Genomic DNA, 241,194 nt, shown 5'->3' with positions numbered 1-241,194 from the left:
GAGCAGCCAGTGTTCTTAACTGCTGAGCCCTCCCTCTCAACAGCCCCCATTTATTTTTATTTTTGATTAATTCTCTATTGGCTGTGATAAGACACCATGACCAAGGCAATTAATAGAAGGATTTATTGGGCTTATACTTTCAGAGGATTAAAATCCATGACTGTTATGGCACCAAACAGGCATGGTTATCAGGCAGGAATGGTGCTACAGCAGTAACTGAGAGCTTACATCTTGATCTGCAAGCATCATACAGAGGAAGCTAACTGGAAATGGCTTGTGCTTTTGAAAACTCAAAGCCCACCCTCAGTGGTATTCCAATATATGAACCTATGGGCTTTATTATTCAAACCATCACAGTCTCACTGAACCTGGAGCTCATTGTTCAGCTAGACTGGCTGGCCAAAAAGCCTCAGGGGGATTTATCTTCATACAAATACCCTCCCACTCCAGTGCTGGGGTTACAGATGTGTACTGCTGGGCTGTACTGGGCTTGACGGGGCTTTTATGTGGGAGTTTGTGGTGGTTTGAGTAAAGTATGGCCCCCATAGATTCATGTATTTGAGTATTTGGTCATAGGAAGTGGCACTATTAGGAGGTATGGCTTGTTGGAGGAAGTGTGTCAATATGGGGATGAGCTTTGAGGTCTTAGATGCTCAAGCTACACGCAGTGTGGGACAGTCTTCCTGCTGCCTGCAGATTCAGATGTAGAACCCTCAGCTTCTTCTGTACCATGTCTGCCTGCATGCTATCATGCTTCCCATCATAACAATAATGGACCAAACCTCTGAAACTATAAGCCAGCCCCAATTAAATGTTTTCCTTTATAAGATGTAGCACACCTTTAATCCCAGACTGCACTGCCCCTCAGACTGCTACCCAGACTGCACTGCCCCTCAGACTGCCTGCTTTGCACTGCCATGAGTTCCTATCTCTTCCCGCCATATCCCTTCCTATCTCTGCCTCCTTAGTGCTGGGGTTAGCAGTATATCCCTCCAAGTACTGTGACCACCTTTGTGAGCTCTGTTTCTCTTTTAGACCAGATCTATTTTTGTGTAGTCCAGGGTGGCTTTGAACTAACATAGATCTGTCTGCCTCTGTCTCCCAAGTACTGGGAATAAAGGTGTGTGTTACCACTGTCTGGCCCCGATGGCTAACTAGGGTGGCTAGCTTTGTACTCTGATCTTTAGGCAAGCTTTATTTGTTCAATCATAAACAAAATATCACCACAATGAGAGTTGCCCTGGTCATGGTGCCTTTTCACAGCAGTAGAAACCCTAAGATAAGTTGGAGATCTGAACTCGGGGCTTCATGTTTGTGCAACAAACGCTTTACCAAACACCAAGCCATCTCCCCAGCCCCAAAGACCTTTTCAGAAATCGTATAGCTGGTGCTAGGTTAGAACTAAGCCATATGTCCACACTGGCTGATGAGCCTGTGCAGAGCGGCTTCCATGTGAGCAAACAGCTCTCACATTGCTAAGGTGAACTGGTTTTAAAGAATGAGAGGCATTGAGAACCAGTAGTGTAGGCAAAACCATACAAAGTGTTCTGCCATGAAAGAAATAGCAAAATAGGAGGAGAGAGAAGAGAAATAGGCTTGCCCGTGTGGTTCCAAGAAAGGGGAAAATGGATGGGAAGGTGGGAGGGGTGGTGAGTAGGTGAGAAGACAGGTCAAGAACACTGCCATGTGCTTTGGGTAGGCCATGTGAAAGTGAGGCAAGGTGTATGAACACAGGTGTGGGTGCGTGGGGATGTGAGATGGATTTCAGAGTTCTTTCAATTGCTCCACTGACATGAAAGGAATATCAACAGTACATGTCACAGTAGATGGTCCTGGGTATGAATCTAGTCCTTCAACAGTACATGTCACAGTAGATGGTCCTGGGTATGAGTCTAGTCCTTCAACAGTACATATCACAGTAGATGGTCCTGGGTATGAGTCTAGTCCTTCAACAGTACATGTCACAGTAGATGGTCCTGGGTATGAGTCTAGTCCTTCAAAGCTCTTAGAATAGATGCTCTGCCATGTAGTAAACACTCAAATGACAGCAATTTAAAGCTGCTGCTAAATTCCAAGATATGGAATGGCATTTGTTCATGAGTTATATATACTGGGGTTGGGATGCGGACACATGGTCCCTGGTAAAGTTATAGTGGCTGCACTTCAGGATTCAGGAGTGATATACATTGAGTAGAATTAATTCAACCTGGAACTTTGAATCTGAATTTCCTGGGGTGAGTGTGATGTAATCCAGCTGCTCTAGATACCGGGCAGCAACAATAGTGACCTCAGCCCCACTGACCTTGTGACCCTGCAGTGCTTTGGCATTGGGGACTGTGCTCCGTAGGCCAGGTGTTCTCAATATGCTTTAACCTACAGTCCTTTGAGTTTACTATGGGTTTCTCTGGGTGTAACCTCAAAATAAATTGATCATCTGCCTCCATGCATTTTAGATATGTTACTGATCTTTTCATCTGCAGTTAATGCCCTTCCATTTATAGTATTTTGGTTTTGGGTACTGCTGGGGATGGAACTCAAGTGTTCACATATGAGCAGGTCCCCATGCTAGCCTTCCTACCTTTAAAATGGGCTTTAAATAGGTGCTGTGTTGCCGAGCGTGGTGGCACTCACCTTTAATCCCAGCACTTGGGAGCCAAAGACAGGAGGAGCCAGCCTGGTCTATCTACATAGTTCAGGGAGACCCTGTCTCAAAAAAAAAGAAAAGAAAAGAAAAGAAAAGAAAAGAAAATAAATTATAGGGCTCATCTTTTTAATGACCCTTTTTGAAGGATAGCAATACACATTTTTATATATATAAAAGTTCAGAAACATGTGACACAGTGAATCATAATGGTCAGATATAATTATGGAACTCATTTATCCCAAATAAGTTTCCATTTGTGGGCTAGCTTTTGCTTTCTTGTTTTCTCCCTTAAATGTCTATAGTTCACAAAATGGAAAGCTAGCCACCCAGTGTGGGGACCCAGCATATTTTTTCAGCATTCTTGACCTCTGAAAGTCCCAAATCTGGAAATGTGTTTTACGCGGCAGAGTCTAAGAAACATTACTAGGTCATCCTGTTGCTGAAGAAATGAATCCTCAGATGTCCTGTCAGTTCCCAGAGTCATGAGAAAATATCTGTGTTCTGACATGAAGCTGGTTCCTGAAGCATTCTTCAAATCATTTCCCAAATGAGTGACTTTGTTATGAGAACTCGGCTTCCCCCCAACCCCAAGGCAGCCAGCTACCATGTAAGCCCAAAAACCAGTGTTCTTAAAATGTCTCAGATTCTTGAAGATTAAATGCCTCCTATGAGTTGGCTGAGATTGGTCATTTATTCTTTTGTATTGCCTTTGTACCCAAGAATGTTTGTCTAGCTTCCTGCCTTGTGTTTCTCCAAGCCAGCTCCCCAGGGTATTGCCAGCCAGATACACGGATAGCCACTTTATTTATATCTAAGGCCTGGATTGTCTCTCTTCCAGGATGTAATACACAGGGCTGATTGGAGACATCTAAACTGTAACACTTTTTTGGAAGGGAATTTCTTGTATTTTATGGGGTTTCTTTGTTGTTATTGTTTGTTTTGTTTTGCCCACTTGTTGTTTTTTACATGCACCCTCTAATCTACGTGTGCACACAATACTCAGACCCTGTAATTGTGGTAATTGTTTATCAGCTGAAAATTAGTGTTTAGGAGAGATGCCTGTTTTTAATTGTGGGCTCTTCATAGGCAGCCATAGTCCCTCTGTGAAATTCACTAGTTCATGATCTCACTCATATTGGTATTCCTGAGCAAGCAGTCTATGATGGTTAGTTTTGAGTATCAACTTGCCACAACTTAGAATGGCCTGAGTAGGGAACCGTAGTTGAAGAATTACTTTGGCTGTGTGAATTAACCTGGGAAGGCCCACCCCAAATGCCGTGGCACCTTCCGGTAGCTGGCCAGATGAAAAGCACTGAGGAGGAGGAAGAGGATCACCCTTTGCTTGCCTGACCTTCCCTTTGCCTCTGAGTTCACGTTCCCCTTTGCTGCTGCTGATTCCTGAGAATTGGCTTTTCCCAGTTTCCAGTGTGCACTGATGAACTCCAGCCTTGTAGACTAACGAACTACCAGGAAGTTAGCCTCTTCATGTAGCCACTGGTGTAGCGTAGCGCTGGCTGCCAAAGTGTCCAGCCTCAGGGACCAAGAACCAACCAAGCTCTCAGTCTCTCAGGTGTAAGGTAGCTGTCACTGGACTATTTTGACCATACCACGTAAGCTAACTTAGTAACTTTTAAAACTTTAGTTGTTTCAATTTTATGTGTATGAGTGTCTGCATGCATATATATGCCCCACATAAGTGCCTGGTGTCTGAGAAGGTGCTGGGTCCCCTGGAACTGGAGTTAACAGAGTGTCTCAAGTTGTCATGTGGGTGCTATTCTCCAAAAATAGCGAGTGCTGTGGTTGACCACTGAGCCTCTCTCCAGTCCCAAATAAGTTATCTTAAAGTATGTATAATTCCATGGTTTGTTCTGCTCCTAGAGAATCTCAATACGCTGCCTATGTGAATTTGCTTTTCATTGGCGGGTGCAGCATCCTATGGCCTGGGTTACCACTCTGTGGGACCAGTGGGGCGTTGCATGCCCTTGCTCCAGTAGTGCTTGCTTTAATCTTCCTTGGCTCGTGCTTGAAAACAGATATGTAGTGAGCTATCCCAGCATTCAGTCATCCCCCGACCCCTACCCCAAGGCACACCTAGGATTCCTTCTTTCCCCTCTCTTACATATGGTGATATATTGTGTATGATTTATTGAAGCTTGTCTGTGGGTTCAGAAAGCTAGTCACAGGCCATAGAGGTCAGGCAATGGTGATACATATCTTTAATCCCAGCAGCCATTCAAGCAAGTCATAGAGCCAGGCAGTGGTGGCACACACCTTCAATCCCAGGACTCAGGAGACAGGCAGGATGGATCTCTCTGAGGTCAAGGCCACTCTGACCTACACAAGAGTGAAGAGTAACAGAGCTCATGCCTTTGAACCCAGCACCTGGAATCACACACCTTTAATGCCAGCCAGCACTAGGGAGGTGGAGACAGGAGTGATATGGCCAAGGAAGAGAAAGGAATATAAGGAGGTGGAGACAGGAATTCAGAGCTTTTGCCTCTGAGGATTCATGGAGACAGGACAGCCCTATCAGTCTGAGGTAGAGATAAGAGCTAGTGCCTGGCTGCTTTGCTTCTCTTCTGCTTTGTTGTTATTATCAGTCTCTGGGTTTTAATTACTCGTTACATTTACAAGGAAGGTAAGGAAATACTTGGTTTTGAAAGTGAATTTTATTAAATGAAGATAATATACGAAATACATTCATCATGACTTGAAAGGTGGGACCAGATCATGTCTTAGTTCTGTCTGTGGCATATCATCTTGATACGTAATAAAAGTAACTTTAAAATTCCAGTTTCTTTAAATAGTTATGCACAAAACATACAGACACACACACACACACACAAACATACATGTACAGTTCCTACCACTGTCGGTCAAAAGATGCCCTCTTCCTCCATTGAGCTGATGTATAGGCGGGGATCGAGGCACTGAACAAAGATCTATTTGCAACCGTTTTCAGGAGTTGAACATATCTGTCCCCTGAGTGTCTCTCTCAGGCTAACTTAGACTTGCCTGGGGTTTCAGCTCCCTGGTTCCACATTGGTGATCTCAAACACTAGGAATAATGTTTGTTTTTCCTTAGGGCTAACCACGTTTTCCTTGAATGGCAAACAGTCTTAATGTCTCTGTCCTCACATCCAGTACTGTTTTGATAACAGGCACAATGCAGCTAGGTATGTGTGTCTTTGCAAGTTTCATTTTTCTTCCTGCCTTAACAACTCAGACGGAACTGTCTGCTTTCTTCCCCTTCGCTGATGGACTTTTGTGGACTCCAAAGCTAGGTCCTTAAACAAAGCCAGAGAATCCCAATAGATTTTCTTTTGTGGGAAAGGGACCTTACTAAAGTCTCTCAATGATTAAGAATTAGATGATTAAAATCAAAATAGTACAAGGCTGGCTAAGGTTTTCTTTTTTTCACTAATGGCTGAATATTTAAGTGATCTGAAGAATTGTAGAATGTTGACATCACTCAATTCTCTGGTGGCCTCTGTCTAATGCCCCCACTTTGACACTTGCTAGCTGACATGAGCTTTTATAGATGCACAAAGATGAAGAACAAAGGTTTTTTCCCCCAGCCCTGCCCTGACTTCTGTTTATCCAGTTCCTGGTTAGAAACCCTTTCCTGCTTCTCTATCCTGGCTAGCGAGTCCCCCAAGAGCCACCATGACTGCAGATTGTCTCACTGGGGGTTGTGCCCAGCCCCCATTCTCAAGAATGTGCTGCACAGGGAAGCGGGCATACATGCTACTGTTCAGGCCATCGAATTAAGTGGCAAGCATAAAGGAAGCATGGTCTGCTCTCACAAAGCAGCTGCCCCTTGTCTGGCTGGCTGTGACTGGCTCTAGCAGCTGCATACACCCTAGACACACAGACCATAATCTGCACATACAACATCTAACAGCCATTTTAGAGACCCAAAGAGTGGGTGTCCATTTCTACCCTGTTCCCATCATCCTTAGACCCCAGGTAAGGTCCAAAACAGATGAAAATGGGATTTTCTTTTTTCCTTTTGATGGCTCATTGACTAATATCCTGAATCCCAGCTGTAGAAATAGCTTGTGTAAATTACACATCACCTTCTCTCCCAAGGAGTGTAAAGTGCTTAGTAAACATTGGCCAGTGCCCTTTTGCTCCTCTCAGATTGGCTTGAGATAGGGAAACTCAGGATAAAGTAAAAAGAAGACAGTGAGGGCCAACTCTGTGGGTGAATTGGCTTGGCTATTACACATGGAGCGTCCTCTCTGCCTTCTTGGATGTTAGTCCATTAACCCTGGTTTGGATACAGAGAAAACGGTCTTCTAGACTCTCTTAACTCTCCCGGCTTCCTTGAATAGCTAAGTGTATAAAACAGGATAATGCAAGAGTGTTGTTATCTGTATATGAATACTTGAAATAGAACCTGACTGATTAAAATGTGGCTTTTGAGTCTAGCAGTAGCAACCTTGCTAGGCCAAACTGGACTCCCTGTGAGCAGTATGCTAAGCCGGGGCTTCCAAGCTTGGGTCTGATCTCAGTGTCTCTCACTATAGGAACTGATAGTAAATGTGGCTTCAGAACCAAGTGCCACCCTCACTGACATGTGTTAAACATGCTGTGGATAGGGATGGACAACAAAGACAGACTCCCAGGGAAAGATTTAAGGTTTCCTGTGGTTCCCGAAAACATCCTTGTCTCTCAGAAATCTAGAAAATGTTCCATACATTCTGTCCTGTCACCTCTTGGTAGGGTGCCCAAAAGAGCAGAGGCCAGGAATGAGAAACCACTGGCCTGGCATTGAGGAGCCCTCTCCTGCACCGTCTCCACATGCTATATCCCATGCTTTCCTGTGCCTCTTTTTTCTCTGTTCTCCCTTTCTCTCCCCCGTAAGTGTCTTAATGCCTGCTAGGGGGCTGCAGAGATGCAGGGCAGGCAGGCCCATGCATGCTGCTGTGAGCTAAGAGGCTTACTGCCCCTGCCCCTACAGTGCATGGGCCACAAGGACACACATGGGTGCCATGGCCAGATCGCCTGTTCAGGGTGCCCTGAGGCCCAAAGGGGCTGGAGCAGGTGAGTCATTGGGCTCAGGATTTCTCTGACATGGAGTCACATGAGGACTTGAGCAGTAGTGTTCCTCACTTGTCACTATCTGGTTACATTCTGGTTAGTCAAAACAGTAACAACAAAAACAACAAAAAAGCACTATTAAGTCACAAAAAGCAGCCGGCCCCTGTGGAGAGGAATAGGTGTAAACTCATATAAGCATAATACTGTCAGGCTGTCAGGTTGTCTGCGGCTTGTGAGAAACGTTAGGCGGGTGGCGAGGAGTACAACACCACAGAGTTGTAGTCTGGGGGTGGAGAGCAGCATGAATCCTTCCCCAGCTCAGAGTCGTCGTGCACAGGCCTGATGTGGCCACAGCTGGAAAAGCAGAAGCTGGGCCTGGGGACATCGGAAAGCCCTGACTCCTTGCTTTTACTCGTTACTCTCAAGCTAAAGAGAAAGAGAAATGGACAAACAGGATCGATCAGATATCTCAGATGTTTTCTGGGAAAGGACTGATACCTACCTTTTTTTTTTTTCCAGTGGGTCACCTTTCTGCACCTGTTCTAGACTCCTGTCTGTCTGTGTCAAACATTCTTTGTTCTAAATGTACGTGCCCCCTTCCTCTTGCCGGTTTGGTGTCATTGGGTGGAGGGAGCAGGGCAGTGATGGGGGGGGGGGTGTTGGATGGGATGGTGCAAACCCTGGGATTCTAATTGGAAAACAAGACTTAGCAGTAGCCTTCTTCTGTTCTTGGGTCAGATACCTCCTGTGATCAGCTTTAAAAAAAAAAAAAAGTCTCTGCCCACCCTTCCCCTTTATCATCTCCAATCCTGGGAATCTGTGACTCACCCCACAGCTAAACTGAGGTCTAAAGGGGAGGAGCTTGTTCTGAATTAGCCAGGTGGGTCTCAGTGCAGTGTGAACGCACAGGCTAGTCTTAACCAACCAGAGAGGCCATGTGAGGGTGGAGCTGGGCGAGATAGTCACGAGTTGAGGAAAGCATGAAGCCACAGACGCTATGAGGGGCCTCTGAGGCGCATGCGTCCTTGCCAGTGCCTTGGAGTTTGGACTTCTGGCCTCTAGAAGTAAATCTCTCTGTATAGTCACCACATACATGGTCAATGGTCTCAAGAAATGCAGGGCTGCATACACAGTCATATAGGTGGCTCCTGAGCATGTGGCCTGGGGGACGATTGTCCTCGGGTACCATATGCTACATGAGCCTAAGATGGACACGGGAGAGAGGGTAGCATCTCCTACCCTTTACTATTGGATTAAAATCACTGCTGAGCGGTGGAGAGAGCCATCTGAGAGAGCCACGTGATGTAGACTGGCCTGGCTATGACCTACCTCTTTAATTGCAGGGTAGGGACTATAAATTAGGGTTTGTCTTTTCTTCATCAAAGATCAAGTAAAAAAATAACCACCCTTTCCTCCTGTTCCCCAGGAAGAAACAAAGTAGCAGCTAGCCTACTCTTTTCTTTTGTCCAAATAGGTGTCCCTTAATCTGACACCTCAACAGTAGACCCACTTTTGAGCCCATGTTACAAGGAAAAGGAAGATGTCTGCCTGGGCATGTCCTTGTCCTTTCAATGACCTGGTGGACTGTGTGTCCATCCAGTCACTCGGAGGGGTTTGCAGCAGCTCTTTGTTTTGTTTTCTGAGACAGAAACTGTCTGTCTGTGTAGCCCTTGCTGTCCTGGAACTCACTGTGTAGACCGGCCTGGCCTTGAATTCACAGAGATCCACCTGCCACTGCCTCCCGAGTGCTGGAACTAAAATCGTGCCATCACAGCCTGGCTGCAGCAGGTTTTAGGTTCAGTTTCATTTCAATAAACTACAGCCTGTAGGTGGCAGTCTGGTTGTTGTTTGTTTTTATGTGCATGGGTATTTTGTCTGCCTGTATGTATATGTACCACATGTTTGCCTGGCACCTTCAGAGGAGCTAACAGATGACTGCTAGGGTATGGGAGTGCTGGGAATTGAACTCTGTCCTCTGCAAAGACAGTCAGTGTTCTTAATTGCTGAGCCAAATGAGTCCACCCCTGAGGGTCAGGCATTTAAACCAGGAAAGGTGGGTAGGTAGGAAGGGGGGTGGGTGAGTAGGAAGGTAGATGGGTGGGTAGGTAGGTGGGTGGGTGGGTAGGTAGGTGGATGAGTAGGTGGGTAGATGGGTGGATGGGTGGGTAGGTGGGTGGATGGGTAGGTGGGTGGGTAGGAAGGTGGATGGGTGGGTAGGTAGGTGGATGAGTAGGTGGGTGGATGGGTGGGTAGGTGGGTGGGTAGGAAGGTGGATGGGTGAGTGGGTGGGTAGGTAGGTGGATGAGTAGGTGGGTGGGTGGGTAGGAAGGTGGATGAGTAGGTGGGTGGATGGGTGGGTAGGTAAGTGGCCAGGACTTTCTCAGCACAGCACTATTCCAAGGTAGCCTCCAGCCTAGAGAAGCACTGAAGTCAGCTCTGCTAGGGCACAGAACAGAAGGAGATGCTGATTGACAGATCAGGCCAGGGGTTTGGGAAGAAATTTGCAAATGACACCTGGGTCCAGCAGGATACAGAAAATCCTTACTGTGGAAGTTTGGATTCCCAGGGTGGCAAACGGGACTTTGTCTCCTTGTGTAGACTCTGCTAGCCTAGGGACCGGAAACAGGAGTGTTGTCTCATGAGCCTTTGAACACATCCTGAACCTCCCTTCACAACTGGACACATCTGGCTCCTTTCCACCTGTGTCTCTCAGGCTCAGCCTGCCTGCTATAAGAATTCCCTACATATTTTCCCTCCTGAAGCCCCAGTCTTCCTTGTCACAGACCCTGGGGTTCATATGTCCAATATCGTATCCCCTTTCTGCCCCTTTTGGGGGTGGCTATTTTTCTGCTGTGCCTGAACACTGGGAGGTCAGGTAGCCTTAAACAGCCCGACAACAAGGCATCCTCCTCCAGCCCTCCCCACTCCCCTTCCTTACTCTATCTTCATCGCCTTGGTCTCAGTCCAGGTGAACCTCTTCAGCAGTGGGGAAGCCAGCAGAGTGCTAGTGTCCAGCTGATAATCCTGCAAAAGCAAACAGGAAGATGACCCTCACTCGCCTGGCTCAGAAGGTACCACAGGGACTCTGGGAAGACACTGGGAGGCACCTCCGAGGTGCTGCCTGCTGCTGCCCTCATCATCCACATCTCTTACCCATTGGCACTGAGCATTTTCTTTATCCTGGCAACTGCAAGACCCTTCTTCCTGAAGGTGAATAGGAAACTACTGGGTCTAAGGAGGTGGCTCAGTGGGTAAAGTGCTTGCTGGGCACAATAGAGGACCTCAAAGTCAGGCTTGGTGGCCCATATCTGTCACCATAGCCCTGGTGGTGGCATGTGGTGACAGAGACAGGTAGATCCTGGGGCTTTCTGGCCAGTTAGTTTAGCTCAAACTGTGGGTTCTGGGCTCCTTGAAAGACCCTGTCTTTAAAAAAAAAACCAAAACCCCAGTAAGGTGAGCAGTTGAGGGAGATGCCTGACCTTGGCCAAGGGACTCCATACACACATTCCATGGGCAAGCACATATGTGTATGTGTACACTCTCGAATGTGGACACACACACATGCAGAGAATGGAAAATTGCATGTAACTGCCTAGCATTTTCCACGTGAAACTTTCATGCAAATGATCATACATGTTAAAACTAATCTTGGTGGTGATCTATGGGTATGTTGTCATACATGAAATCTCTAGGCAATTAGAGGTGGTTGGTTATTTTCCTTGGAGAGTCTATGGCACTGGCAAGCCCCTACTGGCCATAGTGTCCAGGAACTGTTGAAGTTCGGTCATCTTCATCATGGGCTTTTCTATGCACTCTTCATTACTCTGTCACTACAGTGACGATGTTACCATGATTTGCCACATTTTAGGGGTAGCCTAAGCTTGAGAGATCCCAAGGTTTGCTCTGTGTTGTTCCTTCCTTGCATTTGAAACACCCTACTGAGCCACAACACAACATTCCTATCTACTTTATCATGGCATTCTACAGCTTAAAGTGGAAACGTCTTTATATCTTGAAGTTGTCATGCCCCTTTATCTTGTGAGTCTATGTTTGCTTATTTAAAAATGTATATTTATTTTATATGTATGGGTATTTTTTTCCTGCATGTAGGTGTACTACATGCATACCTGGGACCCAAGAAAATGGCTTCAGGTCTCCTGTAACTAGAGTTACAGATGGTTGTGAGCCACCATGTGGGTCCTGGGAACCAAACTTGGATCCTCTGAAAGAACCGGTGCTCTTAACTGCTGTGCTGACTCTCCAACCCCCAGCATCAAGGCTTCTACTCTTGTTTGTTTACTTGTTTTTAAAGACAGGGTTTCTCTTCATAGCTTTTGGAGCCTATCCTGGAACTTGCTTTGCAGACCAGGCTAGCCTCAAACTCACAGAGATCTGCCTGCCTCTGCCTCCCAAGTGCTGGGATCAAAGGTGAGCGACACCACCACCTGGATTGGTTTATAGCATTGTGTTTGACACAGAAGTCCACTTGGAGTACAACAGTCAGCCATACCAGAAGAGCACTCCTGCATAGCCTTCCCCCCGCTTCTTAGTCTCCCAATCCCATGCAAGTTTTTTCCAGATACTTGCTGACCAAAGCCAGGCTACTCTGGTATGATTTGACCAGTGTGTCTGGGTAGAAACTTGGCTGGCTACTCATCTGCAGAGTCTTAGGATGAAGGAGCCTATGTGGACTTCCTTCAGATGTAACTAGAGCACAAAGCCTCTGTTGCATTACAAGGGCCAGCCACTCACACACAGAACCCTCTCAAAGGATGCTGCACCACTAATATCCTGCAAGAGATTCTAGGGAACATATACTTTCCCCTCCCAGGAGCTGGCACAATAGAATGGCCCTCGGAGTGAGCTCCAGGAGATTTTTAAGCCATGGAATTTTCCCTGAAGTCTGACTGTCTGTTCTTCCCCCTCTTGGCCTCTACAGAGCCATCACTGGCCCTTGCTGCCCAAGCTTAGACAAGAAGAGATTTCTGGCAAAGAGTACCAAGTGTTACTGTCACGACTTACTTCAAACATGGAGGTGGCATTTGGGGAGAGCTCCTCAAAGGTCTTGATTCTCTCCAGGCTCATGAATTTGAAAGCATTTACATATCTGATGAAGAAGCAGAAAGAGTCATCAAGGCAGGAAAGTGCACACACCTGGGATGGATGAGGACAGTGTGCAATATGGGTGGGTCCCACCTAACAACCAAAATTCTGGCTGGCTCAGTTTCCTTAGAACCCTCTAGGAATCCTCACAGTGACATCACCTCCTCTGTGTAATCAATTCACACTTTAATTGTAGTCTTCAGAAAAACCTTAAAAGGGCCCACTCCAGTTCCCCATGGAATAAAAAAATGCCAGTCATAGAGGAGACACGAGACCTCATCTGGCCCAAGTGTCTTAGTGACACAAGAGACCAATGCCCCAGGAGGCAGTATGACTCCATCTTATCACTTACTGCTTATCACTTCCTGAAAGGACGTGGGGTGACAAATAAAATGTCCCACTGAGACTTCTCAGCTGATTTAAGTATACAACCAAGGCAAAGAGCCCACATTGCATATTCTGGGCCTCCATCACAATTGTGACAAATGAGTGATATTTGGGAGATTTCTCAGTGACCACCTGCCAATTTTCGTTGATCTATTGGAAAGACCTGATGGGATATTACATTAGATTGCTGCTCATAGGCAAACCCACTCCTCAAGTAGGCCATCGTCTGAGAGTTTTAGTAGCTGCAAGGCCCAAGCTCTTAGGCTACATTCCTTTTGGGTCTCTGGCTAAGCAACATACTAGAAGGGCTGAACCTAGCTTCACACCCTCAACCCATTTCTATGCCATCCACGCTTTGTCGTTTAAAAGGAGATGACTGGCTGGGTGTCAGGTATGAGCAGTGACATCAACCTGTCACCCCTCTGAGCTCTGGGCTGCCTGCTGATTGCTTCAAAACTTGTCATAGATAGCTGTCAGTGTTTTCCAACTGCTACATCTCTCTCCTGTGCTTCTCTGGTAGTGGAACCGAGGTCACGCCTGAAAGCTATGCCCACACAGCTAAAGACCCCAGAAGGCTCTAAAAGGACCCTGGTGACATTAGGAGCCTGGGCAGGGTAAGTCTTCCTGGGTTACAAACTCAGTTCTGTATTTAGGAGTCATACAGTTTGCTAAGTTCTCATCTCTCCAGTTGATAGGTCCATATTTATCAAACAGAGAGATAATATGTACTTGGTAAGATGGTTTTGTACATGAAAGCTGTTTATATGTGCAAAATGCCAGCACAATGCCATACCAGAGCATGTTTCCATGACCACAGGGGCCAACACACATTCCATATGGTGTAACTATCCACATCAGCTAGCACACCTTCTCAGTATTTATTTATTTATGGTTTTTCGAGACAGGGTTTCTCTGTATTGTTTTGGAGCCTGTCCTGGAACTAGCTCTGTAGATGAGGCTGGCCTTGAACTCACAGAGATCCCGCTGCCTCTGCCTCCCGAGTGCTTGGATTAAAGGCATGCACCACCAATTATTTATTCTTTTAGCTTCTGCTCAGTTTCCTTCATAGTAATGCAAGATGTAAAGGTTTGTTAGATGAAAATATAAAACAAAAAGAGAAGGCTGGTTTGTTTCATTGGTTTTTTTGTTTGTTTGTTTTTCGATATAGGGTTTCTCCTTCTAGAACTCACTCAGCAGACCAGGCTGGTCTTGAATTCACAGAGATTTGCCTGCCTCTGCCTCCCAAGTACTGGTATTAAAGGTGTGCAGCACCACCACCCAGTAGTTTTATGTAACTTTTCTTCTTAGTTGTTATTGTTTATGAGACATCATTTTGGTATGTAACCGGGGCTGCTTTAAACTTGTATCTTCCTGAACTCTGGGATTACAGTCCTGTGCCATTACTCTTGTTTATTTAATTTATGTAAAGTTTAACCAAAGTTAATGTTATGAAAATCAGGCTACAGTTCTAGAATAAGATAAGGTAGCTTGAGAAAACACAATGTCTTGTTCATTCCTTTAGAAGTTTAGGAAAAAAGGGAGTGCATAGGCCTCCAACATAGATCAGACATGGCAGAATGTTAACAATGGTTGGATTCAGGAAGCAGAACAAATGCCCAATTCTTTCTTTTCTCTACTTTCCTTCCTCCACGCTCCACCCTCCCCCTTCCTCCTCCATCCCCTCTTCTTTCCATAGTAAAACTGGGGAGCAGAATCTCACCTCACATCCTCAGAGCTTCCGGAATGAAACGGTGGAGCTGTGAAACCATCCTTGAAACAGTCCTCAGAGAAGGTGGGGACTGAATAAGTGAAGCCACTGTTTCTCGTCAGTATGGCATTGATTGGGATGTAGTCTTTACCATCCTAAACACCAGAGACAGACCCCTAATCATAAAAGTTTCTCCTTCAAGTTCACACACATACTCTCATTCACACACATACACACAAACACACACACACACACACACAGTCTAACACATACACACACACTATCAGTCTACACATACACACTCACACACACCACTTTTTACTGCTGTTCTTTCCAGTTCTATTAGGAACACATTTGACCTTCTGATCTAAACTTTACCTGTTGGACATTGGCTTGAAGCAGGTCACCTAGCTTCTCCACGAGTTCTGCGAATCGGGGCCTCTCTTTGGGGTCTCTGTGCCAGCAATCCAACATGATTTGGTAGCTGTCGATGAGAAGCACACAGAAAGAGCTGGACAACAGTGGGGTTGATACAGCCCGCCCTGCACATTCTGATGTGAGGGTTGTCGGTTCGTAGCTCAGACCATGCTTTTTATAATATGTGATGTGGCTTCAGTTTTAGGTTTGTAACATCAGTGCCTGGGGGCACACGCATGTCTACTGAGGCAGAATGACAGACCAACTCTCCTGAACACCTGACTTACCTTCCTTAGGTGCCAGGGCCGGGTCTTGCAGATCAAAGGAGGGGACTTAGGAAAGAGGTGCTCTGTGCAGTTGGGTGTGAGTAAAGCACTCCTCCTATCTCAAGATGATGTCCCCAAAGCTAAAAACAGTTACAGTCTGACCAGTTTGTAATGCCCACTTCATTTCCTTATTTATTTATTTATTTATTTATTTATTTATTTATTTATTTTTGGAGGCAGGGTTTATATAGCCTTGGCTGTCTTAGAACTAGCTCTGTAGAGCAGGCTGACCTTGGACTCACAGAGATCCACCTGTCTCTGCCTCCCAAGTGCTAGGATTAAAGATGTACACCCCTACCACCCAGCCTCCCACTTAATTCTTGGATTGTAATGAAGGCTGGTTCTACTTGGCTTCTCTGTGTGCACCTGACATCTTCACATCCTAACACCTCCTTGGGAAGGGCCTCATTTCCTTGCGAAAAATCCTTACACTTCCTTGGGAAGGTCTGTAGACTTCCTTGGGACGGCCCTTAGATTCTTGGAAGGACTTCCACACTTCCATTGGAAGGGTCTGCAGTGGAGACTGGTGGAAAAGGCCCTAGGGTCACGACACAGGTTGCTTCCAAAACAGGTGAAGAGACAGTAGACTTCAGTAGTTCCTTAGGGTGTGTGCAAGGTTCCCTGTGTGGTGGCTTACTTTTTGCCCAGATTTTCAAAGCCCCTGTTACAAAGTAGTTTCTCAACACTAAGGCAAAACTGGACGGGGCTTCTGGGTTGGAAACATTGTCCTCAGGTTCCTTAGTCAGCAAGTTCGTTTTGCGTTTTGTTTTCTTCTTATATTTTAGCTGTGTTGCTATTGGGCTGTTTGACATATAAACTGGTGTTGGAAGTCTGTATAGACTCCCTGTGCACGGCACATGCCAAGAGTCCCCGAAAACACTGAGCCAAGTGTTCCCTTGCGCTCTCCTGGGGATTTTTCTTTTCTTTGTCTCTTCTTTCTGAGGAGTCTTTGGACCACAGCAGACTCTTGATTACATCAGATCAAAATCTGAGTGGGCTGGGACTTCAGAATGAGGTCTGGATTCATCTCCCCTTCTCTGTACTCAGCACCCTCACACAGTAGCACCAACAAAAGCTCTGCTTGCCCTGTGAAGTCTTCCGTCATAGTGCAGGAATTACTTGTAGTGCTAGAAGCTGAGGGCAGCTCAGGGAAAAGCCCAAGGGACCCTGGGAATCGTTCTACCCTGCCAGTTATGTGACACAGGCTTCCCTGATGGTCCCCAGTGTCTCTTCAAAATATTTTTGTTTTGTCTTAAGGCATGCCATGCCTGACAAAAGCAGTTAAGAAGACAGGGGAGCCTAAGGGAGAGGAGAAAATTGGTAGCAGGAGGGAAATGGGAAAATCACGAGAACAAATGGCCAAAGTGTGGGCAAAATTCCCAGGTGGGGTTTACGCCAGTATCCTGAGGACTCGGTAAAAAGCTGGCTCTGACAGGGTGGTGGTGGCCCATGCCTTTAATTCCAGCACTCAGGAGGCAGAGGCAGGCAGATCTCTGTGAGTTCAAGGCCAGCCTGGTCTATAGAGGGAGTTCCAGGACATGCTCCAAAGCTACACAGAGAAACTGTTCCTCAAAACCAACACCAAACAAACACCTGGCTCTGGCTAGGTGGTGGTGGTGGTGCAAGCCTTAAATTCCAGCACTCAGGAGGTAGACATATGAATTAGAGGCCAGCCTGGTCTACAGAGTGAGAGCTCCAGGACAGCCAGGGCTCCACAGAGAAACCCTGGCTTAAACAAAAACAGCTGGCTCTGCCCTTGCAGACAGCAGAAGAAGGGAGGGGTGATGGATTCTGAGGTGCACACACATCAGAGCTTAGACACAGACCATTACTCACAAGAAATATGGCTGCTCCCTGAGCTGAACTCTTGGACATCCCTCCACATCAATACCAGCCAAGAGTAATGATGTCACTGGACTGTCAGGTACAAGGATTTTTAGCTTTTTGTTTGTTTTTCTAGACAGTTTTTTTTTTTTTTTTTTTTTTCCTGTGTACCAGCTCTAGCTGTCCTGGAACTCACTCTATAGACCAGGCTGACCTCAAACTCACAGAGATCCGCCTGCCTCTGTCTCCCAAACGCTGCGATTAAATGTGTGCGCCATCACCATCCAGTGAAGCTTTACTTCTTGTAGTCTGTTTTGGTATTTTTCCAGATCAGATCTTCAGATCTGCCCTACCTACTCCTCATGATCACGGGAAGTCTACGTGAGACTACATAGGGAAAGCACCAGTCAAGTGCAGCCTGGCCTTATTTCAGCCGCTTCTGCAGTGGTGAAGGGTCCCAGCAAGTCTAAACCCTCTTTGTGCCTAGCAGGCACCTTGGGTCAGTCCATCCCTTACACTTCCCTGAAGAGGATACCAACCAACATTAATAGCTTCCCCTGTGTCTTCCCTGACTATACCTCTGAGTCCTTGGCCTCTCTCATTCAGTTCCCGGGCTTGGCATTGACCTAGCTTGGTCCTTAGATAATGAAGGAAAAAGATGGTGACCTTGCCCTTTGGGCCAGCCCACACTTCCTTCTCAGCCCTTGACTCCTCCCCAGGGCTCCACGGGACCTCATTGTGTGGGTGGGGAGGGGAGGCTGCCTGCCAGTTCAGGAAAGGTGGCGCCACCTCAGGGAGGCCCAAGTCCTTGTCAGCAGCTCCCCCAAACTGCAAGTGTCATCACATTCCTGCTGAGGCCTTGGGATGCTAAAATGGCACAGTTACAGGAAATGGTACCTACAAAGAGTCAAGCTCACCCACTGACAATGGAGAAGCCTGCCCAGAGCCTCTCTCCTCTCTGACTCTCAAAGAACTTCCACAAGCCCATTGGCTAGTCCTAAGGGATTCTAAAGAGGCCTTGCTACCCCACATTTCCTTCCTTTCTTTCTTTATCAATTTATTTCTAAGCTTTTGGAAACAGGTTCTCAAGTAGCTCAGACCAGCCTTGATCTTTATACATAGCTGAAAATGACCTTACATTCTGGATGCTGCTGCTCCCACTCCCAGGGTCCTATGATGAAGACAGTACATGTATGCATTGTTGGGGATGGACCCAGGACCTCGTGCATGCTGGGTAAGCACTACTAAGGTGACTGAGCCACATTCCAAGCCCCACCCATATAGCCCTCTGGAGCCCTCTGGAGCACAGTACAAATCAAGTCCCCAGCCCCCATGGCTCTGTCGATGGAGGCCGGAGCTACAAAGGCCTTGACCTGAGGCGGTGAGTGAACCCTTGCATTCAGTTCCTAGGTGCTATTTGTTCTACCTGGCTTTCTGACTTCAGTTCCCAGCTAAAGTCCTTGAGAGATCAATCAGTGGGTGGGAGAGGAAATAGGGATAGATCCAGAGCACAACCAGTTCAGGAAGCCACTCCCAGCACAGCAAAGCCCACCAGGGACTGGGGCAACATCTCTGAGGAGCTGAAAACAAATCTGTATCCCTTACCTATCACCCCAGGGTGCCCGTGTCCCTTACCTATCACCCCAGGGTGCCCGTGTCCCTTACCTACCACCCAAGGGTTCTCGTGTCCCTTACCTACCACCCCAGGGTTCCTGCATCTCTTACCCACCATCTTGGGGTGCCTGTGCCCCTTACCTACCACCCCAGGGTCCCTGATGAGTGGAGGATGAAGCTTCAAACTCACATTTCAGGCGTTGCATACTCCGGTGCCCTCATTCTCATGCCTTCCTTCAGGCGGCTGCAGAAGTCTTCATCCATCTGCACCCCTGGGTACGGAGAACCCCCTGCAGGGGACAGTGTGGAAAAACACATGCATGTTAAGGTTTCTGGTACAAAAGACCATTGGGGGAGGTACATGGTGGTGCACACTTTTAATTCTTGCACTTGGGAAGCAGAGGCAAACGGATCTCTGAGTTTAAGGCCTGCTAGAACTCAAGCAAACAAATAAGCAAACAAGCCTACCCAAAAGACCATGAGGGGCAATTCAGAGTTGCCCTCATTTCTTCAAAGTGATGTTTTAGCCAGGAATGGAGGCTGAGGCAGGACTGTTAGTTTGAGGCCAGTATGGGCTATCTAGTGACACCCTACCTCAAAAGCCCCAAATAAATATACAGTGATGTTTCAGTGATAGATTTCCAGTGACTGAGGTAACACAGAGGTGTTTGGCAGGCCCTTCCTGAGGGCACATCCTTGGCTGGCTCATGGCCATCTCTGTTTGGTCAGGGAAGGGGCAATCTGAAGTGTCCCTGTCCTGGCCTCACAGACAACTTGAAAAACATCTAATTCTTAGGCACTCATGCCATGGGTTAATAACCTGTCTTTGGAAAACCAATGGACAGCTGGGCTGTGGTGGCACACACCTTTAATTCCAGCACCCAGGAGGCAGAGGCAGGGGGATCTCTGTGAGTTTGAGGACAGCCTGGTCTACAGATCAAGTTCCAGCACAGGCTCTGGCTCCAAAGCTACACAGAGAAACCCTGTCTCAAAAAAAAAAAAAAAAAAAAAAAAAAAAAAGACCAATGGATGTTGGTGAGGCTACTGGTGGACCACTCAAACTTCCCAGACGGCCTTCATTCCAAGGCTTTGGGAATGAAGGATTGAAGGATTATGACAAGTCTAAAGGACAGAGCCTTGGGTTCCAGTGCAGGGCTGACTAGGGTGGATGGAGGTTTTTAGGGGTACCAGGATACTACGCTGTCTTTGCTAGCACCAGTAGCCAATCCTCTGTGGGTAGCCTGGGCTAGATAAGGTGGACAAAGCATTGCAATATGCTTAACCTTGCAGCCAAGGCCACCCCAGCATGTGTTTGTCTGTACTTTCTAGTGATCACTGCTGGTAGGAAGCAGCTGGGAGACACGCAGAACTTGGCACGGTGTCACTACAAGGCCATTATAGCCACCGAGCTGCTTTCCAGGAGTGGAAACAACAGGTGCCTGTCCTCGAAAGCAGGGGGATGATCTGGACACATTACAGAAAACTCGGGCTGTTACTGTGGGAGACAAAGCCTGAAGATTTTTGGCTAATCCTCACACTTGGGAGGTCTCATAGCATCCCTGTCTGAGCAGGTGCAGATCCTGTGCCCATCTGTAGGGATGAGGCTCTGAAAGTTTCTAGAAACCCAGAGGAGGTAGGCATTGGCTGCTCTTGTAGAGGACCTGGACTCAATCTTCAGCCCCACTTCCATCCTGGTTCAGAAGATCTGATGCCCTCTCCTGGCCTCCTCAGGCACTGATTACACATAGTACATACACAGAACTTGTAGGAGCACACACACACACACACACACACACACACACATACACACACACACACACACACACAAGTCCATAGTGGATAGTTCTGAGCAAACCTAGCTAGAAACAAAACAAAAAACCTAATCAGAACTTTTTATTGCTCGTCTGCATAAGCTAGTGTGCAAAGCTATACCAGGCATTAGAATCAAAGGTATTAGATCAAGACCAGCTGCCTCTAACAATGCTTGCTAATGGTCCGGCTGTGTACATCAAGGCCTTTCCCCAGAAGAAATTCTGAGGGAATGGATGTGTGGAGGAAAGGGGTGAAGACATGAGGACTGGTATTGCAGAAACTGGAGAAAGGAGCAAAGGACAGACAGCTCTGTCTCTAGATTTTCTGCCACCGGACTTTGTCAACAATGGTTTGAACACTTTCTATAGTAGTGTATGTACATCCACATCACTGTCATCTCCCAGTGGCTCCACCCAGATTTGCAATGGGTTCAAGTGCAGACCTCAGACTTGGATGTGTCCATAGGATGCTCTGCAATAGGACACACAGACATTTGCTTCTGGGATGCTGTAACCCCTCCCTTCTCCATATTTACCTAAGGAGAAGATCTCCCATAGCAACACTCCATAGGACCACACGTCGCTCTTGGTGCTGTAGATCTTGTCAAAGATGGATTCAGGAGCCATCCATTTCAGGGGGAGTCGAGTCTGGAAGAGGAAAAGGGGCCTTGAGCATGAAAACAAAGCACTGTCTGCAGGGCCCAGGGCCCCTTCAACTTAACACTTATGCAGAACCAGAGCAGCTGTGGTTTCCTACACCACAGAAAACCATAGGGCATGTGACATGTTGCTAAGAGAGAGCATTAGATGCTACTCCATCTCTGAGGACCAGGCATGGCAGGTAGACTTTTCTGGTGCACCCAGCAGGTCCTTATTCCATGGATCTTAAAAGAAGCTGTGCTGTCATGATCCCCTCCACACCTACACAGGGACTTGGTAAAGTGGTCTGAATTAGGAAACACCCTGAAAATTGATAGCAATTCTTACGAATTTTTTTTTTTTTCTGAGAAGGGGGATTTTGAAAGACATCCCTATGTAAAAAGATGGGCTGTTAAGTCTTGAACTGAGGGCTAGATGTGGCTCAGGAGTGGAATGTGTATTTGAATCAGACGAGGCCCTGGCTTCAGTCTCCTTTCAATCTCCTGCATCCCTTGGAAGGAAGAAAGATGATATTGTATTAAAGTGTTTTCCAGGGGCTGGAGAGATGGCTCAGAGGTTAAGAGCACTGACTACTCTTCTAGAGGCCCTGAGTTCAATTCCCAGCAACCACATGGTACCTCACAACCATCAGTCATGAGATCTAGTGCCCTCTTCTGGCATGTAGGCAAATATGCAGGCAGAACACTGTATATGCAATAAAAACAAGTAAATAAATTTTTAAAAAGTGTTTTCCATTTAGGAGAGTATGTGGCTGGATTTCAAGCATGCAGACCAGTCCCTCTCTTTCATACAGCAGGGACAATAGTGAATTAGCTGGGAGCTGGGCTGGTGGGGGTTAGCAAGGTGTCTGGGACAGCGGGGAGACAAAGACTGTGGAGAAACAGAGACACTGAGTCAGGGACAGCAGAGGAACAACCTGAAACATGGACAGAGTCCAGCATTCCACTAGAAGCCGGACTCTCTCAGAAAAAAAGTGACTGAAGGGCTGGAGAGATGGCTCAGCGGTTAAGAGCACTAGCTGCTTTCCCAGAGGACCTGGGTTCAGTTCCTAGCACCCCACATAGTAACTCACAACCATGTGTACCTCCAGTCCCAGGGGATCTGGCACCCTCTTCTGGACTCCTCAGGCACTGCATGCATGTGGTGTACAGACATAAATTCAAGTAAACCAACCATACTTACAAAATAAAATTGAAGTTAAAAAAAAAAAAAAAAAAAACAAAAGGCAAAGAAAGAGTGACTAAGAAGGGGTTCTAAAAGTGTGGTCTGGGGGCATTCACATAACACGGTCCAGAAACTTGGTAAAAATGCAGATTCCCATCAATCACCCCCCTCCCCACATTCTGCATCAAGGGGTATGGGGTGAGGACAGACAGCTGTGGCTCAGAAGGCTGCTGTGTGGTATGACTATTTCCACAGTCTGACAGCCTCTGCTGCAGAACAATCCAGAGAGCCAGTCACAGGCTGAAGCCCTCCTGGCAGAGGCCAGACAAGAGAGGACACCAGAGGTCACCCAGTTAGTGACAAATAACATTATGTTCTAAACCAAATGGGGAAGAGAGGCCAGTGTGAGCCAGAAGGGAGATGGGTCCCATGAAAGGCATCCCTGGGGGTAAGCAGCTTCCTCCCTTCAAGATAGTTCGTCCCGTCCCCCCACTTTTCCCGGAGGTACAGCCACCTGCTGAATCAATCATTTGGGTTTATCTGAGGGGAAGAGGTCACACTGTTCTTTCCAGTGTGACATGGAACTCCGCTAGGGGTGGCAGGCAAGGACTGATGTGGTCTCTGAGGGCCTAGCACGCTGCTTAGACTAACAAGCCTCGTGTGGTCCTCTCAGGGTGCAGAGACAGACAGAAGATGCCACCATGAGGCTTCTCAGGGACACAGCTCCTCCGGACCATCACATGAGAATTTGGGTGGGGGGGAATGACTGCCTGGGAAGTGTACATCTTTACAAGGGCTTCAGTCTGTGGTGTAAGAATGACAGGGTAGAAATGAATCAAATATACACCCGCTGACTCACATCTCCTTTTCTCACATAGTCAGGGTTCTTATAAATATCCCGGGCCAGGCCAAAGTCGCAAATCTTCACAACATTGTTCTCAGATAAAAGGATGTTTCGTGCTGCCAGGTCTCGGTGAATGCACTATAATAAAACAGTTATGTAATGAACCCACTTCCTTAATCCAGCTGCTTAATTTCCTGTATCCACTCTGGGTCATAATTCTTTTTTTATTTTTTTAAATGTGTGTGTGTGTGTGTGTGTGTGTGTGTTGTGCACTTGTGTAAGCATGCACGTAGAGGACAACTTGTGGAAGTCATTTCTCTCCCGGGATTGAGTTTAGGTCATCAAATTTGTCAGCAAGATCCTTTACCAGCTGAGCCATCTCACAGGCCATAGTTTTCCCATCCTTAACTCTAAGCTCCATTTCATATGTGGGAAAGGAAGAAAGTCCCAGCACACACTCAGTTGCCATAAACACAGTGCACTTCTGCGCAAGTAGAGTCCAGGAGGCCCCAAAGACAAGTTCTAGATTAGCCAGGCTCCTGTTCTGCCGGAAGTGTACTGGTCAACCCCACTGACGGTCTGAATTACTCCAGAGAGTGAGATTTCTCCACAACCTTTTAGATCAGATCTTTGGGAGCTTTGGATCAGTGTGGTTTATTTTGTCTGCTGCTGCTGCTGTCTTTAAAACAGAATTCTGAGCTGGCTGTGCATTCAGGAGGCAGAGGCAGGGGGAATCTCTGTGAAGTCCAGGTCAGCCTGGTCTACAAAGCAAGTTCCAGGACAGCCAGAGCTGCACAGAGCCCTGCCGTGTAATGACATTGATCGTGAACTCGGCCAGGTTGGTGTGTAACCAGGGATCCTCCTGCCTCAGTCTCCCGAGTCCTGGGATAGCCACAGCTGGGCTTGAGCTGAGGTTCTTTTGGGAAGCCCCATGTGGGTGTACCAGAACAGCTTCTCTGTGAAGCCTGGACAGTTTGGAAATGTAATAGAGTGCTCTGTGGAAGACGGTGCTGGGTTCATGTAGTTCAAACACCCAGGAAGATCTTCTACCCTTAAGTTAAATTCACCCCTCCTCCGATACCACTTCACATCAGAGCAAATCAAGGTCATTGTGGTGATGCCTACTGTACAGTTCAGAATATAAGTATAAACAAATCCTAGAAATATGGCTTTACAGTAGAGGCCTCACTGAGACAAAATGTAGAAGAATGGATTTTCAAAGTTTTCACTGTAAAGTTATGAAACATTTAACCTGATTTAAACATTACCCAGCATATACATGTATTAAAACTTGACATCATTAATACACACTAATTAACATATATAATTTATATGTTTTTATGCATCAGTTAAGTCAAAATAAAAGTCGGGAATGGGGGAGAAAAACTAGAGGCAAATGTGCATTTCTCTTCCGGGCAGGTTGTAAGTTTGATAACATAGATGAAAATAAGATTTAAAATGTAAATCAAGAGCTTTTGAAAAACTCAAAACCTCTCTCTATGCACGGCAGCCGTCTTCCAGTAACTGGCCAAAATGAGAAACACGAAGGGAAGAGGAGGAGCACTCGCTACATGCTCTCTCGGCCTTTTAGGAAGCATGGAGTTGTTCCTTTGGCCACGTATATGCGAATCTCCAAGAAGGGTGATCCTGTAGACATCAAGGGGATGGGCACTGTTCAAAAAGGAATGCCCCACAAGTGTTACCATGGCAAGATAGGCAGAGTCAAAATGTCACCCAGCATGCCGTGAGCATCACTGTAAACAAACAAGGGCATGATTCTTGCCAAGGGGATTAACGTGCGGATTGAGCACATAAAAGCACTCTGAGAGCAGAGACAGCTTCCTGAAGCGGGTGAAGGAGAACGACCAGAAGAAAAAGGAAGCTAAGGAGAAGGGCACCTGGGTTCAGCTCAAGTGCCAGGTGAGATCCAAACCAGGCAGCGCTTACTACTATTAGTAGTAGCCTTGAGGAATCTTTAATTAAAGCTTTGTTGACTTTTCGGAATGTTTTCATAGTCCTTTTCTTTACCAGCCTGCTCCACCCAGAGAAGCACACTTTGTGAGAACAAATGGGAAGGAGCCTGAGCTGCTGGAGCCCTTCCCATATGAATTCATGGCCTGATGTACAAAAAAAGACCCGGAATGTAAAGGGTTTTTCTTAAAAGAAAGAAAGAAAGAGAAAGCAGGGAAAACTGTAAAGAGATGAGCTGACCTTTCTGGAGGACAGAAACTCCATGCCTCTGGCCACTTGGAAACTGTAGGAAATCAGGTCTTCCATGGTGAGGGGCTGCTTGGAGATCTCACTGTAGTAATCTAGCAAGAGTTAGAAACTTGTCAAGCCTTTTGGGACTGGGCCAAATCCCAGTTTATTAAGCAATATTCACAAAACATAAAACAAACCAACAAGGGCACCAGGGTTCATTTGCAAGAGAATTTGAGTCTCAACATGAATCTCAGGGATATTTCCAGACCTTGGGAGTGGGGGTGGGGGGTGGGTGGGAATGGGTGACCTGTTAAGACAGAAAGAAGAGAACAGTTCTTATCATAGCAACGCTATAAATAATCTTTATTCAAATCTTGTCTCTCCAGGACATTACCCTCATTCCCAGGATGTTTATTGGGGTGATAAACACTAAAAAAAAAAAAACCCAAATGTGTGAGATGCCCAGTACATTGTAAAAATACCCCAGATGGAGGCCAGGAAGGAATGAATACCTACCCTCGTCTTCTTCAGCGTCGCTCACGCTTCTGTCTTCCTGAAAGCCCGAGCTGGCGAAACTCTCACTGCTGTTGACACTGTCTAGTCTGGGTTTCTGGTCCTGTTCCAGGCCTGGCTCCAGGTTTTCTTTCTTGGGCTCTGAATGCAAGGCTGCTTCCTTAGAACAGACAAGAAACACAGGTGTGAGAGGGGTCCAACGAGGATTGGAGGAGCCACGGCATAGGGTGGTGGCACTGGCTCCTGAGGATATCCCAGGATGGAGCCCCTTTCACGCCCTTGCTTAGGCTCCTAGAGAACATCTTAAGTCAACTGACAGAGGTCCCTGGCAGCTGATAAATATTGAGCACTTAGTGTGACTAACATATACTTTCTCGATTTTCCCAAGAGTTTATGTTGTTATCTGCTCTCATGCTTGCACACCAGAAGAGGGCATCAGGTCTCATTCTAGATGGTTGTGAGCCACCATGTGGTTGCTGAGAATTGAACTCAGGTCCTCTGGGAGAACAGCAAGTGCTCTTAACCTCTGAGCCATCTCTTCAGCCCCAATTGTGAATGTGTGTGTTTGGGGGGGGGGTTTAAGAGATTTATTTTATTTTTATTTTTGTGCATGTGAACATTAATGTGTCCACAGAAGTTAGACAACATCATTGGGATCATAGTAGGTTATAAGCCACCCAATACGGGTGCTGGGAACTGAACTCTGGTTCTCTGCAAGAGCATGGCGTGCTCTTAACTGTTTAGTTTTTCCAGGAAGGGTTTTTCTGTATTGCTTTGAAGCCTGTCCTGGAACTAGCTCTGTAGACCAGGCTGGCCTCGAACTCACAGAGATCAGCCTGCTTCTGCCTCTGCCTCCTGAGTGCTGGGATTAAAGGCATGCATCACCAACACCCGGCTCTTTCCCACTCTTCAAACAATTTGGACACAAGCAGGTTCTGAATAGTTATGTCCTCAAAGCCATACCTACTAATTGGCAAAGCCTGACATGCAGCTTGGAAAACTCCCAAGTCTGTGTTCTCCACTGCTTTTCATGGCACATGACATTTTGCTTGAAAGGTGACATAGGCCTTCAAGACTTGTCACTCAATGACGTGAATAGGGCTCAGGTTACCAGTTCTTTTGGTTTCTTGGGGGAGAGGAGAGAAGATAAACTTTTCTCTGGATTTCCCTTTCATTCAAGATGAGGATGCTGCCTATACCAACCAGTCCATCCTAAGGAAGAGCAAAGACCACTCGCTCTGAGCATCATAAGTTTGGTGCTTTTTTTTTTCTGTGTTCTCTAACCATTCTCCTTGCTCTTCTATTAATTGTACAATCTTGGGCAAATCCCCTTATTTTTCTGAGTTTCATATTTGTAGCATGAATTCTAATTATTCTTTTTTAAAAACTTCTTTAAAATTTTTATTATGTATACAGTGTTCTGCCTGCACCACAGAAGAGGCACCGGATCTCATTATGGATGGTTGTGAGGCACCATGTGGTTGCTGGGAATTGAACTCAGGTCCTCTGGAAGAGCAGCCAGTGCTCTTAACCGCTGAGCCATCTCTCAGCCTCTTTAATTGTTTCTAATAATAAAAACTCAGAGTCAGATATGGGGAATAAAGCTGAAGATCAGAGAAGAAAAGTGGCCTTCCACTAGAGAGTTCTCACCTGTACCAATGCTCAGAGCAAAGGGATGTTCCTGTCCTCAGACTGCTTAGACTGCATTGCTCCTCAGACTGCACTGAGCTCCGGTCTCCTCCCACCTTAAAATCCTCTCTCCACCCAGCCATATCACTCCTGTGTCTACCTCCCTAGCGCTGTGATTAAAGGTGTGGGATCCCAAGTGCTGGAATCACCTTTGTGTGAGCCCTATTTTGTCTTTTAGACAGGATTCAATCTCATGTAGTCCAGGGTGGACTTGAACTAACAGAGATCCCTCTGCCTCTGTAACCTGAGTGCTGGGATTAAAGGTGTGTACCACCACTGCCTGACCTCTATGGCTGTGGCTAGCTTTGCACTCTGATCTACAGGCAAGTTTTATTTGTTAGCTCATAAACAAAATATCATCACACATTTTCCTCATCTAAAAGGCCTTATCTTACATTTTGTGACTCATAGGAAAGGATTTACATGTTCTAGTGTTTTGCCTTCAATAATTCATCTGCTACTTGACACTTGAAACACATCCTGTCCAGTGGCTTTTAGGATTGGACTGTGTACCATGTATGCAGCCTAGGTTCTGTTAGATGGCAATGTCTAGACAGTTGCTGGGAAGGAATGAGATTCAGGGGCATAGCAGCCTGTTGATCCTGCTTTGAGTTTTCTAGAAATGTCTGAGTAGTGGGAGTGGTCCTTCCACTAGAGGGCATAGTGGAGCAAGCAGAAGATCCAGCATACTTTAGGAGGGACAGCTCCAACCCTGAGATACAGGGTACAGTGGTTCCCACACCAAGAATAGAGACTATCCTGGGAACACACCCTACCCACACACTCCTTTCTGTCAGGTCCTTGGAGAGAGTTTTGCTGCCTGGAATTTCAGGCCTGGAAGGAATGTGAAAAGCCCAGACACCTTTTCCTCAGGGCAGGTAACAAACAAACAAACGAACAAAGCGAACATCGTTTTTCTCTCTTTGAGGCCATTAGCTTGCTCAGATGGAGACTAGAATTTTATGTTCTGGAAATTTACTGCCTCTTCCCTCATACCTCCCTGAAACTAAAACATGGAAGCTGTCCCCAAGTCACCTTACCCTTCCTCTGACCCCTAATCAATGGTATACTGGGTTAATTTAGTGGATTCTGGAAGAACAGTGGATTTATTACAAAGTATTGTTAAGAATCTTGACCAACTTGGGAAATAATAGAACCTACTTTCAATTTTGTCTTTTGGGCTGCTCCTTTGTCTGTCTCTCTCTATTCCTTTAGACTCCCAATGTGACAGATATTCATGAGTTTTCCACAAAACACAGCTCCACCAAGTACCACGGGGAGGCAATCATTAAATATAGCCCCAAAAGGAAGCAAGCTCTTCCAAACAAAGGATGCACAAACCCAAACGTTCCATCCTGCCAAGTCCCTGGGGTGTTCTGAGGGCTAAGCACTTCCTGAACCCAGTCTAGGACATCAGGACTGACAGGAATCTGTGCTGCTCTTGGCTCAGAGCACCCACCACTGCACCCCTTATTTATTGGGGTTCATAGGGAAAGTTCTAAAACAGGGACTGAATTGAGATAGGTCTTTCTCTTGTCTTCATCTTGTGGCCACTATATCCTTTAGTTAGTTTATTATATGATTATATATTTATTTGTGTTTGTGTGCATGTATGAATGTGGAGGCCAGGGAACAACTTTCTGGAGTTGGTTCCTTCCTATTGTGTGGGATTCAGAGATCAAACTCCGGTCATCAGGCTTGGCAGCAAGCACCTTTACCTAAGGCTGAGCTGTCCTGTTAACCATTACCGATTTCTTGACTTCTCTGGCTACATATATAGTCTCAGAGCTCATTGTTAAAGATGGGAAATACAGTTGAGTAGTGGTGACACTCACCTTTAATTCCAGCACCTCAGAGGCAGAGACAGGTAGATCTCTTTGAGTTCCAGGACAGCCTGTTCTACATAGGAGTTTCTGGACAGCCAGAGATACATAGTAAAACCCTGTCTCAAAAGGGGGGTGGTGGTATGTAGTATATTCTCAACTGGCTGGTAGAGCAACTATGTCTTTGATAAAATCAGTCTGGATGAAAGAACGGGCCAGCTGTCCAGTACTTTGTTTTTGTGAATTTGTTTTTTGTGAAGGGTCTCTTTCCATATATGTATATATTTATTTAAATTATGTGTACACATGTGCATAGGAGCACAGATACCCGGGGCTGTCTGATGTGGGTGCCGGGAACTGAACTCTGGAACTTTGGAAGAACAGCAAGACCTTTTAACTGCTGAACCATCTCTCTGGCCCTGGTCTCACATTTTCCAGGCTTGAACACATGGCTCACACATCTTAGACCCTGGAGTAGCTAGGATTGCAGGTATATACCACAACATCTGGCTGTATCCTGTGGTTCAATTTATATACAAAGACTCTCCCCTAAATGGTAGAGATGGACACATACCTCCACCATATAGCTGAACCCTCTATGTCTGTGTCTCCTTCTCTATCTCTGACTCTCTCAATCTCTGTCTTTCCAGTGCAGGAGAAGGGATGGATATAGGGCCTCACACACGATAGGCAAGCACTCCCCACTGAGCTATGCCCCATCCTTCAACATCCCAGTGGATCAAAGATGACGAAAGGTGACAACAAATCACTTAAGGGAAGAGTTTCGTTTTCCCAACAATCCCATCCTGGGTTCTATTATTAGCGCCACTTAATGCACAAGGAACTGAAACGGAGAGAGATTGAGTAACTTGTTCAAGGTCTGGTTTCAGGAGAGGAGACGCAGGACTTAAATCTGGAAAGTCTGGTTCTGGGGCCAGAGAGCTTGTCTCCAGTGTGCTCCTGACTGCCACTGCCAGTGACTGGCTAACATTTTCAATCACTGTCTCACAGACTTCTTCAGCCCAGACATGGGCACAGCCATGGTACCACAGAACACACCACAATGTTTGAATATATTGTTTCTTCTTCAGAGTCAATGATTCTTTAAAGACTTGTGTGTCCTCCATTCTTGGCCCAGGTCTTCTCGTTTGTCTTGTGTGTGTGTGTGTGTGTGTGTGTGTGTGTGTGTGTGTGTGTGTGTGTGTGTGTGTAGTTCTGGGGCTCAATCCTAGGGTCTGCTAGCAACCAGGCCAGTTTCCTGTCCAGTCCTTCCGATATTCCTCTTGTTACATGGCACAGCTTTACTTAGTGGATCAGGTTTATTGAGGGGCTGGAGGAAATGACTCAGTAAGAACAATTGCTGCCAAAGTATGAGGACCTAAGTTCCGATCCCCAGCACAAATGTAAAAAAATAGTCCATAAGCCTGTTATCCCAGCCTGTAATCCCAGCACTTGGGAGGCAGAGACAGGAGGATCTCTGAGTTCCAGGCCAGCCTGGTCTACAGAGTGAGTGCTAGGACAGCTAGAGCTATACACAGAAACCCTGTCTTGAAAACAAAAACAAGCAAGCAAAACTCACGGGCCATTGCTTTGCACACTTATAACTCTAGTGCTATGGGGAGTGGAGACAAAAGGACCACTGGGGCTTGCTGGCTGCCAGCCTTGCTCCAGGCAAGGACTGATAGAGCAAGACAGCCAGTACACGCATGTGGCCTGTGCATGCATACCTACACACACACAATTATATAATAACAACAATAATACAAGAGGAAGCGCAAAAGACAGTAAACAAAACTGTTTCTAGCTCTGGCCCGTCACTGCTCTATTGGCGACTACAAACCTTACTCAACTGTTTGTTTTCTTGGTTTATCTATTAAGTGGAGACAAGTATATTCATTATTATTACTTTAAGAAACAAATGTCTTGGGGCTAGCCTCCATGGATAAAGTGCTCATTGTGTAAAGACGATGACCTCGGTTCAGATCCCCAGCAGCTACGTAAAATCACTACAGAGTGAGTTCCAGGACAGCCAAGGCTTCACAGAGAAACCCTGCCTCAAAAAACAAACAAAACAAAAACAAACAAACAAACAAAAAACCCACCACCACCAAAAACCTAGAGTCTCCCAAGGAGACAGAGCTTTAATTGAGGAATTTTCTCGGTCACATTGGTCCGTGGGGGCATGCTTGTTGTTTTTGTTACAGGGCCATCCCTAGGCAGGTGGGCCTGGGCCAAGGAAGAAAGGGAGCTGACGAAGGCCGGGGAAGGGAGCCAGTGAGCAGTGTTCCTCTGTCATCCTTGCTGGGGTTTCTGCCAACTGCCATCAGTGATAGACTGGGTTCAGGACATAAGCCACAGCAACAGAAGGACAAATCCTTACCTTGTTAAGAAAGAAGAAGTCACGTTTGCTCTTGAGGTAGTTGGACAGGTTTCCATATTTGCAGTACTCCACGATCACCATCAGAGGCCCTGCAGTCCAAACGGCACAGGCTCAGCCACACCAGGCAGCCATTAGACAGCTTCCAGGCAGGCAGCCCTTGAGATCTCAAACTAACCTGTTTTTATATGCGTAGGGCCTCCCAGTGCAACTGGGAGGAGAGGCCATGAATCAACTACTCAATTCAGCCTCTGCAGCATAGAAATGGCCCTTGTGAATATAACCAAGAATACGACCTCGCTCCAATAAAGTTTTATGAACATGGGCATTTATATGTCATGCTACAAAAATATTATTTTCTCTCTTTAGCTCCCACCCTATTTAAAGGGGGTAAGCCATTCTGAGCACACAGGCTGCTTGCCCTCTACCCACTACATTGAAGGTCTTAGGCGGTACCATGGAGGCCTCCGTTGTACGGCTCTGTGCTTCCCCAACAGCACAGAACTACTTCCGGGCAGAAGTGGACAAGGCCCCTGAAGTCTAGTGGCTAGTAACCAACAAACTCCATAGACCTCTGTGAGGAGAGCACTAGGCAGGTACCTGGTGTGCCGTGAAGTCTCACTGAGGATAAGACTCTGGAAAAGTGACTTTTTCAGTTTTTATCAATACTTTACTGGCTTTTCAATTCTGATATCACCCCCTTGTCCCTCAGGGTCCCAGAAAGGAAGTTGCTTCAAGAGCTGGGGTCGCCCCACCACAGAGCAGGCCTGGCTGGGCCCAGCTGCTCAGTCTCAGAGGCTTTATTCTATCTTCCAGGTTCAATGTTGAGGCAGATGGAAAGTGGTCACTGGGGCAGCTGCTCGAAGAAGGCTAATCCAAGGTTAGAAGCTACGGGGCCTTGTCTGGCTCACTAGGACTTTGTGTTTCCAGCCTCCCTTAGCCCGTCTTTCTACTTGTGATCTCCTTTTCTTACCTCTGTTGCTCCATGTCTGCTTTCTGTGTTGGGAAACTGAAGACCTTTTGTGTACAATCCCTCAGCACCTTCATGACTGGAGCTTCTGTCTACATCTACACTCAAGGACTAACCTTACCATAGCGGAATTAAAATCAGCAAGGGCATGCTTGGGCCCAACAGTCTTCAGTGCAGCCCTGCTCCTGTTCCCTGGCCCTGTGGCAAACAAAGGCCTGTCCTGATGGCCACTTAGAAGCAAGGGGCCCTTCTGGTTAATTCCCATGGCACCTCCTCTTGGGATTTCACCAGTTGTGCTTGCTGTGAGGCTGAGGGAGCCATAGTCACACACACACACACACACACACACACACCCCAAGTCATCCTAAGAGAAAAAGGCCCGCCATTTGACCTAGAATCCGGGGAAAGATAATCTAAAATGGAGTGGCTTTCTTCCAAAGCACTGGGTGGCCATTTTCTCAGGGGTGAAGGAAGGGAATTATATGAGTCAAGTGCTCCCCTCTTGTGAGTCGAGCTCCCTTCTCAGCTTGGGCAAAGCAGACAGCACAGCCCCCTCCCTCCACTTTCTTCCTTTACCTCCTTGCTTGGTGCAGGCACCCAGGAGGTTAACCACGTTCAGATGATGGCCGATGTGAGTCAAAATCTTGAGTTCAGTCATCAGAGCCTTGTACTCACTAGCCGTGGCCCCCTCTGTGTGAGAAGCAAGAAGAGTCAGGGTATGTATGGGACAGTGGGACTGCTTCCGCCCCGAAACTGCGTTCCTGCCATCCGTGTTTGTCATTTCTCACCCTGGGTTGCTTCATTCACTTCCCCACATTCTGCAAAAGGCCAAGTCACCAGACTGTTTTTATTCCTCCTACCCTCCTGAGCCAACATCCTTTGAATCGAGGTGAGGCCCGCTGTGTTGGTGGGGTTAGTCACTGGACATTTCCTTTTGGTGGCCCTGGCTGTGCTCAACAATGTGCTGACTCAGAATTGGCCACCTTATGACCTCCAGAGGCTTCCCTTCAAGCAGAAACAGGTGAGGCAAGACCCCTTCAAGCAGGGGGCCCACCCACACCTTCCCTCTTCTCATTCCCCTCTCTAGGGAGTCACAAGAGAGGAAGGGGGATGAGGTGGGGTGGGGCAGGATGGTGGGCTCTGCAATGTCAGGACAGCTGCTTCTATACATGTTATTTTCTCCACAGATCCCTTCATGCCTGGAACTGAAGGGTTATCTCAGGCAGCAAGGATTCATATTAACTACCTTTTTTTTTTTTTTTTTTAATGTGTATGGGTGTTTGTGCCTGCACCATGTGTGTGCCTGGTGTCTGTAGAGGCCATAAAAGGGCACCAGCCAGATCCCCTGGAATGGAGTTACAGGTGATTGTAAGCACCATGTGGGTGCTGAGAATCGAACCCGGGTCCTCTGCATGGGTAGCAAGTGCTCTTAACCCTCCAACTTTTAACTTCATTCTTGGCAATGGTCTGTATCAGTTCAAGAGCCAATAGTGTAGAATCTAAACTGAGTTCCTCTTGTATTTGTTCCTATCATCCATTTTGAGGCATTTCTAATTAAAGCTATGTTAAAAATAGTAAAACGTGTTACTGCAAAAATATTCCAACAGTATGGGTTAGAGTATGGAGATCTGAGTAGGGGTGTGTGAGAGAGTGTGTATGTTCGTGAATGTGTATAGCATGTGTATATTCATACGTGCATGTTTGTGTGTATGTGTCTACATGTATGCATGTGTAGGTGGTTACAGCACAGTGGCAAAGCTTGTCTCTAGCATATGCAAAGCCTTGAGTTTAATATTCAGTATCAAAAGTCAAATAATAAAAAGAAACAATAATAAAAAGTGATGCAAGGAGTCTGAGGGTCTAGAGTGAAAAGTGCAAGTCACTTGAAGCAGCCACTGTGAACAGTTCTCGCTTCAGACCTTTCCCTATGCACTTATAAACACCCACCGAGGGCTGGCACAATGGCTCAGTCAGCTAAGCTTGATGACTTGAGTTCAATCCCTGGGACTCATGTGTGGAAGAAGAGGACCTTACAAGTTGTCCGCTGATTTTCATCACACACACACACACACACACTGATCCTCCTTTTAAGATCAAGAATCCTTCTCATTCCTATTTTTTAAAAAGCTTTATTTATTTTTATTTTATGTGAGTGTTGGGAATTAAACTCTAGTTCTCTGCAAGGACAAGAAGTGTTTGTCACCACTGAGTCATCTCTCCAGCCTTCTCTTTATTCCTTTTAATGGACTAATGTGTTTCTTCTGACATGTATAGTATTCAGTGTGTATGTGTGTGGGGGGAAGGTCAGAGGACAATCCCAGGTGTCATGTGTCATTCCTCAGAATCTGTCTACCATGTATTTTGAGACAGGGTCTCTCTGTGGTCTAAAACACCAGGGACTCAAACTCAGGTCCTCATGGTTGTATGGCAAGCACTTCACAGACCGAATTACTGCCCCAGCCACAGGGTTTTGTTTGGTTGGTTTTGTTTTTTTGAGACAGGGTTTCTCTGTAGCTATGGAGCCAGTCCTGGAACTAGCTCTGTAGACCAAGCTGGCTCAAACTCACGGAGATCAGCCTGCCTGCCTCTATCTCCCTCATGCTGGGATTAAAGGTGTGAGCCATCACCCTTTTATTTATTTATTTATTTATTTTACTATTACAAACAAAGCTATAATAGACAGCTTGAGTGTGAGTGTGCGCACGGAGTCCTGGAAATGGCTCAAAGGTGTGTGTACTTAACATTGTGGTAGATATTGATACAGTATTTTATAAGATGGAATCATTTTTTAATAATAACCAGATAAACTCGAAAGCCTGGCTGGGGTAGGGGTCAACAAGTATTTTTGTATAAATAAACAGCGCTATTAGTTTTCTCATTTTGGACATTTTTTTTTCATTTCCATGTGGGGGCCAAAAAGCTTAAGGTTTAGCTTGGGAACACACTGAAAGGACTTCTGACTATAGCCTTTGTCTGACATTGTGCTTTTTTTAGTTCCCCTGGAACAAAGAGTAAACTACTTTAAGCAAGAAAGCTTGAGGGATTGGCTTTTTTTTTTTTTTTTTAATTCTATGGCATGGATGTTGTAGAAATCTTTTTTCTATCAATGATGACAACATAAACAGGATTCCTTTATAAAGACTAATTTATTCTTATTTTATGTGTATGACTGCTTTGTCTGTACATATGTATGTGCATCGCATAAGTGCTGCCTAGTGCCTGTGGAGGCCAGAAGAGGGCACTGGATCCCCTAGACTTACAGACAGCTGTGAGCTGCCATGTGAATGCTGGGAATTGGACCTGGGTCCCCTGGAAGAGCAGCCAGTGCTCTTAATTGCAGAACTGCCTCTCCAGTCCTGAGTTTACAAATATATTCTGGATTATGTAGAGGAGACTGGTCTTGAGAACAATCTCAAATTAGAATCTTCTCCCTTATAACTTAACAGTTCCTCCTAAATTGGTATCCTTGTTTGGCAAGGAGAAAAAGCCGGGGTCTGTGGCTCAGACAGCTCAACCTTTCTGAGCCACTTTTCCACATCTGCAGTGGAGGGGGTAGAACTGGAGGGGCACATAACACTGTGCATTTCTCAAGACTGTTGACAGGAAAGGCTGGGCAGTGGTAGCACACACCTTTCATCACAGCACGAGAGAGGCAGAGGCAGGCAGATCTCTGTGAGTTCCAGGCCAGCCTGGTCTACAGAGTGAGTTGCAGGACAGCCAGGGCTACACAGAGAAACCCTGTCTTAAAAAACAAAACCAAGCAAACAGAAAAGATGGCACAGCTTAATTTTGCTAAAGTGCCCAGTCCGGGGCTATCTCCAGTAGAAGCCATGCTGATGCTAATCCCACAATCCAGGGCGAGAGGACAGTGCTGGTCCTGATGGGATTCTCACAGAAATATCCGCTATCATCTGGGCAGTCCACCCTAAGCAAACTCCTTATGGTGAGGTGAGCATAATAACTGTGGCTATCTATGGGGTATGCTATGATACAGGATACTTCTATAGTGTGTAGTGACCAAATCCAGTAACTAACATTTCCTTCTTCATAAATCTTTCCTTTTTTGTGGTGGAACTTCTTCAACTCCTCTTTTGTGGTTCCTTATAAAACATCTAAAAACTTATTGTGTGTGAGGGGCTGGAAGGTTGAGAGTGCTTGCTACCCTTTCAGGGGACCAGGGCCCAGTTCTCAACAACAACACTGGGCAGCTCACAACCACCTGTGCTCCAGTTCCAGGAGACCCGACGCCCTCTTCTGGCATCTGTGGGCACTGCATGAATGGAGCACACATCCAGACAAGTAGGCACACACATATATACATAAATAAATAAAAATTTAAAAAAGCAAATAAGATTATACAGTGTTCTATAGTCACCCTGTTGTGTTGTAGAGCACAGAGTCTAGGTTGTAGTATACTGTCCAGCCCCTCTCTCCTTTAGACTCTTATCTGCCTTCCAATGGTGAACACAGCCCCTTTGAGGTAGAAAATGTGTTTACACGGGGCTTCCAAAGAATGGTGTCAATGGGGAAGAAGAATGAGAGGTTGGAGGCCTCTTTTCTCCTGGAGTCAGACCTCAAAAATCCCTCTGCAAAACATGGTAGAGACACTGGGAGGTGGAGACAGCATGGTTGGGAGTGTGAGGCAAGCCTGGGCAACGTGAGAGCCTTCCTCAAAACAAAAAACCCAAACATACAAAATTTCCCCCACCAGGCCGGGCGTTGATGGCACATGGCTTTAGTCCCAGCACTTGGGAGGCAGAGGCAAGAGGATCTCTGTGAGTTTGAGACCAGCCTGATCTACAGAACCAGTTCCAGGATAGGCTCCAAAGCTACAGAGAAACCCAGTCTCGAAAAACAAACAAATTTCCACCATATTGGAGATTTTGGAAAGCCAGAATTGCATTGAAGGTTTTTGTTTGTTTGTTTGTTTTGTTTTGTTTGTTTGTTTTGTTGTTGTTTGGTCTGCCTCCTTCTTGGTTTTGAAATCTTGGTATGATGTGGAGTGTGATTATTTCATCACACATGAAGCCTTCCTTCAATGCAAAGGATGTATGGCCCTTCCAGAGTTTGGCTTCCACACTTCTCCTTGAGTCTTGTTTTTAGTCTGTCTGATGGTGGCAGTCATAACTTACAATGTGAATTGGTCCTTCCTCCCACCTCTCAGTGAGACATGGAATTCTTTTTTAAAAAAGTTGTTACTTATAAAGAAGAAATGCTTATAATTTTTACAGAGCTTAGCAGCATCACAGAAATCAAATCTGATCAGCTAATTTCCTTTAGCTTTTTCACATTATAGTGAGAGCAAACCCAGGCCGAGCCTTCGGGATTTGTGAAGTGTGCAGTTTCCTGACAACCACAGTAGATCATGACCACACTAGCCTCCTGAACCTATGATGGCAACCGATGTGAGAAAAGAAAGACCTTAGAATAACAGAGATCATTTTACTATGCACAGTTCTGGATTGTTCCATTGACAAGGGTTATACTGAGCTAGTGTAGCTGAATCTAAAAGTCCTGGAACAAAGAAGCCTTGGATGGAGCAGAAATGGCTTGTTTGTTTCTAAGCTACATTAATCCTGAACCAATATTTAGAGAGTGCACAAAGGTAAAAGGTCACTCAAAGCTAGACCATGGCATTTATGGGAATACACGCACGCACCTTTCAACATCTTCACAGCCACAGTCCGGCAGGTAGGTGATTTCTTAATGCCAAATGCAGATGCTTGAACCACTTTCCCAAAGGCCCCTCTCCCGAGTGATTTGCCTACAATAGAAGAAGGTCTTGGTTTGTTTGTGAAGCCAACAGCGAGGAAGAAAATGCCGTGTTGTACGTGTGATGCAAGGCGCACATCTTTGAAGGGATTCTGCAGTGGACTGACCCCAAAGGAGGCCAAGTGAGTGCATTTCTGGTGTCCCTTGCTCTGAACTCATTCTTCTGCCTCTGAGCCCCCCCACCCCACCCCTGCCACATCCTTCAAGACTAGTCTAAGCTTCTAGAGCATTCAAAGAAGGAAAGTGGCCATTTCCCCTTGCCACAGAGCCTTGAAGGAGGGAGAAAATACCAAACACAGGTAGTTTCTTTCACTGTTTCATGACTTATATGCTCCAAGCCCTCTTTCTCCCCGTCAACGTCATGCCCCGTTTTCTGCAAAAAGGATGAATGGTGGTGACTGCTATGGGTGTAACTATGCCTCATATCTTAAGATCATTAAGATCGGTCATTTCTCAGACTTCTGTGCTGGGCAGAGCATTCCCTGCTAGCTATTATACGATTATAAGTCATTAAAAGCCTTTGTGGTTTTCCCTACATGAGCCATCAAACATGGGTAGTAATCTGCTACAACCCCAGATGATTGCCCAAATCACTGAGAGCAGAGTGTCTTTCGTGATGTCCATTATGTTTTGCTTTAGTAACTGTTAACACACCTTTCTCTCTCTCTCCCTCTCTCTCTTTGTTTTGTTTTGTTTGGGGTTTTGGTTTTTTAAGACAGGGTTTCTCTGTGTAGCTTTGGAGCCTGTCCTGGAACTCACCCTGCCCTGTAGAACAGGCTGGCTGTGAACTCATAGAGATCTGCCTGCCTCTGCCTCCCTGGTGCTAGGATTAAAGGCATGCGCCATTTCTAGGCTCTTTCCTCACTCTTGGAGTGGGAAGGACACTGCCTTAATTATCAAGTACTTGGTGTAGGCAAGGTTATAAAGGAGACCCTGTCCAGTTACAGCAGAATGGAAAGCCCTGTTAGGACTTCGGCAGACAGTTACTAGAGAGGCTTGTCGAAGGGAGATCTGCTCTTCAGGCAGAATACCCCCCGGAAACCTCAGGTACCTTTTCTATTTAGGGTCCTCTTTTGCCCAGTAAGGAAGCTAAACCGAGCTGTAAGAAACTGGCTCTCCCTAGCTCGGTATGTTCAAAGAAGAGTAAACCAAGAAAGTCAACGTTTGGGGGCTCTTCTGGTGATGTGTCCTCAGGGGCAGGGCAGGGTGGGATAGAAATAACAGAACACCATTGGTCAAATGAAAATCCCACCTGTCAGAAGGTTAATTTAATCCTCCTTTTCATCGAAGTCTTCTTCCTCAGTCTGCCCTGGTAATGAGCCTTTAGCTAATTAGCCTTCCTTCCCCCCAACAGGATGGAGATATATATGTTCTTGTAAAGTTTATGATGATGAAGCATTTGTCATATCAGAGCCTTGTCTAGTGATATGCAACTGCTCAGAAGTCTGCTTCTTGCTGTAGCTTCAAGGCTATTGGCCTCCATGAAGCATCCACTTAGGACCTGGGCAGTTTCCATGACAAGTGTCATCACAAGAGCTGTCTCCTGGGACACTCTGCTCAGTGGGGGCCACCAAGGAGATGGTTCTCCAAAGCCAAGCATGTACTGTGGGCAACTGCTCAACTCAATTCCTCCTAGCGCATTCAACAGGACAGAGATACAGCCCCTCAGCCTGTCTCCAGGTAAAATGGTCCAAACTGCAATGGACTCTTAAGTTAAAACAGAGAGCAAACTGGCTCCCAAAGTGCCAAGTCTCCAGGTTAGGTGAGGAAGAGTTTCTCAGGGGCCTCATGGCTTAAATTAAAAAAAAAAAAAAAAAGGTTGGGTGATGGTGGCCCACTCCTTCGATCCCAGTGGGTTCAAGTTGGTGCTCACTGGGCAGGCCACAGCCCCATAAAATGACACAAAGCTATTGTGGGCTCTTTAATTATCTTGTGCCCTGAGGTCTGTCTTCAGACCGTGGTTCTAGTTGCAGCCAGACTAGTTCACACTGAACTTGACTTATCCTGGTATTTTCTTTCCCTGGAATTCTTAGCGTTGTCTGGGATGCCACACACTAGTTCAGAAATATGGTAGGTCACTGTCACGCAAGGCTGGAATGGCCTTGAAGAGTCCTAGCTATTCTAGGGAGGGGGCAAGGTAACATGAACTCGACCTCCATTATGTTTTCAACATGAAATGTCCTCCACAGATTCTGGTGTTGAGTGAGGGCTTGATCCAGATCTGCGGTGTTATTTGAGATGGTGGGTGTGAGGGGTTTCCTGAAGCTGTAAGAGGTAGACTGAGCTGGAGGGTATAGAAACAGACCACAATATCAGACAGTAGCCTGCACATTTATAGGAGCTGCATTCTCTCCCAGGCTTAGTAAGGAATCCTGAAGGAGCCAAGGAGTTTTCTTCTCAATTTCAGCAATTCCACTAACACCACCGAGTTCCAACTGAACAGTCAAGTAGCAGGACTTCTGACTTGCTTTCTACAAGGCTGAGCATTGTGTCCAACAGAGAGTGGGCACTGCTAAAATCACCACTTGGTCTGTGTATTTCTTACACTTTTTTTTTTAAATTCCAATATAACACTGTCTATCAAACAATTTTCCCCCTTCTCCACCAATTTAGATACAACCGTGGTAACTTTCAGTTGCCAGCCATGATTTCAAATCACTTTGGCATTTCCTTGGCTAAAAAGAACCAAGAAGTCTGGGGCGTCCCTGCTCCCACGTTCATCAGAAGGGCCATTCTGCCCCGTCTTGTGGCCACACTGTGCACTGAAAGGCTTGACACCAGTTCCCACCGGTCGGAAACACTCAGATAACAGCAGCCAAATCACAGCTGAGGCGTTTCACACAGCACAGCGCTCAGAAGAAAAACCTTCACCAAGGAAAATCTTATGAAAAGTGATTGTGTGACACCCCTGAGCCCAAAGGAACTCTGGAGACCAGGGAAACACCTAGGGGGGTGTGCTGTGAACTGAAGTGAGAGGGAATGAAGAGCTGGGGCGGGCTGGGGTAGGCCCAGGAGTTGGCAGGGAGCTCTCATGGATCCTGTCCTCCGAGAACTATGTTTAATCTCAGCTAACGAGTTTGGAAAGCAGCATGGCTCGAGAACAGGTCCTGATTGTGAGGGAAATGATGCTGTGTTGTTCCCTGCCAAGGTCACCGAGGGGCTCAGTGAGCCACTTTAGAACCGTCCCTGGCAGAAGGAATTCATCTAATGTGCTACCTAAGTTTAACTGCTCCATAGTTAGTAGACCCCCAAGCAGCTGTTTCTGGCTTTCTCCTGCTTTTAGCTGACTTCCAAATGTTTCCCCCCAAGCCAAACAGGACCTGCACTGATACTTTGCTCTCCCTGTGTGCAGAAGCATTTCAAGACCTAAGAGAAAAACCGTTATCACCCTCTGTCACCACCACCCCAGTGAGGCTTGCCTGTAAAGAGAGGGCTCACAGTGCCAGAACATCGAGCTCTCTTGCTCCAAGAGTGACAAGCCCAGAGAACATCGGGCTCACAATCTGTTTTCCTAGTTCCAACCGCTAATGACTCTGGCACACATGGAAGCGAGTGGAAAACTTTCAGAAGCCACGCTCCAAACGTTTTGGGCAGGAGCAATTGATTGTTTTGCAGCACCAGAGCTGGAGATGAATGCACATTGTGACGTCTGTGTCAGAGGAACTGGGGTAAGCACGGGGCTGCTGTTTACAACATCTTCCTTACCTGGAAAACCCGTTTCTGCTCTTCAAAAGTGAACTTCAGTGATCCCTTACGGTTGGACCACGGCCCACCAGGAAAGTCACGGGATGTCTTACAACGTGAATTTGGACAGAGAGCTTGATTTATCTGAACCTCACTCTGCTGGATTGTATTCTAGGCAACATGTCTTGTCCCCAGTAGCTTCATTATTTAAGAGTGCCTGGGCTTGTAAGCCACAGACTCTCTTCCCTCCTCCTTCATTTACCTGCAGGCTGGACACTACATTTGGAGAGAAGAGACACAAACATCTTGGCATTTCTAGGGCTTATGTTGGCACCTGTCATTCAGACCCAGTGCTCAGTAACTAACTACTGAATGATGGCAAGATGCTTCTTGTTGCCTTGTCCTACTGTTTCAGCAACAGCTTGCATTCTCTCTCGTCCGTGACTCCAGCTAGTAGGTGGGCAGCTGGAGGGTAGACTTCTAAGTCTAGCTCTCTGTTGCTTTTCTCAAAACAAATGTGCTACATGGATTAGCTTGCTCTCATAGACTTGCGAAGCTGCCAAACAGAATACATTACCTAGTTTAAGTCTTTCCCGCGCAAACTCCCACTTGCTGGCATCATAGGGCAGCCGTTCACACTGCTCATCCAGGGGGACTTCATCTGGGTCCATTATGATTGACAGGTAGTCCGTCTTTACTTCAGAAGAAGGCTGAGAAATAGAGAACCAACCCCAATGTCATCAAGAAGAAAACAAACACCTTTAAAGGCCCTTTTAAAGTTTACAACACTTTACAGTACTTTGTCACACCTGCCATGTTGCATCATCAGGCCAAGCCCAGCGGCCCTCCCACCTACACGAATCACACTGTGGTGGTGTGAAGGCAAATGGCCTCCAAAAGCTCAAGTTTGAGTATTTGGCTCTCAGTGGATGGACTGTTCAGGAAGGATTAAGAGGTGTGGTTTTGTGGGAGGAGGTGTGTCACTGGGCGTGGGCCCTGACCATGCTCTGCCTGTGACTGTGCATTGTGTGTGCTTTCAGCTGCTCTCCAGTGGTGGTGGGCCAGGACTCACCCTCTGAAATTGTTAAGCAGGCCCCCAGTTAGAAGCTCCCTTTTAAACGCTGCCTTGGTTCTGGTTTCCTCACAGGAACAGAACAGTGACTGAGACATACACACGGCAGCGAGCCATTTCCAGGAGACATCTCCTTACTTTCCTCTCACGACATTTCTGCAGGAACAGTAGCATCTTTTCCTGAATGAATGTGCCTCAGGCCTCCACTGGCCTCACGTGCACATCATGTTCTGATTTGAGAGTTTTTTTTTTTTTTTTGGTTTTTCGAGACAGGGTTTCTCTGTATTGCTTTGGAGCCGGAGCCTGTTCTGGAACTTGCTCTGTAGATCAGGCTGGCTTCGAACTCACAGAGATCTACCTGCCTCTGCCTCCCAGTGCTGGGATTGAAGGCATGAGCCACCATCGCCCGGCTTGAGATTCCACCACCACCCGGCTTGAGATTTTTTTCTTTAAAAAATGAAAAGCATTTAATACAATTCTAAGCAGTGACTGACATTAAAAAAAAAAAGGTTTATATATTTTTATTTTATGTGTATGGGTGTTTTGCCTGAATGTCGGAGCACCATGCTTGGCTGGTGCCTATGGAGACCAGAGAGGGCATCAGATCCCTGGCACTGGAGTTATAGATGGCTGTGAGCTGCCATGTGGGTGTTGAGAACAGAGCCCAGGTCCTCTGGAAGAGCAGCCAGTGCTCCTAACCACTGAGCCATCTCTCCAGCCCCACAAAGTCCTTTCTATTCTCAGAAGTAGAGGCTGACAATTTCAAAGGCTGAGAAGTAAATGTAGTCACATCTTGAGTTCCTTAGGGCATTGTTCAGATGTCACATTCTTAAGATAGGCATGTGCTATGAACCTGACTTCTTGGAAATACAAGTCAAACCCAGAGTAACCACTATGGCAGATTACAGATGTGTAGATTGACAGCTACAGTCCATCATCAGCAGGTTCAATTCCTGTTAATGGACACATATCCAGGGCTGATGACTGAGTTTCTGTGGGCAGACTCCCGTATTGGACAGAAAAGATGTTTCCCAGAGATCCCTTGCCTCAAAGTCACATAAACTACATCGCAATTGGCCTTCGCCTTTGAAGTTTGTTTCCCTAACCAAGAGGAAGCACGAAGTGTGTGTGTGGGGGGGTGGGGGCACCGCCTTTCCATATCCACCACTTCACACCCACCACATTCCTCAGCCCTTACAGGCAGTCACAGCTCACCTCATCCATCATTTCCTTCCACACATTATCATTAGAATGTGGGACAAATACCTCAGGGCAGAGAGTTTTCTTAGCCTCCAACAAAGGGTAAAAAGTCAAAAGATAAGGAATTGGTAACATGGGTGTTAGGCTATGGGTGCTCTGGGGAGAAGAACTGGTAAAATTTTGATGACTTAACATTTTTGTGTGTTGAATATCACCAATGCATCCACAAAAAAGCATATGACAGCCGGGACCTAGCAAGGGACACCCTGGGTTTCTGCAGAGTGGGGAGGTGTCAAGGATGTAGAGTGGCATAAGAGAACAGGCCAAGGAAGAGCTTGTCCTGTGAAATTCAATGCTTTTATCTCAACAAGGCAGGAAACTCCATACAGCCCTGTGAGGGAAGTATGGTGGCAGAGGACTAGTTGACAAATATTTATTCTTTCAATCGACACTAACACTGAACAGCTACTCGGCACTTGGCATGGAGAATAACCGCCTGGATTTGAGCCACCCATTTGACTTGTTGTACACAGCCAAATGAGCTCCCAGGCAAGTTGCTTAACTCCCCTAAACCTGGTTTGCTTATCTATGAAATGGTAATCGTAATTGTACTTATCTGAGAGGGTTGCTATGGATATCAAACGATTGGCCAACCTGTTAGAACAGGACTTGGCTTCTAGCAAGCATCAGCACATGCTGGCCATTGTTCGAATACTGGCTCTACCAGGTGGGGACAAGGAAATAAAATGCATTCTTTATCAATGAGGAATTAGCATGCGGTTAGAAAAACCAGGTGGACATACATCTCTTTTGGACTCCTTGTTCACCTTTGCCTCCTCCAGTCAAGCTGCAGATGACCTCTCGCGCCCACCAGTTCCTACGATGTGGAATCCTGGCAGTGTAAGAGCAGTGTAAATCTGTTCTATATCTTTCCATTCTTATCCCATAAGGTCTTACTGAGTAAGATGGCTGCTGCTCCAGTGAGGGCAGGAGAAGCAGGCAGAGTGGAGTGTGGTGTTTTGTTTTTATTTTTTTCTGGCCATTTCTTCCAGCTACACCCTTCCAGCTACACCCTTAAGCATTGTTTCCCTCTTAGCTTTTTCCTTCCATGCAAGTTTGCATTTTTGCAAACATTCCTCCCCCCACCTCCCAGAAGATGTGCTCTCTCCTTTCAAAACTATAATTTTCTTGTAAAGCAGTGGCCTTGTCAGGTCTCAGAACAAACACTCTGAGCCAAAAGCCTGGTGTCCTGTATGGACATGGAAGGTTGCTGCCAGCCACCTCTTCCATCCCAACTACCAAGTGTGCCTTAAGATTTTCGGTATCAGTAGGAAGTCCAACAGTCTCTGCTCAGAACTGAATTGCTGTAGTGACATTTGGACCCATGTCTTTACCTCAGGGAGCCTCAGTTTCCCTCTTTTAGATGGGAATAATAGTATGTCTTCCTCTTTGACATTTTGGTAAGATAAACGGACACCCTGCACAAGTTGTTTCCCACAAGACCTGGGACAAATGCAAAGGAGAATCTCCAGGAAACGCAGAAAACACCAGGCTGTGGTGGCACACACCTTTAATCCCAGCACTCAGTCAGCAGGTGGGATCTTTGTGAGTTCGAGGCCAGCCAGGTCTACAGGAGAGTGCCAGAGATAGACAGTGAAAGCTTGTCTTGAAAAACAAAACAAACAAACAAGAAGGAAGGGAAGGAGAAAGGAAGGAAGATGCAGTAACCTTGCCTTTCCCAAGTCCTGTTGATACTCCCTCCTGAAGACCTCTCAACTCTAACCTTCTAATAAGTCGCATGCTTCTTCCTTACACCATGACGCTTCCTCTGGTCTTCAAGGTGAGGCTCCCCTAACTGGAGCAGTAGCCTCTTCTTACCACACCTCACTTTTGCTTAACACTGCCCCTCTGCCTTTGCTAAAGCCTTTGGCTAGCAGATTTGCTTCTTTGCATTGTCCAAGGCCCTGAGCAGCTGGGCGTAGCCCTTCGCTGGCCTCGCCTTGGCAGGCTAACCTCACTACTGTTCCATGTGTTGTGTTCCTCTATGCCCCTGCTCCCACTAACACTGTTTCCTCTGGAGTCCACACCATCCCTTATATGTTTTGGTTAGCTCTGTTTCTTTTCTGAAACAGTGTCTCCTTACGTTGTCCAGGCTGGCCTCAAACTTGCAATCCTCCTACTGCGCCTCCTGAGTGCTGGGATTACAGGCATGAGCCATTAAGTTCAGGCTTGGTCTGCTGTCCCTTACACCTGATGCAGAATTGCAGTTGATATTTGGCTGTGTGATGGAGTCCAATCAGTCTCCTTCCAGACTGTAAACAGTAGTCATTGCTCTCCAAGGTCCCCAGAGGGCCTGACACGGGGCCTAGTGCTCCGCACCACACAGACTCATGGGAAATAGAGCAGAGCCAGCTCAAAGGCTGGTCTTCTTTTCACTTGCCCTTTGATTTCTTTTCTTTTTCTGGGAGGATGGACATTGAGACAGGGTTTCTTTGTGTAACCCCTGGCTGTCGTGGAACTCATTTTGTAGCCTCGAACTTACTGAGTAAATACGACCGGCTGAATCTGTTTAGTGTTGTATATATGACTTCAGGGCTGAGCACTTGGTAGTGGATAACCAGTTAGTGGGGTCATCCCGAGGAGAGGCTAATTCTCCCTCTTTCAGTATTCCTTAGCAGCCTTAGTTCTTTTGTTTAGGGACGAGGCCCCTGTGATCCCGTGATATTAGTTATAGCTATGATAGCTCAACAATATGGCTGCCTAAGTGAGACCGAACAATGACAATACGGATGGCCATACTTGCATGGAAGGGGGCAGAGCTTAGTGTTCCTTTCTCCTGTGTTCTTACCCGTTTCAGTTTCCGGATGAAGAGAGTTAAAAGGAGCCAAAAGAGGGTCGCAGCCACGCAGGTGCATGTGAGAGTGATCAGCTCCAAGTTCGACTTGTCTGAGGATCCTAGAGAGAGAGAAAGCACAGAAATGTCTGCTAGGAATAAAGCACGTGGGGAACTCGGTGGATTCCACGGCAGGTGAAGGACAAACACGCCAGGCAGACAGAGCTTGAGTTTTATTAGAAAGGGAAGGGAATGAAGAAAGGGAAGGGATAAAGGGGAGAGAAGAGACAAAGAGGGAGATGAGGGTGAAGGGGGGAGAGGGAGGCAGAAAAAGTCCTGTCTGCCCCTTCAAAGGAACAGCCGGAAAGAAAGCGGAAGTGGGGAGGGTTTTCTTTTAAAGGGTCCTTTGCACCTGCGTGCAGACTGAATAGTGATATAGTCTCCTTGGAACCCTAGGCTGACCAGGATACTGCCTGAGTGCATTCTGCCAGGTGACAGAGGGCAGGCTAGCATAATGCCCGAATCCTTACAATGTCAACACAGGAACCCTCAAGGGCGGTGACCCCACTTGCTCTAGCTGGGCCTCTGCTGGAGCACAAGTCCCATTTTCTAAGATATGCCATGAACTCGCACCTAGAAGACTTTCTAGAAATTCCACTGAGTTTGTAAATGATATTCTCCGAAATGGTTAATTAGAAATCAGAGGAGAAAGTAAAGATCGAGGGAAATTAAGGCAGGGGGAAATCTCATTAAAGTGTGAAATCTGGAACATGTTAAATCTCCCTAATTGGTTTTAGAGGAAATTCTAAAGAAAAGAAAAAGACATTAAAGGGCCCCTTTGGGACTCACAAAAAAATCTTCAAAGCTGACATTGAAAATAAAAATAAAAATTCAAGGCCGATCACAATAGTCTGCTTGCCACTCTGAACCACCCCCAGTCTAGTCCCCTGTGTCTGGATCTGTGATCCCAGTGCTGATTGGACTGGCTGAGAGGGAAGAGGAGACCATGGGCCTGCCCAGTCACATCTATTCCAGGGTTAAGAGCAAAAGAGCTGAGCTGTGTCCCTTCCAGGCCCAAAGAGAGACCAGGGCAGTCATGTGATGCCTAGTCAGTGAGGGAAGAGCCCCCTGGGCCCAGCAGGGTTCCCTCTCAAAGGTTCCAGGGGCAAGTCTCCAGGAGTTCTGAAGAAACACTTTTTCCTTTGATTTGACAAAGAAAGTTAGGCCGAGGCCAGGTGAGACTTGTTCTTAGGCAAGTATGGTGTGCTCACACCCACCCCGTGGATATGTGACAACAATATCATAGCTTCAAACATCAGTTCCCCACTATGGGGTTCTTTGTCTTAATTCAACTCAGTTCTGCTACGGCAGAGGTAGGCGCAGGAGGAGACAAGAAGATAAGTAGTGGAGAGTCAGAACATTCAAGAATCCTGGTGAGCCATACCAAGAGTCTTACAGCAGACACCAGGACATTGGCCTTTCTTTATTTTTCATCCTTTGAAACACAGTCGCCCGCCCATGCATGTATCCCAAGTGGGCCTCAAACTCACAATTATCACCAAGGATGACTTTGACCTTCCTGCCCTTACCTCTCAAAGTTGAGATTATAGGCATGTGACATTATAACCAGTTCATGTGGTGCTGGGGATCAAATCCAGGGCCTTGTACATGCTAGGTGAGTGCCCTACCAACTGGGCTACATTCCAAGTCCAGTAAAGCAAACTTTTTTTTTGGGGGGGGCAGGTGTCTGAGACATGGTTTCTCTGTGGAGCTTTGGAGCCTATCCTGACACTTGCTCTGTAGACTACTCTGGTCTCAAACTCACAGAGATCCACTTGCCTCTGCCTCTTGAGTGCTGGAATTGAAGGTATGTGACACCACTGCCTGGCCAGAGGGCAATCTTTTTAACTACTTCAGAGGGTTGAGGCTATGGCTCAGGTGGTAAAGGTGTTAGACGGTTGCTTGAGTTTCGTTCCCTGGAATCCATGTGCAAAGTTGGAAGTGTTGGCACACACCTGTAATTCCCAGCACTCCTGGGTGAGATGGGGGCGGGAGCAGGAGACTCCCCCAGAAACTTACAAACTGGCTAGTGTGACATACTCAGCATAGCGAGAGACTCAAGACAGACCCCCGATGGGAGATGCCATTCTGTAAATATGTTCCTCTTATTGGTTAACGAATAAAGCACTGTTGGCCAATAGGAAAGCAAGATAGGTGGGACTAGGAGACTAGGAGGAGAGAGGAAGTAGTAGGGAGAGATTCAAGATGGAGGACAGAGAGAGAAGAACGCCGGAGCCTCTCTTCGGTAAGATGAGACCACGCGGAAATACTTAGGTCAATAGAAATGGGTTAATGTTTAAGCAGAGTTAGCCGATAAGAAACTAGTAACTGGCCAACAGCATGATATCAAATACAGCATCTCTGTGTATTATTTGGGGCTGGCAAGGCAGTGGGACCAGGCCGGCAGTAAAAAACCTACTCATAACAGACCCCTGACTCCAAAACAAGATGTAAGGAGAGAGCCAATTTCCAAAAAGTTAGCCTCCAGTATCTACACATGTATTGTGGCATGTACCCCCTTCATAGTAAACAAATGAAATTTAAAATGCTTCAGAGCCTGAGGGATTCAATGCCCTCTGGAGGGTGTATTTTAAATGGGTTCTGAATGGGAGACATGAAAGCAGGGAAGAGCATCACGGGAGTGGGAACATCATGGGAGGTGACTGTAAATGGCGGTATGACAAGAGGCACAGAACAGGACTGGAGCATCATGGGCTCTGAGCACCTGGGTGACAAATGCACTAAGTACAATGTTGCAGGCAGTTGGAGTCAGTGAGATATCCTGCACGGAACTATGGTAAGTAGACAAGCACTCTGGGAACCTGTGAGTGACAGCTGACTGAGTGCCTTCTGTTCTGGGGACACCTCTAAGGATTGGCATATGTTTACTTACCAAGACTCCTGCCAACACTATGTGTTGGATTTCCCCATTTCTTGAATGAGGAAGTAGAGGGCGCTGAGAGATTAGGCCTCTTGCCTGTGAGTAGCAGGGCTGTTTTAACCGTGCTGAACTGAGTCCAGTGCTTAGACATCATGTGTCTAAGGGTACTGTCTCTTCCTCCTCTACTCAAATCATATGAGCCTTTATGAGAGCCTGTTAATCACTGTAGAGAGGCAACATTCTCTGTCCCACCTGCTCTACTTTCTTTGCTTGTGAGGGTATTACCTCCTCTCATTCCACTGTCACTGAACCCTTCAGTTCTCATCTACTTAGCTTTGCCTGTCTCTTTCCAGGCCATAAATGTAATCCTGTCATTCGGCTGCCTCCCTGCCAATGTGTGCTCTCTGTTATTGTCAGGAGAGAATTCAAACAGTGACCAGGCAGTATAGCTCAGTGGAGGTTAACTCTGCCATTTTTTTTTTTAAAGACTGGTTTACATTTATTTTATGACATGGGTATTTTTTGCCTGCATGTATGTATGTATGTAAGTATATGTTCCAGCATCAGTGGAGCCAGAAGAGGGCAATGAATCCCTTGGAACTAGAGTTCAGATGGTTGTGAACCACCATGTAGGTGCTGGGAACTGAACCAGCTCCTTTGTAAGCGGAGTCTGTGTTCTTAAATGCTGGACCAGCACTCCAGCCCTGCTCCCAATTTTAAAAATTAGTTAAAATTTTTAAATGCTTAGGTCTTATATCTTCTTTTGCCCTTCAATATCACTATACATTCTCAGATTGGGAAAACTGTAAGCCAAAGTTCATGTGAGTATGGGTTTTCTTCAACTGCACTCTCTCTCTCTCTCTCTCTCTCTCTCTCTCTCTCTCTCTCTCTCATGCACACACACCCACCACCACCGTATACACTACACATCACACACACACACACACACACACACACACACACACACACACACTTATGCTGCAAACAGATTCTGTGGTAAGACTGGAACCTTTTGAAGGCACCCTGCAGTGGCTTCCAACCACCACAGATGCTGATGGTACTGTCTTCACAGGGGCTTTGCATACACTCCCTGCATGGAATGTGAAGCCCGTGGTCCTCTCCAGACTGTGGGAATTTTCCCACCGCATTCCGTGCGACAGGAAGTTGGCCCCCAAAGTCTAATTCCATAGTCCTTACTCAAGCAAAATTCCTGTCAGTGGGGCTATTTGTGCATAAACACATATTTATGGAAGCAGCTCATTAGAATACCCTTATGAAGACTGTCCATGAGGCCCAATTTAACACTAGTACACTGCAATTTAGTAGAAATCTCAGCACTTTATCACATGGCCTCTATGGCCTCACTTGATAGTTCTCTCTCTCTCTCTCTCTCTCTCTCTCTCTCTCTCTCTCTCTCTCTCTCTCTCTCCTAAAGAGCTGTCAGGACAGACTTTGGCTGGACAGGCAAAGTCCTTAGGTGCTTTCTCTACACACTAGCCTGGCTATACCCAGCATCAACTGGCTGGTGACAGGTGATCAGGTTAGTACTCAAAGTAGCCTAGCTGCTCAGAGTCACAGGCAACATGGATGGGACTTGATAACTATTAGGAGTGAGTGCTGGTCTCAGGGACATCAGTCCCATAAATGTGTGTAAAAGGCCAGGGTTGGGGACTTTTTCTCAGGATGCTGATAGGAATGTGGCCGAAAGTACATGATAATGGTGCCTTTTGTTTCTGCTTCTCCCCCTCTGGCACAGACAAATGTTTGTCAGTTGCCTTCCCAGACTTTGTGTCATCCCTCCAGTGCCACTTAGCAGCTAGTCTGAATTCTGAGGGGTGGTGTATCTTGTCAGGAGTCTGCATTGCATGGTGTCTTGAGCCTTTTCAGTGATGATGGCAGCTCTTTGTGCACCATCTAGGCGCAACTTCACAGGACAGTTACCTGGGACAGGCTTTCTCTGGGTAGGTGAACCTAAGCAAGTGTTTAGCTGTTTTCACAGTAGCTAGGCACCCACATACTGGCCTGGCATGTGGCTCTGTGTGACAGCAAGTGCCAGCCCCTTGGGCAGCAGAGCCATTAGCTCAACTTACAGAGTGTAACAGGTGAGCTCCCAAAAAGGAAATCACAAGAAGTTTTGTCCCCAGAGCCTACCCTGCCCCAGGGATGGGGCGTGGGTGGTGGGGGACTAGAGCAGCTGCCATCAGGAATTGGGAAAACGTCCTTGCAGGAGCCTTCAAGCAGCTGTGTATGGCAGACCCAAGGCTCAGTTTCTTTTTAAAAAATGAAGATAACAGGGTGACTGTGCAAACTGTTAACTATGGTTTGAAACTTTCCTCCCTCTCCTTCCCCTTCTCTCAACCCCTTTGAACTTTTAAATACAGTTTTATGGGCTGGAGGGTTGGCTCAGCAGTTAAGAGCTTTTGCAGAGGACCCAGGTTCAATTCCCAGCACCACAGCTCATAATCGCTGTGATCCAACACCCTCTTTTGGCCTCCTTGGTCACCAGACACACACACACACACAGTACACAAATGTACGTTCAGGTAAAACATATGCACATACACATAATTAGTAAAGTAAAAATAAATAAGCAAAAATTTTATCATGGTCTGGACCTCAAGTGGAAGACTGTTGGTTTGGGTTTGGTTTTGCTTTATTTCACTTCTTTTCAGTCAGGCATACACCATGCATCATAGCTTGCCTTTTCTGCCTAAAACAAACCAGATTTTGACATAATTGCCTGGAATCTTTTTGAGTAACCTGCTTCTCATAAGGCTTTACCCGACCCTGAAGGATAGGTTAGGTGATCTAGAGTCTACTGTTATTTTAATTTGAAGTAACAAAGTAGAAGACATATATTCTTTCTGTGTTTCTACCTCAGGCCCAGAGAAAGTCAATAAAAATTTATACATATGAGGAAAGATTAGACCTCATTCTAATAACCTAAACACAAGTGCCATCATCTGCCTGAAGTTCAACATGGCTTCCCCATGACTACTGGAATAGTACAATTGGCCTGCAGATATTTGCAATGATTTTTGGTGCTTTTCTTTTTTTATTTTAAAAAAGTGTACTATATATTTGTGTGTGTATGTGCACTGGCATTTTGCCTATATGTATGTCTGCCTGAGGGTGTTGGATCCCCTGGAACTGGAGTTACAGTCTTGATCTGCCATGTGGGTGCTGGGAATTGAACCCAGGTCCTCTGGAAGAGCAGTCAGTGCTCTTAACCACTGAGCCATCTCTCCAGCACCTTCTTCGGTGCTTTTTAAGAATCTGTATAGACCAATTTAAATCTTCTCTTCAGGTCTCTGACATGTAGATCTATTATATTTGGATTAAATTTAAGGTACATTTTTTGAGAGTAATTAAAAATAATTACAATTGCTATTTGTAACATTTTTCTCTGTAATGCATTTTTATCACAACAAACAAATCTGTAAACTAAACAGGAATGCTGTGGTTTGGGACACCAGCTGGGTGACTCACAGAAAGCTCAGGGAAAGTATGCAATACTGAAAGTTTTGCTGGTGCAGAGGACCACATTAACCAACACTAATAAGAGTTAATATTTCAGATGCTATCATGACACAGTCCCTTCGTCCTGTAATAGCCAGGGAAAGGCTAGTCAACCACTATTCACACTCCCACTTCATACTGCAGATCTGAAACACTAGGAAGGGTGGAAATTTCCCCCAAGCGATTCAGATTCTGAAACAGAGACTCCCACCTGCCATGTGACAGGAGACACAGCAGAGGAGGGAGCTCAAGCATTTACGATTCTCAGCTCTGCCACTTCCTAGCTTACTGACCCTGTGATGTTATTTGACCTTTCTGTGGATCACTCCAAAATTTAAGCAGGGACTGGGTATGGGGATGGAAAGATGTCTCAGTGGTTAAGAACACTTGCTGCTCTTCTAGAGGACCTGGGTTAGATTCCCAGCACCTATGTTTGACTCACAACCAACTGCAACTCAAGTCCCAGGGTCTCTGATGCCCTCTGCTGGTCTCTGCAAGCATTGTATGCATATGGTGCACATACATACATGTAGACAAAACACCATATACATAATAACAAAATAATTAAATAGATTAGTGCATACTTGCTTAACATAGTATATCACATGTTTGATAAGACAAGGTATAATTGATAGGCCCAGACTTTCCCAGGATCCAATACCAGGTTAGCAAAACTACCATCTATGTCTGGGGTACTCTACATAGATTCAAGTCAGCCTGGTTTTCATGGGAAGAAAAGAGATGGGTATGTTTGAAGTCTAACTATTTTGCTTCAAGAACTATCTGCAAAGGTCTTAACTCACCCTAACTGAACTCTGGTACCATTTTAAAAATTCTCTGCTAAGGTGAGGTTTATCCTATAGTTTGGAGTTGAAAGTTTAAGGGGGGAAAAAGGAGTGTATATTTAGGGCTCCTAGCCTGCCATGCACAACTAGAAACAGGTAATTCATCTGTTTTGAGCATGGCTTGTCACTTGGGACATCTCTGAAGATTGCTAGCATCTATGTGAGAGAAACATGAAGGCCCAGGTTAGTTTAGAATTCAGGAAGTCAGTGGGTCAGACTGTATGTCAAAGAGGGCCTGGGAATGGAGCACTGATCCCGGGGTAGAACACAGAGACACCTGCTGAGTTTGTTTTGAGCTGTTTTTATGTTTAAACTTGGGATCTGATTAGGGGATGCGGTGCCTGCTTCTTACTGTGTAGGTTCTTTCTCAAGCAGATGTGAGTGTCCGCTGCTGTGGCCTGTGTGTGCAACTGACACTATGTCAGTACTGAGACTGTGACCTCTTTGGGTTTTCTCTCAAGCCATGAGCCATCTTTAGCAGATGCTTCTAATGGGAGTCATTCTCCGAGGTGTTGTGTCCTATGTAGTTACGTGAGCCATTAAAGCGCAGTGGTGCCTAAGTCTTTTGTAAGAAAAGTTTTTGTGTGGAACATAGTTATCAACCTCAATGCGAAGAGTTTAAGCTTAGGTTAAGTCTTAGGATACAAATAGGCCAAGTATGTTAATATTAGAAAAGATCTTGAGGGGACTAGAGAGATGCTCAGAGGTTAAGAGCAACGGATGCTCTTCCAGAGGTCATAAGTTCAATACCCAGCAATTACATGGTGGCTCACAACCATCTGTAATGGGATCGGATGTCCTCTTCTGGCCTGCAGGCACACATGCAGATACAGCACTCATATACATAAAATAAAGCTTTTAAAAAAAGAAATGATCTTGATTGCTGAAATTTTTACTGTGGTCTTGACTCTGGAACCCGGGGGTGGGGGGGGGTGGGAAGGTTGACCTCCACATGTGCTAAGGTCCAGTCCAAACCAAACAAAACCTGGAATTATTTAAAGAAGCCACTTTGAGTCCTGAGTCCACTTGTCCTTTTCAGATACAAAAATAACACATTGTTTTATCTCTGAATATAAGACTCCTTTTTCAAAGGAAATAAAATGAGCAGACGGTTTCCTTCCTGGCTGATTCCTGAACCTCTTTAAAATCTGTTAAACATAGCCACAGACACAACCCATGTGCCTAGACTCCTAACCTCAACTGGACAAGATAGGAGTAGACCAGGAAACTGAGTCTGAAGCTTGGGGATGCTTCAGGAACCCTCAATGACATGAGTCATGCGTTCAAGGGCGAGAACCCAATTTCAATTATAGTCAAAGGCAAGAATCCAATTCCAATTATCAGACAATCTGCAGATAACCGTGGACAACTGCTCTGAACAGTATCACATGGTCATGTTAATCCAGGGAACCCGGAGTACTTTGAGACACTGGACCTAACTCATATGTGCAGGCTTCTCTGAGTTCCATGGACTGTCAACTTGCAAACTGCTCTCTGTTTCAAATTCTATCATTATATGGAGCTGACACTGCACCCCCGAAACCTCATCAATGAGAGGCTTTGGAGAGCTGTTGCAGGTGAATGCCTGGGTCACAGATGTTGTAAAGCACAGGCCAAGTGACATGGTCCCTGAAGATTTACACGCGGCACGCACACTCCCCTTGCTGCACATCAGGGTTTCTCCCAAACCACCAGCTATGCAGCCACTGCAGACCGTATCACCCAGAAGAGAGCATGGGGACAGGTACTCAGAAGAAAGTAAATTTTCTTTATGGGCTCTGTCATTGCCCGTGAGTGTCCAGTTACCACTTCCTGCCTCTGGGGGCTCCCTAACTGCTCTGCACACTGGAGGCTGAGGGGTGTTCTGCTTTCCCCTGGCCTGAGGAAGCTGCTGCAGTGGCTGTACCTGATGTCCCTGCCAGAAACAGAGGAGCAGACATTTGAGAAAGAGCCTGTTCAAGAGGGATGCTTGCTCAGTCTCTTTTGATGTGTGGCACAACTGGAAGACTATTTTAAAAGGAAGAAGATTTGGGGGACATAAGAGCATTTCCTCAGGCTGTTTGGGGGAATGCTGCCCTCTTTCTGGAAGAACAGATTTGTGGGAGAATAGTTTCAGCCTTTCTTCCTTCCTGGCTCCTCCCCAGAAGCAGCCACATGCTTTCATATACACCACTGAGCACCACGGAATGGCTACTGAACACATTCTACTGCCAGATCTCAATATGCCATTTATGTTAGTATCGGAAAGGCACCCATGCCCAACACCATGAGGCTGTAAATTTTAGGGTTGGGATGGAAAACTGAAGCCTGGGTTGAAACTGTTTTCCAAATGGAAGTCACATGGCTGCAGTCAGAGTAGGACCTAGCTACTTTATGATTTGCTCTGCAACACTATCTGGGGCCCCGGAAGCACAAAGGGCAGTCTCTGAGGTGGGAGCTATTTTGTATGTGGTGCATCTGAGAGTATTTAGTGTCTTCTCATATTAAGAACCAGCTGAGGAGTGGGGCAGTAGTGGCACACAACTTTAATCCCAGCAATTGGGAGGCAGTGGTGGTGGTGGTGGTGGGGTGTCTTAGTGAGTTCAAGGACAGCCTGGTCTATAAATCAAGTTCCAGGACAGCCAGGACTGTTGCACAGAGAAATCCTGTCTCAAAAACAAAACAAAATACCCCAACACCGAAAAAACCAGCTGAGGAAAAAGTAGTGCCTAATTTCCAGGACTCAGAAAAGAGAGTTGGGGTGGAGATGAACAATTTCAGTGGGTTCCCCCCTCCCACTTCCTTTCTTCCGGACCTTATTTCTCACAGATGTGGACCCCTTGGGGCGCCATGAGTCACATTGCCCGCAGCAGTGTAAGTGGCATCCCAGGCTCCCTTCTTCCGGGTAGTACTTCCCTTGCTGAGAACACTGGATTGGGGCTCAGGAGGACAGCCAACCTCTGCCTCCACACAGAGCCACACAGTGTCAGCAGTGTCCAGAACAGGGAAAGGGGTAGGGAAGGACCCACTGGGCTTCCAGAGAACAGGAAGTGGGAAACAGGTGTCCGGGCTGCCCGCTGTTTACCTTGCACGGTGAGGTAGGCTGAGCTCTCCACGGCCCCCTTCTGGTTGGTGGCCCTGCACCTATAGACACCTTCATCCTCCTCTGTGACTCTTTCGATAAACAGTGTGCTGTTGCCCGGTCCTAAAATAATTCCTGGGGAGCAAGAGATGTTTAGATTAGCAGGTCTGGAGGACAAACACAAACAGCCCACAGGAAGCTCAGTGCCTTCCTATCCTAGGCTCCCAGGAGACTACTTAACCCCAGAGCAGGTCATTTGCTCACTCACGGCTGGGACTAACCAGCATCTGGCCCATGCTTGCCCTGTCGTGCTCCAAGCCTCGCGGCACCCAGCTCACAGCTTGAGGCTTCCCGGCACTCAGAAGGCGCTGTTCTGTCCCCCTCACACAGAGAAAATGGAGACTTCCCAAGAAGCAGCAGCTTAACCCACAGCACATTGTGGAATAGGGTCCTTTGTCATGTGGCCTGTCACATGATACAGTGTGGAGGTAAAGAGCTTGGGCTATGGCTGTGTTTGAATCCACACCTTAGCACTAGAGGCAAATTACTCTATGTTTCATTTTCCCAAGTCTTGATATAAGATGAAAGCAGTTCCCAGTTAATACACGTGTCGTGGTAGTGGGTGCTCAGTAGATGTAAGTACTTAATACTCAGTACTACATAGACTGGGGTGATGGAAGGACTCGCAAGAATTTCCGGATCCCCTGAAAGGCTTCGAGACACAGGTATCTACACCAAGTACTGTCACCAAGTATTTACTTGGTATTAATCTCCCATCAGTCCAAGTCTGGGGAATAGATAGCCAACAAGAATGCAAGTGGGTACCTCAGGAAGGCTGCTGGGGGAGGAGGTGGCCCTTGAGCCACAGCATGAAGGACTGTCAGGAGTGAGGTGTGAAAGGAGGGCATGGGACAAGAGGTAGAAGGGAACAGGCCTGAGGACTTGTCCTGACCACACAGGACAACATAATGATGAGATGATAGGTGATAAGAAGATAGATGTAGATAGAGACTGATCGATTAATGATAGATAATAGACAAATGATAGATACGTAGATGATAATATAGATAGATGATAGATATACATAGATAAATGATAGATACATAGATGATAAAACAGATGAAAGATGATTGCTATATATATGTACATATATAACATATACATATACACATACATATATACATATATACAGGTGATAGAACAGATAAACATCAACCCTCTTACTCCTACACACTGTTTTATTAGTCTTCTCTGTCTCCCCTCCCCATTAAACCCAGGGATTCATACAAACACTCGACTACTGAGCCTTTCCCTGCCCCTTTAATTTTTTCAAAAATATTTTTTTTAAAATAAGGATTTGTTCATTCATATGGAGGTCTCTTTTATGTACCAGACAACTTTTAGATACTGGGGAGACCATGACAGGCAGACAAGTCACATCCTTGCACACAGAGGTGTCACATTCTGGTTTACAGTGAAGTCTACGGAGAAAACAGACTCCTGAGAGGGTCAAGTTAAAGAAGGTGCAGAGTAGGCTATTGTAGGTAGGGAGCTCTTCTCCAAGCTGCTCAGGGGAAGCTCTTCTCCAAGGTGACTTCTGAGCAGGGACCTGCAGGAAGCAAGCAGCCCTATAAAGGGTTGGAAACCAGCATTCTAAGCAAGTGAGTTGCAGATGTATAAGTAGCTCATTCCTGGGCTGGAAGATGGCTCAGTGCTTAGGACACTTCAGTTCCAAGGGAGTCAATGCCTTCTTCTGACCTTTGTGGGCACCAGGTATGCAAGTGGTTCACATGCATCCACGCAGGCAAACACACATAAACATAAAACAGTAAGTCTGAAAAAGAAGAGGAGGAACAAGACCTCTGTGGCTTGTACAGTAAGCAAACAGGAGAGAGAAATGGCCAGGACCCAGGTCCTGCCTCAGTTGTCCCCAGGCATCAAAAGGACTTAGGGTTTGTTGTGTTTTTCCACTGCTCAAAAGCCACTGGAGAGGCCTGGAGAGGTGGTCCGGCAGTTAAGCGCACTTGTTGCCCTTCCAGACAGCCTGGGTTCAGTTCTCAACACCCACATCCGGCAGCTCACAACTGCCTGTAACTCCAGTTCCAGGAGTTCCCATGACCTCCTTTGAAAACACTCAAACATATAAAATGCATGTATATACATACAAAATAATGAATGACTAAATCTACTCCTGTAACCCTCACACGGGAGAGGTAGAGACAGGCGTTGAAGGTTGGCCCCAGCTATACGGTGAGCTTGAGGCAGTCCTGTGCTATATCCCGTTTCAGAAACACAAGCAAGCAGATCCAGAAAAGCACCTTAAGCCAAAACAACCCACAGTAGCCTGGGCTGGGGGTGTAGCATCAGTGCTAGGGCGCTTCCTTTGAATGAGTAAGGTCCTAGGTCCTCTCCCTGGCATCACAAGAGAAAATGAAGCAGACGACATTAGTCATTGGCTGGCATCAGCAGCAGAGTTGTCGTCAGGCATGGGCAGCAGGCAGACATGGAGAATGGGTGGCTGTTGTGGGGGCGTCTCCTACTGAAAGGCTTGAACCAGAGTGCTAATGCCACATGAGGGATTGATGTGGAGATTTTTATTTTTCTTCTAAAGAACAAACCAGCTTGCTTGTGGATTGGGGTATGGCATGTGTGAAAGGACAATGAAAAGATGGCTTTCTAATTCAATTGTGCAGACTACTGGGGTGTGCAGTGTCTGGAAATGGAAAAGATGTAGGAGAGTGGAACGGGGTTGTCGGTCAAGAATGCTGGCGTTTCCCATACACTTTAAGTTCAAGATGGCTACCGCACATCCCAAGGGATGATTCATCTGGACACCAGCAGGGGTTGGGACTTGAAACTGTGTGGGCTTGGTGCTGGGAAACCAGTTGAGTCCAAGGGCTACAGGCAAATGTCATGGGTGCAGACAGTCCACAGGGAGGAGTCAGGTCCACAGCCTGAGCCTTGGGGACTTCAGAACAGGTGAGGGAAGTGGCCAAGTGTGAGTGGGAGGTGACTAGAAAACCAGGAGGCTCCTGGAACCCACAAAGGCATTTTCTCACAGGCAGTACTGAGCTGTGCTCAGAGAGGCTCAGAGGAAGGAAGCCAACCGCCTGCTTTAATGAGGTGTAGGAGAAAGCCTGACCAAGGGCATAGAAAGAGACGGCAGGATGACCAAGTGGAGACAGCCAGGAGTTTCTGGCATGTGCACATGACTGCAGATGTCCAGGGAGGCCACAGGCATCAGATCCTTTGGAGCTGGAGTCACAGGTGTTTCTGAGCTGACTGGTGGGGGTCCTGGGACTCAAACTCGGGTCCTCTGGAAGAGCAGTTCATATTCTTAATTGCTGAGCCATCTGTCCAGCCCAGAAATTCTTTCTTTCTTTTTTTTTTTTTATTTTATATAACCAAGTCCATTTAAATGAAAACAAACATTTATAGACAATATTTGGGAATTTGGGCATCGTTCTTTTCAAACTACTTCCTGCTGCAGAAATTCTTTCTTAAGATGAAAAACTTTCAAGCATTTTTATGTTCTGACAGAGGCAATCTGAGAGAGTGGGGGGGGCAGGGAGGGTATGATGCACAGATTAGAATTTTCCAAGAAGTAAGAGGAATAGAGTTCTACTGCTCAGGTGGCCTGGGAAGGAGCATGACAGTCTGTTTGTTTCTTATATTCTTCCTTCCTTTTTTCTGGAGACAGGGGCTTGCTATGTTGCCAAGGCTGGCCTTGAACTCATGATCCCTCTACCTCCTCCTCCTGACTTCTGGAATTACAACCCCTCATATTTCCCCAATTCACTTCACTCCATCTCAACTTCAGATCATTTTTTTTTGTTGCTGTTGTTTTGCTTATTGTTACACATATACAAAATATATAATTACATATGTATGTGAATGGACATGCAAATACAACCTGCTGAATCTGTACACACACAAATGCACACACACACACACACACACACACACATTTTTAGGGCTGAACAATTGGCGTTGGATAACCAGTTAGGTTGCTCATTCCTAGGAAGACTAATTCTCTCTTTAGCTCTTCATCTAGGGGTGGGGCCCTGTGAGATCTTCCCCAGCCATGCTGGCATGCTAAATGGCAAAGCCATTGTCATATTCCTGATTTATGATTGACATGCCCTGTGTTGTATAAGAAAGCAGGCTGAGCAAGCCAGTAAGCAGCATTCCTCCATGGCCTCTGCTTCAGTTCCTGCTTCCAGATCTTGTCTTTTCTCAGTGATGGATTGTGACCTGTCAGCCAAATAAATCCTTTCCTGCCCAAGTTGGTTTGGTCAGTGTAAGATCACAGCAACAGAGAAGAAACTAGGCCAACTGGTTAGCATTGCTCTGGAAGGGAATGATAAATTGTTTTGCCTTTCTCCACCAATATTGAACATTGCCATGTAAAACCCAACAGAAACAAAAAACGAAAACCCATTCCATTGCTGTGGTGGGTGACATAACTGCTCCTTTGTTTGAATTCTCTGAACATTTCTCTGTGGGCATGTGAGTCATCTGTTTCCCAAGCCCCTGTTCTGAGTGAATGGCAGATCAGGGGGGACTCTGTAGTCAGAACTGGTTCTGATCCTGGCTTGGAGGAGGAGAGGCCTGCGGATATTTGGCTGTGGAAATGACATCATGGAAGTGGCATTTAGGGGGGTTTAGTCTAGCAGAAGGCAGGATGGGCTGGAATGAGGAAGGAGCAGCATGGGGCAGTCCGGTTCTCTACTTGAAATTTAGGCAAGGGATGGTGAGGCCGACATTTGCCCCTGACCCCCATCCCTGCCACAAACACAAGCTGGACAGGGAGGCTGGGAAAGGAAGGGGGAGGGAGAATTGGACATACACACTGGGAAGAAACAACCTGCAGGAATTCGTGCTTTATTGGCTAAAGCAGTGGAAGGAGATGAGCTCAAGTGGATGCCAGTATTTTAAGCCCAAATAAGAGGAAACACGTGTTCTTCCCAGAGTTCTCAAGGACATTGGCTAAGTCCTTGAGTCCCTTTGGCCACATTTTTCTCTCTGTAAAATGAGGGTAACACCGGCTTTGCATTGTAAGCATTCCAGAAGCAGGGACAATAAACGCAAATGAAGTTCTAGCAGAAGGTTTGAGGGGTACGAGTTTGGGGGTGCCTCTCAGTGGTGGAGCACTTAGCCGGCATGACCAAGGCTACTTTGAGTTGTGTCCCCAGCACCGTGGAAGCAGGAGAGGAAGGAGCAAGCAAGACCATTGGAGTGACAGCATTGTTGAAGCTTTGGGGGAAATGTGAGACATGGGGTGTAACTAGCAATCAGAAAAGAGGTTGTGGCTGTGGAGTTTGGAATGAGAGCCCATCTTGTTGCCCACGTCTCTCTACAGTGGTCTGAACCTCTGCTACTTCCCATCCTCAAGTGCCCCCCCTTGTATGCTTTCTTCATAAAAATCTATAAAAACATGTACTGGAAGCCAGGTGTATGCCTTTAATCCCAGCACTTGGGAGGCAGAGGCAGAACAGCCAGAACTACACAGTGAGACCCTTTCTCAAAAAAGCAAACAGAAACCCCCAAACAAACAAACAACAGAAAAGAAAAGGAAAACTATTTACTGGAGTTTCGCTTTTCCCTTATTTGGTTTTCTGTCTCTGGGTTTTCTTTTGGAGAGCGGTGTGCATAGGGTAGGAAGCGAGGTAAGGAGCCGACCTCTACCATACAGACAGGGGGCAGGAACAGGCTCTCATTATGTAGCTGTTGTTACCCTGGAACTCATTCTATGAACCAGGTTAGCCTCAAACTCAAAGAAATCAATATACCTCTGCCTTCTGGGTCTGAGTGCTGGGATTAAAGGTGTGTGGCACCACACTCAGCTCAGTGTCAATTATTCAATAAAATGTTTTTTGTTTTGCTTTTTTTTTTTTTTAAATATAATGTTCTTTTCTGGCTGAATTGTGGTGCCAGTTCTGAGAATGCAAGTTCCTACATATTTGTGCTTCTGTTTCGAGACTCTTTCCTCTTTCATTGGTCTATGCCTGTGTTACATCATTCCAAACACGATGTTTCATAATGTATCTTTAAAATGACCTGTGGTGGCTTCTTTTTACTTCATGTGTATGGGCTGCTGGCTGACATTTGTGTCTGTGTGCCATGTGCATGTAATGCCCCACAGAGGTAATCAGATCCTGTGGAACTGGGGTTACAGATGGTTGTGAGCCACCACGTGGGTTCTGGGACATGGAGTCCTCTGGAAGAGCACTCTGAACTGCTGAGTCATTTCTCAGCCATCTTGTTAATACACCTTGCAGGCTTAAAAGGCCTTATAGCCCCTCTTTTCCTCAAGAGCCTCTTGACTATTCTAGCCGCTTTCTACTTTACTCGCCTGTCAAGTTCTGCAAAAAGTACTGCTAGAACTGCAGTACTGCTAGTACTGCAGAAACATACATTCTGCTCCATAATAATTATTCCTATCCAGAAACCACAACTATTTTGAGTTTCTTTTCTTCTTTCGAATTTGAGTTTCTTTTCTTCCTCCCATTCTTGGGCTTCTTTTATGTCATTGAATGCATTTATTTTCTTTTCAAATAACTTGCTTTTAAAGTTATATTTATTATTTATACAGTAATTTTTATTTATTTATTTTATTTATTTATTTATCTGTGTCCTTTACCTGCATGCATGCTTCATACATTATATGCATGCAGCTAGAGGCTAGAAGAGGGCATCACATCCCCTGCAACTGGAGTTACAGATAATTTTAAGTTTCCATGCCAGTGCTGGGAATTGAGTCCAGGTTCTCTGCCAGTGCTTTTAAGTGCTGAGCCATCTCTCCAGCCCCATGTGCAGTATTTTTGTCTGTTTTGCACATTGGTATTAGTTTGTTTGAGGGAGTCATACTGGTTGAGTTTTCTTTCTCCTTTGAATATGAGTGTTAGAGCCAGCAGGCAACGTCACTTATAAATGGGTTCTGCCCTTTTTGTTGCTAAGATAATTATCTACCAGTGTATGTCTAGCAGGATGGCCCAATTCATTTCCACATGCTTTCTTATTTATTTCCATGGATTCAGACAACCAATAGACTGATTCTTCAATCACTGAACATAACACTAACCCCATTCCTATTCCATCCCTATGCATACTCAGTATTTCTCTTTTCTTTTTTAAAATAGTTTATATATTGCTTTTATTTCATGTGCATTCCTGTTTAGCCTGGATGTGTATCTGTGTGAAGGTGTCAGATCCCCTGAAACTGGAGTTATAGAAGGTTGTGAGCTACCATGTGGGTGCTCGTATTTGAACCCAGGTCTTCTGGAAGATCAGACATATCTCCAGCCCCTTGCTTCTCTTTTCTATTAAATATTTTTTTTTCACACTTATTCATCTGAGGCAGTGGTGTCTTACATGCTGAGGCTAGAGGACAAAATTGCTTCTCTCCTCTACAACATGGGCCCTGGGGATTGAACTCAAGTTGCCAGGCTTGGTGGCAAGTTGCTTTACCTGCTGAGCCATCTTGCCAGCCTAGAAAAAGAAATCCTGTATTGGACATATAGGGAGCAGGGAAGACTTAGTGATGGAGCTACTTACTGAGAAGCTGACTAAATCAGTTGGTATGGGAAATGGTAGGGAACTGTGCCTACGAAGCTCAGAAAGCCTGTCTTCGGTCTAAAAGAGGGAAATGTACTCAATTCACACCCACGGGCACTGGGAATTTAGTTCTAGTACTGTTCTTCTAGGTTTTTAAAGAAAAGACAGGAATCTGAATTTTTAAAGTTCAAACTCATTTTTTTTAACCTTCACCCCACTTTTATTTCGTTTTTGTTTTTTGTTTTGTTTTGTTTTTTTGTGTGTGTGTGTGTGTGTGTGTGTGTGTGTTTTTTTTTTTTTTTTTTTTTTTTTTTTTTTTGAGATAGGGTTTCTGTGTGTAGCCCTGTGTGTAGTCCTGGAACTCACTGTGTAGACCAAGCTGTCCTTGAACTCACAGAGATCCGCCTGCCTCTGACTCCCAAGTCCTGGGATGTAAAGGCATGTGCTACTGCCACCTGGCTCAACTTATCATTTTTTAATGTTGGCTAATACATCCATTCACCATGAGGGCCAATAAAAACAAGTATGCTGAGTAGATCAGACAGACCCTAAAAGGATGCTACTATCCATAAGTAAACTTCAGAGTTTTGTTAGCCAAGGACCTGTGTGAACTGGCCCTGTCTGTCTCCCAACTTTAGGCTCTGGTATATCCCTGCTTAAGGACGTCTGGCCTGGTGTCTTTCATTCTGCAGTTCATGATAAGCCGAGGCAGAGGCAGCTTCACACATGCTGGTCCTTTGACTCATGCTTACTTGTTTTTTGTTTGTTTGTTTTTTATTATTTGGTTCCTGGGCCAGCCACATTGCAAGAGATCTTCCATTGTTCTTGGACCCCTGCTCTGTTGCTGAAGTCACCCCGTGCCTGATCCACTTTGGTGTGTGTCATTTTGCGGTGAGATCACAGACTTTCTTATTTGTCCAGTTCAATATGGAGAACAGTAACCGCACCTTAGCCTTCCTGAGTCCCCAGTGTTTAGCACTGTGCCAAACAACCAGCTGGCCTCTGGAGACTGGAGAATGACAAAATGCGTGAAGACCCTGGGCAGTGGAGTGAAGGTCAGAAGAGGGATTGTTTTGTGGTCTTTGCAAGTCTTCACTTAGGGCTGCCATTAGTGCCAACTCTGTATGTAGTAGTTCAGTATGCATGCATACCCAACTCTCCTCAGAATCAAATTTATGCCTCTCAGCTATATCATCCTAAATTCAAACACATCCAGTTTCCTGGAACATAGACATAATTCAGGGAACTGGGTAGGTGTCGGTAGCCCCAAAGAGACAAAAGAAGCTTCTCTCTAGGTTGTGTTTGAGGGAATCTGTTATAAACCCTGAAGGGTGGGATGAGCCTCAGGGTAAGACCGCAGTGGCCTACCAAGCTGGTTGATGATAGAGGCGATAGACCAGTTTGTGATCAAGTGATCTTCAGGTATGTGTGTGTGTGTTGGGGGGGGGGAGTCCACTTGTGTCTAAACATGCCTAGCTATTTTAGTACTTCCAAGGGACTTTGTAAATGATTTATTTTTCCACTAACGCTTTAAGGTTATGGACAATGACAATGTTATGTGTATGAGAACTATATTTAGTCTCAGAAAGGGTACACAACTCACTAAACCTGTAGAGTTTTTGATTCACATATTTGGTTAAATAAATGCACACCGTGTTCCAGCGTGCTGCTCCTTCCACACAAAGGACTCTGCTTTTCTAACTGGCTTGTCAGTCTGAACAGTGGCTCCTCCCTTGTCACATTACCATCTATACATCTGACCCAGAGGTTATGCAGCCATCGGATTTAGCTAAACAATCTTCATCTTCTTTAAGATTTACTTTTTATTAATTCTCTCTCTCTCTCTCTCTGTTCACTTGAGTGTATGTGTCATGGAGGCTATGGGGGGGAGCAGATCCCTTGGAGCTGGAGTTACAGGCAGCTGTGAGCCACCCCACATGGGTATTGGGAGATGAACCCGTGTACATTATAAGTACATGTGGACACTCCTGGTCAATAAATGCTTATGGTATGTTCACATTTGCCATAGACTGACTGGAAGGATTGGATTCATTACTACCACAGACATAGCTGTCTTCATACAGTGGTTTTTCTAGGCAAATATATAGGCAAATACTATTATGTTGTATAGAGGCTAAAGTTAAGGACTGTTTTTTCAATCAACAGAGGACTAAAAGGTAATTTATGAGAGTACATATCATACTGCAACACATGGCTGCTAAAAAAAAGGAGACAGGACAGTGTGTATTGACATGGATAGACCTCCATGAATCACTTCAAATACCGTATTGCACCCTGAGATTTCACTTTATATACCAACCTTCCTTTATAATGCCATTACCAGGCACTTAGTATAATCCATTGTTTCATTTGGTTTTTCTTTTCTCCTTTTTATTGGTTATTTATTTTCTGGGACAAGGTCTCTCTGTGTATCCCTGGCTGTTCCAGAACTCACTCTATAGACCAGGTTGGCTTAAATTCAGAGATCTGCCTGCCTCTGCTTCCTGAGTGCTGGGATTTAAGGAGTGTGCCACTTATTCATAGCAGCTATCTATCCGTTTTTATACTATATGCTCTGCTTGTTAAATTGATTGTAATTTTTATTTTTATGAAAGTGTGGATTCGGTGTCTTATTGTTTGTGCCTATTGTAATGCACGGCTCTCAGTGAATACTGGTCGGATGAAGGACTGAGACTAAATTCCATTCAGTACGCTTTAAAAACCCCAAGTTCACATGCACATACAAAATGTGAAAAGTGGATCTGGGCATGGCGTAGCATGCCCAGCACACAGGGAGCAGAGGTAGGTGGATCTTTGTGAGTTTGAGGCCAGAGCTCCAGGCCAGCCAGAGTGACATAGGAAGACCTAGCCTCAAAAGAGAAACAAACAAACAAAAAAAAAAACCAAATTAAACAAGAAAGTTGAAAAAATAATATGACAGCAGTCTAGCCAGTACTGTGCGTTCGTTTTCTGTAAGGAGATTTTTCTTTTCAGTGCGGGCAGACACTGTGCCATCCAGCTTTGTATCATATTAATTAGGATGCTTGGTTTTCAAAATTGTTCTTTGAGTTCCTGGTCCATGTTTCTTAAGGGGGGAAAAACAGTGACTTTTGCCTTGGGATGAGGATAAAAGTTTCTGAAATGGCCTTAAGTATACTTCTGCCATTTTGCATTACAAAATTGTGCAAAGCAGTCTTCTCAACTTGGTGGTTGTAAAGTCAAAGTATCCATCAACTCTGAGAAACACTGAAGATGTTTGTGTCCTGTGGAAGCAAAAACTCAGCCAAGACTTCATTCTTCAAGTAAATCACAAATTCTTTTTCTATCACATTAGAATATGTTTGCTTTGTCTTTGATGAATGACAAGATGCTATGCATACCGACACACCTGTTTTAAAATGAATTTCTTTATGATTTATTTTCAGTAAATGCTTGGTCTGTCTGTCTGTCTCTTGCATATACTCACGTTATATGTGACTGTGTAAAATAAAATATAAGAAGCCCTGATATAGAGAGTATTTTCTGTGTTTTCTTTGCTTGTTGGTAATGCCAGCTGAATAGTAAGCTGACCCAGTTGAGTGAGACAAGTTCCTGATTTGATGGAATGGAGGGCACTGAACTTTTTTGATTCAGCTGCTGCATTAGTGACTGAGCCCTGAAAACAGTGTAAGAAATTCACCCAACAGGTTATGAGAGCATCTCTGTTTGCCTCTGGCTTTACCTGGGCGTAGCGGAGACTCCGTTGGCACGACTGGTGTGTATGTACCAAGTTAGGTCTTTGTTAACCTCTTTTAAGTTTGTATTTGGGAGGAGGGGGGATCTCCAGGAAAATTCTGGACATGTGGAATAGAAAACCTCCATGCAAAGACATTGGTACACCTAAAGCCACGATGGGGCTTCCTCTCTAAGCATCATCTTTAGTGTAAGGATCTGGTAGATTGGGGTTGGAGCCCCACCTGCTGAGTGCCCACTTGGTGTCTTTGGATAGGGTTCAGCACTTCTGGGAGAGAGTACCTCCTCACCCCCATGACCCTAGACCTCTTCTGTCCCCATCTCTTCCTTTGTCTTTGCTTGCATCTCTCTCTCTCTCCACAGAGCGTCTCTCAAGCCCGATTGTTCTCTGGATCAGGGCTGCCCACCTCAGCCATGCTCAGGGTGTGAGTCTGAGTGTGGGAGAGTCACAGAGGGAATCCAAAGATCATTTTGGTCCATCATTCACAAGGAAAGGCTTTGAGAGTCAGAGAAGCAGCTAAGTGGGATGAAGCCCCGGATGAAGACCCAGTGCCATACAGACACACATTCAGTCTCTCCCTCTCTCGTTTCCCCTTGTTATTTAGGAAGAAGATGGCAGCATGTCTGTACAATATTGTGACTGTATCTACTGCCCCTGAATTGCATCCTTTGAGATGGTAAAATTCACGGTGTGTATTTGGCCACCATTCCTCTTCTGGAGAAATTGGGCTGATTCTAAGAGCTCAGGCAAAGCAGATGGCTTTACCCTCCCTGCCCTCCCCTGCAGCACTCTCTCTCCATCTCTCCCCGCATCCCTTCACAATCAGAGATGATTTTGATCTGTCACTATGGTGCCCACTGGTGCTGATCTTTCCGGTTATGACGCAGTGTTGACAGGACAGGTTACTCAGTGACCAAGGTTCAAGGATTAATCCCTGCCTTTGGGAGCTTCTCTTCTGCTCCAGCTTTGGCCTGCTAGAGACACAGAGTGCTCTGGATAAAACACTACTGTTTTAACCATCAAGGACTCTAAGCACGCTGGACTGTCACAGACATTTCCTTTCAGTGTTGTTTGGTGGATGGCTGCTCCAGGTAGGCTTTGCTAAAAACTCTTGGTCATCATTACCTTCTGTTCCCTGAGATCTTTGCTACAGAGGAAGCAGCTCCTCCTCAGCATGCTGTTAGTGCTCGGAGACCTTTTGTGCTCTAGTCCTTTTGAGATTCTAAGCTACATAAGTCCACCTCTGCATCAGCTTTGTAAACGGCCTCACTCCTACAAAATGAGCTATTTTGCCTCCCACCCCTGCCCTTTGGTGGTACTTGCTTAGCCAAGTCACTGTCTGAAACACATTCTGACCCTGGTGGAAAGGCTGAGAGGAAAATGGATGGAGCTGAAGAAATGTACTACATGTGAGCTGCCAGTGCCTTGGGCAGGTGGCATTCAGAGCCAGCTTCTCCAAAGTGACTTTGCAACACTGTTTCAATCTGGGTGCAGACTATCATAATTTGTAAGTGCTCAACAGAAGTGAAACTTCCCGGCAGGAGCTGTGAGGTCTGTCTAACTCTAGGGACCAAAGCATGCTCCCAGCAGCCACTGTCATGAGTAATTCATCTTTAACTAATGCTCGATGTCCAGCTCTAGGGTCTGGTCCTTCTGTACCATGCTTTTGTCTTGTCTCAGGTCCTCTGTGTTATACCTGCTTTCACCTGCCTTTGCTTTCCCCGCATCCCTTCAGAGGAGATATATCTGCCCCTTCTCACCTCTTTCAAGGTTCCTCTCATTTCTTCTCTGTATTTACCCAACAGTTAACTGTTGGAGCCTATTGCACACAGAGCCCTAAAGCAGTGATGCTAATGAAGAAGACAGATTCTTATTGTCTAATGTAGTAAAGATTTTAAAAATTAAATTTACTTTTAACCCAGGTATAGAAACATAAAAGGTGCTAAAAAAAGGGGGGGGATATGTGATTTTTTAAATATATATATATATAGATGGGAATTGTGTGATTTTAAAATCAAGTTAAACATATCTGTCGACTCAAATGTTAGACATGTCTTCATGATGAACACTCTTAACCCATATCCTTCTGGCTTCTCAGTGTGTGTGGTCTCATTGCCACTTGCAGTCATCCAAATGTGCCTTGGCACCAGACTTCCTAGCTTTTCCTTTACCTGCATTAACCACCTATTGCCCAGCTCTGGTGTTACATGGATCTGAATCCTGGTATTAAGTTGTGGTGTTTTCTCCTAACTTCATTTTATTAATTCATCCTATCCCACCTTGAGGCCAGCTGATATGGACAGTGGCAAGCCAGACAAGGATGGATGCTAATGTGGACAGTGAGCAAGTGAGTAAGCCAGAGAAGGATGGTTGTTTCATGAAAAAGCCACATCCCATCAGGACACATACACGAGTTCATTACTTGTCTTTTGGTTATATAATGTTTTAAAATGTTAAATTTTGATAGTAGCTTCATTTGTTTAATTTTAATATCCAGAGTTCAGGCCTCAGTGGTGTACTCTTGTCTACCACGCATAAGGCCCTGAATTTGGTCCTCAGCTGGACGGGGCAAGTGGAAGACAAATGTATGGATTCATGGCATGTCTGCATACCTAGCACAGTGCCACATAGAAAGTAGCAGCTTATAAGCATTAATTAAGTAAACAAATGAAGTCTGAGCTGATGTGGCATTAATTCTGACCCCTTTAAATCTTTAAATCAGCTGGGCATGATGGGGCTTGCCTTTAATCCCTGAATAGAGAAGGCAAAGTCAGCCATCTGCCCCTGTTAGTTCAAGGCCAGCCTGGTCTATACAGCAAGTTCCAGGTCACCCAAGAGCTACATAGTGAGACCCTGTCTCAAAATAAAATAAAATAAAGACAAATGAACAATGAAACACCCTTACAGATGACTAGATTTGGCTTCAAGATAATTTCTGTCTTTATATGTGGCAGGCCCAGGTTTTAAAAATGCTTTAAATATGTTTTTAAACCATATTTTAAATACAAGCTGTAGAAACCTTTACATTTGAGAGGAATGCAGAGGTCTTCAATGCTGTTAAATGATTTTTGATGCCAACCTGGCTGTTTAGCACTGATGCTTGTCTGTCGTCTTATGACAGATGTGACACATCTAGTCATACTAGTTGCACATGTCAGAGACAGGCTTAGCTGCCCACGTGACATGACCTGAACCCCATCATTTCTCCCCTCTCCCTACTTCTTCATGCTTGAATCTATAAAATAGGCAGAATAACTTAGTGAACTTCTCCACACTGCCATGAAAGAGACAAATGAATGCTAGTGAAATGCCTAAGGCAGTAGTGTTTGTGAAGCAAAAGCCACCGTGAACCTTCTCACACCAGCGTCCACCTCAGGTAACGGTGAGGAACATTAAGTGAGCTTAACATGGTTCTTGCTGCCTGACTGAATGATCAGTAATTTGCACTTACTGTGGGAAGACCTCATACCTGTCTTTGAAGATTTGAAAAGCAAGTACACAGGAAGCCAGAGAATGGGTGATTGCATGAGGCATGAAAGGAAGCTTCGAAGAAAGGATGTCTCCTAGCCACGAGACATAAAAGAAACACCCTGGTGACAAAGATTCCAGGTGGACAGTAGGTTTGCCAGGCAGGGACGGAAGGAGGCCAGAGGGTAGAGGAGGCAGGCAGAGTGAGGAAGGCGAGCCCCTTGGCAGGTGATGTCCACGGATCAAGCGGAGAGCCCACGGCTGCAGGAGTCAGTGGCATGGCTTGCTGGGGCCTTTTCCTCTTGTTCCATGGCTGCAGCAGAGGTGACCCCCATGCCTGTGTGCATGCTCTCCCAGGCCTGCACACTCCAGATTTCCTTTTGTTCCTGCCGGCTGCCCTTTGGCCCAAGAAGTTACTACCCAGCTTTCTTGCCTTTGCTTTCCTTTGCAAGAATGGCTGTGTCTCACTGCAAGGGGTTTCCTGGGAGGAAATGAGCAGGGAGCAGAAGTTCCAGCTTCCCTAAACTCTTTCAACAAGCATTTGATGGTCACCGGGGCATGAGCTCGCATGCGTACCCAGCTTCCTCTCTCCTATTTTCTTTGGAATGTTGAAGAGTTATCAGTTCTCAAGTAACAATGATAGTGGACCGGATCCTGCTAAGGATCCAGCACCCCCACGACTCTCTGGGTATGCAAGCCCTTTATTGAGCGGCCAGACTTTCTATGAGATTCACATCCTGGGCTGTATGCTCAGGTTTACAAACTTAGTCTGGCCTCACTGGTTTAACATATCATGCAGGGGGTTTCTGCTCCATGGAGCCTTGGCAAGTCAGGGCTGGCTACTGTGGTGAGTGGTCCTTAGTCACAGGTTTGTAATGGAAACAGCCACAGTAGAGTCAGCATGTTTGATGTTACCTGTGTTACATGTTAAACATGAGCGTGAAGGAGACAAGGTGTGTTATCCTGACTTCTGCACCCCAGGTTGCATTTGAAATGTCGTGGGTGTGTGAACTGCCTTCCCAGAAAGTTACAGTAGGAGTAAGTCACTTGTGGGAATCAGTCTTCTCTGTCCACCACATGGGTTCTGGGGATTGAACTCAGGGCATCAGGCTTTGCACCAAGCACCTTTACCCACAGAGCCACATCAGTGGCCCAGCCATCATAGCTTTAAACAGTAAAGCGAGAAGATGGGCATAGACTGGCGAAAGTTAACATGCTAACAGTAGTGTTTTGTTAAGGATCTAGTGTAGCTTCATAGACGACTCACTTAAGGACTTCTTTGGGGGGTGGAGTTAGACTGATGTTTGGGGGGCTTTACTGAGTCTCAGTGCTGTCATTTGGGTTCCGACTCATCAGCCAGTTTCTGCACAAATGTGGAGAGTCAGATGGCTGTGGTGGCCACTGTGACCATGGTGGCTTGGCTAAGTCAAATGATCGAAGCCTCACTGTGTCCTGTGCAGTCTACATTATTCCAGTTCCAGAAGTAAACAGGACCTCAGAGCGCAGGAAGCCGAGGGTAATGCTGGGACTTCAAGCCCTGGTCTGCAAAGTGGACTTACCTAGCACTTATACTCTCTTTCTCCCGTGTGTGGCTTTGAACCCTGAATTCCCTCCCAATACTCCTGCATCTACCTCCCAAGTCTTGGGATCACAGGCATGATCCACCATATTTGAGTTTTAAACTCAAATTCAAGGTTTGACAACTGACACGTGGAATATGTGCTGTGTCCGATTAAGTGAGTTTGGAGAACAAAGGGTTCAAAGTACTTTACCAGGCTTCTGGCGCAAAGGACTCCTTTGGGTCTTTATTATGTTGATATGGATCCTAAATTTACAGAGGAAGAAGTTACACCAGTCTTTTTATGAGCTATGTGTTTGTTTATCCACACACTCACTCATCTTTTTATTCTGGCAGAATACCTCAAGGGATGAATTTTCCACAGACTAGCATTTTGGTAGTGCATCATCTTGAGTTAGTCATTTAATCTCTTTGGGCCAAGTTGTCTATTCTCCATATTGGCCTAAGATTTTGATATTCCAAAATCTCTTCAGTCTCTGATATAGCTCTATTATAGACCCCGCCCCAACCTAGGTATTTGGGTTACCAACTGAGCTACCAAAAGTAGTGTACACATCTCAAAAGCCAATCAGTCATCACCCTTGGAGCATTTGACTGATTGCCAAATATGATGATGAATAGGACACAAGTAAGACTATCCACTTGCTAAGGGAACTGCGTATCAGCTGATGATTAAAGGTAACACAGCAGCTAAGAGCATGTGATGGTCTTGCAGAGGATCTGAATGTGGTTCCCAGCACCCAAGCCAGGCAGATAGCAACCACCCTTAGTTCCAGCCCTGGAAGAATCCATGTCTCTGGCCTCCTCAGCCATCTGCACTCACATGCATACACTTACACATACACACATGCACACACACACTTAATAGAAGAAACAGGCTTTTATCACTCACACACATTTAAAAATGAATCTTTAAAAATAACAATACAGTATGAGAATAGAAGAAACAGTGTTATATCACACACACACACACACACACACACACACGTAATTACCTTTTTAAGTAACCTCAGTAAAAGGGAAGTAAAACTTTCGAAAGGGAAGAAGACTCCTTTTGGCGAGAGGTAGGCCTTTGGGAGCAGTGACAAGTTGGTCCCAGCTTGCTGCATTTGTATAACAGAAGTATTACTTCTAGATATGGTGTGACATGGCTGGCTTTGCTGGACACAATATAAAGTCTTTCTAAGACACTGTCAATATTGTGAAGCCATCATACCATGGCCTCATTCAGGCCAGACTCCCACGGAGGTTTTCTCTGAGTAGGGGACTCACATTTCAGAAGTATGCCACACTGTCACATGGGTGATTGAGGTTGTCAAATATTGTAAATAAATGACAATTTTATTTATAGTATGGGCATCTAACCAGGCCCTTGTACATGATAGACAATTGACAATTTTATTCTTTACTACAAATATAATTGTCAACCAAAAATATGAATACGTTTGGTTTAGTCTTATTTAGCCACAGCATGAAGCAGGCAGAACACACTGTTATAGTCATTGGTTTTAATCTAGCTGGTTTTATTTTTGAAAGAAAATAACTCACAGCAATTAGCTGAAGTTAGTAGTTGTTTCTTTCTTTCTTTTAGGGCTGGAGAGATAGCTCAGTGATTGAGAGACTTGCTACTCCACAAGAAGACCTGACTTGAGTTCCCAGCACCCAGGTCAGGCAGCTCACAATCACTGCTAACTTCAGCTTCAGGAGATCTAACGCCCTCTTCTGGCCTCCACTGGAACCTGCACTCAGACACACACACACACACACACACACACACACACCTAAAAGAAAGTTGTTTTGTTAAACTACTATAATGAAATAGTGCCTCCCAAAGAATTAAAATGAGTGCAGATGAATTTAAAAATTATAAATCTACCTGTCTGAGCTCCATTTGTATTAGGTGTTTAAAACTGTAATATGGGCTGGAGAAATAGCCCAGTGATTATGAATACTAGCTGGTCCTCCAGAGGACACAGGTTTGATGGTGGCTCACAGCCATATGTAACTCCAGTTCTAGTGGATCTGTCACCCTCTCTGGCCTCTACAGGCACCAGGAAATCAAGAGGTACATAGACATACATGCAGATGAAACATTGAAACACGTAAAAATTTAAAAATTAACAAAAACAAAACAAGCCCATGCAATCCCTCAAGCCAAGAAATTCATTCCTGGGTCTCCCAGCTGTCAAGGTGATTTGAGCCACTTCCTGGGTGGCCTTCCCCTTTCTTTCCCACTGAGCTGCTTCAATCACTCAGCATGAGCCAATGTAGTAAGAACACTTTCTAATGAGAGAGACTGGGGTGGCAAAGCCAGCTCCATGCCTCCTTCTTGGAAGCTGCAGTAAACATGGTCTGCAAGCATGCTAAGAAGAAGGTTCTAGATGTTGGAGAGGCAAGGGATAGGGAGGCTGGGAGGGAAGGGGGGAGAGACGAAGGGGATGAACAGGTGTGAGGGAGTATCTTACCAGGTTCTTGTTGTATTTTGTGGTTGTTTTTGAACCAAGTGATCTGAGGCTGGGGGAGGCCACTAGCTTGACAGTCTAAGGTCGTGGAGCCGCTGATGGACACCTTGTGGTCGCTGAGGTTTTGCAGTAGGTGCGGTGCCTCTTGATCTAAAGAGGAAAGAGAGGGCCGTGGTTACTTCTATTGCACAAACAGACTGGCATTTTAGTAGACAGAAACCACCCAAGGTGACCACCGTAAGGCATGCATTGTGTCCCCTTTCCTTTCACTCATTAAAGCTATTGCTTCCCTTAACAAGTGTGACAACAAATTGCAGTGCGCTAGAATGGGTAAATAAGGGACTAGGCTGGATTGTCAGGTTTTTAGATATTAATACACAGGCTTTGACTGACCAACTCACTTTCTTCTTTGACAAGAAAAAGCTTTTCTAAAACTCAAATATTTCATGCATTTCAGGACGTAAACATGAAACACATAGTTGTGTGTGTAGGGTTATAATTTTTTTTCTTTTTAACATTCCTGCTACATGTTGTGAGGGGCCAAGGGAACCATATGTTTGAATTGAACCTGATGGCACCTGAGCTTGTACTGATTGGCGCTTTATGGAGTGGGTTGTGTTATTCCACAACCTGCATTTTGAGGCAGCAGACCAAACAGGAGAATTCTTACATCTTCAAAGCTTTATTGGTTACTCCTCTCCCTCCATTCCCTCCCCAAATGCAAGCAACCAAGAAGTTAATTCAAGAGGCAGAGGCACAAATTATAGGTTTTGCGCTATATAATAGCACAAATATTGTATTTTATATTATTTTCTCTTAAAACATACAAATATGGTACAATACAATTTATTTTTTAATAAAATGCCAACCAATATAGTACAACAAAAATGAACTTAATACATTAAGATGCAATACATTATAATATTAAAATCCCACATAGGAACCACAGTACCCCCAGGGCCCCGAATGAGTACAGTGTCTCTGTGTAAATGAAGTAGACGGTCAGTCCTGCTGATGTGTATACATTCTAGAGAGGTGGGATTGGACCAGGGGCTCAAGCCCAATAGAGAAGGACAGAAATGTCTCCTAATGTGGCTCCCCACCCCCAGTCCCCACCTCAGTCCCCCTTCCCCATCTTGTTTGCAAATCCTAGGTCAGAAATCCCAAGGGTTTGGGTATGACTTACATATTCTGCACACTGGTCTGAGCTTTCTCTGACCAGGTTTGGTTCCTCGTCTTAGGGCATTAACACAGGGAGAGAGCAGCTTAGGAATGGTTACTACAAAGTGACGCTGTGGCCGGGGTTCCATGTCCCCTGCAGGAGTCTGCTGCATCCCCACACCTTTCTCTTTAAATTCCTGCAGGAAAACTCTCAGGGTCAGCATTTGTTAAGGCCATTTTGAAATCCCAGGTTAAGAAATATATCATCATATTAACACGGGGAAGTAGCAATAACGGGGTAGGATTACTATCCATGAGGAGATTTCTCAAGGGTTTTGGGTTCCATAGCTTATCATTAGTCTTCTTGTTTTACATAAAATGAAATCCGAAGGCAAGAGTTGTTGAAGGAGGTGCTAGCTGATTAACAACTTCCTTCCAGAGGTTCTACGCAAGAACGCTCTTATTCTCGCCTCAATCACAGTCTCTCCTGACTTAGCTCACCCTCCTAGGCAAACCCATCCCTGCATTTCTGTGTCTCCAATCTAAGTAATCTGTCAGCTTTTCTTGATTGAAAATGCAGCCCATACAAAACTTTCAATATATGATAACTTGTGCATGCTCGCTCATTACAGTGTTGACATTGTTACAAAACATCAGTGAGATATGACAAAGTAATAAAGTACACATGTCTAATTAGCATTTAACAGTGGCCATCTGACTTGGACAGATTTAAGCTCAAACTCAGACCCAGTGCATTGAGTTTCCTAGCTTCCCTCAGCATATTTTACTATTACCAATGTGTTAACTGTGACAAAACAGCTTATCACTGCTCATAGGCCTTAAGAGAAGTTTGAATACAGGGCCTATAAAACACCATTATTTTCATAGCTACAGTTTATAATTTGATCTGTACAAATAAGTTTTGAGTTTCCCTGACAGATGAACTTTGAAGAGAATGTTTTAACAAAAACATTGCAAAGAACATCCACAGGGCCTATTTGTCTGATACAAACTTCACACAAGCTGTGGAATAAACACAGAACTCTCCCTTTAAATACAAGGTTCACACATACCTTCTGAAGCACAGAAAACTGTTTTTTATGTGCTCTGTCTGTTTTTGCTACTGTCTATAGGACCATTCAACCTAAGGGTCATATTTTGTTAATTTTACCTCATGCTTTGTAACAATGTATTTTGACATTTTAAGTTAGAAAGATACGTGGAACCTATACATAGTTGGTAGAAATAGAAATCTGACCCCTGTACTAAAATAATATGAATTAACAGAATATTTTTGCTGGTTATCAGTAGCCAAAGACTTAACTGCCCACAAGGGTTTCTTTTCCTTTTATAGGTATGACCCTGGGTTGCTGGCAAGGTCCTAGGTCCTGAAAGATATGGTTTCTCTTCTCCACTTTTGGAAGGGACTGAGGAGCCAGCCTCATTACCCTACTCTTCATTTAGTCTCATCTATAGGCTCTCTCTCTCACCCTCCTCTCTCTTCATACCCCAAAGAAGGACAAAAAAAGAATCTATACAATAGTCTCTTTTCTTAAAAGAATCTTCTGGAAGGATTAATTATACAACAAACAATGAATAGAATTCTTAAAATTGTCTTTTGGAATACATCCCCGTGCTCCCAGGGAAGGAGTTGGAATGTTCAGTTCAGTTTTTCTGAGAAGGCTTCCTAAATCCTCCATTCCTTTTTTTATTTTTTTTAAGCTTCCCTAAAAGCTGAGCCCCCAAAGTCTTCTTAATGGTGCTGGTGCTGAGGTTTTGTTTCCTGAAGGAACACATTGCCTCAGACTGAACAAAGAGGCCAGGCCAAAGAGCCATAGGTAAAACTTCAAGACACAATTGATTATTCTTTCCTCTGGGCTGACAACTTCCAGGCTACTGATTGTTTTCACAGCGTTTGGGGCTCCATAAAACAGGCATTTGGGGGAAATGCTATTGTTTACTCTTTCACACTCTGACAAAAGCAATTCCCACGTGAAAGACAAGTTTAGCCATGGGACCCAGTCTGTTACCTAAAGGAGGAAACAGGCTGGTGAGTTCCCAAGCTTGAGGAGTTGTCATATTGTCACCTCCTATTGAACTGCACAGCCACTGTGTTTCTCAGCCATGCTATTTTCGTCATTATTGCTGGCTTCCCCCAACCCCTATAGTTCACATACAAAGATCAATCATACATGGAAATAGAACAATGCATATTAAAAGTACCTTTCCTTCGAATGCAAGTTGAAAATGTAATTGCTCTTGATATTTCAAAAAGGCACACATCTAAATAATTGCAATGCTGTTTTTGTACTTTTGCAATTTCTTAACCCCCATAAATATCCTACTAACATTTGCATATATAGAGAAGGTAGCCTTTTCTTTTTTTTAATGGGTAGATTTTCTAATAGATATTAAGAAGGTTGCATGAAATCTCAGATCTCAATATTTCCTGGATACATGAATTGTGGACACCTGTGAATGCCAGGGAAGCATGATGAAGGGCTTTAAAACAGTGCCCAGGGGCCATGAGTATTGAGGATGAAGGCTTGCTGTACTTTCACCGGCTGTCAGGGGTTGCTGGTCCAGTCCGAGGCAGTGAGGAGCAGTGCCTAATTGCTGGACTCCCTACTGGGGGCATAACTGTGTAATTCCTAGAATGGATAGAGGAGGGTGGAGCTGACTTGTGGACCTTCATAAATCATATTGAGACAAAGCTTTGCTCTTGGAATTACATCAACATTTTTCGCCCCTGGGAACCCATCTTAGAACCCCCAGTTTAACATACTTCATGTAAAAAAAAATACTTTCAAATAAATAAGCATTATAACTTGTTATCCAGGTACTATTTACAAGTCAAGAGCAAATGAAACAGTTAAAAATAAAACCAGGTAGACACCAAACAAAGACTCAAATGCAACTGTACTCATCCTGTGCTGAAAAATTAACTTATTCATGTCCATCTTTGGCAGAAACCAGCATTTGCTTAAATTATTCAGTTTGTGCAGCTTCACAACTTAAAAAATATATCAAAAGAGGTTGGCATCAGAGTGGAATAAAAGGTGAGTCCCAGGTTGCTGTCTATCAGGCAGGAGAAAACAGAAGAGCAAACACAAGAGAAGGCAGAGTACAGGGATCTTCATCCAAACACACACCAGGTTGCCCAGAGAGCGTCCTGGGCCAGCGGGCACTGGGGATCCTTATTACACTGTCATGTCCAAACTCATTTTGAGAGGAACATCTCCTCTGGGCCTGAAAGTTAGCAACAGTAACAATAAACCAAGATGATAGGAGACAACTGTTACTTTTCAATGAGTCCTTTAATGTTTGACATTACTTTGTGTGGTACAATCATTCCTCCTGCTTTTAAATTTGGAGATCCGAGAGAAAATAGCCTTTTTGATGCAGTGCTCACCTCTAATGAGAACTTCTGTTTTCCGAAGGATTTCTTCCCCTGTGTATATGTTCCTGGCTCTGCAGGCATAGGTGCCCGAATCTTCCAGGGACACGTTCTTGATGACAAGGTTCAGAGTGATGGAGTACTCTTGAGTGGTGGCCATTTTTTGCTTGCTGATGCTGTGGTGCATGGTCCGGTTGTTAACTGTCCGTAGCAGAATCCAGGTAATGTCTCTGTACAGGAACTTGTTGACTGTGCAGGAGAGTTTCAGGTCCTCTCCTTCTGTTGGCATCTTTTCCAAGGAAACGTGAAAGCCATTCGGTATGTCTATAAAAATAAGAACGAAGAACTTCAGACCACTGCCTCCCAAGGAGATACTCAGGCACGGCAAGAACAATTCATTCCCCCACGGATCCTCTACGCATGAGCACGAGCCAGGACAAGGGTTCTGTCTTTTTGTGTTAGCGGAAGTGATGATCAAACAAAGCAGGGGGAACCTGTGGAGTTGAGCCCATCCCAAGTGACACAGGAAATGCAAAACCAGGGCTGTTTGGGGAAGGTAACATTTTCTTATTTGTCTCCAGCTGCTCTTCATGGTGAAATGGTTTTTCCTAACCTCTTTCCCCATCTCTTTATCACACACAGTCCTGGTAAACTGACATTCGAAGAGAGTAAAATAATAAAATAATCTAAGAGCTAGTTCCAAACAGCAATTTTCAACGAACATGGGAAGGCTGGTCAGAGCTAGTCAGTGCCAGTCCTCCAGGGACAGCCCTCACTTCACAGTGACCTCCACCCTACTGCTTCTGAACACTCCTGGGCCTCTCTACAAGTCCAGGGGGCCAGAGGACAACCAGGGTACTGGCCCACTTAGGCTCCTCTAGTGGAATGATCGTACTCATACACGAAAGGTAACAAATTTTCTTTTGAAAATGTAAGCAAATCTGGACCAGTTTTAATAGTTTAAAAAGTCAAATTTAGGGCTGGGAGCATATCTCAGAGGCAGAGAGTTTGTCTAGTTAGTGTTCACAAGCTCCTGGGTTTAATACCCAGCACCATAAGGCCGGGAGGTCATATTCTAAAGAAAGAAAGGGGTGGAGCATGGAGGGGGACACGTGTCATTCCAGCACTTAGAAGGAAGAAGCAGGAGGACCAGGAGTTCAAGGCCATCCTCAGTTATATAGGAAGCTTGAAGAGGACTTGGGCGACTTGAGGCGGTCTCAGAAACAATAAAAAAACAGTTTTAAAGGTAATGGCGTCAACAAAAGCCATGCTGTTTAGGATCAGTTTCTATCCTTTCTCTACATCTCCTAAGCCCCTCCCCATTCTACGCCAGTGTGTGCATGCCACCTCTCAGTAGTCCTTCCAGAACTCAGATTTGAGTTTAGGGGTACAGCCCTCTTAGTGCCATTCTAGAACATTCATTGGAGGGCTTTAAAATCATGGCCACTGGCATCAAACTGACTTATTCTTAATACCCTCCCATTGCTTATTGCTGGTGATGTATCTATATTTGAGCTAAGAATTTGGGCCAACACTTTACAAAGAGCTTTGAAGATGAAAAGAGCTGTTGTCTGTTGTTATTATTATCCTCTGTACACAAAGCTATAAAGAGACCTTTAAACCTTAAGGGGACAATAGTCCAAAATTAGACATCGTATCAGCTCTTTCCTAAATCTCACTTTGCTTGTTTTTCTGATTTTTCTGGCTTTGGCTGTATTATAAAATGTCTCGTCTGAAGAAATGCCAAAGTATTCATTTGAAACCTGGAAGCAGGGGGTAACCTCAGTCTATGAGGTGGTGGTGGCTGAGGAGCAAGGAGGAGACGGGAGACGCTCTTGGTTGAAAATGAAAATCAGAGGATGTGACAGAGGACACAGCAGCCATCTGAGAATGACATATTTGCTGTCACCATTCACACACATGAGGACAGAGGGCTGCACACAGGCTGCTTGCCAGCCGTTTCCTAAGACCGGAGCCCTTCTCCATCCCTCCAGATTCATCCTAGTGAGTTGGCACCCAGGGATCCCGGTCACACCACTGAGGTCATGTACAGAGTCTCTATTTACTTTAGTGATTTGAAACTTCCTGTGGAAATAGCTCACAGGTTTCCTGATGGAAGATTTTGTTTATCTTTGCCAAGCGCCACCAGGAATCTCAAAATAAAATGCATTTAGTGACATTGGGAAACAAGGGAGATAAGACATTGCTGTTCCGGTTTCACCCTTGGTGATAGCTCACACACCCATAGTCACACTGGGTGCCAGACCCCCCCCCAAAAAAAAAAAGCATCCAAAATTCACCAGGAGGAGAGAAAAAACAAACAACCAAAACCAACCAACCAAACAAACAAAAACCCAGATCTATCTTGCAAGTCTGTTTCTGGGGGTGGAAGCCATCAGACAGCCCTTAGGATTGTCTGTTTCTCAATGTAACCCTCTTTCTGTGGACTGTGCTTTCAGTCTACACAAGACTGTAGACAAATATCTTTGTCTACCAAATAGGATTTTCTCCTTCTTTAAGCCTGAGTATAGAAATGGCCCTAAGAAAGGGCTGTTGTTCTCCAGCTGTGCCAATTCCTTCCTAAAACAACCATCATCAATACCAAGTAACACTCCTCCTCTGGACGGGGTTCACCTACAGTCTCCTGAGGGCTCCAGAAGAGAAGCCTGCCTCACTCTTAAAACACAGGCAGTCTCTTGTAGACAGAGCATGCCTGAATACAAATGGGCACCTGGGGGGGTGGGGGGGCAGGCATTTTCCCCTTACTGGTGTGGCTAGAATAGAAACTGGTGTGATCTCATTTGGAACACTGAACACTTTACTCCCACTGCAAACTGGCAGTAATATTCCCTGAAAGGACAGGAATGGCTTTGCTTAGTTCCTAGATACCAGATACAAGCACCAAAATCAGGAGAGGACACGGCCAAGGATGCTAGCTAGTTCCCCAGGAAGAAGGGGGAAATCACTGTGTTTTAAGAAAAGGGACATAATTAAATTGAGAACCAATAAAGTGTCAAATCGGTCTCCACAGCATTTAAAGTTTATACGTCTACCTTAGGGGTGAGGGATCCCAGGGATTGAACTCACGACCTACATGATACTGAGTCTAAGGGGCTCTACCAGTGAGGTCACTGTGTAAGTTACTGCAGTAAGTTCAAGGACAGTGTGCTATACATAGAAGTTCCTGGGCAACCAAGGATACATAGTGAAACCCTGTCTTAAAATAAAATAAAATATAAAAAATTTGGAGCAAAGATTTGATATGAAAAAATATAATAATTAGCTAAAAGCCAGTGGTGAATTGACAGCTCAGTCTCTCATCAACCCACACGTACACTTTTCCAGGGCTGGTAGAGGAGAGTTAGGGGGAAAATATATCCTAGACAACAAGGCCTAGATTATGAGCTGTTTCAGGCTTAAGTTAAAGTTTGTGTGTTTTCAGAAGTGCTGTGAGCTTCCAGCAGGTACACCCTCTCCCAGAACCAACTCTCCAGGGGCCTCTGGGTTTGGCTGGACCCCTCCCTAAAATATGAAACATCCATAGGCCAAAGGAGTGTGCCTACCCTGAGCCTGTGCCACTCTAGCTAATGCTCAAGGGCCTGGGGTGGAGGGTGGTCCCAAAATTCCCAGAAAAAGATGGTTCCCAAGTGTGCCTCTAGACTGTCCCAGGCTCTTCTTTCGCCTGAGGGCAGGCCTCATCAGTGTGCTCACTGCTGGGTCAGTGTACAAGAAGTGGCCTAAGGAAAGACTCAGTGAGGGGTCAGGGGCAGGCAAAGGCAGGGGAGATGTGGGCATAGATGTGAACATGGCTCTCATCCACAGGGATGGACGGAGTGAGAGCCAAGCCAGGTATGGCTAAAGGCTGCTGAGCACACATAGCTTTGAACCACTGACTAGTGATTTGTGTGAGTTAAGGTCTGAATTTTATTTCACTTATTTTAAATCGATTAAAATTAAAGCAGAGAAGTGGGGCCTGAGTGTATACGTGTGTGTGTGTGTGAGAGTATATGCATGCATGTGTGTGATTGTGTGTGTGTACCTCTGTGTGTGTACCTCTGTGTGTGTGTGTGCCCATGTGTGCGTGTGCTCTTTTGTTTTTCTGTTGAACACAGGATTGTGGGCGTAGCTCAGTGGTAAAACATCTGCATGAAGTCTTAGGTTTAATCACCAGGAAAACCATCCCCTAAATGTTGACTACATATTAAGAATATAATATAGTATTTTAGAGATACTGGCTTAAATAACACGTTATTCTTTTTCTTTCTTTTTTTTAAAATGGGGGTGATGTTTTGGGGCAGGGTTTCTCAGTTTAGCCCAGGCTGTCCTAAAACTTGCTCTGTAGACCAGGCTGGCCTCCAACTCAGAGCTACCTGTCTCTGCCTCCCAAGTGCTGAGATTGCATGCACTACCATCACCCAGCCTCTAAAATGTTTTTTCTATAAAATAAATGAATGCTAGAAAAAAATTTAAAAATTTTCTTTTCTTTTTGTTTAATATGTATGCCTGTTGGTATGCACATGTTTGTGCAGTTGCCATGGAGGCCAGAAAGAGGGCATGGAACCACCTGGAACTGGAGTTTCAGACAGTTATGGACTGCCTGATGTGGTACTGGGAACCAAACCCTAGTCTTCTGCAGCAGCAGCATCGAGCACTCTTAACCATTAAGCCATCTCTGTAGCCCCCAGAAAAGTTTAAGTTACATACGTGCTTCTATCTGTTGGATAGTGGCGGTACCAAAGAGCAAATCCAAACACCACGTTATTGCTACAGGTGATACATACTGATTCTAGGACACACACAAGGTGATACATGCCCTCATCTTTTTCCTGGGGGACCTGGGCTTATGCTGATATGTCGTCAGAATTGACGTGTGCTATTCCGCAGTGGATGCCGTCAACTGTTGCAAGCTAGTGTACTGTTCAACATAGATGTGTTGAAAGTTCAAAATAGAAGGCATTGTCCCAGCTTTCATCTTCCAAACCACACATGCTTTGACTATGGATTTAGACTGTAAAAACCTGTTCCCAACTAAATAATAAGAATAATACAAACTTTTGTATTTAATTAGTCCAAAGTGCCTGGATTTAAGCTCGGATTACTTTGAGTGAAATCTCTGTGAGAATCCATCCCCAGAATTTTCTTGCTGGGGGTAGACAGAAAAGATGCACCCCTTTCTGTTACTGTAAGTTGAGAAGGCAGGGGGGCTTTCCTGTGGCTGCCTCCCCTCTCCAGAAAACACAGGGCCACTGTCCAGGTCTAACCTATGAGAATGACCTTCAGGATGTCTCCATGGCCCAGATACTTTAGGACTTGGCTCACTGGCCACAGGCTACTATCATCTAACAACTCAAACTATGTCATCAAATTAGTCCTGCTTGTTCTTTCTGGAGACTTCTAGGCAATGTCAGCAGCAGCCTGCTCCATGTACTGTGAAGTTTCCAGCGTGTTGGCAGATTGCCTGGGTTTCCTCTGAAATTGGGGGAGCATGGAGCCAGGCAATTGTTTTTAGACTTTGAGTTACTTATTTCCTTCCTGAACCCATGGAGGGACATAGGGAGTGCCACTCATGTACCTTGCAGGTTTTAAGATTTGCAGAGCCCATCAGGTTTAAAATTAAAAATCCCTAAATGCTCAAAAAAAAAAAAAAAAAAAAGCCCATTAATTATGATGAACAAAGTTTAGTTTCAGATTTTGACAGGAGAGTCTCAGTCCCCCAAAGGTCTGAATGACTTCACTATGAACTTCTATGTGTAAAAAAACAAATAAACAAACAACCCCCCCACAAAACCAACCCCTCAAAAAACAAAAAACAAAACAACAACAAAACACCCCGAAAACAAAAGAGTAAAAGATAAAAAACAACAATAACAAACCCTCTAACATCATAGGGGTTGGGCGTAAACTAGTTCGTCTTTTCTGAGAGGATGCTTCCCAAAGGGGTTCAAAAGCAAGCATATGGGCTCCCAAATTTATAATCCAGTGTGGGAAAGAGACATAAACACACTGAGAGAGAATTCAGGGAAGTGGCTCTTTAAAGAAGCCAACAGTGTTGTGGAATTCTACTCCTCAGAGCAAGAATGGAGGTCCTCACAGCTTGCCGTGTCTACAGAATGTTTTTAAAAAAAAAAAAAAATCACCAAGGGCACTGACAGCAAAGGGGGCTGAAGAGAGACAGAGGCCATCTAGTCTCTGTGTGGGTGGAGTCAATATAGCTTACCTGTGACGTAAAATTTTATGTTTCTTTCCACAGTCCCTATTTTATTGGAGGCCTTGCAGCTGTAGATTCCAGAAGTTCTCGAGTCAGCCACCACCAAGGTGCTAACCGTCTGTAAAAGAGACAAAGTTCAGCTAGAGGACAGAGATCTTTTGGAACAGCCCTAAGCAACTCGGAGGGCTGGAGTGATTCAGCTATTCCTTCACGTAGCCTTTAAAGGGGGCATTGCAGGCAGGGGTGGTAGCCACCAGCAAGCTCTCGGCTTGTGGAACCCCAGCACGAACAGAAAAATAACAGGAAGGCAGGTCCTCAGGAGACCGGAGCCTATGACATCCGACTCCTTGTAGGGTTTTAGGCTTATCTCAGTCTGCTAGCATAACAATCACAGACCTGAAGCTGAGGGTGTGGGACTGCACGTCCCACCCCACGAGGTGGTCAGTCCATGTCTGTAAGAGGGACAGGTGAGGCCCAGGCCTTTTCTTGTTTGGGTGCCCTGAGAGTGTGGGTGCCAGCTGGTCACAGGAGGCATCTGTGTGGGCACAGACTGAAGAAAAGGTGGCTCAGCCATTTCTGTCTATGCACAAAGGGCTCTAGACGGGTTAGGTGTGCTGGCTAAAGACAAAGATTATGCCATATGAGACCCAGGCACTTTCCTGAGCAAGCATTCCCACGAGTGACTGATCTTGGAGAAGGTTCATAACATTTTCTTAGTGGTTAAGTGACATGGTGAACACTGCATGTGTGGTCTCTCAGCTCCTCTAAGGAATTAAGCCATTTCTGTTCTTAATCTACAAACCAAGAAGACTAAAACACAGTTCAGTGGTTAAGAAGCACTTGTTGCTCTCACAGAGGACCTGGGTTCAGTTCCCAGCACCCAGTGGCGGCTCACAACCACCTATAATTCCAGTTCCAGAATCCAGATGCCTTCTTCTGGCTCTGTGAACACCAGACATATATGTAGTACAAATATATACATGTAAGCAGAACACTTCTTACACATAAAATATAGGTGAATCTGAAGACTACAAGCCTGCTCAATGGTTTTAGCCAGCAAACTCCTTTCTCCATTCCCCGTCCCCCCAAATGGTTTCCTGACCGTTGGAAGTATCCACTTAATCATACACATTCATAGGTCCTCTCCGTGTCATCAAGACTCTAGATAATGAAGAGGGCTGTAAGATATGGTATTTTTCATTCAGTTTTTTGGACACTCGCTGTGAAGGCACTGCCAGGATGTCAATGGGAAGACAAGAGAGGGCAATCCCCATGGCAATGACTTTAAAAGTGTTTGGAATCAATCATTCCCTGCTTAAGGGTCCAATAAATGCTTTCTTCTTTGCAAGGTGGGCAGCGAAGCCTGAGAGAATGTTTTGATTGTTAAGTTTAATTAAGAGTGGGAACTGATGAATTCCAATAAGCAACCTTCTTTTAATTATTATACATGCACTAACAAGAGGCATGGACAATGTGAAAGTAGTGAGGTGTCAAGCTTGTTGGGGGGCAGGGGGCATTGTGAGGGGACCGTTAGCTGGTGGCAGCTGGAAGGACAAAGAGATGACCAAGTGCACTGTGATCCCCAGTGTTGTCTTGGGAGTCTGGGCTCTGGTATGCCCAAGCTCTTCACCAGAAGGTCAGAAGTGAGTGCGGACTGAATCCTTCCTCTGCTGGCAGCCAGCTTAAGGCCAACTTCCTTACGAAGTAAGTTCTTACTGTTAACCCTAAAGGACCCAGGCAGACTTATTTAGATTCTTGGATTTATTGTTGTCCAGTAAAGTAAGCAGAAACCCATTTCTGCTGGCTTGAGACTATTTGACATTTCAGACAGTCACTCCCTGCCTCTCTATAAGTTGCATTTGTACTGTTGTTAACATGAGTTTGATTTTGCTGAATTCTGAGCAGCTGAGGAGCTGGGGTTTGTGGCAGGGTGAAGTCAGCCTTCATATGTATCTTTGCCACATTTCAGAGCTGCCCACAGTGTAGCCAAAGAGAAGGCTCAGTAGGACGAGCCTTTGTTCTTGCAGAGGATCAGGGTTTGATTCCCAGTACCCACATGGTGGCTCACAATGGTCTGTAACTTCAGATCCAGGAGATCTGATACCCTCTTCTGACCTCCACGGTCACCAGGCATGCACATGGTGCACAGACATGCATACATGCAAAACACCCAGACACATGCAGTAAAGTAAATAAATCAACCTTCCCAAATTGTCTAGAATGGTTACAACCATTTTAGATTGATATGTCAGACTTTTCATGTATTCAGAGACTAAAGCCGAGATGCCCAGGGGTGATACGACTCCATGTAAATATGATTCAAATTTTTTTTCTTTGCTTGAATGATGCCTTCCAAAACAAGACACCTTATACACAGGCAGGCAACCTTCAGAATTAAACCTCACCATGGTTTCTGTTCAAGTTGAAATTATGTTGGTGGGAGTGTTTATTATCTCTTTGTGTTGGGACCTTCATGTTGTCATTGATATGTACTGGACAGCATTACCTCATTGAATCTTAGCTCTATGAGATGGGGGTGTCATTCTGCTAAACAAATAAGGCAATCAAGGCTTCTAGGGGCTAAATGAAGAACCCCAAGATGCCAGACACCATAGACAGGCCTGGTGTAGAACACCAGAACCCAAGCTGATCGCTTACCCACCCAAGCTCACCACATCTTATCCATAGAGGTCTCTCTAACATTTGCAAGGGATTTTCATTGAAAGACTAATTAATCAGAGTAGTCGGTGACATGAGCGAATGCCGCTCTCCTGGGATGGGATTTCACACAATCTCAACTTTTTTTTTTTAAGTGGTATGATTTGAAATGATTGGTGAATGAAAAGGTTCTAACTAGAGAAAAACTAAACTTTACCATAAGGTGAAATGTAAGACTTATGATCAATTTTACTAAAAGTTACTTCTAGAATATTCTTTTTCTAGCAAATATGTCTTAAAGTTAAAAAAAAAAAACCTAATTATCTTTTCACATAACATCAAAGATATAGGCTGGGTGTGGTGCTGCACACCTTTAGTCCCAGCCATAGGAGGTAGAGGCAAGTGATCTTGTAGGTTGGAGGCCAGCTTGGTCTATGTATTGAGGCAGGCCAGCCAAGGATATATAGTGAGATCCTGTCTCAAAAACAGCATAAACCCCATGAAAGATATTTGACGAGTATAAGCCAGGTCAGGTCAGAGACAGGGGCTTAAGTGTGACTGTGCTCAGCATCCTTTGGTTGGACTGGAAGACAGCTTCTCATGGGACAGTAAGTAAGGATGCATGAGTCCCTTGTGTTAAAAGGACCAACCAACCTGATGGATGCTCACAACCACAGGGGAAAGTGAAAAAGCAGAGCAGAACACCAAATCGTTCCCTTTACACTTTAGAATAGAAAGCGCCAAAGATTTGAGATGTAACAGATACTTAGAGTTGTAGTCATGTATTTCCTAGGGCACACTAAAAGGACATCTCAGGACACATTAATTCTGTAATTAGTGAAAACGAAGGGAAGAGAACTGAGGACCAGCAACGACAGCAGAAGCACTAGGCTAAACTCTAATTAGCATATTCACATTTGACTCAGTCAGAGAAGTTGTAGCAACTCATTCACGATGGGTGACTTAAAATCCACACTGGCCTAGACAGAGGATGAACGTGGCAAATTACAACATTAAGAAAGACGGAAACCCTTCTGTTGATGGGCTCCTTTGGGGTTAACAGCTTCTAGCAAGATTTCCAGTCCAGCATACTCTGCATTCTTAAAGGTTTTGTGCTTGTTACACGGTCCCTTTTCTATGACCCAGGAACATGCAACAAAAATGTCATCAGAAGCCAGACATGGTAGTGCAGGTCTATTTATGGAATGGTGATTTTAATCCCAGGATGTTTCTGACACAGCTTTCTTTTCAGCATTTTAGGGAGAAATAGAAGGAGGTGTATAATGGAAGAGCTGAAATGAGCCTAGAATGGCACACTGGAACCTCATGATGGGAAAACAGAAGCAGAGACTGTGTGGGAACTGGACCATGAGCCGTAGTTCTGGGGTTAGTATGACTGTCTATGTCATGGATTGTCTCCGATACTTACACACTTCCTTCTTTACCCTCACACAAGTCCATAGCAATGCCGCTATTGCAGGCAGGCTGTACTTATTCTCTAGCCTTACAAAATCAGTTCAGGGTTCTGTCCACCTCTGATTTTAGAGCCACAAACCTCCATTCCTGGTGGCTCATTTGAACAATGTGAAAATTCAACACTCACTTTTAGCCACTGACAAATGTGGGCCAAAGCTTGCCAATAAGGAAATGAAATTTTGGAATTTTCTGTCTCTTTGTGCCCTTCACTGACCTAAACAACAAAAAACAAAACCCCCTGAATCTCCCCAGGGCTCCCACTATGAAAGCTCCCGCACCTACACAAATCCACAGGAGAGCATTGCTGGGCAAGTGGTGTGACTGTGTGTGCGTCTGTAGTGTGTTTCAAACTGTACCAAAGAAACAGAAAGGCCTAAACTGTAAAGAACATTGCGTGCAACACCGGGCATGGTGGCACACACCTTTGGCCCCAGCACTCTGGAGGCAGAGTAGACAGATCTATGTGAGTTCAAGGCCAGCCTGGTCTACAGAGTAAGTTCCAGGATTCCAGGATAGCCAGGACTGTTACACAGAGAAACCCTGTCTCAAAAAAAAAAAAAAAAAAAAAAAAAAAAAAAGAAAGAAAGAAAGAAAAGAAAAGAAAGGAACACTGATTGCATACAATTAGAAACAGCAAACTATGCTTGTAACTGTCAACTGAAGAAAAGCTTTTTCTCACCCACAAACATATAGTAGTTAATTAACTAATTAATTAATTAATGCTAAAACCAGTGAGTTCTCCTAAATCCAGAACCTGATATCATCTATTTATTTCCAGCATAACTGTATCAGCAACTGCCCGATGGATCGGGACTCTATGTTTATTTTCACTTCCTTTATGAAGAATATTAAATGTTTTATGATCCAAATGACCTTGGATATTCTTCATTATCTGTGACTGAGGCCTTTTGGGGGATTACACTGCAGTCTGTGCAGCAGTCATGGTGGTAAAGTTCTGTGTGTAGAGGGCCCCCTCCCCAGGTCATTTCAACTTTACCACAGGAAGCGAGGGAGGATAAACACCACTAACTCCATTTCTTTGGAGGAGCTGTGGACATCTTTGCCCTTGGCTATAAGGATGGAAGGAGGGAGAGTTTGACTTGTGCCTCCTGAACATGGGCCAGGTGGTACAACAGCCAACCGTGCATAGAAGTTTTTATCTACACAACTAAAAGACAATACATTTATTTCCAGCCTGAGTGGAAAATTGGGGTAGACTTTTTTTTTTTTTTTTTTATCTCAGCCAAGGTTTTCTTCTGCTCTCACCAGGTTCTTTATTAGCAGGCATTGTACATGGAGTCAGGTAACTCCATGAGTTCATGCCCATCAGGAATCTCAACCAGCTTTATTCCATTCAGTTTTATTGCTCACTATATATTTTTGTGGTAGGAAAACAAGACAGAAATCCCACTGAAACCACACTTGTAAATTCTCTTGGTAAATGTCTAGGATCAGCAGTACATTCGCCTGTGTGGCCAGGAAGAAGGAAAAAAAATGAACGGGCCAGTGAGGTCATCTGGGAAACCCGCAAGCAGCCTCTCTAGGGTTAGTGAACAATAGCTACCCAAGCCAAACGTTCAAGTTAACCGAATGCCCTCTCGTCTAACTTGTTCATTAAAGTCTTTCACCAATGGCTGGACACCATGGAACTTTCTAGCTCCTGATTACTTTGTTGGGGGAAAAGCTATAAACCATTCCAACTACTGAAGTACCTACAACCATCCCCAAATCCTTAGCAAGTGACCGTTAATGTCACACAGTGGACTATTTGTCTTCTTTTGGCTTAGTTGGCCACGAGAGTGCAGAGTTTGGAATCTGGAGACTTTGGTTTGAATTTCTTTACCCTTTTACTCTGTGTGGCTTCGGGCTGTCCATGTTCCAAATGGAGAAAACCACTCTGACTTTCCAAAAAAGGATGCTGACATTAGTATATTAAAAAAGATGCTTAAAAAAAAAAAAAAAAAGCAGGGCCAGCCATGGTGGTGCATGCATGCTGTTAATCTCAGCACTCAGGAGGCAGAGGGATGGGTGGACTCTATGAATTTGTTTTTGTTTCAGGCCAGCTAGGGCTATAGTAAGACCCTGACTGAAAGGAAGGAAGAAAGAAAGAAATAAAGAGAGGGAGAGAGAGGGAGGGAGGGGAGAGGGAAAGAGAGACAGAGAGAAAGAGAAAAAGAAAGGAAAATAAAAATGGGAGATGAGGGCAGCTGTAGTCATGGTTCAGTGATCAAAGAACTCTTGCTTTTGCAGAGGACTCAAGTTTGGTTTCTAGCACCTACACCGCAGCTCACAACCACAGGTAACTCCAGTTTCTGGGAATCCAGCGCCCTCCTCTGGCCTCCACAGGCACTGCATGTATACAGTGCCCATACACACATGTAGGTGAAACCAGAATACACGTAAAATGAAAAACAGTAAATCTTTAAAAAAAAGAAAAGAAGCATCTTACATAGGGAATGGTGCATCTGCTTTTCCTCCTCTAATCCAAGGACACAGCAGAATAGATGGCTATTTTAAGTATAACCCTACTTGAAAAGGATTTATAGGCAAGCTCTACTTCAGATCAAGACGAGCATGTATAAAGAGATGTTGGCAAGGGGTTATTTGGTTTGTTTTTTAAAATATTGCTAGTCCCTTGCCCAACTACAGCTGGTTTCTAAGCACACCCTTCACTACTTCAAGGGGAAAATGTCTTCCTTTGCAGCCCATGGGGCTTTTCTGACTCCCAGGGTGCCAGCTCTTTCCTGCACTCAGAGGGGGAAGTGGACCATGAATGGTACAAGAATGGAAGGGGAAAAATATACAGTGGGCCCATGTAGTCTGAGGAACCTCAATAGATGGTGTGTGTTTGCATGCCCAGCCTAGACTTTACCTGGCAGGATGGAAGGATAGATGGCATTTTGTTGAGACAGAAATGTTGAACTTTGGGTTGAAGCCTTGTCTTAGTGTTTATTTACTAGGATCCCACTTTGTGTAAACCAGTAGAACCCAGGCATGGTTGTAGGCTAGAATCACCTGGTAGTGTGTGGCATTAACCCCAGCACTCGTGTGGACTCCAGGCCCCACCCTAAAAATGTGACTGTAGCAGCAATTGGTAGAGGCTTGAATATGTCATTGGGATGGGGAGCTACTGATATGCACCATCTTGGTGTTCATTAAGAATGAATTCTCCAGGCTGGAGGGATAGTTTCTCAGTGGTTAAGGACATGTATGGTTCATGCACAGGACCCAAATTCAGTTCTCATTCCCAGCACCCACATGGGAGAATGAGAGCGGACACTCACAACCACCTGTACCTCTGGCTTTACAGAAGTCTGATGCCCTCTTCTGGACTCTGCGGGTACTGCACACATATGACCACACACACACACACACACACACACACACACACACACACACACACACACACGGGAACAGGAAGAAAGAGGAGAACCAGGAGTCTGAAGAATTCAGTCAGGGAAGTAAAGCAACTTGAATAATTTTAATGTATGGTTTCATGAAGACATGCCTAAGAGATTTTCTTTCTCTCTGTATTTTGAACTTTTGAATTACTTCTGGGTCTAAAAAACCTAGGCGCAGGATCTGAGGGCATGTCTTGAGACTATCCCAACACCCATTTCCTACAAATGGTACCTTGTTGGTTCCTTCTATGATCATCATGCGTTGAGTGATGCTCTCAATTCTGTTTCCTACATTGCTGTCAGGATCCAGGATGGAGGAGTCTTCATTCTCGGAACAGAACTCATACCTGTAGATAAGAAGAAGCCATCACAATGTCACAGCACTGCCTTCAGCACAGAACAGGGAGATGGAGAAGGTGGGGACAGTTCTCAGGTAGAAAACCACAAACTTATGACCTTCTCTGTCTTAGGCCCTCTCCTCATATTTAGGAACTAAAAATAGCAACTGTACCTACTAAGTAGGGAGATACTCCAACAGCATGCTATCAGATGTCTTTCCTAACCTCACTATTTGTGTAAAAATACACAAAGCAGGACATTTAATGCCTGGATTTTAGTTAGTTCCTAGTGTGTGTGTGTGTGGTGGTAATAGTGGTAGTGGGGGGGTGTTATATTAACGAATGGAAACCTTGAGGAAATAAAGGCATTTTACATCTATGCAGGGTGGCTTTAAGTCATACTAGTTAGTTAGGTAGACAATCTTTATTTCCCTCCATGGAAACAAACATCTTGGAATCATTTACTTAATTTAATTAATTTCTCTTCAAGTTTGGTCTTAGCACAGCAAGGCTTCAAGTGTTTAACCAAAGGAAAGTGGTAACAGTGTTGACATTTAAAGTCTACGAACTCTCTTTTACTTTTTAAAATAAGATGCATTTCTTTTAGTTTATGTGCAAGGGTATTTTGTCTGCTTGTTTGTGTCCGTGTAACATGTGTAACATGTGGAGGCCAGAATAGGGCATCAGATCCCTGGAACTGGAGTTGTGAATGGTTATGGGTGTTGAGAATTGAACCCAAGTCCTTTGCAAGAGCAGCTAGTGCTCTTAACTGCTGAGTCATTTCTCTAGTGGGGGGTCAGGAACTTTATAAGCATTTTATTGTCTTGTACTGTGGTGATATATTATTTATGATTTATTAAATCTTCAAGCTGAAGATCAGAAAAGCAAAGCAGCTGGCCACTAGGTCTTACCTGTACCTCAGACTGAAAGGCGATTCTTGCTCCACCAAACCTCAGGACAGTAATACCAGACTGCTATGCTCTCCTCACTGTGGCTGGAGAGTTCTGAGACTGAATGCCACCTTTGAGCCCTTGCTCGTGTCTAATACACCTCCCTAGTGCTGGGGATTAAAAGTGTGTGGTCCCAGGTGCTGGGATCAAAGGCATGAACTCTGTTATTCTTCACTCTTGTGTATGCCATGGTGGCCTTGAACTCAGAGAGATCTATCTATGTCTTAATCCTGAGTCCTGGGATTAAAAGTGTGCACCACTGCTGCCTGATCTCTTTAGCTTGAGGCTAACTTTGCTTTCTTAATCCTCAGGCAAGCTTTAATAAATTTTAAAAAAAAGGTATCACCACATTGTGTCCTTACCAGCTGGTCTAGAACTTTCAGTGAACAGAAAGTTTTCTGGCTGCAATTTGAGCATGGCTGGGGCAGAAGAACCCGGAGACTCTCAAATGAGAAGGAGTTTTAAAACTCCAGAAGGAGTATGTGGCGGGTCCTAAGTGATCCAGAGCAGTGATGACTTACATGAAATAAAAGAGGCTGGAGAGATGGCTCAGTGGTTAAGAGCACTAGCTTCTCTTCCAGCAGACCCTGGTTCAATTCCCAGAACCTACATGACAGCTCACAATTGTCTGTAACTCCAGTTCCAGGGGACCCAACACCCATGGTAAAACACCAATGCACCATGGTAAAAACCAATGCATATACAAAAAAATAAGTCAATTTTAAAAAATATATAGAAAAGTAGGACAGTAGAGCAAGTGAGAGAGACAGGCTGGAGAGGGCAGGAGATCCTCCAGGGGTCCTGAGCTGGGAAGTGGCTTCAGAAGGTTAGCATCTGCTGGCTAGGCCTCTGGCTTCTATTGCATAAACCATAATAGTCTCTTGTTCTGCATTTGCCTGCTTTTGAGTCCCCAGCCCAGACCAACACTACATGAAGAAGTGATTATGTTGTTTCTTCACAAAGGTGTGTGCATGTGTGTGCGCGCATGTGTTCGTGTGTGTGTGTGTGTGTGTGTGTGTGTGTGTGTGTGTGTGTGTGTGTGTTCCTAGGGATGGAACTCTGGCTTCAGGCAATGTGAGTGCTCTACCACTGAGTCATGCCCCTGTCCCCTACTGCCCAGTTTTCATAGTCAGATAAACATGCTTTAATGGAGATCACTAAGAATATGCATATCTTTTATCATGACCACAATGTCACTTCGATAACTAGAATCAGTGACCAAATATGTCTGGGCTCAATCCTCCCCACCAAAACCACCTTATAGTAAATGAGAAGATTTAAAATAAAAAAGAACAAGGGTGGATCCTTCCTTGGGGCAATTATGAGGTTTCTGCTAACTGGTTTTGTAATCATCAGGTAATAGAAGTGAACATTTTTGCTCTTATTGATTAGTATAATGAAACAGAACCAAGAGGAAAATACACATTTCCCCCTTCTAGTAGAAATCTTTTTTTCTTTTCTGGTTTTTCAAGACAGGGTTTCTCTGTTGCTTTGGAGGCTGTCCTGGAACTCACTCAGTAGACCAGGCCAGCCTTGAACTCACAGAGATCTGCCTGCCTCTGCCTCCCAAGAACTGGGATTAAAGGAGGGAACCACCACCGACCAACAGAAATAATTTAACAATAAGGTTCCAAGATGATTGTGTAAATGTCACTTTCCCTTTGTTTGCATGATCAATATTCTGAGTTTTAGGCTATAGCATTGGTATCGTGAACTGTTAGTGAACTGTTCACCCTTGCCACATCCTCAGTGCCTACAGGAACTGCTGCAATTTGTGTAGGCACTCCTCCTCATGGGGTTAGACATGCACATGCGCACACATTTGGGTTTGCCACTGGGAGAGGCGGCTTCGGGTACCTTCTTTTGCCCCTCAAATCCTTGAAAGGAATGAGGGGAGGCTTCCTCAAAGATCTTAAAACTTGCAAAGAAATAGTCATTTCCCAAAGGAAATACAGTCGGCTGGGCTCGCCTGGGGCCACTGGCCTCCAAACCTTCCACGGCCATCCTGACCTCTGAGGACATTTACCAAGACTCAAGCCCTCCTGTGGAAACTGTCGACTTCATTTGCTTGCCAGGTCCTTCTAGTGAAAAGGACAGGTTCTGTGGCTTTTTTTTTTTTCCTAATTTAGGGGCTATTATTTTTCCCTCTTTGTCATTGAATCATAAAAATAGAATGTCAATGAGGACCTGCCTCTATAACACCACTTGAAAAGAGACTGGGGGGAGGGGCGCTTGCCCAAGTCTTAAGAATACATCAAGCTCTTGAGGAAGTAGATTGTGCCATGTTTGAAGACACAAAGATAACCACGGTGCTGGGAACAGTCTTGAGGGAGGCGGAAGCCGAACAACAAGAGGAAAGCAGAGCTTGCCCCTGGTTTCCCACAGGAAGCCCACGGCAACTCCTGCCAGAGAGAGATAAGAAAGCTCCCATGCACTACTCTGGACAAGGCCACTGTCACCAGCTCTGGCGCGTCCTCTGCAGCACTCCAAGCCCTGTCCTTTCCTAATGAGCTTCAGTTTTCCCGCCTGTATTTGCACAGGTCCATACAGTGTGTCAGCCACACTGAAGCAGAGGTGTTTATAAACAACCAAAGGGAAATAATTCTGGGGGCAAGGGTGGGTTTGTATCATCTCTGTCCAATGCTCTGGGGCTGGCTGAAGAACTTCGGTAGGATCTGAGACCAGTATAAATAAATTAAAAGAAGTCAGCCAATTAGGTACTGACATATGGAGCTGGGTCCCCCTCAACTGTCTAACTGCAAGTGAGACTGCTCAAGGTTCCTACTTCCAAAGTCCTTCCCTTGACACACAGTGGGGACAGCTGCCCTCACTGCAGATGACAGAGACCTCTGTGCTTTACATTGGTCTCTTTGTGGAGATGGGTTTGCACTATTCCCTCCTGGCTCTCTTATAACCCAGACAGGAGGCAGGTTGGACCCACAATGAACAGCAATGCAAGTCAAAGTGCCCGTCTTGACCCTTCTGCCAGCAGAACGTGCTTTCCCTTCTGGCACATTTCCGAATACCACACTCAAGCCTTTCACCTCGTGTACTATGACACCCACAGACCCTCATCATGTTCCAGGAAGTCACTGTACTCTAGGGTTCTTTCAAGAAATTAAGTTTATTTATTTATCAATTTCTTTCTTTATTTATTTATTATTGTATGTTTGAGTTTGCACAAGTGCCACTTTTCCATGGGTTCTGGGGATTGAGTTCGGGTGGTTAGGCCTGCATGGCAAGCGCTTCCACCCGCTGAGCCATCTTCTCAGCCCCCCAATGCTTCTTTGTGTATAACAAGAATGCCTTCAGCTCTTTGTCAATACTATTATGACATTGGGGAGTTTTGGCTTTTATAAGCCCACACACATAATTAACATCTCTCATCTCAGTGTGCAATCTCATCTCATATATTGCTCACTGAGTTGATAAATTCTACAGCTCCTGAAGTCAAGGCCATTCCCATGACTAACAAGTATGGTGTATGTAGAGCACCTGTGCATTTCCTTTCATGCTTGTTTTGAACAATTTTGAGTTTCAGACTTCCTCGGGCCTCCTGTCTTCTCCTCCCACCTCAAATTTGGGTCTATTCTTCCCTTTCTTTGGAGGGTGGAGTTGTGCATCTGGTGGGTTTAGCCACTGATGAAGTGGTCCTCTCATTTGAGAAGATGGGTGCCAGACTCAGGACTGAGGGAAGCTGACAGAAGTCCACCTGTTTTAATAGACTCCAGGACACCCCTGCTGTAGGGAGAGAGGGGCAGTGCTGGGCTGAGTACCCCAACACCTACCAAATGTCTACATTAAGCCTGAACCATTGCCCAAGTGTATTAAATATATATTTACAATTTAATCAAGGAAGAAAGAGATCAAGACTCTACAAAGTTCTACAAAGACCCAAATCAAATGTTCTCCCTGTTTTTTGATTCGGTTCCGGTGAGTGAGGATGGGCATGTGCTGATGTGTTTAACGACAATGAGATTTCATTGCTCCTGCTAACCATGGCTATACTCTGTAAAAGCAGAATCCAAGTTAGGGAACAAAAGGGAAGTGGAGCAACAAAGAGAAAACTGAAGCTGCAAAATGTCTTTAAAACAAAAGAAAACAAAAACCAGAAAGGGAAAGAAAAGCTGCTTGGAGGTGGGCCCAGAAGGCACACCCAGGGCCAGGCTGGCTGAGGTCGCCATCATGGCCTCCGTCCTGCAGGAGGCCCTGATGTAAACATCTCACTGCTACTGTGGGTGTTGTGTCAAAACACTGGTGATAGCGCTTTGGAGCAACAGATTGATAAACTCTGCCAGCGCTCTTCCCCCTCCTCACGTTCTCTCAGAACAAACGAAAACAGTCTGGGGAGAGGATGCTGACAGAAGAGGCGTGGGGCTGGAAGGCCTGTTTAGACAAAATGGTTCCTGCTCCCTCCACTCAGGAAGAGAGCCTGGGCCTTCAGGGTGGTCATGGGGTCAGGCCAAGGGGACTCTGGAGGAGTGACTTTCTTGAGAGACCTTGTGACGCCTTAGAAGCCATACTGAAAACTACTTCTTGTCTCAATGAGGGGGTGGGGCAGTGAAGAGTTTTGGGGACTGTAGGTAAGCTTTGGGTCAGCTCCTTGGACAATGGTGGAGGGGATCCAGAGCCCTGGGCCACCCCTGTTTAGATAAGAGCTTTCCCGTGAGTGCCTCAGCTTGGCCGGCTTCCTGCTCTAGAGGCCCTGTGGTCCATTCACACTCAGGCCTGTCTTCTAGCCTCTGCCCTCCTTCCTCATGCTGGCCTCTGCATCCAGTAATAGTGTGAGCCCCGACAGCTCCTACCCCACTCCCAGGGTCTTCCAGAGTCTACACCAAGATCAGGGCTCCTCAGCCTAACACCTGGGTGGACCTGGAGGCCAAAAGTGTTACACCCAGATAGGAACCTCAGTGTAGACATCTATTTTGTCTATTCATTTTTCCTCTCAGTGAAGGACTATTTGGCCAGCTAAGGAAGGGTGACTTTAATAAAGAGATCTTTAAGGAAATGTTAGGCGTGGCTACCAATAATATCCTTTAACACACTCAGGAAGGACACGTAAGAGGGTAGGTAGTTCAATCGTTCAGTGATGGACATGTCAGACTGTCATTGTGGTTTGTTCTTGCAGAAAGGAAGACAGCTTACTTGCTATGCAGCAGGGCACAGAGTCATGGTTTAGCCTGGGGGGGGGTGAGGGAGGAGTAACTTTTTAGGTGGGAAAGCAGATGTCTGACTACAGGAATGATGGTCACAGAAAAATCGTTAAGGACCTTGGATCCTTTTGCTTTCTTAAACAAGTTCAAAATTTTGTCTTTGGGTCACAGATGACAAAAAGTCACTTGTAACAAATTCTGCTTGGTGTTCTGTCATTGGCCAACACTGAGCAATGTTACGACTACCAGCCCTGAGGCCCTTACTGGGGCAGAAACATAGTTGCAGAGTCAGCCTGCTGTGGCCCAGACAGATCCTTCTATCTTGCTCTCTCTCCTGTACTCCATCCGAACCACCTCTGGTTCTGTGACAAGGAATGTGTTCTTTGCCTTGCCAGCTGTGACGAGCCAGCCCTATGCTACCATGACTCTCTAGTGTAGGTATTAAAAAGCAAGTGGAAAGAACTGAAAGATGATCCCAGTGCTACTGAATGACTTAATTGAGACAACAGGCTTAGTTAGCATCATACCAGCACACAGGGGGCAGGCTGGCACATCCCTTGTCATCTAGTTGCACTAACAGCTACAGAGGAGCAGTGACTGTCTTATTAATCGTTCCGAGCTAACTACCCAGAGTGTCCACCTGGGCTCAGCTAGCTGCCCAGTGAGGAGACTGAGTTCCCCACAGGATGGCCTATCTGGGAGTGGCACCCAACTGCCATAGGTCACTGACCTCACATGTGCTGAAAAGAGTGGCACTAGTGACCATCAAATGACCTCAAACCACCTCTTAAACTAATCGCTATGTCACACCATTAGTGTCCATCCACTAACAGTGGCAATTTTAGTGACAACAGGATCTGATATGGACCTGAATGAAGTCAGCTTGACAGAGTCAGTGCCTGACAAAGTGACATTCCTGGACAGTCTCAGTGCAGACAAGGATGCCGACATGGGAAAGAGGCATCTTCTGGTCTAGTGAAAAACAGGAGATGGGCCACTGGTGCTCTTCTCCAGCCTGCAAGGGTGGGCAGAAGCCCTGGCTCATAGTCACAGCACCATTTTAATCCAAATTACCTTTTCCTCCTCGTGTACATTCTCCTTCCATGTCTCTTGGAAGAAGCACATGGGTTTTGCTTCCTACTTTTATTGAAGGGTGGCTGTGTCTATCAAAGAGACAAGTCACATTTATGGAAAATAGCAGAATAATGTATTTCTAATGAGAAAACACACAAGCAAAAAAGGCCAAGAGCCGAGAGAGAGAGAGAGCAAGCTTCTGAGGGCTACCCAGGACTGGAGTCAGTGAGCACTTCATAGCTGAAGAACTGGCTACCATAGACACAGCTGCCGTAACCTTCTAACATAAATAACTGGGGCTACAAGTCATTTCTGGTCCCTTTTCTTTAGAGTAAGCTGTCAGATACTTGCTCAAAGACAAAAGCATGCTTCTTGGGAGAACATTTGCCAAAAGGCAGGGATAGTCTTGTGAGATAGTTGATGGTCAGTGCACACATGTTCTCAGCGGGTTTGACACCTCTTCAGGAGCAGGTGTGGTTTGGCAGTGAGCCACCCCAGAGCTGCCTAAAGGGTACCCTATACAATCTAGGCAACATTCACCAAAGAAGCTCAGCATATGCGATATGCCAGCCACAGGGCTGAGTGTGTTGTATGCACCGTCCCTCTTAACCCTCCATAACCTCCCCCTGTCAGTTCTGACTCCACTGCACCCCAGACTCAGGGAGATATAGGATCTCTAGGAGAGATATAGGCTGGGAGATGGCAGTGGGTGGCAGAGCCAGATCTTAGGTTGCAGAGTTTATGTCCTTAAACTGTACGCCACATAGTCTTTTTGCTAACTTTGCATAATGGGCTTTTGATATCATAACACCAGCTTTTTGACTGAAATTACTCATTTGGTGGTTGTCATTTTAATTTTAGAGAAACCCATGCTGGAAGCAACATGCAAACTGCTTCCAGCTGCCTCCTCCTGATGTACTGGCCACTTTCTTTCTTTCTTTTTTTATTCCAGGCACATCCACCAGGACTGTTTCCCAACAAGCTTTCTGAACCCTGGGCCTGAGTTGAAAACCAGTGATGCTAAAATCTCTGCCCCTGGAAGTGCTGTGGTAATTAGATGAGATAATACAGGCATACTACACATTAAGTTTGCCACACCCTCTTAGTAAGGGCTTAATTACTGGTCTCTATAAAGAGAATTAACATGTTATACTAAGCCTAAAGTTTTCCAGCACCTACTGTTGATGGTGTAGCTGGCAATCAACTCTACTTTGTTGCCCTCTTTGGCCAAGGGCTTCTCCATACTCCAAAAGGCAGATCATCAAGAAGGCAGTGGCAGGTGACCATTTGGCTTCACTCCCATTGATGGGGCCAGGAAAAGGGAACATTGTCACCATGCAATTTCACAGTCTGTGTTCTCACCTTTTCAGGGATTCAGTGCCTACGTCACACATTAGATATGAGCACCAGTAATGAGTCTGTAAAAGGCCATCTGTAGGAAGTGACAAGGGGGGCTGACAGTCAAGAGACAGCAGAATTTCTCAGGCACTGCCCGGGGAGGAGTGGTGACAACTCCCCCCCCCCCAAACTGTCAGGTTGTGGTAAAGCTTGCTTTCCCTATGGTGCCTTTTTTCTTTTCTCGGAGCCAGACAGGTGCGCCCTCTCTAACTAGACCTCAGCCACACCTGCCCCATCACTGTCCCTTTCCATGTGCTATTCCAAGTCCTACTCATCGTGTTCAGAGCCTAGCTTGCACCCTTTCATGACCACTCCTCTAAACCGCCATACTAGCCATTAGCCACCCACCACCAACCCAACCTGACAATAGACACGACCCATGTAGACCCAATGCAGTCCTGACAGGGAAACAAGGCCATGGCCTGTGGGGGGCTGAGTGCTTGCTGAATTTCAGCCCAGAACATTCATCCTGAACAGTAAATGAGCGAATGGCGCTTTTCTGCCACAGATCAATTGCTACTGCACAGTGAGAAAGCCACGGAGGATTATGGTCACGAGGGAAAAATAGACAGTAAATAGATTCATTAACAATCTGTCTCACTATTGCCCTGAGCTTCATTTCATTCAGACCTGCTGTTCACACTGGCTCACACACGTTTCCTCTTATTCTATAATCTGAAAATACCTGACAAACAAACTCTGAGCTTCAGGCTCTATATGGCAAAACTGTAACTCTCATAGAAAATGGCTATGTAGACTAGAGAGTATATATATATATATATATATATATATATATATATATATATATATATGATGGACAGAGGTTTTGATGCCAAAGGGACAAACCAATCAAACCTACAAGATCTACTATAACTCAGTAGACCATTGTCTTAAGGACAATAGGGAGTGTGAAGCAGCAAGGACTGGGGTAGGTATACACTGTCGGGTACCATTGAGGCTACAGTCCACATCCTCCCACCTCTATTTACCAGGTTCTTTTTTTGTGCTAAAGGGGCACTGAGTTATATTAAAACTGCCTGCTAAAGTCCGTATTTCAACAAACAACTCCATAAGGTCAACGGTTACAGAGCTAAAACATTCTCATCTAAACACAGATCTACAGTCCAGCCTATCATCCACCAGCTAAGGATCATCTGTTATCCAGATCACAATAAATATGCTCATCCCATATTTAAAAGTCTTTCTCTACATGGCCAAGGATAATCCAAAAGGCTTGGCTCATCTTCTTGAGGCATTTTCTTAAATTGTGTGTCACTATCTTTTGCTATCATGAATCCTGGTAAACTATGTCAACCCCCACTGAAAGGACCACAATAAAACTCATCCAGCATGGACTTCCTAGGACACAGCCTTCTGGCTTAATTTAAAACACATAATGAAATGTTTGATAGCAATTATAGGAGACAGTTAATTCATTAGAAACAATTACATGTTGGGTTCCCTGCAGTAGTATCAACAGTGGGAAAAGAGAAATCTTATAAAGCATTGGCAAGTGGAAAGGCACATTTGTCTGGAAGATAAAGCAGTGCTTCTCTCCTCAGGACTGTGTATGAAATATTAATAAGGGCTGTTGTCTGGACACTCACATTGGGCAGTATGTGCTTCCTCATCCCACAATTATCCCAGAGAATGTAAGAAGTGTCTCATTAGTAAAGGAACATTCACTCCTGGCTAGCGATAAGAGTTCCCCGTATAAGACAGCCAGTCTTACTCGGCTCGGTTTTTTTCTCACATGCCCTGTTGTTTGTGTCTTGTTTCATTCTGCACACCCCACTGATGATGCCCAAACTACTGATGATTCTCCAGAATGAAATGAGCTATCCCTGACACCTCCCTAATGATGCAGGCTCGATTTGCTTGCCCATGTGCAAATATAAACAATAGAGAAATGTAATTAGGACAGCCCTTCTCAGAGACTCATCTTTCTCTGATTTTGTAGGCCACCCCTCCTCCCATGGGAGCAGAGGGCCAATCGCACTTAGTCCTGAACCTGTGAACTTGTTCTAGATGTGCACCCCCAAACCCCTCTCTTCAGTGTTTCAGAGATGGGATGTCAATGTGTTGTTGAGTGGCAGAGAATGTTTTTGTCCTACTTGTCTTCTAAAATACATAATTAGTTTAAACTCCATATGTGACCTACTTAAGAGTTGTAGAAACAGCGATTTTTAGGGTCCATCACAGATCAAATGAGTTTTTCTTAGAAAACTCACCAGTATAGTTAAGAATGACATAAAGATAATTTTACCCCCCACAGCCTTCCACGAGCTAAGACTCAGTGCTGCCTTTCCCTCCCTGAGTGGGTTCATGGGAAAAAGAACAAATAAAGCAGGGAAATTTTTAGAGCCAGATGGACAGAGGTGATGTCTGCTGGGCTGTAGCTGCTAGAGATGGTCCAGGCTAGCCTCAGGGAAGATGTGGGATGGCTAGGCAAGTGCTCTGGCATTAAGCATCACCAGCCCTGCCTTTTTTTCTAACTTGGTAATTACTTGTGTTAAAAATCACAGAGCCAATTCTATTTGGCAGAACATTGCCTATATAAGTACCCAGCTTCCATCAGTTAAAATGTTGTTCATTTGTCATTAATCTTCAGCTACTGACCAAGTTAATTTGCAATTTATAAGCAACCGAAGAGCAAGACCATGCACATCAGCTGGATTGTTATTCCGTGGCTTTTTGAAAGGAGAACATGTGATTTAAAGGGATTTTTTTTTTCATTGAGCTCCTCCATTCCTGGGAATGAGAGGAAAGGGGAGACTAGGAACTGCCATTCACAGAGGGGAAGTTCCTCAGATTAACTAACTGGCCAGGGTCCCACAGAGGTCAGGGGCAGTGCCAAGAATAGACCCCATTTCCTTGATTGCTGATGTTCTAGCTCCACAATAGTACATAGTAGATATTCTGCAGGTACACACGTATGTCCAATAAGCAAGCACCAAACAAGTGGGGCCCTACACAATCAAATGACAAGTGATATTTAACATGGCCAGTATGATTATTTATATATATATATATATATATATATATATATATATATATATATATAATTAGTCTATGTGATACAGACAATGTTAATGCAATCTCTAAAACATTTCATTGGCCATCACTCAGCATCTTACTATATAGGACTGGCTGGGCTGGAATTTTTTATATAGCCTAGCTTCAAACTCACAGAGATCCATCTGCCTCTGCCTCTCAAGTGCTGGGATTAAAGGCATTCACCACCACAGTTGATTCTTAAAATGACATTTTTGCAAAGAAGTCAATACTATAACATTGTAAAGCTCAAGTTTGCTTTTAAAGTGTGTCTGGTCCTTTACAAAAAGGAGGAAACACACCTAAAACAACCATGTTGCTCTGGCTACCAGTGGGGCAAATGAGCTAAGCTGGCAGAAAGTGCCATTGAGAATGGCCCAACTACTCCCTATTTCATGCCTGTGGGGATAAGACGAAACATTAGCCAGTTACCTGAAGGTCTCATGAAACTCACAAACAAAAGCAGCCTTTGAACACCTAGATTCCTCCTGGGAGAACAGAGCCGATGACTGGGGACACAGAGAGACAATGTCCAAACTCCTCTCCTCACCCTCTCTTGGGAACCCCATATCCCCAGGAAGGGAGTCCTTGTTGCCAGGCTGTCACTTGGCAACAGAGACCAGGCTCTTTGCCCTGCATAGTCTTTTCTGAAGTCATCCCATGTGAGTGAGTACATTAGCGCTGCAGGGGAAGAGCTCATGGGGGACCTGCCATCAAGAACAATGCCTGTGGCTGGATAGATGGCTCAGCGGGTAAGAGCACTGGCTGTTCTTGCAGAAGACCTGAGTTCAGTTCCCAGCATCCATATGTAATGGCTCACAAACATCAGTAACTCAGGTTCCAGGGGATCTAATGCCCTCTTTGGGGCTCTGCATGTATCTGTTGCATATACATACAAGTAGACAAATGCTCATATACCAGTTTTTAAAAAATCTTTAAAATTAAATAGAAGAGTATCACCTGGCCCAGGAGGCTTAATAATCCTATTTCATTCTTTAAAATCAAGAGCCAAGTGAATTCCAGGAACTGAGTGTGGGCTACAGGGGAGGTAGCTGGTTCACCAGCCTATCCCGCCTTAGCCCAGCCTTATCATCTTTGCAGGGCAGGGCAGAACCACTTCCTGCCAGGGTGGGAAAGGATGGATGGAATGGTCACTGAGTGGGGAGTTGCATCAATGTTTCCAGCCCACATCTCTGTTCTTCTTTTTACTTTTATTTAACTCTTCCTAGTTCCTCAATTTTTCTTCCGCTGACCCTCTTGTTTCCCCCAGACTTACTAGATTTCTATTTTTAAAGCACAGCGAAATTGCATCTGACTTCCCATCATCTCTATTCACTTTTCAGAAATAGTCATTAACATTTCTCATGTTTTGAAATTAGCTGACGAAGGCAAACATGTTCCCTCAATGTTCCTTAGAAGTGTATGAGTCTCCAAAAAATGTCCTCCTCAATGTGCTTGTAAGAGCCTAGTCTCAAATTTCTCTGTCACTGTGGACTTTCCCCAGGCATGTTACCTCTGCCTGTGAAGTGTGCTTAACCATCTTTATTTCAGGTGACATACATGTGAAGGATACCCAACATTTAATACTCTCATGGGAGCTTCCTAGGTGGATGCTGGGCTAGCATGGAAGAGGGTTAGCAAACATCTGGAAGTCTCTGTTGGTTGTTAAAGATAAAGAAAACTAGTCCCGAGCCCCTCTTCACTCAGTGCTGACATTTTACCTCCACTTAGTGCTGACATTTTACCTCAATTCTTTTTTTAAATTATGATTTTAGAGACAGGATTTCTCTGTAGCTGTGGAGTCTGTCTTGAAACTGGCTTAGTAGACCAGGCTGGCCTTGAAATCTGCCTCCCAAGTGTTGGAATTAGAGGCATGTACCACCACCACCTGGCCATGCAATTTACTTCAATTCTAGTAAACATTCACAAGAAATTGTCTCCTTCTCTGATCATCTTTCCACACAAATACATAGGAAAGGGACATGAGAGACATTCAGTTACTTCTTGCTCATTAGTTATACAAATTTAAATAATACCCTCACTTTATTTGTAGTGTTTTTAGGCTGATGCATATAATCCTATAAACTAGACATATAATGGGGTGCTGTGTGAAACTTTCATGCACAATTAAATTGTAACATGTTTAAGTCAGGTTAAACATAGCTGGAACATTAATCTTTTTTTTTTTTTGGTGGCAAGAATGTTGAATATCCTTTCGTAAATTCTTTTGCGTTATAGAACATATAATTGTTATTTATAGCTATCCTGCTGTGTTGCTGTGTAATAGCCCACCAGGGCATCTTACTAATGCTTTACAAGAATGAATTATAGAGGAAACAAAAACCACAGTGTTACTCAGTTGAAACAAAGTTCATTTGCATAAAGCATTTTACCCCATACTTTTAAGTAAGAAATTTCTAGCTGCATTGTACTTCCGAAGTTCTAAATTATTTGTCATACTCTAGGAAATGTTGAAATTTGAGTGCTCTGAATCTCTCTTTGTATTAACTTGGGTATATTAAGTGGCTGGTCATGGAAAACCAATGAATAATGTTGGGATACCAAGTAAACTAGTGCTTGAGCTGTGGCCGTATATAGACATGCCCTTGAATAAGGTCTCAAATGTAAGTACTAATAATTATTCTGCACATATATAATTATTGTATATAAAAGAATTCTAAAATGTTAGGCATATTTATAATCAAAGATCATGGGTAGACACTATCATGCAAATACGTAACTGAAGATAAGTGTAACAGAACATCCCGAATCATGATACATGTTACTAATGAAAGTTCTATCTACAAAGTAATCTAAGTTAATCAAAGCAAAGAAAAAATGTTTACACAAAGACACCTGTAAATTTTTAGTAATGACAGAGGGCTTCTTTTGGGTATAAGCCCAGCTTTTCCCCCCAATACAGTGTAATGAAGCTGTTCTGATATTTTTAGTATGTCACTCTCATTGGTGACTCTGAATACGTCTTACTCAGCCACCAAGCACTAAGCCTCAGGCAGATTCTCCATCAGTACCCTTTGATCAAAGAACAGAAGCTGCTCACAGATGTATCCAATTTAAGCAGATAATTTCAAGCAACACCACAGTAGAAAAAGAAGGAGCCATTGTGGAGAAGAGCCAAACCATCCATGTTTGATCTACCTCATATATTATTAAATTAAATTAAAAAATAATGAAGTGACTTTAACAGAATAATTCAAGTAGTCAACAAACATTTAAGGTGAGACTTCTTGAAATGTTCTTTTCTTAATGGTGTAAGACATCTTTCCTTGGTGAGCATCCTCCACAGAAGGGGAGAAAGACCCCACACAACGCAGAGACTAAAAAGGGAGGTGGTGCATACAGTGTTCACCTGAGACCACCCACCCACCCCCGCCCTAGCCATATGTCATTAGGGTCATTCAACCCCAAACTTATAATACGGTGTACCATCCCTCATAACTGAATTTTTCTAACATGTTACTGTTAAAATGTATTAAGACTAGAGTTGACATTTTAGATTTGCTGTTACTAAAACAAAAATTTAAACATCTATAAAAGGTTATGCCACTTCATAAAAAATAGAACTCTAAACTTTTATACTAAATGACAAGTTTTTACTGTTTCGTTTATTTGCTTGTTAGTACAAACATCAATTCTCAAAACAGGTGGACTGACTAAGTGGGGATTGGTGCCTAACTCAAACTAGCAAATAATACAAAATCTCAGTAGGTCTCCTGTGTTCTCAAGGAAACTTCCATAAGTCCTGAATATTTTGTAACTTCTATGTCTATTCTTAGAAAATGACTCTCAAATGAAAAATCAGACTTCTGTGGAAATAGCTGGTCTGCATGAATCCCATAAGTTCCCAGTAACTTTCCACTATCATCACTGTGGCTCCTAAACAAGGGATTAAGACACAGTTGAAGAATCAGGATTGTGGGGACAGCCTAGAAAACCCAAAAAGTCATCGTAGAATTATCCCTTGCTTGTTTTTTCTCAAGCCAGTTTGGAAGTTTGCTTGCTTTGGTTTAACAGCTATCATTCCCAACCTTCTTCAGGCAGGGTTAAAAACAATAAGGAGAATAAATGCATAGTGGAAACCCACGGGTAGTTTCAATGGAATCTCCCTGTTGTACTTGTCCATTCTGTTCCTGTTTCTCCGGTTAGCTCCCATGAACTAGCACAGGTATCATGTCTCTAGACTAAACAAACAGGGAACAAAAACAAACAGGGCTCAGTCACAGACAGGATGCAAGGAAATTGTCGTGTAGCTCACGGAGTGTAGGATGCATTCACTGTATGTGGCAGCTACTGAGTATCTGCTAGGTGGTTGCAGTCAGCTGATCCAGAGCCTAAAGACACAAACCTGGTCTCGTGGACTGCTGTAACGATGATGGTGTGTGAACAAATCTCGGAGGGGAGAAATGAGCTGGAATGAGGCAGTCCAGAGGTTTCACAGAGAAGGTCACAAAAGAGCTGAGCCTTGGGGTCTAATGAAAACCAACTTCTTACAAGACAGACAATGGGTGGAAGCAAAATTTAGACAGATGAAAAAGCATGGGCCACACCCAAGATAGGAAACGGTAGCCATGTAGACCTTGGATTCCAGCCAATGAAGAGAAAAGGAAAAATGGGAAGACCAGTAAGTGACATAGTGGGAAAGCTTTTAGCCGTGTAATTCAACTGGGAAAAGGCGCATGCAAGCTCTAACCAAGCCACATAACAGCTCCCAGGTCCCAAGGAAACCTTGGTTCTGTCCTATGTTCCTGTATACTTGAGCAAAATGTGACCCTGTGAGCCAGGGGCAAATGTGTCTTCAATGAGAAGCAATAGCTGTTGTCCACCTATTTGAATGCAATGAAAGCCTCTACCTAAATTCAATGCATGTCCAGTGAGTGACCCCCAACTGTGGCCATTAGAGAAGTTAATCTTTGAAAATTACTCAACAAGTTAACTGTCCATACCTTTCCTTGGAATGATTGTGGTGACAGGGGTGCCAGAGCCACTTTATTGTAGGCTGAGGGATTCCGTACACAGTGCAAGTGAGGGCTTGTCTGCTGCCCAGTGGGTAGAGAGCCGGGCTCGCAAAGGATGACACGGACTTTTCATAGATCTGAGGTTTCGCTGGAGAAGAGGAGAAGCAGAGAGAAGTCAGGGGAAAGAGGCAAGGATTTCCTCCAAGGTCTCACATGAGAGATCAGTCACATTGGTTTTGACGTCAGGGAAACACCACCACAAATAAATGCTTATATTATGTAGGAAAATGCCTATTTGATTCCACAGTATAAATACCACCTGGCTGCCTGCAGGAGGTAAAAAAACAAGAAGTAATAGCTGGGTATGGTGGCACACACTTTTAATCCCAGCACTTAGGAGGCAGGGATAGGAGGAGCTCTGTGTATGAGGCCAGCCTGGTCTACAGAGTGAGTTCCAGGACAGCCAGGGCTCCACAGAGAAACCCTGTCTCAAAAAACCAACCGACTAATCAACCAACCAACCAACCAAATAAACAAACAGAAAAAGATGAAGTAGTTATGATGCAGGCAGAAGTGTGGTATTTTTTTTCTTTTGTTTCTCTCTGGTACTTGGGCTGGAACCCAGGGCTTTGAACTCACTAGGTAAGAACTCTACTATTGAGCTTCATCCCAGCCATTAGAGATGGAATATAAAAATGTATGTGGGGCTGGAGAGATAGCTCAGCAGTTAAGAGCACTGGCTGCTCTTGCAGAGGACCCAGGTTCGATTCCCAGCACTCACATGGCAGCTCACAGCCATCTATAACTACAGTTCCAGAGGATTTGACATCCTTTTTCTGACCTCAGACATCAGGTATGCATGTGGTACACATACTTGTATATGCCAATTCAGGAAAAACACTCATATAATAAAAGAGAATAAACTCAAAACCAAATATTTTTAATGTTTGTTTTCTTTGACAGTTTTTACTGGCTTTTGAACTCACAAACTGTCAATAATAGCTGTAGAACCCAAAGATCGAACAAAATTAGACTTACCATTTACAATCAGAGTGGCCGTGAGGTTTTTAGATAGGTTTGACTGCTTTATGCCCAGCACGATCGTATAGTCCCCTGCGTCCTCTGTAGTCACATCTTTGATAACTAATGAATAGCCATGCACCGAATAGCGAGCAGACTTCTCCGTTGCGGGTGAGCCATCTTTTAACCTGTGGTTAACAGCATGGTGGGTAAGTCACTTCATTCGCTTCATGATGCCACTTTGATGGCATTTGCCATTTCAGTTTGTAACTTCAAGGGGATTAATTTTGAATCTTTGGAAAACAGCGCTTTTTGTTTGTTTGTTTGTTTTGTTTTTGTTAGACACTTAACTGTTCAGTAAAGTCAGGTGAGGATTTAAATTGGGTAGCATTTCATCTTTACCCACAAGGAGGGAGGAACAGAAGATGAAGAAGACAGTGGTGGTTTTATATACCCACAAGGTACCTAAGTACCAAGTCAGAGGTTCTGGTCTGAGTCTGTCAAGCTGTCTGTCAAGTGTTTTCTTTAAGGCTCCATGAGAAGTTCCAGAACAACTCTTACACATCAGATCAACTAGACCTGATAAAAATTAAAAATAGACACTCCTATTGTGGGCTCATGTGGAGTTCTTATTAACTGCATTAATGGTCACACCAATTGTCCCTTTCATAGAGAAACTGCAATGAAATCAAAATAATCCCCCTCGAGGAAGAACAATGAAAGGCACCAGGCAACAGGAATTTTAAAATGTTTTTAATGTAGAATCAATGCCTTGATGTCATCTGTTTGTACTGGGAGTCAGGTGACCTAGTTCTCCCCTATCTGCATGCTGCCACCTGTGCAACAGATAGACCAGCTTGAGCTACAGTGTCCCTCAAAACTTCTGGAAGTTCTCAAGACCCCTTTGAACTCAGCTAGTCTATGACTTACTTATTTTTTTCAAGATTTACTTTTATTTGATGTGTTAAGTGTTTGCTTGCATACATGGATGTGCACCGTGTGTGTGCAGCACCCACAGGGGTCAGAAGAGGGCAATGGACCCCTTGATTCTGAGTTACAGATGATTGTGAGCTGCCGTGTGAGTGCTGGGAATGGATCCAGGTCCTCTACAAGAGCAGCCAGTGCTCTTAACCACCAAGCCATCTCTCCAGCCCGTGATTTTAAATGCACAGTTCTTTCAAAAGGCCCTTTCATTTGTAGTCTATGTACTGTGTTGTAGAAAGGTAAAATGGCTCTTAGTCAGGCCAGTAGACCTGGGGACAAACTCACCAGGTCTCAGCTCCAATGCAGTTAATATGGCCATGCTGTATTTTGTGGTTACAAATAGCATTTTAGTATTGTTTCAGTTGCATCCTATCTTTTTTCTTTGTTAAGTTTTCATTATTATTATTATTATTATTATTATTATTATTATTATTATTATTATTTCATTTTGCATTCCAACCATAGTTCTCCCTCCCACCCCTCCTAACCCTTTTCACCTCCCCCACCAGCCCACCACCTATCCACTTCTCTCTTAGGGTAAGGGCTCCCACAGTGTGGGGACCGACAAAGCCTGGCTCATTAAGCTGAGGCATGACCAAACTCCTGCCCCCTGCATTAAGGCTGAACATGGTATCCCACCATAGAGAATGGGCTCCAACAAGCTAGAAAAAATATGGAACACTTTGCAAATTATCATGTCATCCCTGCACAGGGACATGCTAACCTCTGTATCATTTCAGTTTTAGTGTATGTGCTGCCAAATCAAGTACCAGTTGCATTCTACGAACAAGGCATCATTTCATAAGTAGATATTTTGGTTTTTTTGTTCCTTGTTATTAAGTGACTGAATAAATCATCATGAATAGACAAGGTTTTTTAGACATGAAAGCGTGAATATGGTTCCTGGTCATTAAATTACTACAAATTATTCTATTAAATTTAATAATTTTTCTTTTCTTAAACCATACTTTTTATGTCTAGCAAGAAAATTAAAATTTTCTATTAACTTTTTAGATATTACAAAATAAAAATGTCCATTTACTTCCCACTACAATGCTGCAAAGGTGTAGTATACAGTTTTGACTTGTTATTTAATTTTCTATTAAATATTTGAGTTAGCTTCAAACAAACACCGATGGGCCAAGGGCCAGACAAGCTCTGGTGAGGATTTTCCAAGTGGCAGGGCTTCTGTATTGTATGGATTATTTTTACAATCAACTGTGAGTGGACCTTTTGTTTAAAATGTAGTGGTTTAAGCCAAAGATAATGACATTAAAAAGTAATTTAGCAAAATGACTGCAGATTCTAAACAGATTGCATTGTTTTACATAGGTGCTGTACTAGTTTGATTTTTTAAAGAAAAAAAATTGTGTAAGGCATTTCTGAATACTACAATCCAAAAAAAACAAAAAACAAAACAAAACAAAAAAAAAAAAAAAACAAAAAACAAAAAACACCTTTCATTAATTCAAGTAGGTTCACTTATCTACACCTACCAATGAGTAAGTCCTGCCACTATTTGTTGAAGTTTTAAAACAAGGCTGGGGCTTTCAACCCAGCTGCACATAAAGGAATTATTTTTGGCATCCTCATTACAAGGGCCCACTTCTTCAGGGTTAATAGAGCATGTTACACATTCAAGATGCCTCTGTGTTATTGCCCAACACATCTCATTTCGAAGAATGTTGGCATCACAGGAAGGTTTGGAGATGTGGGGATTTAGTATGTGTGAGGGACTGCCGAACTGAATGGAGCACTCAAACCCCTCACCTCTTGCTTCACCTCTGCCCAGCGCTTCCAGGTCCATCCTGCCCTCCCCAGTGTCACTACCCAGAAATCAACACAGTGTCCAGCTCTCCAGAGCTGCTCCAAGCAACTTCTCTTGGTGTCTCTTTCAGGACTGTGAGTCACTGAAGTTCTTACTTATAAACAGTATCTCAACTGACATGGAAATGATTGCGGGCCTACCATACGACTTCTGGCGAGGGGAAGGCCTTCACTTTCATGGACAGCCGATAGGACCGCTTTCCTGCTATGGTCTCCTGCACCTGCTGCTTCCGATGCTTCACACTGATGAATCCCTTTCCTTTGGAAGAAGAAACAAGGCATCAGGAAGGGATGCGCTTATGTAAACATAAGCTCACTCCTTCCTTTAGTGGAGATGTGGTCAATGAACGAATCCTGGCAGAGCCTGTTATAGGGCCTAAGTGTCAATCAATGACGCTTTCAGGCAAACTGACAGCAAGTCCCAGAGACGTGAAGCAGTGTACTGGCAACTGGAACATCACTATTGGTCACAATAACAAGGGACAGTATCTCTAAAATCTACCCAGTTGATACAGCAAAGATGGAGAAAGTTGCTCTGGGCTGGAAAGTCAAGCTGAGAAAGCTGTAAGGGTAGAAAAGTGCCTCTGATAGCACAGAGCTCTTCTCAGAACACCATTCTCCTTTGCAACAATGGACACAAAGCCTTTTAGTTATCTATCCTTACAGAATTCACATCTAATAGTTAAGCAACCATTTGGGCATTCCATGATCATTAAACCAGAAGTAGAAGAGCATGAATTCCATGTGATTTATTATATTTTTCTACATCTACTTCATGGCAGTATCAGGGAGATGGCCCCCAGATAAAGTAAAACTGATGAACAGGTTCTGATTTGTTTATATGGCATAGTAAATGAGGAAGTCATGACTGTCCTACAGTCTATGTTATTAATCGGAGCAAATCAAAACTGCCCAAATCAAAAGTAGAGTTTTTAAAAGTTGGTATTATATAGTCTATATTATATTGATCAAATTCACCTCCCCTTCTTGTGTTAAGTAAGTCCTTGAAGATCTAACCCATCTCCTCTCCACTGCCCAACTTCAAATCTTCTCTTTTATTTAATTACCCATCAATTCCAGCTTATGCTGGCATGTACTTCTGGGTGTGGGAACATCCTCTGGGGGCACAATTGACCTACAATGGGCCACATCCTTAAGAAGAACTGACTCTCCCTCCCCTGGAAGCCACCTGCTGTCCAAAGCTCCTCAGTTAGGGGTGTGGGCTTGTGAATCCCTTCCCTATCTATGTGGGAATGTTAATTGGCTTGGTCTTGTATAGACCCTGTGCTGGCAACCACAGCTGCTGCGGGTTCATGAGTGCTGAGGTCTTGTCACATCCGGAAGACATTATTTTGCTCTGGTTCCCCACAACCTCAGACTCTTATAATCTTTCTACTCCCTCTTCCCAAAAGTATTACATTTAAAGACTTCATGGCTTAATTTGCCTTTAGGGACTCAAGAGAAAGCAGCCTTCGTTCATGGTTGCATAACTCTTAGTCAAAAAAAAAAAAAAAAAACATTGACTTATTTTGTTTTTAAATAACTTACTTATTTTTATTTTATGTCCACTTGAATTTTACCTGCATGAATGCCTTTATGAGGGCACGGATCCCTTGGAACAAGAGTTAGAGACAATGTGAGCTGCCATGTGGGTTCTGGGAGTCGAACCGGGGTCCTCTGGAAGAGCAGTTAGTGCTCCTAACTGCTGAATTGCCTCTCCAGGCCCCCTTTTGCCAACTTTTAATGTCTAGAGTGCTCAGCATGTGCAGTGTAGTTCTGCATGTCGAACTTCTGCTGCTTACCGTACACATGCACGGAGGTGTTGAAAGACCTGAATGATGACCCACTTTTCACACGACAAGTGTAGAGTCCCTTATCGTGTCTCTGCACGTCATTGATCTTCAGAACGCTGTGGAACACATTGTTGTGGGGGTTGCTTTGGTCAATCCGTTGCCTTATAGAAGCTCTCTTAGTTGCCTAGAAAGAAAAGGCACAGTGGGTGTAGAAGTCTCCATAGTTTCCTGCTTAAAGTTCCAGTGTGTTAGCGTGCCTCCAATCAGGATTTAGGTCAGGAGGCATGTCAGATCGCCACAGGCCGAACATTAGGAAACTGCCTTTGTTCAGATGTGCATCAAATACGAAGTGTGCTAGCCTTTATTTAGCACTCCATCTCTTAAAATGGGCTTTCACACACATATTGTGTCAGTTGCTTTTTGAAAGCACCTAGTGAGGTCGGAGGGGCTTTGCTTTGTTACTAAGGAGGAGATGGAAGCAACAGAGATATTGGCCACAGAATACCAGGAACTTGGGTCTCTTGGGTATGCATTTAGTGATTTCTCCCCAACACAGGCTCTCCTCTACACAGTAGCCTGTCCCCTCTGCTCAATGGTGGCGTTCCTGTGAATAAGCACAAGTTTTCCTTCCTACTGATGGGAATGAAAATTCCAATCCTGGCTTCAGCTACCCCCATTTCATTAGTTCACCTGTTGAACCATGCTCACCAGCTTCTGCTAAATGCTGGTGAAGGGGGGGGGATGGGATGTGCACACCCCGAGGTCATTTAAGCCATCATCTGCAGGATCTGTGCCTTATCTCAGGGAAAGACCTCCTTCAGCTGCCTGTTAGCTACCATGGCCTGCTCACTGCAGAGAAGATGTGGTCTCCTCCAACCCTTGCATCATTTCCCCCTCTTAAATCCTTCCCAGGGGAGGGTCATGGGAAAAAGACTTGGCAGCTGTCCAGACAGAGCTGAGGGGCTTGGACCTAGTTCCCTCTACCATGCTTAGTCAACTTTCACCCACCTACCTGCCTTTTAATTCCCGGTTGGCACAGACATATGTTTAGGCCATTTGCATGGTTCTCAGCAATAACAAAAGATGCAACTGTCAATCATTGCTGTAAAAAGTCAGACGAAGTCCCCAGTGTAATAGACCAGGAGCCTCTTGGCCACCGGGTCTAGAGGCATGACTTCCCCTCTGAAGAGCTGGCTTCCCAAGTGTGTTTTTGGCAGTTTGTCCCTTGGGAAACGACTCATCCAGGCCTCCAGTGGTGCCCTGTCCAGCTCTGCAGCCACTAGCTGCATATGACTATTTAAAATAGTTGATCAGGATGAAGAATTCCTCACTGCAGCTAAGTGTTCATCTACCACAGTGGCTAGTGGATACTTTAGTGTACAAGACAGACAGAGATTTTCTATCACAGGAAATCCTACTGGACAACACTGTTTTAGAAGGTCATTGGCACTCAGTAGATATAGTACTAATACCATCTTTAAATTTTTGTTATTAATTGATTTATTTTCTGTGCATGGTATGGGTGTTTTGTCTGCATGCATGTCTATACACCATGGGTATGCTGAAGCCTGAGAAAGCCAGAAGAGGGCTTTGGCTTCCCTGGGACTGGAGTTACTGATGGTTGTGAGCCACCATGTGGGTGCTGGGAATTGAACCTGGGCCCTCTGGAAGAGCACCCAGTGCTCTTAACCTCTTTGCCATCTCTCCAGCCTCCAGTATCAACATTCCTAATAGCAATAGGAACTAGATAAAAGTCTCTTCCCCTTGAACATTTACTGAGAATTTTTATTTCTATCAGAAGATATTTGCTTCATGTTATAGCACTCTTATTTAAACAGAACAACAGTATTTTCTAGAAAATTGTCAATATCTGATCAGTTCCTATAGGGAACAGATTACATCTTTTGTTGCTAAGTTTTTCTATTTCCACAGGCGAGGGGTGAGGTGGGGAAGCTGGTGAAAACAAGTTGGAGGTGAAGCATTAATCTTTTGTTCATTATTTAATCATAAATTATTTTTGATTGGCAGTCTGAACGACATAACAAAAGCCCGTCCTTGGGATATGCAACATAAATCACACTGGCACATGAGAAATGGGAGCGGGCCTCCTGCCAGCATTTCTTCCCAGCTTATCATCGTTCTCCCATCTGTATATTTCAATAAATAACTGTGGCTTGCAAGGATGTTTCACCTGAATAAGGAAACAGACTGTCTTCAGTCTTCTCATTTTTGTTTTTTAAGGACAGAATTGCCCCCTTGAGTGAACCAGTGCAGTATTGGATGGCTGGCTTGATGTATCTTTACCAAACACACCGTAATCAGGTGCCTGACTGTCTGCCAGAACCTTCCATGAAAGCACTGACAAGGACAATCTCCTGAAAAGTTGTTATGACAAAAGATAGTCCCTGCCTGGCATTTAGTGATAAATTCCCCTCTCGTCTTGAAATCCTAATGCACCGTTTCCAAGGATAAAATGGTCCCTCTTGCCTTCCAGACTCACCCGTGGAAACAGCAGCCCTTAGCCTTCAAAACAAGCTCCAGACATCAAAGCCAGGTTCCCCACTATCACATCCAGGGGCCGCCAGGCGAGGGAGGCAACCGTTCAAACCTGCCGCTTTCCTGTCCACCCACACCACCCTGGGAGCAGGACTTTCTCATTTTTCCCACTTCAAAAACCCAGTGGGGTTTCACCTGCTCAAAGCAGATACAAATAGTGCCCTCGGGAAGAGCTAGAAAAGCGGCCACTCACTTTACCAGGGTAATTCCAGCTCATCTGCACTCTGGTGTTCAGGACGGTGGTGGTGGTGCAGTTGAGGACAAGAGTTTGACCATAGAGCAATCTCACAGGGCTTGGAGGACTTATGCGGACATCTAGGATGGTATTGGCTGCAAGCATAAGAGTAAAAATACATACATACATGCAATGTTAAAGATCAAGATTTCACAGGCCAGGTAGAGCTCAAAGGACTGTGCTTGGTGTCCATCCACACCCTTGGGGACAGCCACTTACTTTGCCGATGGGTCAAATAGTTTGTCTGGTATAGGTGCCCATTGACTGTGGCTTCACAGTTCAGGAGTCCTATTTCTCTGTATGTTGCATTTGCTATTATAAAGCCTTTCCGGCTGTCCCACGTTATTCTTTCTCCATCAGGGGTCAGGGTATCAGATGGAAACTGCAAAGAAAGAAGCATGCTAAACAAGAGTCCTGGCAGTAACGTGTCAGAACAACACAAGAAAACACGCTTTTCATTTACAGTGAGAACTAGTGCACTGAACCATTCAAGGAGGGTGCAGGGACACTGACTGGGGGTGGGAGGAGTCATGAGATTAACACCAGGGCCCAGTGTGGCCAGCAGTCATCTGTACTCTAACCTAGGTATTTTCTTGAGCAGCTGAGTAAGCCTACTCTACTGATTCCAGCCCTGACACGAATTAGCAACAGGACACAGGTGGGACAGGAAACCAAACCTGTCCCTGAGGGATGCTTCAGAAATCACAGCCAAAATTTTTCTGGCTTCCCATCTCCAGCCACAAAGCTTACCTGATACCCACGTGTGTGGACTGGTGAGGTGCTGCCTTAGGTGGGGTTGGGGGCTGGTTGGTCCTTACCTCCTAAACTTCTCTGTGGGAAAGCGTTTAAACAGCCTTTTGTACCAGCAGCCTTCTGGCTCCTTGGCTGAGGCTGACATTTTCGTTCTGTCTTCACGGGGCTTGATTGAAAACATGGAGGAGTCTCCTGAATGAATTTTTCCCCCTCTTTTTTTTCTGAGATGTTAAGTTTTGGTACCACCCAGGACTTAGGCCTTTGCCACTAGGACATGACAAACTCAGACCTAAGGGTGGCTCCTTATGTGTGGATCCCAAACAGGTGATCCAGTGGCCCTGCTGATGGCCCCAGCTCCGGCAATGGTACCTTTGCCAGACACTAGCTTATTCATGTGAGCAATGAAATTAACACTTACTTTTGGATGTATGACAATATAGCAAAACTGTCATGAGTTTAGTTCTTTCGTTATTTAGATTTCTGCTTAGGACATTATCATTTGACTCTGCTTAAATATACAAGGGGGCAGGGTAACTCCCACCAGTGTTTCTTGGTAGGAGAAGAAAATTACTCCAGAGACTTAAAATGTCATAACACCCATTTGAATAAAAAAACAAAACGTGATGGGAGTAAAGAGGTTTACCTTTTTTAGAGTGACTGTGATGTTGGGTGATGTCACCCGGCAGGGGATGATGAGTTCTCTTCCTTCCGTCATGTACACAACTTTAGGTATGTCACTGTGCATCTCTATGAAAGGACTCGCTGCATCTGCATGGAGACAAACACAGAGAAGTAATTGAAGATGTAAGCATGTAAGATATTGTAGACTGGGACTGTCCCTGGGACTATGCTGCAGCCATGACAGTCCCTTGGCCTTCAGTGGGATTACTCTGATACCCTAATGTGCAATGGAGTTACAGAGACTACCAAGTGCCAAAGCTTTAGTTGGGCCATGAGAGAGAAAGGGGGAGATTCTGCTTAAAGTTCAGCTATGTTAAGTGCCCCAGGAAGTTCCCTCCAGGGCCTTTGTGACCACTGGAAAAACACAGGTGCTAATAAAAGGGAGAGTCAGGGGAAGACAGAAGTAAGCAAACGAGAGGGGATTATCATTTGAATGGCAGAGGCTCCACTTAAAGACTTTCCAGACCTTGCCTGGTAGACAAGAATGAATGAGAAAGGCATCTGGGAAATGCATGCATTTCATAGTGATTAGGTCCATTTCTTCCAGGTTTATCTGCTAAGAACAAAGCTTGTTAAGAGGTCTGGAGGGCCTTTGCATAATCACCAAAACACCTCTTTTCAACTACCTGTTTGTCTTTCCTGTAATTCCCCCAAGGAATCACAATGAACATCAGACATTTCTAGAAACACTGTCCACCCTGCTCTTGTCTTCAAATGATTTCTTCAAGGAGTGTTTGGTACCAGCCTTTAGGGGGCCTGGAGTCCCACATGAAAGAACCAAAGAGGCCTCAGACCTCAAAACTGAATGCTGAGCTCTTGAGAAGCAAGAGCTGTCAGCAGGCAACTGTTGTCCGACATCCACAGTGGCTGTTGTGAGTGAAGCTGGTGAGATCCTGAGCCCTTTGCACTTCTGAATGGGGCCTATATGGAAAGAGAGTTGAGTGAATGTAATTTTTAAGCTAAGGGCCCTTAGCCTATAACAAGCTTCTTCTTCCTTTTTTAAATGTGCACTGGTGTGAAGGTGTCAGATCCTCTGGGACTGGAGTCACAGACTGTTGTGAGCTGCCATGTGGATGGTGGGAATTGAACCCAGGTCCTCTGGAAGAGCAGCCAATGTTCTCAACTATTGAGCCACTTCTTCAGCCCCTAAATAATACTAATCTTAAAACAGCCCTGTAAGAACAAAGGCAGAGGCTGATGTGACATCTGCAAGTCAAAGAATACTGGGAAACCAGGGCAAGGAAGAGGTAGGTGAGGATCTAACAGGTACTGCAGCCTGCTGGCCCCGGGAGCATCTTCATTTCAGACTCCCAGTGGCAGAGAAAACAGAAAAAAAAAAAAAAAAAAAAAAAAAAAAACTGGACCCAGGTTTTGTGGTCCACACCTATAATCCCAAGCAAGTCAGTCAAGGATGCAGAACAAATGGCCAGCCTCAACTACTGTTGTGTGCATGTGTGAGTGTGTAGGTGGGTGGAGGGGGAGTTAGTTATCCTTGGGTGTTAGTTTTAAGAGTTATTTTCTCCTCTCCTCCTCCTTGTTTTCCTTCTCTCCCTCCCCCATCTCTCCTTCCCTTTCTTTCTTTCTTCCTTTCTTTCTTTCTTTCTTTCTTCCTTCCTTCCTTTCTTTCTTTCTTTCTTTCTGTTTGTTTTTTAGATAATGTAGCTTTGACTGGCCTGAAACTCACTTTGTAGACCAGGCTGGTCTTAAACTCACATAGACCCTCCTGCCTCTGCCTCTGATGCTCAGCTCGGTTATTTTCTCTGTTGGTTTTTTTTTTTTTTAGAATGATCACACATCATTAAATAATAACTGTTAACGTTAACACTCAAATTAGAAATCACTATCCATTTGGACTTGAGGAAAACAACACATTTGTATGTCACTGATTGGCTTTCATTTTGACTGTCAGGGTTAATAGAGCTGTTTGCTGATTAGGAATTCTCAGTGGGTGTAGAACACCATGGACAAAGAGAGAAAATGATTGACTGGAGACACGGGGGTGCTTGTCAGAGCCAACTCCTCCATGAGATGCGGTTGCAGAGGCAGACACCCAGCAGGGCCAGGGAACTGCATCATGCTCTTTTCCCCTGCAGGTCTCTCTCTATGTATGTATGTATGCATGTATACATGTATGTATATTGTATGTCCCAAACACCAGGAAACAGCCTAATTCATTTAACTGAACTGTAAATCCTCCATATCATTTTACTGTCTTCAGACAACCCTTCCCAACAAAGAACACTGACATCAAAAGTTTCTAGAGGAGATAGTAAATATGGCTGTCATTGGCTCTTAACTAATGAAGCAGCAATTTCAAATGGGATTGTCTTTACCTCTGAGTTTCTTTGTCTCTTTGCTCATGTGGATTCCCCCAAACACTTACATTTCACCCAGCTCCCATCTCCCAAAGACCTGCTTCTATGTCAGTAGCAGGCCCACAGCAACTCAAAGGTGCGAGAGTTCTGTGTCCAAACACAACTAAAAACATATTGTCAATAGTGGCATTAAAAATCATGTCTGTAAATAACTCTATGCCTGTATACACACGTATCCCTCCCCCCCCACACACACATAGGCACATACACCCATCACTCTATTCTTTGAACTTATTAAGAGTACATTTCCTTTGTAACGTGGTTCAAGGAAGGGCTGAGAATGAACTTGCCTGACGTAATACAAACATATTTTGTTTTGTAGGACATAGATATGGGAGAGGTCACGGTTCCATTAATATCACCAGTAAAACCACTTACTGCTCCCATAGGATGCATTTGTCTTTGTCACAACATTAAAAATGACTTTATACCCAGCCAGTGGGTTCCTGCAATCAAAGTGGCTGTGTATTGAAAGAGTGAGGCAGAGGCCAGTGCTCAGGCCACTCATAAAGTCACCGGGGACTCAAGACAATGCGCACGTAGGTGAAATCATTGCACCTTTACCCCCTGAATGTTCAGGGCTCAAAGCAGCAGCAGGAACCTGGCAGGACACATTCGGTCTTCCTACCCAGGGGGAGAATCTAGGTGGTCACTCTTCAGTACAAGTGAACAGAGAGAGATCCAACAGGGACCCTTGCTAAGAGTGGAGCTGAGTCTGTTTTTAATGGCTGTTTTTGCTTTCCAGACCCGTAATCACGATGGCACATGAAGGCACAGTGCAGAGAATGTCATTCTTACTCCAGCTCTGACTGATCCCACTGCAAGTGGAAGACCCTCCTTCCCACTACATTTTAACAGGCCTGTTTTCCCTTACTGGAAAGCGGGTTCAAAAGTGAGCACCCTGTTTCCTATTGCACACCTATTTTAAAGGTGCATGTAGACTTTTTCCTGATTATTTTTGCTTTGTTTTTATTTTCTGCCAAGTCCTAGTCATGGGGACTCTTGGGAAGTAAAAAGGAGGGTGTGGTTTTCATTTATTGAAGAAGTGGAGAGGACAAACACTAACCCATCCTATGAAGACATCTGTATTACAAAGGCTTTCACTATGGATTATATCTAACACTCAGGATGGTTTGTTGATTGGTGAAAAAAAAATTCTTTGAAATATAAGCAAAAAAAAAAAAAAAAAAAAAGGAAGAAAGAAAGAAAAAAGAAAGAAAAGGAAGCATTATTCACAGATTTACATTGTCTGATAAGTGTTTCTTAGTTCAAACAGCTTTTTAGCTATCACATGGTAACTGTTGAGTGCCTGTGACATCAGACAAAATAATCTTTAAAAAGATTTACGTGTGTGTGTGTGTGTGTGTGTGTGTGTGTGTGTGTGTGTGTGTCCGTATGCAATGGAGGAGGTCAGAAGAGGGCATTGGATCACCTGGAATAGGAGTTATAGGTAGTCGTAGGCAGTTTATCATGTGAGTGCTAAGAATTAAACCCAGGTCCTCTGTAAGAGCAGCCAGTACTCCTAACCACTGAGCTATCTCTCCAGCCCCATATTACTTTCAATTAATGTGGAATAACTAGACAGAGGAACAAAATACTTGAGCAACAGTAGTAAGCAACCATACTTACACATGAATAGAACACCCTACTCGTCCAAGCAGGCTAACCTTTTTCTTAACTGTTATGGAGAATTTCAATCACAGAGCATATCCTAGACCATAAAACAAACCTCAATAAAGTCAAAAGAATAGAATTAGTGCAGAGTGTTATTTAGTAATTGTAACAAAAATTGGGGAGACTAAAAAAAACAAACAAAAAAAAAACTAGAGATGACCTATTCTTACACAACAAGTTGGTCGAAGAGGAACTTGAAGAGAGACCAGAAAATGCTATGGATGAGATATGAGACATGAGAACAGGCCTCATGGAAGTATAGGCAGTATGAAGCAATATGGTCATGTAACATTACCTAGATGACAGATAAAATGGAAAGATTTCTAGAGAAACACAAACTACTGGAAATACCAAGAGGTAGATGGTCCAAACAAACCTACAAGAAGAGATTAAATCAGTTATTAGAAAACAAAACAAACCTACTTGCTCACAAGGAAATGCCAAGGCTCAGATGGAAAATGAATTCTACCAAATGTAAAGATTACCACTTCTTCATAAGCTTTTCCCCAAAAAAATAGAACAAAGAAAACTTTCTAACTCATCCTATGAGGTCAGTGTTACAATGACGCCCAGACTGGAGACTTTACAACAAAGCTATCAAATGAGTGTGGATGTACGATCAAAACAAATCCCAACAAAATAATTACATGTTAAAGCCAGAATAAAGTAAGAATAAACGGAGAAAGAAAAAGACTGACAAATGACAAAATACATTTTACCAAAACTGAGAACTTTTAGTCTTCAAAGAAGACTATCCAGAGAGTGAAAATATAAAACCCTCCCAAAGAATGGGTGAAAATATTTGTATCTGCTAAGACACTTGTACATAGAATGTAAAAGGTATATTTAGTCCTGAATACATTTTAAGCAGTATATAACACATATATCTATAATACATACAAATCTAGATAAAAAATACATGAGACATTTATGATATTATATGAAATAATAATAAATGTAAGACCTTTTATACCTCAATAATAAAGACAAACAACTCCATTTAAGACTGCAAGAGGGTGGGGCTGTAGAGATGGCTTAACAGGTTAGAGTACTGATTGCTCTTGCAAAAGACCCACGTGCGGTTCTCAGCACCCACATCGGGTGGCTCACAATCCCATGTAACTCCAGCTCCAGGGAATCTGATGCCCTCTTCTGGCCTCGGCTGGAACCCGCAAACACTCACACAGACACAATTTGAAATAAATAATAAAAATGATATTTTAAAAAAATAACACAAAAGAACTTGGGCTGATATTTCTCTCACAATGAGATACAAAGGATTCGATAAACACATGAAGAGTTGTCCAAGATCATGAGCCATCAGGAAAATACTAATCAAAGCTATGAGTGACCACTTCACACCCATTATGGCTAACTGTAAAGGACATAATAACAAATGTTGACAAGGATAAGGAACAACAGATGGAAATGTAAAATGACATTTAAAACAAAACAATAAAACAGTAGTTATTTCCCCCAAAGTTTAAACAGAACTAGCTGCCTTACCACTCAGAAATTCTACCTATAGGTGCACATTCAAGACAATGGGCACTTATATCCACAACAAAAGCTTGTATACTGTATTTACTGAAGTACTACTAAATTAAAAGTAGCCATATGCCAAGTGTGGTACTACCATGTCTTTAGTCTCAGCACTAGGGAGGCAGAGGCAGTTGGATTGCCGTGAGTTCAAGGCCAGCCTGAGCTACATAGTTCTCGGATAGCCAAGGCTATATAGAGAGACAAAACAAAACAAAAACAACAATTAAAAAAGAGAAAGTCAGGAAGCAGAAACTGAAATATCTATCAGCAAATACATGGATCACTGACGTGTGGTCTATCTATACCATGTAGCACGATTCAGTTAGCTGTAGGAAGAAAAGAGGATGATGCAATATGGGGAGCCTCAAAAATATACTGTGTAAAAGGAGCCAGGCATGGCTGGACTCTGGTGCAATATCCAGAAGAGGCTTACTAAGGACAGAAGAGGCATGGATTGTGGGTATGGAGCTGGGACCACGGGGTCAGCTTTCCTCTGAAGGAAGTGGAATGTTTCGTCAACACACTGAAGCCCACTGAACTCTCTATTGTAAACAGGTGAATCGTGCAGTATGTAGACTATATCGCCACATGGACCATGTTTTCTGAGCTGGAATGACTTCTGCTCACCCTCTGGGTCCCACAGTCTTTCTATCCAACCCCAAGTCGCATCCTTTCCAGGCCACTGACAAATGACGGAATTTGCCCTTGTGCCAAAGCCATTATGTGTCCTCGGTTCTCCCTGGTGGCTCTGAGTCAGCGAGAGAACAATGAAAGCCTTTTTGTCTTCATTTAGACGGACAAAGCTTGCCCATAGTGTGCAAGAGGTGTGCATCACACAGGGTGTGCACCTTGGTAGCCTCTGGAGTGTTGTCCTGGTTACCCAGAGGATCAGCTTCCACATTTAAGAGGGATTTAAAAAAATGTCGCTGAGGCTGGCCTAGTGCCTTAGTTAATTTCCTTGTTGCTACAACAAGATACCAGTAAGTTAAGGAAGGGAGGATTCGGTGGCTGTATTTCAGGAAATTCAGTTCATCACAGCGGCGGGCGCAGAGACTGAAGTGGGTCAGTCTGTGGTTGAGGGTGCATATAGCCACAGCTTCTCACGTGGTGTTGGCCAAGAATCAGAGGCAGAGGCTGGACCTGATGGGAAGCTGGGCCATAATCTTCCAGATCTACCTCCAGTGGCCTATATCCACCAGTGGACCTTGGTCTAAAAGGTTCCACAGACTCTCAACCCAGTACCACTGCAAAGGACCAAGTATTCAAACACAGTAGCCTGTGGAGAACTTTCACATCCAAAAGCTAACACTCAGCAGTAAGCTCATCGGTTTCTGCCAAAAGGACAGATACCTTACACAAAACATGTCTGCCACAGCAGGGGACACAGAGAAGGGCCATTGTATTTACCATCCAAGATGCCATTGTAAACAACAACAACAACAACAAAACCCCTAAAATTAGCAATTCATTATTTGTGTGCTACAAAGTAAGAGGCACAGTTCCCAAGAAGGCCTTTCCTTACTACCTACCTGTCTGTCTTGGGCTTCCCAGTGCTTCCCTTATAGCAGAGGACTGAACAGCAGCAGAAGAGAAAGGAGACAATGGCTCAGCCTTGCCCTCCTATAGTTCCTCCCCTAACAGGGAACCAGGGTCACCCTCTCTGTCTACTGTCCAGCAGCGCTAAACAAATGGGCCTATGACTCATGGACAAAGATGTTTCTGGAGAAGACATCCACTGAGATGGTTTGAAAAGTGTGTATGATGATTCAACTCTATGCACAAACACATTTCGGGATTCATGTCCTTAGCAGTCTGAGGTGTAAAGAGGCATGCACTTGTCATACAGCAGGAATGGCCTCTCCCATTCCTGGGGTTAAGTTCTGAATTCTGCCTGGAAGGGGGAAATGAGACCTCTATTTTTTTAAAATGTGCAGCACAAAGGAAGTTGATCTATGGAGGACCTCAGTGAGCATGGAATGCTAGGTATAGGGCAGGCCTTCCTTCTCCTAGGTACTCATACAAAGAAGCCTGGCCCATGCCCATGTCCTGCTTACCAGACAACCTGAACTGCATCTCAGAGAGAAGGCATGAAAGGGTGGGGTGGAGGGGGGAAACAGAAAAGGAGAAAGATGGTGTAACTTTTCTACTCCAAAACTGGAAGCATTTATTTTTTTGATCATAACTGTTCTTTGCCTTGGACACATGAAACTGTGAAATCTCCCAGGGATGTTACAGACACTTCCGTGTGGCTTGTCCTTATAGATGAGGGAACAGAGACCCACAGGGAAGGAAGGACCTTCCAAAAGCACAGGAATGGCAGAACCAAATGGAATTCAGGTTTCCCATCCTGACACACCTGTGTCACCCATGGGAAAGCCATTACTTTGGCTGTTGTTCACACACAATGGGAGAAAACACAGAACCTTCTGATGGACCCAGCAGTATATAAGCAAGTTGAAAGCTAATGGTTAGAAACAAGCTCTGGTCACTGGATCCCTTCTTAGCCACACTGGGGCCCCAGCAAAGAAGGCAGGTGAGTAGAGGAACCCACCTCCAGCTAGTGGGCGTGGTAGCTGTATCTGAAGAGGGTAGCTCCAGCTTACAGCTGGTGCCAAGTGACAATATGAGTCATTTTGCTTGTTTTTTGAGATAGGGTTTCTCTGTGCAGCCCTGACTGTTCTGGAACTCGCTCTGTAGAGCATACTAGCCTTGAACTCAGAGATCCACCTCCCTCTGCTTCCCGAATGCTGGGATTAAAGATGTGCGCCACTACAGCCTGGTCCAACTTTTAAAGTAAATAGGAAATCAGATTTTCAATTCTTCCAACTATTAAGTATTGGCAGCCAAAAGTGCTGTGCTTTCCTATCAGCCCTGACCCTGGCCTGCAGGCTTCTAGTTGGTAGCAATGTACATCTCAGGAAAGTTGGGATGGATGCCGAAGCGAAGATGGAACAGTCAGAGACCTCACTGGGAACCAGACCTGGACCTGAAGCTTAATTGATAATGTCCATTCTCTGACATGAAATTCAGTATAAAAGATAGTTAGAAAGCATAAGCAACTGACCTTGATATACTGGCATACCACAAATAGAATTTGTAATGAAGCTTAGCTTGTTGGGTTGCAATGGAATAGGCCCAAGAAGTTAGCCATGAATGACAGGCACCTTTTCCAGGAGAATCTCAGCACTAGAAAGGTGTCACAGGAGCATCCAGTCCCATCCCATTCCATCCAGTCCCGTCCAGTGAGCACCTGCCTTGTCCCGAATCCCTGCACATGAAGGATCTCCACCTCCCAAGACAGTTCACGCCCCAAAGTGCCTCCTCAAGTCACTATGCACTCTGCCTGTCCTGACTTCCCCCCTGCTCAGGTACTCTGCCATCAGGGTTCTAAAGACAATTCTACAGCCTGATCTTTTTTCACATAAGTACAGGATGGCCACACCCAAGCCATCATCTCCCCTATTTCCCACCCAGGCTTGTACTTTTTTATTTTTGTTTTATGTGTGTGGGTATTTTGTCTGCATGTGTGTCTGTACACCACATGCATACGGTGTTCAAGGAGACAACAGAAGAAGGCACTGAATCCCCCAGACTGGAGTTACAAATGGTTGTGAGCTGCCTGGTGGGTACGAGGAATAGAACCGAGGATCTCCACAAGCGTAGCCAGTACCTTCACAGGTGGGCCATCTCTCAGGCCCTACTTTAAAAATTATTCTTTGCAAGTGGATATCCACTTGTTCTAGCAGCACTTGCTGAAAAGGCAGTCAGGTAAACACTCGTGCACATGGATAAAAATAGACATAAATACAAAATTGCAAAAGATTAACTCAGAGTGGGTCAAAGTCTTAAGCATAGAATGAGGATCCTCTGCCAAAGATCATATCGGAACAATAAAAAGTCAGCCAATGATGCTCACAAAACATCTCACCAAATAATAAATATGCTTCACAACACGACACTGGGAAGATATACTCCAATACAATGAGACACCACTATATGTGTCACCAAATAATATATATGCTTCAAACATGCCACTGGGGACATCTACTCCAAAACAGTGAGACATCACTACATACCAGTAAGAACAGCTAAAGACCAGAACATTGACAACACTGGATAATGATGAGGCTGTAGAGCAGTGGTTCTCAACCTGGGGGTCATGACCAGGGTTGGGTGTCTCCTATCAGATACTCTGCATATCAGATATTTACATTCCAATTCATAACAACATAAAAATTACAGTTATGAGTAGTGATGAAATAATTCTATGGTTGGGGACCACCACAACATGAGGAACTGTGTTAAAGGGCCACGACGTTAGGAAGGTTGAGCCCACAGCTGTAGAGCAACATGAACTCTCTTCATTGCTGGTGCGAATGTAAGATGGTGTGGCTGTGATGGCCACTCTGAAAGGCAGCTTGTCAACTTCTTAAAAGCAATCATATAGTTTCCATGCAATCCAGCAGTTATGGTCCTAGGTATTCACCTGAGGAGTTGATAGCTCTGTCTGTGGATGTTTGAAGCATCTTAGTCATACTTGCCAAGACTGCAAAGCAGCCAAGACCTTCTTCAGTAAGTGAAGGGGCAAATAAACTGTGGTATCTCCAGACAGGAGTATATTACTTAGGGCTAAAGGTCTAGGGATTAGGTTCAGTGGGTTAAGTATTTCCCTGGTATGCATGAAGTCCTGGGTTTGACCCCCAGGTCTACACAAACCATGTGTGTTGGTGCATGCCTGTAATCTCAGGTCATCCTCACATAACAAAGCTGAAGCCTTTCTGGGATACATGAGACAGAAGGAGGAGGAGGAAGAGGAGAGGAGAGGAGGGGGAAGTGGAGGAGAAGAGGAAGAAAGGAAAGAAAGATCAAGGTTATAAGAAAACATGGATGAATCTTTTTATTTTGTTTTGTGTTTGTTTGGGGATAGGGTGTCTCTATGGAGCCTTGGCTGGCCTGGAACTCTTAATGTAGGCTGGCCTCGAACTCACAGAAATCTGTCTGCCTCTGCCTCCCTAGTGCTGGGATTAAGGGGGGGGGGGGAAGATGCCATTGCACAACATGGAGGAATCTAATGCATATTACTGACCTATAAAAAACACTGTATGAGGCACGTACATAAAATTCTGGTGAGGGTGAGTGAGTGTGTGTGTGTGTGTGTGTGTGTGTGTGTGTGTGTGTGTGTGTGTGAGTGGCTTCCTGGGGTGGGGGAGGGGCAATTAAGTGGAACGGGGAATTTTTAGGGAGGTGAAACCATCCTGTGTGACACTATGATGATGGATGTGTGCCATCATGTATTACTCTAAATTCAAGATTACACATCAAGATGACCCCTACGCCAGGCATTGCAGCACAGGCTTTTATTCATGGTGTTCAGGGGACAGATATAGGAGAACTGCCACAAGTTCAAAGCCAGTCAGCTCTGCAGAGCTTCAGGACAGCCTAGGTTACACTGTAAAGCTCTGTCACTCTGACATAAACTGGTTATCTACACATTTTTTTTTTATTATGAATGTAAATGTTGGCTCATCAGTGATACCACTCTGGCAGGTGTGAACAATGGGGGGCATCCCCATAGTTGCAGAAGGCACCCCAGATGTCTTAGTTCCTCCTGATCAATTTTGGTGAGTTTTTATGTAAACTATGAGTAACGTCATTTTTTTTTTAAAAACCCACAAATGGAGCTGGAGGGATGGCTCAATGGCTAAGAGCACTTGCTGTTCTTCCAGAGGACCTGAGTTCAGGTGCCAACACCCATAACAGGCAACTGACAACCTCCTGGGAGATCCAACACCCTCTTCATGCATACTCTCTCTCACTCACACTCATACATATACAGAAACAAAACAGCAGGTACGTTGGTACCTGTTAAAATTTGTAAAGTGTAGAGAATGTGGTCCCTTTAACACTAGCTATTATCCTTCCAATCATTTTGCACAAGGTTGAAGACCTCGTAAGAACCGTAGCAGGAGTTCAAAACAAATATGAAGTTCAGGCTCTGCCATGTCATTGGCCACTTATTAACTGATATCTGATGAAAGAAGGAAGGGATCATGGGTGCTGAATGGCATGTCAGCCATACAGGTCAGTGTGGCTCAAGGAAGATGCAACTAATTAGAGAACAAATAAATTCCACAGTACGGGGGAATCACCAAGTGTTAGCATTGCACCACCCGCTGTAGGGACACAGATTGCTGCCCTTTCATCCCTAGATGGGACAGGCATTCCATCCAGAGTGTTAAAGTTACAAAAGCTCAGATACCTAAAGCCTTTTCAGTTTAAGGGAATGTCTTTTGAGAAAACCTCTTGCTCGTTTTCCTAAAAAAAAAAAAAAAAAAAAAAAAAAAAAAGATTGCTTGATGGGATTTTTTTTTTAATTCTTAAAACTTTATAAAGTTTCAATCCACTATTTTTCACATCTTGATTACTGTATTGGGGGAAATGAGAACACACAGCTAATCGTACTGCCTTTAGACCTCACTGAGAGCTGGAGAGTTCATAATTCTATCCCCAGTCATCAACTTTTTAAAATTGTGTGCTGTGTCCAAGTGGCGTGTTTGAGGCTATGCTCATTTTGATTACTGTTGAGTGCCTGTGCAATTCTGTTAGACGCCTGCAGGCACACACAGGTATCATTGCTAGCAAAGCTTATCGATGTGGCTTACAGAACCCACATGCCAGATCTTTCAGATGCGTAGTCTAGCAAACACCAGAAATTGTTCTCTTTGAGTAGAAACTTGGACATTTGACAGAGCTAAGATGGCAATCTAAGGAACATTCTAGATGAACAGAAAGTATGCCAAGAACATCAGCAACAGGAATGGCTTCCACCCTGGTGAGGAGTCTAATGACACAAATGTTTCTTTAAGAGAAACATGAAATTGTGGGGCTTAGAGACATCAAGAGTGTCTTCCATCAAAGTCTGTGTTGCTGAAAAGGAAATTGGTCGAGTTAAGTTACTCCTCTCTGAACTCTGGCCATGTGGTCCCAATCAGCCACCATGGTGTGATGGATAGAATGGATAATCTCCTTCATGCTTAAGCCCCAGAGGGAGCACGCAGCCAGGACACAGAGGGTCCTGTTTCCCAAGGAGGAAATCTACAGTTCCAAAGCAGGTCTGTGCCTATTGTAAATGACAGAAATATTTCTTTCATAATTTCACCAAAGTGAAAATGACCGTAGCAAAACTTAACCTTGGTTTTTGATGAAGCTATATGTAGACAGGTCAGAAAATTCCTAGGAACTCTCCAGAAGACCCACTTGAGATAGAATTCTACAGATGCAAATCACCCTTCTACTACTATCACTTTCAGAAACTCACCTCAACTTCCCAGCATAGAGCCCACAGGCTTTAGGGAGACATTGCTTACCCTGATGTGTTCATGTGACCACGTGAGATAAAAAAAAAAAAAACTACCCAACCCTCGAGCATCTGCTGCTGGTTGTGCTGAAGGGCTAGGAGTGACAACTTGCAGGAACCAGAGACAACACCCCAGAACAAAACTCCACAACAGATCCCTCTAGGAGGAGTGGGCCAGTGGGGGCATCACTAAGGTCTGAGAGATGGGGTTTTTCATCATTTAGAGAAAACTCTTCTAAACCATAGCTATTCCAGGAATAGCAAAAATAAAAGCGGGCTTTGTTTTAAAGGTCCACAAACTGGCACCATCATCCTACAAAGTAACCAGTGAACTGTATAAGTCTATACTTCAGTCTTCTGGACCACGTATGGAGCAAACCACAGGCTGTTACACATACTAGGTTTGCTATCAATATCTGTAGACAGACCCCTGCCAATAGGAGCGCAGAGCCAGGCCTGGTGAGATAGCTTGCATTTGATCCCAGAAATCCATGGTGGGAGGAAAGAAGTAATTTGTGAAGTTTCCCTCTGATCTTCACACACTCACTGGGGCACACACATACTCACACGTGCATGCTTGCACGCATGCGCACGCGCGCACACACCCCCCACACCAAAACCTCTGTGGATCAGTTTCCTGCTGTCCACATAAAACTCATATAAAGATACTTTTAAAGAAATCCTTCGACTTCAAGAAAAGACCATCCCATAGCCAAATCCCTGCCCAAGTACCTGAAGTATGAATCCTTTCCTTCCCACAGGAGACAGAGGTGCCTAGACAGCTCTGGAGATACTTTGTAAGGAAGAGCAAGGGAGAGGTGCAGTGTGATGCTTCATTTCTTTATGAGCCAAAGCTTCATAGCTACACTTTCTGGAGAATTCCATTTTAACAGCAATTCTCATTCAAATGCCATTTGTCCAGACCACATCAAGAGTATATCCCAGGGAATGACCCTCACATCAGTGTCATTTACCAGGCCGACTGCATTCCCCAGAGCTACCAGCTCTCGCTTCTCTATCACGCTCTCTCCTGCTGTGAGGCACAAACCACCCCTTAATGGCTTCCCTCCTTCAGTCTGGCCCTGAGACTTCAGGGAAAGATGGTCTACTCCATCCTGCAATTGCAGGAGCCTGTTGCTCTCTGTAAAGTGAAGCATCTGGATTAGGAGTGGGCATAAATGGCACTCTATAAACACAACCACTTGCTTATGCGAAAGGAAACTTTAACAAATGGAAGAAGTTATATTAGTGGAAATTCTAATGTGCCAGCCAACTTAGTTAAGCCAACTGAAGTAGTCAGACACAATTCCTTGGATAATAAATTATCCGAATGTAGTGTTCTAATGGAAGGAAGGCTTGGTGGCCGGGTACAAATCCTGGAGACAGAGTAGTGGTAACTGGTGTTCTGTAGGCTACTGGATTCTCTGCCCACATCAGAACTTAGCTGGTGACTGTGCCTTATTTGCTTATAGCTCACCTCCTGTATTTGGCAGTAAACAGGAAAAGCTCTCCATGCCTGAGTCTTTTTCTCCAAACCCCTGGGGCTACACAGATGCTTTTCAAAGCATATCTATACAAGGTTTGTCATCTTTCTAAGATGTGACTATGAAGTGTCAACTCATCTGTAGATTCCACACAAAAAAACACTTCCTGCAATAGCTATTCCATGAGGAGTGAGTGACAGCCAGTTAGTGTGTAGTGTAAAAGGTCGGAATTCATTAACCTCAGAGGCAATGTCTGCATTATCAGAGACAAGCTTTGTGCCCAATGGCTACTGTGCATCTCTGTGGGAGTGATCAATAAAAATGGAAGAAACCCTGATTATCTCAGAAGAGAACTAAAGTAATGTAAACAAAAAAAATTAAAGTTTTGGCAATAGAGTTCCAGTTGTTTAGTAAATCATCATCTAGGCTTAAGGGAGGTATATGAGACTAATGACAACCTCCAGAAAAAGGCAACAAAATAGGTGATAATTCCATGACATGGTGGCTATTATTTCCCCACCCATTCTATGACAGACATCAGGAATTAGTTTTGGCACATTTTCCTACTAATCCGAAGTATATCCTCAGTATCAGTTTGAGCACGGTATTCCTTCCGTATGGCGGGTGTTAGGCAGTTCGTTTATCCGTGGAACGAATGACTCTGGCTATGCATCCCGACTTTCCAAGATGACACACTACAGATATAAGCAGTGAAGACGCTCCTGGGCCTTACGCTCCCAGAATTTGTGTTAACCAGCAGTTTACCATGCAGAGTAATGGCTTTTTTGCTGGATCTGCTCTATTTTATAGTTGCAATGGGAATGAGTATGAGTAATGAAGTTTCTCTTCAGTGATGAAAGGGACATGGAGTGGAGGGTATACATTGGAATTGCTGATTCCATGAACTGGTGAGATCTATTGAATGGTGTAGGAGTTAAAGGGGAAATCACTGAATCTTGTTTTATTAGGAGTTAAGACATTACTAGTGTTATTATTATCGTTATTCATCTCAATGTCTGCTTGCAAGCAGTGTCTTCCAAACCCACGGGAGAAAGGTTGATGATGAGTTCTAATGTGGATGGATGCTTTCCTCCCTCCCCCATCCTCTAAGAGACAGAGGAAGACCAGGGCCTCCTGCAAAGCTCTTTGTCTCAAGTGTCAGAAGGAACAAATATCCCATAGGGTACGTTCTGTAGAACTACAAAAAGAAAGTGCAAGGCTCAGTATGCCCAGGCAGCAGGTGCCATGTCTGCTTCCCCCTTGGCCTGTGCAGTTCTCTGCAGCTTTCCCATCCACCTCACTTCCTGCCTGCCATTCTCTCTTCCCTCCTCACCTGAAGCTCCCTGGCCACTTTTAGTTTTAAGTGGGCTGTGGCCTCCCTGTGATGGCAAAGTGAGCTAACCCTGGAAGAAGGCAAATTGTAGGAACAGAATTTGAGGAGCGGGGCCATAATAGTGGTTCAGTCCAAATCAAGGTGACAGCCAGGCACAGTGTGGCTTACTCCGGTGACCACATTACTTCGATGGCTGAAGAGGAGGGTTACAATTTTAAAGCCTGTCTGGGCTACACTGTGAGCTCAAGGACAGAAAGGCAACTCAGTGAGGGCCCTATCCCCCAAATACAAAAGGGCTATGGATATGAGAATGTGCTTGGCTAGCATGTATAAAGTCCTGGGCTCGACCTCAGTGGGGAAAGGAAATTCCAGTGACAGTAGCTGGAAAGAGCTCACTGTCACGATCTCACTGTGATGACTGTCTCCTGATCTGGGTAATTACATACTCTGCTCAGGAATCTAACTCCAAGACACAATTTATCCAGCCAAGAGGTAGGCTCACAATGGGCATTTTCAAATAAGATTCATTGATTTTTATTTTATGTGCATTGGTGTTTTGTCTGCATGTATGTCTGTGTGGGGGTGTTGCGATCCCCAGGAACTGGAGTTACAGACATTTGTGAGTTGCCATGTGGGTGCTGGGAACTGAACCCAGGCCCTCTGGAAGAACAGCCAGTGCTCTTAACCACTGAGCCACCTGTGTTTTCTATTGAGGCTGATGGCTGTCTGCTTTGTTTCTTTACAACCAGAGTTTGTGACTGATGTGCAAAATGATTTCATATTACGGTCTTTAGATCTCAACAAGTTTCCAGTTTCATTAGAACTGAGCAAGGAGGAATGGGCACAGCAATGGCGGTCTTCCTCTGGGAGTGACTTCTATCATTGATGTCTACTTGTTGAGGGGCTTAAATCCCTCCCTTCGAATATCTCGTCATTTGATCATTCTCTAAGGATGCAAAAGGCAGTGCTGCAACATTATGACCAAAAGACCCATTTCTGCCTTTTGTCCTCACCAAAATATGTCTGCTCTTTCACTAATATTTGCTTACTGCCAGTGAACTAATATACTGTAGCCAACTGCAACAAATATGGACAGTCTTAAGAGATAGTGGCAATGCTATATGTTATTATATTACTATTTTTAATGATTTGCTTATTTTCATTTCATGTGTATCAGTGCTCGTCTGCATGTATGTATATGTACCATGTGTGCACAGTGCCTAAGGACTGTGTCAGACCCGGTGGAACTGTAGTAACAGACAGCTGTAATCCATGATGAACCTGGGCCCTCTTAAGGAGTAGCAGGTGCTCTTAACAGCAGAGCTATCTATCTAGTCCCTCAATGATTAACTTAGTAGAGAAAGCTGTTCGATCACACCCCCAACCCTGTGTGTGTGTGTGTGTGTGTGTGTGTGTGTGTGAGTGTGTACACGTGCACTTGCATGTGTATGTATATATCCAGAGCTTTAAACTGACCTATATTTATTCCCAGCTCCCCCAAAATATTTTATAATTCTAATATGTAATAGATTGCATCATGCTGAAGGCCCACCACCTTGCACCACAGACTGAACATCTCAATAATTAAGACCTGGAATTCTGATCCTACCACTTGGTCAAGCTACACTAAACCCTGTTCTGGTGTTGTAGGAGTCAACTAAACAGACAAGAGTCTCTTCCTACATGGCACATTGAACTCATTGGGTTCTTGAAAATTCTAGCTGAAGCTGAGCACAAAAAAAAAAAAAATGCAGGTTTCTGCATTTAGACTGGTAGCCCTATGCTGCCCATTTGTGTCATATTTACCAGGAAAACCGTATTCTCACCCAGTCACAGAAGACCTCAGACCCAATGCCAAACAAAAGCAAGGAGAATATGGAGGGTGACCTCTTACCACTAACAAATATGTAGATTGCAGATTCTGTTTTCTTTTTCTTGGAAGCGGATTTGGGGAGGTATCTACAGGTGTAGAGGCCCGTGTGGTTGGCCTGTGCCATGTTCAAGGTCAAGGTGCTACAGAATTGTCTGTTCTTCCTCCCACAGGCAGATCTAGTGACGCTCAGCCTCTTCTCCTCCTTACTCACTGTTGCAGGCAGAGACCATGAGTGGGCTGCCTCCCCCCTGCAACCAAAGCAAAGCACAGTCAAGGCTGAGGCCAGGCTCAGGACCAGGGCTGAAGCGTTTGTTATTCTCAGGAACAGTATTTCCAGGCCTCCTGAGTGTCCATCTGCCTCATTAAAAACAAGCCACATAGTCTAAGGGGCGTTACCACCATGGTCAGGATAGAGAGGTGATGATATTTAGGCATCGTTCACTCAAGGTGCATGAAGCTCTCACCTCCATAGGACAAATTCTCTACATGAGGCTTAAAACAGGAGCCCCTGAGGCTCTGCCCCTCTCCCTTTGGTTCTGACGTGACTTATCCATCAGGGAGTCAGAGGGTTTGATTTGGGAACATCCAAATTACTGCACCCACACCCACCTTACCCACCTGCACTTCAGAAAGAGAGTCTGGCCAGCTTGCATGACGTGCTGGGTGCCTTTTAAACTCAGCTCAGGGCCTTTCAACTTTGACCCTGAACCAGATCCTGTAAAAGAAAATTTTATATGTGTTATTTGTAAATGGTTCATTACCTCTTCTAAAAGATTGCTTTTTTCCTTTAACATGTGCTAAAGGATACACCGGATGCAAGTTCTCTCTCTCCCTCCCTCCCTCCCTCCCTCCCTCCCTCCCTCTCTCTCTCTCTCTCTCTCTCTCTCTCTCTCTCTCTCTCTCTCTCCCTCTTTCTCTCTCTCCTTACTTTTTGTTTGTTTCCTGGAGTCAGGGTCTCACTAAGTAGCTCAAGGTGGCCCAGAATTCATGACAAACCTCTTGCCTCAACATCCCAAATGTTGGGATTGCAAATGTGAGCCACCATGCCTGGCTGTGGCTTCTGGATGTCATTCATTCATTAGTTGAGCAATATTTGGGGCCAGTCATTGAGTCATTTTTCTTTCTAAACTTGTTTCCTCATTTGGAAAACTAATTTTAGACTCAGTCAGTTTTAGAAGCTACTTGGTGTGGGTTGCATAATCTGTGTCTTGCACAATCCTCAAGTGGTCGGGTAAAACGGATTATTCACTCTTATACAGCATCTGGCAAGCCCACTAGGGATCATTGGGCAGCAGTAAAATAAGGCACGTGAAAGTGGGTTGCAATCTGTGTGTCTTTACACAATGCAATAATGACATCCATCCCAGGGACTATGTGGGTCTGGACATCTCTGTCTCTCTGTCCCTGTCTCTGTCTCTCTCTTCTCTCTATGAACTGCACTGAATTCTCTTGCATGTCTGACTCCCATTTGGACTCTTTGAGGCGTATGACTCTTTGAGCTTCTCTCTGCCCTCCGAACAGCATCTAATGGGCTAGAGCCTCCTTCTTCCTCTACCCCTTCCTGTTTCCCCCTTCTCCCTCCTTCCTCTTCCTGCTCTACCCCTCCCTGTTTCCCCCTCCTTCCTCTTCCTGACCACTGTAATGACAGGTAAAAGTCAAGGTTGGAAGCCAGGGACAGTGATCCCTAGGAAAGAATGGGGATTGGGAGAGTGGGAGTCTTGGGGACAGATATACTTGTAACCAATCTTAGTGAGTATTTTTACTTGAAAATGGGTTTTCACAGCAGTAAAGGGAGAAACTTGAAGTCCTCTAGATTCCCTTGTCAGGTTACAGATGTGTGAGGTGAGGTTTTTGTGTCAAATCCCTGGGCCACACCTGACTGTGATTGCCAGTGTTTCTCTGGGACACTTCAAAACTCTATATTGCATAGGTAGCTCCCTTTCCTTCTTTCCAACTGTGTGGCCTTAGTTTGCCACCCCTTAGCATCCATGTTCTACCGCCATGCAAAGGGTGCAGGCTCAGAACCATGTCGTACAAGAGGCTGACTCACTGCCCACCATGGGGCACACGTTCCCAGCATAACTGCTGCTAGAAAGTGTTCTGTTGGGTATAACATTTTAAAGGAAGACATTAGGTGAGCCTTCCATCTTCTAAATGTTGTGGTGGTAAAATATACCAAATTATTAACAAATTAATTGGCAGAATACTCAAGACTTTAAATAAATTAAAGCCACTGCTTCATCTAGACCTACATTCTGCCACAAAACCCATGGAAGCCAACCTGCCTGGGTAAGAACAAATTTTGTATTTTATTCATCCCTTTGAGTTTCCTGGTGCGATGACCCCCGAGAACAGTAGGTTTTCCTAAAGCCACAGCTAGTGGTTGGTGACACCTACCCTAAAAATATTCCAGGCCAGAATTGTTTCTGTCTTTCTTGTGTCATGGAACTTTGGGGGTTTAATTGAGCAATTGTCTCTGTGCTGGGAAAGACCCAGCACAGCTTCCTGCGGAAAATTCTGGCATTATTTGCAATTACCTTCAGTCTAGGTAGATTTGACAAAGCTTACCCTGCAGGAGAGGCCATGAGAAGAAACCTTTATTTTCACAACTTGAGGTTCCCAGCTGTATTAATCTTTCTTGGGGGGGGGGGGTGGCTGGGAATACTAATGTCTCAACCCTTGTCAAGGGAAACTGTGGCTTCAAGGTACATGCCTGAGAGCTAGGAAGTATAATTGCAAAAGTCCCTTAAGGACCAAGTCCTCCACAGTGTCTTCTCTACACTTTGTACTGTCTTCTGACCCAGACACCACATGGAATGAGTGATTAGAGACACTGGAGGGAAATGGTGTTACTGGAAAGTTTAGGGGAAAAATCTTAAGAAAATAAAATTTCACCGTGTAGTTTGTCTTCACTATCCCCAAAGAATTCTTCATTTAGAGTGAAGAAGCTAGATAACAGCCATTTTGGAAAAGGAGAAAGAGCTAGAGAGCTCATCAGTTAAGAGCACTGGCTGCTCACACAGAGGACCCAGGTTCGAATCTTAACACTTACATGATGGCTCACAACCATCTGTGTCTCCAGTACCAGGGGATCTGGCACCCTCTTCTGGCACCCATGTGGTGTACAGACATACATGCAGATACAGCAGCAATAATAATAAAATAAAAAATACTTTTAAAAAGGATATTTAGAAAAGGAAAAAAGTATAAGGATACTATATTTCTGAGTTGGTGGGTGCATTAAGGCCCTTCTTCAGTGAATAGGAAATTGGGCTCACATGAGGAACCAGATATGATAGCACCTATCTATAATCCCAGCATTTGGGAGGCTGAAGCAGGAGGACTGTGACTTCAAGGCTAGCCTGGGCCACACAATCAGGCCCCATCTCAAGAAAGCAGCAACTATAGATAACAGAAAACTAGTAAGGAAAACATTCTCTAGTGTTTCTAGAAAATATTATTAGTCCTTAAAACATTTCTAGCCTGGTGGTGGTGCACACCTTTAATCTCAGCACTCAGGAGGCAGAGGCAGGCAGATCTCTGTGAATTAGAGGCTAGCGTAGTCTACAGAGTGAGTGCCAGGACTATTTCATGGAGAAACTCTGTCTTAAAAAATCAAAGCAAAACAAACCCTCTCAACCGCCTCCCCAAAACCATTTCTCTGAGGCAGCTGGATATCCATTTCCCAGCAATAAAAGTCCAGGTACCAACTTGTAAACATCTGTTGCTCATCAGACACATGTTGCATCATTAGTGGTACCCAGAGTAGACACATCCTTGCTCAGGGTAGCACAGAGTTGGGTTGCCCATTTTCAAGGGTGGAGTACTCCATGTTAATGATTCCCCATTGTAAAGCTTGGGTGGGTATCAAAACTTTCCACTGTTTGCCACAGTAGCCTTATCATCTGGACTTGAATAATTTTTCTCTCTCACCATCAAAGTCAACTTCGGTATGAAAAACATAGAAACCTTTTTGCATCAGGAAAAGTATTGCCATAATAATGGAAAATCCTGACGCAGCCGAGGACAATAGGCTTGTTGTCAAGTTTCTTTTAGGGTCAATCACTGTAGCAAATAGCACACACATTCACAAAAAAAGCTTGTTGTGCTTGGCACCAAGACTTGGGAAGCAGAGGCAAGTGGATTTCTATGAGTTTGAGGCTAGCCTGATCTACATAGTAACACCCTTTCTCAAAAATGAAAACAAAAACAAACAGCCATGAATTTGTTCTTATTAAACACTGATAACTTTGTATTGATCTTTTCTGCACATGTTCATTATTTTTCAGCTCTTTATTGTCCTTCCTATGTGAAGGAGACACACCCTCCACCCTTGCCTTCATTTTCTTGTGCAAAATGGAATGCATTCTTTAACTTTAGCAGAGAGACTGAGTCAATTCCAAGCAATGCATGGTGGCTTTATTGTGAAAGCTAATCCAAGACCAGACAGAGTCTCCTTCAAAAGTTCTTCAGGGCTGAATGATGGGTTTAAGAGAAGCTCCCCAGAGGTCTTTAGGGTGGTAGCCTTGCAATCACTTAAGGGTCTGTTCAGAAACTCTAAAGAGATGACTCAGTGAATGAGGACACTTGCTGCTCTTGGGGAGGACCAGGATGTTGAACATAGAGTGAAGATAAGTCCTTCAGCTTCTCTTCCAAAAATGTTAGCAGACCTTATTATACAGAACCACATGATTATTCTCTTTAAGGAGGGCATTTTAGTAAATACAATGCCACACTTTAGTCCATATTGAAAAGTATATACCGTAGTGGGGACATAGATCTTGTAACAGCATGTCCCACTTACTGTATACACACAAGTCTATGGTACACATAGTCTATAGTGCTCACAGTAAGGACTTGGTCTAACATGCATTTCTTAGGAAGTATCCTTGCCATTAAGCAATGAACAACTGAGTATATCATGAAGCATCCTTCCTATTTTGAGTCATCCACTTCCTCCCTTTCTGGTCCTGCTCCTAACTAGCCCAGTGTGGCCACAAAGAATCTACTTAAGCATCTGAGGTGAGACTCATTTATACAACCTCTTCCAGCCTCTGACCTTTGTGACCTTTGACTCTGAGGTCACAACTTTCTATAACAAATTAGAAACCTCATGTTTAGGCTGGGCATGGTAGCACACACTTTTAATCCCAGAGCTTGGTGGAAGAGGTAGGGAGACCTCTGAGTTTTAGTCCAGTCTGGTTTACATATTGAGTTCCAGACCAGGCAGAGCTACACAGTGAGAACCACCACCACCACCACCACCATCACCACCACCACAATCATCACCATCATCATCACCACCACCACCACCATCGTCATCACCACCATCACCATCACCACCACCATCATCACCATCATCATCAACATCATCACCATCAACATCACCACCACCACATCATCATCACCACCATCACCATCACCACCACCATCATCACCATCATCATCAACATCATCACCATCAACATCACCACCACCACATCATCATCACCACCATCACCATCACCACCACCATCATCATCAACATCATCACCATCAACATCACCACCACCACATCATCATCACCACCATCACCATCACCACCACCATCATCATCAACATCATCACCATCAACATCACCACCACCACATCATCATCACCACCATCACCACCACCACATCATCATCACCACCATCACCACTACCACCATCATCATCACCACCACCACCACCATCATCACCATGATCACCACCACCACCACAATCATCACCATCATTACCACCATCACCATCACCACCACCACCACCGTCAACACCACCACCACCATCATCACCATCATCACCACCACCATCACCACCACCACCATCAGTATCATCATCATCACTACCACCACTATCATCACCATCACCATTGTCATCATCACCTCCACCACCATCAACAACAATATCACCATCACATGCTGAGAATACGGTATGCTTAATAAAAAGTCAGATAGCTCAATTCGGAAAATTGACAATGGATCTGAACAGATATTTTCCCAAAGAAGATATGAAAAAATGAAGGACACCTTTAGTCAGTAAGAAAATCGAAAGCAAAAGTACAATGAAAAGCCACTTTACTAAAGTGCCAGGATAGCCAAGTCATAAGAGGAGGGCAATACCCAGTGTTGTCACATAAGCAGGGTAGAGAAATTAAGAGTGGGGACTCTGCTGGTAGGATTTTAAAACAGTGCAGTCACCTTAGAAAACAGTAGCTACTTAAAAACCCTAATACTAAGTTAACCATTGGTTTAGTGGATTTTCCAGCAACTACATTCCTAAATACCTCCCCAAAAGAACTGAAAACACAACCACATACAAACTCAGACAGAAAGCATGTACTGCTTTCACAGAGGACCCAAGTTGGTTCTCATCACCCACAGCAGGTGGCTCATAACCACCTGCAACTCCAGTCCCTGGGAATCTGATGTCTCTGGTCTCCCTGCACAAACACACATGCTCACACATTCATACACACAAAAGTGCACATACACACAATTCCAAATAAAATAAATCTTAAAAACAAACAATAGTGCTGTGTGGTGGCACATACCTTTATTACCAGTGCTTAACATGAGGTGTTACATTTGTTTTGTATCTTAAATTTTTAGAAGGTTGATCATTTATCTTTCATGTGGTAACATCACTATTCATGTACAAGTTTTACAATACATTAAAAAAAAAAAACAAACTATCCTCACTGTCGACTCCATCATAACACTTTAAATTCAATTTATTGTTAATATTTCAATCATTTCTAACTGCATAAAATATGCACTATTTAATGAGAATTTTAATCAGATTGGATCACACTGACAGTTCAGATGTAGATAGAAATCTGTTAAGAAAACTACTGTTTGTTTTGTTTGTTTCATTTTGTAGTAAAGTTCTTGATTTTTTTTTTTTTTGTCAGGTGTGGGGGCATACATCTTCAATCCCAGCACTCCACAAGAAGAGGCAGGCAGATCCCTGAGTTTGAGGTCGACCTGTTTCACATAGTGAGTTGCAGGCCTGCCATGGCTACACAGTAAGGCCCTTTCTCAAATGAAATGAAACAAAACAAAAATGAAGAACCTGCCTTCTAATTTACGTGTTTTAAACACAAAGCTCTGTATATAGGCTTATTTCAGATGTGGAACATCTGCTTTTCATTTTGCGTATCATGTTTCCAACAGAACATAATCCTACATGATAAACGGCCTCTTTATCTAAATATAATCCAACTATCATGTTTCAAAAAATTGAACTGAAGGACAATGAGCCACTTCCCAAAGTTATGCGAGGTCAATTAAACACAATTCATAATAAAAGAAGGTTTCCCCTTTGCAACGGAGCTTATTAAAAGCCCACATCCCGTAGTCTGAATAGCAAAGAACCATCGTGGCTGGCAGTGGGGTGTTGGGGAGGTATGGGGTGTTGGGGAGGTATGGGGTATTGGGGAGAACAACTGTAAATTTCTAGAAGCTACTGAAATTTGTATCTGAGGAGCTAAGTCCTCCAGAGCTTGTGAATTTAATAGAGTATGTCAGTGTTAGCCCTGGGTCATGCTTCTGTACCAGTGCTTATAGATGGTGTGACATGAACGCTGTGGTGCATCAAATCTAATCCCTGTGTTGATACAACTGAGTGGGCCTTCCTGGCTCATTCCCAAGAAGAGGGGAGGAAGGCTGTAGGACTCATGTTTCACCTGCAAACACACTACACACAAGGCGAGATTTGTATGGCCAGAGAACATGTAAAGCCCCAAGTGTGAACCCAAATTACATTTTAAAACACCGAGGTTCCCCCACCCCCAAACACCTGCCTTTATCTTTTTTTTTTTTTTTTTTTTTTTTTTTTTTTTTAGTGCCTCGTGCTTGCTACGGACTGGTACTATCATTTACTGGGACCCTGGCCCTATTTGTTCTAAATGCCTTTAAATCAACAACATAGTCAAAGAAAGGATGCTTATCAAGCACACAACCAGAACACTTGTTGCTGCTTCTCTGTTTGAACTGCTGGGCCAGGACAGGAAGGAGGGAGCTGGGAGATTTAGGGGAAGGGAAAGCCCCTTCCTAGCTGGGATTCCCAAATTGAATTCTGTTTAGGACTAGCAGGCTGCTGAGACACAGTGCTGACTAATACTTGCAGAGAAGAGATGAGTCATGACTTCCTCATGGACAGCAGCACCACATGGAGCATCTTAGACTCAGGATAACAGTAGAACTCACTTCTCTTCAGGGTCCAGAAAGGGCCTTAAATGCCTACAAAGCTGCTGTTCAGAAATCAAACACGTACCTTGTGGAAAGCTTTAAATCCCACTGACTTGCTGTTCACTTAAAGTCCTTCTGGTATATTCACCTTCTCACACTAAACCCATGGAGAAAAGTCACTAGTTTCTGGCAAGATTTTGCTATTTCTAGGTAATCCTCAAATCATTAGGCTCAAATAATGAACTCTGGCATTTTTGTGTTCATAGAAACATAAAACGGCCATATATTCTTTGCATCTTGAACCAGGTGCCACAAGTCAAGCCAAGTTATCGAAGGAAGGGGCTGGGAGACAGCTTGGTGGATAAACACACTTGCTTGTACAACTCTGACCATATGAGTTCATTCTCTGGAACTCTGGTAGGAGGAGAATGAGTCCCAAAAGTTGTCCTCTGACCTCTACATATGTGCTGTGGTATGCATGCATCTGTTTATACACACACACACACACACACACACACACACACACACACACACACACACACACACGCATGTAAACACACAAATATTAATTGTAAGGATTCAGGCATCATGCTGGCTTGGCTCTGTCACCTGATCAATGCACTCAGGCAGTATCCTGATTAGCCCAGGGTTCCATGAGTACTAATCTGCACACAGGTGCAAATGACTCTTTTAAAAGACAGACATCCCCCCACACTTATGCTCTCTTTTCCTCTCTCTTTCCTGCTGTTCCCCTGGGGCAGACAGGACTTTTCCTGTCTCCCTCTTCTCTTCTGTCCTCTCTGTTCCTGTGTCTCTTTACCTCTTTTTCTTCCCCCTCCCCACTTGCCTTTCTAATAAAACTCGCTTAAACTGTGTCTGCCTCGCATGTTTGTCCTTCGCCTCCACCTCAGTTACTCTCAAGCCCGACATTCGAACACACACACACACATATACGTGTGTGTGACATGCATGTGCAAGAGAGAGTTTGTGTGTGTGTGTGTGTGTGTGTGTGTGTGTGGTGTTGGGGATAGAGGCGCTCTGAGGTCTTGTGGAAGCTAGTCGAGCATGCCACCATCAGATTATCCCCCCATACCCACAATTTTAGTTGTCAGTCAGTAAAATCTATAGGCAGGTATGTCAGTCCACAGCACAGGGATGTTAGCTGAAGTGGCTGTGTCCAAAATGACCTGGTCTGGTACAGCCTCACTTACTCCATCCACGGGCTATTGAATTTATTCATTTTCCCTTCCCCTTCTTAGAAATTATTAAAAGAAAAAAAGTCTGTGTGCTTAAAAATGTTTACCAAAGAAAATTCCTCCACCCATATCACACCCTCACTGCCAACACAGAGTGGGGCCATGTCTGCAGCGTGTCTCCTAGACACTGGTTTCTCTGGACACTGGTTCCTCTGAGGGGTCATAGGTTAACCTTCATCCATCATTAGCCCTGTCACCAGCTACCATCAGGAGTCTACCCTTGCAATGACCTATAGCCACGCACAGCTTCTTTTCATGTGACATCGGAATTAATTGGGTTGACAGGGGGAAAATGTCACTTTGACCAAGTGGCTACCTTTTCCCCAGATGTTCTCCTCCCATGAACTGTTCTTTTATTGAATGAAACCACTCTCCATAGAGCCTACCACTGTGTCATTTCATCTTACCACTCCATGTCACAGAAGGGTCACGATATGGTTAGCAGGACATGAAACACCGCTTGTATTTAGCGGAGAAACCCGTCAGCCCCTCATCTGGTTATACAAAGGGACCATGCACAGAGACAAGTACCCTCTAAAAGAGCATCGGGTGTGTTTTATGTTAGAGTCATCATGTCTGTTTTCCTTGTCAATAGCAGGAGGTTCGATCCATTTGGCGCATCCCCCATCAGCTTACATTCTTCGCCAGTATCACTGCTCGGAGCACCGCGGGGAGGCTGGGCCCTGATACCATGTCTTACAGAATGTTTCACAGCCACTGATAAATGCTGCACTACTGTTCAAATTGAACATCATACGTTGTCCATAAAATTAACACCTGAGATAACCACAGTAGCTGACGATGGCTCAGTGGTTCTGCTTTAGCAAACCCATAACATAAGTGTGCAATGCTTTTGTCAGTTGGTGTAGCCTGCACGTTCCACTGAGAATCACAGTTCTATACAAGGCTCCAGAATCAGTAACAGAATGCTGTGGGTAGAGCAATTGGGTAGAATTGCACTGTTAGGTGTGGTAGTAATTGTTGTAAAATGCCTGACTTGTCACAGGTATTAGAAGGATAGTGCTCAATTACTTAGATCTATATATAAACTCCAGCTTGTTTAAAGGCACTCTTTATGACCTCTGCAAACAACGAGTTACTAGTCTGAAAGCAGTGGATGGTGCATACAGCACCCAGAGTTTACACTGCAGAGTCTCTTCCTCCTTACTGTTCAATGGCAGTCTCAAAGCACATACAGACCATAACAACAGTTAGATTAGAGATGGCTCAGTGGTCTAGAGCACTAGCTACTCTTCCAGAGGACCAGGGTTCAGTTCTCAACACCTACACAGTGCCTCACAACCATGTGTAACTCCAGCTCCAGGGAAATCAAATGCCCTCTTCAGACCTTTATTGATACTGCACACACGGTGCACATACATACATACATACATACATACATACATACATACATACAGGCAAAACACCCACACATATAAAAATCGTAAAACTTGCTAAAGCATATTTTGTTCAAGTTTTAATTCTGAATCCAAATTAATGCTTATTTGTGTAATAAAATGAAGAAGACAGGTTGTCATGCACACATGTGTGCAGGAAAGTAAGCATGTACTAAGCTATCCATGCAAGAAAAAAGCCAGAAAAGATTAGTATAGTCAACATAAAGTTTCCTCTGTTTTCTTGAATGGCTCTAGCTTTATAATCTATAGTCTTCTGGGTTGACTCTCCATAAAGGGGATGTTTCAAATCCATTCATGAAGAGGAAATTCAGACACTGTCTGTCTATGCAGCCAATACAATACATACAAACCCTCTGACCTTTGAGACTTAAGTGACCAGCGGTGACAATAAAGTGATCCATCACATGAGAACTGGGGTTTTGAAAGCTTCAACAGTTTCATGTTCCTAAGCCTCATATCTTTCTTTTCCCATTTTCGTTTGTGTGTGTGTGTGTGTGTGTGTGTGTGTGTGTGTGTGTGTGTGTGCCATGCATGGGTACATATGTATGTGCATGTTTAATATGTATGTGGGCATATGTGTGTGGTTATGCCCACATATATACAGATGAAGGCCCAAGGTTGATGTCCAGAATCATCCTCAACTGCCTGCCTCCTTACTCACTGGGGCAAGGTTTCTCAATCAAACACCCATATTACCAGTCTCCCTAAGTGGCTTGCTCTGGGGGAATCCCTGTTTCTGTCTTCCAAGGCTGAAATTACAGGTTTGTCACCATGCCTACCTGCTATCTACATGAGTTCTAGGGACCCAAACTGTGGTGGTCCTCACTGTGCCACCTCTACAGATACACATATATACTTACATATATACACATATTGTTTTTAAACAGAGTCTCCCTATGATGCTCAGGATGGCCTAGAACTCACTCTGTCACCAGCAGGAGTGGAACTCAAGCCTTCGTACCATCACCTCCCGAGTCCTGAGATTATAAGCAAGCATCACCACAACTAGTTCAAAGAACATACCTGAACATACAGATGGAAAGGTGACTAGTCATCTTTGTTGTTCTCTTTTTGTATTTTGTGAATTTATTTATTTATTTGTTTGTTTATTTATGTGTGTGTGTATATGTCATTGTGTGTGTGTGTGTGTGTGTGTGTGTGTGTGTGTGTGTGCGCGCGCGCGCCACTTGCAGGAGGACCACTTGCAGGAGCTGGTTCTCAATCTCCATTATTTGGGTCCTGGGAGTTGAACTCAGGTCATCAGGCTTGGCAGCAGGCACATTTATCCACTAATCCAAAGTAAGGAATGCCACTGTGTCACCTGGATTCTCAGGCTGTGTCGGTGTATCTAGGTTCTGTGCTGGGAGCCTTCACCTGCTGAGAGAGCCTTAGCCTGAGAGCCCATCTCCAGGACAGCATCTCTCTTCTCAGGAGCCAATTCTTCAGTGGCTGGACAACTTACACGCTCATTCTCAGTCCTGAGTCTGGTGTCAATCAGGAGAACACAGCCAGCTCAGCCCAGAACAAGAAAATGGGCTGGATCCAGAGGATAACCGAGAAAGCAGAAAAGCAAAGCCTCCCACACACTGGGAGAGTTACTGCCACTCCCGGGTGTGCGCTTCAACCTCTTCCATTTGCACGTTCACGTGCATGTGGTTCTAGAAAGATGACAGTACCATTGATCACTGGTGAAACACTGCACTCTCACCCACTTCAATATGCTTCTGGTTTCCCTAAAGCTAACTTGGAAAACTGATAAGCAGTGTGGTGGCCACCATTCTATATGGGTTCCATCTAAAGCACATGACTGCATTTGGTCACATTTTCCAGCTATTTCCTTGGAGCAAAAGCTAAAAGTCCTCAGTAGGTGGCAGGATAGGATTTTCGTCTGGATTCTGACAAACATGGTCTACTCTAGGAAAGAAACAGAGCCTGTCTCTTTCCAAGTATTAGGGAAAACAAGTTAACACTGCTTTCTCTTTCTTGACTTTTTGCAGGTCTGAATGTCTCAAGACAGAAAGGAGGAAACACAAGATGCAGCTGAGCCAGCTCAGTGAGACAGAGTTGCCCAATGTTCAGAGTTGCTTCATGTCCAGCCACAACACAACACACACAAACATATGCACAATACATCCATATAAATATACACATACACACTCATACACATACACTTATGTAAATATACCCATACGCACACTCTCACACATATGTTCACACATACACACACACACATACACTCACACATACACAGTCACACATACACACAAACATAAGCACATACACTCACACATACACTTATATAAACATACACATATACACATAAACATACATACACACTAACATGTACACACATATACACATACACACACAAACATGCATACACACTCATACATATACTCATAAATATACACATACACACACATATATACTCACAATATACTCATATAAATATACACATATACAAACTCACACACTTACAATCATAAATATACACATATACACACTCACACATATACACACATACCCATAAACACACATACACACTAACATGTACACACATATACACATACACATGCTCACTCACAAACCAATGTACACACAAACATACATATATACATGCACACAACCTTCCAGCACCCACTGGACAGGATTCAAGCAGGAAAAGCAATCCCAGGCAGAAAACAACAGCCTGCACTGAAGGCCTTTGAACTATTATCTTCCCACAGATGCACTGGCATTTTATTCTAAGCCCCCAAAACAAAATGAGTTGCCTTTTCTTGAATCCCAAGGCTTCCCCAGTCAAGCTATTTTAGGAAAACTTTGGGAAGAGGACTGATTTTGAAATCAAGAGGGACATATTTGCATTCCAGCCTGGCTAATCCACAGCATGTAGCCCTCAGCAAGTCATCCAATTGTTGTCAGCATTGGGTTCCAAATCCATCAAAGCTGAAAGTGCCTGTGTTGGATGGTTACCAAGAAGGCTGCAGGGAGTCATTCCAAATCTGGGTCCTTTCCTAGACCCCTCAGAAGGGGACCAGGCCACAGAGCATGTGCCTTCACAGTATGACACACTTCCAGACACACCCCTAGCCTTTCCCACAGGTATCCCAAAGTCTCTGAGGGTACTGGAGGAGTATGGGATTCCTGGAAACTGTCAGACAGCAGCCCTGGCTTTCACTGCGGATCCTCCTCATGAGAGCTTTGCTAGAATTTGTTGCAGCCAGGACTCCCAACTAGTTTATGGCCATGTCTACGAGAGCAGTTTGGGAGGGCATGTCATGCCATATTCATAATGGCTTTGGGCATCCTATTCTGATATTTCTGTGCGTTTCTTGATTATCCATAATAAGAAAATCCACAGGAAAAAGTATCTGCCTTAATCAAGATCTTAACTGTGTCTTTAACACACAGCAGTGAAATCTCCCAAGGCCACTTTAAGATGGAGTAGCAGTGGCTTCTCACATTCCTTGAGAATGGCAAAACTCCAAGGACAGACAGACTTGGAGGCCCAGGAAAAACAAACACAACCCTAGGAAGGTGCTTTCTCCTCTGTTTTTCGGTTGGATTGCAACACGCCAAGAGGGAATTTGGTGTCTGCTGAAAAGGGGGTTAAAACAACTCCAGCTTTACATACCGCTTAAGACAAGTGCTCTGTTTACCCACAGCCATCACTTTCCTTGAAGCTAGGTGTACCTCAAGAAGAGCCGCTGCACCCTGTTTCCACTTAGCATTGATATGGTGGCAATGAAGATGGAACCATATGTTGTGTTGGCGGGAATCACTCAGGGTTGTAAGTAGCACACACACCTCTGGGATAGAGTAAAGTGAGATATGTAGCAAAAGTGCCTGTCAGTTGGGGTTCAGGCTACTCTACCCCTCTCCCCACACACAAGCTTCTCTGTCTCTGCAGAAGAGAGTCAAGGGTGAAGGACCTGTGTGCTAAGACCTCGAGAAACTACAGAGTTGCAGGGCATGGTGGCTCATGCGTTTAATCCCAGCACCCAGGAGTCAGAGGCAGGACGGTCTTTGTGAGTTTGAGACCAGCCTGGTCCACTGAGTGAGTTCCAGGTCCTCCAGGGCTATATAGTAAGACCCTATCTGGGAAAAACAGTGGGGAGGAGGAGGCAGCAGCATCAGATGGCTGACAGAGGGTTCCAGGATCAGCTGATTCCCTCACAGGAGTCATAGTAATCCTAAAAGGCTGATGTGCCAACTCAGCATGCCAGGCTAACCCTGGCCTGTGTGCCACAAACAAGATTTATGAATGGGAACCTCGTCCCCTAGGCCAGTATGGTGTCATTCCCAAGTTTGTAGGGGTCAAGACATTATTTAACGCTCATAATTATTCATCAGTTACTATAATTTTCTTGGCCAAACTCCAGCCAAGATGGAAAAGCAAAGTGGAAGTGTCAAAGGGTGCTGCCCCTCCCATCAGAAAAGGCTGCCTTCCCAGCCCTAGTCCAGGAATCTGGGCCAGGACTAGCTTTAAGCAACAGAATGTGACAGAGTGATGTGGGAATTCCAAAACGCAGGCCTTCAGACACTGCAGTCTACAATGAATTGCAGGAATGCTCCAGTCTCTGTGAAACAGCCCCATCTGCATTTAGGAGCAAGAAAAGGCCATGGAGGTGGGGGTAGGGGACCATAGATCTCAGTAAAACTGTCATGGGCTCAGGTGAGACCTAAAGGACCTCGGCGGTGTCCCCAGATGCCTAACCTGCAGCATTCTAGATGTATTGAACTGACATGGGCCACATGTCTGGGGACAGCCTGCTATGCTGTGACAGGTGACAGATACAATTGGCCTCCACCCTGCAGAAGCTAGAGGCTGTGTACTGTGTCTGAGGATAACAGTGCCACCCTTTATCACATCAAACACCTGAGAATTCCTAGTGTCCTCAAGGAGTGATTAGCTACTTTGACGTCTGGTGTCTAACAAGGAGCATTCCAGAGTCACATTCCCACTGGGCAGTGACTTTTGATAATGAAGATCCCACCATTATGCATCAGTATGTTTTTCTAGTAGGTAGTCAAGAACACTGACCCCAGCCAAGAAGACAGAGACAAGGAGTTTCATTAACGAATAAAGTGTCTAAGAGGCATCAGACAGCATCTTACTGGGCCCACTGCAATGGCATGGGATTGTACTGTGGCCCTCCTGGTGCCCTGGATGGGCTCATAGTTTGACCATGGCTAGTGTAGAACTAGAAAAAAAGGCCAAGTGCCATGTAAAGGAAAATGGGGGTTGGGGCACTGTTAGCAGTGTTGTCCAAATATGCATTCATTTCTGACTTGTAGCTTCTACTGTCCAACATGGTTTGCCTTTGGTGTCTAGTTATTTCTTCTGTCAAAATTCACTGCCGTGTGCTCTTTCTGGTGGGACTCTTCTGAAACAGTCTCCTCCCCCTCAGTCTAGACAAGGTTTATTTAGTGTCTGTTATAGATCAACACCTGCAGAATGCCCTCCCACATGGCCAGGCCCCCAATACCAGGCCCTAGGCTGAGATCCCCAGGATGCCTTCTAGGCCAGGTATTTCAGCCTCTCCCAGAATTTGTCAGAAAAGTCACTGTCAAGGGTGAAGAGATGGCTCAGCTGGTGGAGCAGGTCCTGAGTCTCCTCAAAGTGCTCTACTGCTGGGCCTTCTCTCTAGCCCCAAATTTGCAATTTGCAGGGGGGGGAGGATGTGCTGCTGCTGGTGGGGATGTTGAGACAGGGTTTCTCTGTAACTTTGGAGCCTGTCCTGGAACTCGCTCTGCAAATCAGGCTGGCCTCAAACTCACAGAGTTCCGCCTGCCTCCATCTCCCAAGTGCTGGGATTAAAGGTGTGTACCACCACTGCCCAGCAAAATGTACAATTCTTGATCTCAGCTGGCTACTGGAATCCTCTGGAGTTTTTAAATAATCAATGTTGGTGTTCCACCTAAAACATTGAGTAAAGCTGGCCAGGGGTGCAGAGCTGATAGGTGTAGCTCCCAAAGAATAACAGAGAATAGCAGAAAGCCCAGGCTGAGGACCCAGGTTCTAAAGAAATGAGGGGGTCCCTAGAAATCCTCTGGCAGGCTAAGTCCTCATCAGGGTTTTGTTGAAGGTGGCCTCAAAGTTAAAAGTGATATTATATTTGCGTATAATAGAAACAAGGACTTTCGGTCATACCGGGTTCACTTGAGACCCCTTGCAGCAAAGAATCTGGTAATTGCCACAGCTTTGCTTCTGGAGACCCCATGGGTGGTGTGGCTTGAAAGGAAATCCCACGTAGACCCCACCCATGCAATGGGAGGATAGAAGATCTGCTGACAAGAAGTGCCTGGAGCAGTGTGGTTATCTTCAAACAATCTAATGTGTTTTCTAGGACTGTGTCACAGTGGACTCACAGAGTCCAGACACAAAACACTCTGGCCTCCCAGCCAGAGGGAGCACATGGGGTGTGGCAGCCACATCACCAGGCAGAGACGCCCCCCTTCACAACCAAGCATTCTGGAAAAGGGTACTTGGGTAGTGGGGTTCTTTTCAGTGTTTGGAAGCAAATGCCTCAGAGAGCTTCATTTCTGGTTAAAGCTTGGCTAGTTAATACCATCTTTACTCTTGAAGATTTTGTCTCATATGATCTGGTTTGTCATGGCTTCCTTGAAATGACAACGGCTGTCTGCTTTGATTAGGGGTCCCAGCTAAGTCTGTGAAAAGAGACTGGAAATAGGATGCAGGAGTCCCACTGGCCACAGACCTATGTGGGAGCCAGGAGAGCCTTGTGGCTAGCCTGGCCTTTGTCTCTTTCTTCATAGCCAATGGCTATCACTAGGGCATAAGGGCAGAGAAACTGGACCCTGACACGGGAGCTAACCACAAACCCTTCACTAAAACCCATGCGTCTCCATTGTAAATGTGAAAACCAAAAGCACCTGGGGATTTTGACAGTAACCAACTCTGCTACAGTGTGTGTGTGTGTGTGTGTGTGTGTGTGTGTGTGTGTGTGTGTGTACGCACGTATGCATGCTGCTACCACTGGACACATTGAGAAGGGTATTTGGGTGTGCTGTGAGTCTGCAGTGTGGGGGTGGGGTGAAGGAAGGGATCAACTTGCACTCATGGATACAGTTTGGTGTCTTTGTTAAATTCAGTGATTGTATTTTTATTATCAGTTACTTCCTGGTTCTTTCTTTGCATTTCATTTGTAATTCAAAAAATTGGTGTGCACATGTCTGTTTGAGTGTCAGCCCTGTGTGTGGGCACCTTCTGAGCTTAGAAGGCATTGCATCTTCGGGAGCTGGAGGTGGTTGTGAGCCACCCAACATGGCTGCTGGAACTGAACTCTGGTCTTTGGAAGAGCAACTGCTCTTAACCACTGAGTTATCTCTCTAGCCCTTAGTTTTCTTTTCATCTGTAAATGAGAAAATAATCACAGATTTATGGGGTAAAGTGTGATGTTTCCCCTGCATATGGCTATTGAGAGCAATCCCATTGGATAACCCCAGGTAAAGGAGGCCTAGTGGTTAAGCAAGAACCTGAAGAAGAACAGGAATTAATGCACACCCAGTCCGAAGAGATGATTGTGAAAGGGTTCTCCAGCAACAATTGTGAAGAATCAAAGAACTAAGACACAGGTTCTTCCCCCAAAGAGGAAGGACAGGGGCACCTAACATGCAAATACTGCAGGTGACAGACCCTACAGGAGGCTGCATATTCAGGTCCCAGGAGGGCAGGAGAAGCCATCCTTCTGTCTATCCAGAGCTACCAGGAGGAGCTGCCCTGCTGTGCTGGGTTTCCCAGGTCTGGAGGAAGGGATGGGGAAGGAGCCAGTGATCTTGCAGGAGGCAGGTAGCCCAGGGACAGGAAACCCCTTCGAGAGGAGGGTAATTTCTTTGACAGAGGCAGAATTAGCAGAGATGGAATGTGGAGGGAGCACACAGATTAATCCCAGTGCCAGAAAACCACAGCCATCCCAAAGAGGGAGCCCAAGGGTTCATGAGGAGAATTCATCTTGGTGCAAACAGCTTCATAGGTTTCTAAGCAGTGATCCTCTTGAAGTTCTTCATGTAAAGGCCTTATGGGCTTTGACAGAAGACAAGCTCAAGCTAAAAAAGAATAGATATTGGGAAGGTAGCTCAGTGGTAGAGTTCTTGTCCAGCCTGTGATGGAGCCTAGGCTTTATACCCAGCACCACAAAATTCTAATAGTACTATTATTATTAGAACTATTACTATTATTACTCTTATAAATAAGTTGAGTAGATTTCATGGCTTAGAAAAAATTGGATTGAAATGCTAACTGAACAAGCCCACTTTGTCTATGGTAGAGGAAATACACAAAATGAAGAAGAAATGACAACTGTGGAATGATCAGCACAGTGTCTTCCTGGGTCTGCCAATGGCCAACAGCGGACCTGAAAATTACACAAAACTGTTTTCTCAATTCCTGAAGGTAGGTCAATGCGGTCTCATGTAGCTCTCACAGGGGATGTGTGTGAGGGACAGGTCAAGTCTCTCTCCCAGGGAGCCTGACATGGGAGACAGATGCAGTCATCAGAAATGGTCTTCAAGTATCCAGGTTTGCAAAGGCAGATGGGAAATGCCCAGAAATTCTTGACATCCCCCCACATCCGCCCAGCAACAATGCAGGAAATCTAGCCCACTATCTTCAGCAGACTGAGGAGAACCGTTTCCTTAATGAACACCCCCACACCCTTGACAGTGCTGCAAAGTCAGAGGCTTTACTCTCCAGCTTTCCCTCAGATACTCCATTCCCCCCATTTCCTTCCTTCAGTCTGGTATAAAGTCCACTGATTCAATCGTCAGCATGCAGCATCCAAGGCACCCACTGCACTGGGCCATCTCAGCAGCCCTGGAAAGCATCCTCGGAGCCGTTCAGCAGAAGGAAGTCAGGCACAGGATGCCCTGCTCAGCTCTGTTAAGCTAAACCCAAGGCACCAGATGTTTTATGCTCTCAGCCACTCATAGTAATACAAGTTTTACTTACAATAAACAGAGCCTTTGGAGTCCTTCAAATATCCTCCCTCGTGTATGCACAATACAAGTACATTGAGAATGGTTTTTACCTGTGATCCCCTCACATCACTTAGACCAGCCTCAATCCCAATTAGAAATTACACAATCTAATTTCCCTCAGGGGAATCACTTTCTTGAAGGGGTGGATGGGTGACTGTCATTATAAAGCTTTTTTTTTTTTCTTTTTTCTTTTTTTCTTTTTGGTGATACATCTCTTCAAATTCTACATGATACACATTCAAGGATTTAGAAATGTCTCCACATTTTAGAGATGAAAAAAGAAAGTAATTATGTGGTTTGTCTTCTAGAAGTCATACACACACAAATAGGTTCAATTATCGGATAAATTTAGTAGCCTTGTTGGGATCTAGAACAGTTTTAGAATATAGCCATTAAAAAAAAAAAAGTGTTAACTTTTCTTTTTTAACCACACCATACATAGGGGAGTAAAGTGACTGATATCTTCAGAAAGGTTAATGTGACTTGTCTCTGTCATAATTACACATTCTGCTGGGGAGTGGGGGGAGCCCAAGCTAATGACCTGGTGGCTGAGGCATCCACCAGCTCACCCTTTGCAAAAGGAAACCCACTGATGACCGGGTTCCTAGTACATTATACCAGAGAAGAAGCAGAGGTATGAGCCTCATAGCAGAGGCCTAGCTCACCATCTATAGTGTCAGGGGCTTAGCGCCCACTAACAAGCATAACAATAGAGAGAAGCAGAGAAAAGAGAAAGACCCTATTCTGTTTTTTTCTTAGAATTTCTTCACTGAATTTTATCGTTGGAAAGGAGCCTTAGGAATCACCCATATTTTCAGGCAGGGCAGCAGTGGCATACACCTTTAATCCCAGCACTGGAGAGGTAGAGGCAGGCGGATCTGAGTTTGAGGCCAGCCCAGCCTACAGAGTGAGTTTCAGGACAACCAGGGCTGTTATACAGAGAAACTCTGTCTAGAAAAGCAAAAACAACCCCCCCCAAAAAAAAAACAACAAAAGGTGGGTAAAACAACAACAAAAAATCAATTGTATTTTCTAATTTCTGCATGTTTTAGAAGAAAAATACCAATTGGGGATCATCTGAAAAGAAACTATAGCCTATTAAAGACTTTTCAACCATAAAAATTAATACTGCACATTTTTAAAAAAGAAATTAGGTGTTCACCTAGTTTATGGCTTATCTGCTAGATGACTGATCAGTCGATCAGACGACTGACCAGAGAAAAACATGGACCCATGAGGGTTCTGAATAATGATCATTTAAAGTATGCAATTTTTGGAAAAGCGCAGCTCCATAAGCCCTGGAGAAAACAATAAAAATCACTATGTAAAATGACGCTATGTAGGTAATATGAGAAATGCATTATGTTCAATTCAGGACTAGGCATTGTTTATTGAGTGAGGGATTCCCTGTGTAGTTCAGGCTGGCTTTTTAAGTTGCTCCACAGCCCACATCCATGCTTGGTTAGAACTCCACTGACTTCCCTCTGCTTTAGGCCCTAAGTTCTAGGATTATAGGCAAGGACCTTACACCTGTATGATGTATTATTTGCATAATTTTCTTTTTTTAATTGAGTGTTACTATAGAGAATATTCCCCCTCCCCAAATTCCCACACTTTAAGTATTTCAAATTAGTTCTACCAAACTCTAAACTTCAGCCGCTTGAAGAAAAGTAGGGGGGAAGAGGGGAAAGGAGAGAGAGAGAGAGAGAGAGAGAGAGAGAGAGAGAGAGAGAGAGAGAGAGAGAGAGAGGGAAGGAGGGAGGGAGGGAGGGAGAGGGAGAGGGAGAGGGAGAGAGAGAAAATTCCAATATTCCAATCAAGGTGTGGTGCTCAAACCTGAACAGAATATGAATAACTTTGATAGAAACAGTGGTCTTGATACAGAGAGGATCCGAAAATATCCAAATTACGGCGTTTGTAACTAGTAAGTATTGAAGGTATAATACTAATGGGCTCAGCGCCTGGCAAGCGGTGCAAGAGGACCCTAAATCCGCAGTCAGACCCTCTCAATTTCCCGTACAGCTTCAATCTGCCTCCGCTGTTCTCAAACACAGATAAAATGACTCTTACCTAAAACCAAGCACGCTTTAAAAACAAAAGGTAAAGACATCTGAGTGAAGCAGAAAATCCAATAAAACGCGTGTTTTTCCCTCTGTAATTTGGAGGTTCAAAGCAATTTTTTAATCTAACCTTGCCTTTACATCATAAATCAGAAATTTCAACTCTCTAAGCAATTATATTGTCATATAAGCAGCTTTTCAAAAACATTCGTGAAATAGAAAACATTTAATATTATTTTAACATCTTCCCACATCCCGAGTTCTGACTTTGCCATCTCAATCTATTTTAATTACCAGCCCCTGCTTGTTACTTTGAATCGACGTCCAGTCTTCACATTCCAAAAGGCTTATTTTTTACTGTCTTTAAAAACCACGCTTAACCTAGCCGCCTTTCTTTCTGCGGACATTACACTTCTACTTGACTATTTCCCATTTTCTTTCTCTATCAAGTAGCTTTAAAGAAAGGCGCTCTCTTATCAGGCTCTGCGGTATGGGACCACAGGAGACCTCTCGCTGCTCCAGCCTCTGCTCTGGGACTCCCAGTTGGAGTTCCCGTGGTCGGTCCAGCTTTGACCTCTGGGTGACAACACTCCACAGTTGTCCTAAAATCTGCTGGTCCTTGATCGGTTCACCGCGGGTTTTCCACATCCCAACGAGGGCTAATTTAGGAGGTGCGCATACCTCACCAATTTCTCAAATCACATCTTTTGGTTCAAACTGTCAGTTCTCTAGAATCACAACCTAAAGACAGGGCTTAAATTCCGAAACTTGAAGCTTTCTAGACCTTAAGCTGCCCCAGTCGCCTTGGGTCACTCAAGCCGACCACCGGGACCTCGCACCCGGCCCGCTCCCTCGGAGGCCCCACCCGGGAGACGGCGCCCAGCGAACCGCTGGTCAGAGCGGCGCTGGCTGAGCGGTCCCCGACTTCCCTGCGACGGTCCCAAGCGGGTCCGGGAATCAGAGCTGGCCCTCTTCTAGGCTCCATTTGCTCGCCGCCGGCATGCGACCCTCCCCAAACTTGTCCTTTTTCTTAGCTCTAGGGGAGTGAGATCCTGGACAGTGACCAGCATCTATCTTTAACGCCCCCCTCCCCGTTCTGTCCAGCTCCGTGCAGCCTCTCCTATGTCTTGCTTGCTCTAGCCACCTCCTGGGAGAAGGCTCTGGATTCCAGAAAGGTCCACGCGTGTGGCAATCTAGGCACCCAGAGTCTAGGGAAGGAGACCCTACCCAGGAGCCGGGCAGGAGACTAGCGACTCCGAGTACAACTAGTAACCCGACTGTGACCCCAGCAGGGAATTAAGGAGAGTCTGGACCGTAATGTCCACCGATCCAAGCCAGCCACTTCCAGCGGCGCCCACTCCGGGAGGTAAGAGAGAGAGACAGAGACAGAGACAGAGAGAGACGGGGGAAAGAAAGAAAGAGAGAGAGAGAGAGAAAGGAAGAAAGGAACGAAGGAAAGAAGAAAGGAAGGAACGAAGGAAGAAGAAAAAGAAATGTATGTCCCCAGGAGTGTGCCCGCTGCAACAAGTGTCCCCGGCTCCCGCCGGAGCTCGCTTCCCGGGCTTCATCCTCGCTCACCAGGAACACCTCGCGCGGCTGCCCATCCCTGCCGAGCTCCGACTGGCTGCGTCTGACGCGCCTCACCTGTGAGAAGCAAACAGCCGAGCAGCGCGCACAGCAGGACCTCGGTGTCCCAGCAGCTGACCATGGTGAGCGCGACGCGGCCTGCTGGCCGGGTGCCCGTGCTCTCAGAGGCCGACAGCGCAGCCGCCCGAGCCGGTCCCTTCGCGCTTCTGCCTGGCGCCGCGAGAGCCCTTCTCCGCGCCTGCAGCCCAGGGGGATCTTTGCTGTCCGGCGTCCTCTAGACGATGCGCTCGAGTCCCGGAGCCCGCTCCGAGCCGCCGCCGCCACTACAGCCGGGGAGTGTCCGCCACCGCGCTCCGAGCCTCCTGCGGACCTCGCTGAAGCGCAGCCGAGGGCGGGGGCGATTTATAACCTTCCCCAGCCCACTTCCTACCCCGGCACCTCCTTCCAGTGACGTCAAGGGGTCCCCCACCCCTCATCCGCCTCCCCACCTACCCTCTTCTTCCTCCGGGAGGGGCGGGGGCCGGAGCAGGAGCGCGCGTGCGGAGGCACTTGGCGCGCGGGTCCCTGGGCAGGTTCGCAGGTTCAGGGTCCTTGCTCCGTGCCCTCCTGCCCCCTCCCCTCCTGCCCATCGCTCTCAGGAAATCCTTGCCCGGTTCCCTCCACCGGGCTTACTCAGCTCTGGTGACCGCCCGAAACTGAGGAGGGGAACCGACTAAGTGCACCGCCCTGCCCCTGGGGCGGGAAGTCTTATCCTAGGGAAGCTGGCCGCGCCTCCGCGACGGTGTCCCTGGCACCGGAGAACGAGGCGCAGTCGGGCCCTCTCCCGAGCAGTCCCGCCGGTCTCTGACCCGGCCAGACTCTTCCCAGAAGGCGAAGGAAGGCGCCAGGGACCCTCCGCATAAGGCACTTGGGCCCAGAGAGTCCGAAAAACACGGACGTTTTGCCAGGCACCTTTGGAAAGAGTACGGACAGTGCAGGTCCCAGGGGAGGGAGTCTGTCTTTTTCGGCTGCATTAAGGCACCCGCCCAAGTCATTTCCTCAACCCTCTGCTTCCTAGAAGCAAAACAAGGAATAACATGTTACCTTTTTAAAAAGACAAGGCGTGAAACATGCTCCTGCAACTTGTAAGGGCCAAGAACTTGAACTCTTATGTCTGTAAATGTTCGATGGAAAAGAAATCTTTTTTGGTGGGAGCTGGCTAGCCAAGACGACTGACCTGAATGTTCTTGGAACAAAAACGGGTGAAATTAACTTGAGGCACTAGATCATTTACGATGACACTAATTCCACGTTGTTCCTCAATTATGTATCCATTAACTCAAAGGCTGAAGTCGTCCCGGCCTCCACGGAGCAGCCCGGTCTTGTCCTTGTAAATAATGCAGGTTTGAAAAATAGCTCACTGGAACCTGCCAGATGCCCATGATAAAATGGCTCCTAAATGGGACCAGCGGCTCTTCCTGAAGGACTAGACTAAATCTCTGGCAGGGAAGGTTGCGAAACCTGAGTTGCCTCACTGTTAAAAAAAAAAAAAAAAAAAAAAAAAAAGTTTTGGGTCACTACCACCGGCAGCTTCACATAGCTACCCGGAGAGCCCAGCGAACCAGATTCCTCTCTCCTTCATGGTCCAGGAGAAAAGAAAGGCCGCTATGAGCCGCAGCTCACCTGCGGGCTCCCCATCGGGTTCTGATTTCCCCATACCCCTCCATTAGGGCCGGTGCTCCCGCACTCTGCCTCCAGCGCCTCAGATTCTCCTACCGAGAATCGCGTTCGGAATGGCCAGCCCCTCCAGGTAGTTATCATTCTCTCCCCTGAATCTCCAGCCCCAGACGGTTTGAGACACATCCACAGCTTCCAACTGTCCCTCTGCCTCTTCTCGGAGCTCTTGTCACGCCCACACATCTTCCACGAAATCGGTAAGGCCCTTAAGCAGCAGCAGGTGTTTGGCCTGGAGAGAGCTTGTCAGTGGCCTAGGGCTGGGGGAGGGGGGGCGCTTGGGGTGCGCTGAGCAGGCTGACAAATCAAGAAGCCAAGAAGACAAGGCAGAAGTTCACGATGCTGGAGGGCATGGCCACTGTAGAGGAAGACCAGGGAGAGGTACCACTGACTTGGGGGCGAGCGCCCCATGCACATCCCACAAAGGTTTACTTTAATACGTTGTTTTCAAAAGGCATTTTGATTTTTCTAAGTACCCAAGGAGACACGAGCCTATTGCCAGAAATGATCCCACAATGAGTTTATGAAGCCAGACAGGTATTTGACCAGCAGCCAGAACAATCTGTAACTTAAGATGTGCATCAACGATGCTAAAATATTACTCAATTACCTAAGGCTGATGGACTCATAATTGAGCTAACTTAGATTTGTATGTTGTGGTTCTCCATAAGTTCCTCCCAACTCTTTCTCTGAGAAGTCCCAGGCTTTTAAGTACAGCCAGCAATTTCCTTACTGCTACTTCTTCCATAGGTTTTTTTTTTTTATTATTATTATTACTGTTGCTGTTATTGTTATTGAGAAGTTTAAAATGGTACAAACTGTTTCGGAGGCAATTTCAATTTCACTCTGATGTGGAGAATAAAGGAGTGAGGCTTAGCCCTTCCACAGAAAGTATTAACACCTTTGAATAACGGGCTACAGGACTCTTCAAACTAAATCATGAAAGAGGTTCTCTAGATCCAACTGATGGGAAAGATCGAATTCAACACGCTTGGTGTGTATGAAAGGCTATTTGCCGTAGATTATCTGCTTGCTTCCTGCCCACGTACAAAAGAACATTCATCTCCTGCTCGCCTAGCAAAACCAGACACTCTCTCGTGTTATCAGCCACATTCTCTTGACGTTTCTTTCTTGCTCCTATTCAAGAACACGCTGTTGTTCAGCCAACAGTTTAAATATTCTCGGCTGAACAAGAGGGTAAGAGCATAAGCAAGAGTGACAGGGGGGAACTGAGCTAGTCTTCAAAAAAAAAAAAGGGCAGGGCACACTAAACTTAGTTGTGAAGAAAAATCCCCATCCACACACAACACAGAGCTTGTTTACAAGCCCCTGATGATGTTATCAAACCCTTCCGCATTGTTGGAAGAAAACAGACAAACAGACAAACCTACAACATCTTCCTGGGACAGCGAGGCTCCTTGGTCTAAGAACACCCTTCCACATCTCTTGCATCCAGACCAGGTAGTACCTTACAACTTTATTGATCAGAAATGGACCAGCCCGCTAGAACAATAAAAGCTAAAGTCTCGTTTATTTCAGCAACCCAAGCCCTAAGGGTACAGTCCAGCAGGAGACCATGGGACACCTAATGCACACCGGGCCCTGGGTTTGGTTCCCAGCCCTGTAAGGAGAGGAGGGGAGCAAGGTCCTTCTACTTATCTGCTGAACCAAGTCCTGGATGTCTGACATAACCTCCTCTTCATGGTTCTGATAGCCCCTCATTGAACATTGATTGAACACTCACAAACACAACTTTATCTCTCAGTGCCCTGTCTATGACTCCTTGGCCACTGCTCAAAAGACATGTTCTAGAAATTACTCCCAGCTTCCCTTGGAAGTGTCCATCTTATTAACATTGCTGCAGGTCTCAGTGGATAAGACTGAGGGACCTCAAATGTGTTTTCATGTTGCCAGTGCCTACAAGACTGAAGGAAAAGAAACCATCTGTGAAAAAACAAACCATGGAGAGGCACAGGATATGTGTGGTGGCTCTGTGTTGAGCAGGAGAGAGGGCAGGGTGACTCTGCTGGGTGGTTGTTGTTAGGGGTAGCTGGCGTCAATGAACTCTGGGGTAGAAGAGGAAAAAGGAGAGAGCCTGGGAAATCTCCAGGGTTCCAAGCCAGTATGTATGTGGTGATGGGGACACAGGGAGGGTAGAAAGGGACAGGACAGGGGGCAACTGAAAGCAACCCTGTGTACCTGCCTAAACTGAGGGAGATTTTAAAGGCATGGTATGGCTCAGGTTTGGGTATGGGAAGGAACCAGAATTGCAATGGGTTTTTCTAATCCTAGAAATATTCATATATATGTGAGATAGGTGGATTTTAGACAGACAGGTAGGAGATGAAATAGGTGGATACATAGGGTAATGATGGGGTAATATAGACAGTAACAGATGGCTATGGACACTGGTAGAACCATGGTGTTTGTGTAATGGCTGCCTTGCTAGGGCATTTAAATGCAAAGTTTAAATGGATAGCAAGGCTCAGATGGCCCCTCTGAGTAGGGAAGGGTGGCTAGCATCCATCTTTAGTCTTCCTTCTTCAAAAGTTCCCTGAAATCCAGACACACCCTCAGGGAAGGCCTGCTGGCCACATCAGTGGAAGACCAGCCCTTTCCTTCCTGTGCCTCTTCCAGGCTCCTCCTGGCCGGCTTTTCCAGAAGACTTGCAGGGGCTGCCAGCGGAGGTCAGCTGTTCAGCCTGCCCCCTGGCCCATCCTACCACAGATTCTGGGGCCTCCTCAGCCTCAGGTGCAGTATCCAGACCTCTGACCTTTGTAAGGCATCAGATCATAATGCCTTTGACTTGAAGAGGAGAAATAAAAAACGTGTGGCTTTAGAAGATTTCTTTTTTTTTTTTTTTCCCTGTTTAAACAAAAATCAAAATCTAGCCAAATCAGAACATTGCCTGAAAATGACATCCTGAACTGCTTTATTTGGTGGCTATGTGATAACTTTGTTTCTGTTGTTCGATGATAAAAATGTGCTCAGTACAACTATATAAAGGTGATCCTAAGTACGGTGGTTCATCCATGGGAAGCAGGAGAAAATGTGTCCTAGGCCACTGGGCAACACAGAAGGACACTATCTCAAAACAGATGAACAAAAGGTATTAAAAATGAACTATGGATGCCCCTGTCATCTCTGCTGAGAAAGCCTACTATGAGCAGCTTTCCGTAGCAGAGATCACAGATGGTGAAATGTGACCCTCGCCATGGTAAATACATGGCTTGCTGCCTGCTGTGCAGTGGGGATGTGGTTCCCAAAGATGTCAATGCTGCCATTGCCACCATCAAGACCAAGCGCAGAGTTCAGTTTGTTGACTGGTGCCCCACTGGCTTCAAGGTTGGCATTAATTACCAGCCTCCCACTGTGGTACCTGGTGGAGGGAGACTGGCCAAGGTTCAGAGAGCTGTGTGCATGCTGAGCAATACCACAGCCATCGCTGAGGCCTGGGCTCATCTAGATCACAAGTCTGATCTGATGTATGCCAAGCATGCCTTTGTGCACTGGTATATGGGTGAGGGTATGGAGGAGGGGGAGTCCTCTGAGGCCCATTAGGACATGGCTGCCCTAGAAAAGGATTATGAGGAAGTTGGTATGGATTCTGTTGAAGGAGAGGGTGAAGAAGAAAGAGAGGAATATTAATCCATTCTTTCAGCCCCTGCATCATGTCAAACTCCTAGAACTTCAGCTTTGACATTAGCTGGCAGGCATTGATTCCTCTAATTGTGTTATCTTCATTCTGTGGTCATGTCTTGTCTGTGTCCCTGTGTTTTTTCCATGATGTCTCAAAGTAAAAGCTTTAAGAAAAAAGAGAAAAAAAGAAAGAAAGGAAGGAAGAAAGGAAGGAAGGAAGGAAGGAAGGAAGGAAGGAAGGAAGGAAGGAAGGAAGGAAGAACTATGGAGGCTGGAGAGATGGCTCAAAGGTTAGAGCAGTGGCTGCTTTTCTAGAGGACACAGGTTCAATTCCCATCACCCACATGTCGGCTCTCAACTGCCTGTAACTCCAATTCCAGGGGATCCAACACACTCAGGCAAACATGAATGTAGATAAAACACCAATGCACATAAAATAAAATTAAATCTTTTAAATAAAAAAACGAACTATGAATGGAAAAGGAGAAGAAGAGATACTATTTTGTATTTTCAACATTTCTTCAAACATTTATCCACATGAAAGAAAAGCTCAGTTCCAGAAAAGACAAATTTTATTTCCAAATACAAGAGGAATCAATGTGCGAGGCATCAAGTAGAACAGTGTGTGGTTTTCTTGGTAGACTATAGAGCCCAGTGGAGAGCCTGGGAGATGGTTCAGCAGTTAAGACCACTGGCTGCTCTTGCAGATGACCTGAGTTCAATTCCCAGCACTCACATGGCAGCTCACAACTGACTGTAACTCTACTTCTGGGAGTCTCTGGGGGGTGTTTCAAACTTCGTCTCTTGGCCTCGGTGGGCACTGCATGTAGGTGGTGCACAGTCACAAATGCTGGCAAAACACCCACACAAATCAAACAATAAATAATAAAAATCAAAATTAAAAATAAAATGCAGCCAAATAACAGTCTATTCTTTAAGTGGTATTTCCTTTCCATATACATTCAAACAATCCACACAGAGTAATAAACAACTAAGTTTTGCTTCAAAGTTGCCCAAGACAAACGATAATCACAGAAGACATGTAGTGCGAAGTTTTACTCTATGTACTCTTTGGCCTTTTGGGGGGGGGAGCTGCCACCCAGCTCCCAGATAAATCACACACAAAATCGTATTCTTAATTATGAATGCCCGGCCTTAGCTTGGCTTTCCCCCCCCCCCAGCTTTTCTTTACTTAAATTATTATCCCAACTACCTTTTGCCTCTGGGCTGTTTCCTTTTCTTCTGTATATCTTATTTTCACTCTTACTCTGTGGCTGGCAGGGTGGCTGGGTGGCTGTGGCTGGGTGGCTGTGGCTGGGTGGCTGTGGCTGGGTGGCTGGGTGGCTGGGTGGCTGGGTGGCTGGGTGGCTGGGTGGCTGTGGCTGGCCTCTGACACCCTTCTCCCTTTGTTCTCTTGTTCCTACTTTAAAAACCCTCCTCCATCTGGCTCTTCCCTATAATTTCCAGTCAGCTAGTTGCTGACCCAGCCTCCTGACTGCAGGTGAATTTTATTTAATCAAACACATCTTTGCATCATTAAACAAATGTTCCAGAGCATAAACAAAATTAAACTAACATACCTTAAAATAATATTCTACAACAGAGGCAGACATGTATTGACAATGTCAAGGATGATTGTGGATAACATATATATATATATATATATATATATATATATATATATATATACAGATATATATCTATATATATGTATGTATATATTTTTTTTAAAAAAAGAAAATATTTACTTTATTGTTATTTATGTGTACTTGTATGTGTGGTAGTCAGAACACATGTATGATGATGCCCACAGAGGCTGGAAGAGGGCATTGGATCACCAGGAACTGAAGTTACAGGAAGTAGTAAACTTCCCAGTATGGGTGATGGGAACAGAACTCAGCCCTTTCAAATGCTCTTAACTTCTAGGCCATCACTACAGCCCCATACCTTTTCTTCTTTTCTGGGGAATGGAACCCATGGTACTAAGACCCCATTCTCTGGAGCTGTAAATCCAGACAGTTAACCCTAAGAAAATGTTAGGGCCTGAGGCTGAGCACAGAGTCAGGGGCCATCCTCCCCATGCATTCCAGATACAGATTGCAAAGAAGTGAAAAACCCGGTAAATTCTTCAAGAGAAAAAACAGTGCTGGTAAGAAGGCTCATAGTAATAGATCACACACACACACACACACACAGACACACACACACACACACACACACAGACACACTTAAATAAAGAAAATGGCAACTTATAGGAGACTCGTGGTTCATCATCTAATGACATTATTATTATTATTATTACCATTATTATTATTATTATTATTTTGGCTTTTCAGACAGGGTTTCTCTGTACAGTCTTGGCTACTCTGGAACTCACTCTGTAGGCCTGGCAGGTACTCACAGAGATCCACCTGCTTCTGCCTCCTGAATGCTGGGATTAAAGGCTATCACACCCAGCATGACATTATTTTAAAAGACCTTTAAAACTATTTATTTGAGAAGTGGGGGTATAGCTCTGTGGTAGAAGCATTTGTCTAGAAGGCCCTGGGTTCATTACTCAGGATAGCAAAAACTAAGCTATATTTTAACACACACATATAAAAAAACCCATCACACAACCACATCCCCTAAACCCAAAAAGCAGCAAATGAAGCTGGAGATTTCTCACTTGCTGCTCTTCCAAAGTTACCCCGGGCTGAGCTCCCAGTACCCATGTAGCAGCTCACAACTGCCTGTAGCTCTAGTTTCAGGGGGAGTCAATGCCCTTCTCTGCCTTTTGCAGGCCAGATGCACACATATGCTGTGTAGATGCAAAACACCCACACACATAAAATAAAACCAAACAACATAAAAAAAAAAAACCATCAGGATTTGTTAGAAAATATACTTGATATACTTGACACATACTCGGCTTGCTTTTGAGATGAGAGTTCCCCATGTAGCCCAGGGTAGCTCCCAACTCACCATCCTTCTGCTCAAGCCTCTCAAGCCCTAGGATCACCAGCCTCTGTCACCACAACTGGCCAGTCTGAGATACTGTAAGGCAATTGGCCATCTTTTTTCCTTTCTATAACCTAGGAAGAATAAAAGACCCAGTGATTAGGGAAAAAAAAAAAAAAAACTACAGAAACCTGATGGGTGGTGATGGGTCATAGATTACTAGTATCTTAGTGTAGAAGTGGGCCTCCCATGTGGCTTCCATCCAATTCACTAATCTTGCTTTGAGAAAACATGAAGGGAGCTGACCTGCTTGGTCCACAGTCACGGTTAGCTCAGAAAGTGAAACCACATGACTTCCCAAGGCCTTTGGCTTAGGCGTCATTGCCCCATGCCCCTGCGTGTGGTGCTTACCCTGCTCTGCCACAGCGCCAGTGAGATGAAGGCAGACCTCCACATACCGATCAGCTCCAAGCCACTTGGTCAAGACTGCCACCTTAGGACTCTGGGTACCGCACATCCAGAAAGCTTTTCTAGTAAAGTATTTACACAACTCAGGAGTTCGAATCTTGGCCTTGCCTCCTATAGCATCCATGACTTAGAGCAAGCTGCCCGACTTCTGTAGAAACCTAACTCTTCAAAACAAGATAATAGAGCCATGAGGGTGTGGTAATGATTAAAGGAAGCACCCAGAAAAGCATGCCTGAACCGAAACAAGCCCCGGATCAGTGCCTTTATTGACATTAGTAATATGGGGCAGGCATACCTTCTGCACTCCACCTCGCTACACTTCCAGTACTCTCCCCATGGTTTGGTGTCACTGCACCCTCGAATCCCAAACTCAGAAATTCCGAATGAGATGTTAGTAAGTAAAAGAATAAACCACATTTGACATTGCAGTCACACGACTGTGTGTCCTGTCTTATTACTCTGTGTGATAAGATTCCTCAACTTTCAGAGCCACTGTGTTTAATTTGATAACCACATTTTTTAGGGACACAAAAAAATAGAAATAATTTAAAGATGATTTCACTGTGCAGTAACAAAGAGAACAGAGTGCTCCGGGGTTTTTGTTTGTTTGCTTGTGTTTTTTTTTGTTTTTGTTTTTGTTTTAAAGAAAAGACAATGAATTGATTGACATGGAAAGTCAAAACACTAGAAAACATACTCAGTTTTATTGTTGTTTTGTTTTGTTTGTTTGTTTTTTTTGGGACAGGCTTTCTCTGTATAATAGCCCTGGCTGTCCTAGAACCTGGAATTGCTCTGAAGACCAGGCTGGCCTCGAACTCATAGAGATCTGCCTGTCTCCGCCTCCCCAGTGCTGGGATTAAAGATGGGCACCTCCACCTCGGGCTCATATTAGAATTTTTTTTAATACTTCTTCACTTATTTGAGACAAAGTAGTTCAGGCAGGCTTCAAATTTGCAATGCTCCTTTATCAATCTTCTGAATGCTGGGATGATAGCTATGTACCACCATACCTCGTTATATCTGAATTTTGAAGAACATATAGTCTTATCATTGTAAAGACCATGCTTTTAAGACCAGAAACATCCTCACCAATGAGTCCCTTGATAAGTCTTTTCCATGCTGAAATTCATATGTTGACATCTAATACTTAGCATGTTGCTTCTAAGAAGCATCTCCCCCCCCACTCTCTCTCTCTCTCTCACACACACACACACACACACACACTAGTGCACATTAGTAGTCACAGCTGTTGTGACAAGCTTCCTGATACCTGTGAGCTCGAGCCAGACAGAATTCCAGTACAGAGAGGGGAGGTTGGCAGGAAGTCCCACCCCCAGTCAAGGTGATAATTGATAACTGATGGCTACTGGGAGAGGAAGAGTCAGTTTTATGAGTATTATCCCCACATCCCCACAGTCCCACCTCTCCACCCCCCATCCTACTCCTCCATTTTCCCATCCCCCCCCAATCCAAGACAAGAAGGAGAGGAGATGAGGATGTATTCAAGTTAGATGTGTAGGGAACGGGGTGGGCCCAGAGAAAACTGAGAGAATAGAGGTGAATATGATCAAAACACATTGTATGAAATTCTCAAAGAACTAAGAAAAATAATTCTTGTAAGAGGACATGGGTCCCTGAGGATACACAGAAGCCATTGAGTTGGTTGGAGCCTTGATCTTGGATTTCCCAGCCTTCAGAATTAGAAGAAATAACTCTTTGCTACTTATGAGGGCCCACTCTAAGGCCTTTTACCATTGTAGCCTGAATGAACCAGGACAACCTCCAAGTCACGAAGAGCCAAAGCAAGGCCAACAGATACATGCTGTCATCCATTCCAGGGTCCATCTCAGAGCCTTATTCTGAATGTCACACCCTGCAGCTGTCACACTGAAATGCCAAATGGATTCCCAAAAGGGACTTTATAAATCCAACAGCCATTCCCACATAGGAAGACTAGTGAGTAGTCAGCCAGCCAGTTGTGTTGGCCCTGAGAGTGTGCTGAGGGAATGTAGACACCTCAGGCTAGAGAATATTGTGTGGGTCATGATTCATATTCATGAGGCTGGGGAGCCTGGAATGGGTCTGTCACATATTTTTTCTGATCACGTCTCACAACGATGTATAAAGGTGGACAATGCAATGACTAAGATTAGTGTGATGAGATAGTACCCGGAGAGCCATCCATCTGCCTCTGAGTGCATGCCATTGAGATGCTTGAATTATCCCCCATCTTAGCATTTTAATAGTGATCAAGCTGAAACAACCAGGGAGCATTATCTTGAAGACTCTATAAGTCCCAATATAAATAAACTGTGTGGTGTGATGAAGAGAGTAGCAGGCATGCTGGAGCCAGCATTGCACACCTCTGTGGATCAAACCCTCCTGAGCAGGGTCCTCTGTCATAGGAACTAAAGCCAGGAAAACCTCTCTAGTCCAGTGTGCCCCATGTATCCCATGATACACCGATGCTCTGTGTGATCATGGCAGTAGAACCCTGTTTTCAAAGGCTCTACAGACATCTTGCCAAATGCATTTTGATGCCAAAAGATATTAAAGGGGCTGGAGAGATGGCTCAGCACCAGGACTTAAGTTTGGCCTCCCAGCAACCACGGAAAAGCCCAAGTACCAGCATACACTTGTCATCCTGTTGGAGGAGAGATACTGGCAGATGCTCAGGGCTTGCTAGCCAGCCATCTGGCTCAGTATGAGACCAATTGTCTCAATAAAAAGAAGGTAGAAAAGTGACCGAGAACTGTATCTCAGCATCAGTCTCTGGCCTCTTCCTGTGCCTCAAGCACAACTAAATACATGCGTATATACAACAGATACACACAATATTAAGGAGCTGGGCATACAGTACGTGAGAGACTGGGGCAGGAGGATTGCTGTGACTACAGGGTGAGACTTTGCTGAAAAAAACTAAAGAAAAGTCAAAAAGTGTTAAGGAAAAGAATGAAAATAGTAATTGACAGCTGTGATGCTGAGTCATACACCCTAAGGGTACACTTTAGCAGATAAAGACAGCTCCCAGGATGTGATCTGCACACTCTCGCACACATGACTGAATGGCAGATTATCTGTCTGTCTTTGACTACTCTGCAGTGCCCCACAGCTTGGACACAGTGTGGATCACCTGAAGCCAGCACCACAAAGGGGCATTAGCTTGAGGGCCCCAAACCACCACAGCCCCCCGACATTCATCAGGATCAGTGATGAGCAGACACAGTTCAGTTTTTTCGTCTTCATCTGATTTGTTTGCTTATTTATTTATTTATTTTTTTATTTTGAAATAGGGTTTCTCCATGTGACCCTGGCTGACCTGGAACTCTCTCTGTAGACCAGTCTGGCCTTGAACTCAGAGATCCACCTACCTCTGCCTTATAAACACTGGGATTAAAAGTGTGCACCACCACCATCCGGCTTCTTCGTCTGTTTTAAATGGTGACATCTTGGAAAATGATTGCTGGGAGGATGCAGACATGTTCAGCAAACCAAATAGATGCTATCAAGAAGTTAAGTGTGACCAATTTAAGTTAGCACACACACAAAGGTTTCCTGATTAGGCCAATTATTCATTCAGCAAACATAGGAGTGCCAACAGTGAATCATTTGTCATTCAAGATCTTTAAAAATCCTATAGCAGACCTTTTTGCATGAAATAAAAAGTTCATAAACTCTGTGTCTATAAGCTATATCACCCAGGAATTGAGGAGAAATGTGCAGAAAATGCAAACCTTTTAACACAAATGTCAAATGCTTCTCAAAACTGGATACCAACTTTCCACCTCCATGTACAATCATTGAATGTGACATGATGTAAAAATCTTAGCATAAAATTGTTGTTTACCTGTCTAGGAGCAGGACAACAGAGGGTCACGTCATGATCTTCACTGCCAGGGTCTACAAATCCAAAACAGCTCAGGAGAATCCATCTGAGTGGCCATGGGCCATAGGTCAATTACAGTTGAGTGAACATGGGTCAAGGGTCAATCACATGAGAAAAATAAGCTTCTGGAGTGTCACCCAAGGCTCTCCTACCTTCCTATTCTCTTTTTTTTTTCCTTAAACAAAGGTGTGTGTATATACATGTGTGTGTGTGTGTGTGTGTGTGTGTGTGTGTGTATTTACATCTATGAGTACATCATGTACATGTAGTACCCAAAGAAGCCAGAAGAGGACATCAAATCCCCTGGAACTGGAGTTAGATTGTGATGAGCTGCCATGTGAGTTCTTGGAACCGAACCCAGGTCCTCTGCAAGAGCAGCCAATGGTGTTAACAGCTGAGCCACTTCTCCGAGCTCCCCTATCATTTTCTTTTCTATTCTTTCCTTTCCTTTTGCTTTCTTTCTTCTTTTCTTTCTTTTTCCTTCTTTTTGTTTTGTTTTCAAAACAGGGTTTATATGTGTGGTTTGACTGTCCTGGAACTCACTCTGTAGAACAGGCTGTCCTTGAACTCAGAGATCCACCTACTTCTGCCTCCTGAGTGCTGGGGTTGAAAGCATGTTTTGCCACCACCACCAAGCCCCATTTGTTTTTTCTTTTTTCTTTCTTAAAGAAGACTTCTGAAAGTGCATATATAGATGAATCCTTGGGCCTCCACAATACAAACTGGTTCAAATTACTTTACCTGACTGTCCTTTCCGTTCACTCTCCTTAAAATTACTTTACCTGACTGTCCTTTCCGTTCACTCTCCTTAAAAGCAGGCACAATCAGGATTGTATCAGTTAGCTTTCCTTTGCTGTAACAAAATGACCGAGGAAGCAAATTTACAAGGAAAAAAGATTTGTTTCAGCTTGTAGTCTGTGGTATCACAGTTATGTCATGGTGGGAGGGTGCAGGGGAAACAAAGGAGAGCCAGACATGGGGATATGGCTTAGCAGTAGAGTGCTCATCTGGAGTGTGGGATACCCTGGGCCCCAATTTCTGACACTAAGGATCTGGGGGTAGTGGTGGTGGCCAAACCTTTAGCAAATGGCTCTTTGGAAGGCATTAAGGATCCAAATAACAACAGCAGATAATGTCACAGGGGGAACTATATGAGAGAATATACTTAAAATAGTATAATGAGTGACTCACAGTAAGTATACAATAAATGAAAACTATTATTGTTTGTTTGTTTGACTGATTGATTGGTTATGTGACAGCATCTCATTATGTAACCCTGGCCTGGAACTTACTATACACACTAGGCTGGCTTCCAATTCACAGAGGTCCCCCTGCCTCTGCCTCCTGAGTATTGGGTTTAAAGTGGTGTGCCACCATGCCTGGCTTGAAAACTGTTATTTAAGTGTTAATTATCACTCTCTCATGTTAGGAGCTGTGTGGCATATTTTGGACCAATATATGAGTATTTGTCCAAAAGGTCTCCAAATGGGACAAAAGCTCATGGAAATAGCTTCACTGGCAGGAGCCAGTGGACTTTGGGGACAGTGAATACTGCTGGGATTGAATGGCCTGCATGATGTCTTCTCTCTTGTAATATTGATGATTCTCTTGGTGACTTTAGTGTCATTTGGTCAATCATGCTTGGGACAGATGTGATCATTTCTGGAAGCCCCATTTTTTTTTCTCAAATATTTCCCCCTAAAATTCTTTGGAAGCTGATTCTTCTCAGGTTTCTGGGGAGGGGGATGCCAGCTGTCACTCCAGACCTTGCTGTGAAAGGTAGATCACCCCATTTCTGTAAACATGTCTTGAACATGATTGTTGTTCTTGAAAGGGTGTGACTATGCCAATCACCATTTAGTTTTGTAAAGACAGGATCTACCTGGCTGGATATTTGGCCAAGCTAGCAAAATGATAAGTTGTTGTTTATTTGTTTAAAGATGTTTTGATGTAAAAGTTGATGTATTTATTTTTGCCAGAGGTTACATTGGAGGATGGGGAAAGAAAATTGTTTGTTAGTAATGCCCCTTCCTGGTCTCAGGACCCGAACCCAGGCTGCAGGGACTGTGGCACTTGCATTACTAAATGTTGTGTCTCCATTCTAGCAGATTAAAGTGTTCTGTGCTGCTGGGAGACCCTTGGACCCTTGGGGTGAGGGTTTGGGTCCTGACAGAAAGGGACTCAACTCTCAACAACTCAACATGAAGTCTTAAATCCATGGGCACCTTCATCTTGAACCTCCTAGCTGTCACAGGCACATTTGTGTGATTTAAAGTCACCCAGTTTCTGGGATTTTGTCCCCCCCCCCAAAAAAATCTTTTATTTTGAAACAGGGTCTTGCTAAATTGTCTGGGCTGGCCTTGAACTCATTCTGTCGCCTATGCAGGCCTTAAATGTCCTTGAATTTACAATGCTTGTATTTCAGCCTCCCAAGTACTGGGATCATAGACCTACACCACCCTCTGAAGCACCCGACTTTGTTTTGGGGTGGTCAGATTTAGATTGGTAGTGGCATAACGGGGTGGTATAAATCAGGTGTCTTTAAACCACACAGACACCAAAGGCAAACCTTTATGTCAACTATGCACTCTCCAATGCCACTTGAATGACATAACAAATGTCCAGCCTGATATGGGATGTTGGTGGTGGGAGTGACAGGGCTGTTGCTTGCACATGGGGAAGGAATATGTAGTTACTCTTCCCTCATCTGAGTTCAAACAAACAAACTGAGAAGCAATGCCCGTGGAACTGTGTTTTCCTAATTTCACTGCCAACCTAAAACTGTCCCCCCCCCCAAAAAAAAGACAGGTAGAGCCTTGGTTATGCAGGTCTGCCGGAGGCTGAGGCAGAAGAATTTCAAGGCTTGCATAGGCTATAACGTGAGTTCAAGACCAGACCAGGCAATTTAGAAAGACCCTGTTTCAGAATACAAGTGAAGAAGAGATTTGGTTCCGTGGTAGAGCACTTGTCTAGCATGTTGAGGTTTACTCCCTAGTAGTGCCCAAATAATGAGGAGGAAGAGGAGGAGGAAGAGGGGGAGGGAAGGAGGTGCTGGAGGAAGGGAAAGAAAAGGGGGAAAGTTTACTGGGAACTGAACCCAGGTCCTCTGGAAGAGCAGCCAGTGCTCTTAACTGCTGAGTCATCTCTCCAGCTCCTGACCTTCAGTTTCTTGATTAACTATTGTGAGACAACATTGCAATCTTGATTTACCACTCTATTTATTTTTAAAAGTTATTAATATGGGCTGGAGGGATGGCTCAGTAGTTAAGAGCACTGGCTGCTCTTCCAGAGGACCTGGGTTTGATTCCAGGCATCCACATGAAAGCTCACAATTATCTGTAATTCCAGGTCCGTGGTATCTGATACCCTCCCACAAACAAACATGTAGGCAAAATGCCAAACACCAATGCACATAAAAGGAAAGTCATTGAGTTACTTATACTGTATATGTACATGATTGGGGGGGGGCGTGCATCTAGCATAGCATGTGTGTGCAGGTCAGAGAACAGCTCTGTGCAGATAATTCTCTCCAACTTTTATGCGGATTTCTGGGGTGGAACTCTACTATTAGGTTGGCATTGTCCAGCAGCAAGCAGCTTTATCTATTGAGCCATCTCACTAGCTCTCTATGCTTTTCTAAGGATCCACAACAATCAAAGGCCTAATTTTGTTCAGTATTTCCCAGTCTTTGTCAAAGAAGCTCCATTGAATATTTCTTTTGAAAGATTAAAATGTTACACATTTTCATAATCTGTTTAAAAAATAAAAACCAGACAGGAGGACAGCCATGCAGCTGAAAAGAGGAAGATTGTAGCCTCAAAATGCCGAGGAACTCTCCCCCACCCCCACCTCCAACCCGCAACCACACCCGCACCATCCATCACAGACATTTGCAGGCTGCACGTACTGAAACTCTCAAATAATCAGAATCCGTCATCCTTTTCAAACTAATTTCACCGAACCCCGAGACATTAGTGGCAGTCACCTTCTAAGACATTGCAGGAATCTTCTTCCAACCCTTTTTCTTTCTGTTTCTAACTGGCTACTAAAATTGGTGTGTTGGTGGCATACTTGATATTGTGAAGTATGTGCGTATTTCACAACAGGAGACATGGCCGGCACACCTTCTCAAGCCCACCCACCCCGCCCCCATGTTATCAGTTTGAATGTTACTTCTTGGCGCTGAGGCCACTTTTGCTGTCACCTCTGTGAACTTTTCAGGAACATAGTGACACACCCTCATTAAGCGCCATCACCAGGGCATCTTAGCCCCCCTGACAAACTTCTTGGGGCTTTCCCTCTCATCTTTAGTTCCTATAATCCATCCCTTGGTTTGCTTTCATGTCTTCTTTAACAGGGGTAGAAGAACTTAAAAGAAGTTTTAGTTCCTCGGGTAGGGTGGGCCTTGGATTCTTCACAATATCTCTGAATAGTTCTTGCCAAAACAGTTAGGGAAGAGTTGTCGTTTAAGCTGGCAGAGAGCCAGGCAGGGTGGCACACACCTGTAATCCTAGTATTTGGTAGGATGAGGCAAGAGAATTATGAGCCAAGGCTAGCCTGGGCTGCTGCATAGTCAGATTCTATCTAAGACAAACAAAATGCCAGAAGACAGACCAACAACAAAGCGGGAAGGAATGGTATAGTTTGGGGTTTTGCCACTAACCTGCAGAAGTTTCCAGTCTTAGGTCGCATGTATATACTTGGAGACAATTTTCCAGCTGTGATTCTGGGTTGTTTGAGCAGACAGACTGAGCCAGCCATGGAGAGCAAACCAGAAAGCAGTGTTCCTTCACACCCCCTGCTTCAGTTCCTGCCTCCAGGATCCTGCCCTGACGTCCATTGATGATGGACTATGACTTGGAAATGTGAGATAAAACAAGCCCTCTGCTTCCCAAGCTGCTTTTGGTCATGGTGTTTCTTACAGCAACAGAAAGCACACTAGGACACTAGCCAAAGTGTGGCATCTTCTGTGTGGCAAGAGAAGAACTGTGCCCCCCTGCTGAGGTCCCCAGTGCCATTTCATCCTCAGGATGTGCAGTGGAGTAAACACTTGTGTGACCCTCAAATGCATGTACTAGAACCCTAATCTGAGTGTGATAGTATTGACAAATGTAGCATTTAGAAGATAATTAGGTCACAAGGGTGAAGCCCTAATCAACAGGATTAGTGACATCAGAAGAAGCCAGAATGTGTGCCCTTACCTGAACCTGGCCAGGCCTGCCCTGACCTTGAACTTGCAGCTTCTAGAACTGTGGGCAATGGATGTTGTTGTTTTAGCCACCCAGTGTATGGTGACTAAGAAGGGAGGGGAACAAAGAAGGAAGAGAGAGACAGGGACAAGGAAGGTGGTTTTATATTTGTTTGCTGCACTGGAGAGTGAGCTCACAGCCTCCCACATCCTAAGCAGAGGTTCCTTCACTGAGCTAAATCCCCAGCCCAGTGTGTTTGGGGGAGGAAAGGCTCCATCTCCGGAGGTAGGCAGCCCCTGGAGCTTGTTATGAACCAAGACTTAACAAGGGGAAGAGGCTATAAGAGAGGCAGGTGCAGAGAGAAAACAGAAAGGCCTGGAGGAAGTTGGAAAGGTATTTCCAATCTGAGTATGTAGTAGGGAACGAGGCTGAGACCTGCCAGAAGTTGATGACAAAAACCCTGACTGACCTCAAACTTGGGACCCTCCTGCCTCAGCTTCCTGAGTTCTGGGATTACAGGTATCTTTCCATGCCCCTCCTGAATTGTATGTAATGTGTTCTTTTTAAAGCTGGTGATTTTCATTGTGTTTGGTATATTCTCTCCCCCACCCCCATCCCCAGTGCTGTGGATGGAACTCCGGGGGGGTTCTGAAGGTACAAGGCTAGACCCCAGCATTCTACATCTTATCTGGATGCTTTACATAATTAAATCATAGCCAGGTAATAAAAAATAGTTTTAAAATAGCTGTCAGAAGTTACTCAGGATGGGGCAGAAGCTTTTAGAAATGAAAATTTTCAGGGCTGGAGAGATGGCTCAGTGGTTAGGAGCACACAGTGCTCTAGCAGGGGACCTGAGTTAAGTTCCCAGCACCCATGTTGGATGGCTCTGTAACTCTAGCTCCAGTGAATCTGCCACCTTCTTCTGACCTCCTCAGGCACTGCTCACATGTGTACATACTAGATACAGACACATACAGTTTTTAAGAAGAGGGGAAAAAAAATGAAAACATATACTACTGTATTGCCAAAAGGTCAATGTATTGCTCTTCAGTATCCAGGTTTAAGGTTTTATTTTATTTATTTAGATTTATTATTATTATTACATGAGCCATAGTGCATGTGTGGAGATCAGAGGACAATACTGGAGAGTTGATTTTCTCCTACATTTACATGGCTTTAGGGGTTTGAACTCAGGGCTCCAGACTCCTGTGGTTTGCTCAACTTTTGCCATTGAGCCAGCTTATGATGGGAGATGTCATTCTGTAAATATGTTTCTCTTATTGGTTAATGAATAAAGCACTGTTGGCCAATAGAAAAGCAAGATAGGCGAGACTAGGAGACAGAAGATTCTGGAAGATGTGGTAGAGAGGAGTCAAGATGTAGAACATGAGAGAAGAGGTCTGGACCCTCTCTCTGGTAAGATAAGACCACGTGGAAACATTTAGATAGATAGAAGTGAGTTAATATTTAAGACAAAGTTAGCCAATAAGAAGATCTAGTCTTTGGCCAACAGCTTTACAACTAATAGAATTTTTGTGTGTTATTTTGGGATTGGTGTGGCCTTGGGACCAGTGCTGGCTGGAAAATGCTCATAACAATCTTGCTGTTTTGTGGAGAATTCCTGTACTGAAAATTTCATCCTGAGTCAGGGACAGTGAGGAACTACTGTAATCACAGCATGCTGGAGGCTGATGCAGGAGGATGAAGAGTTAGTTCCAGGTTAGCCTCATCTACATATTAGGATCCCATTTTAAAAAGCAAAACCCCAAGACAAAACCTACAAAACAGTCTCCTGTTTCATCTACATAATTTATTCATGTATAGGTAAATTTCTCTTGGATTTACCAAGTCTTGGGAAGAATTTAGCATTTTAAAAACCTAAGGTGAAGCTGGCTGGTATGATGGATGAGTAGTTAAAGCCTAATGACCTTAACCCTCCACATCAAGGTGAAAAGAAAGAACTACCCCCCCCCGCCCCCAGCAAAGCTGTCCTGTGGCTTCTTACATGACACCTCATATACACACAGTGGTAAGCAGTACAGTTTTTAGAATAAAATAAAAACCTAAGATGGATAGCTCAATGGTAGCCCAGCTAGCATGCACAAAGCTCGGGATTTGGTCTTCAGCGCTGCAAAAATAAACGAGTAAAATAAATCAGTTGATCATTTCAATCAGTGGTGCTACAGTAACTCACCTGGCTATAGTGCGCGAGCGTTAAATTGTGAGCAGGAGACATAGGAAGAAGCCAAGTAATGGAAAGCTGCAAGATCGTTGGTTGCACTCTCTGCTGGTCTTTCATGGCATGCAACTCACATTAGTATTTTTTAAAGGCATTTATAAAAATGATCCTTTAACTTTATTTTCATTTAGACTTATCTCAGAAAGGTTCTAAGCTTGTCTTTCGAGTCAGAGGCCACAAATGAGGAAGGAAACCCCAGCAACAGAGCCGTGTTGGGGCCTGGGGGAAGCCCCTGTTGAGGGTGCGCATGCTGCAGAGAAGTCCATAGGAGACCATGGTCCTTGGTGCAAACCCATCAACAATGAGAACAGGAATCTGAGCTGAAGGATTTGTGACAGACTACGTAGGCAGGACAGTGACTATCCGGGTGGACAGATTTCATAAGGCAGTATTAAGCAAGAGGTGTGTGACTAAGCTGGCAAGCCTGCCCCAGCTGAAGGATTGGTTCTAGAAACAGAGACCTGGCAACAGTCTGAGGAGACAAGCCGGAGGCAGGAAGTCAGCTAGATCCACCACCCAGGAATAGAGAGGGGGAAGGGCGTCAGGCAGGGAACGGAAAAGCCCCGATTTCCAAGGACATTTGGTTTCCAAGTCCTGGAGTTGACCTGGTTCATTACAGACTGACTTCTGATTGGAGACGAGGAACAGCTTTGTTGATGGTTGCAAAAAGAAAATAATTCACCAATAGCTACCTAAGTGGGCCAAACCAGCTCCAGAAGGGAAGACGGTATTCATCCATCCAGCATCTGCCTGAGGCAGGAAACCCAAGCTGCAAGTTATCAGTGATGCCCCAGGAAGCACTGAGCCCCTGATGTGTCCATTGAAATCCTTCCTCAAGCAGCTGTCATGTGAGGTAGAAATGCTTCCAGGGTGTAGGGACAGGTAGAGGCTTGGGAGTGGCTACCAGGTACAGATGAAGAACATGACAAGTTCGAAGCTTTGTTCTTGCCCAGCTCTTAGCAGGGTCTTTTGCTGAGTTTCTTTCCCTGTTAATTCATATCTAGTTCAGAGTAAAGAGCCAAGGGGTGACGATGGGGAATGCTCACTCTTGAATGTCGCCCCACTTTACAGGCTTGTGGTAGCCTGCACTGTGTGTAAACCATTCTTCTGGGGCAGCTACTTGCAAAAGTATCCTGAACATGGGCACCTGATAGAAAATGCCTCTAGGAGCCAACACTTCTCCACATGCCTTGAATACACACACAGGCAGTGATGGCACTGTGCACCCAAGTTTCAATTAATGGGCTCAATGATGACTTTTGACTTCTGGACTTTTTTCTTTGTCACAAGTTCACTCATATTTATCTCTGTCAGACCTAGATACAAGGGGTTTCTTTAAGGATCATTTTTGTTGTTGTTTTTTCAAGCAGGGTTTCTTTGTGTAACAGCTCTGGTTGTCTCAGAACTCACTTTGTAAACCAGGCTGGCCTCGAACTCAGAGAGATCTGCCTCTGCCTCTTGATTAAAGACTTGGGCCACCAGGTCCGGCTAATCATGTTCTTGTTGGATCATACACAAAGCTATAAACATGGGGCTATAAAGATGGCTCAGCGATTAGAGAGCTTGCTAGCCTTGGAGAAGACCCAGGATTGGTTCCCAGCATCCACATAGCTGCTCATAACTCTAATTCCAGTTTCAATGGATCAGATGCCCTCTTCTGGCCTTCTCGGGTGTCAGGCATGCATGTGATACACAGACATACATGTAGGGAAGCACTTGCACATATAAAAATATTTAAAACAAACTAACAAACCATAAATGCTACAACAGGTTCAACTCGGAGCTGCATACTTTGTCTAACAGCCAGTATGACTCTAAACTCTTAGGGAGAGCAGGGATTTTTCCAAAGTGCCTGGGGGGACTCTTCAAAGAGGGGCACTCTGTACCAAAAGACTTCTCCCCACTGTGTTACCCCAAGCTACACTTCATTCTGGTTCCCACAGGGTGAAGTATATCTTGGTTGTTTTTTGTTTGTTTCAGTTTTTCAAGACAGGCTTTCATCTGGGTAGCCCTGGCTGTCCACCCTGTCCACCTTTGTTGACATTAAAAGTTTTCCAAGTATATTCCTACAGACCATAAGTTACAATCTTCTCTTCCCTGGGTTTATAGATACCAGGATAAACAATCCTTTATTCATTCACACATTCATTCAGGAAGCAGAGAACAGTTTAGGATTTCATGCCTGGCTCCACTGAGCTCCAATAGAAGATCTATCTACATGGTAAGAAGAACACCTAAAACAAAGCAATTAGAGGACAATTTACATGCTACAAAGGGCCACAGAGCATTCGTTAAGTGTTTCCCCGGAGGATTTAAACATTGTTTTACAGATCACTCACAGCTGGGGAAAGGGTTCCAACTTGCTGTAGTCAGAAAAGAAGAAGAAGAAGAAGAAGAAGAAGAAGAAGAAGAAGAAGAAGAAGAAGAAGAAGAAGAAGAAGAAGCTGAAGAAGGTTTAAACTTGAGGCTTAGTAACTAACTCATTCAGCTAAGAAAAGCCTCAGGGCTTGACAAGCTTCTCCAGTTGATCTGATATCATTTATACATGTGACAGACTCTAAACTCAAGGATTGGGCTAGCTTAGTCATACAGCAATTGAGTAGCAAGTGTGAGACCTGGAGTATTCTTCCTTGCATGGTAAAGAAAGAAAAAAATAAGATCAGTAGTCTAAAGATGAGATGGGGAATAACATGCTCAAGAGGCTGAATTTCTGGGCAGGTAAAATGGCTTAGCTTGTAAAGTACCTGACTACCATTAAGCTTAAATGCCCGAGTTCAATCCCCAAGACCAATGGAGGAGTGACTCCCATAAGTTGTCCTCTGACACCCACATGAGTGGGTGGCATGAACATGCCTCCCTCACCCCTACTGCAAATACACGAATGTAATAAATAAATGTAAACGCTCCATTTCCAACAAATGTTTGCAGTTTTTTTAAACAACTATCTATCTATCTATCTATCGGAGAACAGTCATAAGTTCTGGCGTGTCATAAACACTGAAACTTATTGTAGCAGGAAGATGTGCACATACAGTTCTTCTAAAGAGACATGAATGTCATAAATACACATACCTCCCATGTAGGTTCAACATTTGGGTGTCAGTGTTGTAACTGTGGACAAAGAGATAGTACAGGTGCTGTGGGGGTACCCAGAACAGGCAAGAGTGTGTGCATTTAGTGTGCCTTTTTAGCGATAGACCGCCTGCTATGTACCACCACCCCCTACGATTGGAAAGTGAGCACTATTCTAAGAGATAAGGACTACTGTAGAACTGAGGGCAGGGTGGAATGAATATCAAAATAGAAATAACAGACATTTCTTCCTAGTGTTGATCTGGTGATTGAACACGTCCCCCTATCCCCACCCCCACCTGCAGCCTCTCCCAGGTAAGCACACTCCCAGCCCTGGAACTAGGGAATGCTAACCGCAGTTTAGTAAATCTAGGGACCACCTGGGAAGTTCCTCCTAAGACCTTGGCGGGATGCTTGGCTCAGACTGCCTTTACCAGAGGTGGGGTCTCCAGGCAGTGGGGAGCCCCTCCCGCTGAGCTTGCTCCTGCCCTGGCTGCCCGGGGCCAGGGAGCTTGGCAAGGCTGTCTCCGATGGCCCCAGTGGGAGGGTCACGGCTAAGACACCCGGCCCATCTCATTGTTTCAGGCCCGGCTTCCTCTTCTGGCAGAGGCCAGTGGAGCGCTGAGCGGGAAGGGGCCGGGACAGGGCTGGAGCCCTCGGGATGTCTACCTCTGCTGCTCCTTCCCCTCTCCAGGAGCTCGCGTTTCCCGGGGTGTGTGAGCATTCTCAATAAAAAGGGAAAAGCACCATCCAAGTGAATTTTCCAGCGCCGAGAGGAAATGCTGTTTCCTGCATCGTACAAAACTGGTGCCAATAAGACTGACACAGGAGCCCATTGTCCGGCTAACAATGTGTGATGGGGAAGGGCGCCTGAGAAAATAGACCTGGGGCCACCGAGAGCGTTTGATCCTTCCCTGCAGAGCTTGTGTGTGTGTGTGTGTGTGTGTGTGTGTGTGTGTGTGTGTTGTGGGTTCGGAGTGTGAATTGATAATATATCTGTGCAGGAGTGTGTGCATCAGTCTGTGTGGGAGAGTGTGTGTCTGTGTGGAAGAGTACACACTAGCTTGTGTGTGGGAATGTGTGTGATGTGTGTCTGTGTAAGAGTGTGTGCATGAGGCTGTGCATGATGTCTCTATAGGCACCTGTATGTGAATGATGAGTCCCTGTGTGGTATCTTTTAGGTGTACGTGTGTGCATGTGTATATCTGTACGTGTGCACGATCTTGTGTGTGCAAGGGTGCTCAGGCTAGTCAAGGCACAATGCATCCCTTTCTGTAGGCTTTGTACTCCTCTGGTGGGCTCTCAAAGGTGGGAACAGACCGGAAAACTAGCACAGAAAAGCATAGAAATGGAAAGGATAGGAAAAAAGAAAGAAAGGAAGGAAGGAAAGAAAGGAAGAAAGGAAGGGAGGAAGGAAGGAAGGAAGAACGAAAGAAAGAAAAGAAAAGAAAAGAAAAGAAAGAAAGAAAGAAAGAAAGAAAGAAAGAAAGAAAGAACAGTCTCCAGGGCACTGAACTACATATAGAGCCAGCCAGCAAGTCAGCTGCCCAATGCAGCACAGCATGGATCCGCAGCCTCACTGTCAGCACGGGTCCCGCACCCAGCCCAGACACAGGTGCTTGAGTGCCAGTGTCCCATGCATGCCCTGCCGGGTACCTGAAGCTGAAGCCCTGGGAGGTGATGGAGCTGGGAGGCGACTGGGCGAGCCCACCACCAACATTGGCCCACCTGGGCGCCCGAGGTCAGGGCCTCAGCCTGAGTGTCACCTCCCTGTCCTCCGTGCTCACGTACTCGTCGTGTTCGGGACGTGAAGTGCCGACCCAGAGGCTGCTAGGGCCAGGGCATGGGCTGGGCGATAAACAATCACACAGGATACACAACACCCTGGACTGTCACAAGTCCCTCGCAGGAAAAGACAAATAACATCTGAGGAGCCGCAGGCGCAGCTTCCCCCAGCAGAACAAAAAACTTTGGAGAAGTAAACAACAGGGCCGGGAAGAGTTCACACACTAGCCCTGGAAGCTGAGAGAAACCACGCCATCTTTTCTCCGGGGGCCCGCTCACTCAGGGACCGCTCACTCAGGGGCAAAGGACACACACGCACAAAGGCACACACCCGCATGCATGGTTCAAATAGAGCCCTTTACAATAATTGGCAAAGCAGGGCATAGTGTCACAAAACTGTACTGCGCTTCCAAGGCAGGAAGTTGCAGGCAGGCCAGTCTGGGCTACATACCTAACCTCCATACTGAATCTCATACCAATAAACAAGAGGTTGGCAGGTATCACACTCTGGGTAGAGGAACCTTGTGTTCTGGGCTCTGCAAGAGTTGCCTGTGCAACAGGCAGGGATGGGGGACTGAGGAAATGGGAGGTTTCAGAACTGTAAGGCTGAGATTTTCTAAAAATACAACCTTTTCCTTACGGTTTGCTCTTGGGAGAGTCATAGCCAGCATCATGAAACCCACCTTGATCTCCTGTAAAGGAGGTCACAGCTATTCAAACTTGAGAAACACAAATGTACCATGACAACAAACTGCTCAAGATAGTCACTCAAAGGGTTCACTTGGTGATCTTCATTTTCTCTCACCTGGAGTTATTCCCAAAGCAGCCTCCACCTCCTGTGAGCCAGCCAGACAGCTATACTTCCCTACTGCACACAGATCGCATCCCTGCCACACCAGCACCTGCTGTCCTCTCTGTATCATTCAATTTAGCCATGTTTGTCTCCTGGCAAATAGTTCACTGTGGTGGTTTGAATGAAAATGGTCACCAAAGACTCGTGTATTCAAGTGCTTGGTCTCCAGTTGGTGGGACTGTATGTGGGGGAAGAATTAGGAGGGTGTGGCCTGGTTGGAGGAGGTGTGTCACTGGGGGGGGGTGGACTTTGAGGTTTCAGAAACCCTGACTTCTCCAAGTTAGCTCTCCCAGATTTTGCTTGTGGATCAAGATGTGAGCATTCAGCTACTGCTTCAGTACCATGCCTGCCTGTCCACTGCCATGCTCCCCCATCATGATGGTCATGGACTCTAACCCTCTGAAACTATAAGCCCCCAATAAACTCTTTCTTTAATAAGTTGCCTTGATCATGGTGTCTTAGCACAGCAATAGAAAAGTTAACTAAGACATTCATGTAATGCTTTGGGGGTACACAGAGGAAGCTAAAGACAAGGGGTGTGGGAGGTAAATGAAACAGCCAGTTTCTAAATATAATTCATGTCAGCCTAATGTCTATGTACCAATTTGGATCTCAGACCTTGCATTTTGAGTGACCTGTGGACACAGTATATCTCCTTTTCTGGATTCTTTCTCATGCCTCTCATGTGTGTCAAGTTGGATACATCTGGGTTGGATGTGGGCACAAATAAGTGCCTTAGTGATTGCCTGGATGACAGGGTCCATGTGTTCTGATTCCAACACTGATGGAATCCTACGGGATGTTTCAGTCTGTGGCATGGTCCTCCCCACACTTTGTATTAGTGATGCATGCTCTCCTAGGCAAGTGGTTGCAATGTGGCTCATCTTTGGCTGAGTACATAGCATACTGGGAACATAGTAGGTTCTCAGTGTATACTTACTCACTGCAGAGCAGAGATGCTGTGAACAAATTGATCTGATTGGGAAGTGATACAAGTTAAGATGGCGAACATAACTCATTATGGTACCACATAACTCATTATGGTACCACAGCCACAGGACGACCTCATCGGAGAACACTGGATGACTCTATAATGAGAAGAATTTTGTCCCTATTCTTCTTCCAGGGTTGATTATGTAAGGGCAGAGTGGGAAGAATCAAGGAGCCAGCTGCACATATCACAGCTTGCAGGGAGTCTAGTGCAAGGCATCCGAAACAGTGCCAAAAAATGAATGTGGCCACAACCTGTGTTAAAAGTAAGGGCTTTCATCCAGGGTCTACTCTGTATTGTCTAGACCAGCTCTGTGCTTCAGCCTGGGGTCCTCAGATCAGGAGGGATTAAGATAGAACACTTTGGGGCATGCGAGATGACTCTGAGCTGTGTAAAGGTACTTGTTGTAGAGCCCAGCAAGATGAATGACCATTCCTCAGCATCCTTTGGTGGTAGGGGAGAATTGACTCCTACAGATATCACACACACACACACACACACACACACAGAGAGAGAGAGAGAGAGAGAGAGAGAGAGAGAGAGAGAGAGAGAGATGTGTGTTTCTCCCACAATAAATAAATGTTAAAATTGACATATCCACTGGGAGGAGAGGGACCAGAGGAAAGAGAAGTTCGGCGTCACATTGTATGAATGGGCTTTCAATGTTTGAACCTATTAAGCTAAAATGGGCACTGAAACTGTGTAGATTCTCTTGAGGAGAATAGGGGGGACAGGGGAGATAGCCCAGTCAGTGGTTGAGTGATTGGCCAGCATGCAATGGTCCAGTATAGATCCAGGAGGTCTATAGGTTTACACACCCCTGAAACAAATGAACAGAGACTTTGGTGAAGCTAAGTGGTTGCATGATGAACCCACCAGAGAAGCCCCAAATGAGAGCAGTTACTGTACATAGATAGCCACACAGTTACGGATAACTCTGTCTTTTGGTTCATGTGGGCTCTTAACTGAGGAGGAAGGGAAATCCACAAAGGTCCATTACAGAACCTGGACACACTTCACAAGGGACATAGTAAGAAAGGATTCAAGCATTCCCTTAGGAGCTTTTGTTAGTTAGTTAGTTAGTTTGTTTGTTTTTCAAGACAGGGTTTCTCTGTATAACAGTCCTGGCTATGCTGGTCTCTCTATACCTGTTAACTGTCGTCTACTTCTATTTTGATGAGTGTTTACTTTGTCTACAATTTTTGAAAACCTAATGAGACCATCAAGGTGCATTTCTACTATTGTCTTACAGAGAAAAATGAACACCATGGAAATAAACAAAAATTAAAATTTCTGATCCCTAGACTAGATGTCAAGATATTTCAAGCTATATAGGACTAGTTGGTCTGGAAATTAGCTTAATAGTGGAGTACTTGCCTAGCATCTCAGGGCCATGGTTTCCATTGCCTGAATTGTAAAGACAGCTAGTCATTGCTGATGACTCAGTGTTCTGGGCTGACACTAGAACTCAAGGCTAACCTCTTGCCTAGCATGGGAAATGCTCCAGATTCTATACTGGTACCTCTAAAGGAGAAGAAAGGAGTATGGCAGGTTTGAAAAAAAAAAAGCACAATGCTAATCTTTGTAAAAATCATTGTCTGGCTGCTCAGAACACAGGACAACTGGAAAGCATATGTATTGCTGTTAAGAATGCCAAAGGAGCTAGGTGGTGGTGGCACAGGCCTTTAATCCCAGCACTCAGGAGGCAGAGGCAGGCAGATCTCTGTAAATTCTAGGTCAGCCTGGTCTACAAAGCAAGTTCCAGGACAGCCAGGGTTGTTACACAGAGAAACCCTGTCTCTAAAAAACAAAGCAAAACAAACAAACAACAACAACAAAAAGACAAAGGACCCAGTTTTAGAAGACAATTTGTTTAATGGTTTGTTATAAGTCAAAAGCTTATTGCTACAAATGTTTGTGGTGGCGATACCCAGAATGCTGAAACTGGAAACAGATAAAATGTCAGCAGGTGGAGGGCTAAACTGTGGCATGTTCACATGTGGAATCCTGTTACTCAACAGGAAAAAGAGCAAATTTTTGGTACATGCAACAACATAGGTGAACCTTTAATGCATTCTGCCAAAGAAATTAAACACAAAAGGTCCATGCCTGTGATTGCACTCATGTGACATTTTAAAAAAGGCAGAACTATGGGCACAGGTTAGTTATTGCCTGGTTCCAGGGGTGCAGAAAGGGATTGACAAGAAATAGAATAGGGTGCTTGGAACAATGGAATAGTCTATTCTGCTTGTGGTAGGGTTAACGAGACAGGGTAAACTAACTCACAGGCTTGAACTCCTAAAAGGTGATTTTACTCTATATAAACTGTACTTCAGTAGAAGGGCATAGTGATGCTCACCTTTAGTCTCCGCACTTGAGAAGCAGAGGCAGGCAGATCTCAGTGAGTCTCAGGCAAGCCTGATCTACAGAGTGAGTCCCAAGAGAGCCAGGGCTACATAGTAAGACCCTGTCTCAAAACAAAACAAAACAAAATGAAATTATACTGCAAGAAACTTGACTTCAAAGCTAAATCCATCATCATTAAAAAAAATAAGAATATTATTTTTATTTTACATGCATGAGTGTTTTGTCTGCATGTGTGTTTGTACACCATGTGAATGGCGAGCTCATAGAGACCAGAGAGGGGAGGCATTGGATCCCCTGGAAGTGGAGTTACACACAGTTGTGAGCTGCTATGTTGGGTGCTGGTAACTGAACCAGGTCCTCTGCAAGAGCAGCCAGTGCTCTTAAATGTCGAGCCATCTTCCCAGCCCCTCTATTTTGACTTTGATAGTTATCTTGTGATAATTTGCCTGAAACTGCTCTTCAATAAAATTTGAGCGCATCAGTGAGTCTAAGTGGAAGTGCTACTTCTCAGCACAGTCAAATTGTTCCAAAGTGAAATTGGAAAAGCATGAGTGCCGGTCTTCTCCTGGTCTCTTGGAGATGGCATGAGAGGGTGTGGACAGGCCACAGGGAGCAGCCTCCACAAGATAGGAGACTTTCCTAGGAATTCTTACTCATTCAGGAAACTCCCAGCCACAGCCCCGAGAGTGGAAAGTGCAGGCATTGTTGGAGGGTCTTCACAGGCAGCCTGCGGTGGAGGCATTCAGGATTCCACGGCTCGAGTAGGAGCCTATGTCCATCATCACACATGTGCGCACTCGTGTGTAGTGGGAAGCCCCGAGCCTCTCTGAATATGACTTAGTAAAGGAGGGTTACTGAGTGAGATCACTACTTAGCAGATAATGTCTATAGAATCAAAGTCCAGACTGGGACTTCTGTGGGCAGCAGAAGATTCTCAAAGTGAAGATAGCCCCGGTTCCTTCTCAATTCCAACCCCGCAATTGCCTTTTAAGATTCATTATACAGAACAAATAATCAGAGAGTACCCTCTTCTGATTAAAATAACCCACTACTATGAATCCCTGGAATACTGTGGCTGGCTTTAGACAGACAGGAAAATATGCAGCTTTGTATTTAGACAGCAATTGCTTCGCTTTCATTTTGTCAAGTGACCTCTTCCATAAGACCTCTATCTTCCTCTTCCTTCTCCTCTTCCTCTTCTTTCTTCCACTTTCATTTTAAAACCATCTTAGCCATATAGTTAACACTGATATATTCATACTGCTAGCCAGGCGTTGGTGGCGCATGCCTCTAATCCCAGCACTCTCGAGGCAGAGGCAGGTGGAGCTCTGTGAGTTTGAGGCCAGCCTGGTCTACGAGTGAGTTCCAGGACAGCCTGCAAAGCTACAGAGAAACCCTGTCTCAAAAAGACAAAACCCAAAATTCCCTGTTTCCATAAGTTTTCTCCACCCCTGCCTCTCTTCCTTCATTGGTAGGTAGACTCCTTTGACCTGTCTCATGTTCCATCTTCCTGCCTGAAGGTGACATGTGCCCCCCCTTTTTTTCTCAGCCCTTTTCTTTCATAGTACTGTCCGAAGCCAACTGTGGTTATGCCCTTAACTTTGACAGGACTCCCAGACTGTGTATCTCAACCTAGGTGACATCTAGATACATGGGCTTTCCAGGTATATTATAGGTAGCCCACTGAACTTCAATCTTTACCTGGTCCTTTCCCCTTCCAAACTTCCTATCTATGTGTCTGTCAAAGCCAGAAACCTGATGATCAGCCTGTCACATAACCATTAGATCGCTTTCCCACTTAGCCTTGAGTCAGCCAGGCTCACTGCTGATACAGGCACACACACTCACACACATACAAACCTTGTGTGAAGGGTAAATACATCTGCTGGGTAGACAACAGCGTGTGTGAGATGGGAAGGTAGTTTTCAGCCCAGGAGACGTTTGGCAGTGCCTAAACTCTGAGGTGGTGGTGTGGAAATGTTGCTAGCGCCCAGTGGGCAGAAGTAACAGCTCATGAGGCACAGCCCCAAGATGGTCCTAGACCTTTGCCCTCCCAACCTCATTGGAGACTGAGACCAACCTTAGCTGCACAGAGTTGTTTACAAACTACAGTCCTGTGCACAGAAGCAGCTCCATGTCTTCAAGGTACCCATTCATGCTTCTTTCCACCAAGGTAAATGTGTGAGTGACCGACATCGGGTTCTAAAAGCCTGGATTCCTGGCTTCTAGAGGGTAACCATATGCAATTGACTGAATGTGCATTTGCCCCCAGATGTCACATCACATGAATCCCAGTGTGACTCCATTTGGAAGGACCCTTTGGGAAACACGTATGTCATGAGGGTGAAGCCAGCACAGAATTTAAAGAGACAGAGTGCACTGGGTTCCTTCAGTGCTGCAGAGAGTGCTTTCTGGAATTGTACTCTCTCAGCTCTGTCAAGTGTTATCCTGAGACCTTCAGCAAGGCCCTTTGACTCTGTTTCATTATCTAAAAAGTGAAGATAGGGACATTAGCTTCTTTTCAAGTTATTGTGAGCAGTGGCAAGCTTATCCAGGTAAATCCAGTGTCCCGGAACAGGCGGACAAGGGCTGGCACACAAATCCAGTTCCCGACACACAGTAAGTACTTGGTATCTGTTCATTGTTACAAATGTTTGTTGAGTGTTTTGACCAACTATTCTCTAGAATTGATGAATAAACAAGGAATACACAGACATGCTGTTTTACCAGACAGTTAAATCAAGATGTTTATTTACTACTTAAGAAGACTGACTTGAGGGCTGTTTACATAACCTGCCATTGTCACCCTATCAGACCTTCCCTCTGAAGGCTGCTTTGGGGTGTTTGAGCCAAGTCCTGATAGAGGAGATGAAACCAATAGAAACTGAAAGGGAATGTCGCCTGGGCAGAGAGAATAACTACAGCCCCCAGGCAGAACTGAAGATCAAACAACCCCACCCCCTGTCCTCACTGCACCCTCCACCCCCCCCATCCCCACCACTCACCAGAGCATCCCAGGAACAAAGGCAGCCAGTGGACGCTGGGTTTGAGGAGTCAGAGGCAAAGGAGGATGGGATGGAGTTGGAGAGGAAGGTGAAAACCAGACCAGGCAAAGAAAGCCTCGAAGGGCAGGCCTGTGGCTCTTATCTGTGATGTAATGGAAAGGATTCAGGTTGCCCATGGCAACGAGCTGTTATCTCTTTTAGAAAAGATTGTCTGACTCCAGAGTCCACAGGTAAACTTCTGGAACACAAAGGAAAATGGCTGACGATTTCAAGATCGTTTATTTCAGGTTTCACTCAAGTAAAGAAATATTTCCACTTGGATTTGAAATGGTTAAAAGCTACTTGATTTCCAGGAATGTGAAGGGTTTCAGGAAAGAGGACAGCTGGTCTGTTTTAAAATGTGAATTTTACAAGTGCTTATAGGATATGGGAAACTGTGTGTGTGTGTGTGTGTGTGTGTGTATCTTTGTATCTGTGTGTGTGTCTGTATCTTTGTGTCTGTGTGTGTGTCTGTTCCTTTGTGTGTGTGTGTGCCTCTGTGTTAGTGTGTGTGTCTCTGTGTATCTTTATGTCTGTGTCTGTATGTGTGTATGTCTGTGTATGTGTATATCTGTATGTGTCTGTGTGTATCTGTGTGTGTGTATCTTTGTGTGTGTGTCTGTATCTTTGTGTGTGTGTGTCTGTGTGTGTGTATGTCTGTGGGTGTATCTGTCGTGTGTGTCTGTATGTGTCTCTGTGTGTCTGTGTTTGTATATCTGTGTGTGTGTCTGTCTGTCTGTCTGTGTCTCTGTATGCGTGTCTCTTCCTAACACAGTGAATGAGTGGAGGTCAGAGGGTAACTATGTAGTGGACCCCAGGGACTGAACTCAGGTTATTAGGCTCAGACAAGAAAACAACAAGTACCTTTACCATCTCATAGCCTCCTTTGCAAGATTTTAATGTTTTTCTTGTGTCATAGCAATTGATAGATATTAGTTGAGGGTTTTACTTTTTATTGAATTAGACAACTGCAGGAAGACAGATTTTCAATAATTTTTATTTATGTTAATGTCAAAATGATGTTTTATTCTGACACATTCGTAGACACTTATGCGGTGGGTTCACACTCTCCATACACTGCATATTCCTTGCTTTTCCCTCCCCTGTCCCAATGTTTTGCTTCCCCATCTCAATGCTTCCCTACTCCTCCCAAGAGTTCCACCTTCTTCTTTCACCTTGGTTTGCTTTAAATGTAGATTCTGGGGCTGGAGAGATGGCTCAGGGGTTAAGAATGTGGACCGTTTTCACAGAAGACCTGAGTGATGATCTCATCCTGGGGTTTGTTAAGCTTCAACTTAAAATTCTTCTTGCTTATACTTCTTATTTATGAATGAAAGCTACTATCTTAGAGTTTGTGCTAAGGCATTGGGAAAGATTTACTTAGGAGAGTGACATTTATGCAAATCCCCTACATTTTAAAGAGGAAAGTTTTCTACAAAACAGAACATTTTATACTTTTTTAATTTAAAATGTTTTACATACTTATTACAACTTTGCTATAAAAAACTTAACAAAAAAAAAAAAAAAAAAAAAGATCTACCAGCAAAATAGATCAGACCCCACCCAAATCTGTACATCTCAGTGAAGCGCTATACATTTAGTGTAGCCATTTGAAGCTGTGGCACTTTATATCAGGCTCTATGCTTTTGCTATCAAAGACATTTTTATGCACTTATCCATCACCAAAAAAGAACAATGAACTGAAAAGGGTATGACTGAGTTAAAACTAGAAAACTATCTGCCAGGTGTGGTAGTACACACAGGAGAGAGGAAGGTTGACCTCTGTGAGTTTGAGGCCAGCCTGGTATGCGTAGCAAGTTCAGGACAACCAGGGCTTATGGAGAGAAACTGTCTCAAACAAACAAACAAAAATCTAGGAAAAACTACCCGGTGGTGGTGGTGGTGGTGGCAGTGGTGCACGCCTTAATCCTGACACTCAGGAGGCAGAGGCAGGCGGATCTCTGTGAGTTCAAGGCCAGCCAGGTCTACAGAGCTAGTTCCAGGACAGCTTCCAAAGTCACAGAGAAACCCTGTCTTGAAAAACCAAAATAGAAAAAAATTTTAGGAAAAACCAAATTAGCTGTATTATGACTCTTGTAACTCAAGTGTCCATCATTCATATTCGTTCCTTCCTCATCACAGACATTTACCCTTTCTTGTTCTCCTGTCTGCATTATTGTACTGAGCCCATATACACATTCGTTTATATATACACATGTATACATGTATACATATGAATGTCAGGCCTAAACTTGTTCATTGCCATGCAATTATAAAAATATTTTTATTTGTAGATTTTTATATAGTCTCCTCATCTCATATCAGAGTTATGTTCAAATAAACATCATAAATTAAAAATATTATCAGTCAAAAATGCATTTAATCTCTATAATCTGATAGACATTCTGACTCACCCCAGCCTACGTTACACATGCTCAGGATACTCCATCAACCCAGAGCAAAATCATCTAACCTAACCTGAACTCATAATACAGTCTTGAATCTTTCAAGTAATCTATCATGTGCCATGTTGAAGGTATCTCCACAAAGCCCCAAATAATTATAAACTCTCAAATCAGGGCTGTCTATGCATTCTGACAATTGGCATTGTCAATAGTGAAATACATTTCTGTGCACTTTTAAAATTTCCCAGATTTAAGTAAGACCTGCATAATAACACAGTGTGGATGGGGGAGATCACCTGGACCCAACCCATAGATGAAGAGTTACAGACAATTAACAACTGTAGAGGGGAGAATGGACTTTTATAGAGACGAGCCCTCTACTCAATTACCAAATACCAAGGGATGAGCTCTAAAAACGTGTGTGTGTGTGTGTGTGTGTGTGTGTGTGTGTGTGTAAAACACCAATGAACCCAGCAGATCATATTTATGTAATTATTCATACATACTTAAACAGCCTAAGTGACAGAGAAATCACTAAGCCTAGTTTGACCTTGAACTTATAGCAATCCTACTGCCTCCAGCTTCCACATGTTGGAGAGATTCTGAATAGATTCCAAAACAGAAGTCCCCCTCCCTCACCTTAATGGTCTGACACTCCATACCCGTATATTATGGGATCTGGAATGGTCTGACACTCCATACATGTATACCATGGATTCTGGAATGGCCTGACACTCCATACATGTATATCATGGCTTCTGGTCATTTTTAGCCCATTGCCCTCTCTCATTCTCTTCTCTCTCTTGCAGAATCCCTTCTTCCTGGGCTGGAGAGATGGCTCAGCAGTTAAGAGCACTTGTTGCTCTTCCAGAGGACCCAGGTTCAGTTTCTAGCACCCATCAGTTGCCTCACAACTGCCTGTATTTCCAGCTCCAGAGGATCCAGCACTCTCTTCTGGCTTCTAGGAGCACCTGCACACACACACACACACACACACACACACACACACACACACACACACACACACACCTAAAAAAATAAAATGAAACCCTTCTTCCCAACAAGTTTAAAACCCTTTTTAACTTCCAGTATTTTCTTTTGTGACAATTTACTCTAATTGGATTAATGAGGATATACTATTTGCAGCCCGGTAAGACTCCAAATGGGAGTCAAGAGGCCTAAACTTCTGTGTGGCCCTCTGGAGTGGAGTGAAGGTGGGCACACAGATTCTAAGGAGGCAAAGCCACGGTCTTGCCATCCATGGATGCAGCACCCGGGAGAGTATCTTAGTTAGGGTTTGGGGAGGAAAGGGTTTATATTTCTGTATCATAGTCCATCATCAAAGGAAGTCAGAGCAGGAACCTGGAGGCAGGAACTGATACAAAGGCCAGGAAGGAGTGCTGATTACTGCCTTACTCCTCATACCTTGCTCAGTTTGTTTTCTTATGCACCCAGGACCATCTGTCTGCCAGAGTGACCCAGCCCCTGCATGCCACTGCTTCTGGGGTGGGCAGTGGATACTCAAATGTACAGAATGGTGGTGAGGAGGAAGGTAAGATCAGACACAGCCAGACTGCAGGCGGGTTTGGTAGGCTCCTCCACAAGGCTACTAGGTGCTTGCATCCTGGAACAAAGAACTGGACAGCGATGTGGGGATAAGGGTAAGCAAAGAGAGGCAGTTTGCTAAGAAAGAACACATTTCCACGGGGGAAGTGGGCTAGAGCCCAGGAAAAGTTTACAAGCTCAGTGGCAAAGGGGGTGGGGGAGGGAACCCAGGCTTCCTCCTTGCCAGTGGATTTTCCTCATGTATGCTAATTCTGTGGTCTTTGTGTCAGGTGATGTGAACTTCACTCTCCCCTACTCCCCTGCCTCCGAATCTCCCATGTTTTTGGCAAAAAAACTCTTTGTCAGCTGGGCACACGTGCTGCAAGCACCCTGTCTCTGTGGAGCTGAAGAACTATTTGAGCAGATACAACACAAGGAGAGGACATCATGGTGGCCCAGGGAGGGGCTGGGATTGGAGGCCTAGCCGTCATGCTGAGAGATAAGGATGCAGGCTAGGGTGTGGTCAGCCTGTGGATAGCTGCTGTGGAGACTGGAGCAATTCAGGGGTTGAGTCACCTGTGAGGTGGGTGGCCCACAATGCTGCAGGAGTTGGTGTGGACATGAAGGTAGGCCACAGCCTTCAATATCATAAAAGCTGGTCTACAAAGTGAGTCTCAAAAAACCAAAAAAAAAAAAAAAAAAAAAAAAAAAAAAGATGAACTTGTTTTGTTTTGAATAGCTCAACAAAGTGGACACACCCACACGATGGGGGCTTGGTGAGACACTACATGACACAGGGGTTTGGGGGAAGGATAAGGGTATTATCTCACCCAGGGGTAATTATCCTCACTCATCTCCTCCTTAACATTGCTTTCAGTGGTGAGACAGCCTTCCTGAGGGATGGTGTCCTGGCCATGTGATTGACAGGCCCAGCTAGATGGACATTTAAAAATATTCTTTTATTACATAGCATTTATTTACTTATTTGTGAGTACTTGAGTGCATGTGTGCTTGTGTGTGTACATGTGTGTTCATCTGTGTGAATGTGCATGTGTGAGCACACATATGATCATGTCATGATATTGGTGTATAAGTCAGAGGATAACTTATGGGAGTCAGTTCCCTCTGTCTCCACCATGTGGGTCTCAGGGACCGAACTCTGGTCCTTAGACTTGGCACCTTTGCTTGCTGAGTCATCCCACAAGCCCTGGATTAACTCTTGTGTCAGGCAGGAGCCAATGGAGCAGAACTGTCATGTGTCTGCCTGGGCCAGGAGGAAATTCCTTTTCTCTTAAAGGTCTTCACTGAGCCCTGACATCAGTCGGCCCCCCAGGTAACTGTAACAATTTTAGAATGGAGTAGCAGGCAGCCTGGGCTCAGAGAGCAGGAGAGACAGACATGAAGCTCAGAGAAAGCAACTGAGAAAGGAGCATTGTTTGAATGGGGCTGTCAGCTGCCTGTGACTGGCTAAGCTTTGCTTGCTGTGGTTGGCTGACACTCAGTTACATGTCACAGAAGCTAGGTTTTCAGGTATGCACTGCCAGCATGCATTACAGGGGTCCCATCAGTCTGTGGGGTGGGGATGTACTTGCAGGTGTGGTGGGCACACGCTGGGATCTTTTTGGTGAGATGTGCTATTCATGGTGTAAGTTGCAAAAGGCAGTGGTTTAATAGGAAGGAAATAAATGATCTCTAGTGACCATAGTGATTACAGAGACACATGACATTTGCTTATTTCTGGCTCAGGTCCTATGAGTGCGTGTATGTGGGTATGTGTAGATTGTATATGTATGTGTGTATATGTGCTTATGCGTGTTCATGTGCATGTGTGTTTGTGCATGTGGACATGTATGTATGTGTATATGCATGTATTGTGTACGTGCATGTATGTATGTGTATGTGTGTGTATATGTATGTGTGTATGAATGTGCTCTGTGTGTATGTACGTGTGTGTATGAAAGGAGAGAGAGCCGATTTCTCCTGAAGGAAGGTGATGAGCAGGAGAGCTGTGCCAACTATAGAGTGGCCTTGAAGATGCATAGCAATGCGGGAGTGCACTTCTGGGCTTCCAGAGAAACCTGGCTTTTTTTTTTTTTTTTTTTTTTTTTTCCTGACAGTGGCTGTATGTGGAGTTATGTAATCTTGTTTGGTCTGCCTCCAGCACCATGGAGGGGATGCCAGACTTGATTTCCCAAGAGACTTCACCTGGCTTAACCTCCAGGCAGACTGCAATTCTTGCAAGTATCATAAGACATCCCCCAGTCACCCAGTCCTTTGTTTCTTCCCTTAGGACAGCCTGAGTTCCACTCATGTTTCCTGCAGCCAGCAGAAGCTCCTGGTCCAGGGTACCCAAGCTTTACCAGTCTCTCTCCCAAAGGTGGTTTTACATTGTATCTTCCTGTTTCTACTCTGGAAAACAGAGCCCTTAACAGGTGTGGTTTCCCTTCAGCGGTCAGGTTGTCTATTAACTCAAAATGTTACTTCCGAGTCTGTTAAGTCTTTTTTCTTTCTGTTTAGAAACTGTCCATCTCTTCAGTGTGCAGGTGTGTGGGAGATCGTGTCTCAGTGCATCAGTGTGTGCTGCTGGTGCAGATGAGGGAATAGTGTGCCTTGCTGTGTCACTCTGCCTCACTCCCGTGAGATAGTTCTCTCTGGAACCTGGAATCTGTCCTATAGCAAGGCTAGCCAGCCAAGGAGCCCCACAGATCCCCCTTTCTCTGTCTACTCCTCCATCTGGCCTTTATGTGGGTTTGGGGGATCTAGACTCAGGTCCCCACTCTTGCACAGCAATCACTCTTACTCACCCAGCCCTCTCCCCAGCCCTTCCCTTTTGCAGTGATGGAGACTGAATCAGGATCTCACACAAAATGCGCATTTCCTTCGGCTCTGAGCCACACCCCAGACTATGAAAATAATGCCTTTAAAATCTCTCTTCTGAAACACAAGAGAAGTCTACAACAGGGGTTGGAAGGATGGGTCAGTGGTTAAGGGCACATCCTACTTTCCAAGAGGACTGGAGTTGGGTTCCCAGTACCTGTATTGGGTGACTAGAAACCACCTGTAACTATAGCTCCAGGGAATCTGTTGCTATCTTCTGACCTCTTTGGGCTCTCTCTCTCTCTCTCTCTCTCTCTCTCTCTCTCTCTCATTTCCCTCCCCCTCTCCCTCTCATCTTTAAAATTAAAAAAGAGAGGTTCATAATAAATAAACATCATAGACCAACTTGATCTCTTTTATCCGGGAATATTTGTAGCATTAGTAGGAGTAACTCCAGTAACATTCCCACTTCTTCGTAAAAGTCCTTTAAAAACACACTCAGAGAACACACTGGCCACAGATGTCTGCAAAATTAAAAGGTCTCCTGGTTGTCAACTGAACACAATGCTGTGTTCAGGTCCTTTGTGGAGTGACAACGCTAGAGCGCTGCCAAGTCCCATTCAGAGGAAAAATATCACAATTATGCTGAAAGATACACACGAAATTTTAAGTCCTGTGCCTTATAACTTGGAATTTTCTATTTTTAGCTTCCCGCCTCTGCAAACAAGAGAGATGCTTGGTTGGGTTTCTGTTTTCCAGGGTGGTGGCCTTTAGGGCAGGAAGAGTCCAAACAAGAAACTCAACAAGGGAACAGGGGCTACTGATGAGAAGTCTGTGTGGGTGGTGTCACGTTAACTTCCAGGTCTGGATTCCCTAAACTGTCCTCTGATGAAATGTCCCAAGTGCTGTAGAACAAACAATAACGGAACAGTAACATCAGTCATCTCCCAACCACACTACCAAAAGTATTTTACATCCCTCCTTCAATAATGAAAATGAACTTAAACAATGTGTCGGTCAACATTGCTCTTGCCTAGCTCCAGTAATGATACCCAGAAACTCCCAAGACCTAGAAGATTTGCTCCATCCATGTTAGTAAACAGAGATTCCTTTGCTTTGATACTGATGGATTATCTCTTAGGGAGGAGACCATAGGATGTAATGTTCTAATCACAGCAGCAGGTCAGAATGTCCTGTCTACTTAGGACTCTTCCTTCCCCTCCCCCCCCCATGACATTTCATAGATGCCTGTAGATGTAAAATGTTAGACTCTTGTACATGCAGGGCAGCAGCACATAGCACATGTCCTTAGAAGAAGTTCTGAACATTCTGGAGTTTAAACAAAGGGTCTTATTTCTGGCAGGGCACAGGAGAAGACATCTCAGAAGTGGCTTGACATTGAAGGAGATCATGGGAAGGACAGTCAATGTGGGAGAACCATCAAGAACAAAGTTTTCCCTATAGCCTGGGTAATCTACAAAGAAAAGAAACTTATTGCTTGAGTTCTGGAGGCAGGGAAACCCGGGGTCAAGGCTCTGGTGTCTGGAGGGGTTATCTTGCTCTGAGCAACCTCTCCTTGTAAAGCCACTGAAGTGTCATGGAGACTCCACAATCATGCCCTCATCAAACCTTAAAGAACTTTTAGAAGATGCACTTGTAGCTACCACCATATGTTCCCAGCACATGAACTGTGGGGAGACATATTCAACCATTGCACCAAATAGCCAGGGTTAGTGGGGGAATACAGGACACTGAAATAAAAGACTTATGCAGGTACCATACAAAGAAATATGGGGTCTAAGAAAACAGGGACCATCAAGACCTGAGAGCCAGAGAATACAGCTTGGGGAAAAGATGTGGCTGAATCAGAGCTATGTGTGTTCCATGTGTAGGATCTTTAACCATTGTTATCTTTCAAAACATTCATTTGACGCCTTGTATCTAAGGTCATATACTAGTCTCTGGCATCAAGACAAAATGGAATGGAAGCATGACAAACGGGGAAAAGTTAATGGCATGCATCATCATACCCGGTATAAAATACATTTTAAAGAAACCTTCTTGGGCTGGGACATAGCGTCATAGTAGAATACTTGCATAGTATTCACGAAGCCCTGAATTTGATTGCCCATCTTGGAACCAAAACCCATCTAGAGAGATCAGATACCATCACTAGAAACTCACTGGCATGGGACCTGTGAGGAAGGATAAACCAGGGTTAGATGTTGGCGGCAGCTGCTTTACCCTGAGGGCAAATGGAACGCTTCAAGTCAGGAGTTGGTGGCCCAGGGAAATGGAAACTCTTAGCTCCTTTCCTCTCCCCCTCCTCCCCTCAGCTCCTCTTCTCTCTCCCTCCTCCCCTCAGGTGGGGTGTTAGTATCAAATATCCATACCACACCAAGTTGAAACTAAAAGGAGGCTGGCTGATCAGCATGTGCAAGGCTTATACCAGTTACCAGAAGTAACTTCCAGACCAGATGAGGTGGAGCGCTTCTCTGATCTCCCTACTTGGGAGGTGGAGACAGAAGGGTCATATGCTCAAGGCCGGCCTGGGTTATGCACCAAACCCTTTTGAAGAAGAAGGAGAAAGAAGAATCTTGTCTCATGATTTGAAATCTTATCTGCTACATCTTAGGATGTAAAAAACAAAGTTTTTCTAGAAAATTCTAACCCGTGGCAATTCAGTCTCATAAATGACCAGGATGCTTCATTGGTGGAAAGAAATCAACCTGAAAATAATACACCTTCCATGGTATGAAAAGAACAGGACATTGTGTCCTTCTCCCAGGCCTTTAAAGCTTACAGGAGGGATGGCATTAGGACCTTGAGAGATGAACACTGGATGTTTACATGCCATGACAACCAAGGCTTGAAAGTGCTATCTGCTAACATGAGTCCTCACTGTCCTACACAGATGCCCTTAGTGATGAGTAGGAGTCCCTCAAAAGAAAGGGCAGCTCCTTTCTTCCCTGTGTGATGCCTGAGAGCATCTGTGTGATACTTACCAGCATCTGTGTGATACCCATGAGCATCAGTGGGTATTGCCTACAAGCATCCATGTGTTGTCTACAAGCATCCATTTGTGTGGTGCTCATTCATGTGAAGCACCAGGACAGGGGAATCAGTGCTTTCTTTTAGTCACAGCACGCAGACTATGATACTTAAAAAGAAGTCTTGTTGCTAACCAAAATTCACATTTTATTTAAATTGAAATAAGTTATGCAAAATTAATTTCCCCCCAAAAGAGCAGCCACTTTTTATATATATTACTTCTAGATAAGCCAGAAAACACTAGTTTTTGGAGGGTTTGCTTCTATATCAAGATGAGGCAGGAGATATCCTCATAGAGAAAGGTAGGAGGAAAGCAGGCAAGTGGGCTAGGGTGTGGCTGACGCTGTCTTGGTTGTGAAACAGAAGTGTCCAGTGCTTGTTGACTTTGCTTGTGAAAATATGAGCTCAATAGGGGAATGTGGATGGCAGCAGCCAGGTATGGAGCAGCTGTACCAGGTTCTTTGCTCACCTGTCACCTGAAAAGATTTCCTGAAGTTCACTCGAAAAACAAAAAACTGCCCCAAGCTTGTGAGGGGCAAGCCCATGAGTCTCTGCTAATTCCTGGAATCGTCATCACACAGCTATTTGTTTTACTCTTTCTTTCCTGTCTTTTCTCTCTGAATCTAGGGCACAGATATTTTCAGAAAATTTTATTACTCTGTGTGTGTGTGTGTGTGCCTGTGCACGCTTACGTGCGCACACGTGCGTGTGCATACACACACACACACACACACACACACACACACATGCAATGTAGAAACATGCATGCCATGCAGTGTCTGTGGCAGTGAAGTGGGTTCTCTCCTATGGTCATGTGGGTTCCCAGGACTAAACTTAGGTTGTTGGGTTTGGCATCAAGTGCTTTTGCTGCTGAGCCACCCCTACCCATTACAATTTTTTAACAGCTCAATAACACTTAGGGATTGCAGAGACATCTTAGTGGTTAAGAACTCTTGAGGATCAGTTGGGCGGTGGTGGCTCACATCTTTAATTCCAGCACCCGGGAGGCAGAGGCAGGCAGGTCTCTGTGAGTTTGAAGCCAGCCTAGTCTACAGAGCAAGTTCCAGGACAGCCAGGGCTTCACGGAGATCCACAAACAAACAAAAAAACCCAGAACATTTGAGGCCCTTCCTTCCAGAGGACTTGAGTTCTTTCCCAACTTCCTCAGTGTGCAGTTTACAACCACAAAGAGTAATTCTAGCTTTTGGGGCTCCAATGCCCCCTCTTGCTCTGAAGGCACTGACCACACTCATCTGTACATTCTCAGAAAGAGACAGTAAACACACATAATTTAAAGTAATAAAATAAAGCAACAATGTTTAAAACTCCTAATTGCCAAAGGTCAATGGCGGCCTTCATGTAACATTTTACGAAATGTATTTCTCTTTTCCAAGCTCCCTCAAAATCGATTTCTTCAAAAACTTCATAGCTCAGTACTTGACAGCCGAACCCACACTGCACTAAATGTTGCATCTAAAATGAGCAGTTCAATTCCAGCACACATACCATACAATGTACTGGAGGAACAGGAAGCATGCCACCCCAGTGGCCACCTGAGTAAGTGGATTGCAATGATGAACCTATTCCTTTGGAGGCCTCTGTGCAAACACACCCGGTGCTTAAACAGTCAGCTATCCTCCAATGCCTTTCTTCAAACTAGACAGTTATAGGGAAAGCCCACTTCAGCGACCTCTTATGTGTCAGTGGTTTGTAAGAAACCCTGACTCACGGGTGTAGAGTCTATCATTACATCCCTGTCACATATAAATTTTTTGTATAAAAATGTGTTTTGAGCAAAGTCAGATTACTTGATATCTGGTTTATCAAAGCATTCCTCAAGTCTGCTTTGAGATACTTCCATCCATTTGGATCACTTGTTCTCTTTATATTTTATTTATTTACTTAATGTGTATGTGTGTGCCTGAGTGTGTGTAATATGCATGTCTTGTGTGTACAGGAGGCCATGGGAGCCAGAAGAGGGCTTTGCATCCTCTGGAACTGAAGCTACAGATGGTTATGAGGTGCCATGTGGGTTCTGGGGATTGAACCTGAGTCCTCTGCAACAGCAGCCAGTGCTCTTAACCACTGAGCCATCTCTCCAACCTGTTTGTTTATTATTCATTCTCAACTTTCATTGCAAGGAGAGCACACAGGCCCCTTGGCATGGTATGCACTCTGAGACAATTCCCAAGACCAGACAGATAGAGGGTAGAAATGGTGGCTGGAAGCTCTATCTTCCTGTCTGTATTCCAATTTGACTCTCCAATGGTGCAGCTTAGTGAATGTGTCAGCTTGAGTGAGGCACTCTGCACATACTAGCACACTACTCTTCCAATGTGTTGAAGCTGAGCTTGTACTAAATACAAGTAATTATGAATTTGAAGTGATTGTTCTGAAATACAGCCCTAAGTGCTTCAACAGCATGCTTGGAGCATCTAGGATTTTTTAGTAACTGTCACGGGTTACCTGAGAGTCCGGGTCAACTTGCTGAACCCTATGGCCTTTCCCAACATGAGGTACATTTCAATGCCAAGTTTGGTTGCCAAAGCCATGGTTTCTTCATGCTAAACTTGAGGGTTTTCCCACCACTTTGTTGAGTGAACCTAGAACTGCAGTCAAGCAACTGGATGCAAAAAAAAAAAAAAAAAAAAAAAAAAAAAAAAAGACATGAGATGCTTATCCCTGGAGTCTCTGCAAAGCCCTTGCAAAAGATTAGACATGCTAAATGACAATGGAAACAATGAAATCAAACCTGTCCTTAAACCACAGAAAACAAATGCTGGATCAGCTATGCAGTTATTCCCTTTCTATCATCTAAGCACAATACAACAAGCATACAAGAAGTCTACTGAAAAATCTCAAGAGCTTCATGCTGTTGTAACCATGGTGACTAGGTTATCTCATGATCCGCTTTCCCTCTCCTCAAGGGTTAAGGGTAAAATGTCTGCATCCTGCCAGCTCACTCTCCCCTGTTTACACTGGGGTCCTGAGCATATTGTTTCTTGTTCCTGTTCAGAAACTTCATTTTTCTGTTTGTTTCCACAACCTGATTTCATCTTCACTCCATTCTTTTGCTTTCTGTGTCTGCTACGTGACTGCTAAGAGCAGACACCATTGGTATTTTACAAACTCTGAGAACTGATCTGAGGCAGGATAGGAAGACAGGGAAGCTATGCAGAACCCCTCATCCCAGAGCCCCTTTAAAGCCACTCTAATTGAAAAGCAAGAATTCCAGCACAAACATTTTCTGGGGAAGCTGCTAACCCAGATATAACATTGCTTTCACATATAGGTATTTTATGTAAATCAGGCTCAGGGTCTGTGTGTCTAGGACTTGGGTGGAATGTTATTCCTTCTGCAATCATGTCCTGAGAAACTCAGAAAGAAAAAAACTATTTACAATGAAGATGTATATCTTTATGGATGCCTGTGGGCTAGAGTTTAAGTTATCTGTTGTAAACCTGCCAGGTGCCCCCAAGGAAAACTTACTAATAAGTTAGTAACTTTAAACCCCATTAAAAAATCCTGCATATGACAGTATATAAATCAATGAGCTGTGTACTATTTTGTTTTGGAGATATATTGTTCTGATTTGTGTGTATGTATGTATGTCTGTGTGAGCATGTACGCTGTGTGCAGTGCCCATAGAAACCAAAAGAGGGCGTCAGATTCCCCTGAGCAGGAGTTATAGGTGGTTGTGAGCTGCCTAATGTGGCTGTTGGGAACTCAACCTGGTTCCTCTGGAAGAGTAGCAAGTTCTCTTAACTGCTGAGCCAACCTTCCTAATGAGCTAATGAGCTCATTAGGTGCCTAATGAGCTGCAACTGTTCTTTGAGAAACTCACATTTAACATTCTTGGGAGTTTCTTTCTCTTACCCCTATGCTAAAGCCTACATTTAAAAACCTTCACTGGGAGGTGATGGCGCATTCCTTTAGTTTGAACACTTGGGAGGCAGAGGCAGGGGGACCTCTGTGAGTACAAGGCCAACCTGGTCTGCAAAGTGAGTTCCAGGAAAGCCAGAACTGTAACACAGAAAAACCCTAACTTGGGGGAAAAAAAATCTTCATTAAGCCCCAGCTCTGCTCCATACACTGACTGGTCCTGAAATGACTTTCTGCATCATTGACAACTTTCTGCATCAGTGCCCTGAATCCCAGTTTGGCCAGAATGGAGGTCCCTAAAAGTCTAGTGGAATGCCTCAGCTGCATGGAACTGTGTCTCCATCCCCTCCCCCAGCTGACAGCCCTAGAAGGATTGGTTCTACAGATTATAGAGGTCTCCAAGTGTTTTGGGACATAGCAAAGCATGTGCTTTAGCTGGTAATAGTTTTCCCGTAATTCTTTGTCCACTTCTGGAATCTGAGGAACATGAAGAAGGGGAGGTGAGACGCTTGCTCTTCCTGTGCAGCTGGGGCCGGTCTTCACCCTTGCCTGCGCTTTCCTGCCCTTCCCGATTCCTCAGAACACCCGACACGGGCCAGGCCCATAGCTAGGTAGGCCACCTGCAAGGAAGGGGCAGACCCCCAGAACAAGAATCCAGAGTATCATCATACTTTTCCATGGGCTGGCTGCTCTTTCCACTTCCTTGATGTTGATATGATACAATGCTCTGACAAAACTGGCTTATGGGAAAGAGGATTTATTTATTTATTGCTTGTTTGTTTTGTTTTGTATGGACAGCAAAGTGTTTGCAGTAAGATGCAACATGAATTAATTTGAGGTTATAACAAAGCACTCTTGTTTCATTGGCAAGAAGGCAAAAGCCAAGGTTTGGCCAAACAAAAGGGACAATCATCTAGAAAGTTCAGTCCTGATTCTAAGAATGGTTCTGAAAGATCCAGTGATGTCCCAGCTTTCAAAATTAATCTTTACTTCTACCAATGCTCAGACTCGGGTCTCTCGAAAGGTCCGTCGATATAAACAATTTTCTGTCAGAGACAGATTTGTAAATTCCCAGGAAAAATACTTGAGGTTGTTAAATCTGGGAAACATACAGAAGGAAAGAATGAGCCAAACAGCACCCCCCACCCCAACAATGTCAGAAGGAGTCTTGGGAAGAAGTTTCAAATTAAAGGGCTCTAAACATCTGGCTTTCATTTGAAATATAATTAGAAATGCATCTTACTATGTAAGGAATTTTAAAAGCCAAGAGGAAGTACATTTCTTGGTGACCAAGTATTTAGGATGATGTCATGGCCATGGCATGAAGAGGAATACTCAAGACTGTTTGGTAGTATTTGGAAAGATCCCCCTAACCTCCCCCCCCCCACTTTGTATTACAAACCAAGCAAGGAGAGATAACCAGGTTCTGTGGCATGTGATTCAGGATCAGAAGTTTCTGGACTCCAGCAATGAGTGTAAGAGGAAGAGGTGGCTGATAAGACACAGGTCACAAAGCCAAGCCAGTATTACACAAATGTTTCCACGTCTCTGACTTCTGCCCCCTACCCTTTCTCACTCGTGTTTGTTTTTCTTCTAGCTTCCACTTGAGGAATGACGAAGAAAGGAAACCTCAAGAAAGGCAAGTACTTGCCTTGCACTGTGAGGCATCCTCACAGGTCTCGGACAGCTCCTGCCAGAGGCCTCCCGTTCCTAGTTTCATAACAGCAAACCGGGTCACAGTGTGGGAGCGACATGGATCATGGCTTGTTAAGGCATGATACCTACCAATTATGACCTATTACGATGATATTTTTGTGAAGGGCTTTTTCAATAACAGAATAGCAGAAAAGACATTAGCTTAGAAAACTCTAGAAATATCCCTAGCCTACAAAAATTAACCTTTAGTTCTCTTAATACTCAGACTTGAGTTTTTGAAAAGTTAGTTGATGTGAACTATGATAAGATTATAAATGTTATTATATTCATATATGTCTATATGTTTATATTTATGGATACATATATGTGCACATGCATACAGACATTTTTTTCTTTGAAGAATTGTTGTGCCAACTGTGAACTCTACAACTGTCCTGGCAAGGTATGCCCACAGGGGAAATAGTGGTAAAATGTCGGGATGAGGGGGTGAACACTGCTTCCTGATCAGAAGGAAGATGAGCTTAATGGGAGGGAATATATATCTGCAAATCTAAGAACCCATACCTGAAGGGCTTATAGGCCCCAGAGGTGAAACTAGTACTACTATTTGCTAAGTGGACAGAGTGTGAAACTACTGTTTAAAGTTAAACCTGTATAGCCACAGATCAGTGTGGCTCTCAGCCCTCAGCAGAGAAGTTCCATTGTCTAGTGGACAACAGTTAATACAGAAACTCACAGCTGGTCCAAGTGTGGAGAATAAGTGTCGGGGTTCAGCCATAAAGGGGATATCCATATCACACCCCTCAGGACCCAGGGACTATCTCAGAAGAGGGGGCAGATAGACTGTAAGAGTTGGAGGTCTCAGAGGATCAAGGCAAACAGTGTCTTCTGGATAAGATAAGGCACACCCACCCGATCCCTCACATATGGAAGGATGCTCCTTGCCTTGCTTCTCCTTGTCTATTCGATAATGGGAAGCAGGGGCATAAGGGCTGGCCAGATGATGGGAATCTGAAAGGCACACCTCTCGGGCCGAGGAGAGTTTCCTGGCCAGGCTCTCCTCAGTAGTCTGAAGGTTTGGGGGCAGAACCTTAGGGGAAATCTGGCTCACTCCCTGCTAAGAGCCCTGTGTGCCTGCCTCAAGCCCATTACAACCTGGCTGTGGTCACTGTTGACAAGACCTGAGAACAATAAAGATTGTGTCCCAGTGAAAAGTGGCCTTCAGGTGGAATTCAGCTCCTACAGGAGGATCTACCCTGAAGCCATAACTTGGAGAAGCCAGAGGTCTGTGCCAGCATTGTTACACCTACAAAAGCATCCAAAATATCCCAGGTCTGGGTAATATACGTAAGCCCCCACTAAGGAACGAGAGGAGGGGTTCCCACCTAGGTCAGGGAGCAGAGCAGGCCAGTGAGCATGTCTGTCCTGTGCACACTGCATGTGAGCAGAGTCCTGTGCACATCTATAAGGTGGAAAGAACTACCACACAGGAGAGAAACAGGTCAAGAGACCAATGAGGACATGCCTGCTGGGATGCTCAGGGATCAGCTTACTTCTCAGAAGGAGCAAGCAGAGCACAGGGTCTGCAGCCTCCAGGCAAGAAATGAGGCGGAGGGGCAGGCAGAGAAAGAATCTTGAAGCACACTGAATTTCATGTCACAGACCTTATTTCACTCTGTCATGGATCATTTTCTGTTGCTATGGCAGAGCATCCAAGACTGGGTAACTTATAAAGGAAGGAAGTTCATGGTTCTCCACGAGGCAGCCGCGGTCTGGCAAGGACCTCCTGCTGTATCCTAACTCTTTGAAAAGCCCAAAGGCCAGTGGCTGCACATAGAGACCATGAGCCAAAAGCCGCAGCCGAGCTTTCCATGAACCTGCTCTTGAGGCACCCAACCCCCGAAGATCTTCACTATCTCTATGACCCAGTCACCTCTGAAAGCCCCCAACACCATTATATCAGGACTGAGTGTTTAGCAGGAGTTAAGCAGGGAGTGATGCAATCAGATTAGCATTCTGGCTAGGCTCCTGCATGAACAGCCCGGAAAACTTGTGACTAGGGGCCAGCATGGAGACTGGGGCACCAGCCAGGCAGAGGAAAAGTCTTTGAAATGAAGAAGCATCATGGGGAGGTGGAGGGAAGGGATGAAAGGAATATCTGGGATCACAGGGACTGCTCAACTTTGGGGGCCAGGTCAGAGATCTTATCCAGTTATGGCCAGCTCCTTTACTGGTCCATTGAAATGGATAGCATACCATGAGCGGGACTGTCCTCTGATTGCCTGTGACACTATGAGATTGGAAAAGCCTTCTGCATTGCTTTGACTCCATTTATTTTATGTTTGTTTGTTTTGTTTATTTTTTCCTTCCTCTGGGCACACAGCAGAGCATCCACGGGTGCTCTGAGGCACCATTTTGGTTTTCTTCCCTAGAAAAGGTAGGTTCTGGCCAAGCTCATTGTCCCTCCCCTGTCACTCTTGCCTCCTCCGTGGTAACTGGTTTCATAAGTTTTTCTGCGCATGCTCACTCGTCCGCAGCCAGTTTACATCCTTCTTAACCAAACCCCTGCCCTCAGGCAAGCAGTCTGCCCTAGCTTTCACAGGGTATCCTATCTCACTGGTTGCTATCAGCCTGCTCCCTTCTCGGCTATCTGTCCATCTAGTTTGAGTTCATTCTGCCTAGGGCTGCCAAGTTAAGATTAAGCATCACACACTGCTGGGTGGGGAGTGCCGGGTGGGGTCTGGTCTGCCGAAGGCATGCATATTCTGGGTCTTTGGATGAGAGCCGAGAATCATTTAGGCAGATCTGCAGTCAGAGGGATAGCTCAGGTCCCATCAGCCTGCAGCACATCACGTAACTGCGGCAGAGCACTTTCCCACCACCTCACCCACATGTGTGACGACAGAAGAACCTCCTACAACCTTCCTGTGCCCCATCTCCTCTGCCTGGCTCCCCAGAGACCAAGTCTTGCTTGTGAGAAAACAGCTAGATTCAGAAGAAATGTACACATCTCAAAAGCGGCTAATTTCAGCTGACAATCAATGAGCCTGAATAGACCTGGAGTTTCCCCTGGAGGGTTTGTCTATCAAACATGGTTGATTGGTGTCGGATGGGCAGGCATGGAGGAGGTTGGCAGCCTCTGGAATATCGTGTGGGAGTCTGGTCGCCCAGCACGTCCATTTTTGATGGTCATACTTTCCCATGAAGAAACTTCATGTGGACGGGGGTTGACGATCCTGCTGAGGAATGGGCATTGCTATATGGAAGTATACAGAGAACCCAGGCAAAGGCAAACAACCTGGCTTTCAAAATCCAAAAGATCATTCCTCCAGCACTTTGAGGGGAGTGGGGGTGGGGTGGGAGTGGAGGACAGAGGGGGGGGGCTCAGAGAAGCTGGTCTGGCCATCATAACAGCCCCCAGGGTAAAAGCTTTTACTCACACTGTCCACTTCAGCAATGCTCTGAAAATGTGAAGCCAGGCACAAGGTTCCAGGCTTCTGTAATTCCAGGATCAAGCAGGCAGGTGCCTTAATCTGGGAAGGGGTGTAAATGAGCCAGTACATGCAGAAACGCAGTAAAATCAGAGTCTTTACAACTGCTGCCCCAGAGCATTAACGATCCCTTTAAAAAAATTTTTTTATTTAACTTTATGTACATTGGTATGAAGGTGTCAGATCCCCTGGAACCAGAGTTACAGACAGTTTTAAACTACTATGTGGGTGCTAGGATTTGAACCCAGGTCCTTTGAAAGAGAAGTTAGTGCTCTTAACCACTGAGCCATATCTAGCCCCCTACTGACATCTTTCTAACAAATGTATTTTTTTGTGTTAACTTGTAAACTATTCATTCCACAAGCAGTTACCCACAGCAGGATAGTGGGGGTGTGATCTCTGGTTTGTTTATGTTTCCCTCCCTAGTAACCCTGCACCTCCCAACACACAGGAGGTGGCTGTGACACCAAGGACACAGAAGTGGGTGTAAGGAGTGAGTTGTCATTGGAATAGTGGAACGGGATGTTCATTTTGTGTGATTACATAGACTGTGCTTTGGAAGGAAAAAAAATGTTTATTTGGGCCAGGTCAATGTGCATACATGTGTGAGTGTATGTGTTTGCATCTGTGTGTACATGTGTGCATCTATGTGCATTGTGAATAACTGGTGGATCAAGGAAATTGCAGAGCCATTGAGAGCTTTTATTATATCCATAGTAAACTGTTTTGAAAATCCATCTCGTCAAGAATGCATGTCTTAATTGTTTATTTGGCAATCCAAGTGTTATCTCATTATTTCTCTGGTAATAATGCCATAAGTTAAAAAAACAAAAACAAAAACGTCTAGAAAGCCATTTTTACAATATCACACTAAACAACAGTAATACAAAAGCCAAAGGAAATCAGACCTTTAATGCATGTATGTGTGTATATTTATTAAGTATATAACAGCAAACACTTAAAAGGCCATCTTGTTACCATTTCTGCAAAGGGTATACAGTCTCTCCTCCTTGCCAGAGATTTGAGACACTAGATAATGGGAGAAGCCCCTTCCCAAGAACCACAGTGTCTCATGGACATGCGCTGTTGAAATTCTTTCAACAAGAACCCCCTTCCCTTGCTGGGGAGGCTAAAGTCTGAGGAGTCCAGGGTTATTAGTCCTGGTACACACAACACAAACCCTAATGACCCTGTCCTGCACAGCTGCTATACTTTTATGGGTTCTTGTGAAAGATGAAGGTGATAAGTCCTTGTTCAAAACTTATAAGGAATTTAAAGAAGGTGAAAGCAGGGCATGACACCAGCACATGTTCTTCTGAGTGGGAGGCTGTGGACCCTTTGTCCTGGACAGGCAGACAGCTTTCGTGGACATTTGGACATTGTCTTCCTGACCCCATACCTTTAGTTCTAGAGCGCATACTCTTCTCCTGGGCTCATCTGACAACCTCAGGAGATCATTCTCTCCCTCCCCTTTCTTTCCCCTTTTCCATGCTTCCTCTTGTCCTCCCATCCTTCCTCTCCTTCCTATCTCTTCCTTCCTGATCCAATATTATGACATTTGTAAGATCCATGACCTACAAAACCTCTGGGCTTAAACTCCAGGCTTATTTCAAGACCAATTCTAGCCCCTTTATATCTCTTTCAGAAAACTCCACCACCACTAAAGGCTTTATTCTATTGGATAGTAAAATGGATAGTTACTCCCAGTCCTCTAGGGGTCCCGCAGGTACGACACAGTGGACATGTGGGATGCTCTGGCCATGCTCAGAGAGTTAAGAAAGATCCAGAAAGACAGTGATGTCTCCAACTTCCCCTGACTGTGCCTCTGTTCTACAGTCCTTTTGGGTTAGGGTTCCTCAACTTTCCAAATGTCCTTGTATCTGTTCTTCACTTTGGTGGGAATACTCCACAGAGCTCTCCTGGACCCACAGCTAGGGCAGGGGTCCCCAAGGGCTTAGGACAGAGTCAGTCACAGCCCTGCATGAACCATCACCGAGAGCCTCCCCCAGCACGTGCTCAGGCAGAAGAGGAAACACTCTGCACATCTCTCAGCCACCCTCGGTGGAAGATGCTTGGAGACAGTTCTCATCTGCAGTAACTCAATGACTCACAAAAGGCTATTCGTGGACCTTCAGAGAACTCAATGAGATGACTCACTAGTCTATTTACTACACTTGATTGGGAATGGTAGGTAAAACGCTTTCCCCCGGGAACAGGAAGCGTTTGATGTTTCTTATCCAGAGGACATGGGGACACGATCCCAGGCAGGAAGGCTGACTTTCTCAGTAAGGGATGCTAGTAGGGTCACCAGAGAGAACTTTCTGGAAGTAGGATTACTAGTTTCTGTGCTGGGCAGCTTCCCATCACCAGAGCAAGCTCTAACAACCAGCTTCTAAGGAGAAAAGAGCCATCACAGCTCATGATTCCATGACCCATGAGTCCATGCTCAGCCTGCTGGCCCTGTCACTTTGCACAGGCAGTGTACCATAGCAGGGGTGAATTACACAGCACAGCCTAGCAGCAAAGAAAAGGGGAAGCAGAGAGGCCTCCAACCCTTCTCCCTCCCTTCCTACTCTCTTTTGGTTTGAAGCAGGGTTTCTGTACATAGCCTAAGTTAGCCGGGAACTCACAGTTGTCCGGCCTCCATCTCCCGAGCTCTGGGATCACAGGTGTGTACCATCACACTCAGCTATACACTCTCCCCTGAAGACAGACCCACGGTGACCTGAACAATCCTACTACACCCCAGCTCTTAAACAGAACTGGAGCCCAATCTTTAACATGTGTGTCTCTGGAGAACATTCTAGACTCAAGCTATAACCATTTTTAGAAAGCACATTGACTATTGTTTTAATGGTCACAAGTATTGGAAGGCAAGGCTGGGCAATGTTTCCTTTGTAAATATATTTTTTTTTTGGAGTTCTTGGTTTAAAGTGTGTATGAGTGTTTTGCCTGCACGAGTGCAAATAAGTACACTATACACATATAACAAGTGTAGAGACAGGAAGAGAACATTGATCCCCTACAGCTGAGTTAAGGGCAGTTGTGAGCTGTCATGTGGGTGTTGGGAACTCACCCAGGACCTCTCTGCAAGAGCAGCGAGTGCTTTTAAATTCTGAGCAGTCCCTCCGGGGCTCTGTTATGAATATTTAGGAAAGACTGAGAACATTAGGAAAGACAGGGAACATTAACCAAAGGCCTAACCTCTGAGTTTGGGGGTCTTGGGCCTGTCACTTTCCCCTTTGGGGGACACTGAGGCATAGTCTGTCAATGGGAATTGCAGGGAGGTGGAGTTAGATTGGTGCCACTATGAGCCATGCCTAGTGAGAGAGGACAGGATACCCATTCACTCACTGCACATAGCAGAATGCTCCAAACCCCAGCATACTCTCAACGGCACTGGCCACACATGTCCATGCTACTGGCTCTGCCTCTCCCAACTCCCTGAAATACTCCCGTTCTATTTTTAGAGAAAGAAAGAATCTAAATGTTCTGGCTGGCTTTCACCTTAAGGCCTCTGACACATTGTTTCTCAGTGTCTGGGCATGTCCACTCCCTACCCTCGGCCCCCCTGTCTCTCAGCCCAAGTCTGTCGCATCACTGAGGACTGCTTCAACAGGACTTTCTCCAAGAAGCATTCCACAGCTCTCTTGTTCAAATGGCTCACTAATGTGACCCCACAGCACAAAGCTGAAACTCAGGAGGAGGTCTACACAGAAGGGCCAGTCACACATGCCACAGAAAGAGGCCAGAAGTCAATATGTGACTGGAAAGTAGGGTTCTCCACTGGCGGTGAGGGGCCGGGGTTGCCTTTGTGATTATGTACTATCACCGTCCTATCCTCTCTTCCTGTGAAGGTATTCACCATGTGGTGGTAGCTGCCTGCGGTCTGGTGCTCTGTGAGCCCACCACAGAAAGGGGAACTTCCATCTCACCGATGAACACACCGCTTGGCACTGACTAAGTGCTCAGAGCACTTTCCTTCTTGTTCTGACTCATTTTTATGTCAACTAAAGTCCTTTGAGATGAGAGAACTGCACTTGAGAAAATGCCCTCATTAGATTGACGGGTGATTAAGGTTATGGTGTATTTTCCCCATTAGTGGTTGATGTGGAAGGGGCCAGTTGACTGTGGGTGAGGCCTTCCCTGGACAGGTGATCCTGGGATCTGTAAGAAAGCAGGTTGAGCAAGTCATGGGAACATGTCAGTAAGCAGCTCCCCTCCATGGCCTCTGCATCTGCTCCTGCCTCCAGGTTCCTGCCCTGTTTGAGTTCCTGTCTTGGCGTCCCTCAGGCAGATTGTGACCCAGAATACAGAAGCCAAATAAACCCTTCCCATCCCAAGCTTCTTTTGGTCATGGTGTTTTATCACAGTAGATTGGCACCATGGTGTTTTTAGTAGTCCCAGCTACTCAGAAGGTTGAGACAGGCTGGATGGCTTGAGCTCAGAGTCACCTTAGGCAACATAGTATCAGCCCATCTCACAAAAGAAATGGAAAAATATTTCCTGGCTAAGCCAACAAAAGAAAGACATGAAGCTTTGTGCTCCAGTCCTATCTTGCTAGTTCAAGATGGTAAATCCTGCAACCTGCAACCTGCAACCATTTCCCCCAAATTCTACTCTTGCCTGCATTGGTGGGGAGATTACAAATCAGGAGCAGAGTTTTGGTGTTACATCTAGATAGAGGTGAAAGATGATGAAGTGTTTTAAATAGTTCCCTCGGTGTCTTTACTCACCCCAAGAAAACAAATCTCCGCCCTGAAACAGTGGTAGTTAAAGAGCACCCTGGGCAGAGTGGGTCCAGCATCACTGGGTGACATTAGGAGATATGCAAATTCTCACCTCCTACCTCAGATAGACTGGTGCCACAAGCTGCCTGGAGGAGCCTGGCAGATGTTTCTGTTTTATACACACATCTGGGGATACCTACAGATCAGAAATAGAAACACTTTCTAATCTGCAGGAGTAAGGAATGGTAACAGGGAGGGGCATAATCAAAGTATATTTTATGAAAAGAAGTTGTAATAAAAATAAGTAGAGAAAACTTATGGACAAGTTATTTTAATTTTTAAAAAATGAAGACAAGCATCAGGACTTGGTGGCACATGCTCTTAAGAGGCAGCACTCAAGAGGCAGAAGCAAGTGGATCTCTGTGAGTTCCAGGACAGCCAGGGCTACACAGAGAAGTTCTGTCTGGAAAACAACAAAACAAAGCCAAAATCAAACAAATAACAGCAGCAACAACAACAATAACAACAACAAAAGATTTTTAAAAATGGAGACAAAACTAAGGATCTGTAAGAGAAAGGACAAAGCACAACAAATAGAAAAAGAAAACAATATTGCAGAAATAAAGTGCAAATATATCCAATGATCAGAATACATGCAAACAAAATGAAGTTGCCAACTAAATGGAAGTAGGCTAGGATTGGCTAAAAAACAGCAACAAGGCAAAACGTGATATTGGAAGAAATAAAATATAATCAGTGTTTATTTTCTCATTATTCTTCAAAGCTGAGTGGTGGGAGAAATCTCCCAGTCCTAGGAGAACCAATTAGAAGAAACAGCAGTGGGTGGGAGCAGGAAAGAACCTTTGGTGATTACAAGGAGCTCCAGGTGTGATCTTGTGACTGCAGAAATCTTAATCCAGTTTGCGACACTGTAACAGAATGCTGCACGGGGCGCTGTTTAATGCGCTGTGTATTGACTCTCACTGGAGGCTGGCACGTCCAAAGTCAAGATGACAGCATCTGAGAGGTCAAAAGAACATGGGAGGGAGGGAGGGGAGAGCAAGAAAAAGCCAAGCCAGCCTTTTAATTAATTGGTTAATTAATTAATTGTATTTTAGTGGGTTTTTTCCTTTATTTTTAATTTCACATGTGTGGATAGTTTTGCCTGTGCATGGCATGTGTGGGCATTCACTCAATGACTTCCCTCAGTTCCCAGCCCCCAACACTGTTGCATTGTAACCTCAGTGCAACTGTTGAACACCACATTGACATTGCAGGGTTTTCCAGTCCTTTGAAGACACAGGTGAGTTCACAGTCGGGAGCCAACAAGGTTGGAATGCGTGTGTGCCATTATCAACTTATGTCAGAGGCATTTGGTGCACTTGAACCGTGTGTATGTGGCTCAGGCAAAGGATACAAGGCAATTTAGAAAGACAAGATCAACACCAGGCTTTGTGAATGGGATCGTTGGGAGCCCTCACCAGTCCCAGCTGCAGATGTTAGTTGAGGGGCTGCCTTCACCTTTGCAGAAGATGAGAGCTGTCAGTTCAGGCTGGTGCACCCCTGAAACCTCAGCACTTCAGAGACTGAGGCAGGAGGATTTCAAGTTTGAGGTCAGCCTGGGTTGCTTGGAGACTATCTTAAAAACACACAGAGTAAGATGCCTCAACCCGAGTGTGCATCATGGAGTGATAGGACAGCCAAGTTAGCACATGTAGCTCCTCAAGTATTTATCATTTCCTTGTGCTGAGAATTGAATCTTCTCTCCAGGATGTTTCTCAAAAGATGACAGATGACATACAGGACCTGGAGAGATGGCTCATGGTTAAGAGCCCTGGCTTTGACTCCAATTTGTTTCCCAGAACACACGTGGTGGCGCACAACCATGAGTAACACAAGTCGGGGTATCCCACATCCTCTTCCAGCCTCTGCAGGTACCAAGCACAAGACATGTTGCATGCCTGAGTGTGACTCTGTGTGTGTGTGTGTGTGTGTGTGTGTAAATAGTCTCTTACACATGTAATCACATGACATTTGTCACTACCAAGCACATAATACTTATCCACACTGAGCCATCAGTTCACACCACCATGAATCCCATGTCTTAACACAGCTGGAGTCATCGAGGATTTCTCAGCAGCTGGTAAGGACAATGGGGGAGTGGGGACCCTTGGGGAGAACTTCACTTGGAGGTTAAGTGGAAGGAAAAGCTCTGACTTAGGACAGGCCTGGTTCTTAGAAACACAGTGCATGTGACGCTGGGCAGTCGATTTCTGTCATTCAAATGGTGCTAACATGAGTCCTTCACTGAGTTGTTGAGAAGATAATACAAAATTGTCTGTGGGACAGAGGTCACCTCAATATGAAATGTTGCCTGCGGTTCACATGCTAAGATGTCAGCTGGTAGGTAGGTTTTGCAGGAAGTTACTAGATCACGAGGACAGTGTGACTTCATCAATGGGTTAATCTGATGTTAGGACATCTAACTAGTTATTAAATTCGACCCAAAACCAGAAGTCCTCTTATCTCCCTGTGGTCTGGATGATCTAGTTGGCACTGTGCACATGGAGACATTCAGCCTTGAGTCTGCAGCATGACTAAGGAAGGAGAAACCCCGGAGCCGTTCCTTGCTGGAGGAATTGATCCTTCCGTGGTATGCCTTGGGAGGTTCTACCTGGCCCCTGGTTTTGTCTGTTACTCTCTCTCCTTCCTATCTGCCATGAGGCCAGTGGCCTCTGCTACATGCTGTCACTGTCACAGTCCAGATACATGGACCCAAGCTCTGTGAACTGGAACCTCTGTTCTCATGAGTCAAATCCATCCATCCATCTATCCATCTGTCCATCCATCCATCCATTCATCTTTTCTTCCTTGACTTTCTGTTAGGGATTTTGTCACAGGGACAAAAGATCTAACAATTTAGTTCTCCATAATTGTTAGATCTCCTCACATTCCCTCTTCTTTCCAATGTAGGATATTAAAAGTTAAAATTCACTTTGTGTTTCTATATGTCCATCAGATACATTTAGGACACCATGAACTGTTCATTTTTGCTAGGAAATAGAGCATCTGTTTATCCTATGGCGAGTCTAGATAATCTACCTGGCTTTGTTTGCCTGTATGTAAATGTTTGACTCTGTAGCATCTTCAGATGTCCCTGCTCTTCTTAGTCACATTCTTTCAAGCATTAAGCTACCTTGTCTGTATTTGTGCTTGTAAGATTCTATCTGTAGGCCTGAAGTTTCCCCCGACTTCTAGTGGCACAGATCCAAGCAGCTTGATAAGCATGTCCCGTGGGAGATCCCACCGTATTTCAACCAAGCATGCTGGTGTTTGTTTATTCTCTCAGCAAAAATCTGAGATGGGGTGTGTGTGTAAGGAGCCAAATCCTGAGCAGAGACACATGGCCTTTAGCTCAATTAGAGAGAGTCTAAAGTACAAAGGGGCCCTCATTTCTGGAAAGAGACAGACAGTATGCCATGGTATAGGAGTCACAGAAAGGATCCGGGGAGACAGAACAGCCAGCGCATGCCCCTGAATAAGAGGAAAAAGTTGAATCTGACCTGTGAGGTCCTGGCCATATCACAGGACTGCCTTCAGACTAGTGGGTGGTGAGTCCACCAGGAATTCCTGGCTCTCCACAAACTGAACATGGAGCAATCACAGTTTGATGCAGCCAGGCAGTAGAACAAGAGTGGAAAGGATTTTCTACCAGGGCAGAATTGGTCAGGGCTCTGCTTCCTGCAGAATCCAGCTATTCTGAAAAACCGAGATCCCAAGCCCTGTGGCTTGCTACACTTGTGTGTGGGTTGCTGCAGATGGGCATTCCCCAGCATTAAGTGTCCACATGGGCATGTGGCATCCCTCATCACACAAACACACTAGGAAACATCCAAGGGATGAGCCATCCAGCACCCCCCCCCCTGCAAAGAGAGTGACTGAGGGCAGTCAGTGAAAGAATGAGGAGATAAACATGTAAACAGTCGGAAAGAATACCACAGCAGCTTCCCAAAGTGACTCCTTGCCAAGTCTGTTCCGATAGCACCATTTCCGTGGTCACTTGGCAACATGACCCAGTGAAGAAAACAGTTTTGGAGCCAGACACTTCTGTTCCCAATTATTTGGGAGGATTTGGACAAGTCACCTACCCTCCCTGGATGTCAGTCCTATAATCTGTAAACGAGGGGCTGGGAGGGACTTAACATATGAAATGGGAAGGGTTTATTTAAAAAATGGTTGTCATCTTAAAGTTGAATGCATTTTGTCGTCTCCCATTTTTTTTTTCGTGTGTGTGTGTGTGTGTGTGTGTGTGTGTGTGTGTGTGTGTGTCTGTCTGTCTGTCTGTCTGTCTGTCTGTCTGTGTATGTGCATGTGGCTGCATATGGAGGTCAGAGGTCAGCATCAGGTGATCTCCTTGATAACTCTCTGTCTTATTTTCTGAGACAAGGTCTCTCACTGAACCTCGATCCTAGGGATTCAGATGGATAGGCTGGCCAGAGAGCTGCAGGACCCATCTGTTTCTGGCTGACCAGCATTGCAAGTAACAGAAGCAAACTTCCATCCCTGGCTCTTTAGGAGAGGGGTAGGCACCCACATGCAGGTCCTCATGTTTGCACAATGGGAACTCTACTGGCTAAGGCTTTCTCTCCAGACTCTATCCTCTCTTCTCACTCTATATAAGATTCTCCAGCGAACCCTTAGTAACCATTCTCCATGCTTCCTTTCCTGTCTTTTCCCACCAGGGCTCTTGAAAGGGACAGAACTAATAGAATGAATACATCTATCCAAAGAGGATTTACTAGAGTGGCTTACAGGATGTGGCCCAGGTAGCCTGGCAATGTCTGTCTCACACTGAAGAGGCTGAGAACACAGTATGTCCTCAGACTATGAGGCAGGATATCTCAGCCATCCACTCTGACACTGGAGGATTCCTGGAGAGCTGCTGGTCTTCAGTCTGTGCTGGAAGACTGAGGAAGCTGGCTCTGGTATTGGTGAAAGAATGCTGCAGCAGCAGAGTAGATGAAGTTGTCAGCTCGAGTGAGGGCAAGCAGGCAAAAGACAAGTTTCCTTCTTCCATGTGCTTTGATGGGCTGCACCAGAAGCTCTGGCCCACAGTTAGCATAGGTCTTCTTGCTTCAGATAATCAGATCAGTACAAACCCTCCCAGAAGTGCCCAGGGCATGTTTTAGTTGATTCCAGATGACAAATGAGGTTAGCCATCACAGCGGTGGGGAGTCTCACCTGTCCCTACCCTGAGCCTGGGAGAGGGCTCCTGTGTACACAGGTTTTCTCACAAGCCAAGTTCTACCTTGCACAATTTGCATGTTTCTGTGGCACCAGCTGTGTTCTGCTAGACAGGGTCCCATTCTATAGTTCAGGCTGGGCTGAACTCTTCAGCCCCTGCCTCAGCCCCACAACTGTTGGATTACAGGCCTGTGTCACTCTACCTGGCTCATTTCCCTGAGTCTTCTAGGAACAGATGCCCCTGAAGGAACCTCATCTCCATGAGTTCCTCACCTGGACTCACATTAATCAGGGAAAATCAACTCCTGCCATGGGAGAGGAGACTGGAGGTCTACACCATAGCAAGCCAGCCCTGTCACCTACAACATGTCTGTCACCTATGACTCTGTCATGTCCTTCCCCAAAGCCATGTACATACATCCTCTGAGTTCCCCGCATCCCGACCTGTCCCACACATGAAGATTCTGCAGATTCTTATATGTCTCACTGAGTGTTTGCTTGGCAGCCACATTTCTTCAGTACTGTCCTGTGCATATGGTCAGTGCACATACTTTTTCTCTTATTTTGCCCACTTATGCTCTATTTACAGCCTTAGCAATCTGTGCTGTGGAGGGTAAAAGGAATGTTTTCCCATGGCCACAGATTTAATTACAACCCACCACACATGTTAGTAAAAAAATCTAAAGTAGCCGGGAGATGGTGGCACATGCTTTTAATCCCAACCCTCAGGAGGCAGAAGCAGGCAGATCTCTGTGAGTTCAAGGCCAGCATGGTCTATTGAGCAAGTTCCAGAAACCTTGTCCGGAAAAACGACAACAACAACAACAACAAAAATATTTTTCCCTGCATAGTTCCTGATACTAAGCAACTCAAGGAGAGGGAGAGAAGGAAGGAATGAAGGTCATCCATCCAAGCTAATTTCTTTTTATTGTTGTTGTGTTTGTTTTTTGAGACAGGGTTCTCTGTATTGTTTTGGAGGCTGTCCTGGAACTCGCTCTGTAGACTAGGCTGGATTTGAACTCACAGAGATCCGCCTGCCTCTGCCTCCTGAGTGCTAGGACCAAAGGCATACACCACCAATGCCCAATCCAAGCTAGTTTCTTACAGAACATTTCACTGGTGAATGTTGGGCTGGTGTGTGCAGCCTAGCCTCCATGTTTCTGAGGAAGTTGCAAAGACCATATTCTGTCTTCTTAAGATTGTTCTATTATATTTATTTACTTATTTACTTATGGAGGCGAGCACATGCCTCAGTCAGAGGACAGCTTGTGATAAGGAGTCAGTTTTCTCCTCTATGGGGGCCCCAGGGATCGAACTCACATTGGTAGGAATGATGACAAGTCCCTTAACTCTCCAAGCCAGCCCCTGTATGCTCTCTTTATTGCAGCCTTTATTTACAATAGATTAGAGGCACTCAAGTGCCATATTCCAGGTCAAATTCCAACCCTACCAACTCTACCAACCCATAAGAATCACAACGTGGCAGGGGTGGGCAAGGGACTCTGTCAAAAAGACACTGTTCTCTTCAGACCTCACTGGAAGTGTTACCATCAAATCAAAATCCCAACTAGAGGAGATGGATGACATTGCTCAGAAAGCCTCAGGGTAGAAAACATTAGCTAGAGTTTAAGAGGAAAAAATTAAAAAAACAAAACAAAACAAAAACAAAAACAAACAAAAAAACAACCCAAAGAACAAAAGTGAACAAGAGAAATGAGAAAGGGGCAGATGAGTGGGGGCTGAGGGAGGTGTTTGTGGGTCAGTTCTCCGTGTGTCTTTCTTCAGAGGCCTTGACAGAATGAGCTGGGGTGCTGAGTTTTTTGTCAATTGGTCACAAACCTAGAGTCATCTGGGAAGAGGGGATGGGGATTGTCTCCATCCGACTGGCCTGTAGGCAAGCCTGAGGGCCATGTTCTTCATCAGTGGTCAATGTGGGAAGTGTCCAGCCTGCTATAGGCAGGTGGTTCTGGGTGGTATAGGAAAGCAGGTTGAGCAAGCTCGGGATTCAGGACAATGAGTGGCAGGCATTGAGAAAGGGGATGCTTTTGTGATATGGAAGTTTTGTAGGAAGTGTAAAGTCTGAGTTGCTGAAATTTTGTGAACATGACTCCTATCACAGCCCTCCAGAACAGGTCCTTTGTACCCAGGAGCTCAGTGCCCACTGGTGCTGTCTTCTGGACTCTGTGGACAACTACACACACATACATACACACAGACACACACACACACGTACATAAGTACACATGCATGCATACACTGCATGCACACACACATGCAATCTATCCAAATTACAATCTATCCAAATACAAGTTCTTTGTACAATTCCAAGGGTCCTGTAGCATAAACATAGCCGGAGGTGTCAGCCCAAAACTAGAGGTCTGTGCTTCTCACCACCTGGGCTCTGTGTGCCTAAGGGTTGGAAGCCATGACTGTCTCAAGACTGGCCTTGAACTCATCGTGGAGCAGAGGATAACCTTGACTTCTGATCCTCCTGTTTCCATTTCCCAAGTGCTGGTAGTATGGGTGTGTGCCAACACAGCTTTGTGTGGTGCTGGGCATTAAACCTAGACTGTGTACCCCACCAGATAAGCTCACTTCCAGCTGAGCCACATCCCTAGACCAGTTTATCTTTTTCTTTTTAAACTACAGAACAGCCCTTGTTAGCACCTGAGAAGTCTGCCACTTAGGTTTCATGTCCCACGTGGAGAGTCTGAGTCAGTATCACAGCCTTTACTATCTCCTGTCCCTCCTGCCTGGAACCCTCTCAGATGCTCTGGACACAGAGCAAACCTGTTGAGGTGAAGAGAAACATTCCCATGGAGCATCTCAGGATGAAAAGTCGCAGGCAAGACATGGAAAGAGTTAATAACACTTCCAAGAGACACACAGCAGACAAGGGACTGTGGCAGCACAACCCAGAAAAGGAGAGAGATGGCTTCACATTTCAACAGGGCTTTGTCTGAAGCAAGGAAAGGCTCACCAACCTTCTGGAAATCTCTGTTTGATTCTAGAAATATTTGGTACGTGAAGAGGCATGCCCACCTGTCTAGGGACATTCAAACCATCACTGGAGTAGGAAGAGAATATGGGCAATAGGAAAAAGGCCTGCGAATAAGAAGGTGTTAATTGCATGGAGAAATTAAATGGGCCACAGTGAGGGAGACTGGCAATGGTCCCAGGGCAACAGTGGGTAGATACAATGGCAGGGCCGAGGAAAGTCTCTTGGGGTTGAGAGGAAAGTGAGAGATGGGGAGAAGCCACGTAACAGGGAGCCCAGGCAGAGCATCAGGTGCCAGAGTTGAGGTGGGGACAGCATTAGAGCAAGTAGGGAACAGAAAAAAAAAAGTCATAGGTTGGCAAGTCTGTTTTATGAGGCTGGAGTTAGTCCTAGGTACAGGTAAAATGGATGAATTTTATAGCAAAGATTGCAGTGAGACCACCGTTGCTTTTCTGTTTGTCTTTCAGCCTCTGTTGGACACAGCTGACTCTCAAATACACTCTGCCCTTGACGTCTCTTTTCTTTTCTAAAAGTTATTTTTATGTATAAGTTTGTGCATGTGCCTGTGTGTATATCTATGTGTGTATATGTGTGTCCACAAGTGTGTATGTGCCCAGGTGAGTATGTATCAGTATGTATGTTCACATACATGTGAGTATGTATGTATGTGTCCATGTGCATGTCCACATGTGTATATGTGCTTGTGTGTGATCATATGTGTATATGTGCCCATATGTGTACATGTATCTGTGTATATGTGTGTCCATGTTTGTGCATGTGCCCATGTGTATGTTATGTGTGTATATGTGTCCATGTGTGTGCCCATGTGTGTGTATGTGCTCGTGTGTGTATGTGCCCATATGTGTATATATGCCCATGTATGTGTATGTGCCCATGTGTGTGCATGTATCCATGTGTGTGCATGTGCCTGTGTGTATGTGTCTCTGTGTGTTTGTCATGTGTGTATTTGTGTCCATATGTGTGCATGTGTCCACAAGTCTGTATGTTATGGGTGTGAAGGTATCTGAGAAGACAGGAAGAAGGGGGGGGTGTAGAATGCCCCAGAGCTGGAGATACAGGCAGGTCATAACCCACTCTAGGATGGAACTCTGATCCTCTGGAGGAGCATCGAGTTCTCTTAACCTCAGAGCTGCTCTTTTTTTTTTTTTTTTTTTTTTTTTTGAGGCGAGCCTCCTCATACAGCCCTGGCTGGTTGTTTGCTCTCACCCTTTAGCCTCAGTCTCCCGAGTTCTGGAATCATAAGCATGAACCAGCATGCCTGGCTTACACTCTGCCCCTCCTTCAAGACCCCACTGTGTCCCCGTCTCCTGCTGACTCACCAAACATCTGGAAAGCTTGCTGGCTGTGCCTTTCTTCAGGGGCCGAGTGCCAGGCACTCCAGGCAGACTTGGCCTTCTCAGCCCTCCTGTGCTTTCCCTGTGACTCAGCTCACCCTTAGCTTCACGGGCGAGTCCCTGTCACTCCCAGAGCTGGCCTCTGGCTGGGTTCTGCAGAACTCCAAGTTGACCTTCAGTTCCTTGTCAACTCCCTGCTGGATACCATGCCCACTCAGGAAGGATTTTTCACTCAGGGAACACACTAGGAGTGCCTGCCCTCTGACTTCCCTGATCACCCTGTGCTCAGCATCGGGAGAGAAGAGAGGGGGAGAGCGGAGATGGGGGGAGAGCGGGGGCATCTCAGTGCCATCACACAGCATTCCAGTTTTCCAAGCAGTCTTGCTCTAGATTGTAAAAGCTCTGAACTATTTATATTTAAATATTATCTCAGTGGCTGACTCTGTCTGGGACAGGAAATGTGTAAAATCAGCCTAAAACATCTTGGAATAGCAGTAAGCTGGGGATCTGTCAAAAAAAAAAAATCTGCAGGCCATGCCAGAGGAGCTCAGAGCCAACTTAGAGGTCTGTCTTGGTCTAAAGATGGAAACATTGGAACAATAAAAACAGTAAGTGCAGGGGATTAATAAGACCACCACAGACATTAACCCCTAAGTCCATAACAACACTTAAAGAGCAAAAAACATCTTTACTGGTTTTTCATCCTCTGAGGGCAGCAGAGAACCACTGTAAAAAAAAAAAAAAGGCAAAACTAATGTGCATCTCAGAGGTAGCCATGTAGCTGGGGAGGGACATTTTTCTCCACCCATGATCTGTGTTCTCACTAAGAAATGAAGGACTGACTAGGATATCACGCTCTCATCTTGGTGATGAGAGTGAAGGATGGCTAAAAGAATTGTAGACTATACTTTGTGACACTGGATTTAACAAGGCATTCTGGCTGAGGAGCCAAAAGAACAGCCTACAGAAATCAGACAAATGGGACTACATGACAATTTAAAACTTATGTATAAGAATAGCAGCACCAAAGAGTGAGATGACTCAAAGAGGGGGAAAACATATTCGAAACTCATTTATCTGCTAAAGGCTGAATGCCATAATATGTAAAGAACTCCTACAACTCAATAATAAAAACCAAACAAGCTGATTCTTTAAAAATGGACAGAGGTTCTGAGGAGATGGCTCAGTGGTTAAAAAACACTGGCTGCTCTTGTAGAGGACGCAGATTTAGTTCCCAGCATCCACATGGCAGCTCACAACCATGTGTAACTCTTGCTTCCATGAACACTGCATGTATATGGTGCACATACAGATAGGCAGGTACAACACCCACACGATAAAGATACTAAGTCTTTTTTTAAAGAAGAATTTAAATAGACATCTTTTAAAGATGCAAGTGAACTGTGAAGGGATGCTCAAATAAGTTTTTTTGTTTGTTTGTTTTTTGTTTTTCGAGACAGGGTTTCTCTGTATTGTTTTGGAGCCTGTCCTGGAACTAGCTCTGTAGACCAGGCCGGATTCAAACTCACAGAAAGCCACCTGCCTCTGCCTCCTGAGTGCTGAGACTAAAGGCATGTGCCACCAAGGCCCAACATTCAAGTAACTTATCATCAGAGAATCACAAATCCAAAGCGATTGTCTCCAAGCACTATGAGGCAGAGAGTGGCAGGTATGGGCGAGGGTGGAGAGAAATGATGGCATTGTGGACTATTGGTAGGAATGTAAAGCAGTGCAGCCACTGTGAAAAGTAACAAGGTCTCCCTGGACACCTTTAACACCAAACAAGGTCGTGGTTGTGTGCCTGTGACCCCAACATTTGAGAGCTTGAGGAAAGAAGTCCAGACACTCAAGACCAGCCCCAGCTACAAGTGCAAAGCTAGCCAAAGCTACAGGAGACTGTGTTTCAGAACAGAAACTTCCTGTGGGACCCAGTAATCCCATTTCTGGGTATATCCACCCCTCCAAAAAAAGTCAAAGCAAGCTCTGGAAATGATGTTCATAACTGCTTTGCCTGCAAGACCTGGAAGATAGAAATAAGCCCAGTGTACTCCAAGGGTGAATGCACAATGGGACAGTGCTCTAAGTGTGGCTCTTAGACACGACAGAATAGTGCCCTAAGTGTGGGTCTTACACATGACAGAACAGTGCCCTAAGTGTGGCTCTTACACACAACAGAATAGTAATGCCCTAAGTGTAGTTCTTACACACGACAGGATAGTACACTAAGTGTGTTTCTTATCATGATGGAACAGTGCCCTAAGTGTGGTTCTCAACCTGCTGGTCCCATATCAGACACCCAGCATATCAGATATTTGCATTGTGAGTCATAACAGTAGCAAAATTACAGTTATGAAATAGCAATGGAATTATAGTATTGTTGGAGTCACCACAACATGAGGAACTGTATTAAAGGGTCACAGTGATTAGGAAGGTAGAGAACCACTGCTTTAAAGGGAATTCTGACAAACACTACAACTTAGCTGGACCTTGAGGGCATTATGCTAAATGAAATAAGGTGTACACACACACACACACACACACACACACACACACACACACTGTATGACTCTAATGATATGTATCTATTGTAGTCTATTCCCAGAGACAGAATATGAATGTGGTGAGAAGAATGTGGAATTATTTACTGGGTGTAGAATTCCCAGTCTTCGGGGATGACAGGGGATTTAGGGCTTCACTGGACAGAGGTGGGACACACCCCGAACGGCATGGCTGAGCAGCAGGACACACTGACTGGTGGTAATTGTAACATGAAGGAGGCAGAGCTACAGATTAAGGGGCGGGATGGACAGGCTTTAAATCCAATGCGGTGTCTGGGGCATATTTCGCTTCTCATTTAAAGAGAAAAGCTTCAAAAGTTAGGACAGGGCTGGTGATATTCTGTTGACTATATTCACTCAAAAGAGTGAAATACTTTTGAATTTTTGAAATTGTTTGAGATAAGGGACTGGTTTCAAACTGTATTAGGTGAAGTTAGGAAGTATAGACAAAACAGTATCAGTTATTATCAAAGCTGGTTGATGGGAGTCACAGCCTTCTGTTTTATTTTATATTAGTATAATATAGTATAGTAAAATACATAGCATAATATAATGTAGTCTAGTCTAGTATAATATATATACAGTATAGGACAGTATAGTACATAGTATATTTGAGACCTAGTTTTATTATATAGATAAAGCTAACCTAGAGCTCAAAATCCTCCTGCCTTTACCTCCTAAGTGCTGGGATTGCAAGCATGCCCACCCACACCCAGCCTTGTTATTCTATGGAAATTTTCCATAAATCTTCCTTCTGAAAATATAAGACATCCTGGGCATGAGCAGATCTCCATGAGTTCAAATCCAGCCTGGTCACATGGTGAGTTTGAGGTCAGCCAAGGCTACACAGTGAGGCCCTGTCTCAAAATAACAAAAATATAAAAATGGATATTCAATTTAAAACCCCCCTCATCTCCCTTACCAGCACAGAGGTGACACAGTCTGTCATTTTTTTCTCCCCTCCCTGTTCTCTGTGCTTGTCCCTGTGGCCTGGGCAGGGCTGGCGTACCCCAAGCAGGAACAGGTTGTCCTGCCTGCTGTGGGGCAACCTCTTCTCTCCCGGTAGTGGCAGGAAGTCCCTCTCCTACCCTGTGGTGGCCTCCTCTTTGGCATCACAGAAGCCTCCTTTCAAATCTGGAGGTTCACCAGGGGGAACCCATATGCGGGGACACGGTTTCCTGGGGGCAATCTGTGGTATCCTCCATAAGTTGCAGATACCCTTCCCTGGGTTACCATGGAGACCCATCCCTGGTCTAGGGTAGCACTTCCTATCCCACTCCACAGCTCCAAGTGTGGACCTGCCCAGAAGACATCGACCTTCTGGGTCCTCTGAAAAACCCTCAGGAAGCTCATGTGCCATTTCTGTGTCAAATGGAGGAAACACAGACTCTCCAAGGGCACACCCTGATTGTCTCTTCTGCTCGTCTGTACTCATCTGGACAGTGTCCGTGGGACACAAGACAGCTAGGGATGGAAGTACTCCCTCTTCATGCCTGGTACCTATGGGTTTCTCTCTGCATTTATTGAGCGAATGCATAAATAATTTAAACTACTTAGGTGATAAACATAGTTGGGCTGAGCCTGTGTTTGAGCTCTAGCCCAACTATTCCAAACAGAAGATCTGAATTTCTTATGATATGCAAAATTGGCAATAGTTAGCGAGCTGATTTCTAACTTTATTTTCAAAGATTCTTTTATGAAAACATCTCTAATAATCAACATTTTACTTTATTTGAGAGCTTGTTTTACATGTAGGAAGAGCTATATTGGTGCTAAAGAGCATTAAAACTTAGAAGAATTTCCACACTCTAAAAGTGTTTCCATGTACCAGACATGCCCAACAGAGAAGAATCAAAAGACCAGTGTAGCAGGGAAGATTATGACACCCACATGGTGGCTGACAGCTATCCACAACTCTAGTTCCAGGGTATCTAACGCCCCCTTCTGGCCTCTGTATGTACTGCACACATGTGGTGTGCATAAATAAAGGCAAAACACCTATACACATAAAATAAAATAAAAAGAATTAGGAGTTCAAGTCTTGCTCTGCCCCACTCTAAAAGTTGAGTTGTGAGGCCTGGGAATTTGTTTTAGGGCCTGATTCTCAGAGCCATTACCAAAACAGAGTTGAATTCTTAACCTCTATGTGTTGCCTATAATAAGACATCAGAAATCCTTATGGTTAGGAGATAAAGATAGATGAACAAATACCCATAAAATAAGAGGAATGCAACAAATCTCATTCCTTTCTAAATTGACTATGTATCAAAATATAGTGTGTTAGATAGAAAACATAGCATTCAAATTGGCTTCATCTCTTTTTTTTTTCCCTTAAAGCATGGCGCCAAGAAAATGTAAAATTACACGTGTATCTCACACTACATCAGCTCCAGACTCTTCCTAGTTACTGACAACTCTGAACCGCTGTCAATGTTCTGTGCCAAAACCTGTCCCTTAGAAGCAGGGTACCTGGAGCTCCACACCTCAAAGCCACTTTATAAGTTCCATACATACCCTCCCCACATCTACAACCCACCCCCAGCCAACTTCCTGCTGTTTTCCTACCAACACACACTACCAAGAGACTGCCTGCATCCACTCGCACTGGACAAAACATTTAAAGGCAGCTTCAATGTTTCCTGTATAGTTTAAAAAAAATAATAGAAGGCAGAATTGTCTTCAAAGTCGGAAATTCAAAGGTAAGAAAGGAGGTAAGTGAGAGGATGGCCATTGGGCTTTCTTCTCCCACACCACCACCATCCTCCAGCTCAGCGATCCTCAACCTCCCTAACGCCGTGACGTTTAACACAGTCCCTCATGTTGTGGTGACCCCTCCAACCATATGACTGTTTTTGTTGCTCCTTCATCACTGTAATTTTGCTGCTGTTATCAATCATAATGTAAATATCCGTGTTTTCCGAGGGTCTTAGGCCACCCCTGTGAAAGGGGCAGTCCACCTCAAAGGGGTCACGACCCACAGGTCGAGAACTCTGGCTCTAGATGATAGCTGAGGGCTGAAGGTCTGGAAGAAAACTTGACAGATGACAAAAATGGCCCCATGGAAAAAATGACACTTTTTCTGCATGTCTTGGTTGTACATGTGGTTACTAACGCAAAAGCCCACTTCGGTGGGTTCGTTCCTCAAACCCTTTCCACATATCTGGCATACAAATATACAGATATATACAGAATATACATCTGGTATGCAGATATATGCAGAAATATCACTTTTACTCATTGCAAGGGCACTACACACTGGCAAACAACAAGGAGATGTACAAAATGGGTTTTAGTCACCCATTCTTCAATTGGGTCCCAGCTTTGTTCTTAAGATCTACACCCTCTTCTGTATGCAAATACTGTTCAGTTTCACAGTGGAAAAACAAATCTGTAGGGGCTGGAGAGATGGCTCGGTAGTGAAGTGCACTGGCTGCTTTTCTGGATGACCTGAGTTCAGATCCCAGAACCCTTATGGTAGCTCACAACCACCTGCAGCTCCAGTCCCATGGGATCTGACGCCCTCTTCTGGCCTCAACAGATAATGCAAGAATGTGGCACACAGACACATTCATGCAAAAATACACATACACATAACATAAAATAAGTTTTTTAATTAAAAAAAGAGTTGGAGCCGGGCATTGGTGGTGCAGGCCTTAAATCCCAGCACTTGGGAGGCAGAGGCAGGAGGATTTCTGTAAGTTTGAGGCCAGCCTGATCTACAGAGCTAGTTCCAGGACAGCTTCCAAAGCAAAACAGAGAAACCCTGTCTCGAAAAGCAGAAAAGAAAAAGAGTTGGGCAGCAGTAGCTCATGCCTTTAATCCCAGCACTTGGGAGACAGAGACAGGTGGATCCCTGAGAGTTCAAGGCCACCCTGGTCTACAGAGCAAGTTCCGGGACAGGCTCCAAAGCTACAGAGCACCTTGTCTTGAAAAACCCAAATAAGTGGAAAACTATAAACACATTTAATGAATTTGCTGGTTTTCTCTTATATGAATGGAACAAAGTGGTCAGGAACGCATATAAATCAAACTCTGAAGTACAAGAGACCCCTGCATGTCTTTGGGATTGACACATACATTTAGAGAAATGGCTGATGAGTGTAGGGAACATTTATCTTTACACGAGATGGGAGGTAGAAAGGAACGGGGAAATTCAGGCAGGGATCTGTGCATTGCTTCCAGGACTCATTGTTTGACTTTGGATAATTTCCTTAACCTCCTTGAATCTCCTCCAAAAAGAATGAGTAGAGGTCTAGTCTCCTAAAGAGTTGCGGTGAGAAGCCCTGTGTAGATGTGATTGAACATGGGGCCTGATAAAGAATCCTAGTCAACACTGGTCTCACTCATCGTCCTGTCCCTTTCATTAACTTATGCCCAGAACCCAGAGGAACACAGAAGAGTATTATCCCTGGCTGTGATGGAAGATGGAACTCACCGATTCAGACTGACAAGTAGGGCTGGGCCAGCCAGCCAGAGACAAATGACAAATGTGTTAATTAGTAAAATGGAATGAATAGAGAAATGATGCAAGAACTTCCGATGTGGCAGTGTGACGAATGGCCTGTGCAGGTCCCGACAGGATGGGCTGGGGAGGTGGGGTGGGGTGGGAGTCACAACCCCAGTCTGGATTATGGAATTATTTGAATATCATTGGTAGAAAGGGAGTCTTGGAGGTAGGGAGGAAAGGAAGTACATGTTGTGGGGACAGGGCATGGCTTGGGCATGGCTTGGGCATGGCTTGAGCTGGGCTTCAAAATGGAGACACATTATTCCAAGCCAGCTGTGAAGGAGCAAACTGCAAATGGCATTGGAGATGGAAATTTATGGAAACTTGGCAAGAGGAGGTTTTCAAAAATGCACATTCCTTTAATGTGAGCGTTGGTTTGGTGTAAGGCCATGAGGTGGAGTTGTAAGGTGCAAGGGGCTCAGAGGCTTTCCAAAGGGAACTGGCATTAGGGACCCTGTAAGGAAATCAAAGGCACCAGCTAGAACTGAGACAGTAGATGGTCATGTTTTCCAGGCGGCTTCCAGAGCAATATGGCAGAATATAAAAAGGGGTTTGGGTTCCATCAGAAGTGCAGAGATGGGGCTAGAGAGTGGCTCAGTGGTTAGAGAACCCTGGTTCTCTGTGAGCACACACATAGTGGCTCACAGCTATAACTCCAGTTTCATGGGAATCTGACGCCCTCTTCTGGCCTCTTCAGGTACTCCAGGCATGTAGTACACACACATATGTGCAGACAAAACACATAAAATAAGTAATTCTTAAAAAAAAAAAAAAAAAAAAAGGAAAAGTAGAGACAAGGAGGTTGGGGGAAGGGACTGGGAAGGATAGAGGGAGGTAAACTGTGGCTGTGATGTAAAATAGATAAGTAAATAAAGTTATTTAAAAGGGGAGGTTCATCTCTTTCTGGCTCTTCTCTCTTCCTGCTTATTCTTCCCACTGTTCCCCTGGGGCAGATGGGGTTTTTCCTGTCTCCCTCTTCTCTTCTGTCCTCTCTTGTCTCTGTGTCTCTTTACCTCTTTTCTTCTCTTTCCTTCCCCCTCCCTCCCCTTTCTAATAAAACTTCTCACTCAAAAAAAAGTGGGGGAGGGGTTCTCTAATAGCACTGACTGTCCTGGAGCTCACTCTGTAGGCCAGGCTGGCCTCAACCAGGAGATGCACCTGCCTCTGCCTCCCAAGTGCTGGGATTAAAGGTGTGCACCACCACTGCTTAGATGTGTGTGTGTGTGTGTGTGTGTGTGTGTGTGTGTGTGTGTGCAATTCCCTCAGTGGCCAAAAGAGGGCATCAGATCTCCTGGAAGTTAGAGTTTTAAGCAGTTGTGAGCTACCTAATGTGAATGCTTAGAATTGAACTCCGGTCCTCTGCAAAAGAAGCCAGTATCTTAACCACTGAGCCCTCTCTCCAGCCCCTCTAGATATTTTTAAACACATAGTACATTATCCTAATGTGCAATGTACATGGGAACTTCTTGTTCCTATCTAATTATAACTTAGCATCCTCTAACCTACTTCTCCCATTCCTTAGCCTTCCTCTTCTCAGCCTCTGGTTACAAACATTCTACCCTCAACTTCTGCGGTATCAATGTCTTTTTTTTCTTTTCTTTCTTTCTTTTACTATTTGTATTAGTGATTTGTATTAGTCATTTTCTATGCATGACTTACTTAACATAAAACTCTCTAGTGCCATCCACACAGTTGTTCATGACACCATTTCCTTTTCTTGGCCAAGCTGTATTCCACAGATCACAGAATACATTGTTCCTTATCTATCCATTCACTAATGGGCAGTAAGATGATTTCCATTTCCTGGCTATAGTGATGGTGATGTGCTAACTCCATCTTTTGTGTAGCCAGATGTGAGGAGTGGGCAGCCAGCAGGAAGAGTGTGTGCCGATTCCTACAGAACAACTCCCACAAGCTCATCCGTATCTTCTTTCTGTCTCTTCCCTTTTTACTAGAGTCTCCAATGTCCCTGTGGGGCATCTCCTCCCCTCTTGGTCCTGTCACTGAGATGGGAATGCAATAACCTGTTAGTGTACATGGTGCTGAGATGCCAGAGGTCATTTGCTACAGCACTTGGCCCATCCTAGGACTTGGAGACTGGAGTGTCCACTACATGTTTGATAAGATAGGAAAGAAGAAAATGTCTGAAGATATCAGGAATAGTGTCAGATGAACACCAGCCAGCACAATTCAATGGACATTCTCCCAGGAGGTGATACTGAATGTTGGCCCCTTATGAGGATTGCATAGGAGGACTAAATCCGAATAGACTACAAACCTAAATGTAAGAGCCCAAAACTACAATGCTCTTAGGAAACCAAAACAAATCTTCAGGGGCTGGAGAGGTGGCTCAGCAGTTAACATGGCTGTTCTTGCAGAGGACCCATGTTCAGTTCCTATATGCCCATAGCAGCTCACAGCTGTCTGTAGCTCCAGTTCCAGGGGATCTGATGCCCTCTTCTGGACTCTCCAGGCATTGCATACACATGGTGCATATATGTAAATGCAGGCAAAATATCCTAACACATCAAATCATTAGATTTTTTAAAAAAATTTTAATAGGAATAAGTCTTGTTGGTTGGTGGTGGCACACACCTTTAATCCTAGCACTTGGGAGGAAGAGAGATAAAAAGGGAGGCAGACCTCTGTGAATTCAACGTGAATCTTGTCTGCAAATTAAATTCAGGCTACACAAAGGAACCCGATTTCAAAAAAAAAAAAAAAAAAGTCCTTGTGGACTTGGGTTAGGCAAATCTTTCTTAGATAACATTTCATGAACACAACAGCATCGAAAAATAGGTTAGATGTCAAAAAATAAAACATTTTTGTGATTCATAAGATACTCCCAAGAAAATAAAGATAAGTCATGTAATGGGAAAAATAACTGAAATTCATATATTTTGTGTGAGACATGTACATAGAACTATTTTTCAGAAGTAATAAGGGAGCTAGAGAGGTGGCTCAGTGGTTAAGAGCACTGCTCTTCCAGAGGACCTGGGTTCAATTCCAGCACCCACATGGCAGTTCGCAACCATCTGTAACTCCAGTTCCAGGGGATGCTACTTTATTACACAGACATACATTCAGGCAAAATACCAATATACATAAAATATAATAGGAAGTGGTAGGGGCCGAGGGTGGGGCCAAGGGCGGGGCCGAGGGCGGGGCTATGGTGCCTGGCTGCAGCAGTGCCCTCTGGGAAGCTAGAAGGGAGTGGGTGCTGCCATCCACCCGGGATGGGCCAAGCCAGGCCTGGCGGGGCCGAGAGGGAGCCGAAGGCAGCGCCCCGGGGGCTGAGTTGTTCTAGGTCGTAACCAGCCTTTGAAAAAGGAGAAACCAAAATGGAAATGCGATTATCCCATGACTTATCCCATGACAGATGGACAACTGCGCAGCAAGAGGGATAAATTTTGAAGGCCAGAAAGAGATCCGGGATGCCTTGAAGGCTGCTGTGTACGCTTTTGAATGAAAGCAATGATCATGAACGGGCACAGGCAATTATTGATGCTGCAAACGTAACACTACCACACTGTGCACTGGCAGAGTGCTATGATGAGCTAGGGAACCGATACCGGCTGCCAGTCTATTGCTTGGCACCACCAATCAAGATGAAAGAGGAAAAGAGTGACTCTGGATATGCCTGAGCCACCTCCGGTTTCTGGACATGAATCTTAGCTCTGTTTGCTCTCCACAGGCAATGACCTCAAACTTGTGGTGCGCAGCTCAGATACGGTGTTCCACATGAAGAAGCGCTTACACACCACCGCCACCGAGGGGTTAGAGCTGGGCAGCCAGCAAGGGGGGGGGGACTTCTCTGGCAGGCCTCTCACTGATAAAATGAAGCTGGAGGGGCTGAAGATCCCCAAAGACTATATGGTGCAGGTTATCATGAGCCAGTCTGTGCAAAACCCAACCCTGGTGAACTGAGCTGGGCTTGCCTGCTTCCCAGATCCTCAGCCTCTTTTTACTAACATTTCCTACTCTATGGCATGAAATTTATTTTCAGTGCTCTGAATTCCCTATGAAGAGGAGTCACCAGTGAGAAATTCCATCTGTGATGGAGACCAACAAATATAATAAAACACACAGAACCAGAAAAAAACAAAAAACAAAACAAGAATAGGAATTGTGAAACTAACATCAAATAAAATTGATTTAAACACAGTTTAATAGTATCAATAGATATTCCTCTAAAGATGCAGCAATTAGTCAATAAACAGATACAAATGTATTCAACAGTATTAGTCAATAGGGAAATGCAAACCAAAACCATAATGATATTCCATTTGACACCCACTAGGATGACTAAGTTTTCAGAAATTCTGACAGTAACCAGTGTTGGAAAGGTTGTGGGGAGAGATTTATCCCACACTCTGCTGGTGGGAATATAAAACACTGTGACCTTTTTGAAAGGAATCTTGTAGCTCTCCTAATCATTAAACATGGAGTTATCAGGGTACCCCTGACATGACTTGACACATGGCACAAATTGACCAGTCACTGAGCGGCGGGTGGGGTGGTACTTGTAGACTGTCCCTGTCCAGCACACTGTGCTGGGGGCTGGCCTGAAGGGCTACATTTCTTGCCATGTCCCAAGACACCAAATATGACCTTGACATTCACTTTCAAAACAAATTAATTATTTTTCACATATGGCATAATTTTTTTCATTTTTTGAGGCAGGGTTTCTCTTCCTGGTCCTGGCTATCCAGGAGTTTACTATGTAGACCAGGCTGGCCTCAAACTCAAAGAGATTCACCTGCTTTTGCCTCCTGAGTACTGGGATTAAAGGTGTGTACCACCATGCCAGACCTAGAAGGCATGCCTTGAATTTATTTTTCTTATTGATTTGGCTTGTCCTCCACGGCCCTCAGCTGCCACACTAGCTCTATCCTGCCTTTTTTTTTTTTTTTTTTTTTTTTTGGTCATTATGATAAAATACAGTTAAAAAAATTATCAGCTAGTTCTTTCCTTTTCTCCCCACCTTCTGCTTTGCTGAGAATAAAACACAGGGGTCCACAGAAGCCAATTAAGCATTTTACCCCAGAGCTGCATCCTTGGTCTCTATAATTATTTTCAGCTGTCTGTTTCAGGGTTAGGGAGCTAGTTCTTGTGTGAGGCCCTAGGTTTGATCCCCAGCCCCACACAAACCCACTCACACTGTAGTCACATCACTATCATCTATCTACAGAACTCTTTTTGTCTTGTAAATGGAAGCTTTCATCTACACCTCACTCCCCCTACCTCTAAGCCCTGCAATCACGCATCTGTCTTTTGTTTCTAGAAACCCAACTACTCTAAGCACTTCACAGAAGTGGGATCATAAGGCATCTGCATTTCCCAGACTTGCTGTTTCACTCAACACAATATTCTCAGAGTTTATCACATTGTAGCATGCATCGGGATGCCCTTCCTGTGAGTGTGAACAACAGTCCATCTTAGGGCATATGGACCACATTTTCCTTATCTACTTGTCGGTCAGCTGGCTCTGTGTTACTTCCAGGCTGTAGCTATTCTGAATACTGCTGCTTCAAGCATGGAATATAGACATCTCTTTGAGATCCTACCCCAAAATAGAAGTGCCAGATCATGCTATAGATCTATTTTCAATGTTCCAGATTAGCTGCACAGGTTTCTGTAGCGATGACATCATTTTCACC

At 44.9% G+C, this 241,194-nt stretch overlaps 1 protein-coding gene, 1 non-coding gene and 2 pseudogenes across 2 annotated transcripts; 2 read left to right on the top strand and 2 right to left on the bottom strand.

Annotated features, from left to right (window-relative positions):
- Positions 1–5,294: 5,294 nt before the first annotated feature.
- Flt1 (fms related receptor tyrosine kinase 1) lies at positions 5,295–163,364 on the bottom strand. The gene is made up of 30 exons (XM_051205137.1): positions 163,167–163,364; positions 140,198–140,294; positions 139,601–139,827; positions 121,904–122,028; positions 120,727–120,889; positions 120,466–120,602; positions 117,726–117,900; positions 116,065–116,182; positions 113,131–113,300; positions 112,081–112,240; positions 95,382–95,496; positions 87,624–87,732; positions 81,422–81,730; positions 76,852–76,998; positions 58,053–58,184; positions 47,699–47,805; positions 43,156–43,288; positions 38,782–38,886; positions 33,699–33,812; positions 32,156–32,244; positions 26,267–26,423; positions 25,760–25,860; positions 23,564–23,686; positions 21,417–21,528; positions 19,260–19,359; positions 15,267–15,372; positions 14,901–15,043; positions 12,713–12,797; positions 10,629–10,714; positions 5,295–8,116 (listed from the first exon to the last, which is right to left on the bottom strand). The coding sequence occupies exons 1-30, from the start codon at positions 163,228–163,230 to the stop codon at positions 7,933–7,935; spliced, it is 3,993 nt and encodes a 1,330-aa protein (XP_051061094.1). The 5' UTR covers positions 163,231–163,364; the 3' UTR covers positions 5,295–7,932.
- On the bottom strand, positions 114,764–114,866 carry LOC127237363 (U6 spliceosomal RNA). The gene has a single exon (XR_007835843.1). It is a non-coding gene; the product is annotated as a U6 spliceosomal RNA (small nuclear RNA).
- A 1,391-nt stretch (positions 163,365–164,755) lies between the features above and the next one.
- LOC127237069 (tubulin alpha chain-like) lies at positions 164,756–168,513 on the top strand (annotated as a pseudogene).
- Positions 168,514–187,935: 19,422 nt separating this feature from the next.
- Positions 187,936–239,461, top strand: LOC127237068 (ubiquitin domain-containing protein 2-like; annotated as a pseudogene).
- The last annotated feature ends 1,733 nt before the right edge of the window (positions 239,462–241,194 follow it).

This window comes from Phodopus roborovskii, unplaced genomic scaffold (genome assembly GCF_943737965.1).
Source record: "Phodopus roborovskii unplaced genomic scaffold, PHOROB, whole genome shotgun sequence".
In the NCBI taxonomy this organism is placed as follows: Eukaryota; Metazoa; Chordata; class Mammalia; order Rodentia; family Cricetidae; genus Phodopus; species Phodopus roborovskii.
Note: the sequence above shows the minus strand (reverse complement) of the source record. Positions and strands in the feature narration are given on the sequence as shown.

Coding starts and splice junctions, on each gene's coding strand:
- Flt1 (XM_051205137.1), bottom strand. CDS start 163,230: ATGGTCAGCTGCTGGGACACCGAGGTCCTGCTGTGCGCGCTGCTCGGC. Junction 76,999..81,421: donor AACAGAAGTTCTCATTAGAG/GTGAGCACTGCA, acceptor TTTCCTCTTTAG/ATCAAGAGGCACCGCACCTA. Junction 19,360..21,416: donor ATGGGAGATCTTCTCCTTAG/GTAAATATGGAG, acceptor TGTCCCCTGCAG/GGGGTTCTCCGTACCCAGGG.